We start from the raw sequence: 288,358 nt of genomic DNA, 5'->3' as shown, positions 1-288,358 counted from the left end.
AATGCAGACCGGCCGTTTATTGTGCAGAACCAACCCAGTCTCACGGCATTTCGTGTTATAGTCACAAAATAAATTGAATCTATTGATTCGTGTTCACCAACACGATGTTCCCATTATTTTCATGTCACACAGAATGACGTTAAAAGCAATGTATTTCTATTGGTAGTATGTTTCGTGCCTGCAGCACGTCTTTTTTCCGGTCGGGTCTTGAAAGACCGGAAGCTGTGTGGTTCATACAAATATTTTCTTATTCAATATCAAGCAACGATTATTGTTTTTATTTTAAATTGTATAATGTCAGACTTTTTTTGCCGTCCGTGAGGAAAATAAATGGGGCTCAGCATACTGAAATCTGTATTTTTAAAATCTTTTTTTCCTTCTAATTTGTTATTATTTCGTGCAGGCACGAAACATACTACCAATAGAATAGTGATGTGTCGGTCGCGAACGAGTCAGCTCAAAGAGCCGGCTCTTTTAAGTGAACGACGGGAGCCGGCTCGCGCCCGCGAACGAGCCATTTTTTAATATTGTTTTTTGTTGTTGTTAAGTAATACAAGACATAATGATATGATGATCTCCGCGCTACGGGTGCTCCGTGCATGAATGCAGTGACATGTAATGTAATAGGATTAGAGACTGTTGGATGCAGCATTGCAATATATTTATTTTCCTTATGTTATTTATTTATGATTATTTTTAGGCTCAGCAAAGATTTGTTGTCAATTTGTGGTGTTGCTATCTGCTTTTTTTTTAGCGTGGTTCTACAATCAGAGAGTTACAAGGGTCTGTAAATGCATATAAACCAATTGGCCACAGCAAATCATTTATATTACAAATTTAATTTTGACTTTTGAATACTTCAGTACAAAGGATGTATTGAATAATGTAAGTCTTTCATTTCATTTCAAACCTTAAGTGATATATGTATATGTGTACACATATGAATCATTAGTCAAAACAATAGCCCTCGGTAAAAGTTACTTGCAAGTGCCTCTTGAACCAGCCTGCAAAGAGTATACAGCTTTTCAGATTCCAGGAATGGGTTTGTTTCATCACACTGTACTACCCTTTGGTCTTCATGGAGCGCCTGCAACCTTTCAAAGATGAATGGACATTGTCTTAGTGATTGCACCAGGTTTGCAGCAGCCTACCTAGATGATGTGGTAATCTACAGTGAATCCTGGGAAGAACATCTGCAGCATCTTAAAGCTGTGTTGGGCAAGATACAGAAAGCCGGGCTAACCCTGAATGCCAACAAGTGTTCCTGGGCTCAAGAGGAGGTGAAATACCTTGGATACCTGGCTGGACGTGGGCAAATACGACCACAAGTTGAGAAGATAAAGGCCTTACAGGTAATACCCAGACCCCAGACAAAGAAGCAAGTGAGGTCCTTTTTAGGCCTGGTGGGGTGGTACAGAAGGTTTGTTCCCCACTTTGTTACATTAGCTGCCCCACTTACTGATCTAACAAAAAAAATTCCCACTAAAGTTGTGTGGAATGAATGATGAGTGTGAAAATGCCTTCCTGGCATTAAAGAGGCAGATCTGTCAAGCTCCTGTGTTGCAGAGCCCGGTCTTCACAAAACAATTTCTTGTGCAAGTTGATGCCTCTGGTGTTGGACTAGGAGCAGTGCTAGCCCAAGGAGAGCCTGGCGAAGAGAAGCCTACTGTTCCTGAGTAAGAAACTGTTTGACTGGGAAAAGAGGGACTGGCTATAAAGTGGGCTATAGATTCATTGAAGTATTACCTTCTTGGAAGAGAGTTTGTGTTGCAGACAGACCACAGACCTTTGAAGTGGATGCAATCTAAGCAGCATCAGAATGCAAGGATTCTACATTGGTGCCTAGCCCTCCGGCCATACCAGTTCACCATACAGTATTGTCCCGGTAAGAATAACCTTATAGCTGACTATCTTTCTCGTTTGCCTGACCTGTGCAAGCCAGAGGGGGAGGAGTTGTGAAATGTGAGGAAGCGCACACACTCCCTCACTAACATTTTGGCTTAACTATTTGTTTGTTAAAGGTGGGGTAGGTAATTTTGGAGAAACCAGCTCGAGTGCGCTAGAATTTGAAAATACACAGCCGGAAAAAATCTGCCATTTCCTTACAGAGCCCCTCCTCCTCCAACACACACGAACGCGCACATGACCAATGAGGGCACGAGATAAGTTTGTGCACAGGCTGACAGGCAGGTAGGCCATCCAGTTATTTTAGCCGGGCCGGCTAAAATGATTGGTCGTGCTTTTTACAGTACTACAGCTTCCACCGTTGACGTTTTTTATGGATTTTTTAAGATATTCATTGCTATCGGGATGTTAAGAGCATTCCATGGAATATAACAAAAAGTGTATCTCGAGCCCGTTTCTCAAACTTACCTACCCCACCTTTAAGAAAGGTAGTACATGTTTCTTCAGAGTTGTCTTTATCTCAGTTAAAGTTATAAAAACAGTTTACATAGACAAATTAATAACATGCATCTAAATGAATTTTTCAGTCTTTATAACACACAATCACAAAATAATCACCATTTCCTTTGTTCAGAACTGGAAGCCATCTTGTGCCAGTGCTCAAAGGGGGAGCACGCCTCCAAAGTACTCCTTATATGTGCCGTAGGTGTAGGCGGAGTCTGGGACGTGATTGGTCAGGAAATGTGTGATATGAGTGTCAATTAGGTTAAAAATTATCCGTTTTAAGCAGACTTTGTTGTTTTTGAAGGTACCATATTTATGTTGATGCAATTATGAATTTACTTAAGCCTTTAGGGTTTTATTAAATGTAGACAACAGTGTTTAATTTTGTATTCAACCCTTCACTCCGCTTTCAGAACTGTGACCTGATTGGCCAGCACCAGGCATGAGGTTTTCTGTTCCTGTAAAAGAATATGGAAGGCTAAGAAATAAAACGCCTGTTTCTTTTGGAAAGAAAACCCTCTCTCCACGTAGGCTATTGTTTTTTCACCTGCACCTCACATTGTAACAATTTGATTGAATAATAAAAGGTATATTTCGCAGATACACCTAGTAACCCCGCCCACTTAAAAAAATAAACGTCTCTTTTGAACGGCTCCCGCAAAGTAACGTAGCCATAAGATCCGTCTCCCTTCAAAGAGCCATAAGAGATAGCAAAGAGGTGAGGCCCCACCAGAGTTGGGTGTAACGCGTTACTTTGTAACGCGTTACTGTAATAATATTACTTTGTCGGTAACGGAGTAGTGTAACGCGCTACTTTTATAATCCAGTAATCACACTACAGTTACTAACATTGCCCCGACACGCGTTACTTCGTTACTTTCTAAAATCAGTCATAATCAAACCTCAACAAACACCTGCAAAGAACACATGCTAGGTGAAGCTAACGCACATAGCTGTTGTTTATTTATATCACACACACACACACACACACACACACACACACACACACACACACACACACACACACACACACACACACACACACACACACACACACACACACACACACACACACACACACACACACACACACACACACACACACACACACACACACACACGTAGTTCTTCTTCTCTGTTTTCCGGTTGTTGCTTGTTTTGAATGACGAATACTCACTACCGCTGCCTGCTGGTAAGGAGAGTTATTGCCACTCACGCATGCGCAGTTCGTACGTGCTCGGCTGAAGTCTGGCTCCAGTGCAACACATGGCCAACACGCAGGAGAACACGCTGACGCAACAGCGTGAGCAGAGATAGACTGCGCAAAATATACAGATAGCAGGAGACAGAGGACAGCCACGGTCAGATAGCAGGAGACAGAGGACAGCCACGGTCAGATAGCAGGAGACAGAGGACAGCCACGGTCAGATAGCAGGAGACAGAGGACAGCCATGGTCAGATAGGAAAACATTCAGGAGCTATCTGGATCAGTCTTATGCGACAATGGAAACTGAACTAAAGAGAACATTTGAAACTTTAGCAGTCTGCGTGATCTGCCTGTAGGGAGGGGCGGGCCGGCCCTGCGAGTAAAGTAACGAGTAAAGTAACGAGTAAAGTAACAAATTACTTTATGTAGATAGTAACGAAGTAGTGTAATATATTACTTTTTTTTAAAGTAATATGTAATATGTAATATATTACTTTTTTTTAGTAACGACCCCATCTCTGGGCCCCACGCAGTCTGCATGATCTGCCTGTAGGGAGGGGTGGCCCTGTGTGGAGACATGCGTACGCTAACACAACATTTGTTAGCGGTACCACTATGCTATGCTAGCTAGCTAAGCTTTTTTTTAAAGAGATTAACAGTGTACAAAGACTAACTGCTTTACAGGAACAGTGTTGCTCCTTTATATCATTGTTTTCTTTCTTGTTCACCAGGTGATAGTGGCTCATGTTTTTGCTTCTGACTTTATCTTTGAACTTGTTTTCACTGCCGATTCAGGTTGACATCTTGGGTAAGTCCATCACAGGCATATTGTACACCTTTCTGTTTGTCTCCAAAATGGTTCGTTCAGCTGGTTTGTTTTTTCAAAAATGTGATAATATTTCTTGATGGAGGGCACATTGTCACAGTTTTCTTGTGAGTCCATTTTAGCTCCGACAGCTTTAAAGAGTAGCAGAGGGGGTTTTGAAATGTCCTCCAAAATGGCCATGGGAGCCTGCCTGCAGACCTCCACTCTCAGGACAGTTCCGGTGCAGACCTCCACTCTCAGGACACCTCCACTGTCAGTACAGGAAGTGACGATTCTGACGCGTTTTTTCCCCGCCCACCGAAGGACTCGTTTGATGGAAGTTTTCAAATCACAATGGAGACTCATCACGGAGGTGATGAGTCCGACCACCGTGCACTTTGGGTCGGCCTTGGTCAAGCCCTTTTGACCCCCCCAGCCTGGTTCTCGTAAAAGTTTTTCGCTCAAATGACACCATGGAGGAATGTAACGGGAGTTGACCAAGACGTGACCAAGACGTACCGTTCAGGGGTCCCACGGGTCCCGCAGCGGGGTGGAGGTTCCCAGCTGAAACCTCTCCACCTCCGCCGCGGTGCACCCGGCAAACACGGTTGTTTCTCGAACCTTCCACTGTTGTCTAGCGGGTGTAACTAAAATACAAGATGTCGTATTTATATATATAAATAAATATATATATCTATATAGATATATCTATATAGATAATAAGTGTCAGTGCTATTTTATGTTGTATTAGCATGCATTTCCTGTTTGGAAAGTGGTGCTGTACTGAGAGTAAACAATACAAGGTGTCCCTATTTTTATATATATCGATATATACTTTATGTATAAGTGTCAGTACGATTTTATTTTGTATTTGTATTCGTGCATTTCCTGTTCTGAAAGTGGCGCTGCAGATGTACTGATAGTAACTACAATACAAGGTGTCCGTATATATCTATATATTTATATAGATATATACATATATTAAGTGTCACGATCCGTCACGATCCGATTTTATTTTGTATTTGCGTGCATTTCCTGTTTGGAAAGTGGCACTGTACTGATAGTGGTGATTTTATTTTGGAATTCTTAGCGTGCACTTCCTGTACTGACAGTGGAGGTGTCCTGAGAGTGGAGGTCTGCACCGGAACTGTCCTGAGAGTGGAGGTCTGCAGGCAGACCCCTCTCAAAATGGCAGCCAAAAGCTTTAATGGCTATTTGCAAGTAATGCTTCATGTAAATGAAAACTGACTTAAATCGTGGAAACCAGTCTAACTCTACTGCCATTTGCATTGCAAAACCTTCAGAAAGACAAGGTTCTAACAGTTGTTGTAATAGTAATAATGTTATCTCCACTAGACATAAGAAGTTATGTCTAAAATGTACTTTTGGACTAAGACATTTTGTTCTCCTATTGACCCACAGTAGAAATAGGGTAACTTTAGCAGTTGGCTCATTCTGGGTAAGTAGGTCCAGGATGGGCCTCCAGCGAGGAGGAGGCCCAGCCAAACAATAGGAGCCAAAGGGAGAGAGTGGTGGAGAGGGTCCTCCAACCTCTACAGCCAAAACTAGGTCTTCCTTTCACTGAGCTGTTCCCAGACAGACAATGGGGCTGGATGGGGGTGAGGAAGCGGGTGAGTGAGGACTTATGGGCATGTGGAGATTGCTGGTGCCAGGCAAGCATAATGTGTTAATGTTTAAGGCGCGTGTGCACGTGTGCGCTCTGCTGCTTTGAGAGGGACTGATCTACATAAAGCACAAACACAATCAGACAGTCTCATGCACACAAGCACAGACGAAGAAGCCCCTATAGCAAGCCTTGCACCCCGGTTATAGGTTTGAATATGTCTCCCGACAACATCTGTGCTTTATCAAAGAAAATTGCTCTCCTCTATTTAACTCCCACTCGTGTAGCCCCTGAATGGTGATTTGATGTGTATTGTTCAGCCCTGTGGTCATGAACCCTGCTCTGTGATATTTTACTCCCAGGGAGGTTTAAAAAAAGTGGAATGGGCCTTTAGTGTCCCATTTCCATGGCTGATTACATGTCAGATGTCACTTTTTCCCACTATTTCATCCATTCGGCCTCCCGCAGGAAATTGTTATGGGTTAAGCCGCGGATGTCAACAGGGAAGAGTTTCTTTCTTTTTTTTCTTTTTTAAGTCTTTGCATCACAGTCAATATACAAATCTTAATCCGCTGTAGTTTGAAAACGACTCTGGTTAGATATTATTGCTCCACTGAATAATTCAAACATTATCTTTCAGGGGGGTGTGTGTCCGGTCTTTTTCCCCCAATAAAGTCTGGGCAGAGACAATGAGCTATGTGAGCAATTTCGCAAGTCAATCGGCAACTCCCAGAAAAACACTGCCTCTCATTGTGTGCCAGTGTGACGGGAGAGTCTGGGGAGAAGAAACGTTGATATTTCATACTGGGTGCATGAAAGATGGGGCATAGCTGATCACAGCCAGCTGCAGAGGAAAATGGCTGCCTCAATATGAATAATTTCTTTCTTTTTTCTTAAGATGTAGAGAGATGGGTAGAACTGATAGCGAGACAGGCAGGTGTGGGATCTCTTGCACCTTGTAGAGATGTTTTACCTCTGGCAACTCTTGTGAGCTGTCCTTCTTGAAGTGGTGTATGTGTGTCTGAAGGGGTATATGGAAAATAAATGGGGAAGCTATCCCCCTCCTTAGACAAAAGGCGCAGATGGCTGGCGGCCCTCCTCAGCTTTGGGGTGGGGTTGTGCAAGCAGACGCCCGCAACGGAGTGCCGTGCCCTCCCATGGAGTTCATTTAAGTTCCCCCACTGAAAGAGACGGCAGACAGGGGGGCCCTGCTCATAACAAGAAGGGCTTAGAGACCCTGCATTGCCCCCCCCCCCCATATCAACGTCCCCTCACCACTGGCCCATGACCCCTGCTCCTCACCAGGTCACATGCACAGTTACGAAGGTGGGAGGAATGCCGAAGCAGATGAGAGAGAGGGGGAACGAGACAGACAGAGAGCACACAACCTGGCCATAAAAACAGGAGGGTTTAAATCGTCTAATCTTACACCGGAGCCAGATTGTGCTCAGTCATCTGGTTACGCCTGACATAAGGAGTAAAACTGTGCGTTTCTGTAGACTTCCTGTCTCCAAGAAGTTTCCTGTAAATACTGTACAACTGGTGATTGTGGTTAACATAATAACTAAATCACAACAATAAATGGTGTGTCACATGTTAAATTAATCCCAGCTCCCGTTTCACATTTTGGTGATCGGCTTATTTTATTTTTTTATCAACAGGCCTTCTATTCTCATGTTGTGAATGTAATTGGCCCATTAATCAGACGTTATCATCATTTTCAATACCCCTCTTCAGAAGGGAAGAACTGCATCCAACAGTGGGTCAAAAGGTGAATATCCACGCTTTATGACATGGACAAAGTTTTTATTAGGTTTTGCTTTCAGTTACTTTATGTTTATGGGCCAAAACTATGTAGATGCACAGATAAGATCTTGTCACAGATAAGCACCAATAAAGTCAATTTTATGGACTGTAATAGTTTCGAATGGGGTGTCCATGTTCATACACAAAAGAGCTGAACTCCCAGGTCCAGAAATAATTCCAGAAAAACGTCACAATTTGATACTTCTACATTATGTTGTGGATTACAGGACATTAGAAAGGAGTTCGGCTTTTTGGCATATTTATCAAAATGTTGAATTATGCCAATAAAAGTCAAGAGCAGAAATCTCGGAGTGATAAAATATTCCAAAAACATGGAGACAGTACAGAGAGACAGAGACAAGATAGTGAAAGAGAAAAGATTGTGAAAATTATGGAGGACGAATGACTTATACGCAGAATGATAAACCCTAACATCAATCTAAAATATTTGTTATCGTGGTAGGAGGTCGTTTGTCCATGCTAATGTTCATGTCCTACGCATGCCTCCTTAACTTGACCCTGAGTACTTGGGGGCCTTGTTTTGTTCATTTAACCCAGGTCAGATAGCTTGTTCTTGTTTCAGGAGATCTCCCAGGTCGCCCGGGATAACACGTCGAAGTGTTTCAATGTTGCTGATTAGCAGTGATCCGATCCCGCTCATGTTCAAGCTTCACCAAAACATGTTAACATACATCGTCTACTTTCCCTAAGCGGAGTTTGATTAAGGGCAGCATTCAATGAGGGATAATCTGCAGGTGATTATCTGTGGTAGAGGAGAGGGGAGGCACATTCATAATTCCTAATACACAGCACTTAGTCCCTTTGACCCAATGACCCATATCCTGCCTTGTAGAAGGGGGAGCATATATTGTGATACTGAAAGGCTTACAATGGCTTATCTGGAGGGACCTGAGGCACAGTGAGGCGCTTGTCAGCCCACTCCTGATCCAGGGGGATTTGACCACAATGTGTGCATTATAATGGGCAGTGGGATGCATGTGGGTGCACTGGCAGCTGTCCCACACACTGTACAGAAAGCATAGTGGTTGTGTGTGTGATGATGGAGGAAGAAAGGGAGGGAGGGAAGGCTGTTTGCAAGTCTAAGTGTGTGTGCGTAATAAAGATTGGAAAGGCGGTAGAATATATTGTTTGCAAGTCAAAGGGCGCATGTGCTGTGTTGTTTGGCATGTAGTGTGTAAATGTGTGCCTGTGGGCATCTGCGTAAGTGTGTGTGTTTGTGACATGTTAAGAAAGGAGAGAAAGTCTTAAGTGTGTATGTGTGCATGTTGTCCAGCTGGGAATATTTCTAAAACCTTACGTGTGTGTGTGTGTGTGTGTGTGTGTAAACCAGTTACTGCTGAGGCGAAAAGAGGACATGCACAAAGTGTACATATGAAACATTTATGCATAGTACATCCAGATTGTTTGCAACACGGCTATGTATTATACAGCATTTGTGCATTGGTGTGTGCCTGTGTGCATCCTCATGTGTGCGTATCGTAGACAAAGAGTGGGATAAAGGACGGATTGTTGTCAAGGCTCTGTGCATGAAAACACAGAAGTGCGTAAGAAAAGGTTTTGTGTCGCAGTTGTAGTGTGTGTGTGTGTGTGTGTGTGTGTGTGTGTGTGTGTGTGTGTGTGTGTGTGTGTGTGTGTGTGTGTGTGTGTGTGTGTGTGTGTGTGTGTGAGAAGTCCCAGAGTGTAGCATTACAGTGAGTAGGGTGGGAGCCCTTGTTAGGAGCCGGTGAATGGAGGTCACTGTGACTCCTGAATAGTGGGGAAGAAAAAGGAAAACATGACAGATAGAGGATAATTCAACAGCTTCTGTCTCTTTCTCTCCTTCCCTCCCCTTTCTATTCCTCACCTCCCCTTCCCTAATTTACTCTTTACCCTACCATCTCCTATCAGTATCACAGCCATGTGGCAAAGCAGTGTAGATTAGAACTGCACTTTACCAGCTAAGGAGGACTGTTGGTTAACTGTGTAGTAGATGTTAAAGGTTAATGTGTGTCATATTGTGAATGTAAAACCGTATTCAAACATTTCCCAAATTGGGATCAGTAAAGTACTACAGTATCTTATCTTATTGTACAATGCAGAACATTCATTGTGTTCCAGCTGTTAAGTACTCTAGTCTATTTAAATGTAAGCCACTTCATTTTAACACAATAGACACATAGCCTAACATTTACTGCTTCATTTTATTTGGATTTGTAATTGTTAACTCTTTTCCACTTTTTAAGTATTTGTATTTTAATGTTGACTGTAACCAAATAATTTCCCAATTTGGGATTAATAAAGTATATATTTATCTATCTTCTGTTCTAACTCTAAAATCTAAATTTAAAGACCAGGCACTAGCTATACATCGGACAAAACAAGGTGTAAAACCTATATGTAAATCATTAAATGTTGTAAATTATCTTGAATTACTCCCTTTGGGGAAACAACATAACTTTAACAATGTACAGAAATGTGACATTGAAGATACATTTTGTTTATGGAAATGCAAATGTAGCTACTCAGAGGGTTGCTATTTAATCTGAGCTAAAACAAAGCTTCCTTCAAAAGGATGTTAGAACAATGCTGCAGAATGTTCTGGGCCACCGATTAACCTGGGATTGTTTGACACTGGTGTGAATGGTGCTGCATACCTGTGTGTAACGCGGGTCACAAATGGCTCATCACTTCTGTGAGAGGGTCGAAATGTCAGTTTAAAGCTTGTACCTGATCCCACATCAAAGACAGTGTTATTGTATAAAAGTGGTTTCAGTCTCGACAGCCAATGAAGATGATTTCCCTCGAGGGAAGCATGACATCGAGCACATTCTGCCAGCAAATGTGATTAGAAATTTTAAGAAGATCCATATAAAATCCTGAACAATAATTAATCCTGTAATATACATTTTTACGGCAATGTTTAACATTCTGTCTACGTTCTGTCTTTATGAACTGCAGTAGTGATGTCAGCCTGGAGATCTCTTGCATTAGCTGAACGTCAGAAGTAATATACATGCAAATGTATTTTGGGGAGGTAAATTGACTCTGTTCCATTAATATTCATTTTTGATTGTTTAGCTGACAGTCCAAATATCTACTATTTGAAAAGCGACAGCTGAAAATCTCATTTTGATAAACCACTAAATACTGTCAACTTCTTTTGTATTGAAATTGATATTTTGATTGAATGCATTTAAAAGTGCAGGTTTACAAAAATAATAATAATAAAGTAAACCATTCCTCATGCTGCTGTATTTACTCGTCCCTGACAGCTTCATTTCTAAACAACACTCTATCATGAGTCCTCTCACATTGCAATAAGGAGCTCAAATTCCTCGATAGCATAAGGAAATGACCGAGCAGAAAGTTTTCCTAATGTTCCCCTCCCTCTGGTCTTCTCCACGTCTCTCCTCTGTCTGCTACACCTCTCCTCCCCTCTTCCCTTCATCGCCTACATCCACCTCTTCTCCTCTTTTTCACCTCAGCAGAGAGATGCTCACTGGGGAGTCACATTTCTGTCTCTCCTCCCTTCCCAATCCCCCTCAGTTGTTGTTGCCCTCCAAATCTCAGCTGGCAGACTATTGAGAGAGCAAGGTCAGGGAGAAATAGACTTCTGCTTCCCCCCTAAAACCATCCTCACCCCACCATCCCGCCGCTGTTGTTGTGGTTGTCGCCCCTCTAAATCTCTACTCGCAGCCCATAGAGAGATGGAGGGGGATAGAGAGGGAAGGTAGGAAGTAGAAAGAGGTTTGGGAGTCTTCTCAACAGGGGGATAGTTCTCAGGGCGGCAGGAAATTACCCATGTTGTTTTTTGGTAATCCTTTTTTAATATCAGGTTTTGGGACATGGGTGGGGGGCAAGGGTAAGAAGGCAGGACTTGGGGGGAGGGAGACAAAAGAGGGATCCAGGCCAGACAAAACGATTGGCAGCTCCCAGGGGGACGATATGGTGTCTGTGTGTACATAACACACATCTCAAGTGCTGGAGATGAATAGCATTATGAGACTCACACAGTATGTCTTTGCTGCTCAGTAATACCATTGGTATATATCTACTGAAATTAATATTTTGAATGAGTTTATTTTTGTCTCTTTTGAAGACTTTCTCCCTCCTGTTTTTACAATTACAAAGCTTCTTTCACAAGGCTGGTTACAACATATAAATAGATGCCTGAATGAAATACCACCTGGTTCAAGTCCAAATAATTCTGCATGAAGATCCACTCAATGGGATGGCTTAACATTTTAATATGGTTGGCTTTCCTCATTTGGCAATAACCCTTGAGACATAAGCTCCTGAATTGTTCCTACAATTCAACCAAAGAACAAAAGTTTAAAGTTGCACGAATCAGAATTGTTGATGTCATCCATGGAAATATGCATTATAAATATCCCACTGTGTGCTACCCGCCCAGCATCTAATGCCAGAAAAACAAAGAGCATCTAATGCCAGAAAAACAAAGTTAGCATCACCGCGTAAGGAAGTCAAACACAAACTGGGAATCACCAAGATGTTGGTGAGATTGTGAATATTGGACATAAACTCATCAGGTAATCAGAAACATAACTCAGTGTATGCTAAATGCTTGTCTTTTAAAAGGCAAATGTTTGATAATTGTCATAACAACTTTTTAGCTTAGCTTTATCTTAGTGCTGCATTTGATACTATCGACCATGATATCCTATTGCAAAGACTAGAGCACTTAGTTGGCATACAGGGAACTGCTTTAGGCTGGTTTAGGTCGTATCTATCTGAACGCTCTCAGTTTGTACGTGTTAACGATGAATCTTCCACGCAAACCAAAGTTAGCCATGGAGTGCCACAGGGCTCAGTGCTCGGACCTATTTTGTTCACATTATATATGCTTCCGTTAGGCAATATTATAAGGAATCATTCTGTAAACTTTCATTGTTATGCGGATGATACTCAACTATATTTATCAATCAAGCCTGATGAAATTAATCATCTAAATAAAATTCAAGACTGCCTTAAGGACTTAAAAACGTGGATGACCTTAAACTTTTTGATGTTAAACACGACCAAAACTGAAGTTATTGTACTTGGCCCGAAGAATCTACGAAACAAATTATCTAAAGACATACTAACTATGGATGGCATTAATTTGGCCTCCAGTGAGACTGTAAGGAATCTTGGTGTTATATTTGATCAGGATTTATCCTTTAACGCCCACATAAAATCAATTTCAAGGACCGCCTACTTCCATCTACGTAACATTGCAAAAATCAGGCATATCTTGCCTCAAAACGATGCAGAGAAACTAGTCCATGCATTTGTTACTTCTAGGCTGGATTATTGTAACTCTTTATTATCAGGGAGTACCAAGAAGTCAATCAAGTCGCTTCAGCTGATTCAAAATGCTGCGGCTCGTGTACTAACCAGAGTTAGGAAAAGGGACCACATTACTCCTGTTCTGGCTGCCTTACACTGGCTCCCTATAGAACACAGGATAGAATTTAAAATTCTTCTTCTCGCCTACAAAGCCCTTAATGGGCAGGCGCCATCTTACCTTAAAGAACTCATTATACCCTACTGTCCTACTAGGGCATTGCGTTCCAAGAATGCAGGGTTGTTGGTTGTTCCTAGAATCTTTAAAAGTACAATGGGAGCCAGAGCCTTTTCTTATCAAGCTCCACATTTGTGGAATCAGCTTCCAGTTTGTGTTCGGGCGGCAGACACCCTATCCGTTTTTAAGAGTGAGCTTAAGACCTTCCTTTTTGATAAAGCTTATAGTTAGGGCTGATTAGATTCAGCCCCTAGTTTTGCTGATATAGGCTTAGTTTGTCGGGGGACATCTTACTTCTTCCTTCTCTCTGTCTATACCCGTGTACACTCATGTTCCGATTAACCCAGCTTCCCCAAATGTCTTTCTTTTTGGTGTCTATATACGCTGGGATCCGGAGTCATGGATGATCCTGCGGTCCTGTGTCCTGGATCGCGAGCGCTGGATCTTGAGTCGTGGCTGTGGTCCTGGATCATAGGTCCTGGATGGATATCCTCGTGGATTCATCTTCCTATTATACACACATGCATTTCCAAACATTTGGACTACCTATGTTGCAAATGTATTATCTTTTCAATTTACACACGGCATCTATTGCACGTCTGTCCGTCCTGGGAGAGGGATCCCTCCTCTGTTGCTCTCCCTGAGGTTTCTCCCATTTTTCCCTTTAAACTGGGTTTTCTTTGGAAGTTTTTCCTTGTACGATGTGAGGGTCTAAGGACAGAGGGTGTCGTATTGTCATACTGATATTCTGTACACACTGTGAAGACCACTGAGACAAATGTAACATTTGTGATATTGGGCTATATAAATAAACATTGATTGATTGATTGATTGATTTAGCGTCAGATGTGTCTTTAGCTGATGAATATCTTCTGCTTCTATTGGCGCGTTTCCACTGCAGCCCTCGCTCGGTTTGGTTAGGCCTTATTATGCCCGGCTCACTTTAATGCTGCGTTTCCATTACAGTTTAGGAACTGGGGCAGTAACTATAGTAACACAGTGTAGGCGGAGCCGTGACGTCATCTTCAATGAGCGCCCCAAAAAACAACACAGCCGTTAGCTCTTAGCACTCAGAGCTCACAGCTCTTCATATCTGTTCAGAAACTAGACAAAAGTTAAACAAGTACAAACCACAGACTGCCTGTGTCATGGTGAATACAGTCGCTGCTTTATTTATGTCTGTATAGGCCGTTGCTGTGAGTGTGGACGGTCGGAGCATATACAACGTTAGCTTAGCCAAGCTACATTTAGAAAACACGCATTTTAAAAGGGTTGTTCGCCTGCCGTCTGTCTGCAGACTTGTCAAAGCATTAATTCATGGTTTTTACTAACCGGTATCAGTATGTTGTTACTTCGGCATCATTTTGCAACGTGTATTATAATTAAATCACGGTCAAATATGTTCATCTTGTTGTAGTTGTAGCCCCCTTGCCAGCGATCCTCTCTCTAGTTTAGCATACTCAGCCCGACTCAGCCTGGTTGTTCCTGGCCCTAGAACCACGATTTAGTCGGGCCAGAAAAAAGGTGAAAAAGTAGCCCCGGGCCAAAACTAGGCCAAGTGGAAACGCAACCAAAAACGGGCCCCGCACGGCTCGGCACGCTTAAAGCGAGCTACCCGCTGCAGTGGAAACGCGCCATAAGTCAATTCAGGCAGATTTGAAAAAAACTGCAAACAAAATCTATCGGAATTTTTAATGCTGCACAAATCAATATTTTTCTCATAACAATGCTTTACCTGACAGGAAGCTGTCAGGTAAAGCAGGTATTCCATACCTGCTAAGCACCAAATAAAAGACACATGCAGGACTAGCTAGCGTACACAGTTGAAATTTTAGCAGCTAAATAATTGTTGTAAAGCTAAAAGGAATATTAATATTGGAATAACACTGTGGGGGCCAGTGCAATAACTCCATATGAATCCTTATAGTTTGTATCAGCTGAATAAGAAACAGGCAGCTACTGTATATGCTAACACATTGGCAACCAAAACATGATATTCTGTCAGTCTTGTGTTTATAGCTTGTTGCGCTCTCCAAAAAACATCAACTGGAGCTGCCTAAACTTGTCAAGAAACTTTTTTTCTACACTTGAAAGACTTTTAATTTAACTTTCAATAGCCGTTTACACACCAAGTACTTTGCAGTACTTAGTTCCCAGCACTTAGTTCCCCCATGGAACTAAAGAGAAGATTGCGTTCACACCAGAATAAGTCCCTGAGGGAAGATTACGCAAATTAAGCTGAAATGAAGCCGCTGACGTCACTTCTTCTTCTTCTGACGGAGCCCACGCACAATAAGGGGCACACTCTGGACTATGGATTTTGGATTATCTCAAAGGGTCTGAAGATCTCTAAGGTTGTGGTGACTGATGTTGCACTCTCTGACCATTCCTGTGTTTTCTTTGTTTTCTATTTCTGTTCACAAAAATGTTAAAAAAGAGATGACTACAAAGCGATATTTAACTGAAAATACTAGGGAAATGTTTACTCATAATTTTTCTTCCACACTTTCCCCTGCTAACATCTCAGTAAATGAGCTAGTAGATCATTTTAATTCAAAAATTAAAAAATGTATAAATGCCATTGCTCCAACTAAGGTAAAGGAAGTGTCTGGCAAGAAAATATCTCCGTGGAGAAAGGCCATGACCGTGAAAACAGAAAAAAGAGAATGTCGAAAAGCTGAACGCAGGTGGCGAATAACAAATCTCCAGGTTCACTTTGAAATCTATAAAGAGAGACTTGGCCTTTATAATTTGGAATTTAAAAACGCACGACAATCGTTCTTCTCTGACATCATTACCAAAAACAACGCACGTGCCTTGTTTGCTACCGTCTCAGTCAGTGCCTCTGCATCAGGAACAGCAAATGTGTTGTCTCTGTGTCCACCTAATAACAATTCAAGCACCATGACACAATTCCATCAGATTAATGATAACAACCTAGAGCAGGGTTCATACACTTTTTCACCAATGATTTTCAATGACTTTTCCATGACTTCTCAATGACCTTTACCTCATTTTCCATGACCAAAAAAATATTCCCACTGAAAATGGTTTATTTTAACATGGAACAGGAAAATAAGGTCTGCATATGAAACATGTTGTGCCTATCTAAAACAAATCAAATAGTAGGCTTACTAGCTTCTACACGCTAAAGCAACTGTAGTCAGGGAGGCTGGTATGAAAAAGGTGGCAAGGACCCGACCTCTGACCCCCTGAAAGCAGCAGTGTCAATAATAACAGAAACGCCAAAGAGTCACATCTAATTGAAATATATAAAAGCATTTATTTTAATTGTGTAGCAGTCAGTTTATAATTCTGGCAGCACTGTTGAGCATTTTGAAAATGTATTGTCAAGCCTGTGCAAGGCTTAGTCTTTCTATCTTTATAGCCACTGGTGTAAAGTAACTAAGTTCATAAACTCAACAAGTACTATACGTGGGTACAATTTTGAGATACTTGTACTTTATTTAAGTATTTCAATGTTTTGCTACTTTGTACTTCTACTCCTCTACAGTTCAGAGGTACATTGTGTACTTCTACTCCTCTACAGTTCAGAGGTACATGGTGTACTTCTACTCCACTACAGTTCAGAGGTACATGGTGTACTTCTACTCCTCTACAGTTCAGAGGTACATGGTGTACTTCTACTCCACTACAGTTCAGAGGTACATGGTGTACTTCTACTCCACTACAGTTCAGAGGTACATGGTGTACTTCTACTCCACTACAGTTCAGAGGTACATGGTGTACTTTTCCTCCACTACATGCATTTAATACCTTTAGTTACTCTACAGATGTGGATGAATGATGGTAAATCTAATCAAGTGTTAAATCAGACTTTAGTTCCACCTGGAGTAAATCCACCAGCTACCCTGCATTCAAACTAGCTGCACCTTTACCAGCTTTGATAACACTTTCATGATCAATCATTATAAAACATATCATATATATTATTCTGAAATGGACCAATCTGCACAACGACTACTTTTACTGTCGCTACTTTCACTATATTTTGAGGATAATACTTTTCTACTTTTACTTGAGTAACATTTTGAATGCAGGACTTTTACTGTAACAGAGTATTCCTACACTCTGGTACTTCTACTTTTACTCAAGTACAAGATCTGAGTACTTCTACTTTTACTACAAGATCAGAGTACTTCTACTTTTACTCAAGTACAAGACTTGAGTACTTCTACTTTTACTCAAGTACAATACCTGAGTACTTCTACTTTTACTCAAGTACAACATCTGAGTACTATACTTTTATTAAGTACAAGATCTGAGTACTTCTACTAAAGTACAAGATCTGAGTACTTCTACTCGAGTACAATATCTGAGTACTTCTACTTATCTGAGTACTTCTACTTTAACTCAAGTACAAGACCTGAGTACTTCTACTTTTACTCAAGTAAAAGACCTGAGTACTTCTACTTTTACTCAAGTACAAGATCTGAGTACTTCTACTTTTACTCAAGTAAAAGACCTGAGTACTTCTACTTTTACTCAAGTACAAGATCTGAGTACTTCTACTTTTACTCTAGCACAATATCTATACTTACACCACCTCCGTTTATAGCCTATGAACAAAACTATTACAAAACGAAGGCTAAAGCTAACGTTAGCAGATAGTAACAATCAGTGGTGTAGTGGAGATTTTTTTACTGGGGGGACGCTATTTTAAATTAGGTCATCCCAAACAAGTGCGCACGCGCGCAGTGCACTCACAAAACGGGAAGACAGGTCCACAGAAACTACCGGTATGCTTAGTCCTACTTTACTTACTGTACTGCAAAAAGCAGACGGCGCTGTGCTCAACACACACACACAGACTCAAAACCATGGACACACTGGCACATACGTTACATAAACAATGTATAGGCCTAAATTGCATAAACTACAGTATTGCAACTAAGCAGACAGCGCTGCTTTTCTCTCTCTCTCTCTATCTCCACTTTCAAAATCTATTTAAAACTCATAACAAACAAACAAAATTCCCAAAGTTGTCCTGAAATTAACTTATTAAATAAACAAAACGAAAAATATATATAGCCTACTAATGCAAACATTGAATCTGGACTGGAAATTATTCTGATTAGGCCTAGCCTACAATGCAAATAAGCAGACAGCGCTGCTTTTTTCACACACACACACACACACACACACACACACACACACACACACACACACACACACACCCACACACACACACACACACACACACACACACACACACACACACACACACACACACACACACACACACACACACACACACACACACACACACACACACACACACACACACACACACACACACACACACACACACACACACACACACCTCTGGGAAAGGTGAGCTAGCCAGGGGAACGTTGCTAGCGCAGCTAACGTGCACGTTAGTTAGCATTATCCACGTCTTTAGGCGGCTCTTCTGATGATGTACTGTAGTACTAGTAGCAGCTTCACTTGTAGCTTCGGTGCTGCTAGACTCTTTCTTCTTGTGAATTATATTCTTTTTCGAAAAGAAGTCAAGTAAAAAATGTTTGCCTGCCATTATAGAGCTTTTTCGTTAGCGTTCTTGAGGGAAAGAGCTGCCGCAAAATCGGCGGGCGGTAAACTGGCCGTGGGTGTGTCACTGACACACCCCCAGCTCGCCGCGGGGTCACGAGCCTGATGACTAATCATAATTCTTTAAGGAAATCGTTTTTATTATTTTTTATTAATTACTGTGAAATGTATTATGTTTTTGTCATTATTACAACAAATACACACTTGCAACTGATAAGACTGGCAATGATTTTATATTTATTAGACTATTACAAAAAAGATCATGCTCCAAATAAGTGGGGGTATGGCGTACCCCCGCGTCCAACGCCCACTACACCACTGGTAACAATGTATGCTAGCTAGCCAGCTCAACGATTCCTTAATGATATTGTGACAGAAAAACATTTCAGTTCACATCACACTCTGCCGCTCTGCTCTGAACACCTGAACGGCCCGTTCTAACAGCTGTTCACCAGCGGTGCAGTCCCATAGTGACTCCGCACAGTTAACGAACGCACCGTAGATAATGTAGCTGACCGTCATACCGGAGCAGCAGAGTTCAACCGACAGGCAGGAAGACTCGAGCACACAGCTCGCGCTTCATATATTAAAAAATAACACCATGCGCGTCATGATGGCACATAACAGCTCGCGACCGCAGATTAGTTGAGAGGGGTCTGCCTGCAGACCTCCACTCTCAGGACAGTTCTGGTGCAGACTTCCACTCTCAGGACACCTCCACTGTCAGTACAGGAAGTGCACGCTAAGAATTCCAAAATAAAATCACCACTATCAGTACAGTGCCACTTTCCAAACAGGAAATGCACGCAAATACAAAATAAAATCGGATCGTGACACCTATTATATACATATCTATCTATATATATATATATATATATATATATATATAGATATACGGACACCTTGTATTGTAGTTACTATCAGTACAGCCGCAGCGCCACTTTCCGAACAGGAAATGCACGCTAATACAACATAAAATAGCACTGACACTTATTATCTATATAGATATATATATATCTATATAGATATATATATTTATTTATATATATATATAAATACGACATCTTGTATTTTAGTTACACCCGCTAGCAGGGCCGGACTGGGACAATAAGTCAGGCTGGGAATTATACACCCAGCCAGGCCACTACCGGTTTTTTGTGCCATTTTGCTGGATTTATTTGTCAATATTTACAGCGTTGCTGCCCACAGTGATAGCCCTCTAAATCTACTACCAAAAAATAAACATATGGAGATGGGTTACTATTTAAACAAATGTGCAAATCTATTTAGGAACCTATTCATGTGAACATATTTTTAGTTGGGGTGGACCTCAAATCCTATAGGGGGGTCCGGGGGCATTCTCCCCCGGTAAGATTTTTTTTAAATGTTGGAATTAAATGCATCAATCTGGTTCACTTTGAGGGGGAAATAAAGAGAGAGACTACACCCACATGAAACAGAACTGTATACATTTAAATAATCATACAATCATAATAACATGGCCATAACCAATAACATACCATATCCAATATGAAAAAACATTGAAACTTGTTTATTTATTTGTTTTTGGTTCATTTATAGTTGTGAGTGTGGGCTCCTGAACCAGACTCACCTGTCTCCCCCTTTCTCCTCTTTGTGGCAGAAGCAAAGACTAGTTTTAGCTCTCAACAAGTTTTAAAGTTTATCTTACATTTATTCCCCTAGTTAACGTTTTTTTATTATTATTCATGCATATTTGACTAATCACTCCCCCTTCAAATGGAAATATGTGTTTACATGAATGGTGACCAAACCGTGAGACCCACTGAGAACTAAGTTAACTATCTAAACAATCAGCAGAGTCTTTTACCTCACTTGAGCTGTAGTTATCAGCCTCTCAGTCTGACAGGAGAGGACTCTCCTCCACCTTGTTGTTGAAACAGCTCCTTATATCCGTTAGCACAGCTAGTTAGCACCAGATGCTAACAACAACAATAGCCTACACGTAACCAGTGCGCGCGCTTTCTCTCTCTCGCTCGCGCCACACATACATACACACACACACACACACACACACACACACACACACACACACACACACACACACACACACACACACACACACACACACACACACACACACACACACACACACACACACACACACACACACACACACACACACCCTCCCGAGCTTGAATGACCAATCGAGGGCATTAGTGTATGGTCTGTATGAAAGTGGCCATGTCGGCAGGCCACATCATGTAGTAGACAGCCAGTCACCCTCTGTGAGGCAGAGTCAGACCCACCAGCGTTGCGTTCACAATACATACATAAAACAAATCCTCAGGCCAACAGGCCACTTAACAGGCCAGGCCATCGGGAAACCTCCCGGTGCTCCCGATGGCCAGTCCGGGCCTGCCCGCTAGACAACAGTGGAAGGTTCGAGAAACAACCGTGTTTGCCGTGTGCACCGCGGCGGAGGTGGGGAGGTTCCAGCTGGGAACCTTCACCCCGCTGCGGGACCCGTGGGACCCCTGGACGGTGCGTCTTGGTCACGCTTCATATCGGCCGGCGCGGAGGCCCTCCGAAAGTGGGTCGCGTTTGCCATTCGATCAATGAGAGGAGAGGAGAAAAATGCAACAAAAATTGTCAAAATCCGTTAATATATGGATGAGTGTGGGGGGGGCGGGCTGGACACAGGCCGTGGGGGGACACCCGAGACCGCGCAATGTCCCCGGGTGAAATAGCCAAAAAAATAATAAAACCGGGGAAAAGTGAAAAAAAGTGTCCGAAAATAGGCACTCGTGAGGAGGGCAGAGTCCCCTGTCAACTCCCGTTACATTCCTCCATGGTGTCATTTGAGCGAAAAACTTTTACGAGAACCAGGCTGGGGGGGTCAAAAGGGCTTGACCAAGGCCGACCCAAAGTGCACGGTGGGCGGACTCATCACCTCCGTGATGAGTGTCTATTGTGATTTGAAAACTTCCATCAAACGAGTCCTTCGGTGGGCGGGGAAAAAACGAGTCAGAATCGTCACTTCCTGTACTGACAGTGGAGGTGTCCTGAGAGTGGAGGTCTGCACCGGAACTGTCCTGAGAGTGGAGGTCTGCAGGCAGGCTCCCATGGATTATTTTGGCGATTAGATAACATGTAAATTATATTTGACGCAACTTTAGTTACATTTCCATGACTTTTCCAAAACTTTGGGATAAACATAGTTTTCCATAACTTTTCCAGGGTCTGGAATTTGCATTTTGAATTTCCATGACTTTTCCAGGTTTTCAATGACCGTACGAACCCTGCTAGAGGACATTATATAACTTCTGAAATCCTCACTTTTAAATCCAGGCTGAAGACTTTTCTTTTTATTTAATTGAACTATTCATATCTTAGACTGCACTGTAACTTTTATCCATGTATTTTTTCTTTTAATGTTTTAAATTCAAACGTAATTATTTTCTCCATGACATTTATGAGAGGGACTGCTCAAAAGTAGGATATTTGGGATATCCATCGTAGCCAGGGCAAACTCAGGGGGCCGAGCATGAGGGCGAAGGCAGCGGCAGGAAGAGTCAGGGGGCCGAGCATGAGGGCGAAGACCGTGGCACTCAGGGGGCCGGGCTCGAGGGCGAAGACCACGGCTCTCAGGGGGCCGGGCCCGAGGGCGAAGACCTGGGCTCTCAGGGGGCCGGGCTTGAAGGCGAAGACCGCGGCTCTCGGGGCCGGGCTCGAGGGCGAAGACCAGACAGCTCCGGAGGCCGGGCAGGAAGGCGCTGATGGGACAGCTCCAGAGGCCGGGCAGGACCCGGTGTCGGCCGGACAGGAACCAGAGCCGGTGGGATAGGCTTCGGCAGGATCCCCCACGGAAGAGGACCAGGAGTTGGCAGGACCCCCGGCGAGACAGGTAACTGCGGGACCTCCAACGGAACAAGACATGGGATTGGCAGGACTCTCAGCGGGTCCTCCAACGGAACAGGTCATAGGGTTGGCAGGACCCTCGGCAGAAGAGTCGTCGGCAGGACCCCCAACGGGACAGGACACAGGGTTGGCAGGAGAGTAGTCGGCGGAACCTCCAACGGCACAGGACATAGGGTTGGCAGGACCCCCGGCAGAAGAGTAGTCGGCGGGACCCCCAACGGGACAGGACATAGAGTTGGCAGGACCCCCAGCGGAACCTCCAACGACACAGCACATAGGGTTGGCAGGACCCCCGGCAGAAGAGTAGACGGCAGGGCCTCCAACGGCACAGGACACAGGGTTGGCAGGACCCCCAGCGGAACCTCCAACGGACCAGGACACTGGGTAGGGACTTGAGAGGGAACTCGAGAGGGAACTCGAGAGGAGACTCGAGAGGGGACTCGAGAGGTGCCTTGAGAGGGATCTCGAGAGGGAACTCGAACGGAGACTCGAGAGGAGACTCGAGAGGGGACTCGAGAGGTGACTCGAGAGGTGCCTGGAGAGGAGACTCGATAGGGAACTCGAGAGGAGACTCGATAGGGGACTCGAGAGGGAACTCGAGAGGGGACTCGAGAAGTGTCTTGAAAGTGGACTCGAGAGGGGACTCGTGAGGAGACTCGAGAAGGAACTTGAGAGTTGAATTGTAAGGAGACTTGAGAGGTGACTCGAGAGGTGACTTGAGAGGTGACTCGAGATGTAGCTCGAGAGGAGACTGGAGAGGGAACTGGAGAGGAGACTGGAGAGGGGACTTGAGAAGGGACCCGAGAAGTGTCTTGAAAGTGAACTCGAGAGGGGACTCGTGAGGAGACTTGAGAGATGACCCGAGAAGGAACTTGAGAGTTGAATTGTAAGGAGACTCGAGAGGTGACTCGAGAGATAGCTCGAGAGGAGACTCGAGAGGTAGCTCGAGAGGAGACTTGAGAGGGAACTGGAGAGGGAACTGGAGAGGAGACTTGAGAGGGGTCTTGAGAGGGGTCTTGAGAGGGGACTCGAGAAGAGACTCGAGAGGGGACCTGAGAGGGAACTTGAGAGGGGACTTGTGTCGGTTGGTATGCCGACAGGACACGGGGAGCTGGCGTCGGCTGGAGAGCCAACAGGAGACGAGGAGCTGGAGTCGGCCGGTACGCCGACAGGCCTCGGGGAGCTGGCGTTGGCCGGTACGCCGACAGGACTCGGGGAGCTGGCGTCGGCTGGAGAGCCAACAGGAGACGAGGTGCTGGAGTCGGCCGGTACGCCGACAGGACACGGGGAGCTGGCATCGGCCGGAGAGCCAGTCCTGGAGCCGAAACTGGAGTTGGGACCATGGCTACTGGGGCCGGTACTAAAGCCGGAACCATGGCTGCTGGGGCCGGAGCCATGGCTGCTGGGGCCAGGACTGGGGCTGGGACCATGGCTGTGTGGGCCGGTTCTGTAGCAGGGACCATGGCTACATGGGCCGGTTCTGGAGCCGGAACCATGGCTGTGAGGACCAGTTCTTGAGCCGGAACCATTGCTGCTGGGCCCGGTACTGGGGCCGGAACCATGGTTGCTGGGGTCGGAACCATGGCCGCTGGGGCCAGAACTGGGACCGGAATCATGGCTCTTGGGGCTCGGGCTGCTAGCCTGGACTTGCGACTCCTTCTCTTAGAAGCCGCCTAAAGGCTCCGTGGACCTCCAAAAGCTAGACGAGTTCCAGAAAACGACTCCTGGACAGGAGCAGGAACTGGGGAAGAAGCACTGGTTGACTCCAGACGGAACACACCGAGACGTTTGTAGTCAGCAGGCTGGAAATCACACACCCAGAGGAAGTTCAAAATCCAGCCAGGTAAGAATTTCACCAAGTCTGGTTTCTCCATAGCCAACCGGTGCGCCTCTACCAGAGCGGCCTCCTTCTGCCGAACACTAGACGCTCCCTTCCACCAATCATAGCAGCAAGCCAAATAAAAGGAAAAATGTTGTAGTTCCACCTCAAATGAATCATCTGCTGCGTCCATTTCTGGTTGGTTCGTACTGTCACGGTTGAGTGAAGGAAGCAGGACCCAAATGCAGATCACTCTGATAAACCTTTATTTCAAGGATAATGAAACTAATACAGACAAAACAGAACACTCACCGGTGAACTCAGTCACCAACAAAAGATGAACCAACACTGAACATAGGAAGAGACAAGACCAAATACAGGGAGGGGTAATCACGAGACGAGAAACAGCCGGGCAGGGGAGGAGAAACACAAGGACAACAGGTGAACACAATCAGACAGACCAGACACACCAGGGAAACTAAAGACGGGAGGAAAAACACAGGGAAAAGGACCAGACAATAACCCAGGAGGAAAACATGACAGCAAACACCCAAACATACAAAACTACAAACGTGACATAACATGAGAATCGTGACACACACACTATATAACCCAGTGAATTGTGTCCCGTAAATGTCACCAGTGTAAACATAATTATGTAAATAACCCAATTTGTGTTCTGTGAAATGGAAAAGGATATTACATTGTTTTTGTTACTTTTGTTGCAGTGTCTTAATCTAATTTAGGTTAACTTCCTGTTTTATTTAGAATTATTATTATTACCTCTTGTGTTGGCGTACAGCCAATGCGTGACGTCATTGGTAAGCGTAACGGACCCCAAGCAGATCTGGTAGGCCGAGCACATATGGTACTGACCATAGACATATAAAGAGTAGACGTCGCATTGGCTGCTGGGGCGTAAGAAATACGACCACCATCTTGGACCGGTCATCCTACCCATATTGTACAGACATTCTACCCATAGACAGCAGAGGTTTCAAGATGCCAGAGCACTGTGCGGCGTATTGCTGTGCAAATCGGCGGACGATTGCGAACAGGGGTCGGGGGATTACTTTTCACAAGTAAGATTCAACATTATTATTGGTTGTATTTTGTAAATAGAATATTATTGTACTGTATTGATGTCCGCCAGCGAAATCGTAGCCAGCAAACATGTTTATGGCCAACTGAGACTTTATAAATCTGCTGTAACAAGTGAATTTCCCCGTTGTGGGATGAATAAAGTAAAATCTAATCTAATCTATCTAGGAAGAAGAAGGAAGAAAATAAGCTTGACCATCCATCCATCCATCCATCCATCTTCTCCCGCTTATCCGTGGTCGGGTCGCGGGGGTAGCAGTTCCAGCAGAGAGCCCCAAACTTTCTTTTCCCTGGCGACATCAACCAGCTCTGACTGGGGGATCCCAAGGCGCTCCCAGGCCAGCGAAGAAATATAATCCCTCCACCTGGTCCTAGGTCTACCCCTTGGTCTCTTCCCAGCTGGAGGTGCCTGGAACACCTCCCTAGGGAGGCGCCCAGGTGGCATCCGGCATACTAGGTGCCCGAACCACCTCAACTGGCTCCTTTCGACGCGAAGGATGAGCGGCTCAACTCCGAGTCCCTCCCTGATGACCGAACTTCTCACCTTATCCCTAAGGGAGACACCAGCCACCCTGCGGAGAAAACCCATCTCGGCCGCTTGTATCCGCGATCTCGTTCTTTCGGTCATGACCCATCCTTCATGACCATAGGTGAGTGTAGGAACGAAAATGGCCCGGTAGACAGAGAGCTTTGCCTTCTGGCTCAGCTCCCTTTTCATCACAACGGTGCGGTAAAGCGACTGCAGTAAAGCGACTGCAGTACCGCTCCCGCTGCTCCGATTCTCCGGCCCATCTCACGCTCCATTGTTCCCTCACTCGAGAACAAGACCCCGAGATACTTGAACTCCTTCACTTGGGGTAAGGACTCATTCCCTATTTGGAGTGGACAGTCCATCGGTTTCCTGCTGAGAACCATGGCCTCAGATTTGGAGGTGCTGATCCTCATCCCAGCCGCTTCACACTCGGTTGTGAACCGATCCAGTGAGTGCTGAAGGTCGCAGACCGATGAAGCCATTAGAACCACATCATCTGCAAAAAGCAGTGCAATCCTTAGTCCACCGAACTGCAGACTGCCTCCCCCACGACTACGCCTCGAAATCCGATCCATGTATATTACAAACACGATTGGTGACAAAGCGCAGCCCTGGCGGAGGCCAACCCTCACCGGAAATGGGTCCGATTTACTGCCGAGGACCCGGACACAGCTCTCGCTTTGGGAGTACAGAGATTGGATGGCCCTGAGTAGAGACCCCCTCACCCCATACTCCCGCAGCACCTCCCACAGTAACTCCCTGGGAACTCGGTCATACGCCTTCTCCAAGTCTACAAAATACATGTAGACCGGATAAGCGTACTCCCAGGCCCCCTCCAGGATCCTTGCGAGAGTAAAAAGCTGATCCGTCGTTCCACGACCAGGACGGAATCCGCATTGTTCCTCCTCAATCTGAGGTTCGACAATCGGCCTGACCCTCCTTTCGAGTACCTTAGAGTAAACTTTCCCGGGGAGGCTGAGTAGTGTGATGCCTCTGTAATTGGCACACACCCTCTGATCCCCCTTTTTAAAAAGGGGAACCACCACCCCGGTCTGCCACTCCTTCGGTACTGTTTCCGACTTCCACGCAACTTTGATGAGACGTGTCAACCATGACAGTCCCTCAACACCCAGAGCCTTCAGCATTTCCGGGCGGATCTCATCCACCCCCGGGGCTTTGCCACTGTGGAGTTGTTTGACGACCTCAGTGACCTCCCCCCGGGAGATTGGTGTTGATCCCCCGTCATACTCCAGCTCTGCCTCTAACATAGAGGGCGGAGTTGTCGGGTTCAGGAGTTCCTCAAAGTGTTCCTTCCAACGCCCTAACACTCCCTCAGTTGAGGTCAACAACGTCCCATCCTTACTGTACACAGCTTGGATGGTTCCCTGCTTCCCCCTCCTGAGGTGTCGGACAGTTTTCCAGAACAACTTTGGTGCCGCCCGAAAGTCCTTCTCCATGTCTTCTCTGAACTTCTCCCACACCCGCTGCTTTGCCTCGGCCACGGATGAGGCTGCTGCCCTTCGGGCCTGTCGGTACCTTGCAACTGCCTCGGGAGTCCCCTGGTATAACAAATCCCTGAAGGCCTCCTTCTTCAGTCGGACGGCTTCACTGACCACCGGTGTCCACCAGGAGGTTCGAGGGCTACCGCCCCTTGAGGCACCTAGGACCAGAGTTGGGTGTAACGCGTTACTTTGTAACGCGTTACTGTAATAATATTACTTTGTCGGTAACGGAGTAGTGTAACGCGCTACTTTTATAATCCAGTAATCACACTACAGTTACTAACATTGCCCCGACACGCGTTACTTCGTTACTTTCTAAAATCAGTCATAATCAAACCTCAACAAACACCTGCAAAGAACACATGCTAGGTGAAGCTAACGCACATAGCTGTTGTTTATTTATATCACACACACACACACACACACACACACACACACACACACACACACACACACACACACGTAGTTCTTCTTCTCTGTTTTCCAGTTGTTGCTTGTTTTGAATGACGAATACTCACTACCGCTGCCTGCTGGTAAGGAGAGTTATTGCCACTCACGCATGCGCAGTTCGTACGTGCTCGGCTGAAGTCTGGCTCCAGTGCAACACATGGCCAACACGCAGGAGAACACGCTGACGCAACAGCGTGAGCAGAGATAGACTGCGCAAAATATACAGATAGCAGGAGACAGAGGACAGCCACGGTCAGATAGCAGGAGACAGAGGACAGCCACGGTCAGATAGCAGGAGACAGAGGACAGCCACGGTCAGATAGCAGGAGACAGATCAGTCTTATGCGACAATGGAAACTGAACTAAAGAGAACATTTGAAACTTTAGCAGTCTGCGTGATCTGCCTGTAGGGAGGGGCGGGCCGGCCCTGCGAGTAAAGTAACGAGTAAAGTAACGAGTAAAGTAACGAATTACTTTATGTAGATAGTAACGAAGTAGTGTAATATATTACTTTTTTTAAAGTAATATGTAATATGTAATATATTACTTTTTTTTAGTAACGACCCCATCTCTGCCTAGGACCTTGAGACCACAGCTCCCCGCCGCGGCTTCGGCAATAGAGGCTTTGAACACCGACTCTGGACACTCTGGTTCAATATCCCCAACCTCCACAGGAATGCCCGAAAAGCTCCGCCGGAGGTGTGAGTTGAAGGCCTCCTGAACTTGGGCCTCCTCCAGACGTTCCCAGTTCACCCAAACTACACGTTTGGGCTTACCAGGTCTATCCAGAGGCTTCCCCCGCCACTCGACCCAACTCACCACCAGATGGTGATCAGTTGACAACTCCGCCCCTCTCTTTACCCGAGTGTCCAAAACATACGGCCTTAGGTCCGATGATACGATAACGAAATCGATCATGGACCTTCTGCCTAGGGTGCTCTGGTACCACGTACACGTATGAGCATCCTTATGTTCGAACATGGTGTTCGTTATGGCCAATCCATGACTAGCACAGAAGTCCAGTAACAAACCACCACTCCAGTTCAGATCAGGGGGGCCGTTCCTCTCAATCACGCCCCTCCAAGTGTCTCCATCATTGCCCACATGTGCGTTGAAGTCTCCCAGCAAGATTAAAGAGTCCCCTTCGGGAGCCCCATACAGGACTCTTTCCAGGGTCTCCAAGAAGGCTGTATACTCTGAACTGCTGTTGGGTAGTGTTAATTTCGTCAGCTATTTTTTTATTTAGTTTTTATTTTAGTTTATTTAGTTAGTCCTGTGTTAAATTTCCTTTTTAGTTTTAGTCATATTTAGTCACCTTCATCCTGTTTTTATTTAGTCAAGTTTTAGTCGACTAAAAGTCTGAGCATTTTAGTCTTATTTTAGTCGACTAAAACAGTAAACATTTTAGTCAAGATTTAGTCGACTAAAAGTCTGAGCATTTTAGTCTTATTTTAGTCAAAGAAAACTAATTATTTTAGTCTACTTTTTGTCAATGAAAACTGTTTTTTAGTCATCAGATTATATAGAACATTTCAGTCAAACTAAACTAGTCTAGCCAAAACCAATAATTTGTCATTTTAGTATATAAATAAATAAGATTATCTTGTCCTTATTTGATGAAAAACACAGGTTGAATGATTAAGAAAGCAGCTTTGCAGAGAGTATCTGGTCAGGTTTGTGGTGTTTTTACCAGCTGTTTTGCCACATTGCTTCCCTTCTGATAAAACAATGCATTCGCTTTTTTTCTCCGCCTCATTGTAGCGAAAATGGGCCCAAATATCACATCGTTTCTTTCTCCCAAGCAGTGGTGGCTTTAGACTTTTTCGTTGTCAGTCATTTTGACGGACAGGATTGTAACATTTCCGTCATAATCCATTATTATCCGTCGAGTGCACAGTGTATCACTCACTCGCGCTGACGGGGGGGTATTCGGTTAACGCGACCACTGCTCCTAAGCCCTGTTGTTGCCATTTTATTTTCTGTTAAATAAGGTTAGTTAGACCATGAGTTAGACCCGAGTCTTCCTGACAGTTCATATTGTGCCGCTGCCCGGTGTAATTCAAATGTACCGCCGCGCGCAGCACAGAAACAGCTGCTGCTCTGCCGCAGCACCGGAAATGGAACTGCTGGGAGAAAAACTGACTATCAGAGATTTAACGTTATCTTTGATAATATTTCGTCTCCTCATTTTTCGTCAACGAAAGTAAAGAGAGATTTTGTCTTAGCTATAATCTGGCATATTGCATCTCTTCTCTTTGCTGAGATTAATGTTTTTGTATGCATGGTCCTCCTATAAATAAATAAATGTCATGCAAAGCTGCCTGCCTGCCTTCCTTCGACTCTCCCTGACCTGCCTGATCTTTTAATGTTCAATGTTAACCATTTGAGCAGATAGCATTAAGTAGAAAAGATCGCAGATGCTAATGTGCCGTTAGCCTACCTCCCGCCCCCTTAGCACCTGGTGGAGGGGGCGATAGGCTCCTCTTCAAATGTTTCACAAAATACTTACCATCATGACTACTCTTACTGTTTAAAAACCAAATCAAATCAAATCTTATTAGAGCACATTTAAAAACGATTTTGGTCGAGTTAATTTAAACACATAAAAACTAGGGCTGTCAGTCGATTACAAATATTTAATCGCGATTAATCGCATGATTGTCTATAGTTAATCGCGATTAATCGCAAATTAATCGCACATTTTTGATCTGTTCTAAATGTACCTTAGAGGAATATTTTTCAAGTTTTTAATACTCTTATCAACATATGAGTGGACAAATATGCTTTATGCTAATGTTTATTATCATTTGAACAATGACAAATATTCTCATGAATATTAAACACAACAACCTCTGAACATTACAAATATTCGCCTCAATTCAACCTGGAACCTCTCTCATACAATAATACAATACAAATGGTGTGTGTGTGTGTGTGTGTGTGTGTGTGTGTGTGTGTGTGTGTGTGTGTGTGTGTGTATGTGTGTGTGTGTGTGTGTGTGTGTGTGTGTGTGTGTGTGTGTGTGTGTGTGTGTGTGTGTGTGTGTGTGTGTGTGTGTGTGTGTGTGTGTGTGTGTGTGTGTGTGTGTGTGTGTGTGTGTGTGTGTGTGTGTGTGTGTGTGTGTGTGTGTGTGTGTGTGTGTGAGTGAGATGGATCGTTGGAGCTATGTGCAACTCAAGGCATATGCTCGAACGGGAGCTGCCTGGACGCTGCAATCATGTTGCGCACTATCCGTGCTGAGTGTGCAGACTTTTCGTACAATGTCCCATTGTCTGGCTGCCTGCATAGAGTCAAGTGCTCGGCGCAGTTGTGTGGATAGAGCGCTCCTCTGTTTTCATTTAAACAGCTCCTTATATCCGTTAGCGCAGCTAGCTAGCACCAGATGCTAACAACAACAATGCACGTACTGTAAGGTCTCTCTCTCGCTCGCTCGGGCCACACACACGCACACAAACACACACACACCCTCCCGGTCCTCCCGATGGCCAGTCGGTGCCTACCGGTGAGCGTGGAAGTGTGGTCTGCCACAAGCGGGCGGCAGGAGCGGGGCTGTCAGCATCAGCTTGTAGATGGTATTTAAACTCGATGCGCTCTGAAACTACGGGGCGGCCGAGGAAAAAAAATACACATGCGTTAATCGCGTTAAAATAATTAGTGGCGTTAATTTTTATTAATTGTATTAGCGCGTTAACTTGACAGCCCTAATAAAAACACATGACATCACAATAAATCACAACAGATAAAAACAACACATGGAACAGTCAGGAGTAGTAACCCCACTCTAACTAGAAGGCCAGAGAGAAGTAGTGTGTCTTCAGTGTGGATTTAAAAGCCCCTAGGGTCTGGGCCGACCTCACATGGAGGGGAAGAGTGTTCCAGAGCCTGGGGCCAGCTGCTGCGAAGGCTCGGTGCCCTCGGGTTTTGAGCCTGGTCTTAGGCACTACCAGCAGCAGCTGGTCAACAGATCTTAAAGCTCTGGCTGGGGTGTTGCGCTGGAAGAGTTCAGCTATATAGGCCGGAGCCAAACCATTTAGTGCTTTAAATTCAAATAAAAGGATTTTAAAATCAATTCTGAACCGGACTGGAAGCCAGTGTAGTGAGGCCAGAATTGGGGTGATGTGGTCACGCTTTTTGTGGCCAGTCAGGAGACGTGCAGCTGCGTTTTGGACTAGCTTCAGGCGTTTAATTGATGCCTGGTCCATACCCACATACAGAGCGTTACAATAGTCCAGTCTTGAGGTCAGAAAGGCGTTAATAACCCTTTCGAGGTCTTTAAAAGATAAATACGACTTGGTTTTGGCCAATAGTCTTATTTTAAAAAGCAGGATTTTACTACGGTGCTGACCTGCTTGTCGAATTTAAAAGTGCTATTAAAGGTCACTCCAAGGTTCATGACAGAGGGGAGGATGTTTTTACTTAGGGAGCCCAGAATATCAACCGGAGAGGCTGGAGGTTGGGGTCCAAAAAAGATTACCTCGGTCTTGCTCTCATTGAGGTTGAGGAAGTTTTTGCTCAGCCAGGATTTTAACTCTGTTAAGCAGTCCATCAACTGCTGTAGTGAGTTGACATTTGCTTTGAGAGGCAGATAGATCTGTACATCGTCCGCGTAGCAGTGGAAGGGGATATTGTGAGAATATATTTCGTGAGAATTGAACCAAGGGGCAGTATGTACAGTAAAAAGAGGATGGGGCCCAGAATTGAGCCTTGGGGGACCCCACAGGTAAGAGGGGCTTTGGCAGAGGAGAAGGCACCTAGCTGCACTAAAAAGCTACGGTCTGTCAGGTAAGACCTGAACCATGCAAGGGCAGAGCCTGTGATGCCAGCGGACTGTTCAAGCCGTGACAACAGGATGCTATGGTCCACAGTGTCAAAGGCAGCTGTCAGGTCTAACAGCACCAAGACAGCTGGGCTACCTGAGTCGGCGGCTAGGAGCAGATCATTAAAAACTCTTAAAAGGGCTGTTTCAGTAAAGTGGGTTTAAAGCCAGACTGAAACTTTTCATGGATGCCATGCGCGGTTAAGAAAGACTGCAGCTGGGCGTAGACTACTCGCTCCAGGGCTTTTGATAAAAAAGGTAGCTGGGAAATGGGCCTAAAATTTGCGTGAATGGAGGGGTCAATATTTTTCATTTTAAGTAGTGGCGTGACCACGGCATGTTTGAAGGCAGCTGGAACACATCCTGAGCTAAGAGAGGTGTTTATAAGCAGTGTTGTGCTAGTTACTGAAAACCAGTAACTAGTTACCATTACCAGTTACTTCATTTCAAAAGTAACTCAGTTACTTTACTGATTACTTACACCAAAAAGTAATGCGTTACTGTGAAAAGTAACGTTTTAGTTACTTAAAAAAAGGGCTCCCATTATATTAATGCCCTTATAGCCTTCATTTCAGTACTGTTATTGCATTGGAGAATAATACAATCTGTTGATCAACTTGACATGCATTATATGCAATCTGGATAGCATCGATATTAGCTGGCTTTACATTTTTGTATATTCTTTCTCCAGGTAGTTGGAAAAAGTGTTCCGTTTCATATCAGGGTTGCCAACTCTCACGCATCTGGCGTGTGACACACACTTTCACTGTCAATCTCATGCTCTCACTCTGCCCAAACTATTCTCACGCCAAAAACAAGATGAACCGGCGATCCTTTTTGGTTGGTTATTTACAATGTTGAGTTGACAGCTGCTCAAGCTGTCGATCCGCTCCCTCCCCGCCCCCAGCACTCTTAACAACGTTAACAGACAGCAGAGCGGTGGGAGCTGGTTGGTCAATCCCCGACCAGTATTGCGCATGCGCAGATCCGTCTTAATGCCAGGCTTTTCATCAGTCGACGGCGAACTCCACAGAAGAAAAGGTGGGTTTGCACAGTGCACTTTATCGATATCGTTGAATATGTTTGAAAATATGATTAGAGTAAGATAACCTATTCTATAAAGGCCACATATTTGTTTATAAAGTTTATTAACATTTTAGATTTGTTTGTTTAAACTTTAGAATATATAGCACATTAAAAGATTGTCACTTGACTTTTATGCTAGGTTTGAAGGGCGCTAAAGTTGTAATTCAGTCCCCTAAATAGCGTAAGCTATGTTAACAGCTAGCTTTTAAAGAATAAAAGAAACATATTATAACAATAATAATAATGGTGTTTTATTATGCAAATTATTTGCTAACTACTATGTATGTATGTATGTATTCAAGACAGACTTTGTTAAATAAACTGTAGTATTCCAGATGGAGAGCTTTGTGAAATACTTTAAGAAGACTAAAGAGAGAGAAAGAGATGAGGGACTGGCATTAGCCAACAACAGTTCAGAGGAAAACAGGGGCAGAGGCAGCAGTAGCGGCGTATCCTCAGAGGAGACAGTGAGGGAAGATGAGACACAAGTGCAGGTAACTTGGCTAGTTCACAATATCATACCCCAAAGGTTTCCCAGGTAGCCAAGGCTGCTAGCGAGCTGTTTTTATTTTATTTATTGTAACATTTGCTAGCAAATAACTACACAATTGTAGATTGCTGTTTACACATTTTGATACCATTATGCTTGTCATTTGTTATGATTTGCAACATGTTAAGTCAGTGTCTACACTTATGTTCAATAAGCTAATTCAATATCTAAATCTCTTCCTCATAGACCACAGAGAGAGAGTGTGAGGCGCTGTGTGCATCAAAAAAAAGGAAGAATGCAGGGGCAGCCTCATATGGCTCCAAGTTTAATTCCCAGTGGACCAAGGAATGGCCATGCATCACGCCTGGGACTACACCTTTTCATTTTTGGTGTTCCATATGCAGGTATGAATTAGAATGCCGACCCCAGGGCAGAACTGATGTGATTCGCCATATCAATAGGGAATCACACTTGAAAAAACAAAAGATGGTTGACAGCTCTTCAAAAATGAATATGTTCATACAAGGAACGCAAAGCACTGAGATGGGTCAACTGGAAACACAGGTGATTAGTATACAAGTTGGTTAAGAACAGTGATGTTATGGTTATTTAGTGGGGTTTAAGCCGCAGTGATTGGGGTTACATAAACTTTGCCTAACCTGTAAATCATTAAACTGATATATAAAATGACCTGACAGCAGCATACTCACCTATGTAGATATATGATTGTGTTTACTATGTTATATGTCATTACACAACCACAGACCAGAAGAGCCGAAGTGAAGGTGGCCATGACAATGGTGCAGCACAACATCCCATTGGCTTTTTCGGATCACCTGAGTCCGCTGTTCAAGGAGTGTTTCCCTGATTCCAAGATAGCCCAAAAGTATTCCTCAGCCAGGACAAAAACAACAGCCATCATAAACAAGTGTGTAGCCCCCTATTTTATGGATGAGCTTGTGAAAAATATGTGTGATCATCCCTTCTCTTTGGCCACTGATGAGTCCAATGATACTGGTAAGTGTGTTCATGTTGACCATGGGTCACACAGAATTAAGTAAGTAAGTGTTGAATACATTTGTGTCGTCACAGGCAGAGAGAAGTTGAATCCACTGACTGTCAAAATTTGGAGTTCACAAGGTGTGATTCAACGATTTCTTGACATGGGTCTGACATCAGGAACCAGCTGTGGCACTGCTGAGGCCATATTCAACAAAATGAATGAGGTGCTGGAACGCCACAGTATCCCATGGGCCAACTCTGTGGCCCTTGCAGTTGACAATGCTAGTGTCAATCTGGGAGCCAGGAATTCGATTAAGAGCAGGGTCCTGGACCAAAATCCATCTATCTACGTTCTTGGCTGTCCCTGCCACATTGTGCACACTAATGCACACGCTGGTGGCTTGGTGTACTCCGAGGTAATGACTTGACAGTCACAACTGTATTTTTTTCATTTGTACTGGGATGGCCACTTTGTACATATTGTAAAAGTGTTAACACTAACACATTTATTTTCCTAACCCTCCAGATGTTGGGCTTTGAAGTTGAAGATTTCTGCGTCGATCTTGCCTACTGGTTTAAATCCAGCACCAAGAGAAAGAACATGCTTCATGGCAAGTTATCCTCACATCAGGGCCGGCCCTCGGCATAGGCAGTATAGGCGAATGCTAAGGGCGCATCAACCCATAGGGGGCGCTGAAAATTGAAAAAAAAAAAGAGTTAGACAGTTAGTTTATTTATTTACAACACAATTTCCCGATTTATTATCTTATACTAACAGAACTACGCCTATATTGCGTACAGCACCCATAAACTATGGCACCCCCCCCCCCCAAAATCAAGTTAAACTGCCCCAGTCCCAGTAAAAACCAAAGGTTTATGTGAAATTGTTCTTTTTTTGAAATAATGGTTTTAGTGTGCAATTATAGGTTTTAATTTTGTATTTGTATTCATTTAAAATAAATCAAACTCCCAAAAAACGTACACAGCTTCTGTGTGCTTTTATTAACATTGGAATTTACTGTGTAAGCGGCCGCGAGGGGGAGAGCTTTAGAGAGCTCTCTCCTGAAAGACTGAGAGGCTCTGATAACCTCAGCTCAGTGAGGTAAAGGCACACCTTTATATGATCATTATAGTTATACAAAAATAAGAGAATAGGTGAAAAACAGGTATAAAATACTGACAGTACAAAAAAGTTGTTATTAATAAACAAGAATACAGTTTGAAAGGGGAGTGATTTGTAATAAAGAAAAAGAAAATCTGCTTCCAGTTCTGTTTCATATGGGTGTTGAGAGATGTATCCATAGATCTCCTAATGTTGCTCTCAAAGTGCACCAGATTGATGCTTTTAACTTCAATATAAAAAAAAAAAGTCTTCCTGGGGGTGCATGCCCCCGGACCCCCCTAGAGGAGCCCCCCCCCCCACTTAAATCATGTTCAAATGGATAGGAAACTAAATACAGTTGCACACATCTTGTGTCAATATCTTTGTTTTTGTGGTCATGCCACAACCATGCACGTGCGAATCATAGTGTCTGCATTTTGGGGGGGGCAAATTGGTCAGGGCCGGCCCTGCCTCACATAACACATTTATTCTACTCAAAAGCATTGATTCAGAAATAGTTTGAAGGGCCAATCTAAAATACATATTTTGTTCTATTCAGAATTCTGTGTGTTTTGTGACACCACGTACATGGAGGTACTTCAGCATTTTAGCATTAGGTGGCTCAGTTTGGATCTGGCTGTCAACCGCATACTCCGTGTCTACAAGGCCCTGACAAGCTACTTCAGATACACTGATTCAACCCAGTCTCACGGCATTTCGTGTTCACCAACACGATTTTTAATCTATTGATTCGTGTTCACCAACACGATTTGCCCCTTTTTTTCGTGTTGCACAGCACGATTTTAAAAGCAATGTATTTCTACTGCCTGCACTGCAGCACGTCTTTTTCTCCGGTCGGGTCGTGGGAGACCGGAAGCTGTGTGGTTCATAAAAACATGTTCTTACTCAATATCAAGCCACAATTATTGCTTTTATTTTAAATCGTATAATTTCGGACTTTTGTTGCCGTCTGTGAGGAAAATAAATGGGGCTCAGAGCCTCAGGATACTGAAATCTGTATTTTTAAATATTTTTTCCTTCTAATTTGTTATTCTTTTCAAAATAACACACTGTTATTTACTCACCAATAACACACAATTATCCTTGCTTTTATTTATTGGTTTAATTCCATAATCTCGGGCTTTTTTGGCGTCCGTCAGGAACTGAATTTCAAAATAAAAATAACCGGACAGACTGATTAGTAAAATATGCATGAATAATAAAAAAATAAAAACGTTAACTAGGTGAAAAAAGGCAAGATAAACTATTAAAACTTGTTGAGAGCTAAAACTAGTCTTTGCTGCTGCCTCAAATGCGGCTTTCACACCAGCGCTTTTCAGTTTCTAGCTCCGAGCGGGAGCTTTGCTGATTCAGCTCCGGTTTCCCTTTTCAGCTCCCGCTCTGTACACACCGCCCACTGGCGCCCCAGAGCTGCCCTTGCTGCGTCATGACGTCACCGTTTACATCGCTGATTTGCTCCCCAACAGAAGCTCACAACAACAACAGCGTCGGGTCGATGATCGTGTTGCTTTTAATCACACGAAGCCAGAATAAATTGAATAACGACTTCTCCAACCTTATACTTTGCTCCAGAGTGCCGTGGTTCATTGTTTATTAATGTGTTTCTGCAGCATTTACCGACCGCTGCAGTGCTGGCTGCTCTTCCACGGGACTTTATTCTCCCGTTAGCTCCCGGTTAGCTCACACGGCAGCGGCCGCTCTAAAGTATTCACTGTCCGACTCACACAAGCAGCTGATGCATATCCCCAGTTCCCTTAGCCTAAGTGAATGTGTGTCAGTCTGAATTGACACTGTTTGGTATCACAACGCTGTTATGAAAGTGTCTCTGGTATAAAACGGGTGATGTTAGCATAGCAACCGAAGCTAAACTGACTACTCTAATCCGATAGCTGCAATAATACAAAACAACACGTCTGCCTCTCTCCACAATGATCGATAACAGCGAACGGATGGTCAAAGTAAGGCACAAATAAACAGAATCACACGAAGCCTGGTTAGTGTTGCCTGACTTTATAAAGTGTGTTTATAAGCACTACTGCTTGTAGGCAGGCATAACAGTCGACCCATGGGAGGTGGGTTTAGTTTCCTGCACGCCTCGACGTAAGAGAGACGTAAGCGACGTCACCTCTTAGCTCCAAAGCTCTTGCCTCTGGACCGACAATTTTTTGGAGCTGGAAATGAAGCGGATTCCGGAGCTAAGAGCCGCCGCAGCTCCGGTGTGAACTGGAAAACCCGGCGCTTTTCAGGCTCTAGCTCCGAGCCGGAGCTGAAAAGGCGCTGGTGTGAAAGGGGCATTTAGAGGAGCAGGGGGCAGAGGAGGGAGACAGGTGAGGCTGGTTCAGGAGCACAGACAAACTCACAACTATAAATGAACCAAAAACAAATAAATAAACAAGTTTCAATGTTTTTTCATATTGGATATGGGATGTTATTGGTTATGGCCATGTTATTATGATTTTATGATTATTTAAATGTATACAGTTATGTTTCATATGGGTGTAGTCTCGTTATTTCCCCCTCAAAATGCACCAGATTGATGCATTTAAGTCCAACATTTAAAAAAAAAATCTTACCGGAGGAGCATGCCCCCGGACCCCCCTATAGGATTTGAGGTCCACCCCCACTTAAAATATGTTCACATAGGTTCCTAAATAGATTTGCACATTTGTTTAAATAGTAACCCATGTCCATATGTTTATTTTTGGGTAGTAGATTTAGAGCGCTATCACTACGGGCAGCAACGCTGTAAAAATTGACAAATAAATCCAGCAAAATGGCACAACAAACTGGTAGTGGCCTGGCTGGGTGTATAATTCCCGGCCTGACTAATGGCGCATTTCCACTGCAACGGGGTAGCCCCGTTTAAGCGTCCCTAAGCGTCCTCGCTCAGGCCTCGGGCTGCCTCGCTGGCCGGCCGAGGCCGTGGCGCATTTCCATTACAGTTTAGGACCTGGGGTAGCAACGCAGTGTAGGCGGGGCGATCAGCTTTTTGGTCGGAGCGACGCTGGGTAAAACTGCAGTGGCGTCATCTTCAATGCGACACAACTCACAAAACACACACAACAATGGAGGATATGGAAGAGATCGTTTACTTGTTTCTTGGTATGTGGCTTGTTATCACAGCAAGAAGGAAAGTGATCACAGCAAGCATTGCATTGTATTCATTGTATTGAACATAAATAAATCCTTTTTTTTTTCAATATACATGTGTTTGTCAAATGTTTTAAACAAATATTATCTGAATTGAATATTTGAAATTCAAGCACCAGTATGTACTGCCCCATAATAACATTTGAGGAAATATCAGATCATGAAAAGAAAATCTTTCTAATCAATTAAGCAAATATCAAAGCTAACTATAAACATAAATACTAAAGTGTAAAACACAGCAAAACTATATTCATAAATGCAAGTGTAAAATAGTGTGGACAATTGTAAACATGGATGGAGACTAAAGTATCCACAACATAAAATAATATATTAAATATAACCTCAATCTTTCTTCTAGACATGTTAAAAGCTTGCTTGAATGGGTTATAGGTTTATTTTGTTCTCTCGTCTTTGAAATATATAAGGAATGTGTTGTTTGAGTCTAGTAGAACGAGGGTATTACAATTGAGCAATTTCTACGTGTATTATGTATTTATCATGTATTCTTAATACCATTACAAAATAAACATGTAATAATGTTTTAGAGGAGGACCTCAAGCTAGAAAACTCAATTTCTTGCTTTAAATCTCTTAAAAGTAAGGGGCTTTTTCCTAACTGATGGTGTTTGTTATTGCTTTATAAATTCATGTATGTTTATGATTTTTTTCTGTTGGGTGCCATTCATTATCAACAAGAGATAAGATAAGTCAAAGAAGTACTTTATTGATGGCAGTATAAAAATACAAATGTTGTATCAAAAAGGAATGCCATTAAACAATACAAATAAAAAATGTAAAACTGTATTGCAGCCAGCATAAATATACATGGAATTGTAAATATAAAATGAACATTTTAAAGAAAATAAATAAACAAGGAAGTACAAATGTTGCATTTAAAAATTAACTAGATAGAAAATATATAATATGTACAATAACTATTAAGGTTTTTTGAAGTATCAGGGAGGAGACGGGCCACGTCGGCTGCCCAGTCATGGTGCCGTTCCTGCTGGGCCCGATCCTCTCCTCCTCGTTTCCTCTTGCCTGGGTGACAATAAGATAATAATTAGCAATAAGGAAAACACACAGGACAGGTACAGGTCACACAAGGATATAAGAATAACATGTATAAACAGAACAACAGTAAGGTGAACTAAAGAAAGTTCTGGCCCTAGATGTTTACAATGATTGTGAAAGTGAATTACATTATGTCCAGCCTGTTGATAATGAATATATATATATGTATATGATAGGATGTCACACACAACTGTACTAGCTGCTTACTAGCTAAGACTTTACTTGTAACAGCGCATTTCCACACAGTGGTATAGCTTATTTTAATTACTGACGATGGATGATCCACGGTTTAAAAAAACAAAAACACAATTCCAGTCGTTTTGCCATTTCTATTTCTTACCTAGAACCACACGCTGCGGTGTCGTGATGGCACTCGGTGTTGGTGGTTGAGTCGGTGTCGATTCTTCGGCTGGGGTCCGTTCTGGATTCGATGACGATGTGGACGGAACACTGCCATCAACCGTTGTTCGGGAATGTTCCTCCTCACGAGTCCCAATGTAATCATCTAGAACAGCAAAATGACTTGTTAATTCCACAAACTACTGCAGCACAATACTAAATAGCAACAACAACTATAGAAAAGAAAAACTGAACGTAAACAATGGCACATATGGTGTTAGCAAACAATAGCTCTAGCTAAGGCTATCTGCCTAGGCTATCTGCCTTAGCTAGCTATGTAGCTCTTTGGGGCTCCATAAAAGCACGGGTTGTCGAACATTAATGTAAGGATAAAATAGACTTCTTTGTTAGAAGTGAGCGTACCTTGCAGGGACTCCAGTAAAGCCGTTCCGTTTTCCCTACATCGCAGGAAAGTCCTCGAAAATCCGCGCTCGGACATCTGTGCAGAGACATCCTGGAACACTTTCACATTTCGCGTTGTTCCGTCGAGCTCCCGCTGGATTTTATCATCCCCAATGAGATGTAGGAACGTTGTCACCTCCTCGGTCGACCACGGTGTGCTTTTCTTCGACGTTGCCATTTTTGTAGCTCCTCCGTTTACAAAATGCTGCAAGCTTGCTTCTTGATATATATGATCTCGCGCGCGATCTTGTGACGATTCTCTCTGACCAATCAGCAGTCGAGTGTTGACGTCACAGCCCTGGCCTGGTCTGATAGAACCACGATTTTATGGGGCCGGAAAAAGAGAGAAAAAGTACCCGCTAGCCGGTACTAGGCTATATGGAAATGCCACCAAAAACTGGCCTGGCCGCTTGAGGACGGTCCAGGACGCTTAAACGGGGCTACCCGCTGCAGTGGAAATGCGCCATTATTGTCCCAGTCCGGCCCTGCACACAGCCATAATAACTTTGTATTATTAGTCTGTATGTACAACATCTGAAGATGTATAGTTTTATGCATGCTTTCACATCATTTTACAGCATATTGCTATACTATTTCAGACTCAGTATTTACATTCTTACATTCAAAGAAAATCAGTAGTCTAATATCTTTAAAAACTATAGTCCTTTTCTATCAGCTGTGCACCGTTATGGTGTAAATAATATAACCTATCTATGAATTAGATCAAATGTAAAAGTCAGCCGAATTAGTGTTGATACTGCAAGGAGACGTATTGTGTGAAGAGAAATGGAAGATGTTGTTTAATTGTTGATATATTTATGATCCACGTCACGTATTCAGTTTCGGCAGCATTTCTTCCAGTTTTTCCAAAGGGCTTCTCATCAGGGCTCTCTAAATAAAGAACTCCGGCAGATCTGTAATATGTAATGCAGCCGAACCGTGTATTACAATTCCGTTATGTGATGACTTTCAAAGAGAAAAGCAAGAGCACTCGGAATTAAGTATTCTTTTATTCTTTTAAAATGTTTTCCGGATTTCATATAATATAAACACCAAATCCCAGCATGCATTGCGGCTAACACATCCAATCAGCGAGCTTAAAACCATAGCTGAGGATCTTGGGTAATCGCTCGAAATGCCTACGTCTGTTTCCGGTTATATTTATTTTGAAATTCAGTTCCTGACGGACGCCAAAAAAGCCAGAGATTATGGAATTAAACCAATAAATAAAAGCAAGGATAATTGTGTGTTATTGGTGAGTAAATAACAGTGTGTTATTTTGAAAAGAATAACAAATTAGAAGGAAAAAAAGATTTAAAAAATACAGATTTCAGTATCCTGAGGCTCTGAGCCCCATTTATTTTCCTCACAGACGGAAACAAATGTCCGAAATTATACGATTTAAAATAAAAGCAATAACTGTGGCTTGATATTGAGTAAGAACATGTTTTTATGAACCACACAGCTTCCGGTCTTCCTCGACCCGACCGGAGAAAAAGACGTGCTGCAGCCTGCAGGCACGGAACACATTGCCAGTAGAAATACATTGCTTTTAAAATGCAACATGAAAAAAAGGGGCAAATCGTGTTGGTGAACACGAATCAATAGATTAAAAATCGTGTTGGTGAACACGAAATGCCGTGAGACTGGGTTGACTGGTTTGTAGTCCCATATTCATTATTGATGAAAAATGCAAAACTACAATTTTCTATTTATTATTTTTGAACGTTTTTGTCTTTTAGACGAAAAGCAAGCCAGGTGTCTGCGGCTCCGTGCCTTATTTGAGGATCCATTGACAGAGGTTCATCTCCTCTTCTACCAGGCACTTCTGCCTACATTCTGCGAGTTTAATCTGTTGTTCCAGAGGCATCTATCTTCTCCATGGGCAGGTACATCATTTTACTGTTTAAGTTAGTGTAATGGTAATGTCAAATAGTATAATTTATTCTTATCTTAATGTCCATGGATGGGTGGGTTGTATATTTTCTGTATTTCAGGTGAGGGCATTCATCCGAAAGCTAATGTGTGAGTGTTGATCTTCAGGATCAAGAAAACCAACTGCCAGGTGAATACAATTGACTGTTATAGCCTATATTATTTGACCCTTTTATGACAACTGAAATAATCTACAGGTATATAGTATGGGCAAAATAATACATGGTAGTCTTTTTTTCCTTTCAGACACCCAGCTTGGCATTAGACTGACTACAAAGTCCACACTGATAAGGCTGCATGAAGCTGGTGAGATTCCCTCCCTGTTGACTAAATTCAACAAGGCAGCAAGAGGCTTCCTGCTTCGGTCTACTGAATATGCACTGAAGAAGATACTTCTCAATGACCCCCTGCTCCCACATGCTGAGTTTGTGGAATTCAGGCAGAGACAAAACTCCCATGTGGATGATGTGCTCTACTTTGTCCAAAGGTACAATTACTGAACCCTTATTTTCACTTTACCATTACTGCATTTAAACAACGTGAGAAGTTAATTAAAGATAAATGGTGATTTTGACAGGCTTTACAAGCAGTTGAGATGGGTGAACAAATACAGCTTGCTTAGATATTACATTGGGAGATTCTGTTATTGTAAAGGATTATTTATTTCTATCTGGATAGAGAATTGGTTATTGTTTTATGTATATTTATTTACAGAATTCAATAATCTAATGGCAAAATAAATGTCTGAATATTTTTTTTCTATTATAAATAATGTTGTTGCAATTGTCTTTGCCCAGATAGAAACACCTTCTTCCTTTTGAGGACCCAAGGGAACAGGACAGGATTTCGGACGAGTTCCTGGAGTACCAAATGCTGGAGGAAACAGATATCCCTGACATGGTCTGGAAAGGTGCCCTGGTGAGTGTTGGAGAGGAAGAACAATTCCATCGTATGGACATGGTGTGGGCACACTTGACTACGCAGAAGAGCCGAGTAACTGGTAAAGAACAGTTCCCCAGCTTGTCCTATGCCTATCTCACTCTAATGCGGATGCAGAACGAGTCTTCTCAGTAATTGGACTGAACAAAACAGAGTGTCGAAACAGACTTGCACTTAATGGGACACTGTCATCCATTATGTGCATCAAAGGAAGTCAGATTGAACCATGCTGCTTCAAATACGAACCACCAGTAGAAATGATAAACAAGTCAAAGTCTGCTGCTTATTGTTCTACTAGGCCAAAATAGAGTCACAATAAAACAGTGGAAACAAACATGTGTTTGACTTTCATTAGTGAATGAAACTTTGTGCCCTTTATAGTCTATGTCCAATATTGTGTATTTGTATATATTGTATGGTACGGTCCCGCTACGGACGCGATAGCAGTCATTTAGTGTGCATACGTGTAATTAAACCCATGATATCAAAATATCACTCCAGCCAGGTACCCAAAGTTGGCAACCCTGTGCTATCATGCTAACTAGCTCCCTGAAAGCGGGTGACTCCACTGTAGCAATAGCCTGCATGTGTTGTGTTCTTCAACATACCGTGCAATGGCTTTATGGACTTTTCCCTGGCTAGCAGTCCCTTGGTTAAAATCCAGCCGATGTTGCTTAGGTGGAGGTGGAGTGGCGTCGGCTGAGTCTCTGTGGTCTTAGGTACTACAGTAGCTTCGTCCCAGCATGTTGTTTTTGCAGATGTTTTAAGAGATTTGAATGACTGGTTTGGGCAGTAGATAGGCTCTTTGACCCGCCAGGACACAACTTACATTTAACTAAAACATTCTTTTCTTTGTGCTCGACAAAAGTGAAATAGTGAGAATATCTCCAGGTGGAGAAACAAGACTTGAACTCCGCCGCCGCCATGATAGTCTTGTTAGTAAACAACACAAACACGCCCACAGCCCGTCTCCGCATGTGACACAGGAAGTATTTAAGTACATTTACTCAAGTACTGTACTTAAGTACAGTTCTCATCTCTGTTCACCTGGCTGTTGACTATATAAAAAAACTAACGGAGTAACGCACCATGTAGTAACGGTAACTGAGTTACTGAATTTAAAAAGTAATGCGTTAGAGTACTAGTTACTGCCAAAAATAACGGCGTTACAGTAACGCGTTACTTTGTCGGCCGCAGGTGCATGACTACATCCGAGAGAGAAGAGAGGAGGCTTGTTTGAGACAAGCAAGACCTGCGCAGACCTGCGCAGTTGCGATCAACGTCTTGCTAGTGCGTTGCATGATGGTTAGTCATTTTGTCCGACTTGCTCTGGAGGCTCGCCCACATGAGACTTTGAAATCTCGCGGGACAAAGACGCCCGCAGCCTTGAGAGCGAGGCGAGGCGAGTTGGCGCAGTTGCTCTCCACGAGCTGCGGAAGCGAAATGCTTGATGGGAAACGGCTCGCTGGTATCTCGAGCTGAGCGCTCATTGGTGGTTTTTACCACGTGCTGCTGATGAAACTCTCCAATTGGCTGGCAAAAGTTTGTTGTTGTTTTGTGTCAGTTTTACGTTGCCACATCCAGCGCCATATAGATAGAAGAGTTACGACAACGGAAGTCCAAAAACGGTTATCGTCACGTGGTTCATGTAGACGAGGATCGTTCCCCGGAAGTTCATGGCAGGCAATGTGAATGCATTGATAACAGGATAGAACTACGATTTTTGGTAATTATTAGTGAATAAAGGTTTTGATTTGCAATATTTATACAACAAATCGATATGTGTATGTATTTACATCAATATGTTTTAAAAAATAAAATCGAATTTGCTAATATTAAGTGATAATATTAGGATTAGTGTGAACAACTAGTTTACATGTTACTAACAGTGCCTTGTTAAAGAGCCTGTTGCTGTTTATTTATAGCTTTGAATTCTTTCAAACCAATATTATCTTCTTAAACTTGTATGGTAGTCAGGAGGATCACTTTCTAATGTTTATTGATACATTTAGAGGGATGGGATCTAAAGTAATGCTTTAAAATTCAGATTGGATTCATTTCTACCATTTTCTTAAATTCATGGTAGTTTCAGTAATCCCCTGGTAATTGAGGACACAAGTTATCTAAATGACTAATGTCATCTTTATGGCTTTCAGAAAGGACAGGAGACCGACAGGTGACTATCAAAGGACTAGCAGCAGGACTAGCAGGACTAGCAGCATATGATGATGATGATGATGATGATGATGATGATGATGATGATGATGATGATGATGATGATGATGATGATGATGATGATGATGATGATGATGATGATGATGATGTTAAATGTGTTGTTTTAGGAACATCCATTGCAAATACATGGAATTCAATAAACATTGAATAGCATATCATGCAGTTTGTCGGTGCCTTTTCCTCCGTGTTGTCCTGGTTTGCTGTGCTGCCTCCTAGTCGCCACCATGGTTTGCTGTGCTGCCTGGGGATGCTCAAATCGCTCAGAGAAAGGAGTACGAATGTACGGCTTCCCCACTGACACAGAGCGGAGTAAAAAATGGCTGGCTCAAGTCAGCAGGAGCAATTTCACGACCAACAGCAACACAATATGTGATGTAATTATATACAAACACTGCATTTGCACTTTTTCACAAAACGAAAACCACACCATTGGGAAAGCTTAATGTTTTGTTTAATACAAAAAAACAGGGAAAGGCGTGAAAAACACTGAGAGTTGAGACTCAGGGTGCAGGGTGAGGGTCTCAGTGCAGGTATTCAGGCTCCATTGAATCCCCCTCTGGTTCTTGTGCTGAAAGTGGGAGTAACAGACAGGAGAAAAGGTTATACACACACAGCACACCTATTGGATGTCTGACCTCCTTCAGGAGTACACCCCCTCCCGCACCCTCCGCTCTTCGTCCGTAGGACTTCTCACCGTCCCAAGCTATCGCCTCAAAACCATGGGTGCTCGAGCTTTCAGCTGCTCGGCTCCCAGACTCTGGAACACCCTCCCACTACACATCCGACAGTCTGATTCCATAACAACATTCAAAACCCAACTCAAAACCCACCTGTTCAAACTGGCATTTTCCCTATAATCTGTACCCTGTGTCCTTCTGTGTCCTTTTATAGTCAATTTCCTGTTGTTTGTCTTGTCTTACCCCGGCTGATACTTCACTAAATCGACTGTTTTAATTTGTAAGGTATAATTGTAACTGTAAATTGTAAATCTGTAACCCTGTAAGGTGTCCTTGGGTGTTTTGAAAGGCGCCCCCCAAAATAAATGTATTATTATTATTATTATTATTATTAAATGCCTTGGGGAGATAAGGTGTTTACTTATATAAAACAGTAGTATTAAACTTACCTTGTGTTTTCACTCTCACTTAAGTCCCTCTCCCTTTGCCATCAATCCAAAATCAGCTGAGCTGCAACATTATACAGACAGGTAATAATCCACAGAATCACAAGGACACAATATGGCTCTGCTAAAAACACTCACTCTTACACGCACCAAAGTTATATTTATCTAATATTTAACTCTCTCCACCCCCGCATACAATCCCGTTTAGAAGCCCCTCTTCTCTAATTCAACATGTTGGACGAAATGACATTAAGAGAACGTAATTTACAATTAAAAGGCTGTTCAACGTGTGTTGCTAACTTGCTTCGGTATGCTAGCTTAATCTGTTATCTGTAAACGTTCCCTAAATCTACTAATTTAGGGATAATCCACTGACATCCTTTAATACACATGTTCATTTGAATCAGATGTACTGATAATATCTGCAATATAAATCTTTAAACTTCTTCTTACCTTTAAAAGTCCGTCACGAACGGTGTATTATGCTGCAACTCCACAGCTCTGCCAGCCTTGGCGCTAACTTCCGGGGAACGATTGAGAGGCTCCACGATCCGCCATTGCTGTAAAAAAGTGGTCCATTGGAGTGAACGGAGATGTCGTAACTCTTCTATTAAATGGCTCTGGCCACATCCATTCCCATTTTTCATCATTGTTCCAAAATGTTTATCATCATGAAATTAATATCTATATATTTTATACTATACTGCTTACCGTTTTCATACTTTATATATCTTAGCATATTCATACACACTGTTCATACTGCTCACAGGCTGATATCTAGTGTATTCATACCCCACTGTTTATTCATCATTCAATTCATTCAATATGTTATTCTGTAGATTGTGTACATTACTTTCCACTTCACTGCTTGTTGCACCTGAGAAGCTAAACTGCATTTCGTTCTCTCAGTAGCCTACCTGTAATATGTGCAATAACAATAAAGTTGAATCTAATCTTGAGCAGGAACAAATATATTTACTTAGTACATATCTGACATTAACGATTAAACACATTTGTGCATTCTTTATAAATGCAAACCGAGTCAAGCCGACTCCGGAGGTGGCGGTATGCACCTTAAAGTTGTTTGCAATCCGCCAAAAAACCGAGAGAAGAAGATGAAGAAGCCGTCTCCGAGCTGTCCGACTTCAGGCGAGCTTTTTGAGACCTCCCCCGGCTGCGATCGGCTACTCTCGTCTACTTTCGAGGCGAGCCGCAATGTGTCTCAAACAAGCCTATTGATACAGGCTCAAAGTGGTCGAGGACAGCAGGTCACAGAAAGGGAGCAGAATCTGGGGTAGCACTTGTGTGGGCTAGCCTAAGAGCAGATACTTTTTCAATAAAAAATGTAAGAAACTTATCACAGAGAGTAGTCGATGGCACAATTGGAGAAACATCACAGGGATTAATGATCGAGTTGAGGACATTAAAAAGAACATGAGGTTTATGGCTGTTTTTGGAGATTAACAGAGACATGTGCTATGTTTTGGCTGCTTTGACTGCCGTCTGGTATTCAGCTAGGCAAGCACGAAGGATTTCTAGGGAGACATGGAGTTTGTCCTTTTTCCATTTTCTCTCTGCACGCCTGCAAGCGCGTCTGAGAGCACGAGTACAGTCATTGAGCCACGGCTGTGAGAGAATTTTGGTGTGTCTAAGCGTAAAAGGAGCAACAGAATCGAGTATTTGGGTACATGTCGAGTCAAACATGGAGATAAGCTCATCAGCACTAAAAGCATAGTTCATCTCTAATTTACAGATCAGAGAAGCATTAAAAACATCAGAAAACTGTGAGGCAGTCAAGGGGTTAATCGAACGCAGACGGCGCGCATGGGCACGTGACTCGACTCCTGCGGAGGGGATCGAGGTTGTAAACAGAACCGGTAAATGGTCTGAGATACGCGTTCCTGCACAGATTTCATCCACAGAGACAGACAGTCCAAATGATAATACTAAATCTAAGGTGTGTCCTTTTTCGTGTGTTGGACCAGCCACGGACTGAACGAGACCAAAATAATCAAGGAGATTTAAAAAGTCCCTAACCAGAGGTTTTGACTCGCAACACACATGAACATTGAAGTCTCCGCAGATCAAAATACGATCATATTTCACCATGATCCCGGACAGAAAGTCAGAAAAGTCATTTATGAAATCCTTATTGCATTTTGGCGGACGATACACGACTGCGCAGAGTATAGGTGAGGCCGGGTTCAGTTCAAAAAGCTGCAACTCAAAGCTAGCGTAGCTAGTTACATGGTGAAGCAATCGGCATTGTAGGCTAGCTCTAAACACTGATGCTATGCCCCCACCATGGCCAGTGGTGCGGGGAGAGCTGAAGAATGTACAGTTACGGCCCGTCCACACTACAGCGTCGACAACTCCAATCTGCCCATTCACTTTGAATGGGGTGACGTCACGTTGCCTCGCTTTTTTGCCAAACTGAATTGTGGGTAGCAGAGCGGTCCGTCTCCGCCGTCTCCGGCGTTCTGACGCCGGAAACGGCGAGCTTGGCAATCATAGATGAGCAGAGCAGAGACATTCTGACAAACATAAAACAAAAACAGGATAGCTAACCCTAAGCTCAGGGAGCGGCGAGCCGACACAGGCGCCATCTTTGATTTTATCCCGTGATCAACATCTACTCAGGACGTCTGCTGATGGCTAAGCCATTTTCACTCTCGTCCATCGAAAACATGTTTCGTGCGGCACTGGAGCTAGATTTGGGTTCTGCCCGCTCTGTATTAATGTCATGTTGACAGGTTATCATCATGTAGGCGTTGCTAAAAGCTCATTCTAATGTTGTGTTATGTGTGTATGAAGGTGCGAAATAAAGTTTTGCATTTCCTATCCTGCTATTTCTGTTCTTTTAATCACACAGCGATAAGAAACAATAACAATGTGCCTACATAACTGTCAGTTGCAGCCCTAGCATTAGTATTGTTTATAGTAACAGCTACAACATTAAAATACTTCTAGGCAGATTGAGGAGGATAATGGGAGAATGGACAGAGAAACATCCATCTGAATAATAATAACTTTATTTGTATCGCACCTTTCATACAGGGGATTGCAGTTCAAAGTGCTTTACATCAGTAAGAAATAAGATATAAAATCAGTGTAAAACAAGCAGCAAGAGCAAAGCATAAAGTGGGATCAAATAATGCAGATATATTATATTTATATATATACAGTTGCAAGAAAAAGTATAGTGTTCTGATCTTCATCTAAGGCTGCGGCCCCACGAGGACGAAAACGGCTAAACGCATAGGATTAACGCAAACGCAATCGCAAACGGCTTCCGTCCACATGCAATAATTATCCGGATAGTGTCTGCCCACACGAGACCGCTCCGTTTAGCTCCAACCGCTGGAGAAGCTGCAGTACATATGCAGGAGCCTCTACGTGGCGCTGTAACTTCCTCCACAAAAGCAGCGAAGAAGCATGGTTGTCATGGTTGCCCTTCTGTTTATTCTCCGCGGTGGGGGCCGAGGGAACCGGGCAGAGTTTTTCGCCAGTCAGCGTGTATTAAAGTTGAAATCTTCCGGACAAAATTATAAAAGTGCCGGTCAAAGGTCTTCTTTGTTATTTATTGAGCTTTAAAACAAATGAATAACGACTCTATATAATATAATGATAAAATACACGGAGCCTCTCTTTTTCTTCCCTCTCTTCGGACAGCGTCAGTGTCTGTCTCATGCAGCAGCTCATCCAGTAATCAGTGACCCGGCCGACTGTAAACATAAACATATTTATAACTAGTTTAGGGAGTTTGAGAGGTAATTAAAATAGCTAAGGGTGATGATCTGACTTGAAGTGTGTGTTTTGCTGCAGCGGGAGGAGCTGCGTGTCTCCGTCCTGTCAGATTAGACTTCACTCGCGAGAGAAAGATAAATAATCTGAATTCAGGGTGCAGTTTACTTTGACGTGGGGGTGAGCAGCAGAGGTGGGGAGAGGCGGGGCTATTGCCTCATCATTATTGCTGTAGATGTTGCACAAACAACTGTAGCATGGTCAATACCGTCCGGAGCACGATAGCAACTCTGCGATCCGCCATTGTTGTTGTTGTTGGTGGCGAAACACTTCAGCACTGGCGCGGGGTAAGCGGAGGTGAGCAGAAGAGGTGGAGAGGCGGGGCTATTGCGCAATCACTATCAGTGATCTGAAAATGTCCGTATAGGGCGCACACACGGAGCTGTTTGACCCCCCAGAGAGTGGCGTATGCATTTCTATCCACCTTGGGACCCGTTGTCGTTTCCTCAGTCGTTTAGTGCCATATTCGGTCGTCCTCGTGTGGCCGAACGGTCTATATGACACTAAACAGTAACGCAAACGACCGAATTCGTCCTCGTGGGGCCGCAGCCTAATACCACACAAGCAATTATATGTTTTCCTGTTTTTATTGAACACACCATGTAAACATTCACAGTGCAGGGTTTGAACCCCTAGGCTAAAGACTTCTTCAAGAGCTAATTGGAGTCAGGAGTCAGCCAACCTGGAGTCTAATCAATGAGACGAGATTGGAGGTGTTGGTTAAAGCTGCCCTGGTGGGGCACAACAAACTCAGATGCAGCTTCTGCAGAGAGGTTCATGGCTGGTGAGGCACTGGCACTGACTCTTCAGGTTTACAAATATATTAAATCAAAATACAATATTATTTTCGAAAGCTTTTTTTGTCTGATGCTTCAATTACTTTTAAACAGACAGTTCAACAGAAGAAAACCCAAAAAAATGTAATTTTATCATTTAAATATTGAATTGTTCTCTCTTAGTAAGATCCCATTTTCAATAAAATTGCAGTCTTACCTTGACTTGAAGATTAAGTCCATTTGCCTATCCCTCTGGACAAAAATCTCTATTACTTTTTTGTAAAATTCCTCCTTATCTTCTTGTAATCTTGTAATCTAATCAATAGATTTTTGATTCGAAAATGATAAAAGTAGGGTAGACATGTGGATATTATCCGGCTGAACAAAACGTACATTTATCTAACAGCTACGTTTCCCACAGATCTTATTTTGAGCTATTTTCTAAAATCCTATGGAGAAATCTCGTTGCTTTTTTGTGGAGGGAAGCCATGTGCAGCTTACTTCCTGGTTTTAGGACGCCTCACTGCAGCTCTCTCGTCTCCTCTTCACACACCACACTTTTCGCGGCACACGTACTTACAGCCAATCAGCTCTGAATTATGTGAGATGACGTATGGTGGGGATGGCAGCACTATGCCCCTATGGTCATTATTTTTTGCTACACACATTAAATAGGAAAATACTCTGAGCATGCGCAGTGTAGTTTTTGCAGTCACCGTTCACTTAGACAGTCAGAGGGAGGGGCAGGATCAGGTTTTGTCCCACATGGCTCTAAACAGCTCAATAGGCACACACTGTAGACACTAATTAGAATAACACATACTAAAACAGCAATGTACAGACTAATCGGATGATTAAACATGATCTTAAAATATATTTTATATATTTTTTAATTTATTTTTTGCATTTTGTTGTAATCATTATTTTTAATACTTTCTGCTGACACTAGGTGGGGCTGTGCCCCACCTGCCCCTAATGACCAGTCGCCACTGGCTATTCTTAAGAAGCATTGCCAGATGTGAACCATGCCTCGCACAAAAGAGCTCTCAGAAGACCTACGATTAAGAACTGTTGACTTGCATAAAGCTGGAAAGGGTTACAAAAGTATCTCTAAAAGCCTTGATGTTCATCAGTCCACGGTAAGACACATTGTCTGTAAATGGAGAAAGTTCAGCACTGTTGCTACTCTCCCTAGGAGTGGCCGTCCTGTAAAGATGACTGCAAGAGCACAGCGCAGAATGCTCAATGATGTGAAGAAGAGTCCTAAAGTGTCAGCTAGAGACTTAAAGAAATCTCTGGCACATGCCAACATCTCTGTTGACGAATCTACGATACGTAAAACACTGAACAAGAATGGAGTTCATTGGAGGACACCACGGAGGAAGCCACTGCTGTCCAGAAAAAACCATTGCTGCACGTTTGAAGTTTGCAAAAGAGCACCTGGATGTTCCACAGCACGACTGGCAACATATTCTGTGGACAGATGAAACCAAAGCTGAGTTGTTTGGAAGGAACACACAACGCTATGTGTGGAGAATCCAAAGGGTTCACATACTTTTTCTTGCAACTGTATATATATATTAATCCCAACAGGCCACCTTGTTTATAGTTTGATTCAGTTTTAGTAGAATATAAAATACATGAATGAATGATGAAATGAGCACAAATTGCAGACATACTATAATTATATTGAGGTACTTGAGACTAATCCTGCAACTGTATAGTTCTGCTACACAACAGTTAGAGAATTAAGAAACCATCACGTATGAAAGGCTACATGTGAATAGAGGGGCAGAAAAACGGCTTGCACATTTACATTTCAATCTTGAACAATGAACAGCGGTAGACAGTATCTCATTTAGTATCATCATCCTGCGCTTCGCCGGAGGCCTTCGAGTGCTGAGTGTGCTTGGCCTCTCTCCGAGCGGTGCCGGTGTGGTGCAGATGGTGGATTCTGCCAGGGGAGTGCAGGGCTCAGCATCAAAGTGGAAGGACTCCTCGGTGGTGCTGGTCGAGGTTTCACTGCTGGTGCCACCGGGGATTGATTCTGCAGCCACCGGACGTTCCCTACATTTTTTTAAATAAATTCACAGTTAGTTGGATTTAATACCATGGCTTCTTAAAACTGTTTACTAAGCATTCATAACAAAACAATACCCTGAAATGTGTGTGCCATTAGTTTGGGGTGTGGTCAAGTGTGAGAGGTACATTGTAGACACATTGTGATGCTCTATTCAGATGCTAAAGGCATACTTCTAGAAGATTCAGAACACTACAAAATATAAGACATATTTTATCATGTATTATTATAGGTTAAGATAAAAGCGTTATTGAACCCATGGTGAATTTCATAAGCTACCCAGCAGTATATCATGTAATTTCAATTAGCTCCTCCTTTACCAGCTGCAACATTAAGGTGATGAGCACATCAATAATTATAACAGAATAATATATATATTATTCTGTTATTTTTATATTTAACACTGTAACCACCAAATGAATGAAAATAATGTTTTTGTAAATGAAAGAAGCAAGAAACACTTATTTGTACTCAACAAATAAAATAGTTACCGTGATGGTGAGGTTAGGGTTATATGCAGTGCCAAACTGCACAGCTAGCAACAAGATAACAACAAAACACAAGGTTGAAATAACAAATTACATTTCACGTTAATGTCACTGTACGCTGGCAAACAATAAAAAGCCAACAGTATCTGCTAAAGAGCTCAATTGATGAAAAAGATAATCTTACCCGAGAAACCAAGTTGCGTTTCAATCTCTCGCCAGAGTCCGGTTTTCACTACTCGGTTCGAGTACCTTTTCTCTGTGATGTCGTACAGAGCTGGCCTCTCCTGGATCAAGGTGATGAGCAGGTCTTCGTTTGCGTCATTCCAGATCGCCATGATGAGATGAAAATGAATAGCAGTCTGTGTGTGCCTTCTTAAATCGTGTTTACGTCCCTCACTTCCGTTTCGCTTCTCATGCACTGATTCGCTAGCTGAACAGCCAATCAGAGTGATTATTTGGTCCGACTGCCTGACCCGATGCATGGCAGGCAGTCCAAATAAGGCGTGTCACGGTCGACGGTGCGGGACACACCAAATTAGGCGCATTCACACCGCAGTACTTTTCCCACAAAGGTTCATGAGAACTTAGTTCATGAGAACTCTTTTGTCGCGTTCACACCAAAAAGAGCCGATACTAAAATTAGTTCATGAGAACCTTTTTACCCCCTCGAAAGACCCTGCTAGAGAGCAGGGACTTTCGAGCGGCTCTCTTGTGAGGAAAAGAGCTATATTTCTGATTGGCTGGGCGGATTGCAAACCACGGCCCGTAAAACTCCCAAAAAGTTTTGTGAAGCCGCCATTTTATTATCCTCGCATTAGCATTATTAGCATTAGCCCAGCGCAGAAACGCAGGGAGACTAACTTATGGCAAAACAAAATAAAACATGGGAGCGGTGGAGATGAGCAGGTGTCGGCGTTCTGGCGATTTACTCGGAAGGCTTCAGTAGAAGCTGCTGGGAGTCCCAGCAGCTTCTACTGAAGCCAGTCCCCAACTCCGGGGACTTCTGGCTGGGGACTTTGGGTGGCAGTATACGCCGTGAAGTTATTTGCGGCCTGCCAGTAAACCCAAAGCAGAACTAAAGAGTTCTCATGAACTAAGTTCTCATGCACCTTTGTGGGAAAAGTACTGCGGTGTGAATGCGCCTATTGAGTTTGGGCGCCAGGACACGCTTCGTCTTCTGACTTACGAAAACAGCCGAAATCGGCCTGGTGTGTCAAGGCCTTTACACTCCTCCCCCACCCCGCTTTTTGAATGGGGTGTGGCAGATAGAGGATGAAAGGTAGGAAGGAAGGTAGAAAGGAAGGGAGGGAGGAGAATATAGGAAAAAGAAAACCATACAGTGTCTCTATTAAGGCATTGTCAGCAAATATGTACACCCCCTTTTCAGGATGACTCGTGACCATGGTATTTAGCGCAGGAATGATATACCGCATGCAACACACACACACACACACACACACACACACACACACACACACACACACACACACACACACACACACACACACACACACACACACACACACACACACACACACACACACACACACACACACACACACACACACACACACACACACACTTGCTGCAATTCCTGGGGGTTGGGCTGGAGAGGGTGAAAATGGGTGTTTCAATCAACTCAGTACAGCATAGGTCAAAAGAGGACATAGAAGTGAAATCCTATTCATGGCATTCACCCTGTGGGCTCAACTGGTTTGAAACTCTGCTGCTCAACAACCATGTGGTGCTTTCACTTCTTCCTTAGGCTTAAAATGCCTGGTATTTTTTATATAAATACTCTGGTTGTGTCTGGATCTAGTTTATTTGGCTTAATGATACTGTGGGAAACACCTTTTAACCAAATTTAACTGTAGACTATAAATCTATCCAACTAGACCTCCACAAGTCTTCACAGGCACGACAGGCACATCCTAGGAGTTAAAAATATGTATTCAGAAGTATCCTCACTACTTTCCAAACACAAGCATTTTCATTTGAACCTTTTTCTTTAAAGCATTTTGAACGCTAAGACTGGTGGCGTGTTGTGTAGGTGATTTTTGTTAGTGAGGTTTTAGCAGGTTTTATAGTAGGTATGGAACATGATAAATGAGACTTGGATTATACTGTGTGAGTTGTGGGAGAATTTGCAAACTGAACCCATTTACGTAAAAACTTTTCTTTGTGTTTTGTTCTTCTTTCACAGTGGAGGTATGCAATAATTTAATATAACAAGGGGTGAGTAGTTGCTAATGATCATGTTACCTTGGGGTATAATATATTAAAATACATTATTTATGAATATATTCCCCCCATGTTATATTTATATAGTTCCATTCATTTAAAAATGTTCTCTCCAGTCAGGCCATGTCAAATCCAGTGCAGCTGTTGTCAGTCTACTAGTCCATTCCAGCCCTCTTTAGGTCAATTTCATTGAGTGGAGTCACACCTGGGGGCAACCAAACCATGCACTATTTAGCCTATTGTAACTCCCTCCAGTCCAACCCAGCAGTCTGGCCCAGTTTAGATTATTTTCGCCAGTTCAAGCTGTCATCTTAACCTGCGTGACAACATGGCAACGCCCTCTCAACCGCAGCTTAGATCAGCACACTTCAGGCGCTTCTCTTTCTCTTCCTTCCTAGATCCCTGGTGTCTGGTGATAAAGAGGTTAAAGGGCAGTGTGTGTGGTTGACAAGGCGCTATAGATCACAGTGAGTAGCCATAGCTCTTCCCTTTTCTGCTGACGATGCACAAACATGTCTCTCTATCATCCCCTTTGTGAAACAACATTCCTCCCTAAAACTGTTTATAACAATACTAACAAATGATCAGCTTTGTTAATGTGATACTGTACATATACTTAAACACTTATGTTGTACGAATGCTCTGTTAAACCAAATAAATCTAGCTTTTTAAAATATTGAATAGAAACCCAGCCTATAGTAATGTATTGAACAAGTGAAGAGGAAATAGGATGCTATGGATTTCCAATGGAGGATTAGATTTCCTATAGCAAAAGGATACAGGTCTCAGTCTACAATGGGAGGGGAGTCAATATCTAGGAGAACAAATGATACTGTGGCTCAAGGCAATCCATGCCACTAATTCCTCTCAGTGGTCACTGCATTTGTCACATGGATCTGTTAATTGCGAGACAGTATAAAGCAGTTTTTAATATGTTCCAGAGCTGGAGTCAGTAGGAGCCAACATTTTGATTAAGTGCACTTCACTTCACTAACGATTAACTCCAACATGTAGCAACTGCTCATATTGGCTGGTTTGTAAGGTGAGGTCATTTGTATTGTAAAACAAAAGCATGACCTACTGTATGGGATGTCTATGTCCTGAAGAATGCTTCAAGGCTGACATTTCATTTGAGTAAAAGTGCACATGAAGTCACTATTTCCTGCTTTGTATCCTATGTCCAGTGATCATCGTAACTAACAGAGTTATTGGGATTAAAGGAGTTTGAAACATAAATGTGTTAAATTGAATTATATCAGTTGATCAGAAATCTACTGTTAGAAATTAATAGTTTTTCCACTGTTTTCACCCTTTAACGAGAGTCCCACTCAGACAATCGCATGCTTGTTTCTCTGACCATTGGGCCTTTGTTGAGGACTCCAATGTGTCCCGTGACCTTGAATGTCAATGCTAAAAAATGGCGCTGTGCTGCTAGTTGGGAGAGGAATGATAAAACACCAAAATGCTGCTAAGCAGATCTCCTTGTCTTAGTTTCCCAAACAACATCAGATATATCTATAATGTTAGCCTTCAATACACTAAATATTAGGAGGCCATAAATGAAAACCTGACTTGCTTAGCACAAAGTGAACATATTGCATCTTCAATAATTTGATGGAGCAGTTGGTCAATTACTGTTACTCCATAAGCTAATCAGCTTTTTATTGCTGAAAACTGCTTATATTCACAGTTAGAAACATTACAACAGCTTTACTTTACCACTATAGCAGGTCTTTGCAACTACAGGCATTGAGTAGGGTATACCATGGCTCTAGGCTTTGATTCACATAAAACTGCCCTGCTCAAAAGAGTAATGCATGTTGGATAAAAGTGTCCCCACAACTGTTGCTATGTGAAACCACATGAAACACAAATACGGGTAAAGAATCAAACATTGTTTTTCTGTGTCAAGGACATTTAAATCATGGCAAGTCAGCAAGTCACAATCTATCCTTTTCTTCATGCGTCATGTTCTCTCTCACACAGAAAAATACATATTGGAGGAAGATAATGTACCACCAGCTTGTATGACTGTGTGTGTGTGTGTGTGTGTGTGTGTGTGTGTGTGTGTGTGTGTGTGTGTGTGTGTGTGTGTGTGTGTGTGTGTGTGTGTGTGTGTGTGTGTGTGTGTGTGTGTGTGTGTGTGTGGTCCCATGGGGTGTGTATCTATGCCTAGACCTAACTGACCCCTTATGTTGTTTATCAGTCCCTAATTCATCCCAGTGGCATCTGGGCATCACAGCAGTCTCTGGTGGAAGTGAACCTTGGAAGAGTGGGGTGTCTGGTCGGGTAGGACAGGGTGGGGCAGTGTGTGTGTGAGTGAGTGAGTGAGGGGAGGAGTGTGGGGGTTTCTCTGAGAAGAAAAATATCATGGCTTTCACACTCCGCTAGCAGATCATCCATCTGGACGCAAGTAGGTTCATTGTTTTGACACTCACAGCGTGGTGCTGTCTGGAGAGGAGAAACCTCTCTTCACCTCCTTAATTGTGCTGAACATGATGCAATCGGAGGGTGTGTGTGTTTGTGTGTAATGTAAGTGTGTGTATATATGTTGAAGAGCTTGAGTCTAAAATGGGACATTAGTTTCTGGTGGTGGCCATGTAGTCTTAATGTAGGGCAACTTATGAAAACACAAGCCAATAGACAAAATATGAGAAAGTTAGAAACATATCTTTACAAATTCGACAACACTCTTAACTGTGTGATCAATACCTTTGCTTGACTAAAAACCAATTGACCGTATACTGTACTTTAACATGTTGGAAATAATAAATACACATATTTTGCATTGTTCTTTTCTGCTATACGGGAAGAGGAACACATTTTATTAGATGAAGCTTTATTGAACCATCACAATATCGAAAGGGAACAGTTTTATTTATTATTTGTCTTTCCATACACCAGAGTCAAAGTCTGAACAATAAACAAATTGAATAACCTCTTAGTCATAACCTTACAGTAGTTATAAGAAGCAGTAATTGAATATCCATCACACTACTGATCAAAGTGCCATCAACAGATTTAATCTTTCCACAAACACGAGACACACGAATCACGAGATTGCTCATGCGCTTTTATTGTTCATATCAGGAACGTTGCCAAATAAAGTGCTGTATAATGATATCACATTCACTGACGCCAGGGCAGGATAACAGTGTTGTAAATACTTTATATGGAAGATACACCTAGCAACATGTGAAACAGAAACGTCCAGGACATATTCTCCTTTCCCCAACACACTGATGTGTCTCTTATCGTGCCTTAGTGAATCCAATAATTGTTAACATTTGTGTTAAAGTTTCCTTTCCCTAAAATACATTATATTGCGATAAAATAAACTTCAGGCATTTCTCAGAGTGTACACTTTAATATATCGTGTGTAAGTGTCCTAAAAGGTATGATTTTTGATGATAGTTGTAGACGCTGAGCTGTTTTATTTTCCCTAGGAGAGTACAAGCTAAAATTGGCTAAGGTGAGAAAGCATCGTTACTTACATTTCTAACCCCTTCAAAGAAGAGACATCGTAAGAAGTGATGGACATCTCAAACATCAATAATTGCAGCAACATAGCATCAAAAGGATAAACATTTTGGTGGGAAGATTATTTGAGGACGCTACACGTAAGGGAAGGGACATGTTTGGGGTTAGGAGTAAAAACGATTTCATGGTCAATTAACAGATAAGGAAAGATCAGAGAAAGACATCTCACAGGGACGTTCGCACATAATATCATGAAATTAATTTTGCATATTTAGTTTTGCATCTGAGGATATAAAGGCAGTCAAGGCACATTGGCTGCTAATATACACACACGTCCCAAGTTTCCTGGAATTAGTGGAAAGTACATGCTCGCTGTGCATCACAGATGGGACAGGTTTCTACCAACAGGAGACGGACGTCCCCGTTGTGGCTGGAAAGAGTGCAGTTGGATGTTAAGAGCAGACTCTTTGGCAGTAAAGAGAGCATCTGTGGACACATTAAGGAACGCCAAACAAAAAGTCACACCTAGAAAACAACTAGAACAGCATAGCCATTGTTGAACTTTAAATCTGGGGAACTCCACTGATTTTAAAAATCAACGTCTGTTTAAAGGTCTTTGGAACTGTGGAAAAAGTTGAATAAAGCCTTTGTTGCACTAAAAGGGAGATATGAAAGATCCGATAAATGTTCTCAAGTGATGTTACTTGAGTAGGCATCCAATCCTAAGTCTCGCCCCCCTTAGTTACAGTTGCAATGTAGGACAAGCTTGAAAAAGGAAACACTAAGAAGCAAACGCAAGGTGTGTACAGTATGCATTTGAGGGAAATATTCAGGGTGATAGCCTTCACTAAGGCAACTTTTGTCAGGAGGTTGGACTTTGTGTATATCAAAAATAATTACCACCAAAAAAGTTACTTCTGTGCTGAACGTAGACTTACAGAGATAATATAAACAAAGTAATGTTGGGGTGGCTGTGGCGCAGTGGAATAGTACGCTATTGTTCGGATCAGGGGGGCACAGGTTCAAACCCCACTGCAGTCAGCATGTCGTTGTGTCCCTGGGCAAGACACTTCACCCCAAATTGCTCCTGTGGGGATTGTCCACAGTGTTGAGTATGTAAGTCGCTTTGGATAAAAGCGTCTAATGAGTAACATGTAATGTTAGCCTTGAATTCGTCTGGCTAACGATGATTCACATCATCTTAAAAATATATCAGCAACCGTCATTGGTGATCTGATATTAGGTCCTCTTTATTTAGTGTTGGCTAGCTAGTTAGCTCATGTGTAGCTAACATTAGCTAACTTAATGACGTTAAGTTAACAGCTTGATGTGACAATAAACAATGTAATATGTAGGTCAAGTTTGCGACAACAATGTACTGGAGGTTACATAGTAATCTTAGCTAACATACGTAGCATATCAGTTTAAAAGGAAATGGGAAAGTTGTTTCTGCTGTGACCAAGCTTGCTCTACTGTTATTGGAGCACAGAACGAAAAGGGGTGAAACCTAGAAAGGGCTTACAAGTACACATTTGGAAATAAAGTTAGAAAAAAGTGAGCTTACGACATTAGCGTCTGCTAGCATAACAGGACAACGGACTAAACTCCCTGGGGTAGAGTTGTATTGTGGGTAATAAAGTAGGCACTAGTTAATGTTTGATTTAAATATTTTCTTATATAGGTAAAAACTAACCAGGGATTAGAGAAGTTTAAAAAAAATACAACTAATTTGGAGTAGTGGTAATACGTTTCTTTTTCCTACACCAGTAAACATTGTGGAGGTCCTCCTGCACGGACACCACCACTGCTTAACAAATACTAAAGTATACACCAATTTACAGGGATACAAAATAAAACACAGTATTTCTGTCAATAACAACATATATTTCATATTGATTGGTACCATTCAGGAGTGAATTTATTTGAGAAAATACCTTCTCTTTTACTGCCCTCGTTGTTTTCAAAGCAATGCATATCTAAATGTGTCAAGTGTCATTGTGCTCACTCTGCATCGCTGCTCAAGTGCTTCTGCATTTCCTATGCATATGTTATGATACATTTCTCTTGTATTGCCATACATTTGCCATGACTTACTGATTAAACTATTCACACAAAACATATACTCATTCTCATGAATAGAGGGAAAAAGGCACCAGTTTTCCTGCTCATTTAACCCTCAAGAACAGTATTTCAGGAAAGATCATTCTATTTGAAGCTCCTCTAAAATACTGTAATATATCATGAATAATTCAGCATGCGGCTTTTAAAACTGTTTACACTTTATATACCTGCTCACTTCATTATAATGGCATAAAAGAACATGTGTGTATGGATTATATTGAACTTAAAAAGAACGCTTGAGGCATGAGGCAAATTGTGGTGAACAAACATGAATAATGAGCGTCCGTTTCTTAAAATACAGTTTTATTTGTGAATTTACACTGATTAGCAATACATCTAATAGCAACTCCATTAGATAACCATTTATATAGGATTTTCACAGGTCACAAAATAGCTTGGCTCATTCTGGCATGCCAAAGCAAAGTTTATTTTTTTTTAAACAGAAAAAAGATGGATAGAGAGGCATTAGTAAAGCAAGGTGCAAACAGTCGGAAACAGAGGAGGTGAAAAATAAAGGGATGCAATGCACATTCAGTTCATCTGGGAGAAATGTATGCTCGTAAAATGGTTAATAAAAAAGCCTAGTGCTCTCTGCAAACTAAAAGAAGAAAAAAAGCGCACTGCGATACAAATGGAGGATGAAAACAATAGTTTCCAGAAGGAGAGATGGTTTGAGAAAAGAAGACATTTTGAGTGATAAAAACATGGTGCGTTAGTGTCAGGTTTTTCCTATTTACTACACACACATAAGCACTTCCATTTCCAAACTCACACCTCCTTTCTCTATCTCTCAGTTGTGTGACCTCAGCTCTTTACCCAGAGCCAAAAGCTATCATTTAACACAGCTAAAGATGTGTCCCTAAACCCTGCCCCCAAATCCAATACTTCACATTGCTAGCTGGGATATTGGTACATCTGGTTAAACTGCAGGGGGAGGAGAATATGTGGCAACCCATCACACTTTGGCTTTGCAGAGTTCAACTGTGGGTCAACTGACAGTTACCACACCAACGTGTTTACAAGAGAAATTACATGAGGGGAGGCTTTAGACGCTGGAATGACAAGCGGGCTCGCAGAGCAAGCAATACAAATATAATGTCCACATGACCTCCAAAATGTTCCGGTTGCAGGAGGAAATAAACGGAGAATTAAGAGAGGAAACGTAGCTGCTATAAATGCAGCTACAGAAACAAGTGTTTGGGGAGCCTGAGGGGTGTCGATGCAGTCACTGGGGTGATTTTAGGGAGGTTTTGTTCGGCTCCTTGACGCCCATGCAGGCAGACGAGAAACGCAACCCTTGTCTCATTATTAAAAACAATGGTGGAAAAAATTATTACAATATGGCTTAAAAAAAACACAAACACTAAAAGATGTCACCTCTTCGAACTCCACGACCCCCAATGACTTTCATTTGAGCTGGCTACTGCCGGTCGTTTCCGCACTACACTTCCTGTTTTGTTGAGAAGTAGAGATCATTCCTCACATGTGACACCAATGAAAGATAATTCTTTCTCCATTTGACTCACTTGCTGGGTCCTGACCTCTCTCTGGCACCTCTGGTGCCTCGCTTGCTACTTGCACATCTTTTATCAGAAACTTCACAATTTCCTTCACTGGTGAAACCACCTGCCACTAAATATGTTATATACCACGAGAAAAGTGCAGCACAATAAAATAAAAAATATATCGTTAAAAATCTATAGCCAACATATCCAGTTTTCATATATCTGTGTTATATAGTAAATGTGTGTACTCTGTATTATTAGAATAACATTTGAGCAATCGGGCATTACTACAGGACATAGTCAGCCGTATAAATTCAGTTCTTGCAAAAAAGAGAAAACATGCGTAACATCTGTAATTCTCTCTAAAACTTACAAATGAGTACAAAACAGAGTTGACTAATACCAAATTTGTGTTTGATAAAAAAAGATAACATTTCATGAGATGAAAAACAGTGACGCTTTACTAAAGTTAGATTGTTTTTCTTTTCTTCCATTTAGTTTGGCAACCCCCCTCCCCAAATAAAAAAAACATTGAGATGAAGAGGAGAAGATATGAAAATGCTACATAAATATTCTGAGATTGTGTCAACGTAGTTGTGCTAAACTGCCAGCCTTCGTCCTCACTATCCACTCTTAAACTCGTCTTCTTGTTCGACCACAATCAGCTGAAGAGAAGTTACAGAAGCTCGGAGAGAGCTGTGAGAAAACCTCTCAGTCAATAAATCAACTCAAACCCTGTGGCTGTTTTTTCTGAGACCAGATTTCCAGTGTGACTTCAAATTTCATGCAGCCTCTCAGTTCCCTATTCAGAGTCAGGTGACCAGAAAACAAAACATTAAAAGACCGGAGGAGTCTTAAAAGAAGGTCTAGTTTCAACTTGTGCAGTTTTACAACACAGTTTCAAGTTATATTTTCGGCCTGGGAAACACCACAAGAGGAGCCAGTTATTCAGGATTTAAATCTCCTCAAATGACCCCGAAGGCCTCTGAAGAGGACTGTTAGGGTGCTGCCTAGGTGAAGAGGTTATAGACCCCCAACCTGCTGCAGCTTCAATCTGTGGCACCGCATGCTCGTCACAAACTTTCACAAACATTATTGTCTTTTTTTGCAGAAGGAGATTTTTCTGTTGCAAACCAATTCCTTTTTTATGTAATCCGTTCTACTGCCTTTTGCACATAAAAGCATTTGTTAAAAAATTCAAATAAAATTAAAAACATAAGAGGACATTGAAAACGGAGACAAAGTAAAAACACAGACGTTAACAGAACGGCTGCCGCCCCTCTTTCTTCTTCTTCTTCTTCTTCTTCTTCTTCTTCTTCTTCTTCTTCTTCTTCTTCTTCTTCTTCTTCTTCTTCTTCTTCTTCTTCTTCTTCTTCTTCTTCTTCTTCTTCAGACGGCGCTCTGTCTGCTCTCAGGCCTCCGTCTTCTCTTTCTTTTTGTTCATCTTCAGGAAGGACGGGGTGCGGAACTTCTTCTTCTTCTTGGTGTTGGGCGACTTGGAGGGCGAGCTCTCGGGGGACAGCGCCTCTTTGATCTTCTCGCTCGAGCGCACAGTGATCTCCACGCTCTCCACGCTGGTGGTCAGCTGGCTCACGCGCTTGCACAGATCTGTGTCCACGTCGCCGTGGTCCTCTTTGCCGTTCATAAGGCCGGTGTGGTTGTCTGAGGGGGGAGGGGGGACACAGGTCAGATGAGGACACGGAACAAGAAACAAAGACATGTCAGTTTCACTTGTTTCTGCCAGACACACAACTCATAAATACACGTATGACCGACACTTCATATGACTAATGTGAGTACAAAGTTCTCATGATAGAGTAGACTATGCTAAATCTGATGGTATAAATAAAACATTTCCTATAAAATATATTTGTGGTAAATAATATGTTGAGAAATAACAAAAATAAACTAAAACCAGCACGCACAGGCTAAAATAAGTCATAAAAACCTTTAGGGATATGTTGTTATGCGAAGTATAATTTTTGGCTTTCCAGTTTTTGCAATTTCAAATCCTTATCATTCATTTAATCAATTATATTATCTTTTTACTTTTATGCTAACCGTTTAATTTGATCAGTATTTATCAGTAATGAATCCATCAGACAAGGACTGAGCTTGCCAACGTGAACAGCTGTAACAGTTTTAAGAACAAATGACAGAAACGGCTTGTAAATAATATAATTACAGAATAAAAACAAGCCCAACTTAAAAAAGACAGTCGACCAAATACTCTCCTGCAGTCTCAACTAAAATGCTAAGTCATAGGCTAAGGACAAAAGACTTAAATTAGCATGTTTGCCAACTACTAATGTTTATTACCATGGTCTATCACTATCAAATAAGAATATATTAATACGCTTCTCCAAGTTATAGTATTTGCAGGAGTACTGTGTTGCGTTGTATTTTACAGGTCTTCATGTGGTTGTGTCTAACCTCACAATGCTCATGTGACCGATGTGAGGCTTTGCTGCATTACACCCACCGTTACCATCTGAACTGCGCCATGAACTTTTGCTTCACTCGCAGAGACAGGCTGTCCCAGTACTTTACATATTTAATGACGTGCCTGTGTTAAAATCCAGTGACCTGATACTAGCCAAGAGTCTGTCCTCCTTTGATCCTAAAAACCACTCTCTTAATGAGTGTTACCGTAACAGTCCTGCTAATGTCACATCACTTTCTATATGTGGAGAATGCACCTATTGTATTATAAAGTGTGAAAACAAAAACGACTGTTATTTTCATCGGAGTAAAAATAAAAAAGCAGACACAATTAACAACAACTCACACAACAATTGACCTGGTTTCATCACAGCTACAGGCTGACCTCATAGTTGTGGAGTCAGAGAATATGGGTCCCCTGAGCCAGTGTGAGCCGTTGTGGATTAATTGTTACTCATTGTGTGGTTTTGAGTGTTTGTGCTGGGGGGAAGCTGACAGGAAGTCAATCTCAGTGTCATTATTTACAACCTGTGGAGAGGCCGCTGTGATCTTTGTCTCTCCAAGAGGCAACATACTGGCTTCAAATGTCAGACACAAGAATGTCTGGCTAATAGCTATGGGACTGTAGATCTAAATGGCAGCAAGAGACATTCAATACCCAGAAATCATGTGATGTGACATCATAGCAAGCTCATGTTTCCAAAACGGCAGGTCTGTTTAGACAATTGGAGTTGGCAGTGCGTATAAGGACACTTCAACATTCAAGATGCACAGTTAGCTAGCTAAAGACTTTGTGATCAATATTTTGAAAACAAATGTAAATGTTGTTCATCATTAAATCGGTCACACATATTGTAACTATTGAACTCTGTCAAACACTAAATTTGCTATTGTGTGACACGTATGTTTTTTTAAAAACGATAACATTTGAATTCTCAATTAAAGCCAATGAGGTCATCGAAGACTTATTTGTGCTTAACATCTTAATGCTGCGCATGTCATACCATCGCCTGGCTCTTGCTTTATACTTTATGTAAAGACATGAGTGGTACGGATATTTTTTTCTGAATCTTGGCCAAAGTAAATCAATAAAATCAACATTTTCCCAAATTGTAAAACCATTACTTTACAATCAAATCCAGAGGACAAAGAATAAAGATAACATAGCTATTATGAATTAATGTATGTACATTTGGTATTGAATTAAAAAGGTGTGGGTTTGGCATCCACTTCTGAAATGTGACATGTCCCTGAATGCCCCAACAAGGCAGGCAGTTCAAGTAAGGTTAAGAAAATGGCTGCTGTAATGAATAATAACTAAGTCCTTACAACTTGATTCTGATAGTGTACTGAAACGAATGGAAACGGGTGGATCTGAATCTTTGTGTTCTCAAATGTATAAACATGTGCTTTAAAAACTGTCCTCGGTTATGTTACTCGAGCGAGAAAGTGCTCTAAAGGTTGTTTCATCACTCCTGGTGGGTATGGATGAGTTCTAATGACCAACAGCAGCTATGTATTTAGGAAACATATCTAATGAGGTTTAGAATAGAGTTGATGGGATATTATTGCGGTTTCATTACAGTAGGAGCATTGCATCCTCATAGCACGGATCAGCCATCGCATAGGGAGCTTTTAGTCCATTTCATATTAATTTGCACACACACTTAAACACACATCTGGTGTTAAAGACACACAGCAAGGCACTGAAGATCTTTCTGACACAGTGTCTCTCCCCCTGGGTGAGTTATACCTTCTTTAGCTGGAGTGCTTTGCAGAGACTGGGGGAGAGAGAGAGACTGAGAGAGAGAGGAGCCGTCGTCGGAGGTTAGCTCGTGCTCTCCATCTGCAGGCAGGGGGGAGGGAGGGATGAGGGGATTGCAGGCTGGTGGAGAGGATTGAAGTAGCAGGACGACAGCAGGGGTGAGTGGGATGAGAGGTTGGGGAGGGGGGTGAAGGGAGAAGGAGGTGAGGGAGTTTGAGAGATTAGTGGTAACACACATGTTAGAATCAGGCCATGCACAGCTGCTTTGGCACAACATTTACAAAAGTCCTTGTCTGTTCATCCTCACTCGCTTGTCATGTGATTCTCCTGGTGGCTGTAATATTGTATTGAGCCTTAAGATCCCACTGATATGCACAGGGCTGAAACCTAAGGGCTGAAGGTGTTCCTTCCAGAGCAGCTAGCTCCCTGTGACACATGCTAACACAACACCTGCTAATAAAGTGGGTCATTATTACCGCTTTATTATGAAGCTTTCAAATATGATGCATGATCAGGCACTTTTAAAGAGAAGGAGATGAACTATATCAACAGCTAGGGCTGAGAATTATAGGTGGATGTGATGTTTAGTGTTAACCAAAATAATACTTTTTAACAATCTCTGGTTACAAATTCACAAAAAAGCTATTTAATTAGTATATAGATTTGTGTCACAATATTTGTGTATATACGATTTGACAGACATATGCTTTATGTCACTGATTCTCTCCTTATTATTTAGAAAATCTACTTTTTATAGAATTGCGACATTGATTAACCATATGACCCTGATACCCTCTCGCGGGGTAATACAAACTTTCTATGGGCTTCATTTCCTTACTCTTCGAAGGAAACTGTTGTAAAAGATCCACTCCTGCCTCCTGAAGTAACTAAGCACTTCTGGACTAAGTTTCTGTATCACTCACATGATGAAATCAGCTTTTAAAACAGCTTCTGTACAGAGTAAATGTTAGAGTCTCGCTCAGCTTTAGCAGCTTCATTAGTTTTAAACACGTGTGAATGAATGACATTCCCATATCACTCACCCAACACATGAATTAGCACATTCAGGGTTACACATACAGTTAGCGTCACGGCATATAGAACAGGGTTGCATAACAGCCTGGTGTGTGCATGTTACATCTGTGTCAGATGTAACATAAACAAAGTCACGTTTTGAAGAGTGAACCCAGTTTGAAGTTGTTGCATTTTTTATTAGAGAGTAAGCTGCATGCGTGTCACGTTAAAAAGTACTTAGACCAATAAAAGTGCACCTCAAAGCAATTATGGCTGCAGTATGCTCCTTTATACTTCACCGCATGCGCCTAATTGTATTAGATTTGACAATTATACTTCAAAAATGAAGGGTGGACTTGACACACCTCATCACAGGCAAACCTTTGTGTGTGTGGTTGTATGTGTGTGTGCGTGTGTGTGTTTGTGGCCCAGGCATATATCAGGGCACTACAGACGGTCTCCAGCTTGCACCCAGATTGGCCACCGGGGATTGGTGGGGCTGTGGGGGCAACAGTGTCATAGCAACGGGCTCCGATCATGTGGCGGGTGTGAAGGCCTGCTGTCTGTTCGGTCTGCTATCTTAGTCATACCGGCCACTCTTACAGTGCATGTGTACACACACACACACACACACACACACACACACACACACACACACACACACACACACACACACACACACACACACACACACACACACACACACACACACACACACACACACACACACACACACACACACACACACACACACACACACACACACACACACACACACACACACACACACACACACACACACACACACACACACACACACACACACACACACACACACACACACACACACACACACACACACACACACACACACACACACACACACACACACACACACACACACACACACACACACACACACACACACACACACACACACCGTGTGTTAGAATATGGGAGCGTCCCATGGGGTAGCGCAACAGGCCCTGATATTATAAAACTGCTGAGAGACTCCAGATATAAACTCAAAATGTTCAGACATCAATCTGCAAATCGAAGTTGAAAGAGGACGAGGAGAAGCAGATGTGCCACTTTAAAGAAATCCTGATTTGGTTTCAGGCTCAGTCTGAAATCTGCTCCAGCTGTTTTAGCCGATTATGAGTGCTTGACGTTGTCAGATGGTGCTTGTTAACAACTTTAACAGCTTCAGCAGGACGTGCTCACATCTGGAGGAGAGGGGACGTGCTCACATCTGGAGGAGAGGGTCTCTTCTTTTTCCCAGACAAATGGAAAAGCTCATGGAGCCGACTATAGCGGGAAGAAGCCTGATACTTGTTAGAGAGAGTTATTTGCAACAGTAAACCCGGGGCAGAGCGCTGCTTCTCTCCTCGGTGCCAGCTGGGCCGGGTTAAGTCAACCAAAATAAATCAAAGTTACAGCACACACCAGGAGATTAAGGAAGGCACTTTTTGTATTTATTGAAAGATTACAGGAGAGATCGAGGGGGGCTTGTTTTTAAAAGAACCTGTTAATAAATCAGCGTCTAACCTAGTATCCTGGTGTGCGTGGCACTTTGATATTATTATATTCACTGAACACATTTTTTGAGGCTAGTGAAATATCTTGGAAACATTTAACCCTTCTATTGTGTGTGTTTGTGTGTGACAGGTGTGATTCACATGGGGGGATTGGGCACATAAGGGGGGAACACATTTAGAGTATGTGTGTGCGTGTTTTATCTGATCCGGATGGTTACTAATTCATTTTCTTTATGGCGGTCATTTTTGACCGGGAACACCATGGGTGTTACAAAGTTGACTAAATCATCCAAAATGTAATGAAAGTGGTGATCAGCAATTGTATATGTTCAAATGTCTCCTGTGAAGGATATCATGAAGCCTTAATGCAGTCGAATGTAAAACAAAGAAGTTATGATTGATGAAAGTAGTACATCGGTCAGATTTGACCCGAAGACAACAGGGGGGTTGAATATGATAATTGTACATTTGACAATATTATTTGTTTAAACAAATGCTTTTCGCGTTGAAACCTCAGATGTTGTTTTGAGTTGAATTGCGATAAAGATACTGTGCGGGATTTTTTCATAGTTTTAAAAATAATTTGACTTAGACGACCGTAATAGCAGCATTTTGTGAAATGTAAAGACAAATTATGAATGATGCGTTAAAATCCTACATATAAACACATAAACGCGGCAAATTGAATTTTCTGCCAAAATATAAACCGATATGTTGGTTGATGATATATCAGCAGGGACATCTTTGGGGACAGCAAAGACCGGCTGCTCGCTGAAATCTGGTGACAAATCTCGCTGGCTCCAATCTCTTTCTGCAGCTTTCTAAATTGTGGCTTCACAGATTGATTATTGATTGATTGTTTTAAATCTGCACGATAATCTGTCCTTACAATATCCTTTACATATCGATAGGGTTGTCTGCGGCTCACATTCTTTGGCGTTGAGTAAAAGTCACTCGACTGTGTGTGTGTGTGTGTGTGTGTGTGTGTGTGTGTGTGTGTGTGTGTGTGTGTGTGTGTGTAGTCCATATGTCTCTCAGTGTGACTGGGTTTGGTGTTTTCAAGTTGAGCATGAAATATTTCAGAATAAAATCCACACACCTATGAATATCTGCACTGGTGTGTTTGCGTTTTCATGTATTTCCAAGTGTGTGTTTTGAAGTGTGTGTGTCGTACCACTGGGGCCGAGCTGCCTCCTCTCCACGTTCTTCTCCGACAGCTCACTGAAGGGGTTTGGAGGCAGGGGAACCATCTGCTCCTCCTCTGTGGGCACGTATGGCTGAGGGGGAGACAGGGAGAGGGGTGAGAGGGGCACACACACACACATACACGCACACACGCACGCACTGTGTCTGAGTGGGTAATTACAACCGAACTCAGACGGCTCATATAAAGATAAAAGTGTCGCCCACATCACTCAGAACTCATGTTATCACTATCTCTGCACAGACTCAACTAATTAGTCTGCAGACCAACATCTTTTTAACAGACTGTGGAAACATGAACACTGTTAAAGCACGACACGTGTACTGGTGCATCATACCATCATACTCACAAAACAAGTCGTGCATGCATACCTACAGTACAAAACACATATACCAACATGTCTGCTTAGATTTTTGTGTTAAAATATCTCCTTAAAACATCATGCACAGACATAACAACTCATTTCAAGATCTCACACGCAGGAAAACAACAAGTTCAACTTTGAATAAACAAAAAGGACATTTTGTGAAAATTCTGTGTCAATCATCAAAAATGACACAATGATAAAAACATGTCTTTCTGTTCTGAACGGGGAAAAGGTGTGAACAAAAAAGACACCACTGAAATGGCAAACATTTAAAAACACTTGTGGATATTTACCAGAAGGTTTATCTGCACCAGATCCTTCAAACACAAGACACCAGCCACAGAACCATCAGCATTGAGAACGTCTAAACTTGTGTCTTTCCTATTTATTTATCACTGTTTATTCAATCGTTCCTGTTAATAGCTATGCACAGTAACACTTCCAACCTACTAGATGTTCTCTCTTGCCTCCTCCTGGTGGCTGAGAGGTGTCATTAGACTGTCTCTGCTCCTGATGTAGACGATTAAACACACCAAAGAAACGCCGACACAGGTGTTTCCACTTGTGTCCAATCAGCCAGAACAACTGAGAACACCTTTGAGTTATTGCTCAATAAAAAACTAATTAGGGAAATGTGCAGTGTTGCTTTAGTGCAGCCGGGCGGCGGACACATACTGGTGGAGCTTTTTTTATTTATTTTTTTATTTGCCAGAATCCTTCTACCTACATGTGTAGTGTCAAATATGTCAAAGTCTCTGATTCTGATCAAAATGGAAAGAAACACACTTCACACTGCAGAACATCAGTAACTTATTGCGGCTGTGTGTAACTTGTAAATTCAAATAATTTATTTATTTTAAATTTATTTAAAAAATGCCTTAAAAATCCATGAAGATCTCGTTTTTGCTGCCACAGAACTTGCATTGAACTGATACCCCTTTCAGCAGGAAGCAAAGAAAATCTGTTAGGTTTGTTAAATCAAACAATGCTTATTGTTATTTCTTGTGTTACAGGTCAAGTGTAGACATTCAACAAAACCAGACAAAACCAGACCAAAAGCAGGTTTTAAGGTTAGCAAACAAAGTGTATTTTTGATTCAGGGTTCTTACACCTTTTCCAAAGTCAAATTCAAGCACTTTTCAAGCATTTTCAAGGTGCATTTTCCAGCTTTTCAAGGATCTTACAGCTGTTGTAAATTACATATTTATATACACATACTCAAATGATTATTTCCCTACCTCACATTAAATCAGATGTTCTTTATGCTATAAACAACCACATGTGTGTTTCGTGATAGCCTTCTACACGAGGATGCAAAATTAAAGTAAAGAAAACTAAGTTTAATATTTTAAAATTAGTGATCTGTACGTAGACTGGGCCTCCCATATACCTGGCTGAGCCAATATAAAACAATCAGCCAAATAACTTTTCAATACATTATTGATTAATTGTTGAGGTACTTTTAGGTTGGTAGTGAACGCAAGTCAGAGGTACATGGTGTACTTCTACTTCTCTACAGTTCAGAGGTACATGGTGTACTTCTACTCCTCTACAGTTCAGAGGTACATGGTGTACTTCTACTGCACTACAGTTCAGAGGTACATGGTGTACTTCTACTCCACTACAGTTCAGAGGTACATGGTGTACTTCTACTCCTCTATAGTTCAGAGGTACATGGTGTACTTTTCCTCCACTACATGTATTTAATACCTTTAGTTACTTCACAGATGTGGATGAATGATGGTAAATGTAATCAAGTGTTAAATCAGACTTTAGTTCCACCTGGAGTAAATCCACCAGCTACCCTGCAGTCTACAAAGTACTTCAGACTAGCTGCACCTTCACCAGCTTTGAGAACACTTTGATGATCAATCATTATAAAACATATCATATATATTATTCTGAGATGGACCAATCTGCACAAATACTACTTTTACTGTCTTTCACTATATTTTGATGAGAATACTTTTCTATTTTCACTTGAGGAACATTTTGAATGCAGGACTTTTACTGTAACAGAGTATTCCTACACTCTGAGTACTTCTACTTTTACTCAAGTACAAGATCTGAGTACTTCTACTTTTACTCAAGAACAAGATCTGAGTACTTCTACTTTTACTCAAGTACACGATCTGAGTACTTCTACTTTTGCTCAAGTACAAGACCTGAGTACTTCTACTTTTACTAAGTACAAGATCTGAGTACTTCTACTTTTACTAAGTACAAGATCTGAGTACTTATAATTTCACTACACGATCTGAGTACTTCTACTTTTACTCAAGAACAAGATCTGAGTACTTCTACTTTTACTCAAGTACACGATCTGAGTACTTCTACTTTTACTCAAGAACAAGATCTGAGTACTTCTACTTTTACTCAAGTACACGATCTGAGTACTTCTACTTTTACTAAGTACAAGATCTGAGTACTTATAATTTCACTACACGATCTGAGTACTTCTACTTTTACTCAAGTACACGATCTGAGTACTTCTACTTTTACTCAAGAACAAGATCTGAGTACTTCTACTTTTACTCAAGTACACGATCTGAGTACTTCTACTTTTACTAAGTACAAGATCTGAGTACTTATAATTTCACTACACGATCTGAGTACTTCTACTTTTACTCAAGAACAAGATCTGAGTACTTCTACTTTTACTCAAGTACACGATCTGAGTACTTCTACTTTTACTCAAGAACAAGATCTGAGTACTTCTACTTTTACTCAAGTACACGATCTGAGTACTTCTACTTTTACTAAGTACAAGATCTGAGTACTTATAATTTCACTACACGATCTGAGTACTTCTACTTTTACTCAAGTACAAGATCTGAGTACTTCTACTTTTACTCAAGTACAAGATCTGAGTACTTCTACTTTTACTCAAGAACAAGATCTGAGTACTTCTACTTTTACTAAGTACAAGATCTGAGTACTTATAATTTCACTCAAGTACAATATCTGAGTACTTCTACTTTTACTCAAGTACAATATCTGAGTACTTCTCCACCTCTGGTAGCGTATTAGCCTGAAATGATTGTCCCCTGCAATTATTATTATCCCTCATGGAGTTCGCTATTCAGCTCGCTAACGTTAGCTTAAACAAACGTAACATGCAACGTTAGCCTAATCTAAAATGCTCTACTACGGCGTACCTTTCATGTGGCTCGTCAGCGCAGACTCTCCCATCGTTATGTTTGCAAACTTTGCAGGAGGCTACTCGTGGGCTTGACCCTCGTCTTAGCCATGGCTTGTATTTGTCTTCTGCTAGCCAACGCTCGTTGAAACTGCAACCTCCTGGCACACAGTCATCTATCTCTCTCATCAGAATGCCCAGGTCACACGTAACACACACACTTGCAGGTCGCGCGCATAGCGCGGGAAGGTGCAGCGGAGCTGTTTTATGTAGAAGCGAAGCAATTATTTTCTTTTAATCTAAAAAGCGAACTATTCAGTCAGACAGCAATTTATTGTAAAAGTAAAGCATTTACATTTTCAAGCACTTTATCTCAATTTCAAGCACCATTCCCAAAATTCAAGCACTTTCCCAACCTTGAAAACACCACGTCAAATTTCAAGCATTTTCAAGGATTTCAAGCACCCGTACGAACCCTGTTGATTTGAAGTTATGAAAATGGAAGAAACCCCTACCCGTCGCGGTTCATCAATGGGGATTCCTGCAAGGTGCTGAGAGCGCGGCCCGGACGTCATCATATCAAACCGGTTCTGCTCTCTGATCTGAGATAGGACAAAACACACAATGACGTCATCAGGAAAAGTTACTCGTGACTTTCTTTGATTTAAAACTGAGGCCAAGACCATTCAGACTTCAAATATAAATGACTGAACAACCTGTATGGTCCAGTGCTCACTGAGGGCCCTTTCACACCTACGTTGTTTTGTGTCTTTCAAATGTGAAACCTCGTCTGACCCAGAATGCTGAATCTTGGACCTACATAAAGAAGTGGTGTTGTGCTGAAGATAACTGAACCACTTTGTATTGAATGTTAAACGTTTCTTGTATGGTTCAGACTTCTGGAATAGTTACAGGAAGTTTCGCCACGCTATCAAATGATAGGGGAAGTGGAGCACAGTTTTGAAAAGCTTAGTGAAGCTGTTGGTACAGCGAGAGAGAAAGAGACGGTATATGCCCCGCACACAGAGCAGACTGCATGAGGAGAAATGAACACTGTCTTGTTTCAGTTTGTATTTTGGCAAACACTGCATCTCCTCAAAAAAGTCCTGGTGTCGACATGTCAAATAAGGAGGGGAGAGCCTGTCTACACCGCTCACATAGGTTATATATATTATATATATATATATATATATATAATAATTAATGAATTAATAATAATTCCTTACATTTATTATAGCGCTTTTCCAGATGCTCAAAGCGCTTTACAAATAAATATATATATATTTTTTTTTTACAAGATGTACCAAAAGAAGAATGTTGTTCGGACTTTCAGATGTGAAAACCTGCTGAGAGAAGAGAGGAGTTTGACTCACTTTGTTCCTCTTCTGCTGCACCTCACTGGGATCTGTGTTGAGAGGGACGAACTGATTGGGGTCCTCGATCCGGATCGGGGTTCCTGTCTCTTCAGCCTTCATCCACTGTGAAAACAAGTAAGATAAACACTATCTGTTCAAAACATAAACCAGCCAAAACTGTAAATATACGTATGAACTCTACTGAGACAATTTATATGAGAACCCATTTATATAACACTTTCATTAAGGCACTAAATAGCTAGAAACATGAACCTGGGCAACTGAATCAAAAATAAATGCAGTTCTTTATTCAGCCAGTAGATGGCGACCTGGTATCAAGTTGTAACCACTCAGGATCAACCAGTCAAAACAAAGTACTTTCAAGTACACTAAACTGGATGACAAGTCAGGCTATCATGAATGTAAATAAACATGTTAAACCCTTAGGAAAAAGATCAGTCATCAGTTATCTCCAAACCTTTAGAAATGAAAACAATACCTCATGTCTTTCAAATCATCACACACACACACACACACACACACACACACACACACACACACACACACACACACACACACACACACCACACACACACACACACACACACACACACACACACCACACACACACACACACACACACACACACACACACACACACACACACACACACACACACACACACACACACACACACACACACACACACACCGTGGTGGTCCTGCTGTTGTAGCGCTGCTCCTCCCCCCCCTCCACGTTGACCTTGGTGTAGCTGTTGGGCGAGTTGAGCCAGCGCGTCTTCTCCCTCTGCTGCCGCTGCTGCTGGAACTTGAAGGGCAGCCGCGTGGCACAGTCCCCGTCCTCCTCGAACATGAACGCTGTGACCGTGGCGGGGATCTCCACCTCGCTCTTGTGCCTGGGCTTCTCTCGCATGATGGGGTGTCTGTAGGCGTGGCCCGTCCTGTAGCCCTGACGCAGGAAACAAGATCACAATTAGTCCGTTTCCTTTCGTATGAGTTTAAAGTTTTGCAATGACCAGGGAAAAATAATCCAATGGAGGCTAATTCATGCATTTGTTCTTTTCTGATGTGTTTATGCAGTCCCCATTTGACCTGTGCTCCATCCTGTTTACACCACGAGAATTATAAATGGTGTTAGATCGTAGCTCACTTCATTATACACGCATACTGATGCATTCAGTGTTTCATTTTTGCACCAGAAGGATCAGAAATGAGCATTTGTTCTGTGACTCTTGCTTCCTGTAACGCTTGCTGAGCTGCCCGTGTCGCAGTTAGTGAAATGGAAGAGAAAGAGAGACAGTGGTGTGACCACAGGGTTCTGGCAGCAGAGGACAGAGCGAGAGAGCCATTTCCTGTCTGACCCTCTCTCTCCATCCCCCCTCCACCAGTCATCCCTCTCCTCTTTATTCTCATCTCCCCCTCTCTCTCTCCGTCACTGAACTCTCACTTGGTCCTGCTGTTCGTCAGAACGTTTTTCCACACTCGGCTTGACAGTGAAGTTCCGTTTAGACCTTCTCTATTCATGTCAGCGCCATTGTCACAGTGGACCTTTTAACTTGAATTGACACCCTTCTTTTTATGCAGACAGTCAGCTGAGCTGTTCTTTTCCCCGCAACATCTTGCCGCCCATTTTCTACACGTTTAATCAGCTCGTGTTTTGGATCTGTAAACCTGTTGCTAGTAAGGGATGTGGAGAGGAGTTACTGTCATTTCACCCCTGTTTAGAGTCTCAGAGTGCTGAGAGGCAGTGACTCAAAAGAGGAAAGAGCAGAAAAACAAAGAAATAAGTGAGATGAAGAGTGTCGGATGTGTAAGAAGGTGACAAGCAGTGACGAGACTAAGAAGAGGAGCTCAGACGGAGAGAGAGTGAAGACAGTCCCCAATGACCACATCTCTTTGTGGTGATGCAACATTAGTGTGTATAATTGTGTCCTTTAAATTAAATCTCTCCCTCCTCAAGCGGTTTCTGAATTGTGCTTACTTAATGACATTTGTACCCACACATAGCATTAACCCTAACCATGTCCCCTGTATTTTCTGATAATACACGTTACTTTCTGTAGGGGGCGCCCTTTTCCAACTCTGTATCTACCTAGACCCTCTTTAGTTGATTTCAATAAATACAAGAGTGATTATTAAAACAACCCCAAAGGAGGTAACCTTCAGAGGACATGCACAACATGATGTAATACATTGAAGCAATGCTAATAGGTTGTGTTGCTATTTTCTATTTGTAATGAATGACAAAGCCATTCAGCCAACAGACATTACGTTTAATACAATTGATACAAAATCAGTTTAAAAGGACTTGTTTTGTATTAAAATGTCTCAAAAGGCCACATCATGATGTCAACAAAGGAAAAGAAATCCTCTGAGTATTCTCACTTCATAAAACACACAACATGTGTGAACATGGTTAATCCAATCAAGTTGCTTAATGACCCCGAGTCATTTGATAAGTGTTATTTTCCTATCAGCGTGTTTGTGTTGAATGTGGGATATTCTCAGTTTGATGTCCGTGGACTCACCAGGTTATCCAGCATCCTCATCAGAGACTCAAACTCCAGCTCGCCACACTTCCACTTGTACTGGCCACACATGTTGATATCTGTTGTGGTTATGTCGTGCGTCGATGATTTGTACTTCTGTTGGTCCAGCACTATCAGGTTGTCTACGCTGCCAGCACACGAGATGGCCTTTACCTACAATCACAAAGAGAGGACAATGTCTGTGAGCATCCACTGCGGCTAATAAAATACAAACAAAGACAAAGACACCTTTCATAGCATTACATCTGGTGCATATCATCATCGATTGAAAGGGAGAATATGCAGCATTGCACCAAAATGGGAAACCCCTCAATCTAAAGCTACAGTAGCACCAACGGATATACAGTACATGGCATACAACAAACATGGTGGGGGGATTTATTTATAGAAATTAAGCTGGGCTTGGCGGGATGGATTAATGTTTTCTTTTGCTTGAGCGGGGAGAGTCAATCAGGAGATTTGGTATGCCTGTTACATCTCTAAAATCCTCTACAAGTGAACACAAAGACACGCAAGAGTCCAACAGCAAACACACAAACTGTAACAATACCTTTGATACAAGCGACGATACATGATGACATTCCTCAGAGCATGTGACAACATGTCTGATAGCTAAACATATCCTGATACAAACTGTAGGTATGCGACACATTATGTTCCTTTGAGTAGATTTCAAACGGGATATTATTCAACAATAAATGATATACAAGTGGATATATATACAGTTAAACTGTCTGTGTTTATGTTGGATGGATTAAGTTTGGATTCTTACTGCCATGTTTCAACAATCATGTGTTATTGTAAGCTGACATTTTAACCATGTAACTGTTACCTTAAGCTAGCATTTCAGCTAAACTATCCACACACTATTGACAAAAGTACCCCCTAGAGAGAAATTGAACAGCACTCGATAACATATATCTTATATAATAGTCATTATTTTCTCCTGCCTGGTGCAGACGTCCTGGAATCCTCTGTATTCTTTCCGACTGGCTCAATAAATTAAAGGAAGAACAACATTTTCTACGTGCTGCGCTGGACCGATATCAAAAACAACATTTCAGCTACTTACTCCCTTCATCGCTTTGAGACTGTTTTGACAACATTACCCACGAGGCAAGAGATTATGACCTATGGAGTGCTGTTTTAATAGTAAATAGTGAAAGTGCTGAAATGTTAAAATGGCATTGGGGAGATTATATTTAGCACTAATGCTAGAATGTTCTAGATTCCCAAAACAGCAACAGTTGAATGTGTTTGTCCCTACCTGGATTTCACAGGCATATTGGGTATTGTAGATGTAGTGAAAGGCCTCTTCAACGGTTTCACCAAGAGCAACCACCCCGTGGTTCCTCAGCACCAACACCTGTAACACACACACACACACACACACACACACACACACACACACACACACACACACACACACACACACACACACACACACACACCACACACACACACACACACACACACACACACACACACACACACACACACACACACACACACACACACACACACACACACACACACACACACACACACACACACACACACACACACACACACACACACACACACACACACAGATTAGGGATGCCAGACATGTCCAATAATACTAGTACTAACTAAAGATAATCTGTTTTGAGGGTCGGACCAGATGATGTCAACAGAACTTGGAAATTCCCTATTTCTTTTGCCAAATTAAATTCTGTTGAACTCTGATCATTACAAAGCAAAGCCAATAGCAAGATGCTCTCACAGGGAAGCACATGTAGGGACAGATAGAAGCAGGCACATAAGGTAACTGACATCAGGACTGGTTTGACAGTCCTGCTGCTGTTTCATCCTCCAAATCAACCCCACCCTGATAATCATTCTTAACTGCAATGACAAGAAACAAAAACACTCCTCTCCTAAGCATGTTTTCTTATGTTCATGTCTACATCTGCTGTCTGTGCGAGGATTTTGGATTGGGTGGGAAAGTCAATACCATCCTCTACATGTCTTTGTGCAGTCAATACCAAGCTAGACCAATGTTCTTATCTAACTGCAGGCAAGAAGTGAATGAAGCTATTTTTTACAACAGGCTTTTCCTTTTAGGAAGATGAACCCAGCTGGAAAACCTTCCTCAGTGCTTGGTTTTGTTACCTTCGCTGTTGGCCCCAGGGCCTTCTGCAGCTCTCTGCGCTCCTCCTGTTCGTCCAAGCTGCCCTGGTAGTTATAGTAGGCGATATCACCCAGGAGCAAAGACTCCTGGGAAATCGGCAGGATGCCACACTTCATAGAGGACACCTTAAGCAGGAGGAAAGTGAGAAGAAAGCAGACGCATTGACAGGTGTATCACAGCTGTTTTATTCATCCGAGTCTGTTAGATGTGTCTGTGAGGAATACACTGAACTGATCTGTAATTAGCCCTTTTGTTGCATATCAAAAACACTTCCCATATCAATGTCTGTTTACTAATCATTATGACTTTGCATTCAAGTTTACAATTACACCATTCCAGTTTCTAAACCTCTCTGAGACAACTCAAGATCAAAAAGTGCTTCAGGTGGTCTGCAGGTTAATCAGCTGCGTTGACAGCCATTGTCTAACAGTTTGAACACTTCACAGTGGAACCTGAACTCACAGCAGCCGTGGCAGGAGTGTGCACATGAATGATGCAGCGGATGTCTGGGCGCATGGAGTAGATGGCAGCGTGGGGGCTGAACCCTGAGGGGTCGATCCTCAGGTTGGTGGTGCCTTGTTCGATCACATCCCCGAGGATGTTCACCTTCACCTGGGGAAGGAGGAGAGGAGACAAAGTCAGTGAGGGCCTCATGGTGGAGCTGCTGGATGTAAAGCTGTTTCACTCCAACTGTATTTCAGTTTCTTAAAGGAGACGCATCAGGCTCATTTTCAGGCTCTGTGTTATACAATTTTACATGCTTTAATATTTAAAAAACCCCTTTATTTTTCTAATAATGGCCATCTCAAAATACCTTTATTTTCCCTCAGCCAGAAACCCTGAGTATTAGCGCCTGGCTCTTTAATTGACCCTTTTGAGAAAGCCTAGTCTGCTCTGATTGGTCAGTGTTTCCATGTCTTTGTCATCAATCATCCTGATTCTTGCAGCCAGAGAATGACTAACGACAATGTAGAGTCACTTTCTACCTATTTATGTTTAGACGTGACTTCACAACCGTATGCAAGTCCTGACGTCTGGTTTAAAGGCACACTTTCCGAATATGGTCTGTATGCAATTCTCCATGGATTGAACAATAACCCGCGTTATCACCAAAATACACTTTTTCTTAAATATATGACCATTTACTGATGCAAAGAGACTGAAAGACAAGCTAAACAAACGTATAAAAGCATGACAGCAGCATCATCTAGTCTCTGTTGATGCTGCTGTCAGACTGACGGCTCTCCTGAGATGGAGGAGAGGAAAGATGATAAGCCTGGAGGGAGATGTGCTGTAAAACAAACCATGCCCCAGATCAGTATAATCAAATATGCGGCAGACACTAAAGCATCCTGGCAGATGCCCCCCTTAACACTGAAGCACAGAGCTCATCACTCACATTCATTAACAGAGAAGACATCAACTCAAGTCAAAATCAATGAGCATGAAGAGAGAAATCCCATTAGCAGCTTTCCCTCCTCTCTGTCCGCTCATCTCCAGGAAATGAATTGGAGCGTTACCAGGAAACATAATATAGTCAGGTAGTGGACATGACGTCCTTTACTATGACAACTTCATTACCAGCCAGTTAGCAGCGATTAGATCACAGGGCGGGAGAGAAGAGCGATGGAGGGAAAGATAGAGGGAGAGACCTGAGGGGAAGAGAGTTGGATAACCAGAGGAAATAAAGACGGATAACAGGAGATGGAGGCCGAGGTCCAACACCTGAAGAAATAGCAACTGACAGTCCTCGCTGTAGAATCTAATAACAAACAGAAAACACAGCTTTGCCTGCAGACTCTGTATAAATCAACTTTAGCGCAACCACATGTTGCTCTGTGATACAAATTAGAACCCACAAGCTCACATTTCTCTTTCACATTACGAAGTCCAAGAGTGTGTGATCGCAACAGGAAAGGGCATCCATCATCCAGGCTACTACATACACCTGGTTTAGCTGAATGTGTCCAGAGTTTCACGTTTTACTCATGCGCTGCACTTTGCTCTGTACTTATGAAATAATCCGTTCATGGAGAAACTAATTAAGGAAAGGATGAACCAGTTGCTCAAGTGACATTTAGCCTCATTAGCAAAAACTAAAATAAGAAATGAATTGCATACAAATAATAAAACGGCACAATCAAATCACATTATAAACAGTTTTGACAATAACTGTCCATCAGATTTCTAAGTGGAAGTTTCTGAGTGGAAGCAGTCACCAAAAAAGAAAGTTGTATTTTCCGATATTTTTGATAGTGTATGAATATGATTGTGACTTGAACCAGTTTTAGTACCGAGTTCTTCTAAAAGTATTCAAAAGTACCAAATGCTTACACATTTATTAAAAACATGACTTCCAATTGGTTTTCTTTTGTATCTTTATAGCTATGGCATACACTAACAACACAAACAAATCTATGGGTGGGTTTGGCTCTACATCCAACACGTGATTTGGTATTAGAACAAGAACACAGTGTTAAATTGGCACTGACATAGAATCATATTGATTAATTAAAACAGTTCACAGCTTGTTGGTGGTCTCTGGATCAACTCAAGCTGAAAGTCCTGAGACACCCCGAGTGCTGCTCTGCTTTTTAACAGCCGTTTGAATGGATGACCGTCTATTGATCTTTCCCCCAGCAGAGGAGAAGTGAATGGCAGCAGTGGAGCGTACCTAAGTACAGCCATCTTTGTCAGCGCACACACCCGCAGCTTAGCCAGCTGTCAGACGATCGAACATCGATCGGTTTAAATCACTTGTCCAGAGCGGTATCAGTTCACTCTGCCACGTCCTTCAAAGGGCAGCACCCTCAACCCGTCAGTCAACATCTGCCCTACTGCTGAGAGGCCCTTCTGACAAACATAGCAATTCTAATTATAAAAAGATGCCAAAGGACGTGTTAGAAAGAATCTGAAATGTGACTCTGCTGGATGGAAAGTACATGATAAGGGCCTGAAGAAGAAGTGTGGGCAGCTGAAGCTTGAACACCTTTAAGACTATTCTAACACTGCACTGACAGCAAACTAAACTAATAGACACATGTTATCTAGAATTGTAAAAACACAAAGAAAGACCAATCTCTCTAGAAACTCAAATGACCCCGACTTCACCTCAGCGCTCCAACAGAGAGATTGAGAGGGAGAGGCAGATGGAAACTGACCAAAGCCAACTACTGAACTCCTGCCTCCACTCAGATGACCACAACACGACCTCTCAAACTCCTTTATTCTGGATGACTTCCTCCTAATAAATCTTATTTATATATGCACTTAGAGTGAACCATGTAACTACCGGATCAAACACATGCTGAAAGAGAAAGAGAGAGAAACCCAGGAGCCACAGTCTGGTATTAAAACACAGTCAGGGAAATCTGACCGTGCCAGACAACATAATGATGCTGCGTCTTCCAAAAGGCTGCAATGTTGTGGTCAACTCTACAGACAGACATAGACAAACTGGAGGTGCTCCAGACACTATTGTAAATGATATAGCCTTATGAGTTCATGTCTGAGCATACTACACTAAAGCAGATTTCTTTATCAGGTAAATATAACATGGAACTTAAGCAGAGGACACAATTGATCTTAGTTGAACATTCAGCATTCAGTCTTTGAGAAATGTGTTCAGCGTATTTCTGGCCAGAGATGCACGTCCCTAAATAAGGGTTTGTTTGTTCCAAGGGCAAAACATGCTAAACTCGAACTGAACCTTTACTGCACTTTATCATGGCCATGACAATGTTTTTTATAATTCCTTTTTTAATTTAGTTGTTTTCCGTAAATGTTGTCTTTATGTTGAATGTGTGTTTTTGTCCACTGTTTTTAGACATTACTCAAAGAGGTATTTCTTTTGAGCATAGCTTGGGAATTATTTTGCACTTAAAAGTAAATTTGTAGATTATCTTACTTGTTGTGCTTAATAAAAACTAACTAATCAAGACTGCAAAAATGGTGTAGAAAAAAAAGAATAACTGATGAAACATATCTTTCTCACCAACCTTAAAAATGCGGAACTAAACTTTAACTTCCTGCAGGTCAAACTGTGAAATCTGCCTGTCAGCAGTATGGCTCCTACAATCAGCTGCCACGTTACACAGGTACTTATGTGTGTGTGTTTGAGTGTGTTTGCACAGGTGTTGAAAATAAGGTTTGAGAAAAGTACAACAAGGCAGAGAGGACAGAAAGAGAAAATATAGTAAATATATAATTCAAGGATCAAGTGACTTTTCTGCAAGCTTTGGTAATGCCCCAAAACATAAAGATAGACCCATATGCTTTGTTTCATAAGAAACACAGATATGTTTTCTTCCTGAATACCAAACAAAATCCCCCAGGATACTGAAAAGCATTTCAAGAATGTATTTCTACTGGGCACATTGATATGAATGTCAATTGTCAGTGTCTGTTCATGTTTTATTCTTCATTGTTAAAGGAGTTTACCCAAAAGACAATAATAATACTCTAAAACGATAGTTACGGCTGTAACTACGGTTCTATGAGTCCCGGATGACCGCCAGAGGCGGTGCTTTAGCACTGGATATGTCCATCCAGCCCACGATGTTGAGACGCCTCTTGTAGAGTGGCATCTGGCCCCTGATGGCGGGGGGCGGCCACTGGCCCCATAGGCACATGTGATGGTATCCACCACCCAGTGGGACAGCCGCTGCTTCGAGAGAGCACGACCCTTCCTAGTGCCGCCATGGCAAACGAAGAGCTGCTCTGACTGTCGTATACAGGCCGTAGCATCAATATACGCCCTCAGGGCACGCACAGGGCACAGCAACTCAGGTGTGCCGTTCTCCTGTGGAATGTTAAAGCGTGCCAGCTGGATAGGCCGATTGGAGTGGGCTAGTGGAAGCACCTTGGGCAAGAACGCCACATTCGGCCAGAGGGTGACACCCGAGCCATCGGAGTTCCACCTCAGGCATGTACTGCTTACGGAGAGGGCATGAAGCTCTCCGACTCGCTTCCCTGAGGTTATGGCAAGCAGAAATGCTGCCTTCAGGGACAGCCATTTAAGCCCGACCTGGGCCAAGGGTTCGAAGGGAGGAGATGATAGTGCATCCAACACTAGGGGCAGGTCCCAAGCCGGGGCCCTTGGGGTGCTAGGGGGGCGCTGCCGTAGAGCCCCTCTTAGAAAGAGGGACACCAACCTGTGGCGCCCCACTGTGGCGCCATCGACTCCGACATGTCGGGCAGAGATAGCAGCCATATACACCTTCAAAGTGGAGTGAGAACGTCCACTATCCAGAAGGGACTGCAGAAACTCTAAAATGGTGGCCACGGAGCAATGTCCCGGATTCTCAGCCTTACTCACACACCAGTGGGAGAAGAGCCTCCATTTGCACTCATACTGTGCCCGAGTGGATGGAGCTCTGGCATTCAGGATAGTTTCCCTGACAGATGCCGTGACACCGCTCAACAGTGGGTTGGGCCCTGCAGAGGCCAAACCCAGAGCTGAAGGCGGCGAGGGTCGGGATGCCAGATCTGACCCTTGAGCTGTGACAGGAGGTCCTTCCTGTCGGGGAGACGCCACGGTGGGCTGCCGCAGAGACTGCGTAGCAGTGGGAACCAGACTCTCCCCGGCCAGCGGGGGGCAACTAGAAGGAGCCTGTGCCCCTGGGTAAGGACCCTCTGAAGCGTCTGAAGTATCAGAGGCAACGGCGGGAAGGCATACAGGAGAGTGTCCGGCCAGTCGTGCGCCAGGGCATCCTGACCCAATGGGCTGGTCACCTCCGACCAGGAGAACCAGAGGGGGCAGTGCCTCGACTCTTCCGGGGCAAAGAGGTCCACCTCGGCCCTGCCGAAGAGGCTCCAAATTATCTCCACCACCTCCGGGTGAAGCCTCCACTCCCCCGGTGGAGGCTTGCGCCGTGAGAGGAAATCTGCGACCTGATTCAGGTCCCCTGGCAGAAAAACTGCCCGCAGACTGGTGAGGCGGGGGAGCGCCCAAGGCAAGAGGCTCTGCGAAACGCGGAGCAGCTGTGCGGACCTGGCGCCCCCCTGGTGGTTGATTTGGGCAACTGCGGACATGTTGTCCGAACGAACGAGCACATGCCTGCCCGCCAGTTGGGGTAAAAAGTGCATGAGTGCGAGCAACACCGCTCGAAGCTCCAGCACATTGATATGGCGTGCACCTTCCTGGGCAGACCACTGACCCTGCACAGTCCTGCCCTGCCACACCGCCCCCCACCCCGAGAGACACGCATCCACAGTGACAGTCTCCCGGCGGGATGGGATGGTGCCCATGGGCACACCCCTCAGGAGATAGGCCCTGTCCCTCCAGCGGGACATAGAGTGGAGGCACCGCTGAGACACCCTGACTCTCTTGTGCCTGTGCCGCTTGGCGTCCAAGTGACGGCTGTTCAGCCACATCTGCATGGGGCGCAGTGACAACAGGCCCAAGGGCACAACGGCTGAGGCAGCTGTCAGTCTGCCTAAGAGCCGGAGGAACTGTATGTAAGGCACCCTCTTGCCTAGTCTGAAGATGCGAAGATGGTGGGAAATGTCGTCCACACGACGAGGTGTCAAGTAGGCCCTCATGGTGACCGAATCTAGGACCATCCCCAGATAAGTGACCTGCTGGGAAGGGTCCAGGCAACTCTTCCCGGTGTTCACTGTCAGGCCCAACCGGGCAACGTGGGATGAGAGGCGCGCCGTATCCTGGGCCCCTTGGGCCCGGGACGGCGCGCAAACTAGCCAGTCGTCCAGGTATGGCAGGACCTTCATGCCCTGTGCCTGCAGGGGAGCGAGTGCTGCCGCAACAACCCTGGTGAACACCCTTGGGGAGAGGGAGAGACCAAAGGGAAGCACCCGAAACTGATAATGTCGACCCTGAAAGGCGAACCTCAAGAACCTCCGGTGATGGGATGCAATTGGCACGTGGAAGTAGGCGTCCCTCAAGTCCACGGTTGTGAACCACTCCCCCTGTGTGACAACACGAAGGGTGTCTGCTGTGGTTAGCATATGGAAGGGTAGTACCCTCAGGAATCTGTTGATTCCTCTGAGGTCCAGAACTGGACGGAATCCGCCAACTTTCTTGCTCACAAGAAAGTACGTAGAGTAGAACCCCCCGCTCTGACGCAGGGGGTCCACTGGCTCGATTGCGCCTTTGGCCAAGAGGACGGACAACTCTTGGGCTAGCGCTAAGGCCTTCGCCGGGTCCTTGACAACTGTCATTCTGACCCGGCCGAAGGCTAGGGGCCGGCGTCGGAACTGCAACTCGTAGCCCCGGGTTAGTGTGGAAACCACCCAGGGGTCGGAAATACAGGCAGCCCAGTAGCTGAGCTGCTGCTGGGAAAACCAGCCGACGACCGGCCCCGGGACTTCAGGGCCTAGCCCCCCGGCCCCTGGAGCCCCTCGGGGGGCGCCGGTAAGGCTCTGAAGCGCGAGGCCGCCTGGAAGCCAGGCGACCTGGGGCACGAAGGTCATTGGCCGGTTGAGTGGGCCGCTGGGAACTCTGCCGACCACCCCAGTAAGCCGGTGGCTGAGCGCGGCTGCTAGAGCAGCCCCTGGGCCTGCCGGGAGCGGCCGCGGGACTGCGAAGACCCGAGAGCTGCTGCCTGGTCTGCCTCGCTTGGGCAGCGCGCTCCAGTGTCTCCAGGGCAGCTGACCCAAACAGCTCCCCTGGCTCGACTGGCACGCTACGTAGGACCCTCCTACATGTCTCCGTCAGTGGTGACTGGGCCAGCCAAACCTGGCGACGAGTCTGTACAAGAAAAGACATAACTCGTCCCAATTCCCTAGTCATTAGGGCAAAGGCCTGCAGTGATGCATCGCTGAGGCCCAGCAAAGAAGGCTCGGCCGGAGCCTGCTGCAGCGAGGCGGAGACGGCCAGCATTAGATGGGAGAGGGAGTTCCCGATACGACCCATGCTTGCCGCTGCGTCGTAGGCCCTACAGAGCAGCCCATCCGTGACCCTGCACTGAGGCTGAGGGCACCTGACCTCAGGCCTTAAAGCCTCGTCAGGAGCCAGAATCAGGGAGGCGATGGCAGGCTCAATGGGTGGCATGCCACCCAGCCCCGCCCTCGCCGGGTCCTGCATGGCAGCCAAGGTCCGGGCATCGGAACCAGTGCGGCTAAAGGCCCTGGTGTCCCTCCAGCATGCCTGGAGCTCCCTCAGGTACTCCTCTGAAGGAGGAACGGTGAGGGGGACACGGGCTGGGTTACGCCTGAAGAAGGCACTAGCCGGAGCCAAGTTGGCCTGCGGAACCGGAATCTGCAGGTGCGCCAAGGCTGTACGAATGATGGCCGCCATGGAGCCGTCCTCCCCGTCCTGCAGAGACCCCTGAGCAGAGGAGAGGGAAAACTCCTCGAGCGGGACCTCGTCCTCCGTCTCTTCATTGAAGAGGTTAGCCGAAGCCGCTAGCGACAAGGCATCCTCGTACAGAGGTGCGGCAACCGAAGGAGGGGCGGCAACCGAAGGAGGGGCAGCAACCGAAGGAGGGGCAGGCGGCCCGCTAGCAGCCCCTATACCGGGCCCCGGCTGAAGGGCCACGAGGAGCGACTTCATCGTGTCCATGTCGGTAGCTAGCTGATCCACTCTAGAGGACAGCCTGTTCCTAGTCCTCTTATTGGGGGGTGCACCCATGGCCATCGCTCCCTCAAGTCGCCAGGGACGGTCGAACTGATCTGGGGGAGGATGTGACCAAGAGAGGTGTCCGTTGGCTGCCGCCAGACGTTCCACCTCAGTGATTCTAGCCACTCTGAGTTCCCGGGGCATGCAGCTACAGTTCATGCAGGCCCCTACTGTGAGAGCTTCCCTTAGATGCTCGAGGCCGAGGCAAGAGGGGCAACGGTCGTGGCCGTCCTCGGGCTCGAGAGAAGCCATACAGGCGCTACATGAATGAGCCATTCTGTAGGTAGCCAGATGCAGAGAAGCCGGGAGCGGGTGCGGGAACACAGCCTTCACCAGCTACCTGCCCTTCACTGGCTGAGCCGAGGCGACTGCCAGATGCAGCGTAACCGGGAGCGGGTGCGGGAACGCAGCCTTCACCAGCTACCTGCTTAAACCAAAACACAAGGCAGTTAGCGTCTACCAGGAGCGGGGGTGAGAACACTGCCTTCACTGGTTAATTTACAGACGAATGCCTGATGCAGCGTAACCGGGAGCGGGTGCGGGAACACAGCCTTCACCAGCTACCTGCTAAACAGAAAACACAAGGCAGTTTAGCGTCTACCAGGAGCGGGGGCGAGAACACTGCCTTCACTGGTTAATTTACAGACGAATGCCAGACGCAGCGTAACCGGGAGCGGGTGCGGGAGCACAGCCTTCACCAGCTACCTGCTTAACGCATAAAACCAGGCCGTTTAGCGCCTACCAGGAGCGGGGGCGCAAACACTGCCTTTACTGGTTAAACTGAAGACGAACGCCAGATGCAGCGTAACCGGGAGCGGGTGTGGGAACACAGACTTCACCAGCTACTTGTTTAACAGGATAAACACGGCAACTTTAGCGTTAAATCAAAGGCGAATGCCAGCTGTAGCTAAAGAAAAAAGAACGGCACGGGAAACTCCGGTGCTCAACCCGGCGTCCGCCGAGTGGCTGCAGCCGCTACTGCTAACTAGCCAGTACAGCTCAATGCCAATGAAGTTTAGCTCAATGCTAATGAAGTTTAGCTCAATGCTAATGAAGTTTAGCTCAATGCTAATGAGGTTTAGCTCAATGCTAATGACGTTTGGCTCAGCGCCACGGCCAAAACAGTACAAAAGCACAGCAATACTCCTGGGAGAGGGAGCGAAAACACCTCCGTCACCAAACAGACAGAAATCAGGACAACTAGGCTGGGAGAGGGAGTAGAAACACTGCCGTCGCCAACCAAGCCGACACCAACCTGTCCGAACGAAGTCTCTGCGCAGCCAGCCGCAGCTCCTGGAGGACGGGTAATCCCGCGGCCCCGACTGGATGAGTCGCGAAGCTACACGCAGCCAGCTGTTTGCAGAGAATCCTTAACAAATGTTCCGAACGAACGAACGCTGTAGGCTACAAAAAATGTAGCCAAGGTACTCTCGCGCAGCGAGAAGATGAAAAGGAACAGATCCTCTGTCGACACCGGCTGATGTAGCCGGTGTCACGTGGGTCACAGGTGACTTTGTTGTTATTGGTACTCGAGCTGCGCATGCGCGCGATGGACATATCCAGTGCTAAAGCACCGCCTCTGGCGGTCAGTAGGGACGAAATAGAACACACATTTCTAGTTTGAAAACTGAAACGTTTTACACACCTCATAAGTTGTGTTTTACGATAGCTAAATTACTTTTTAAGTATTACAAATAATCACCCTTTTGCTGGTATTGCCTACTAACCAGTACGTTAGTATTTCATTCAGGCTATATAATAAGTCTGCAAATGAGGGTTTTCTGAGAAATTGGAACGAGCAGAATTAAAATCATTGAAGGAAACCAGAGTGAGAGTAGAGCGAGAGCAGAACAGACGGAAACAGACACTGAATCAGAAGGATGATTGTAAGGCAGGAGGAAACAGGGTAGCAAACTGATTATAACTCATTATTGATAATCTATTGACATAGCATGCGCTGTTGTCATGACAGCGTGTGCACTCTTTGAACCGAAACTTGACAGGCAAAAAACCTGAATGACAATATTTGCTGACTTGTACTGTAACAGGAAAGCAGCTGACAGAGAGAGGGGGCGAACACAAGTCAAAAACACATGTGAGGTGCAGAGAGAGAGGAAGGGAGGGAACAACACACTAAAAAGGCAACATCTACTATGACCTCTTGATACAATTGAAGGAAGTCAATTGATGGAAATAAATGTCTGATTAAGCAAAGTGGAAAAGCATTAGCCCAATCCAGTGGAGGCCAAAACCTTATTATCTAAATAGCAATGCTTTAACACATACACAGAGCAGGACATTGACACCGTTTGTTACATATTCAATTTGTTTTACTGTAACCAAGGGATTGCTTGAGTCAAATTTAAGCTTTGAAATTAATTTCTCAAAAGTATTTTCACTGTTGGCATTTTCCTTCATTGTGTTTCAATTCAATAGCTACTCACTTGAATAAAAAGGGCACACAAATATCATAGTTTCTGCGAGTTAAGGTTCCACGACTTCGGATGTGTCTTACCAGGTTTGATGCAGACGCCTCAGCGAAGGACAGTCCTCTGGGCATGATGACGATGTGATCTTGCTCTTTACTGACTCGCGCCTGAGACAAAGAAAAAGTCAAAACAATGATGAGTATAATTATTTAATTGATTGAAATCTGACTTTTATGACTGTACATTTGAAAAAAATAATTCTATCCAACATTTCAGAGCTCCTGTGTTTTTTAAACTTGTTTAAATGACTTAATATGCACATTCGTTTAAAAAAACCTTTACAACACAAACAAACCTCATAAAAAAAAAACTGTCCAATTCACAAAGAGCAGCACTAAAGGGCGAGTCTTCAGAGAGTTGCTGGTTAAACAAGCGCATTTGTGAGGGGTGTCAAACTCATACTTTTTTTCATGCAGTGACAGGATGTAATTACAATTTCCTCTCTCTTAATAGTTTGTTTGAGGTTTAGATGGAAGTGGCATTCTGGCAACCTTCCTTTCACCCCCTTGACCAACGCATTGCCCTGATGCAAAGTATTATACATCGCTAAATTGGGTAATTGCACTAAGCAGCATTAAGTATCTCCTGTAATATCATTAAAGCAAGATATTCTGTAAATAATATGTAGGGAAGGTAACGGCCCGTCCACACAGCGGCGTGCGTTAAAAGCTTCACCATTCACTTCGAATGGGGTGATGTCACTTTTGAAGCCTCGGCAGAAGCGTCAGACAATCGAATCATATGCCAGTACAAGCTCTAGCCAATCAAACCGCTGCTTGTGTGTCAGGGGCGGGAGATTCATGTGATTGGTTATTGGTCGAGTTTCAGACACGCCCGCCGGCAAGCTTCAACGCACGCCGCTGTGTGGCCGGCCTGTAAATGTCCATTCTCTGTGATTTGACCCCTACGATTTTGAATAGTCGTACTGGTGGTGCAGCTACTCACTGTGAGGTAGGAGTTGGAGAAGTGCGCCCAGCTGAACAGGTCCACCAGTCTGTAGAGGCTGGCCAGCTTGCAGCGCGCCAGCTTCTCGCCTTTCACCATCGTGGTGGATTCAACTCCGTACATGTCGTTGATAGGAATGACCATCCCCAGACCTAAACAAGGTGGATAGGAAAATGTGTTAAAGAAAATGATCTAGGAGTAGTAAAATACATACACTTTTATCATATCATCCTTTACAGCCCTAAAGACATCTGTCTTTTTATGTAATGATGTTTCTGACACACCCGGATCCACATGAAACTGAGGTGACGTATTTAATGCTGCAACATTTATACTTTGTTTACTACACACTCATTATGGGAATATCTTAAAAAAGGGCGGAACTGTATTCCTATATTACATTTAAAATGTAATTCGGCATTCGTTGTGCATTCCAGTGCTGTGATTGAAAGCAGACTTCACATATGGACTCCTAGATCAAAACTCAGAGAAGTATGTGCAGCCTTTCCGGAGTCTGGGGTTGGGTTGTCTTGGTGTATTTATGCCCTAAAGCACGCAAAGCGAATGTTTGAAAATGGATCTCCTCTCTTTGATTCCAATGCTGTGCTTTAAGTGCAAAGTGCTGGCACACTGGGCAACTGTGGCATGGTGAGCTAAATGGTCTACGTGCCACAGCGCTCAGTAAATTAGAACTTACTGAGAGGAGAGGCGTTGAAGCCGGCCACAGAGCTGGCCATGAAGAAGTCAGCGATCTGTCTGAGGGCCAGCAGGCCGGCGGGGTTGTTCCCTTTCCGCTGCTGCTCCTGTATCAGACCCTCCAACTCCTCCTTGAAGGCCTGCGAGACAAGACAAGCGAGAAGGAGTTTAGAAAGGAAATAATGTGACACTGAGACGACACAAACCAAACTCTCTGACCTAAATGCTGGCTTTGTGGATTAATATTCATTTCATAATCTACATGTTAATGGCAACATGCTTACATCTACTCTTTGTATCCTAAATATGAAAATCAAGCCTTTGAGAATTTAGAGTTACAAGATTGGACCCCTCAATCAGGCACTATGTAGCTCAAAAGTTCAATTTCAATAGTTGTTATCATGTTTATTGAACTGTGATGACAACTACTGAAAAAAAGACAGGGAGGGATGATGTTGACACAGAATCGGAGGGAGAAGCGATTAGTAGTGATGGAGGGATGGAAGAGTAAAAAGAAGTGGGAACATTCAGAGGGACAGGAGGAGAAGGAATAAACACACGGACGTGTTAATCACAGATTAGACTTGCTGCTCGATGTCAATTGGAATTTTACTCAAAGCACTTCATGAAGCTCAACAGGATAGGCTGTCTATCCAACAAGCTGAGTCAGGATTGGTTGTCTGGCTAGCTCGGGGTCCGCGTTGTGATTGGCTGCCTGACCGGGACAGAGTGTGTGTTTGTGTGTGTGGTTAATCCGTCCAGACCACAGTCATATGTTGAATCTACAGACACAACAAAGTATATGCTTACACTCTCCTACACTGAACACAAATATAAATGCAACACTTTTGTTTTTGCTCCCATTTTTCATGAGATGAACTCAAAGATCTAAAACATTTTCTATATACACAAAATAACCATTTCTCTCAAATATTGTTCACAAATCTGAAAAGATCTGTGATAGTGAGCACTTCTCCTTTGCCGAGATAATCCATCCCACCTCACAGGTGTGGCATATCAAGATGCTGATTAGACAGCATGATTATTGCACAGGTGTGCCTTAGGCTGGCCACAATAAAAGGCCACTCTAAAATGTTCAGTTTTATCACACAGCACAATGCCACAGATGTCGCAAGTTTTGAGGGAGCGTGCAATTGGCATGCTGACAGCAGGAATGTCCACCAGAGCTGTTGCCCGTGAATTGAATGTTCATTTCTCTACCATAAGCCGTCTCCAAAGGCGTTTCAGAGAATTTGGCAGTACATCCAACCGGCCTCACAACCGCAGACCACGTGTAACCACACCAGCCCAGGACCTCCACATCCAGCATGTTCACCTCCAAGATCGTCTGAGACCAGCCACTCGGACAGCTGCTGCAACAATCGGTTTGCATAACCAAAGAATTTCTGCACAAACTGTCAGAAACCGTCTCAGGGAAGCTCATCTGCATGCTCGTCGTCCTCACCGGGGTCTCGACCTGACTCCGGTTCGTCATCGTAACCGACTTGAGTGGGCAAATGCTCACATTCGATGGCGTCTGGCACGTTGGAGAGGTGTTCTCTTCACGGATGAATCCCGGTTTTCACTGTTCAGGGCAGATGGCAGACAGCGTGTGTGGCGTCGTGTGGGTGAGCGGTTTTCTGATGTCAATGTTGTGAATCGAGTGGCCCATGGTGGTGGTGGGGTTATGGTATGGGCAGGCGTATGTTATGGACGACGAACACAGGTGCATTTTATTGATGGCATTGTGAATGCACAGAGATACCGTGACGAGATCCTGAGGCCCATTGTTGTGCAATTCATCCACGACCATCACCTCATGTTGCAGCATGATAATGCACGGCCCCATGTTGCAAGGATCTGTACACAATTCCTGGAGGCTGAAAACATCCCAGTTCTTGCATGGCCAGCATACTCACCGGACATGTCACCCATTGAGCATGTTTGGGATGCTCTGGATCGGCGTATACGACAGCGTGTTCCAGTTCCTGCCAATATCCAGCAACTTCTCACAGCCATTGAAGAGGAGTGGACCAACATTCCACAGGCCACAATCAACAACCTGATCAACTCTATGCGAAGGAGATGTGTTGCACTGCGTGAGGCAAATGGTGGTCACACCAGATACTGACTGGTTTTCGGACCCCCCCAGACCCCCCCGATAAAGCAAAACTGCACGTTTCAGAGTGGCCTTTTATTGTGGCCAGCCTAAGGCACACCTGTGCAATAATCATGCTGTCTAATCAGCATCTTGATATGCCACACCTGTGAGGTGGCATGGATTATCTCGGCAAAGGAGAAGTGCTCACTATCACAGATTTTTTCAGATTTGTGAACAATATTTGAGAGAAATGGTTATTTTGTGTATATAGAAAATGTTCTAGATCTTTGAGTTCATCTCATGAAAAATGGGAGCAAAAACAAAAGTGTTGCATTTATATTTTTGTTCAGTGTATGTAAGACCAGATACACTCACAGCTGGCTGCGTTATATCAAATCAAAGTGCTGCATCATTTCATGCTTTCATTTCCCATGAAAGAGAATGTTTCTTATCATGAAACAGCTCATGAATAAAACGTTTTAAAGAGAAATCACAAGACTTCTCAGTCTAGACTCTACAGGAAGTGTCAGTTTAAACTACTGTAGATGATGCAAAAGGCTATGCAACTGTGTAACAGCAGACATTATAAAAAGTACTAGCTGTTTAGCGGCTCATAATCTTAATTAGGCTGTTAACCTCTCAGGGGGCGCTCACCTTTCCCCACAGCTCATTTGATTACAGCTGTGTGAGTCCAGAGGCACATGGTTAGGGTTAACCAATTGGGTTTGAAGACATGTTTTAAGTCTGAAAATGGACTAAGAGGTTTCAGACCAATTGTTATTTGCAATTTGGCCGTGATGATGTCAGGCAACCTACCCATTTGATCGGGTCTTAAATGGACTGCACTTCATGAAGTTACCTAAGAATTTCTGATCCACTTTTGACTTGTGATGCGAATTTAGTGGCAGATCATCACTGCCTTCAGAGTGAAAATAGTCCATAACAATATTTCCATGCCTTGACTCCAACTGCAGGGCAACGTCCAATATTCATGCCTTTATTTCACCTCAGTGTTCATGCAACAGTCAACACATTCCCAATAGATCTGTTCAATAAAACATCTCTGCCCCCTCTGCATCCCCTCAAGTCGCCCCATGTCCATTAGTGTTGGAGTGGAGGCCTTTGGTCAGATGCCCGTGTGGGGGTGTTTTGTTCAAAGTGGAGCAACTCCCTGAATCAGGACGAATACAGTCCCAGAGCACCGCTGACTCTGAACCCAGGCCAGACATTCCTTAGTCCCTGGTGGCAAGGTTGCTGTGACAACCGGTCTGTTGCGGATGTCTGACAGTGGTGGGTCATGTTTTTTAGTTTTCAGTTGTTTTTCTGGGCATTTCTGTTTCAAAGACTGTTGTGCTGTGGCATTGACATTGGAGCTGCAGCGCTGAAGACACAGTTTATTGGAACCAGAGCAGAGAAACCTGAGCCTCTGGCAGAAAATGTGTTCCTTATTCGACTAAAAAGATGTTTGTTTTGGGCCTGTGCAGAAAGATTATCACTAGCGTTACACTGTTTGCTATGTGAGAGCTTAGAGTGAACCTAAACAATCCTGGTGGGTCATAAAACAACAAATTAGCAAAAATATGCTAAAAAACATCCTCAGAATCACCATTGTTTTTCACATACGGTACGGATCAACCAAAGTGAAACTTTCAACACAACAAGCCTGCAGTGTTTTTATGAAACATATTAAAAAGCATATGAGCACACACTTTCAGAAACGCACACACACAAGCAGACATCTGCTCTACAAATTGTGTGTTCCCAATAAGATTATGACAGCAGGGATTTGATTCCCATCATCTAAACAGATTAATCCGGGGGCCTAAAGTGGATCGTATCATTATTATTTCGGCAAAACCCCCACATCTGCAGCAACAGAAATAACATCACACGACAAGTGTTTTTTTAGCTGCTATAACGGCTCGACTCTGATGAGAATTTTACTTTAACCCAAAGACAGGACATCAGGTGAACCTTTATAATAATATCATTGCAGTGACAGCACATTTGCCTGATTACATTAACTGACAGGCAACCAAGCTAAGCAAGGCCATGTGATCAAATCAGAGACATTAGGAAACGTTTCTGCAAAACAAAAGCATATATTTCAGTGGTTTTAAATGAAGTTGCAGGTTTGAGTTTGGCCGGTGATCATGGCAAAGCCTGAGATAGAGACACTAGTAAAACGGGGCTAGTTATTCAAAGTAAAACAATATACATTTGGACGTTCCCTGATGTAAAGTTGGGAGTTTATTGGTTCTTGCTGAGAAATATTTCCTTCCACAGGGATGGATGAGCTGACAGGATTCATGCCTAGCTGAAGGACATTACGTCAGGGCAGATGCTTCCTGGAAAGAGTTTACTATGTGCTGGACGTTACAGTAAGTAAGAATACAATTACACATTCTCCAAAGAGAATTTCTTGGAAATTGTACTAGAACTGGACGTTTTTATACTTCCAAGGGCATGTGTCACGTGACCTACAGAGAAGTTTCCTTTTGTCTTGCTCAGTTATTGCTGCAGATACAGGTGACACTTGTACGTCATCCTGTGGGAAAGGAAGACAGAACTTTGAATCTCTTTGTTGAAGCAAGGCTGGTCCTGTATGTGTGGGCGTGTACTGATCAAAGAAGTGATGGTTTCAGCACACACAAATGTATCCTCATGTTAAATTAAACTACTGTGGTTGGATGTGACTCACCACAGCTCAGTTTGAGTCGTTGCACAGCAAACCAACGCTTGAGAACGTGTACAGGAAGCTTTTATTGGACAGTCTCAACTATCGGTCACAACCTGCGTGCTGTGGCTGCGACCATGGACAGCAGAGTTGCTGCCGTAGAACGCCAGTTGGAGCCGAGTCATGGTGGAGGACTGGCTGTACCAAGTGACGCTGAAATTACCTGTGGGAGCGCTCAGGGTGATGGCCAGGATGGTGCGGTGTCGGTGAAGGATGCGAGCCCCCCCGGCTCTTCTACTGATGTACATCCCAACTGTGTTGACCCGCTCGCTGCGTCAGGGACCGTGAGTGCCTGTGTGAGCCCTGGAGGAACTGCGGTAAATTCGCAGGTATGGAGTCAAGTTGTGAAACAGGGCCGAGGTCGGAGGAATAGGGCCGAGGTCCAGTCTGCCTTATCTAAACAGCTTGTTGGGAAACCTGAACGGAGGATGCCTAAGCCTATTGTTGGCACTGCTGCACAAGGGAATATAAAAGTGATCCGTACGAAGTTGGTGAGTGTTTTTGCTACCAAATTCTCGCCAGACCTTGACGCTGAGACACTGTCCGAATATCTAACTGAACAACTCGGCCGTGATGTTAACTGTCACCGTATTGACACTGCGAGCAGCAGATATAGCTCGTTTAAAGTGTGTGCTGAGTGCAATGAAGTTGCGGAGATGTTTAACCCAGAACTCTGGCCTGAAGGCTCAGTTGTGAGGCGATACTATGAACCACGTAAAGCGGAGGTGATAGGGGCTAGCAGAGCTAGACCTTTTGCTGGTGCGAGGGTACTGAATGGGGCTACGGCTGAGCTGCTTAGCTAAACGTTATGCGGGTTGGATCATTTAACTGTCGCGGGCTGCGCCTGGGCAACAGCGCTGCTGATAGGATCCGACGTGTAGTGGTGGACAACTTGCTACAAAAATGTGACATTTTATGCTTGCAAGAAACTTTCTTACCTAAGCAGGACTTGGGAAAGTTGAACTCTCTTAATGACAATTTTCACGGGGCTGGTGAGTCCACTACGGACCTATCTCTGGGAATAGTGAGAGGAAGGATAGCCGGGGGCGTGGCTATCCTGTGGCACAAAAAGCTGGACGCTGTCATTAATGTCATCAGGCTTGAAGTTGACTGGTGTATTGCTGTACAGATCAAAATGTATAACAAGGAGTTTAGCATTCTCAATGTATATACACCATATGAGTCACAGCATAATGAAGATGAATACCTGAACAGACTTGCTTTTATACATTCTTTTATTGTTGATAATCATTCCTCCAGTGTTTATGTAGTGGGTGATATGAATGCTGACATATCAGACAAAAGGTCCTTGTTTGCTAAGCATATGCTACAGTTTTGTGATGATAACAATCTTATATTATCAATCCAAATACTTCTGCCTACAGATAGCTATTCATATATAAGCAAGGCCTGGCATACAACTTCATGGCTTGACCATTGCATAAGCACTGCTAATGCCCATGACATTGTAAGATCAATTGAGATTGTGTATGAGGCATCAATGTCAGATCACATTCCTTTTATAATGTCACTAGATTGTGATAGTCTCCCTGAGATGTCTCAGGAGGCTAAACATGCCTGTACCACTAAAGTGGACTGGTCCAAGCTCACAAATGAGGATAGGCTATTGTACTATGGGAGAACTGATGTCCTATTAAGTGATGTATATCTACCCAAAGTGGCAACTCTGTGTGTTGATGTGGGTTGTAATGAAAGCTCTCACCGTGAAGACCTCTGTAACATGTATGATTGTATTGTGGGAGCTGTGTGGGAGGCCAGTATACCGTGCTGTACCTACTCTAGGAAGAGACACAACGTCAAGCCAGGGTGGAATAAACATGTGGCTGATCAATACGCTGAAGCCAAGAATGCTTTTGGGGCCTGGGTCCAGGCAGGAAGGCCCAGAGAGGGGCCTGTCCTGGATCTCAAAAAGCGTACACATGCTAGATATAAATATGCTGTTCGTTATGTCAACAAACACACAGAAACATTGAGAGCGGACTCGATGGCTGAAAAGCTCCTTCATAATGATGTGACTGGCTTCTGGAAGGAGGTGAGAGCTCTGAACAGGGCCAGTACGTCATTACCGTGTACCATAGAGGGAGTATCTGGAGCCGATAACATAGCCTAGTTGTGGAGGCAACATTACTCTACTATACTTAATTGTGTTAAAAGTGACCCCTACAAAGTTGGTAGTGTTGTGAAAAGTGACACAGTGGGAATCACAGCTGGAGAGGTTTATCGAGCAATTGAGCAGCTAGCTGATAACAAAGCATGCGGCTCTGACCGAATCACTGCAGAGCACCTTAAACTGGCAAGCCCGAAGGTTGCAGTTCTTCTTGCCATTTGTTTTACCGGCCTCATGACTCATGGTATGTTGCCAGACTCCATGTTGACGGTTACCTTGGTCCCTGTCATTAAGGACAAAGCAGGCAAGGTAGGGAGCTTGGATAACTATAGACCAATTGCTCTGGCCAGTGTGTTATCCAAAGTCCTGGAAAGAATTTTGTTGGATAGACTATGTTCTTATTTATGTACCTCAGATAACCAGTTTGGCTTCAAGGCTAAGCATGGTACTGAGCTATGCATCTATGCTTTGAAGGAAATGGTAGAAACATATAGAAGACAGAATTCCACTGTTCTGATTGGTTTCATTGATGCCTCTAAGGCTTTTGACCGAGTTAACCATCATAAACTGTTTTTAAAATTGAGACAAAGAGGTGTGCCCAACAGTATAATTAGGATCCTGGCTTATTGGTATGCCAACCAGAGCATGCGGATCAAATGGGGGAATGCAGTCTCGGCGCCATTTGGTGTTGGTAATGGAGTCCGCCAGGGGGGGCTCCTCTCACCATGCCTTTTTAATATCTATATGAATGATCTATCAGATGATTTAAGTGTCTGTAAAACAGGGTGTGTGATTGGTAATGTGATTGTAAACCATCTTATGTATGCCGATGATCTGGCAATTGTTTCTCCTAGCAGTGCTGGTTTTCAACAGTTGCTAAATGTTTGTTCTGATTACGGAGTCAAATTTGACGTTAAATATAATGCTAAGAAGAGCGCTGTAATGATCTGTAGAGCAAAAGGGGATAAGAACCTTTGTTTTCCAACATTCTATCTGTCAGGACAGATGCTGTCTGTTTGCTGTAACACGAAGTATCTGGGACACATCATCACAGATGAAATGGCTGATGATGATGATGACATGTATAGACAGCGGCGTGTCTTATATATACAAGCCAACATGTCGGCTAGAAAATTGTCTTGGTGTTCAGATAAGGTTAAGGTGAACCTCTTTAGAGCTTATTGCACTCCTCTCTATACTGCCCCCTTGTGGGTCAAGTATAAGAAGGCGAGCCTCCGGAAGCTCCAGGTTGCATATAATGACTGTTTGCGTATACTGCTTAGAAAACCAAGGTGGTGCAGTGCAAGTGAAATGTTCTGTAATGCACGAGTCAACACGTTCCATGCTCTTTTGAGAGGTCTGATGTACAAATTCATCTGTCGATTGAATGTTTCTCATAACTCTGTCATTATGCTGCTTTCAAATCCGTGTCTCAGTGCTGTACGATACCAGTCACCTCTGTGGAAACATTGGTATGGCTGCCTTTTTTTAGTTTGTATTTGAGTGTTGTATGTTTTGTAATAATGGACCAAGAGTCTCTTTAAATAAAGATGATGATGATGATGATATCAGTTACTGTTTTGGGTCATTTACGGTAGCAGCTTAGTAATACTTTTCACTCCTACAAAATGCATCATAGTTCACCTGAAAGATCATAGTGACCTGCATATTTTCAGGTCTCAAATTGCATTATTGTCAACTGGCAGAATAAACTAAATGTAAGGAGTAACCTCAGAGTCTAATAAACATATTGTATCTGCCATGAAATACATGCAAAGATAGATATAAGGCACACTAACATTGTCTTCAAAGCTTTTAGACACACACACAAGGTGAAGCCTGTCATTTCAGACATAACCTCCCCAGTTATGTCAGCACAAAGGAGTTATGTGAAGCCGCCAACGTGACAGGGTTACAAAGTAAGAGAGTGCCTGCCTGTATGCTTGCCAATGCTATTGATTTCCCCCCACCTAACCTTAGAGTGTGCGTCAGTGAAATGGGTCCCCCTCTCCAGCTGCATCGGCTCCCTACTGTATAAAATCAAAGCTCTTTTTCCTGAGGGATGAACTTGTTCACCCCGGCAGAAATTGCGGCAACATTTAAGTAGAGGGGATAATTAACACAAATCACATTTGTGAAATTGGCGATACAATGTACCGATATATAAAAGATGACACTGTTTTTATGTGTGGATTCATCTAAAGTCAATTCATGACATTAGAGATGCACCAATCCAACTGTTTTTCTCCCAGGTACATCAACTTGGTATAATGGCTGATACCATGCACCATTTGAATAGGACTGCTCTTTTTTACTTCACTGAACTTAATTGTATGGTTTTTTTATGGCAAGCAGGGGATTGCTGTTGCACTAAAAACAAGATCAATGGCTGGTCGTGACTCAACAAGTGTGACTGACAGCAGAAACAAGGAAGTTGTATTTAATGGGGATTTGTTACGTCACGGGCGATACAGGCGAGTGTTATCACTGATACCAATCTGGCATTTGGATCAACACATTTGAAAATAGTTTCATTAAGCAAAAACTACATTTGTTATACCTAATAATATAATATATAAAACATCTATATCAGATTTTGAATTAAAAAAAACGTGATTCCGGTTGCCAGATGAGGAAACTCATAGAAAGCTTACCACGAAGCTCCAGAGGGATGTTTGACCTTCCCTTTTGAGGTTGCACATGAGCTAAAGTGGACTTAGAAACATTTCAATATGTTACCCTCTAATCCTGAGAGCATTGCCCAACTGCTGGAGGTGTTGCTAAGTTCAGCACCCAAGTCATGTCGTGAAATGCCAAAACTGAAACACAGCCGTCGAGACATGGAGAGGAGAGGTGAGGCGGTGGTTTTAAAAAGAGTCTCTGGAGTCAGTTCAACCACTAATGTTCTATCAAGTGAGACTTTGAGGACTTGAAAAGGAAAGGGGAAACGTAATGGAGCGCAACCGTGACATTTACCTCACATGAGGGGGTTCTCGGCGGGACCCGCCAGAGCACCATCAATACCCACTTGTTTTCTGGAAAGTGAGGGGGAAGAGTAGGAAATGTTGCACTTCCTCCGAAAACCACCAGACTGGTGCAAATGAGGCTGCGTAAATGTACCACTTGGCCTCAGTAAGTGATTTCTGTGGCTGATGTACAAACTGTGCCACAAGAAGTGCAGAAGAGAGGAACAACCAACAGCAAGGGACAAAGCAAGATGAGCAGAGATGCAGAAAATAGACGCAGCATAACTCAAATTCAATTTCATCTGATCTAATTTCAAGCCTCTGAGGGCTTTTGACCTTTTGTGTCACAGCAACCTAGTTCCCAGCACAAAGAGAAGCTTAACGGCAGAATTTTAAACAAAAAAGTCAATATGATGATTTGCCATCATGAGACTTGGATTTGCAGCTGCAATCTTTGTCCAATCTACTTCTGGACATGCTGTGTGCCTCACGAACAACCTCCAGGCAAATATCAACCCTTGATACAAAACAACCATTATGTTAACCGCCATTACCACCAAAACACATCTGAATAATCCTTCTCTTCTCTTTTCCTTCCCCATAGCAACCAATGAAGTCAAGTACACTTAAGCAGATTCAACCATGAATTGACCCAAAGTTCAGTAAGGGGGAAATAATGGTCGACTGTTTGTTTAAAGGAATTATCAATTCACTTCCTTTTTTTTTTTTAAACATCCAAAACCTTTCAGTATTTCTTTCAGTGTCCACACTATCTGCTGTGACACTAAGGGACGTAGAAGGGTTCAAGATCCAGCTGTAGCCTTTGACTTCTAAAAGGTAAACAATGCTTTCGAAAGAGGCTGGTGGCTGCAGTCAGCTGAGTCGATTCATTCCAGCTTGGTCTATATTGGTCTGTCTTAAAATACAACCAGCCATCTGAGCGCTAGTAACATGTAATCTGGAGCCACCACTAGTCCCATAACACTGCATTCAAAACAAACAGAGAAAGAGAGAGAGGAGAGGAGAGGGAGACTATGAGAGAGGCGCCATGTGTTGACACACAGCTGTTGACATTGTTGTTGTAGCTGAATTTGGGACTGAGGGAGATGAAGAGTGAAATGAAGATGATGGGAGAAAGAGAGAGAGAGGCAACACGTGTGCACCTCCAGCTGTTCACACACTTGTTATTGTTATTGTTGTTGAATAAGAGTAAACCAGCGCTGTGAGGCCAACTGTCCTGATGTCCGGGCTGGAAACCCCTCTGAGACCAACAGGGAGCCACCTGTTACTGCTGCCTGAGAGCTGGTTGGCTCACACATTCAAAATCACAGCAAGCGCTAATAATGTACATAACATTGCATGACCGCAAGTGTAACACACACAGTGTGATGTAGCGGTATATCATGGGCCTGGGTATCTTATGAAGTCTATAGGGACAGCAACAGTTATCACTGGTGATCGACAAACAGGAAAAGAACAGTGTACATTTAATGCAGAAACCTTTATTTGATTGGCTACTTAAGGGCACAAGTCTTATTTCTGGGCAGCTGATTCATGTAAGTCCAATTTTCAAGTTTTTTTGTTCCGGTCTCCATAAATCCTGATTTTTTTATATAAAATAAAAATATTAATACATTTGACAGAGGCGTGATATACACAGATATGCTTGCAATACAAATGAATGACATCTTTGATAGATCACTGTGGCCATTGCTATGGTGTTGTCAGGTGCTGGTCAGAAAGCTCTCTCACTGACCGCCTTTACCAACTCAACATGAGGAATTGAACCATAAGGACGGACTAGAGTCAGCTGTGCCAGACAGACATGGTGACAAATAAACAGTGATGGTTTGCTACTCAAAAGTGTGGTGCAACCCACTGTCTGCCTGGCCCTCGTAATGTACTTTCTAATGTAATCACGCTTAACTGCACTTGTGGACCACGATCACATACATAGACATTTTGACAGAATATCAAGTGGTAACTTGCATCAGCAGCACCATCCCAGACATCTGCCAAAAGATGCTGCGTGCCAAGAAAACAACACTGGGCACGTGCAGAATGAGGATCACATTTAAAGCTTAAAAAGAAATGGGCCAAACCAAGGCAGCCATCACACACACTTCAAGGCTTACTTTACTCTACTTGTGAGGGATATTCATTCATGACATTAATTGCCAATGCAATGTCTTGCTTTGTTCGTTACCTAACTTCAACCTCACCATAAATCTGCTGTGTCCCTGCTGAATCTAAAACCTTCAAAGTGCATTAGTCCCTTTAAAGTGTTTCAAAGTACACATGCATACAGACACATACACACAGATGCCTCTGTTAACAGTGAGGAGCACTTCAGTCAGCGACTAGCCTTGAGTAAATAGTGCAGAGTAAATATTCCTAATACTGCGTACGCTGAACTGAATGCCGGGGGAGTTGTTGTGAAATCTTAACACATGGTGATGCAACTGTTCAAAGGACACAATCCAAACCGCAAGATAGGACAATAGCTATTACTGAGCTTGACTTTGTGTATGGGTAAATGATCAGAGTGTGTTTAAACTATTACTAACAGAGTTGCATTCATGACAAAGATGTAAAAGAATTTGAGGTTAAAAAAAACTGATCTGAAACGCATTAAATAATGCAAAACAACGATGACATTAATGTGTCTATCTGTGAAGTCTGGCTACAGTATGTCATTTATGGTTTTGTGTTGCTGTAGCGTGTGCTCTCTGTACTGCTCCCTGTTTTTAATCCCGTTCTGATCTCAGCAGAGGTTGTAGCCAACTTCAAAACTACTACAACCACAATATCCGATAACTCCACAATGCCGTGAGTGCCTAAGCATCTATGTGTGGTCCCAAATGGGTTCAATCCTCTAACTGTACCTCCTACAGCATCTTATGTAGTAGAGCAAGAGTCCAGACCTCCAGGTAAAGAACATTAAACCACAACATGATGCTTGTTGGCTGAAATATGCCCTGGGCTCACAGGATTGTTTACCTCAGCAAAACCTGACCGAACATCAGAGCGGCTGGAATGGAGGGCCTTTGGAAAGCTGCAGCAGTACGGCTGAACAGCGGTGTGGTAGCTGCTAGATATATTACTGTGATACTGTGATTCTGTGGCTAGAGTCACAACATCAACGCAAGCACAGGTTATGTAAATTACTGTAACTCTTTAGAAATCAATGTATTGGGGAATAATAACTGACAAAAAGAAAAAACGGGAAGTTGTAGTTTCGTCTCCTTTTGGTTATATTTCTTGATTAAATTGTTTTGTGGTGGGGTCGAGCCTATTGCAGCATACATTGAGACACAGGTGGGTTACACCTTCGATGGGTCCGCCGTCTGACTTCCTTTTAAAATTGTACAAAGTCCAATTGACCCAAGATCTTACAAGCATGATAAGGGTTCGGGCCTGACGACTTTACACGCCAATATTGATTCAGTCACAGAAAAACCTACTGGCAACAGGAAGTCCGCCTTAATTGTCGATAGCCGATAGCTGAACGGTTTGAGGATTGCCTTGAGGCCAATGTCAGGCCAAATCAGTCTACAAATGCAAACCAAAACGCTACAGATGAAGGCCACACATTTAGAGTAAACTGTTTACCAAAGAAATCTGGATCCATCGACCTTTCAGGACTCTATGCTCTTTGCAATGTAAAGAACAAGTGAAAAAGCACCTTTCGTTGCTTTGGCTGATAGCATTATACTGTCTTCTACACCAATCATTTGAGAAAGTTGAAGTCTGTCAATTGTTGTTTTCCTCTGGACAATTTCCCCTCCAGTAAGCACCGCATGCATAACTCCCATTTTAAAACTTAGTCAACACTTACGGGGCTCTGTAAGATCTGTGTGACACGTTTCTTTTGCTCCAGAACATTGAAGTCCTGCCGCAGGTCAGGTGACATGTTCTTGGCCCTGATGTACTCCGGATCGTTGACGTCGACCCGGTCAAAGTAGCGCTCCTTAGTCCCTCCATTGGGCGGGGGTGGGGTGGTCACCACCCCCTGATGGTTTTCCACACTCATGCCTGCGTCACCTTACTCTCTCTCTCTGTGCCCGCCGCTCTGACGCTCACCTGAGAAGAGAGAGGTGCAAAAGTCAGACCACAAAACATGTCATTTGAAAAGACAAGTGGAAGTTTATATTAACCATAACAAAAACATTGTTTCAGTTTTTCATAGCACATAAAGAGGTTGAGGGAACAGAACAGGATGTACCGGCATTCAAACTTAAGCCTTATGACAATGTGGTATGAAACGTTATTAATGTCATGGATATTGTCAATAAAAGTTCATAATGTGTATTTTTACAATTAAAATCATATGCTGCCTTTTTTTCTCAAATATAAAACTAACGCACTAACAAAGCCTTCATTAATGGATAGCGAAAAGGCAATATATTACTTTTAAACTGAATAGAAAACCTCTAGCTCATGCAAATTAAAGTTACTGAAAAACAACATATCACAAGCAGATGACAGGGGGGGCTGCTCCTTAAAGCCAATAACGTCCTGACAGAAGAGTTTTGTTCCATACACATGCCGTGTTCAAACTGCACATTGTCATAAGTGAGGTCACTCTGACACACCGCCCAACAAAGTGCATGAGGAGGACAGGAGCAGATTTGTTTGAACATGTGGGTCCTAACTGGTGAGGTGGTTTACTCCCAACGTTCAATCACAGGCCAGCTGGCAGGAAAACAAGCATTTTGCAGGATACAGGAAGTAAAGCATCAAGAGTGACTCGTGTGCTTTGTTGTAATGCCAAGGGAAATTGCCAATAAAGGTGAAAGGAAATACATGTTTGTTACGTATTTTAAATATTTTACTTTGTGAACCAAATACATATTGCAGAGGAAATCCTAAAAAAAACAAAGATTGAATTGATTATTGTACAGTTGTTTTTGACCAAACCCCCATCTGTTCTACACACATGCCTTTAGAACTTGACCAAAGAACAACTGGACTAAAAAGGGTTCATTTGTTGGTTCAACAGTGTCCTGGTTTTCTTTACCATTTTCACAAGCACTTTCTCAAATGCATTACCTCCTGGGTTACATACAGAGAGAGAGGGATAAAGGCCATATCGAACTGCATTTTCCAGACTCTCTCGCAACACGGCAAAGATAAGCTGGTGGTGTATTAAGGAGAGGCAGGGCTTAGGGGAGCTCTAACAGATGGTGTCTTGGCTTGAAGAGCAGAGGAATGAGAGAGAGAGAGCAAGAAAGGGTTTAAGAAAGGAATCCCAATGCTTTTTGCTTTCAAAAGCCAAGTGGTCAACAGCAGGGGATCAACACGTGGGGGTTACTCTGCCAGTAGTGACTCCTTTTCCCCTTTATAGCCTTTTTTCTTTGCTCCATGTGATGGGGAAACAGGGGGAGGGAGGGAGAGGTGATTTGGTTAGCGTGCCGCTAAGCTACTCACTCAGGTCAAATGCCACTTATAAAGATGGCTGAGATTAGTGTAGTGACACACAGCTCAGGGCATACAAGAGTCATACTCTTAGAAAATGTTTTTAGATTTTTTTTCCTCTTATGATCACACGTTTTCACTTTCCGTAATGGGTGAAAAACACTTTTGTACTCATTTGAATATGCAAGAAAGCTAGCAACAACAATCACAACTTCCTTTCCGTAGATTATGAGTATACATTCATCAATGCTGCTTCCTGTGTTACTGGATTCTGAGATGTCAAGAGTCCAATGCCTTGCTCAAGGGCAATTCAGAAGTAGCTCACTGTGGTTGCCAATTGCTTTTCCCAACATTATGCTCCATTCGTCATTTAAACTGGTATTGTTCTCAAAACCGGTCTATGGAGATAGTCTTGGTTTTCCCCCAAAGACAGGACAGTAGATGTGACAAATCACAGACACAACATTTGAGGAAAATGTGACTTTTAGTGCACAGGAAGCCTCTCGCTCAGTACCTGATCCCACTACCAAAGCTGTGATTTATATGGAAGCAAATAAAAGCCGCCCAAAAATCCTCTTTAATAAAAGGCAGCTGGGGAGTGAAGAGTTATGTAACCTGTTATTGAATTCATCCTCCGGTGCACGGAACAGGCTAGGACAAAACCGCAACATGATGTGTTGGAGATGGGAATAGTCACAATGGATCATTATTTTCAGTTGTGCAATGTGTGCAACATCGTCAATTTGCCATCAGGGCTGCAGCTAAAGATTATTTTCCTTATTGATTCATGTGGCAATTTTTTGATGTACAAAATAGTGAAAAATGTCCATCCAGTTTCTCAAAGTCAAAGGTTGGTGTCTTGTTTTGTCAGTACAAGATCCCAATATATTTAGAAAACCTAAAACATATAAAAACAGAACAGGATGAACTATTAATATTTGAGAGGCTAAACACAGCCTTTTCGCCATTTTGCATGAAAAGTAAATGAACTTTGAAAATAGTTTTACAATTTCCGAAGTAATCAATTAGTCGACACAATCGTTATACCTCCGCTCGTCACTCAGCACTTTTTTTTCTACTCACTGCTTCAGCTCTGATTCCTTTACTTGTAGTGCTTTTTTTCTTGTACAGTACGTCTTCAAAGATGCTCCAGTGCCCCAAAGTAGGGGCAATACAACCAGCTACACCTTGTGATTGACAGTAGAAGCTCATGTCTGAAATTTGCTGAATGATTGGATTTCTGTCCGGCTGAACAGCTGTCGCCTCACTAAAATAAAGTTACACCCCCCAAAAAAGTTCTGTAAGAAGAAGAAGAAGATTCAACTTATTGTCATTACGTGGTACAGGTACTATGTAACGAAACGGTTTCTCTGCATTTGACCCATCCTAGTGTTAGTGTTATGTACGGCGCCCCGGGAGCAGTGTGGGGAACGGTGCCTTGCTCAGGGACACCTCAGTAGCACTTGGTCTTTCCGGGACTTGAACTGGTGACCTTCCAGTTGCCAAGCCAAGTCCCTATGGACTTCGCCACCACCGCCCGTAAACAGTGCCTTTCCCCTCCCTTTAGTCACACACATGCACCAGTACACTATCCCTGCTCGGTCACAAGACACACAACTCCAGCAGTCCCCAGCAGGAGCGTCCAGCCTCCCCCCCCCCCCCCCCCTCCATCGCTCTGGATCAATAGATCACTGTCCCCGTCCTGAAACCTCTCTGTCTGGTCACGTCCAGAGAGATCAACGGTCTGGAGGGTGAGGGGGGAGTGGCGTTGTTGGTTTTGGGCACAATTAATCTGAGTAAGGATAACATCTAAGCCTCGCTTTATTGCACCAATTATTTCATTCAAATGTCATGCTCCACCACAGATGCTCTGTGGTGTTTCTATCAAACACTTCTTGAGCGAGACACAGTGAAGCTTCCCGAACAATTGCAGTAGTTTAGATTGAGTTCAGTGACCGACTGGAAACTGGAGACAATTGCCCTTTAGAGATATGGCATTTGATGACATCGCTGTATTGTAATTGATTAAGGCTACATTAATCTGTGGCAGATAGACGAGGCAGGCTGTGTTTACTAAAGGGCGCTAGACTGCGACTGCTGCCCACAGGCAAGGTGAATGTGACCTCTGACCCCTGACCTCCACTGACCCTCCCCTTCCTCTCACAGCTCTGAAGACCAAACCTGTCTTCATCAGTGGGCTAGTTGTCCATGAAAATGTCTCCTGTATAAACAATAACTTTAAGAGTGCTATAAAACTAAGTATTGCTTTTAAAATCACCATGATACAAATGCTTTTGGTTACCAAAAGTCACACAATGAATGGTGTAGAAACATTTACTTCATTTAATAACAGCTTACTTGATGAAAGACAGGGAGATTTATCAAACACTCACACATGTTGTTCTTTTAAATAAACTGAAAAGTAGCTTAATAAATCAATTGTAAGACGTGTATATGTAACTATATTCTAATAGGGCTGCAAGTTATCCACCATTCTACTTATTCTTTTTACAAATAAGTTCATATTTTGGTTTAAAAACTGCCAGAAAATAACAAAAAGCTGTTGAAGTTACTTAAACCTGAGCTAATGTATTAAGATTCTTTGCTTTGTGTCCAAAACATATTCAAATAAATGTCACATAAGACGAAGAAAAAAAGGAAAAAAAATCCTCTCATTTAAGAAGCTAAAGAAATCAAGTTGTTGCATAAAAACTTAAAAATAATAAAAAATATATATATATGATAAAACATCTGAAAAGTCACCCACTTGCTGCAGCTCATGCATTAACATTTGAGTGACTTAAAAAGGAATATGTAAAACCTCAGTCATGTGATCTAAAAAGAAGAAAGATGCATTGATATAAACATGTCCTTCCTTCATCTTTACCATTAGAGCTGTGAGTGTGCTCACCCATAATGCCTTGTGGTTCCCTGACATTTAGAGCTGGAGCAGTGCCAGCACCTCAGTCAACACACAACTCTCCGTCCTTATCTGATAACAGCCAGCTTATCTGTAAGCCTTCGTCCAAACCATGGATCTGCTGCTCCACCTCTCCGTCTCTATAGTGTGTTATATCTCTGTCCATTACTATTGACCTTTTATTTTCTTCCCTTAAAAACAGGACCAAATTAATAGCAATAAACTTACTACACAAATAAGTCACAATAATGCCGATTAATATAACAAGCAGTCAGCACATACACACTGGATAAGTTGTCCACCAGCCACATCACACACTAATCCACACACACCTCATATCTTTATCTGGCCTGGGAGAAGCTTCAAAGCGTGGCTGCTTGAGTCTCAATGAGCGGCCTCCACTACAAATAGACAAACAGCCTTTTGGGCTATGTTACCAGCCCAAAGGCAACAATACCAGGAAGGAATCTGTTCGTTGGCTAAATATATCCACACACACACGCTTCAAATGGCACAGTGAGTACATGCAATACACACACACACACACACACACACACACACACACACACACACACACACACACACACACACACACACACACACACACACACACACACACACACACACACACACACACACACACACACACACACACACACACACACACACACACACACACACACACACACACACACACACACACACACACACACACACACACACACACACACACACACACACACACACACACACACACACACACACACACACACACACACACACACACACACGAGGAGGTGTGTCTAAACATGCCTTCCTAACTCGCCAGCAGTCTAAGTGTTTGTCAGTAAATGCAATGCATGGAGCCGCTGGTTGCAGTTTGGCGTGAGAAAGCAACACGCCAACATTAGTGACCATATTACAACAGACAAACAACCACACTGAGTCTTTGTTTGGGCATGCCCTCTGAATGATCAACATTATCAAGAGAACTATGTAGAAGGCTGATACTTACTACTGCCGTGACTCTAGAATAGAAGAGTGCCTTTCTTCACACACCACCTCTCCTATTCGGCACTTTAGAGATAAAAGCCACAGCTAATCTTCTCTGGTGCTCACACTAAAGGCACTGTGGCTGCCAACATGTTCATAGTGCAGGTGTGTGTGTGTGTGTGTGTGTGTGTGTGTGTGTGTGTGTGTGTGTGTGTGTGTGTGTGTGTGTGTGTGTGTGTGTGTGTGTGTGTGTGTGTGTGTGCGTGTGTGCGTGCGTGCGTGTGCCCAAGCAGCCTTACTAACAAGGAATTCCGCTAAAACTACAAATCAGTTGTAGGGGTTGGAGAGGGAGTCATGCTTTGGCAGCTTGTGGGAAAAGAAGAATACCTGTATTCCTTACTCTGGAGGTGTGTGATAAAGTCTTCAAAATACTCTAGTAAAAATAAGAACATATTGTAGCTATTCCAAAAGATACACATGTCTTACAAGGTGTAATGACACAATACACCAGCCCATAAACAAATAAGCCAAGCCCAACCAACCTTGTATTTCCTGCTTTGTCAGTGAATAGGGGAGAACGGGCAGTAGTAGGAGGCGGCTGGGGCAAAACACATGTCTCTGTTTGTCTCTGCTGCTCGCTGTCTGCGCTTAAATTCCAACACTGTGTCCCAGAAAAGCCAGGGAGAGACGAGAGGGATAAAGAGCGGGATGTGAACGCCAGAAAGTAAAAGCCAGACACCGATTAGAAAATCATTCAGTCCTCCTCTCAGATTGTCCACATAGATGATGTTTGCCAGCAGACAGCAGGTTCCCCCAAATTCCTGCGGGCTCTGCTCCTCGGCACTCAGCAGAGAGAGAAGTATCAACAGCTGTGAGTGAGACTGTGAGAGGTATGTGTATCGGTGTGCCCTCTGCAAATGAGGGTGTGTGTTTGTGTGGAAAAGAAGCTGAAGAGACCACGTGACGCGGGCTTAATCCCCCGCCCACTGGCTAGAAGCACACACACACATTGAGGCAAACACACACACATACAGGCTGCTAGACCAATCAGAGCTCAGACTCACACACACACTAATCACACCTCCTCCTCCTCCCTCGCTCTCTCTCTCTCTATGAGTCTAGTCATCTTTTTTTCTTGCCTCTTTCTTTTTCTCTTTGATCCATTCACTTTCTGCTCTCTCTCCCACATTCCACAATCTTCTCCCTCCGACTCTTTCCCTCCCTTTCTGTCCCCCATTCACACCCCCTGCTTACCCCCACCCCTCAGGCGACTGTACTAAAGGTCAGTGTTTATGGGTCCGGCTGGCAGGAGGATAACTACAGCCACCCAACCTGCCACAGCCAACACTGCATGGCCTTTCCAGCCCCTTCAGAATGAATGTTATCTGTGCACTGAAACACACACACATAAAGCCAGAGGGTTTATTTTGTCAAAATTAAAATGTCACAGTTTAACAATGCAAGGTCAGAGGTCAGTGTAAATCACATCACAGCTGTTAGTGATTCAGTGTCTTGCTTAAAGACAAACTCTGTTATAAGCCTGGCATCCATGTTTCTGTTGATGTGTTACATTTGATTGCATTTCACCAAAGCTGGAACTAATAACCAACTTCAATCTGGCTTTTTTTACAGTGCATTCCGAAATGGCGCCTTACAAAAAATAAGTCAGACCACTGAAAACATATTTTGTTCATTGTTCTTGCTGTGTTGTTATTGAGACATGGTACACAAATGAGAATGTTATGATCAAATATCAGCTACAGTTTTCTAATATCTTGTCTGTTGCTCAATCACTTCTCTTTACTCTTTGCTGGTCTGCTGTGTCTGTGTGGTTCCTGTTTACATGCTCCACATCCTATAAGGTCCTATTTCCCGACTAAGTAAGATTTATTCTGACCTGATGTGTTCATGAGCTTTAAAATATTATGAGGAAACAACAAGGACGCTACAGTGAAGATGAGTTTTCTTTGCTCAGAAGAACAAAAATAACTTTGAAATCTTTTTTTCGAGTTGTTTTTCAAATTTGATGGGGCTTTCACACACATTTGACCAGTCAGGAACTCATTTTTCTGTGATACCAACTCCACATGAACGCAGCCCAAATGCCTCAGGTTGCCCCAAAATGTAATTGTTCTTCGTTGGACCCTGCCGTAATCCTGCTGACTGACAGACAACAGAGCCAGAAATCTGAGCGGAGTGAATTCATTACTAGTGACATTCAAAAGAGAGGTTGCACACACACAGGTGAGATGCATAGAACTACTTTCATTTAAATAATATAATAATATCAAAATGTGTTTCGACAAACTGTTGGTTCAACTGAGATTATTCTTTAACTTTTTGTATTGTGTCATTATCTCACTTGGCATGAACGCCTGTCATAAAATCTGAACTTCCCATTAATGCGAGAATACAGTAGTTGATGCCAAAGGTTTTCAGTCGGGAGAGGGGTAATAAAGCAGACTACGTTTATTGCCATCACATGGTAGCTTAGAAGATAAGACGTTTTTGTTAAGCCTCTTTGATAACTGTAACAACACTTTGGAAACAAACGCCAAGCAAAGCGTCAACTGTACAGAAAATCTGAATCTCTAATTGCTTCTGATACCTGTTCAAACGAGCAGTGGAAAAGGAGGTTTTCTATGATGTACTACAAAGTGGGGAGAGTGTTGGGCGGGGGCTTCTCGAGGCAGACCAGCGTGTAAATCAGCATTCAGGGTAAAACAAATGGAACAATCCTGAGGATACAGTACTGGATAATGTTGGTGAAATATTGAGTTCATCTAAATAATCCATTTGTAGGATGACTGTGCATAATATTAAATAATATATTTTGTACGTTTTGATTTATTGTATTGCAATGATTGTTTACGGTTTCAACGTTTTTTGTAAATAGCCTTGTTGGGTAAAATGTAAAATATAAATATTTGAATTCATTATAATGTATAGTAAATGGGTTTCTTAAATGGATTATATTTGTTATTTCAAGTTTGGATGTTTTATACTGTGAAACAAGTCAATTACCTTTACCCTGTCTGTCTGTGCCATCAATGGCATTTGCCAGGAACATAAGACACAACAACACACAATGTTTTGAGCTTATCTTATTTACAGCAGAAGACGGAGATTGTACCTACTGATAATACTGAGTTACAGTAGGAAAGAACACACACACACACACACACACACACACACACACACACACACACACACACACACACACACACACACACACACACACACACACACACACACACACACACACACACACACACACACACACACACACACACACACACACACACACACACACACACACACACACACACACACACACACACACACACACACACACACACACACACACACACACACACACACACACACACACACACACACACACACACATTCCACAGACAGAGGCTAGGTGCTGTCGCCACTGTTAAACAGGCCGATTCTTCATAATTGCATCACGTGTGTGTGCTTACGTAGAGTGTTGGCTCGGGGGGCTGAAGCTGGTTTGGACCAACAAACAAGAGTGATCATCCTGCAGCCGCCACATGACTGACTGTAAATGTGTTTTCCCACATACTGCGTCCTCTATACAAACAACAACAATGTGCTAATGGTAATGACTTGCATACATGGGCTGCTATGGGCTGCTATGGTATGAAATGTCATCATGAGCGATCGTTATGGAAAACAGCCCTATTCGTGTTAAGTAGCTTTGGGGGACTGTTTCTTTCAGCACTTTCTTAAATAAGTGCAATTAGTGCATTAACTTAGTTTAATACATCTGTAATGGCGAGGGCATACTTTCAGTCCAAAAACGTGCTGACAAAGCAGATTTCACTGAGTGCTGGATCAATTTAAGTGAAGGTGGGCTGAGCAGTCCAATATGCTGCATTACTGATTGATTGGAACCAACATCTGCATACTGACTATATTCTTGTTTTAGTACAATATCAGTGACAAGTAGCACACTATTCCATTTCATAGTTGCTTATTTCATGATCGCATTGAGTTAAGCACGACTAAAACGAACATCCGAATGAATAATGCCAATGAATAGTAGATTCCAAATATATTTCTTGTGTGTCTTTTCAATACTTTTTTTTCCATAGAAGGACCATTAATTTCCCTACATTTGTGATTTTGCATTGATGCTGACATTTTTGCATTGGTATATTATGTTCTTCTATATTTGCAAAAACACATTTTAAAGCCTGCCCTGTGTCTGCACACTATCTCAACCGCAGTGCTGTGAGTATGCCAAGTACAAACTGGCAGAGAAAGAAGACTCCTCCTGGATGCTGGTGCTGATTCTGAAATACAAAACCACAAATGTGAAATGACCAAACCTATAAAGGATACAAAGATAGGAATACACACCACTGTCAGAGACGAAACCTGTTTTACAATCTTAACTTTGATTTGCCAATACCATGAGTGCAAAGAGGGCAGAAGCAAAAGGAACACATCAAACTGGCACATTAACAAGACGGTGTCTAAGAAGCTCTGTCCAACCGGTTGATAACAGCAGGCTTGTGTCATAATGACAGCTAATCATGACCTTGTGGAAACCCAAATCACTGTTATTGCTTTAGGTTGAGTCATGTGACACATTATAGACAAGGTCAGACTAAACCCCGCGCTCATAAAGCACTTGATTCTCTGCCGTCTCCTCAAAACTGTTATCAAGTCTTGTGATTCCCGGGTCTGTTGCACACCATCGTTAAGTAATCCCATATTTCTGTTGAAGTCATCCCCACCTTGACCTCTGTGATAAGCATAAAGCAAACACACAAGGGAGGAAGACCTGAGGGACTGCATGCTGGTATCCATTTACTGCCAAAGCCCTGCTATCAGCGTCTGTCAGCTTTTCCCACCAAATGCCAAGTGGTAACAGGAGAGGAGTGATAGGGCACGTTCACTGACGCTAACTGTTCAGGAATGTACAAACACTTTAGCTAATGTTTGGGACCTCTTAGCTTTTTCCAAAGAACCAGAAAAATGGTGGCAAGACCCCATAGTGGGAAATTGACAGATGTGGTAATGCTTGAGAAAATAAGTTAATGGGTGTAAGGAAAGGTGTAAGGACATTTTTTCACAGAGCTTGTTTTGACTACTTTTACTTCAAACATCATTTGCCCACATGACAGAGGTCAAGTTGATTCCCAGAGGACGTTTTAAAGCCGCACAACGGCCAACGTAACCCAAGTAAAAGCTTGTCAGTTCATATGTACGATAATGTTTGTATCAGGAGTCAAACTGCAGGAAAGATTCAGGACTTGAAAGCCTACAGAGCCGGTCGGGATGTTTTCACCCAAGGTCCCAGACATTCAAAATAAAAACAAGCTTTTGTTTGGACGTGTTGCTACGGGTTCTGGTTATGCAATAAAAAAAGATTCAGGAAGTAGTTGAAGCAATATTGTAAATATACCAGTACAACTGATCGGTTTTACATGATTTAAGTGCGTGGCATCTTTTTCTAACCTGGACCACCAGAAGGTTTTTTCACATTTAAAACTGCTGAAAAGGATGGATGACCTTGGTATTCCTCAACCAATCAGGTCAATGGCGGTAGCTTTAGTGCTGTTCTCTCCACCTTAACTACTGTGTCTGTGAGTAGCTTCTCACAGGAAGCTGATTGGTCCAAGCTACTGCAGTTTGATCTGAAAAGCATAACTTGAAGATGAACAAGATGGATTTTCGTGTTATCCCGTTATATTCACAACTATCAAAACAAATAAAATAATAATAATTCAATATTAAGGAGAATCGTGTGGTGCCTCGTAACACCTGAAGTCTTACATGAGTTGGCAGCAGCATACAGCAAACTCCTTTAATAGCAGTCATACTCAAGTGCAACAAGGTCAAGAAAACAACATGTTAAGAGCCTCTTTGTGTTCTTGTCAGCGCACTTTATGATCGTCAGAGGAATCCGTTCTTCAGTAAAATGGCCTTTAGCCTTTCCTGATCATTTTGTACACCTGCAGGGCAGAAGAAAAGGCCAGTATTGCATCACCTGCTGTACACACATCCACACACAGAGTAAAGCTGTCACTTCTCTGTTGATCCGGCTCTTAACAGCCTGTCTAGTTTTACACTTGTATGGTAGTGACCCTAAGTAGCCTCTAATCCATGTTTCAGGGGTAAAGAGGCATTTAGAGAGCGGCTAATGTTTAACGCACTGAGACGCGTTCAGATTCACTTCCTGGTGCGCTCACTGGGAACAATGCTGTCCCTGTCTGAGCAACTGTGTGACTTAGGCCCCGGCCACACGAGGACGGAAACGGTAGTTTGAGTTACTGTTTAGTGTCATATAGACCGTTCGGCCACACGAGGTCGACCGAATACGGCACTAAACGACTGCGGAAACGATAACGGGTCCCAAGGTGGATAGAACGGCATACGCAATGCTCTGGGGGGTCCAACGGCTCCGTGTGTACGCCCTATACGATCATTTTCTGATAATGATGAGGCAATAGCCCCGCCTCTCCCCACCTCTGCTGCTCACCCCCGCGTCAAAGTAAACTGCACACTGAATTCAGATTATTTATCTTTCTCTCGATATGGACCTAAACGCGAGTGAAGTCTAATCTGACAGGACGGAGACACCTCTCAAACTCCCTAAACTAGTTATAAATATGTTTATTTTTACTGTCGGCCGGGTCACTCATTACTGGATCAGCTGCTGCATGAAACAGACACTGACGCTGTCCGAAGAGAGGGAGGAAAAAGAGAGGCTCCATGTATTTTATCATTATATTATATAGAGTCGTTATTCATTTGTTTTAAAGCTCAATAAATAACAAAGAAGACCTTTGACCGGCACTTTTATAATTGTGTCCGGAAGATTTAAACTTTAATACACGTTGACTGGCGAAAAACTCTGCCCGGTTCCCTCTGCCCCCACCGCGAGAATAAACAGAAGGGCAACCATGACAACCATGCTTCTTTGCTGCTTTTGTGGAGGAAGTTACAGCGCCACGTAGAGGCTCCTGCATATGTACTGCAGCTTCTCCAGCGGTTGGAGCTAAACGGAGCGGTCTCGTGTGGACAGACACTATCCGGATAACTATTGCGTGTGGACGGAAGCTTGTTTGCGATTGCGTTTGCGTTAATCCTATGCGTTTAGCCGTTTTCGTCCTCGTGTGGCCGGGGCCACAGGAGAAAGAGCGCACACACACACACACACACACACACACACACACACACACACACACACACACACACACACACACACACACACACACACACACACACACACACACACACACACACACACACACACACACACACACACACACACACACACACACACACACACACACACACACACACACACACACACACACACACACACACACACACACACACACACACCATTACAGGGATGTACTGGAGTGTAACGGGGGAAGTCTTCCTCTGCCTCAAGGTTCAGGTAGAAAGGTAAGAGTCGAGACAGAGAGCGAGCAAGGAAGCAGAGTGTGTTTTATGTGTTGTTACTACTTCATTTCCTCTGCTGATGGAGAGTCAACGAGGCCTGGAAGTGACAATGGGAAGTCACCGCCCAGTCGTCACCTCGGTCAAATGTGCCATTCCAGGTCAAGTTCAACGAAAAGCACTTTAAGGAAAGATCGCCTAGGGAATACAATGTTTGACCGTATGTCAGTATGCTCATTTAGGATCCCAACATGTTTCGCCGCATGGGAATAATAGTAATCACTTTTAACTGGGACTGATTCCATTTTCATTTGTCACATGGTCAGATTGTATTATGAGGCCTGACAATGATATCTTCTCCATCTTTCTTTTCTTTCTGTGTGAAACAGCATTTCACTAAATGGCTTAAGACTAGCTCCCCTTTAACTTCTCATGAAAGCCTCATCAAGTTTTTATTTCCTGCTTAATATGTACAGTGGGTTCGTAAATTATTTACCAAAAAGTTATGCTGGATTGCAATGAAACTAAAACATTAAATGTCTCTTGCAATATGTTAGGAGTTTAAAGTAAGAGTAAAGGGGTTAGGTCTGTTGATCATTCAGGTGCACTGCAACGTCTTTCTCTCTGCTTCATGTCACTTGACCCATTTTAAAACGAGGCCTCAATACTTGTGGACTGCAGTAACTCCCATAGCAATTACAACATATTAGATCACACACGCATGTGATCGCATTGAGTTAAGAAAGACTAAAACGAACATCCGAATGAATAATGCCAATGAATAGTAGATTCCAAGATTCCAAATATATTTCTTGTGTGTCTTTTCAATACTTTTTTTTCCATAGAAGGACCATTCATTTCCCTACATTTGTGATTTTGCATTGATGCTGACATTTTTGCATTGGTATATTATGTTCTTCTATATTTGCAAAAACACATTTTAAAGCTGCCTTTCACTAGGATACTTTACAGTTACACTTGATTCAGGGTTCGCCCTGTCTGCACACTATCTCAACTGCAGTGCTGTGAGTATGCCAAGTGTACACACACACACACACACACACACACACACACACACACACACACACACACACACACACACACACACACACACACACACACACACACACACACACACACACACACACACACACACACACACACACACACACACACACACACACACACACACACACACACACACACACACACACACACACACACACACACACACACACACACACACACACACACACACACACACACACACACACACACACACACACACACACACACACACACACACACACAGTTGGCTAGAGAATGCCTTGCACACCTTGAGTCAACAGAAACAGAGGACAACAGTTTATGACTTCCTCTAGTTGTTATTTTTCATATTTTCAGAAGGTTTTCCTCTGTCTTCTTGATCCATTTACATGTTTATCGAACTAAATGAAGGCAAAAAAGGAAGACATAAAATATGTCTGTAGTCCTGGTTGACCTGCAGTTGTGACCATTTCAAAGAAGCCAAAGGGTCCAAATTGAACACGACAAAATAAAATAGATGTCCTTTTAAGTTTTAGTCGAAATGGTCATACTCACCTTGAACTACAACTGTACATGAGAGTGGGATGGCAAAAACAAGTTCAAAGCAGCCTTTCTGTTTTTGAAGCTAACGGGAACTAAAGTCCAAACTTGGCAGTCAGTTCCTTTTTCCCTCTGTGAAACTGCGACATGAAAGTCAAACACTGCGACTCACGCACACTTTCAGGAGACAAGAAGGTGCTTTGTAGATTCACATCCCACAGGCCAATTCCTCTGAATCAAAGCTGTGAACGCTTTGCCAACAATGACAATTAGGGATGCTCCGATCGCCAATTTTGGGGCCGATCGCCGGAATCAGTATCGGCCGATACCGATCGCCGATCCGATCGAGTGGGCGGGGCCTATGGGGATCTTCCATTTAAAGTGATGTTTAAAACTCAGTTAATGGGGCTCATTCACTGGCGCTTCCACAAACAACAACCAACATAATTATTACATTCAAATGAAGTACATTATTCAAGTTTACATTCACTTTGGATAATAACACGGGAGAAATGAGCGGAAGCGCTCTCTTTTCCTCTCTCCCCCTCTCTCTACTGACAGCCGGTCCCTATCCGTCTCATGCAGCTCACTGATCCAGTAATGAGTAGGGTTGGGTATCGTTTGAATTTCCACGATTCCGATTCCGATTCTACTTTTCGATTCCGGTTCTTAACGGTTCTCGATTCCGATTCTTTGAGGGGCAGGGTAAAAAAATGATACATGCTTCTTCCACCAAAAAAATTACATTTATTCGAGAAACTTGTACACAGGTTAGTTTAAAGTAATATTCACATGAATCAGTCTGTTTATATTCACTGCTATGTAACTTTAACCTGAGAACCACTGAAGCTACAACAGTGCAACAGTCCAACTTTTAAAAACAGTTCTTGTTGAGAAAAACAAGCATATCTGCCTTCTCAGGCATACCGGGAAGAAAGGTTTGAACATTTTGAAGTAAAATGCTTCAATCTGGTGCACACGCAGAATTACTAGAGACTAGATCTAGGGGGTACAACTCTAAACACCCATATGAAGAAGATCGGTTTACATTTTAATAATTAAATAACAAATAGCCTACATGTAACGCATTTTATTTTTGTTGTTCATTCATATCTTATTTTACTATTTTATTTATGCATATGTTTTTATCTCTCCAGTTTAAAACGATGTGTCTGGTTTACTGTCCTATAGTATACATTGGAATGATTTCAAACCTGTTTTATCCCAATAATTATAAAAGAGTGACTTGGAAATATGTGTTTACATAAATTGTGATCAAAACGTTTGAGACCCACTGAGATAACTTAGACTAAAGTGAACTATCTAAACACTCAGAGTCCTTTACCTCACTGAGCTGTAGTTATCAGCCTCTCAGTATGACTGGAGAGGACTCTCCCTCCACATCATTGTAGAAACATCTTCTTCTTATATCCGTCAGAGCAGCTAGCACCAGATGCTAATAACAACAGCGCCCTCCCTTTCTCCCTAGCTCACTCGCACTCTGGCTGTGAGCTGCGGTTGCCAGATAAGCCAACATCCCCCATTTTCATCACTTGCAGCGCCCATCGTACAGGGCAAATGAAACGTGTAGCCGGGGTGAAAAGGGTGTTACATTTACTTAATTATGAATGTTGTTACATCAAGGCCGAAAATTAGGATGAGCACCAACGGTCAAAACATTTTTTTTTTCTCCTAGAGCTGGCAGCGCAGCGCCTCCACAGATCTGGCGCCCTAGACGAACATCTATAACGCCAGTGCGACGGGCCGGCCCTGGTCTCAGGTTACACTGTAGGAAATGTCCCGCCCCGCTGCAGTCATGCAGTGGGCTACGGAGAGCGGCGAGAAACATTTCCTCAGGAATCGAAAAGCGGAACCGAAATTCACATTTCTAAATGATGCCGTTGGAATCGAAATGTTGGAACCGGTTCCGAACCGGAACCGGTTCTCGGTACCCAACCCTAGTAATGAGTGACCCGACAGTGAAGAATAAATATATTTATAACTAGTTTAGCTTGTTCCAGAGGTCGGTAAAATAGCTAAGTGTGTTACCGCTCACCGGTCCGTCACAGCGGGTGGAGCTGCAGGATTTCTGCTTCACACACGTTGCATACCGCTATTTTATTGTCATTTTCGGACACCTTAAAATACTGCCAGACTGGTGAAGCCATTTTGGCTAGCTTGTTTTGCCGCGCACAGAGAAAAGTGTCATGTATTTTACGTCATGCGATCGGCTCTCGCGATTGGCATTTTTAGAGAGCACCGATCGATCGGCAGAGAATGAGTATCGGCCGATATCGATCGGCGGCCGATCGATCGGAGCATTCCTAATGACAACACCCTAATTAGCATCCCGATAGCAATGAATAAATTAAATGCTTTCACAATAAATAAATACAAACATTTCATCTGTGGAAGCCGTGGCGCTGTCAAAAGCACGACCAATCATTTTAGCCGGCCCGGCTAAAATAACTGGATGGCCTACCTGCCTGTCAGCCTTCCATCTGTGCACAAACTTATCTCATGCCTCATACCTCATTGGTCATGTGCGCGCTCGTGTGTGTTGGAGGAGGGGCTCTGTAAGGAAGTCTGAAGGAAGGGGCAGATTTTTTTTCGGTTGTGTACTTTCAAATTCTAGCGCACTCGAGCTGGTTTCTCCATTCTTACCTACCCTACCTTTAACATTGGTCTGTACTGTTTAGTGGGGAGTAATGTAAGAGTTATACAACTTTGTAAACCGTTAAAATGCCCTGTTCATTACCTAGGATGTTTTCAACGGTTTGTAAAGTTTTATGAAGCATTGAGTTCTTGTAAAAAAAGTCTTTAATTTGTAGTTACTCCAAACGTAAGATTAGAGGTAATAATGAGTGAGAATTTAGTTTGTACAGCATACTGCAATACACAGGTCATTCATTACAGTTCAATTTAGGTTAAAAGGGCTGGCTCAGTAAAGTGATTGTTAAGAGTAATTTAGGCCAATTTAAAAAAGGGTTACATAAACAAACTCAACTGAAATGTTAGCTGGCTGCTAATCACTGTCATTATAGCTGGTAATGACAGAGCCATAGACACAGTTCAACAGGACCATGTTGCCTTAACCACAAAAACAATCCATCACCGGGTGTCGCAGATGCTAACTGCTACCGTATGTCCTCACCGTCAGACACTGGCTTTATAGTCAGGCAGAGGCGTCCATACTGCTCCATGGCTAAACATCACAATATACAGGAGGGCTGTGTGCTAAATTAGCTGCAGTGTGAATTACTTTACATATTCTCAAAGCTCTGACAGACATCAATGCCTTACAAAGACTGACCGAAAAACCAGGTGGATTTAAAACAAATTGACTAAAGTTCATTTTAAAAATTGCAACCTGATGGTTTTTTTTATATAACAAAACAAAACTCTTTAAAAAGGTTTTTGTGGTTCCCACTTGGCTGAGCTAGAGATATACTCGAAATAACTTTTGGTGGTCACAGTCAGTAAAAATAATTTAACCAAACACCAATTTGAGACCATATTCAAGATCGCTTAAGAAAAATGTTCTGCCTCTATGGCAACTTTAGTAATTAAGATAAGTATAAATGTATTTGTTGCGGACATCAGAGATACGATGTACAGGTGATTCCGTATACGACTTCAACTGCTGTTTCACTTCGGCTGTACGCACAAAATTTGAGTGCAGAGGAACCTTTAAAAAAACAGTTTTATATTTAGAAAATCCCCTGGACAGGTCCTGTGCTATGCGGCAGTAGCATATACAGCTTTCCTGCAGTAAAGGTCAAGAATATACTTAAGTCCTGCATTTCCAACAATAATGCAGTTATTTATGGCAGTCTCTTGGGCGAAAGCTGCAGAGGGAAGCACTAAGATGGACTGCGTGTCACTATTCATATTAGATAGTAAATGTGTGATTCTGTATCTTAGGCAACAAATTCAAATGCAGGACACACTAATACTAAAAGGTAAGTGGTCTTCGATGCCCAGGAACAGACAGCTGAATACAAACCACTGCAGCATCAATAAGCAAAGTTGTGGCGCCGTAAAGCTTAGAGGATAATTTCCAAAGCAAATAGTACCTGTGCCAATGCCTCCACACCAATCAGGTGAGCACACATTTGCTTAAACTACCATGTGGAATCAGATAGGCAAATTGCATGAAGAAGCTTTAGGGGATTTCTGCACTATGTTGTAGAGTTGATAAATGTTTGTTGTCTGACTTGTTTGAATTACAATCCGTTATTTAGTTCTTCATTCCAATTTGACATGTCGCGCTGCTTTTGAAATACGACCTGTAAAGTTTTGTATGATAGGATCAGTAGTCATGCGTATCCAAATGCAACCAATTTATTTCCCCCAGCATTATTTAGCACAGTTGTGCAAAAGTGGTTTAAGAGTTGATAACATTCAAGGAGCCAAATGCTGCAGCAATGATACATCAACTGAAGCATGCATTGTATTTCTGAATGGACCTTTTCACTGAAAATATGACCTTTTTGTGGAAGACCACAGTCACATGGTGGATCAATAACTAGGCCTTTTAATAACTGAGTTTATGCGTCTACGGTTTGGGGGGAAATATATTTTCCAGAAATCTTTGTGAAATGAAGCAGAACTTTTCCCCTCAGAGAAAGCTGCATTCTGTTCCACACGGAAAAGGTTTCCTACCACTGACTTGACTCTCTGCTTTAATAAATACACATCAACAGCTGGGCTGCGTTCCACATTCTCACACTATCAGAGATTAACAGCTGAGGAACGTCAAGTGATTTACCCCAGGTGATAAGGTGGGAGTAGGACTGGTTTTGTAACAATTTGAAGTGCTGAAATACAGCACACTACTTGATGAAGAGAATTCAAGTCGAGGGTTCATTGTCAGTTCATGAACTTGCTTTCCCCTTTTTCTAAACATCTGACTAAAACCTTTGTTGCTGAATCTAATTCCATGCTTACACACGATATGAATTCAAATGTTGAAGAAAACATGAATAGTATTAGTCAAAAGGAGTTGGACTATTGTTGCTAATGACTCATCTGTGGTCAAGCAACGAGGCACAACACTGAGGGGGCGTCGGCCAGATAGCTGTGTGTGTATTACGCAACGTGAGGAAGCAGACGGATTCGATATGTGGGGGGCTGTGTCTGGATGAGGTCATTATGCATGAAGCAGAACTGCAGCCCCAACACACACATTTCCATAGCAACTCCAAACAAAACAGTCCGTGGTTGGGTGACCCCACCCCGGCAAAAAAGGGGGAGAAACCAAGAAAGCAAGAAATAAACAGACATAAAAGTAAGCCGAGTAAGATCGGAGATGAGGGGACATCACATGGGCTTTCTACAACTCCATATGCTTCAGTTTATGCTTCCTCTATGTCTTATTCATAGCAGTGACATTTAAAAAATATCACAGGAGTAACTCAGAAACTCATCAAATATGCAAGCTTTTACTACTGCCCATAAAGCTCCTAAACTGTGCCGAGACTTTAGCCTAAACTTGCAGTTGTATTCCTAACACCATCTTTAATTTAGGTAACTTCACTTCTAAAAAACCTTCTTGTTGATCACTTACTTCATTTCACAAGAAGACAGATTGTGAAATAACATCATCCCATGGGCATCTAGCCCCCCCTACAAAAGGCCTTTTCATTCACCTTAGAGATCCAGAGACAGTGAGGGGGACAAACAACAATAGCCATGCAGCTCAGATTCAAAGTGAAGGCCGGTTATTGAGGCTTAGTAGCTTCCAAGGTCAATCGAGGCTGAAAAACGCCCACATCCGCTACATTTAAAGGACACTGGCATTGAACTGTTATGTTGGTTGAAAAGACCTTTGACCATCTGGACTTTTGGCATTTTCCTCTTTGTTTCGCACACCAAAGATAAAAGCCATAGCTCTGCTGTAAGGTTATGGGTTAGATTCCACTAGTGCAGTAGGTTACTAATGGCGCATTTCCACTACAGCGCGGTTTAAGCGTGCCATGCCCGGCCCGTTTTTGGTTGCGTTTCCACTAGGCGTAGTTCCGGCTAGCGGGTACTTTTTCACAGTTTTCTGGCTCTCCAAAATCGAGGTTCTTTCTGGGCCAACAACCGGGCTGAGTATGCTAAACTAGTGAGAGAATCGCTGGCAACTACAACAAAATGAACACATTTTACCGTGATTTAATTGTTTCAAAAATGATGCCGAAGTAACAACATACTGATACCGGTTAGTAAAAACCATGAATTAATGCTTTGACAAGTCTGCAGACAGACGGCAGGCAAAAAAGCTTTTAAAATGTGTGTTTTCTGAATGGATATCGGCTAAGCTAACGTTGTATATGCTCCGACCGTCCACACTCTCAACAACGGCCTATACAGACATACATAAACCAGCGACTGTATTCGCCATGACACAGGCAGTCTGTGGTTTGTACTTGTTTAACTTTTGTCTAGTTTCTGAACAGATATGAGGAGCTGTGAGCTCTGAGGGCTAACAGCTAACTGATGTTGGTTTTGTGTTTCACATTGAATATGACGTCACGGCTCCGCCTACACTACGTTACTATAGTTACTAACCCAGTTCCTAAACTGTAATGGAAACGCAGCATAAAGTGAGCCTGGCCTACCAAGGCCTAACTATACCGTACTAAGCCGTGCGAGGCCCTGCAGTGTGGAAAATGACAGTACTGCTACTATGGGTATTTTACCACATGACCGTTTATGAATAAAGCAGAAATTAGTTGGACACTGGAAATCCAATGAAATCACTTTGCATTTCAGTAGTGTCCAACTGCCAATATTTTACTTTAAATAAACGTCTAGTTTCTGTCCTACAAATGTGAACAGTTTAATGTAGGAGTGTAAAATGCAGCCAAAAAAAACATTCTCTATTAAAAACATAATTAAGTAATAAAGTTATTTGTCGAACACGATAAAAATAAAACTGACATTTCGCTGATTTATCGATACATTTGGGGCGGTGTATCCATCGAGAGGCACATAGGATGAAAGTTACAGTAAGGAAAAACATTTACATATTTTTAAAAGCACTGACAGTAGCTTTTAAGTCCCAAAAGCTGCTCTCTGGGCAACACTTTCTGCACCTTTCTGGACTAATGGGTGGTCTCCGCAGACTGGAATTCAGCCAGGCGGCTTTGATGAGTTCTTGTTTGGTTTTAAACTAAATCTCAGCATGCCTCTACCACAACAGGAAGGGAAACAAGAAGAGTTCTCCTCTGTGAGTCATTGTCCCTGTGCCGTGCTGTGACCCCTTCTATCGCATCTGACCGCTCAATGGCACTCTGTCAGAACGAGGGAAAAAGAGCCTCCAATGTGCGTCTGTGTGTGAGCAAGCCCCTCCGTGTTTCCGGGACTGTCAGGCTGGAGCCCAGGGGGTTGCGACACAAATCCATACAGAGCATCCATCATTGGGAGGGAAGTGGCAGCGACTGATGCTGATGACATTCAGGGGGTCAGGCATCTTGTATAGGCCCTCGGGGTCCTTCCTGGTATCGTCAACAATTCACAGGCACGGCAAGTCCAGCAAATATAGCCTAAGGTGAAAGGAATTTGGCTCAGAGAAGTCTGTTTAGCTGGTACTAGTAGTAACTGTCTGATGTACAAGCGAGTGTCTACACAGGTTTTCGGCATCACTGCAGCAGTTTCTTCAGTAGAGTTTGAAGTCATGACGCATGAGTTTTTGTAACTTTATTATCCAAAAATGACGCCGGAAACAATAAAACTAGATAGATTTGTTTTTATGAGACGATATTGAACCAGATTTCATTTCCCATCCCTGGTAGTGTTTCAAGGAGTGTTTTGTAGATTAGATCGGCTTCTAGTTTTGCTGCTTCCCACACTAATGTAGGAAAGCATAGCATCCTAGTGCTGGTTAAAGCCATGGGATAACAAAAGTTATTATAGCAGAGATGCTTTTGGGATGCCCGGTACTTAACATGGGGTCAGTGCTCTCTATTAAGAGGTCCTTGAGTAATTTAGGCCCCATTTCCCTCCATTTGTGGTCTGTGTAGCTAATTCTATTCATCCCTGTCTCCCTATCGGTTAGTTTGTGGTTGTCCAAATGTGTATCCTGAAGTCATTCAGTGCCTCTCTCTCCTTCTGTGCCAGTCAACCATGCAATTGTGGTGTGTGTGTGTGTGTGTGTGTGTGTGTGTGTGTGTGTGTGTGTGTGTGTGTGTGTGTGTGTGTGTGTGTGTGTGTGTGTGTGTGTGTGTGTGTGTGTGTGTGTGTGTGTGTGTGTGTGTGTGTGTGTGTGTGTGTGTGTGTGTGTGTGTGTGTGTGTGTGTGTGTGTGTGTGTGTGTGTGTGTGTGTGTGTGTGTGTGTGTGTGTGTGTGTGTGTGTGTGTGTGTGTGTGTGTGTGTGTGTGTGTGTGTGTGTAGGAAGGAGAAGCTTCCTGTCAGGATGTGAGGTCCAGCAAGGGGACAGCAGCCCTTATCCAGAAGTCACAACTTTCTGAAAAGTTGAAATCAAGTGTGAGTGTGTGTGTGTGTGTGTGTGTGTGTGTGTGTGTGTGTGTGTGTGTGTGTGTGTGTGTGTGTGTGTGTGTGTGTGTGTGTGTGTGTGTGTGTGTGTGTGTGTGTGTGTGTGTGTGTGTGTGTGTGTGTGTGTGTGTGTGTGTTCATGTGAAATTGGCCTCAACCTGATTGCTCTGACTGCTGAGCGAGTACACTTCCACCTTTCATCATAGTGTGTCTTTCTACTACAGATAATGTATAGAAATCATTTGCATCTGCACAAGGGCAGTAGAAGGAAAAAATAACAATTTACAACCAGACAGAGACTCTAATGTTGTTCAATAAATACCATGAAATTACAGTTTACAAACAAACGGGGTCATAGGTCATATGTCTGTCAGTTGAATTGGAAAATCACATGATCGGGCAATTCGTTTTTTAGCTGTTCTTTATAGCAACACATAGGAAGTGGCAGAAAGACAAATGGCCACAGTCAACAAGTCAGATTTTTCAACTCCGAGCATGTTAGAGGAATCAGATGCAGGAATCGAATAGGGGTTTTCCCCCCTTCAGTTTTGAGTAAACCATGCTTTAACATATATAGTATAGTCTAATGTCAAGGCTCCAAACACATGTCCACACAAAAGCAGAAATAACCTCACCTTCACAACTGTACGAGTGTTTCTTTGTATGTTTGTACAAGTGGGTCCAGCTGTTTCCTCACCCACCCTTCACATTCCCACTTACACACCAGTGTACACACAAGCTACCATGCTTCCCAGTCAGGAAGAGCTTAAAGGATATCCAAAGAGAAGCAGCGGATCGTTGGGGTAACTTATTGTTCCTGACGACCTGTGTGCTTTATGACACACAGTCGCTGTCATGGAGACTGGGAGCTTGTGATGCAATCAGGAAGGAAAAGCATATAGGAAGTGACCACAGCCGAGTGATACAATTAATTTTGACTAAGAGGTGCAAGATGTCGTGGTATTCAATAAAAATAAATGCTATGAAAAGGTTAAAGATTGGTTTGTTTTGGGGGATTTTTTGCTTGATTTGAAGAAATATCAGTTTATTTAACTGAATTGAACTGAACCCCCTTTAAAAAGGCAGAACAAAAGCAAAGAAAAGATTACACAACTGCAGTGGGATCATAAAGCATCAGGGATTATCTTTTCAACTTTTAAATTCAATTATCTGATTATTTTCCCGTTGGGATAAAGATCACTCAGAAGTTAAATCAAGAAAAAAAAACTCCTGAAGGCTAATGGTTACTAGGAACTACAGCACGTCACTGTGCATCAGCGTCAACTCAAATTGGCTTGGTCAACTCGTCTGAGAATTTTACATTTTCAAACGCTTTTAGGTTAATCAGGAGTAATAATGTTTGACAAAATAAGACGTTTAATTGAGCCGAACTACAACTCAAAGAGCTGCAAAGGCATTCGTGTTGTTGAAGTCTGTTCAACACAAAAGGTGAGTTGTGTTAGTCGTAGCAGTAGGTCTAAAGTCAGCTTTCCAGATATTTGGATTAAAATGGGCATGATTGGTTAATTAACTGTTTCAGACAATTCCATCATTGGACAAGTTGTTTACACTGTTAAAACATCCGACAATTGACACATGGTATTGCCTTCAGGATTCAAACTTCTTCTTAAACTTTCAACTGATGTCCTGCCTTCAGGCATGCCACGTAATGGTTTAAGTTGGCATCACAGACTCGTGATCCCACAGTTGGATCCATGTCAAAGGACGCTGCCTTCTGGGAGGAAATATTCGGGCTGCAGGGAGACGCAGGTTCTAAGGTTACGTCTCAATTAGCCAACGATTTGTCAGCAAGGCAGGTAAATGCTAGGATCACCCCAGGACCCACATTGCAGTGTCGGTTTCAATTAGCATGATCAAACATGGGGAAATGGAGAGAGATGAGGAAAGGAAAAGAGAAAAAAGAGGGATGACATGCAGAGTTACCTCGCAAAGTAACTGTTGCTGATTTATTTTGTCTACTGCTCCATGGTTTGGGAATATCAGCCCCAAGAAATATTGCTTTTGTCATTTCTTATAGATTTATCTGGCTCTCTCCCTCCTTTTGCTCCTGGGCTGACAGCACAATCTTCATCCCTCATTCCCTCCCCCTGCTATCTCCTCATGCACTATCATTGGTTATAGATAAAGAAGGCGATGAGATGAATGGATGAACACAGCAGTTGGCTTCACTGTTTATTTTTCATAGCATCAGGCTACAGTCAGATGAAATCGTACAGAGGTTTACAGAGTATCACCGGTGGCCATGAAAAAGGAGAGTAGTGTTTTAAAGTTTAGATGGAAAGGGCCGACTGGTCATTTCTGCTTTTGTCTCCAACACACACTCCCACATGCACAGTGGTATATTACTGAATCATTTCCCTAGGGCCTAGGGTAACACTCCAGTAGCACCAATATCCCTTTCAAGTCCTTCCCTCTGTTTAACCAATCAGAAAAAACGCCCACAGCAGGCCTTTCTTGGTGTTTAAAGACAAGCATGAAGGGATCTTTCCACATTTAAAATGAAGGCAAGAAAGATTTATGGCTAGTTGGTGGGCGAGGTAAACCATGACCATGAATTGCATATGGAAGAACTGAGAAAATCACAGAAAATGATATGCCATCAGAGTTCTCTTATTAACAGCCGACAATGCTGGATGGCTTTAACAGAGGATAGTGTGCATGGGGAAATGATATGATGGTCCGATCACATATATGGGTGTCAGTTACAAAGCCCCAGAAAACTTGAGTTCTGATAATAATTTGTTCAACAAGGTGCTTCATAAGGTTGGGCAATTGGACAAATATATTGCAGCAACATAAATATATCTTCACACAATTAAAAGTTGGACAAAATGTTGCTTTTACATCTTGGTCCTTCCCTCCCTTCACTCTTTTCTCGTGCTTCCAGCTGGTGTCCATCCATCTGTCTCTAATATTCTTCCTATGCGGCTCACTTAACTTCAACATTTATTAGTCCGACTCTTTGAGCATCCAGTAGACGCTGTTTTCCTCTGTCTTCATCCTCCATTTTCCACTTTCAACTACTTCCACTTTTCCCCCGTCTGTCCTCTGCTTCCCTCATTCCTCCTCTCATCTGTCTTTCATCGTATTTGTCCTCCATCAGGTCCTTCTCTCTCACACTCTGTCCACTTTCCTTATGCAGAGAGAAGGACAGTGCGGCGTCCTGGCAGCAATCCACCCTCCCCGCCTGGGCGGAAAAATAAACAAGCGTCCACATGTTCCCAAGGAATTTTAATGACTTCCATAATTCCGACTTCTTTACCTGCCAAACTCCAGGCAGCATGGGAGAAACAGTGGACTGTGGACGCGCCAGTGTTGGCGGCACTGATGACAACCTTTGTGAGCCTATGCAAAGTAATATCCTTTGAAGAGCTCAGCAGTGTTAAAGGGAAGCCATATTGACACATTTCTAAGCTAAAAATTGAAACTGATAAACATGCATCTTAGTTTCTCTACTCTAGCGCTATGCCTAATCAACTGTTACGTGCAGATGGCACACACATACTAACACATGTGCATCAATAACGACCAGGGGAAGATTGGGACCTAAAATGCCCCATCGTGCTTGCTCGATATAGCATTAAAAGAGCAGTGGCTTGTTGAGCAGTGATCAGTACAGCCTCCCAGCAAAGAACAACTGCACTGACCCATGATACCGAGGTCCTACTTTGAATCAGTCTCTGTCCTCAGCTGAGCTGTGATATTACACTAAAAGGGATTGGATCTACATTTGAGGAGAAACAAGAAACTACAGAGGAAGTCGCATTTATTTAAATCTCCCTATGGCTAACTTTTGGGACATTTGTAAGTCCTGTAAATGGTTAATGGCTTATATTTAGATAGTGCTTTTCTAGTTTTAGCGAGCAGTTAAAGCGCTTAACAACCCAAGTAAGCATTCCTCCATTGAAAGACATTCAAGCACCGGTTGCAGAGGTTACCATAAAAGGGGGCCAACATCAGGGGCAACACAAATTCCCAATTGGGGGTTTAGTATCTTGTCCAGGGATACTTCAACAAGTTTACAGACGCTTCCATCAGAGAAGTAAATGTCTAGGGAGGCCGCTATGTAAACTAAACATTGTGTGCATCTGTTGCAGAAGTTTTTATTGTAAAGCAACAGTAGCTCTGACCCCAGTTGAGTATGACATCCCAACCTTACTTCTCTTCCCCAGTGCTGAATAGTCTCTCTGGTGTTTTGTTCATAAGCGTATGCAGGGGCGGCGGGTACTGTAGGTTAGGGAAGGCTAAGCCTTCCCAAATATTTGTGTCACTGCATCCTGGTAAAATAAAAATATAATGTATAATGTTTGTGTCTTTGACATTAGCGCTGCTATGCAGCCACCAGTAAACTGTACTATGAAGCCAGTTCCACAGACCCTGGATATGTTTGAGTTATCTTAACTAACCCTAACAAACGAGCGGTCCTACGACGCTGGTTATCAACTCGGTAAATCAAGCCAGGGATTCTCTCTCCAGCTGAGAGCTTGTTCACGTGAAAGGGGCGGGGTTAGCAACATTTGACCAATCACAAACAGGGACAAGTGTAGCCTACTGACAGCGCAGCGTCATACTTCATTAATGAAAAGTAAACTAATATTTGACAAATATGAACTTTAAACATCCATGACTTAAACATATAATCCAGGATACAAGCCACATAGTTGCACCTGCAAGGTGAATACAGAACAACTGGTTAAAAAATAAATAAACCAAAGCATACAACAGTTTTATGATATCACTGCCCCATAGACACGAGTGGATCTGACTTTAATTACATTTGTCTCGATTGTTTCGTCAACCTAATGTGTTGCTTAAAATAATACTTCTGCATACAGTCTGTGACACTGTGAGTGTTGCACGGCCAGATGAGGCTGGAGAAGCTGACTCAGATAAGGAAATATATGATATATTATGATATTATATGATCGATGATCTGATTGATGATGTAATATGAATGATAAGTGCGACACGTCGGCGTCTTCTCTGCATACGGCAGTTTAAACTGTATTTCCTTTATCCTGTAATATGACTTGAGAGATTTAAACTCCGCACACTGAGTTGATCTCTTTTCTATAGACGCCGGAGGCGGGCAGCGTCAGGTAACAAAAGTTATTTAGCCTTCCCAAACCTGAGCCTCACGCGCCGCCTATGAGCGTATGTTTGTAGCTGTGGTGACTGAGGTCCATAAGAGTCTCACTGTCAGGTCAGAAACCCCTCATTAGGAGTGTGTTTTACAGGGGCTGTGACCGACAGACTGTCAGGTCAAACTACAGTGACCTGACATGAGAATAGACCAGGGGTTAATGGTTGATCTATATTGAGGGCCAAGGCATGGCAATACATCTGTGGCCTAACTCCTGTCACACTAAATATTGAGCCCTATTTGAGAAACAAAAGAAGAACCAGTTTGTGCATGAAATAGTTCAGAAGTTAAGTCTGTTTCTTATACATTTGTATCAGAATGTTTAACTTGTTGAATCCTGTCTTCATGTACACTGATTTATTAAACATGGGGGCTGCATTACATCTGTTAATGTTTCTCTTCACCTTCATTAGCAGCATATTAGGACATTTGACCATGTGTTTTATTACAGATGTGTCAGCCGTGGGGAACACCCAGACCACCGGCAGGACCACTGTTTATATTTCAGATCTACTCAGTTGTGTTTTTCTTTCCCTCTCAACCCCGGGGCCAGCTGCAGAGTATATGACAATACGAAGGGAAAACAAAAAGAGATTAATATCATCTCCTCCTATTTACTCACGCTCCCAACTCGTATCCAAAACTGGTCTCTTTCTGTAAATGTGCCTCCCCCGCCCCACTTTTCAATCCCCACTTCTGCTCATTTCATCTGCGCGGTTATGACCCTTGACCCAGGAAATTGATATGTCACTCTGTCTTGCACAAACTCAGAAGTCTCACACACTAGCAGATTTAGTTTCTCCCCCTTCTTTTCCCTTGTTGGACCCCATCTTCTCTCATGCGCAAAGAATCTGGGCAGTGTTCTCCAACTTTAGGCTCGCAATGATTAGCAGGCTTTGAAGTTTAGACCCAAAAAACTCCCCTACAAATTGTTGATGTTAGAGCTTTTGGGCTTTACACTTCCAAGAGATAGATCTGGTCTTCTTTGTTTTGTAATCTACAGTATATGATTATAAATGGTTGAACATATTCACACTTTCGTAATCCCCCTTTTCCCGTTTGAGTTATACAGGTACATGCTGACCTTTAAAACTCTCCCTCACGAAGCACAAAAGGAACAGACAACCAGACAGAGCATAGATGTAGATTTCCAGTAAACCTGATTAGGCGGATCAGGATCAGAAACTACAATGAAAGTTAAAGTCCTAGCTCTAATCCAGTTTATGTGGTAAGAAACAAAAGTAGCGGAAGCACAAGATTAAGGAATTCACTGAGTCAAAGAGAGCATAAAGGTTTGGGATGAAACGAGGATGTTCTTTGAAGAAATCTCTTTGAAAACATTTTAAATCCTGGATGGTTTGGATTTGATTTCCTGAAATGTGACTCAACAAAACATCCCTTTATGCTCAACCAAGACTAGAAATGGGGGCTGTCCATTCCTCTTCTTCTAACCGACGCTGAACAACTAGAGCTTCTCCTCCTAAATTCACTTGACTTGCTTTTCTTAAACTGGTAATGCATAACAATACAGGTTGGTGAGGTTAAAGGATAGTGGTGAACCATGCAATTGTATTCTGCTAACAGTATCTTGTGCAATGTCTCTAGACCAAACTACAGTCACATTTTCCAGCACTTGTTACCATTTTGGAGGATTAAATAGTTACAAAAAGATTAGGATTGTAGCAAACACAATGTCTGCTTTATAGGGGTGTAACGGTACACGTACCCGTACCGAAATTATTCGGTACGGGCCCTTCGGTTCGGTACACGTGTGTACCGAAGTGTACCGAACGAATATAACGTTAAACGTAAAAAATTGAGAATGTGAACAGCTTCTTGGAAGTAATCTCAGGTGCTGCGTCGCAGCATTCAGAGTAATTTGCTCCCATTGTGTTCAACGCGTCAGAGCGAGCAAGTCATTTCATTGGACGAGCTGGTCAGAGGGATGCGTTCAAATGCAGTCAGTAATTTGAGGAACTGTCGAAATGGCGAACGCAGATAAAGTTGAGCTGGAAAATCCTCCAGCATCATTGAAGTCTCCGGTTGGGGAACATTTTGGTTTCGCAGTTACGTACAAGGATGACGGACAAAGACAGGTGGACCGAACCAAAGCTGTTTGTCGGCATTGTTCAACTAACATTGGTTACGCGGCTGGCAATACATCAAACTTGCACACTCATTTGAAAAGGCATCACCCGAACGTGAATATCACCGGTACCAAAAGACTGAAGTGCAAACCCAACTCCCGCTAGCATTTAAGCCTCCACCACTCGCAGAGAGTTCAGACCGAGCCAAAGCTATTACAAACGGCAAATATCCTTATGTTGCCATGTTAGCAAAGCGCTACCTGGCTGTATCTGCTACCTCTGTCCCTAGCGAGAGGGTGTTCTCCACAGCAGGAGACATTGCTAGTGCCAGCAGATCTGCCCTTTCGGCAGCCATGTGGACAAGTTCATCTTTCTTTAAAAAAACATGAGAATACAATGACAAGCAAGTCATAATGTCAAACTGGCTGCTTAGGTACTAGTAGAGTAAAGTTCAAATACAGATTATTTCAGTTCATCGAAATGCTGCACCTTAATGTTCATTTTATTATATTTTGCATTTATTTGAGTGAATATTCATAGTTTAATAATAATTAAAAACCCAAAACTAATAGTTTATGTTTTGTGAGTACTAGAACAGTACAGTTCAAATACAGATTATTTCAGTTCATCGAAATGCTGCACCTTAATGTTTATTTTATTATATTTTGTATTGATTTGAGTGAATACATTATTCACAGTTTAATAAGAATTAAAAAAAAATATGTTATGTTTTGTGATAATTTTTTCTGCTGTACCGAAAACGTACCGAACCGAACCGTGAGCTAAAAACCGAGGTACGTACCGAACCGAAATGTTTGTGAACCGTTACACCCCTACTGCTTTAGTACAGTTGGTTATAAATAGGGTTGGGTACCGAGAACCGGTTCCGGTTCGGAACCGGTTCCAACATTTAGATTCCAACGGCATCATTTAGAAATGTGAATTTCGGTTCCGCTTTTCGATGCCTGAGGAAATGTTTCTCTCCGCTCTCCGTAGCCTACTGCATGACTGCGGCGGGTCGGGAAATGTAGCGTTGTACCTACACTTCCTACAGCGTAACCATGTTCGCCTAGGGCGCCAGATCTGTGGAGGCGCTGCGCTGACAGCTCTGGGAGAAAAAAAAATGTTTTGACCGTTGGTGCTAATCCTAATTTTCGGCCTTGATGTAACAACATTCATAATTAAGTAAATGTAACACCCTTTTCATCCTGGTTACAATTTTCATTTGCCCTGTACGATGGGCGCTGCAAGTGATGAAAATGGGGGATGTTGGCTTATCTGGCGCCCGCAGCTCACAGCCAAAGTGCGCGTGAGCGAGGGAGCGAGCGAGGGAGAAAGGGAGGGTGCACCGGTATGCGCTGTTGTTATTAGCATCTGGAGCTAGCTGCTCTAACGGAAGAAGAAGATGTTTCTACAATGATGTGGAGGGAGAGTCCTCTCCAGTCAGACTGAGGTTGATAACTACAGCTCAGTGAGGTAAAGGACTCTCAGTGTTTAGATAGTTCACTTTAGTCTAAGTTATCTCAGTGGGTCTCAAACGTTTTGATCACAATTTATGTAAACACATATTTCCAAGGCACTCCTTTATAATTATTGGGATAAACAGGTTTGAAATCATTCCAATGTATACTATAGGACAGTAAACCAGACATATCGTTTTAAACTGGAGAGATACAAAAATATGCATAAATGAAATAGTAAAATAAGATATGAATGAACAACAAAAATAAAATACGTTACATGTATTTGTTATTGGCTATGGTAGGTTACTGGTTATGCTCACATACTTATTTAATTATTCAAAAGTAAACCGATCTTTTTCATATGGGTGTTTATGTACCCCCTAGATCTAGTCTCTAGTCATTCTGCTTAAAGTGCACCAGATTGAAGCATTTTACTTTAAAATGTTCAAACCTTTCTTCCCGGTATGCCTGAGAGGCAGATATGCTTGTTTTTCTCAACAAGAACTGTTTTTAAATGGGGGGGGGGTTCCTTTAAAAGTTGGATTGTTGCACTGTTGTAGCTTCAGTGGTTCTCAGGTTACAGTTACATAGCAGTGAATATAAACGGACTGATTAATGTGAATATATTATATTACTGTAAACTAACCTGTGTGAAAGTTTCTCGAATAAATGTAATTTTTTTGGTGGAAGAAGCATGTATCATTTTTTTACCCTGCCCTTCAAAGAATCGGAATTGAGAACCGTTAAGAACCGGAATCGAAAAGTAGAATCAGAATCAGAATCGTGGAAATTCAAACGCTACCCAACCCTAGTTATAAAACCAAACCACAGCTGGTTCCAGCACTGAGAGCTTCACTGATGCAATTCCCTTGATGGGAGGTGTGGGACGTCCAACTGGAGACCCTCCCCGCTCTACTCACACATCCACTTCTGGACGGGAGAAACCCCATCCTGTCTTTTGAAATGACTTGCAGGTTTTTGTTAAGAAGGAGGGATACAAAGGAGGAAATGATAGAAAGAAAAAAACAAAGGAAGAGAAGGAGATTTGAGGGGAAATTGAAAGGTTGTGTGCTCAGCCCCCTCACCACCACCAGAGTCAATATTTGCCAGGACGGAAAAGCTTCCAGCTGAATGATGAAGTCATTGTTTTTAGGACATTTAAAAGCAAAGGATCGGTATTGATATTCAGTGTATCACAGGGATGCAGTGGATGATGCGTTTGTGTTGGTTTGTTAGTTTTATTCAAGTGTGAAGACATTACACTCTCTGCAAAGACCTGCAGCACATCACACTTTGCAAAGCTGCAAATCCTTCTAGACAAATATCACATCTGGTAAAAATAAGTAGTTTTTTTTCTCACCTCCTTCTACGAGCTAAAAGTACAGGTGTTCCCTCTTTTTTACCTTAAAAGCAGAATTTGTCAGAAGCAGAGGTCTTCTACCCTGGGAATTAGCATATATTATTTAGCTTTGTATCGTTAGCAACCATACTAAACATGAATGAGTTATTAAACATAAAATAAAACACCTTTCAACTGTTTATTTAAAGGTCACCTATCATGCTATTTGTAGGCAATAGCATAGGTCTCAGATATATAAAAAACATGTCTATGAAGTGTTTTGGTCAACAACAACAAAACAGATCACCCATTCTAGCCATGCCTCATACCCCTCTATTTCACTTCCTGTTACAAAAGTGCTGATTCTGGGTATAAAGCTTCTTCTTTTTTTATACTGAAAAAATAATAATAAGAGGGGGCGGAGCTTATGCCGGCTCATGAGGAACCTGGCAGATACTGGTGTCGAGGAAGGCTCCTCCAGAGCCACTATTTCAAGGATGCTATGTCATTGAGTCCCGCCGAAGGACTGTTCCAATGTCCAGGATCCTTGGAATTCTACCGAGGCCGGCGTCCTTCGCTGCGGGAAATTTCGAGGCTGCACATGTGTATCCTCCGCCGTCTTAAAATCCCCATAATGCTTTGCGCACGGACCAATTTCCAAAATCTTTGGCGGAAAATGTAAGGTGGGGCCTATCATATGATGCACACCTGCACACCTGTTAGCCTGTTCCGACCATTCTTCGTTTTCCGAGGCTAGGAAGGATTCTTGCCTGGCTTCTGAAGGACCTTACTCGGAAGAAATGTCCTACCAAGGAAGCGTCCTTGACATTGAGAAACACCCACTGTCTAAAATGCTGCGGTGATGAAACGCAAGGATTATTAGATCAAGGATTATTTCTGAAACAGTATGGAGCTCAAAGGCTTTCTCTCTTGCGGTTATACTACAAGGTGAGTTCCTTTTTATATCCTGCTTCTTACACATGCTCTCTCCAGTACAGCTTAGCTCTGAGTGTTAGCGATGCTTGCTAAAGTAAACAAAGACTATTACGTCCAAAACACGTCGGGAATTGTTTCTGATACAGCGACATTTCTGATAGTGCCGTGGGTCCACCATCCGATAGGACGTAATTTACGTCATATCGGATGGCAAATCAGGATCAGCTCCGTTGTACCCCCGTTTTTAGAGATTTGCGCACGGAGGAAAAGAGAGAGGGTTTTATTTTCTGACACTTTGTGAGTTCCCTGACACACCAGGGACACATATTTATGTATAAAAGATATCAAAAAGTGCATTTTACATGATAGGTCCCCTTTAAAATATACCACAGGATGCCCAGTGATATCTTAGCTTGCATCAGCAATACTAACTAATGCTAAACAGGCTGATGCCAGTTGTATGCACACAAAAGAGCCTGAAATTCCTTCCTAGGAACAGCTGATCTGGTAGAAGACACATGATCGTCCCTGTGACTTAGCACTTGTCTGCTGTTATCATTGCCAAGACAGGGAAGGGATCTGTTCTTGACAAAAGGGAGATTGAGTAGAATCTTTACTTATCAGATGCAGACAACATGCAAGCTCTGCGGATACAAATGATCATCAGACATCTCAGGTCAAAGTTGAAATACAACAGTGAGTGAGTGCACGCAGTACTGGAGAAACATTTGCAGATCGAGATAACTGAATGGCATGAGCGCAAAATGAAATGAAGTATGATGGAAAGTAAAGGTTGATCATAGCTGCGGGGGAGTAATGTCCGGCTGCATCACGTCCCGAGGCCTGAATCATCTGGTGGTTTTGGTGAACATTGCATAATATTTCATCTGGTGGAAACTTTTACTCATGTTGCATCATTTAGAAACTGAACTAATGTTGAGCATGCCTTTTAGTGATATGTATTGGGTTGGAATCTACTAATTATTAAGTCTGTAAGTCTAACAGGTGCGTAAAGATTGTTCTTCGACAAATAACTGTGAGATACAAGTTAAGTTACAGGTCATGAGAGAAACATCTCTGCAAGTCCTGCTGCTTGTTAAAAGACATGTTGAGCAAAGCTTTCCCATGAACCCTGACCTGGCCAGAGCTGCCTAAAAAAAGTGTTGGGAGAAGTTCAAAGTGTTATTGGTTTCACCCTACAAGCATCAACTCACTGCGGTCAAGGCCGACCATTAGCCCGGTCAGAAGGGTCAACCACTGCTAGGCAATAAGAGTGCCAAACATTTCTTTTGACCTTTATCCATTTAACTAATATTATCATCCAGAGGAACATACAATGAATAACGTGAGTTTCACTCTCATTGCCCTCTCAGACATCCTTAATAAATGATACTACATTTACGAGAATTTGATTAAGTATGATGGTTTAAGCGTCTATAGGAGAGGACAACAGTGAGTCAATCAGCCTATGTCAACAAGACACGAGATATTCATTTAAGCTTGAAGGAAATTGAAGATCAGTTTTCCATGGGAATCTCAAGTGTATCAGACCCCAGTTGCTTATGAAGATGACCCTGACTGTAAGAAATAAAATAATAATTTCAGCATTACTGGTCCATGCTTAACTTTCTGCAAAGAGACGGGGTCCCAGTGAGTTTGGGCCCCCTGCGTTTGCACCTGCATAAAAGCTGAAGTGTGTGCAGTCCTTTGTCAAAGCTCAAATCCAAGCCCCTCAGTGGGACCCAGCCCAAATACATTTGGTTTAACTTAGAGACTTCAGTGTTTAATCAGACCCAAATCACAATCATCAAACAAATGCAGGGCTTTCATCAGCCAGCAAGGATTCTTTCATGCAGCAAGCCAACAGGTGACGCTCCAAAGAGTTTGTTGAGCGGACACTGTCATACATACAATTAAGTACGGATTTTTTTTAAAAAGGAGAACATTTATGAAGTGTACACACCCACAAATTGCAGTTTTTGAAAGCAAAATGAAATGCAGCTGACTCGGACAGCTGGAACCCATGCCGTATGACATAATCACTAGCAAGCGAGCCAAGCTATTTAACACACACACACACACACACACACACACACACACACACACACACACACACACACACACACACACACACACACACACACACACACACACACACACACACACACACACACACACACACACACACACACACACACACACACACACACACACACACACACACACACACACACACACACACACGATTTACAACACAAGTTAAAAAGAAGAGTAACACCCACTTTTTGAACCGTGAGAAACCCCTTTTCCTGTCTCTTTGTAAGAAAAAACACTCCTTCACTGACACACACACAAAACACACACACACACCAGGTCTATCATCCCTCAGTAAGTGGAAACATAAGGAGAGGAACTGGAGCTCTGCTTGGGTCACGAGGTTGATTGAGACACCGGGACAATACTTCACCTCCTCTGCCTCAGCATGGGGGAAATGCTAGATCTTTTGGCTGCTTTAAAAATGTTAACAAACTACATGTCCAAGGTTGAATAAACAATAACTCACATGTAACACAGAGAAATCCGTCTCAATTTAACATAAAGATATATCTTTAAAACCATGAACTGAGGGCAGCCATGTGGTGTTCAGAATTCAGATGAATGCAAGAGGAAATCAAGGCAAGCAGGACTGCAGATAATTCGGCCTGAGGCAGCAATATTTTTGATCAAGGACCCTGGCACACAAAGTCATTCCTGAAACGATATGTGAACCTCAGAGAACGGCCGAAAGATGAAGACCAAACAAAGCCTGCTCCAAAGGTCCTCTTTTATTACTTCTATGGTAAAGAGCTCTGGACAAATATTTGATTGGTCGATTCAGGATTCGTCAGAGGGCCGAGGCCATCGTCATGGCAGCGAATGCTATGGAAGCAGGATGTGTACGCAGAGTAGACGCCTCCTCTAAAGACGGACTTGAATCTCAAAGCAGAACAAATAGTCGGAGTAAAACACTGAAAAGCAAACCCAAAAAGATATTTGGGGCATTTCTAGCATTATTAAACATTTTACTGATCTTATTTTCAGCAAGAACAACATCCAACATAGTACCTTTAAACAAACTAAAGCAAATACAAATAAAAAAGTAATGTTTCATACACAATGTTCCACATTCTTTTAACATTATACTACCCTGTTATGAGGGTTTAAAAGTATTGTGTCCCTTGGTGAAGATAACAGGTGTGTGTGTGTTTGTGTACGAGTGTGTTTGTGTACGTGTGTGTGTGTGTGTGTGTGTGTGTGTGTGTGTGTGTGTGTGTGTGTGTGTGTGTGTGTGTGTGTGTGTGTGTGTGTGTGTGTGTGTGTGTGTGTGTGTGTGTGTGTGTGTGTGTGTGTGTGTGTGTGTGTGTGTGTGTGTGTGTGTGTGTGTGTGTTAGGGGGTTGCTGCTCTCAAAAGGCTGCATCATGACGCAAGTGTCTGTGTCACTGATGTGAATCCTTCAGGCTTCATCACTTCAGCACTGAGACTCGACAGCATGTCAGAATTGATAGGCCAGCAGCTGGGAAATGACTTCTGCTGGGCTTGTCAGGAGGAACGGTGAGATGACGGGCAGGAAGACGTGCGCAAATATACACACTTGTGAGTGGTAGATCTACATGGACAGTGACATGTTGAAGCTTTGTTAGATGCTTACCATAAGTGAACTAGACTTTCGTATAGCAAAACATTTAATGTAGGTTAAGATTTTACCTTACTTTAAAAACAATAGCAGCACAAACATGATTCCATTTGGCTTCTAAAAGTCCTACTTCGCTTTAATATGTAACACTGTAGACAGACAGATAAAACACGCATGATTATGGCAAAACTGAATGTTAAACTCAGAGATGATTGAGCTGCAGTGGTGCAAAGTAGTTATGCAACTTCTTCTGTAGAGGTTTAAGAAACAAAAGAAAGAAATGACGTTGATTTGGGGAATGCAAATCTTTGATCATGCCAAACACCTCAGGTGATGTAAAAACCAAACAATGCCAAGCGACTGTAAGCAAGAGATTCAGGGCCGACAAACAGATCGCAGAGAGCAACGCAACGGCAGATTTGACCATCACTCAGTCCGTTATTGAACCATGAAAGAGGGCCTTTCATAGGAACATCCAGACAAACTAGAGACAGAAATAGAAACGAGCAGCTCCTTATCAATGGTAAACAGACACCTCTGAAAAGAACGACTAAAGCACTTGACTGTATTACTCCTCCTCTCCCTCAGGGGGAGCAGGAGAGGAGCCACGGGAAACATGAGAAATAATAAACTTTTATAAGCTAGAAGGACTAAGTACAGGCAATCTCTTATGGCCAAAATGCATAAAACCCAGCCCCCTCTATAAACTACTAGCACATGAACCTCCCCCCCGCCATCAACCCACTAAGCATGCTGACACTTGAGAGGGCGGCACCTCTCTTCTGCACACAGAAAGCCATCCCGGGCCCATTCACAGCTCCCGGCTCTATTCTTCTCTAGAGTAAAAGCAATCTGAAAGGAGGGAAGAGGCCCTTCTGCTATTCCATTTAGCATGAAGCAACCAAAGCAGAATGTTCACGTCCCGGCTTAGAAGTTTTACCATGTGGACTGAAATGAGACACCAAGAAAACTAAGATTAATGTATGAGTTCATCTCAGATTTGTGCTGTTTTAGCCGACTGGACTGTGGAGAACACAGCATCCATTATATCAGTCACTGAACACACACACAGAGGCACACAACCACCCAACGATCAGATAACATAGTAAAGAAGAAAAGACTGCACTACGAACCTGCTGGACAGCCAATTGGAATCAAACAGCCGCCTCCAAAGCTTCCTCTGTAGTTCAGATCCACCTGCACTGCAGCGAGTCCTCTGCTAGTACTGCTCTCTCTCCCTCACTAACACGCCTCTCCCATTGTAGCTGAATGCAGTGTAAAACTGTTGCGCCCGCTGCCCTCTTCCCTTCACGCTCCTCCTACAGTTTCTCTCTCGTTTCTCCCCCCCAGTGCTCTTCCTTTCCCGCTCTGCTTTATCTGGTTGTGTGCAGAGCTACACTGATAGAAACACAACTTATCTGCTGCACAGGCTGCGGAGGACTAGTAGCCCGGGACGCAGAGAGAGGCTGTGGGTGATGATGATGGTGGGGGTTAGAAGAGGGGAGAAGAAGGGGGAGGGTCAAAGCTGCTTTAAATTCACTCACACAGGAGTGAGATGACGGGGTCTTTTCCCCACAGGAGGCTTCACTGATTTTTTGTTGAGAAGATCTTCAAAGATGTTCAGAATTAAAGCACTTGTTGGATTTATTGACTCAGTCTCTATTATTTAATATCGTCTACTCAACTCTTTTATCTAAATCCCACATTTTCTCTGAAATCAAACTTTGATATCTAATTCTTCTTTGCGAAACAAAATGAAAAATGCCACAGCTTCTTTCAGCAAAGTTTGACAAGAGACCCTACTTTCCCTCCACTTAAAGGGTCCCTCCCTACCCATTATTCCTCCAAAAAGACATCAAGCTCTCCCCCTGATAGCAGCTCAACAACCGCCTCATGTGAAGAATTGCACCTCCTCACAAAAGAGTTGGGAGACGAATTTGACCTAAACAAAGAAAGGTACTTGCTTGCATTTATAAATTGGGGAATATGTGTAAAAAAACATCAAGCCGCTGAATATTGTGCGTACTTCAATTGTAATAGTTTGACCTTTTGGTACATATGCGTATTCCCTATCTTGTGGAGGGTAAAGCTAAAATGTTTACACAACTTTCATGTTCTTTTTCCGAAGGGGCCTGCAGGTTGTTATCTTAGCTTAGCATAAAGAGGGAAAGGCTCAAAAAGGTCAGGCACTAAAGGCCTAGCTGTTTCCAATCTTTATGCTAAGCTAAGGGGCCACTGTCTCCAGCTTCACTCTACAAGCTAACTACTTCTTAGTGGACGTTGTGGGGACTATATTCCCTTCAGAGGACAGGTAATTGATATGTTTTAGTGTTGTCACAGTGTTTTGGTTAGGACAATTTGTTAACGGGTGATATAAAAAGAGGCCAGGGGAATGACATGTGAAAGGCTCTCGCTCTGACTTCACACTGACCAACTGAGAACTAAGTTCAACTGAGAAGGCAACCTCACATTTCTAACTCTTCTGGATTAAGCAGAAACAAACAAAGCCAATTCTGTAAACAGGCGTTAATGAATATAATTTCATGAGTGACATTATGATGAGATTAAAATTGAGGACAATTATTTTTCAGGACGTCTTAGATTTCACAGAACTCTGTTTAGAAGAATTTAAATAGGCAAGGGACATCTCATGTAAATAAATGGCTGCTGCTGTGTGTCATTTATGGTCAGCCAGAGAAACAAACAAATCTCAAATGAATTTTTAATTGCTGCTTCCTCGAAAACCCTTCCATTCAGCGGGTAAAGCTCTGCTTTACTGCTGACTATCACAGAAACTAGGCAAACAATAATTATAGGAAGCAAAAATACAGAGGGCACAAGAAGCAAGTGAGCCAGATGAAACTAAATCAAATCAGAATCAATTATTTAAGCGGAGAGAGGGGGATTATGGGGAAACACACTCTAGACAGGCTACTGTATACCTAGCTGTCAGTCTCTTAGTGGCAGGGATTCCCTGTGCGGTATGTGAGGTTTTATCAATCTTTCACCACAGCTGAAAGCAGTGAAACTCCCTCACTGGAAAATATTTTGTCGTGGTGTGTTGAAGCTGCACTGGAATACACAGCATCCTCAGTGTAGTCCTGAATGATTAGCTGACAGCTCAAATCTCATGTTGGCAGAAAAAACGTAAACGTGCATCGGCACAAATGTCATACAACCACATAAATGTTCTTCTTATTTTCCAAGGAGGTTATGCTTACAGATTGGTTTGTTTGTTTATTGTCCGTTGTCTGACTGTCAGCAGGATTACAGAAAAAGCTACAGGCCCAGTTTTATAAAACATATTTAAAGTGTGTAGCATCAGCCAAGGAAGAAACCATTAAAATGTTGAGGCAATGTATGAATCAGGGAGCAGATCACAAATTAAGTTTCAGTTTGTGCCGCATTCATGTGGCGTTGTAATTATAGAAAAAAAAAATCCAGACCCCCTTGGCTCATCAAATCATTTTAAACTGTTGATGTTATATAACTGTAGCACCCATGCCGTTTCCAAAGAAACAACTTAAAGATCATGAATACACCCAAGTCTGAATAACGAATATCAACATGTGATCATCTCAGGCGCATGTGAAAGCACCATAGGTCTTAGTGTGCCACTGTAGTAAATGCTGCACATAAGAACATAAGGACCAGCACGACATCCACCCTCACAATGTCCCTTCAGCTCTCAGACAGTGCATACCTGTCCCAGAATAAACCTCACCCTCTGGCCTCCTGCTGGGTGCTTGGTCTAACTTTAGCACATATTTGAGTGAAATGCGTGGGGGCCCGGCAGTCACCATTGGTTAAAAAGGGAAGAACATCCAGATTATTTATGTGCTAGTTGTAACTTTCAGGACGAAGATGGAGTGGAGCATTGCACTTTGCAAAAGCACACTGTACGTTAATAGGCACTTCTAGGTAGGAGATTATACAGCTCAGGCACAGCAGGATGAGCTCTAACGCCAGGATGAAGCTGTAAATCTATTCTGTTGGTGATGTTATGTGTGCATATATGATCTGTGCATACTAGGGCTGCACGATATTGAAAAAAACTGCCATTGCGTTTTTTTGTTCCCCTGCGATATTGCGGGTTTTTTTAACCTGTTAAGCCCCAAGGTCCCGGCGGGTACTTTTTTGTTTCACAACACTGTGTCTCAGGGGATCTTAATATTTAAGAACCTATTAATGTGTTATACCAGATTAACGGAAATAATCTCAGCTAACTGACGATACAAACAATTTTTACAAAACAAAACACAAGTCTCATAAGAAGCATCTAAATGACCCCTGAGCGAAAAATGCTAACGGGCTTTGGCACAGAACTCAAGATAAAAGTACCCTTATTACTTATTGTAGCTGCACATACAAGATATCCGATTAAAGCTGAGGTTCCACAAATTATTTAGGTATATAGTATCATCACGGAGTCATCCGAACTCGCGACAGGGGAAGCAAACACAGACATCACAACACGTACCTTTACGGAGCTTCTAGTGGAGATCGTCTCACCGTAGCTGTCAATCTGATCAAAAGACGTGTTCAATGGCATTAAAACGAGAAAAAACGCGGCTGAATCGGTTAATCTATAGGTTTTTAACGTCTCTGTATAAAAAAATTATTTCATTTATAATCCATAATTCCATTTTTATGTAAAAATCGCAGAGCAAAAGTTAGCTGCTAATGGTAGCCACCAGAGTGGCTGCTGCTTCCGGTCTTGGCTATGCGGCAGTCTAACACACACACACATTACCAAATAAGGAGTGAGAGTGACTTGTAGCTAAAACCGGAAGCTGCATCCACCAGAGTGGTGGCTACCATTAGCAGCTAACTGTTGTGCTCCGATTTTTACATAAAAATGGAATTATGGATTATAAACAATTGCTTCAAAGCCACAGATACATTATCAACCTATGGATCAACCGATTCAGCCGCGTGTTTTCTCGTTTTAATGCCATTGAACACGTCTTTTGATCAGATTGACAGCTACGGTGAGACGATCTCCCGTAAACGCTCCGTAAAGGTACTTGTTGTGATGTCTGTGTTTGCTTCCCCTGTCGCGAGATCGGATCACTTAGATACTATACTTAAATAATCTGTGGAGTCTCAGCTTTAATCGGATATATTGTATGTGCAGTTTCGATAAGTAATAAGGGTATCTTTATTTTGAATTCTGTGCTAAAGTGCGTTAGCATTTAAAAAAAATATGAATAAAACCGCACGTCCCTGCGGTGTGAATATCGTGCATGCGCATATCGCGGTTATCGCCATGACACGGTATATCGTTCAGCCCTAGTGCATACCATTAGACCGTTACATTATAAATCATCAAATAACTAAATAAGTACATAGCCAGCAGTGGCAGGGAAAACAATATCCACAGAATTGCAGCATCAACTAGAATACAACAATAAGAAGTATTTTTTCTACTTGTCAGAATGTTTTCTTCAGAAAAGGGAACAAAATGTGCTTAAAATAAAGTCATAGTTTTACTGCCAATAATCCAACTCTGTGCACGCACTGAGAACAAGCCCTTTTTATACTGCCTGCAAACACACAAGGAGAGTGAAGCAACAGAACTGCTGACGCATGCGGAAATCCCCTGAAAACCCAGAGGAGGTGCTGGGATTCACCTGCAGCGGCCTATTGGCCTGCCTCCAGCATTGGATACGTATGTAAGGTAGAGAAAAGTTGATGCTAGATGGCTCATATTAAAGTTACCTTTTGGTTTAGAAACATGAGCCATATGTTTTCAAACTGTCCAGATAATACAGTTAAATTGTGGCAGCTGAAGAGTATTGTGTGTCCAACTTAATAATAACAGTAAGTCTTTATCAACCAACCTGGGCAAGTTTAGGAAGTGTACATTTTGTTTATTGAACTCCTTGAGGAGCCTATCATGTTTCCTATATCCTAGCTCTATGCATGTTGACACGATATGAAATTGAATGCATAATTCATGAGAATATGCCATACTTTATCATAACTAAATGTGACAAAAAATGGCCCCCCCAAGTTATTATTCCTTGTTAGTTCACAGAACTCGGTCAACCTGAGTCCTGAGGCGACCTCCGCTCATAGCGAGGGGTGTGGACACTCTTGGCCTATGGGGGTTCTCTTTAATTCCCCATGTTGACTGTAACACCATGTGACAAAGGTAAACATGGCGTTTCAACTAATGAGTCCATGTCTGACACAAGGTCAGGAGGTGCTCATTATGGTAAAAATACACAGAGCAACGGGGACTTAAACTTCACCTTGTGATCAGAACATGCTCGCAACTTGTCTCCAATTTAAAAGGTAATAATCCAATTCTTAAATAGCGATGGAAGCATGTTGTCTAAAATTGACTTTACATCATTTGAACAACTAGCCCATGTACTCATTTGCAAGGAAATAATTTGGTGCAATAATGATGTCAGGTTGAGCAAAAAGATGAAAGTCAGGCTGTAAAAATGTGAAAATTCAAACGTATCTCCCAGCGTGGTCCAGCGGGAGCAGTTAAGACATACAATCTCACACAGAACTAAAAAGGGGGAGGGGTTTGGGCTGTGAGAGCCCCTTGTCGAGGCTGTAAGTCTGCCTGACTCCAGTGGAGACAGCTAGGGAAAGATCCAGACAAACACAGCTCTCTGCCAAGCATCGTTACTTCCAACACCCACTCCACTCCACAGCACATTTCCACTCCCAGCTGCCAGATCCAGTGATGATATCAGATACAAAAAAATACCTTCTTTGTAAAATTAAATAAAAACCTCTCCTGCAGAGCAAATTAAATTCATTCAGGATGAGCTATTGGAAAGAAAAAGGTTTTGGACAGGGCTTTTATCCATTATGCAGAATGACGGAGGAGAGTAAATCTGTTTATGAATAATGATGCGTAATGTTGGCTTTACATTTATATGGTTTTTGAATGTGCAGCTTATAAAATAAAGCAGAATTCTATTTTAATGGTGCCCTTTTATGTCAGTGGTATTGATCCTAGCAATTACATTCTTTATAACATACCCAAGAGCTGGACCAAAATTAAGATGGGGTTGTGTGAAGTTTTCTATTTACTACTACTTGGGCCAATAAAGAACTTGATGAGTTATCCCTCCAATTGTCTTTGACCATAAATAAATTGCATGTCGAACGCTTAAGGGAATACTAACCCTAACCCCCAAAATGATTATTTGTATAAAAACGCACCGCATGTTACCTCAAATTTGTGAAGGAAATTTGCAAGCCACGACGGTTAACTAAAATGATAAATGTCTTAACACATGGAGTGCAGAGGTACAAAAAAGAACTGGAGTAAATGCTGCACTAGCATGATCTTAAACAAGACATTGTTAGACAGTGTTTTCGCCATTACAAAGTGAAGTGCAACCCAAAATATAGTAAGGTCAAGGAAAGAAGCAACGCACTGTACGCACAATACCAATGTATTTATATAATTCACCCTGATAACACCAGTACTTCTGTCTACAAAGACCTTGACAGAGACTCCTCAAACATGAGAGAAAGAAAACCAGGGAATGAAGGCTGAACAACACGGAGGTATTTTAGGGTGGATTTTCCCTTTAAGGCTGACCTGAACACTGTCAGGGCATGTCAGACTCCAGCCGCAGAGATCTGAGCTGCAACACTCTGTCTCCCCGTCCTCCCTTTACCACAAGTCCATTTTCTCCCTTAGTGTCATGAGGAGGCTCTAATGAATCAGCCTATTGAGCTGAGCAGAACTGTGCACAGGCTCTAACACTGCCAAAGTCTCTCTGTGTGTGTGTGTGTGTGTGCGTGCGTGCGTGCGTGCGTGCGTGCGTGCGTGTGTGTGTGTGTTGCGGTCCAACTTTCCCAGCCTCCCAGAACACAAAGCTGTCGTTTGTGGCCCCTCCGCACTACAAAGGCCCCACAGGCCACCAGAGCTGAAAGCGAATGTGTGAGTAAGTGTGTCTTCAACTGTGATGTTCCTATATGTATGTATGTGTGTTCCATGTGGGATTAATTCAATGAGTTTTTACAATTTGACATTTGCATACATGTTTTTGTATTGTGGTCAATACGTCACATACACCAGTGTGCGAAAAAGTACACGTCCCACCGTCCGGGACGTGTTATTTACAATATCGGACAAGTAGATCTTTCAATTGACTTGTCCGGCGGACAAGTGACGTTTTTCGCTTCGATTTATTGACACATTATTGATACATTGAGTTTACAAAAGGCAGAACTCATTCGCAAATTGTCCGTGTCCGCCATTGTTCGTTTAGAAATGTTAGTTTCGGTTCTGCTTGTCGATTCCTAAGGAAATGCATCTCGCCGCTTTCTGTACAGTTAGACGGGAGCGGGGCGGGAAGTGTAGCACAGTGGCCGGGTTGGGAAGCAAAACTCGGTTCAGAGTAAGAACGAATAACAATTGTCCGGTCCTGGGATTAATAAGAGTTGTGAGGACAGGAGGCGAGGCCGAGCCCCGCGGACTGCAGCTCTCTCTATGCTCCGTATCAGCTGATCGCTGCACGGTGCAGCTCAACAGTGTAAAACAAGCAGCAAGAGCAAAGCATAAAGTGGGAATCAAATAATTAAAAATAAAAACATGGGGAATAAAACATAGAGAAATAGTGCAATGTCAATCACAGAGAATAGTGCAGTATAATAGTGTAAAATCAGTCAAATACTTTGCTAAAGAGATAGGTTTTAAGCTGCCTTTTAAAAATGCCTAATGTATTGGCTTCCGTAATATTGTTGGGTAACGTGTTCCACAGTTTTGGGGCGTAGTTTACAAAGGCTGCATCACCGATCTTCTTAGGACTCTTTCTGGTGACCTCTAATAGACCTGCATCTGATGATCGCAGTGTTCTGGCAGGTGTGTAGTTCATTAGAGAGTCAGCCATGTAGCTGGGTCCTTGTCCATTCAGAGCTTTGTATATGAGGAGAAGCACCTTAAAATCAATTCTAAAAGTTACAGGAAGTTAGTGTAGAGTAGCTAAGACAGGACTAACGTGTTCCCTCCTTTTGGTATTAGTCAGTAGTCTAGCTGCAGAGTTTTGAGTCTTTGTACATTCTCAAACTGCACCACTTAGAACTAACTAAACAATGCAGAGATTATTTTTATATAATTGTTTTCAATAACCGTAAGAAATGCAACAGTATGAAGTGATTTGTAAATAGGAATACAGATTTGACTTAATGTTTTCATAAATATATTTTTCTCCCAGTTTGTCATGGGACTTATTTTTACCCTCTCAAAGAACCGGAATCGAAAAGCAGAACCGGAATCGTTAAAATCCAAACGATACCCAACCCTATGTGTGATGCAGTAAAATCTCACCGCTCACTTACGTTAGCGGTGTTGTAAAAACCGTGGGAAAGTGTAAAATACGATGACGAAGAAGAAGATTCCAGTGGCCCCAATTTTTGTCCATTCTGGACAAGTGAAAAATGGATTCGGACAAGTACATTGCCAAACTCAATTGTCCATGGACAAGTACTCTCTAAAAACTTTTTCTCACACTGATACACACCAACTGCATTTCACTGGGAATCATCTAATAATTACAAGACGACACATCATGTGGCCTAGAACCAGAAAAAACAAACTCCACCACTAAACTGTGGCACACAGATGGCCATGAAACGAAAGATACACAGCCTTCGACAAGACCAGAGCTCTTTCTCAGATCGTGACAAACTACAGACAGAGGCCAACAAATCATATCCAATGTGGCTGTAAAACACAAACCAAATGCATTACATACATAAACACAAACCACACTCCTCCTCTGGATGCTGTCTGCAGTGATGAGTCGCAGAAATGCCAGCTTTTATTTATCAGGGAAACACCCACTTCGATAATAACTCAGCGGGGGTAATTTCTCAGCAATATTAGTGTGTGTGTGTGTGTGTGTGTGTGTGTGTGTGTGTGTGTGTGTGTGTGTGTGTGTGTGTGTGTGTGTGTGTGTGTGTGTGTGTGTGTGTGTGTGTGTGTGTGTGTGTGTGTGTGTGTGTGTGTGTGTGTGTGTGTGTGTGTGTGTGTGTGTGTGTGTGTGTGTAAACAGAGAATGAGGAGTCAGTAAAGGTTTGGTTTTTGACTTTTTCTTTATCAATGTGTATCTCAACAAAAACAGAAGTGTCAAAGGGTTGCATAATTCATTACAATTATATAAATGGACACAATGGCCAATATATTAGACAGATCAACTGATAAAGTAATAAACTAAATTGGAGTTATGCTGGAGGGCTGGGTTGAACATCGTTCCACCATTATCCATGTCAGATGTCCTTTTATGATTTACACCAAAAACTGAAAGTCCAAGAATTGCACGCCTTTTATTATTTCCACTCTCTATCAAACCCTCGCTTTGGCTGGATTCCTGAAGTCTTGTATCTTTCTGCATTACCGCCTGTACCCACCAACGGCTGCTCATCCCTGTAGTCATAAAAAGCATGTAAATCAAGTAAATTGCCGATTCCTCGATTATTTATCCAGATATCTGTGTTTTTTGTTCTCAATTCTTTACATACCAAACTGTCAAGAGGTTATCTGAAAAAAACATCACCTGTTTTGCAATGGTAGTAACATCTTTGACATTTTTTCGAAACACCACAAACCATATTGGTGCATCACTGAAAGGAGTTTCCATCAACATGACTCCTTGATGAATTTAACAAACTCTGCTGTGTACAGTACGTATGTTTTCACAGAGACGCTAAGTGGGCGTGCAGTGGTGTGTTTGGAGCAGCTGGGAGATAAGAGCTGCTGTGATGCCATGGACTGCAGAGGACATCAGAGCCAAGTCTAACCAGCGCCTCAGGTCCGGAGCGGGTTAACTTCACCAAGTATTCAACGTCGAAATGTTATTTATGGCGATGAAAGCCTGGTGATTTGCAAATGGGCTCCCATCGTTTTCAGCCTGCTATCATTGCTTCTAATCTGCCACTGCCAATACCAAAGGGCTATTTGCTATCATGAAAAACTTTTATTAAAAAATATTAGAGTCGCAATATGGAGTCCTTCACTTTTAAAATCGCATGATGCAATATTTGTTAGGTGAAATGTGCGTCAAAATACTATTTATACAAAAAGTTTTGATAAGACAGAAAGTTTGGTATCGATTTTATGATAATAATTCAGTAACAAGTATCATCCCTCAAACAAATCTTTTTTTTTCTCACATTGTTCAGCCTTATTTACTTTAAGAGCAAGGCGACCCAAAGAAGCCACTGAACTCATATTTCTTAGTAATGACTCACTATAAATGGCATTCAACCAGGGGCATGACATCACCATCGTGAGGCAGCCAGGAGCAAGCTGCACGTGCACGCTGAGGCCTTTAACAGAGTCAGAAGACGAGGAGACTTTAAGAGAGGGCGAAGGGAGACGCTGACGTCTCTTTACTGCCCTGATGAGTAGAGGACAGCCTGTCTGACTGAAGGAATGAGACAGAGAAGAGGAGCATAGTGAAAGTAGAAGGGTGGAAACACATTAGACGAGACAGAGTAAAGGAGAAAGAAAATGACCAGTGGAAAGTTTTGACCTTGGCATCCTCACTATGATAGACAGTTTAACAGTCATGTGGTTTTAAATCCCTGTTCTCTTACTTTGACTTTTTTTTTTGCTCGGCCCTTAGCTGTCCTTTTCAGCCTTCTGTGTAATACAGACACCTTCCAAACCTTCAATGACGCTTAGTCCTTTCTTTGTTTCTTACTTGGGCCTTTGTAACCTGGTTACTTGGTCACCTTGACTACCTTGATGCGATTCAGTGTTTTGCTCTTTCATGGGCATTAGTCACATATGACTGGCTAACAGGAATGGCTGACTAGAGAGAAAGACAATTAACTTATGATGTTTCTTGAGACATCATATTTCTGTTAACAGTGGATTATATGACTATGGTTGTTCGACTATGCGAGTATGTTGTCCATCCCACAGATCATAAGCAGGTTCCCTTTGGTACGTGGAGCATTACACCTTCCTTCAGCAAGATTTTATGGTTTAATGGCAAACAACTTTGCTTTTTCACTACTCTCTTTGGAGTCATTCAATAAACAATCCCTCTGAAAAACCAATTGTGGTCAAAATTAGCGTCTAGTTGGTATTTATAGTGGAGCATTTAGCAGCTAATGAGCCAGATGTGTGTGTCGGGACTTGGTAGATCCGACACATATAGTCGGGCACAACAGGCCAACATGCTTAACTCAATGTAATTGTGAGCATTACCTCTGAACTCTGCTATCAGTGCAGGATAAACCAAATCATATAAATCACTAGGAAATGTATTAAGGGATTACATCAACAGCTGTTAATCCACTTTCTATTGCGGTGCAATTTATAAATGGAGCATTAGGAGCTGGGCCAGATGGCATAGCTGTCGTTTGTGCTTCAAATGGCAAACATTCTGAATGACAAAGCTGTCAGCTCCAGCGGGGCTCATGTGGCAGACTCAGACATTTGACTCAGTTATAACATCTGAACAAATGCCTCAAGTCAATTTAAGACATGTTATTAAAGGCACAATGAGTAAGATTTGTCAGTTGCAGTTTGTAAAAACAACAATGAAAGCTGTCCCTCCTTCCTGCTCCAATAGGGCTATTGTGCTTGCCAGTAAAGGAAACGCTGATTCACTTGATTTTGAACATGTTTGCTGTATGTATTCCTCTTGTATTCACGCTTACAATCTGGCACCTGCTTGCAATGCCCAGAAACACTTCACACACAGGCAGGTTCTCTGCAGATACAGACGCCACCACACACAATAAGTGATGGAATATGTTTGTCTATTTATTGTTTATTTCCCCAGAAAATCCTATCCGTTGTGCCTTTGATGGAACCAATGAAAACATTGGAAATCAATTATAAAAAAACCTTGTGATTAAATCAGAGAACATTGATGTCAGCGAGAAACAGGCAGCTTATAATGTGACCGTTTCACCTATAATTAAGCATGAACTTTATTGTTAGTGCAAACATGGACTTGTTTCCAAAGGACATGCAAAGTCAATTCCCAATGACGGAGTGCACTATACCATTCAACATGCCATTCTAAATATAAATCACACATTATCAGCTAGACCGAGCAGCCACAGCAGTTATCAGAGTCTCACTAATAAAGTCTTAGAAGCAACTAAAGCTTTAAGAAGCAAAAACTGGTGAGGGTTTAAATGATCCCTTAGAGGAATTATGTATCCAGATAAAGACTCCAAGTTAAGTCTGCAATGGCACTCTGAGAGGACACATCGTGAGACACGTCAGCAAGAACTGCTGCCCAGTTTCTTTCCGCCCCTGACCTTGCAAGCCCTGAACCTGACAGATCGGACAAACTGGGACGGAGAGGACGAGACACACGCTCTAACAGTATCTGACGGAGGAAGAGAGAGAGTGGGAGGGTTAGATAGGACTGAGACAGCGAGACAAGACAGGTAAACAGACAGAAAAAGGACAGACAAGGAGAGACAAACCTTTTTCACTTACTGTCACTAGCAACTCATGGTTTGACATTTGAAAGTGAACATTCTGACACGGCAGAGATAAACCGAGAGAATACATGAGAAACAGGGGAGACTGGACACAGAAAGGCATTATGGAGGGAATAAGTGAGGATTAGAACAACATGACTTAAAAATACAAAACAGATTGAAGCAAGCAGGTACTGCTGGAACAGATGTGATTTAAACCATCAAAATATTCAAATAAGCAGATGTTCTCCTACTAGGAAGGTGGTATAGTTGACTAATAGCAAGGTTAAATAGGTTAACCGAGGCGCCATCGAGAGCATCCTCAGCAGTTGCATCACCTTGTGGTTCGGAAGCTGCACAGCATCCAACTGCAAGACACTGCAGCACATCGTAAACACTGCTGAGAGGATCATTGGTGCCTCACTCCCATCACTCCTGGACATTTATAACACCCACCTCACCCGCAAAGCACTCAGCATTGTGGGTGACCCCACCCATCCCGCCAACTGCCTCTTCACCCTCCTGCCTGAGGAGGTTCCGCAGTCTGAGGTCGAGCACAACCAGATTGAAAAACAGTTTTGTCCACCAGGCTGTCAGGAGGCTGAACTCTCTCCCCCCCCTCCCACCTCTCTCTACACCCTGCCCCCACTGGACCGGGACTTTAACACCCCCCCCACACACAACAAATCCAGCACCAGTCACTTTTACGCTGCTATGGACATTTTTGTACTCACATTTGCACTATGTACATCATCTTTTTGTATATATATCCTGCCTACTTGAAGTAAACGGTTATTTTGTGTTTTTTTGTAATTGTTCAGTGTTCTTGCATTTTAAATGTGTGTTTTTTTTTACCTCGGGACTGTGGGAAACAGTATTTCGATCTTTCTGTGTGTACAAACATATTTTGAGATTGACAATAAAGTTGACTTTGACTTTTGACTTGTTAGTTTGGAAGATGTTGGATTGAAAGACAGAAAATAGTGTTAGTCGGAAGAAATGTGAGGGGGAAATAAGAAGCTACTAGCAGTAATAGTAGAGTTTACTTAAACTGTCAATACTAAAGTATAAGTTCCCCCAATGTAATCTAAACAAGTTCACATTCATACTGCCTGGTAAGATATAGTGGTTCTCAATCTTAATGCGCTCTTTCCATGAGCTACTGAAAAAACAAATGAGCTAAATTATTTTGACAACCTCAGAAAAATACAAATACCGTAACCAAACTCTTTGACAAAGCCAAGATATGAAAGAGATAAAATGATTGTTAGAGTCGTCATAAAACAAACAAGGCTTTCCTGGGCAAAAGAGAGAGGGAGAAATACAAAAACAGTATATATAGAAAGAGAAAGACCGGTCACTATTTCCTCTTCAGGCTGACTTCCAACACAGTTAAATGTCTGTCTGGAAGCCGTCTGTAAGCTTACCACGGACCAAAGACGTGTCATTTATCCAAGGCGCTCCAAAAAGAGCTCACTATAATAGAGTATTTACCTTCTGTGTCCTTCAGGAAAACCAAAGAAGAGGGTGGAGGCGTTGGGACATCAGAACCAAAACTTCAGTCAACACATTTTATTTCCCATAAACTGCGATTCTTATTGCGTAAAAATAACAACGTTGTGCCTTTAATGCAGTCAACAGGTGTTTAAAAACCTTAAGCAGGAGTTGAAATTGTGCATGTTATGAAGAAGTTCTTACCTCTCAGGGGTATGTTCAAGTTAACGTCTCGCCAACTAGGACCAAAACAGACACAAACACATAATTACTTTCTGCATCTGAGAGCTGTTACAGTTATATACTAAAACTGAGCCATAATGTATTCATTTTCTTTAAACATTATTTACTCAGTGTGTTTTTTTCAAGCCTGTAATGATACAAAGAAACAAATTATCCAGGAATGAGTGAAATACAACTCTGAAATGAAAAGGAAAACAGCTCCAACAATAAAGCCTAAAGCCTTTTAATTAACTCTGTATGCTCTGTATTTCAGCATATTTGAAAAACTCACAAAAATGTCAATCAAAAAGCAGATATGCCATGTTAGAAAACACCTCTAATCGTTATATTTAATCAGAAATGGAAGACATGGATTTATGTTTCTTATACATCCTCTGTCTTAGATACATATTATGCACTAGCTTGTCTACTTAAATCAGCTGGCCCTGTAGGGTTAGGGTTCTCACAAAATAAATGTTAAATGCATTGTTGTTTCTTTCTATCTATCTAGAGGAATAAATGAACATGTGGTTGTGGCCCAATCCTATATTTATTTTTGTTATGCTTTTTCTACACCCTGCACCCTGCAGGAAGCTCCACCATCGCTGGATGTGGCTCAATTACTGCCTATGAACGGCACTGTAAATTCTAGCATGTGTGTAGGGCCCTCGATATGTGAGTTCTCCGCACAGCGGTCAGCAGTTTCCACTACGGAGAGTGGTACTGTTCTGGTGGATGCACTGAGCGGCAGGCGGTCTCAGGGACTGGGTCCGTGCCCTTGATAGTTATCTATGTCATCTGCAAAAACACCAACTGTGTCAACACCAGGGAGCAAGGCTCGCCATAGGAGAACACAAGAGCTATTGATAGCATATGAGATGTGTTATTGCTAAGGGTGCTGCGCCTGCATTCCATTATAATGATAATGGCCTACTGGGAATTTTGGGATTGGTCCAAAATAACAAAACAAATATTTCAAATGCATATACAGTGGGGCAAAAAAGCGTTTAGTCAGCCACCAATTGTGTAAGTTCTTCCACTTAAAAAGATGAGGCCTGTAATTTTCATCCTATGTATACCTCAACTATGAGAGACAGAATGAGAAAGAAAAAAAAAAAATCCAGAAAATCACATTGTCTGATTTTTAAAGAATTTATTTGCAAATTATGGTGGAAAATAAGTATTTGGTCAATAACAAAAGTTCATCTCAATACTTTGTTATATACCCTTTGTTGGCAATGACAGAGATCAAACGTTTTCTGTAAGTCTTCACAAGGTTTTCACACACTGTTGCTGGTATTTTGGCCCATTCCTCCATGCAGATCTCCTCTAGAGCAGTGATGTTTTGGGGCTGTCGCTGGGCAACACAGACTTTCAACTACCTCCAAGACTGGCTAGGCCACTCCAGGACCTTGAAATGCTTCTTACGAAGCCACTCCTTCGTTGCCCGGGCGGTATGTTTGGGATCATTGTCATGCTGAAAGACCCAGCCACGTTTCATCTTCAATGCCCTTGCTGATGGAAGGAGGTTGTTGTGGTGTTAGCTGTTATGCTTTTATTGTGATAGAGCTAACAGGATGATGAGACCGGATGTGGACACGATTGGTGATGCTACGAGGAAATGACATGGAGAGTACAAGCCGGAATATTTTCGGAAACCACGTGATGGCCTGCTGATGACGACATTTCCGCATGATTTCAAAGTAAGAGCATGATGGTTTGTTTAATGCTCTGTTTTTTTATTATAATGAACAGCGGAACGTTAGATGCATTCTTTATCACCATCATCATGTTATAGTGATAGTTAGTTTGTGTTAGTTTATTGGTTCAATATAGCATATATTGAGCACATGCATCGCATCCGGTTCTTTGAGAGGGTACAAATAAGTCAAAAATATATTTATGAAAACATTAAGTCAAATCTGTATTCCTATTTACAAATCACTTCATACTGTTTAATTTCTTACAGTTATTGAATACAATTATATAAAAATAATCTATGCATTGTTTAGTTAGTTCTAAGTGGTGCAGTTTGAGAATGTACAATTGGCCCAGTCTCCTCTGATGTTACACTGCAACCTGCCTGTGAGACACAGTCCAACCACACATGTCCAACACATAGGGCATAACCTAATAATAATAATGACACATTAGATGTATAGCCTATAGGCCTAGCGCTTTTCTACAACTCAAAGACGCTTGCACGCTTACACATGTCCTGCAATACCCATGCTGCAGCTGCCCAGCTGCTCACTGTTTGTAAAGTATATAAATAGTATTTTCATTTCAATAATGTAGCTACTTTCTATACCCTGCTTCATAAACAATACTGACATCCCTGTGCTCCTCCGAGTCTGGGGGTCCGGGGATGTGAGGACAGCGCGAGGACACAGACAGGGAGGCTGCTTTACTTCATAAAGGAAATGGTGGTCAATATTAACAACACAGGAGCTAAAACGCTTAATAACCTTCATTACGTGTTCGAGAAAGAACATAAGAAAGTTTGACAAAGATGAGGCTGTTAAACGGGCAGCGGATCTGCTGTGTGTAGAAAGAGAGAGAGAGAGAGACGCTGAGCTGCACCGTGCAGCGATCAGCTGATACGGAGCATAGAGAGAGCCGCGGTCCGCTGGGCTCGGCCTCGCCTCCTGTCCTCACAACTCTTATTAATCCCGGTACCGGGCAATTGTTATTTGTTCCTACTCGGAACCGAGTTTTGCTTCTCAACCCTGCCACTGTGCTACACTTCCCGCCCCGCCCCCGTCTAACTGTACAGAAAGCGGCGAGATGCATTTCCTTAGGAATCGACAAGCAGAACCGAAACTAACATTTCTAAACAAACAATGGCGGACACGTACAATTTGTGAATGAGTTCTGCCTTTTGTCAACTGAATTTATCAATAATTTGTCAATAAACGTCACTTGTCCGCTGGACAAGTCATTTGACAGATCTACTTGTCCGATATTGTAAATAACACGTCCCGGACGGTGGGACGTGTACTTTTTCGCACACTGCCGCCGTACACACACACGGCCCGACGATATGAAAAGGGAAAATGTTGAATACTTTTGTGTATTGATGTTTAGATCACTTATGCTCACAAAGATATTGCCTGACTCAGTGGTTGTTTTTGTTATTTTTCATGAGAAGCCTTAAGAGTGCAATGTTCTATTTTTGAGTAAATAGCTGTGTGATTGTGCAGAAAGAAGTGTGGTGACATGTTCTGAGGTTCTTGCATAGTTTTCAGTTTATCACCTGATTTTGCATTTTCTGAGTCACAGACAGTATATAAATGTGACAGTCTGTTCTGTTTTCTTAAGAAAGGGAGATGTGGTGTTAGCTGTTATGCTTTTATTGTGATAGAGCTAACGGGATGATGAGACCGGATCTGGACACGACTGGTGATGCTACGAGGAAATGACATGGAGAGTACAAACCTGAATAAAGTAACCACCATGCTCTAAACCGTCTGTATTACTTTACGCTTACCACGACAGTTGTCACTCAAAATCTCACGATACATGGCCCCATTCATTCTTTCCTTTACACGGATCAGTCGTCCTGGTCCCTTTGCAGAAAAACTGCCCCAAAGCATGATGTTTCCACCCCCATGTTTCACAGTAGGTATGGTGTTCTTTGGATGCAACTCAGCATTCTTTCTCCTCCAAACACGTCTAGTTGAGTTTTTACCCAAAAGTTCTATTTTGGTTTCATCTGACCATATGACATTCTCCCAATCCTCTTCTGGATCGTCTAAATGCTCTCTAGCAAACTTCAGACGGGCCTGGACATCTACTGGCTTAAGCAGGGGGACACGTCTGGCACTGCAGGATTTGAGTCCCTGGCGGCGTAGTGTGTTACTGATGGTAGCCTTTGTTACTTTGGTCCCAGCTCTCTGCAGGTCATTGACTAAGTCCCCCCGTGTGGTTCTGGGATTTTTGCTCTCCGTTCTTGTGATCATTTTGACCCCACGGGGTGAGATCTTGCGTGGAGCCCCAGATCAAGGGAGATTATCAGTGGTCTTGTTTGTCTTCCATTTTCGAATAATTGCTCCCACGGTTGATTTCTTCACACCAAGCTGCTTACCTATTGCAGATTCAGTCTTCCCAGCCTGGTGCAGGTCTACAATTTTGTTTCTGGTGTCCTTTGACAGCTCTTTGGTCTTGGCCATAGTGGAGTTTGGAGTGTGACTGTTTGAGGTTGTGGACAGGTGTCTTTTATACTGATAACGAGTTCAAACAGGTGCCATTTATACAGTTAACGAGTGGAGGACAGAGGAGGCTCTTAAAGAAGAAGTTACAGGTCTGTGAGAGCCAGAAATGTTGTTTGTTTGTAGGTGACCAAATACTTATTTTACCGAGGAATTTACCAATTAATTAAGAATCCTACAATATGATTTCCTGGATTCTTTCCCCCCATTCTGTCTCTCATAGTTGAAGTGTACCTAGGATGAAAATTACAGGCCTCTCATCTTTTTAAGTGGGAGAACTTGCACAATTGGTGGCTGACTAAATACTTTTTTGCCCCACTGTACATATATAAAAGTATCATGGAACAAGTGGCTAAACGCAGGATGCAATATAAGAACAAAGTTCTAGTTATTTTCAATTGTATCTTCAATTTGTTCTCATTTTCATAGCAGCCAGTTGTCACACTGGAGCCGTTTGCTGGCGGGAGGAAAGCCTCACGAATCTTTTTTTGTTTTTACTTTGTAACGTGGAGAGTGAACCAGTGTCCGCGACCTGTTAGCACGTTAGCAGAACAGCTGTAGAAACAATCGTTATGTGCATGCGTTTCTTGTACGACAGTGTTTACAAGCACAAGACTTCTGCATGTCATCGCCCCAACATGAAGGCCAACCCTAAGGACATTGGATTGGTTCAGCTATACAGGTTTATTTTTAAAAGAAACTCTATAATTGTTTCCACCAAGGTTTAGCGAGAAAAAGGGAGATTGCCTTTACACCTCTTCAAGAGGTAAGTGTTATGAGACTGATTTGTAAGTCTACACTTGGGTAAGGATTGGATAGTTAAGAAGGCTTGGTCATCCTGGAGTTGACCTCTCTAATTTTCAGTAGGAATTCACTGCATTTTATTTTATTTAACAGGGACAGTGCACATTAATGAACATTTCTGTAAATGTCCCAGAGTTAGCCAAGAGGCTATTTTTCCTCTGTAGTCCCTGCATGAGGACCAATGTGTTGAGAGAATCTGTGCAACCATAAATTATGAATGGATTGTTTCCACAGAACTCTACGTTTGTAGCAGAACACCTAAATGCTGACTCTTGCATGAGTTTGTGCAGTAAACGTTATGTAACTGCAGGCACAATGACTGGAAGTGTTGGCGTTGGGAGCTGTGTGAGAGGTTGCAGAGCACCTGAAATGTGAAGCCACAGATGGTCCAGCAGTTGTGGAAACACACTTTCAGTCCAAGCTGGCTGAATTAACAGGAATTGAAACCACCTGCTGAATCCACTGGCGATTGTTAGTGGAGGTGGGAAATAAATGTTCTTTCAGATGTAGAATGACAATGAGAAGTGTGTGAATGTTTTTTTTCTTGTAATGTTTAATTGAACTATTCATATTTTAGACTGCACTGTAACTTTTATCCATGTATTTTCCTTAATGTTTATTTTATTAGCTTTTCTTTTTTAATGCTTAATGTCTTTCATTTCTTTTTTGTAAAGCACTTTGAATTACCCTGCGTCGAAAAGTGCTATATAAATAAACTTGCCTTGCCTTGCCTTGCCTTGTGAAGCATGAATCCGGCTGACAGCAAGCCTGCATTCTTTCATCGCTCGGATAAAAGAGCATTAAGGAGCCAGCACTAGGGCAGCTCGAATATGGCAAAAATCATAATCTCGATTATTTGGGTCAATAATTGATATCACGATTATCCATTTACTTTGAAAACATCCATTTATTGAAAAGAAAAAATGTGAACAGTATGTTTTTAACAGTTGATTACCCTGAACGTTAAGTATAATTCAACTGAAAAACCAATACATAATACTTTTTTTCTTCTTCGTTTTTTTAATTAAAAAAATAAATAAAATCGTTTTATTTCGATTATGTTGTTTTCATAATTGTTGCAAGCCAAAATCGTAATTGCGATTAAAATACGATTAACTGAGCAGCCCTAGCCAGCACATCACTACGTTTAATGGCAAATGCCTGACAGACAAAGCCTAGGGAGAATTTTAGTGTCAACACAAAGTTGGCCTACAGATTCTACCCAGATCTCAGCGTGGGTATCTATGCAGACACAGCCTATTTAGACCTACTTTCTCGTAACCAGATACAGTATATCAAGCCTCTGGCTAGTGGACTTTAGTTTCCAACTGACATCAGCATCAGAGTCTCAATTTCAGATGTGTATCGATTGACAACTTGGGGGTCGGTTGTAGCTTAGGAGGTACAGTAGTGTTGTCTAACAATTGAAGGGTTGGCAGTTTAATTCATAAACACTTGTCCATCCATTTGAATGCACACTATTTCTAAATAATGACAGGAAGTTTTCAGTGTAAATGGGATTCTTAAATAGGATGAGTAAGTGATCTCCTTATGGTACAGGCTGGTAAAAGTGAAGGGACTTGTTAGCATTGTAAGCTCCTGTTAGCCTTATAGCTAGCAGCTTAAAGTGTTCTGACTTTTAAGATGGTAAAGCAATTATTATGTGACAAGCTGCATCTTTGATTTTTGCAGTATATATATCTGTTAAAAACTTGGTAACAAAATGGTACTCTGCTGTACTTGCATTTGTATGTGCAAGAAAAGCATGCGTTTCTATTTGGAATTGAAAAAAGCCCAACCATCCATACATCCTGAGGTCAACCACCACTTAAACACTCCTTCAAAATCTTTCTTTTAAACTGGACTGTCAAAAACACACAAAATGTAGTTCTGACATTAGCCTCACTTTAAGCAGCATTAATAATAAGCTGTACTACAGCAATTGAGACTACCAGGATGAATCAAATAGGCCGGCCACTGCACTTGACATACTAATTAGTTTTCCTTTTTGGTGATATGCAAACAGACAAGGAAAACCAGCACAGTTACATAACAACCTTTTCTGCTGACCGCTGTGGTGGCAACAGTGAGTTGGTGGATGTGACTGTCCAGCCACACAGCATGGCCTCATTATATAAAATCCTGACCAATTTAAAGTGTTATTTTAAGACTAAATATACTTTAGCCATATTAGAGGGGGGCAAGAACACTTTTAATAGAGGGAAAGCACCTACAGGCTTTTAAGTGACCCAAGCTCTAAAAGACACCAATTTATTATAAGAAAAACACACAGGGATGAGATGAGAGTTGACTTCACTTTCTGTCTTGTTAGCTTGGACACAGTTACACAACAATCCCAAGATCTCATTAATGTGATTTGGTCAGACGGGGCTACAGAGAGGAGCCCTGTTCAGCCCCGTCACTCTCTGATAAAGAGGTGGTTGGAGACACATTTAATTCAGAGATTTGAGGGGAAGGAAAGGTGAGCCTTTCAGTGCTATGGAGTTGATTTGTGTCAATGACCTGAAATTGAATTAAGGATAAGTGACGGAGATGAGTGCACACACTGATAGAGAGGCTGGAGTAAAAAGGTCAGATTCCCAACCGAGTGGCAAAACTATTAAATTGAGCCCAAAGCAAAAGCCGGCATGTAGACATGCGTTAGAAATAGTTTATCCCCATAAGCGTCAGAACAGATGGAGTTTAATAAAGTCTGACTGTTCAGAGTGTGTCTATTCACAGGGAACATCAGCAGATGATATTTTGTGAAATGTTGTTCAGGTGTGAAAATTAAAATGAACCGATTTATCAGATGGTGGTATGAAGACAGCATCCTGACACGATGGCTTGATCAGGCAAAGACATCGCACGCCTGCATTTGCAATTTTCCCAAATACCTCTAGCTTTCGTTTAGTAAACATTTGAACTGTCAATAAGCTAACATTTCCGAACATACCACATGTATGCTATTATATCATATATGTATCATGCTTTCACAGCATTCACACTTAAAATGAACTTATCCAACGTTCCCTTTTTTGCAAATGTTCAGATGGTGTGATTCGGTCTGTGCTGATGTCCACTGAAAAAGACCCCTAATCTGTCTACTGTTGACTCTGCTTTATAGGTGTGTGTGTGTGTATATATGTGTATGTGTGTGTGTGTGTGTGTGTGTGTGTGTGTGTGTGTGTGTGTGTGTGTGTGTGTGTGTGTGTGTGTGTGTGTGTGTGTGTGTGTGTGTGTGTGTGTGTGTGTGTGTGTGTGTGTGTGTGTGTGCGCGCGTCTCTACCTTTATGCTACTTCTGTTCATACATTTCTACCACACTAAATAGTCACTTTTTACACTTCTAACACATGAGAAATAGTACATTAAAAGCTAAATGCTTCATATAAACATTAAATACAAATAAATAAATAATGTAGTATGCTTCTCTAGAAGGGTAGTGAACAGCCTACAGTAATCGATCACCTGCCTGTGGATAAAAAATATGCAAATAGACTTAAAGCTGAGTTAAGATGTGAATGAACCAATTAAAATATAACAACCCAAACATATGGCTGGAGTTGCTTTTAAAGTAAAGTATTCTCCTGCAGAAACTGGGTTATTGTGTGTCTGCCAAATGGACTGCAGAGCTGTAGAAGCCCCAGGTGTTAGGTGAATAAGTGGGATCTTATCTTGCAGTAATTTCACTGGAGAGAAGAGCAGGATGAAAACAGGCAGGTCACTAGTACTAAAGTAGGTAAACACAGCTGCTCAGGGCTGAAACACAGAAGTATGAGCACAGTATGCGTGTGCAAACATGCAGGTGCCTTAACAGTGCACCTGCCAAGTAATTATCAAATTTGAGTCCTGGCCTAAGCACAATTGAATCCTGTTCAACTGCTCTGCAATAACAGAACAGTATCTTTGTGAGTCAGCTCTTTAGTAATTTGTGTCGTGTCATTAACATGTCCGCTTCATCTCTCTTGCATAACTCAAGAAATTAACAGCAGTGTTTCCCCTAGGTTTACTGCTTTGGGGGGGTGCTGCCTGAGCGGGGGGGGTGGCATTGGGATATTTTTTTTTTAAATCCTCTGGAGCAGAGAGAGGAGCTGTGGATTATTGTTATTGATTAATGTATCATTGTTTCTTAGGGTCAAAAACACTAAACTCACAACTGAAAATGGAAGCGTTTAGTTTATTTAATAAAAGAGCACATGTTCAATGTGAAAAGTGACAGTAGATATAGATTAGTTGCAATTTGGTGCTATATATATATATATATATATATATAAAAAAAAAACTGCCTATGGATATATATATTTTTTAAAACACCTTGAATTTGAATCCGCCAACGGAGCCCCTCCAAGACAATGGTAGGAGAAACAGTGTTCTCTTTATACAACTCATTTCAAAAGGGGAAAGCCCACCCCTTAACACAAAGCCATTAAAAGCACTGCAGCCACTTTCCAGATATATTTCCACTGTATAACAGTAAGGGATTAAACATGGCCTTGTAAAATGTGTTGATGGAAACTGACGTAAAAACATACCTTAAGAAAAGGTGAAAGGTCAAGTGTAAATATTGCAAATGAAAAGTTTAAAGAGCTCATTCATTAAGAACCAAAATTAAACAAGACTGTCCATTATTTGAGTCGTAGCTATAACTTACTGGTAAGGATTGAACACATGCTTTGATGCACATTTAGAAACACAGACCGTGGCCCAGCAGGGGTCTCTTCATCCCACACCTACTACATGGTAATCCAATATGGATAATTACACACCACACAGGATGCAACAGAAACGCTAGGGTTTTGTGCATCTGTTGGTAGAAAAACAATACTTTAATCAGTGTCAAGTAAAACCCCAGCTACAACTAAGTCATGTTGGACTAAACCTTCTGGGTCGGACATCAACGCCCATGTGTACACTCATAACAAAATATGTCCTTTTAGCATTTTTTTGGATGATGATAATTGTTTTCCATTGTTCTGTTGAGATGACACAATCACATGCCCTCCCCCTCAGGTGGATCCATATTCAGTGATCTCTACAAAGCCTTTTTTTAACTGATTACTCAGACAGCTGTATTAACAGGAAGAGAGCCTGGCTCAAAGATGAGTTCAGGCAGAGTACATGACATGACTATCCTGCCAACACTCCATTAAACACTTTCTTTTGTTTTCATTTGTCTTATTAATAATAACAACTAAATATATGACACACTATTAATTCACACAGGAAGACACTCCTCCTCCGGCCGGGGGTCATGTTCTGCTGTACAGCTCAGGAGCTGATACTGACTCAGAGATTTGCTCAAAAGGCACTTCAGCTGGTTCAATGCTTGATCATTTCACACAGGCTTTGTAGTTGAGCCTGCAACAGCCCACAATGCTGCCATACAATGATGGAGAGAACTATTCTGTAAGTTTACTACTCAGATTAAAGTTTATGTTCCCTAGCTGCTGTGCTGTGTCGTCTTTTAGCTGTAGTGGTTATTAACCCGTGTTGTTGTGAGTGTTGTTGCCTTTGTTTCTTCAAGTTAAAGTATGGGAACATTTCCCAATCCAGATTTGGATTCTGAACTTTTTATATAAGAAGTAGTGATGGGAATTACGGCTCTTCGAAGGGAGCCGGATCTTATGGCTCCGTTCCTTCCCGAGAGCCGTTCAAAAGAGCCGGTTTGTTTTAAGGGGGCGGGGTTAATAGGTTTATCTGCGAAATAATCACCAGGATAATGATTGACTGTATTGCCAGAAATCTACTTTTACTCATAGAAAAATGTATAACTTGCTACATACGTCAGCCAGCCAAACTACTACTCAAGCAGCATGCGTTATGCCATCATCTATGGAAAATGTGCATTCAGGAAAGCAAGTTCCCGTGAAGGCGAGTGGATTTATGGCAGGCAGTGAACCAACGATAAAAAGAACGGCTCTCACCAAGTACGACTCCTTCTCTTCGTTCGTACCAAAGAGCCGTTCAAAAGAATCGGATCGTTCGTGAACGTAACACACACCCACGTTCCAATAGTTTTTGACTTGAAAATGTAACACCCCTAAAAACACACAGCCATTTGTCATAATTTCCCCTTACCGTCATGTGCCAGAGGCCATGAAACACATTTTTCCGGAACACATGCCGAATCACTCCTAAACTGATGACTTCATGTTTGGGACGCAGCACCACAGTCCCTTTGACCACAAGATCGATGACATCAGCTCTCCAAGATATAAACAACAACTTCTGTGGGCCCATACAGAGCACAGAAAAACGGTATTTGGGGATATCACATGGCATTGTGCTACATGTTGTGTTTGTCCAACTTCCCACCCGAAGCGTATCAGTGATCGTCCTGGAGGACAGAACAAAAGATGGGTCCTAAACAGTGATTTCCTCTGCTGAAGTAAAGGAAATACAGCCTTCCCATACTTCCCATCCTGCGACAAGAGTCCGAGACATGTGACACGACACCATCTGACAGGGTATCTCTCCCAGACTCCAACCAGATACATCCTCAGTGGAAAGTTTGTGTGGGCAGCGATTTGTCAGGAGGGGAGCTGATAAGGCAGAAAGTGTAACCATCATGAGAATATATGAACATAAGGAAAAACAGATCTGAAAATACAGTGCAAGAAATATCGAAGCAGCAGCTGGCAAGTGTTTACTATAAGGGCTTTCTTTCAAAATAAAAGTCTTCAAAACAAAAAGATTACAACTATTTCTGTCCTTTACAGTATTTATTAACAAGAAATAGGAATTATTTTTCAAATGTAATCCTGTTTTTTAATTTACAGTTGATAGTGGGATAGTTAATGGTTTTTCATGCATTCATTTGTGTCTGTCAAATTAACCTGCTATGAAACATTATGGTGTTTTGATCATTGTGCTTAAAATGGTTGTTACGGCTGTATGGCTGTATGTATTCCCTGTTTCTTTTTCACTTTGGTTTCTCTACCCAGGTGTGCTGCATTGCCGTAACGAGGTTCAGACGAGGTGCACCTGGAGAAGGAAGTGCTTAAAAGCTCCAGTGCAGCAGCAGAAGAGGGAGGCCTCTGGTGTGGGGACTGCTGTGTTTCTGCCTCTCATCCTAGGATGGATAATTAAACCTTTGATGTGTTGTTATAATAAATCCTATGGATTTGATGATTTTTTAAAGGTGTCTTTCGTGTTCTATTTGGGTCAGTAGTGGAATTTTGTTAGTCCCATAGGGCCATTTTAAAGGTGGGGCGTAACAATTGTACTATCAATTTCTTATTTTTACTCTTCTATCTGACAGTTGAACTTTGGCTTCCAGTCTATTTTAAAAGTCTGGCAATATTGTTTTGTTTCACAGGAATTAATTATAGGGTAGATCCTTCCTTTAAAGGAAGGGTTTGGTTCAATGCACAGGATGTAGTGAAACATCACTCCTTGAGTAACTAAGTCTTGTAACAGACAGAGGACACTGGGTGTGACAGCGCTCAATCTGCTATCAGAATAATGGCCTGCTTATTTCTCCTCAGCCACAGCTGAGAAAATAAGTAAGACTGAGCAGCAGAAGATGAGTGACAGCCGGTGGGAGCAGAGAGGTGCTGTATCTGTGCTGCAACACGCAGATACATTATTAAATATGCCTTATTTTATAACAGATTCTGATGGAATGCTGGCTGATTTAAAAAAATGTTATATTAGGGTGCTGTTACTATGTAAACAAACAAAAAGACCATCCGTAAGTAGAGAAACATTTATAGTGCACACAAAAATGGGCTGTGAATTCAAAGAAATCCAATGGTCGCACTAAATATTTGAACTCCAAACACATAGAACGTTTCAGTTTGTGTACCACACACACAAACAAACACTCCCTGAAGGCACACACAGACTCACAGACTGCTTGTGATGCCCAAGGGGTTTACTGAGCAGAATGCAAAATGCGTCACTAATGACATGCATCGGCCCTGCAGCAGAGAAGCTCACCAACATCAACAACAGAAGTGTGGCGACAAATTGGTTTGTCTGCCAGAAACATTGACCTTAATACAAGACTAAGGTGAGGAGGACGCAGGCGGAGGTACAGTCGGCATGGCTTTAAACCCTTAGAGCCATTTACTGTGTCCACTGTCCACTGAGTTCACAGAGTTGTTACCTCATCACAAAAAGGATCCGATTAATTACAAAATACAGGGGATCATTCTGATGAGAGCTGTGTGAAGGGTGATAAAGCTTCAGGGCAGGCCGGGTGTGGAAGGATTCCCTTGTCGGATAATAAAGCGCCTTGATGGTCTTTCATTGTATTCATGGTTTTAATAGTATCTTCAGGTGCCTTAGCCTCAAAGTCTTCCAAGAGACCTGCAGTCAGGGTCCAAGTTGATGTCCTGTATACACAGTTACAATGGAATACATCCACAATGGACAAACGAGGCAAATTTGTAAGAATAACTTCACATTGGGCTTAAAATCACAGTTTCACTCTGTCTTAGTGACAGTTTCACGTGTTGCACCACACAAATTGTGAAGGAAAAAACATGAAGAGCAATGCTACAGCAATGCTTGGGGCAAGGCAGTATTTAAACTGAATAATATGGCAAAAAAAGCACAATAGTGCTGCAACCTAATGTAGTAACTGATTTCAAAATCAATATAGGGAACTCATATGCGTCATGTCCAGAGTTATATTTTTGTTCATGTAAGCAAGAGGTTAAATGAGCAAATGTAACTCCATAAACGCAACATGACTATTTATGACCCAGCAATATAGAAGAAATCAACAAACCAGAGATTAGCACCATAGTGGTCCTGAGGATCTAGTGTCCCCACACACATAGCTCACACTCCACCACCACTCAACTACACTGAACAAAAATATAAATGCAACACTTTTGTTTTTGCTCCCATTTTTCATGAGATGAACTCAAAGATCTAAAACATTTTCTATATACACAAAATAACCATTTCTCTCAAATATTGTTCACAAATCTGAAAAAATCTGTGATAGTGAGCACTTCTCCTTTGCCGAGATAATCCATCCCACCTCACAGGTGTGGCATATCAAGATGCTGATTAGACAGCATGATTATTGCACAGGTGTGCCTTAGGCTGGCCACAATAAAAGGCCACTCTAAAATGTTCAGTTTTATCACACAGCACAATGCCACAGATGTCGCAAGTTTTGAGGGAGCGTGCAATTGGCATGCTGACAGCAGGAATGTCCACCAGAGCTGTTGCACGTGAATTGAATGTTCATTTCTCTACCATAAACCAAAGGCGTTTCAGAGAATTTGGCAGTACATCCAACCGGCCTCACAACCGCAGACCACGTGTAACCACACCAGCCCAGGACCTCCACATCCAGCATGTTCACCTCCAAGATCGTCTGAGACCAGCCACTCTGACAGCTGCTGCAACAATCGGTTTGCATAACCAAAAGAATTTCTGCACAAACTGTCAGAAACCGTCTCAGGGAAGCTCATCTGCATGCTCGTCGTCTTCATCGGGGTCTCGACTTGACATCGGTTCGTCGTCGTAACCGACTTGAGTGGGCAAATGCACATTCGATGGCGTCTGGCACGTTGGAGAGGTGTTCTCTTCACAGATGAATCCCGGTTTTCACTGTTCAGGGCAGATGGCAGACAGCGTGTGTGGCGTCGTGTGGGCGAGCGGTTTTCTGATGTCAATGTTGTGAATCGAGTGGCCCATGGTGGTGGTGGGGTTATGGTATGGGCAGGTGTATGTTATGGACGACGAACACAGGTGCATTTTATTGATGGCATTGTGAATGCACAGAGATACCGTGACGAGATCCTGAGGCCCATTGTTGTGCCATTCATCCACGACCATCACCTCATGTTGCAGAATTATAATGCACGGCCCCATGTTGCAAGGATCTGTACACAATTCCTGGAGGCTGAAAACATCCCAGTTCTTGCATGGCCAGCATACTCACCGGACATGTCACCCATTGAGCATGTTTGGGATGCTCTGGATCGGCGTATACGACAGCGTGTTCCAGTTCCTGCCAATATCCAGCAACTTCTCACAGCCATTGAAGAGGAGTGGACCAACATTCCACAGGCCACAATCAACAACCTGATCAACTCTATGCGAAGGAGATGTGTTGCACTGCGTGAGGCAAATGGTGATCACACCAGATACTGACTGGTTTTCGGACCCCCTCAATAAAGCAAAACGTTGGATACGTATTATAACCCTTGTATGTAAGCACAGGCGGAGCCCTCTACTGGACTCTATGGGTACTACCCTCTATGCAAGCATTCTCCCACTGAGACTTCTATAGATGTAGCCGGCCTTAGGCGGGCCTACCTGAATGCGCGCGCATCACACTGTATAAAAGGAGGCCTCGCCTCCTGACTATCATCCTACACCTGACCGGCTTTTATGGTCAGAAGCTGCTGCCCCACATTCTCCTTTAATCCGGTTATAACCGAGGAGAAATCTGGGCTGTGGCTGACAGAGCACACCCTGCTGCGCTTACCTCACAGAAAGTGTGCTAAAGAAAACAGTGCCGGGGGACCCCCCCCGCCCATAGACGGATGGGGAGAGCCCCCTCGGCCCGAATGGGCTTACTACACGCCTGCTTCCCTGAATCCCTAAGGATAACAGGGAGAGCGCCAGAGCCCATGCCCCACACTCAAACACTGACCCCGTGCAGAGTGTGTGGACTAAAGTGTGGAGGGCTCCAGGAGGAGAGCAGCCCTCCAGCCCTGTAAGGGCCCAGCGCTCCCCTCGCCCATTCCGGGACCCTCAGAGGGCCCGAGAACAGCGAAGGCGCATTACGTCCGGGGAGGGGGTCAGATGCCAACTGACCCACAACCCCCCCCCCCCCTACCAGTCCTGTGTTGCCCCCGCAAGCACAGACGAGGAGAAAGAGCCCGATATGTCCAAGAGATAAAACCTTATGAAGGGGCCTGGCGTCGACCAAGACGCCGCTGTGCATATATCCTCCACACTCACACCGTTGAATAAGGCTGTCGACGCAGCCACAGCCCGTGTGGAGTGCGCACGAACCCCCGTAGGGCAGGCTCTCCCTGCCTGTCCGTAGGCATGTGGAATGCACTCGCAGAGCCAGCCTGCCAGGCGTTTCTTGGACAGAGCTTTCCCGATCACACCACCCCCCACACACACACGAACAGCTGTTCGGTGCGTCTAAGGGCAGCCGTGCGCTCCACATAACATGCTAGCGCACGCACCGGGCAGAGGAGCTGCAGTTTAGCTTCCCTGGCCCCACATGGGGGGGAAGCCTAAAACCCCATAACTGAATAGCCCTCGACCTGAACGCACTCCTTAGCTTTTGGGCACAAAGGAGGGGTTCGGTCTGAGTGTCGCGCCGCTCCGGTCACCCCGAATCAGTAAACAGCTCGGGTGCACCGACAGAGCAGTTAACTCGGACACCCTTTTGGCTGACATTAAGGCAAGAAGCAAAGCTGTTTTCCACGACAATGCTTTCAGAGAGGAGAGCTCCAGAGGCTCAAACGGCCCCGAGGCCAGAGCCTCGAGCACTAGGGGCAGGTCCCACTGTGGGGTGGAGGCGTGCACTACTGGGCGCAGCCTCCTGACCCCCTGTAAAAACCGCGACATCAGTGGTTGACTAAAGGCTGACCTGCCGCCAAATCCCTCATGGCATGTAATGGCAGGACGAGATGGCTGCTGCATACACTGTTATAGTAGAATGAGCTAGTCCTCTGTCCATCAATAACTGTAAGAAGGAAAAAATAGAGCCTAACTCACAAGATAGGGGCTCTATTCTCCGCTCCTCACACCATCGCTGGAATCCTAGCCACCTTGGCCTGGAACAGGCTGTGGTGGGTCCAGCTCTAGCTGCCTGGATAGACTGAATAACACTGTCAGACAATCCACCCTGTCTCAGCCTGTCCCTCTCAGAAGCCAAGCCTGGAGAGGACGGCCCAGAGTCGGTAACGCCCCGATTGCACCTGCCTCTTGAGACCTCGCCCCCCAGAACTGGGGAACCGCCCAGGGCTGGCCCACCTTCATCTGTGTCATCTCTGAGTACCACGACGCCCCGACGCGGTCCGGAGCCACTAGGATGACTGACAGACGTTCTCGCCTCACTCTCCCCAGGAGAGGGAGAATGAGAAGCAGCGGTGGAAAGGCGTATAGCAGCTTCCTTGGCCATGGCTCGTGTGCAAACGCGTCCACCCCCAAGGGTGGGTCGTCGCCCAGGGCCATGGAGAACCACAGGGCACAGTGGTTGTTGCGCCGGCTGGCGAACAGATCCACTTCCGCTCTCCCGAACTGGGCCCAGATCTGCTTCACCACCTCCGGGTGAAGCGTCCATTCGCCTGGCAGGGGGCCGCCCCTCGACATGAGGTCGGCCCCCCTGTTCTCCAGTCCCGGGATATGGAGGGCTCTCAGGGCTAACACCACCTCTGAAGCCCATAACCACAGCCTCTCCGCTGTGGTCAACAAGGCGGCGGAGCGGACTCCGCCCTGCCTGTTGATATAAGCCACTGTGGTGCTCCCGACCATTACATGTCTCCCTTGAATTAGGGGCATGAAATGCTGGAGGACTAACACTACCGCCCGTAGGTCTAGGAGGTTGCTGTGTCGAAACTCTGTTAGAGCCCAGCGCCCACCTTTAGCCGTCTTCAGGCAGGTCCCTCCCCATCCTGTTCTGGATCCGTCCGTGAACACTGTGATGTAGGAGGTCACCCGTCCCAGTGGAGACCCCCTCCGGAGGTGATCAGGGGACCCCCAAAACAGGAGGTTGCCCTCCACTGAGGGGGGGGATGGTCATCAGCCGTTGTTTGTGCCTCTTGGGATCCAAACGCAGGCTGGAGAACCACCTCTGCAGGCGGCGCATATGCAGTAACCCCAGCGGGACCACAATGTGAGCAGCCGCCGTGAGACTCAAAGTCTGCATGACAGTAAAAGCTGTCACTGTCACCTGCCCCCTGTCGCAGCCTGTGCACCGCCCGGAGAAAGGACGCACTTCTGCTCCCTGACAGGGTGGCGCGTAGCCCGCCTGCATCGAACACTACTCCCAACCACAACGCCTGTTGGTGAGGTATGGGGGTGCTCTCTTTTCAATTGATCGCAAAGCCTAATTTGGTTAGGTGTGTGATCAATTGTGCTGTGCAAAACATGAGCATGCCGGTTCCACGGGCTGGGCCGAAGAGGTGGAGGGCGCCGCGGGCACGGGATCTCCGTGCTGGCACCTCTCCCTTCGTCTCACCTCTCTACTGAGGTCTTTGAACGCACCGTGGCCCGCCCTCGGGGGGCCGCGCGCGCCGTCACAATGCCGTCTCTTTGAAACGGACATTATGGGGAAAAGTGGAATTGTGGAGAGAAATGACTCTTACTCTGGGATAAATGCAATAGTCTTTACTGAATGCATTTTTCCCACACACACACCTCACTCCAGAACTAGAGTTTACAAGCGTAAACCACCGTTCTCCTGCGGGGGTCCCTGAACGCACCGCGGCCACTCTCACGAGGGCCGCGCGCCTACGTATTAACGCTGTATTTCCCATTGCAACGGTGAAATGCATTAATCGGAGCCATTATACTAGGCAAGGTGTGTTTTCTGCAGCACGCCGGCAATAGCGTCTCTTGAACCCGCACAGTGCTTTGACAGCACTCGGTTTATTCCACTCAAGTGCACACGCCCACCTGCTGGCTCCCTATACTGGGGTTTACAGCAGGGGCGGGGAGTGTAGGACAGTGTTTCTTCCTCTGGGGATGGGCAAGAAGCAGCTACGCTGCGACTAATCCTCATCCTGTGAGCAAGTAGATCGATCCAAAGAGCCCTTCCGTAAACACGGGGGCTCCCAGGAGATCAACACGATCCTCTTTGGAAAGTGCCACGCGGCGTGATATCCTAGGGACATCACACGGCGGAAAGCGGTGGCGGCCTGTGATGAAGTAGGGTCGACCCTATATCACGTGAAGCCACCGAGCACCGGTCCCTGGGGGAACCGGGCCTGGGGCAAGGCCCGTGGACCAAGCTACTTATTCGGCCTTGCGGCCCAATAATCGCTCTGACCTGGTGAGGCGGGGGCATCTCTAGCAATAAGTGAGTAGCCCACACACCCGCCGCCACGATCATCATACAGGGAGAGTACAGCCCTGGGCGGTGGACTTCCATGGACGCCAGACCCGGAAGGAATGGCGAACGTGAATGGCACCGCCTCGGCCATATCCTGGTCCCCCAAACACTCGAAGCAAGGTGGTGGGGATCGGTGCCCGCTATTTCAGCCAGGGCACGAAGGACAGGCCCGGGTCTCTAGCAGTAGCGACTCCCTGGAGGTATTTCTTCTTCTTCTTCTTCTTCTTCTTCTTCTTCTTCTTCTTCTTCTTCTTCTTCTTCTTCTTCTTCTTCTTCTTCTTCTTCTTCTTCTTCTTCTTCTTCTTCTTCTTCTTCTTCTTCTTCTTCTTCTTCTTCTTCTTCTTCTTCTTCTTCTTCTTCTTCTTCTTCTTCTTCTTCTGTGGTGGAGGTGTGTTTTTGAAGAGGGAAGAGGGATTTTCACTTTTAGTTCGTTTGTTTCTGTTTCAATCGTTTTCTTTCACTGTATGATCTTACGTGGGGATATTTGTACTCTTTCCAAGTACGGTTAATTTGTTTTTCCGTGCCTCGTGGCTGGGATGGCGTCCTTCGGGGCGCCGCCGGTGTCTCTGAGACACGGAGTGCGTTTGGTGGCTCAGGCCGCAAGCATAGTGGAGCAGGTGCTGCTGGCTGTGGGGGAGCAGGTAGGCCATGTAAACATCTCCTATGCTTCCCGCATGAACAAAGCGGTCGTGGTCTTTTTGAAAGACCAGAAATATGTAACCGAACTTATTGAGAGCGGATTAATGGTAAACGAGGAATATATCCAAGTTTCGCCGTTGGCGACACCGTCCACGCGGATCACTGTGTCTGGCGTTCCTCCATTCATCCCGAATGAGGCGCTGGAACGGGAGCTGAAGCGGTTCGGTAAGTTTGCCAGTAATCTCCGCACTGTTGCTCTGGGGTGTAAAGATGAAAAGTTAAAACATGTCCAATCTCTACGGAGACAGGTGTTCATGTTTCTGACTTGTCCCACTCAGACACTGGATGTGTCTTTCCGGGTGAGGCATGAAGAGGGGTTTTATATGGTTTATGCGAGCTCAGGGAACGTAAAGTGTTTTGAGTGCGGGGAGTCGGGTCACAAACGTGTTGCATGTCCACAGAGACGGCACGCCGCTCCGCCGGGTGCGGCCGAGCCCGGGGCCGCCGAGCCCGAGGCCGCCGAGCCCGTGGCGGCGGAGCCCGTGGCCGCCGAGCCCGTGGCCGCCGAGCCCGTGGCCGCCGAGCCCGTGGCGGCGGAGCCCGTGGCCGCCGAGCCCGTGGCCGCCGAGCCCGTGGCCGCCGAGCCCGGGGCCACAGAGCCAGTCGCTGGGGTGGCCGGGGCCGCTGGGTCGGCGGCCGCGGAGCCCGGTGTCGCGGGGGCTGCTGTTGCACCCGCCGGGGCCCCAGGGGCTGCGGATGAAGTAGAGATGAATATCGGGAGAGATGAAACGGGGATTGTAGAGAATGTGGTGAGTGTGAGAGGAGAACATGTGGAAACAGGTAAACGGGTGGGAGATGATGTAGCGGGACAGGTGAGGACCGGGGCTGTGGGACAGGTGGAGGCTGTTGGCACACAGCAGGAGCTGCCGTCTGGTTCTGGGAGGCAAACAGAGCTTCAACAGGCTGCAGACATTAATGAGGTGACAGAGATGGACACAGACGGTGAGGGGGATTCTGACTGTGTTTCAGTTGCAGATAGTCTCTCTCATAACGCAGAGATATATTCTTTGGAAGAAATTAATTTCTTTTTAGATGAGTCCTTTGGCAAGGCAGTGGAAGTGAGAGAGTTTTTCCCTGACACTAACAAGTTTCTTCACACAGTGAGCACTCTTCAGAAAGTTGTAGGGTTAGACCTGCTGGATGAAAAGAAACGCTATCGTCTCAGGAAGCATGTCACTAATATGAGAAAAGTTCCGAAAGGAAGCAAAAAAGGGGGGAAACTGAAAAGGTCTAAATAATGTCAACATGATCATGCAACACTGGGTGTCTCCTCTCTGCTGTGTGTACCTGTCTGTTATTTTTCTCTATCTCCTTCCTCTAATGCAGGCTTTAAGGGTTGCTTCTTTAAACATTAACGGGGGTAGAAGTGCACAGAAAAGAGCTTTAGTGCTGGAGGTCTTTAATCAGAAAAAATTAGATGTGATATTTCTGCAGGAAACGCACAGTGATAGCCTGAATGAGACGGACTGGGGGATGTGGTGGGGGGGTCAGTATGTACTCAGTCATGGCTCAAACCTCAGTGCTGGAGTAGCTGTTTTTTTCTCCCCCTCTCCAAATGTTAAGATCGTATCCAGCACAGAGATAGTGGCAGGTAGAGCCTTGATGGTGAAAGTGGAACTGTTAGAGTTCTTTTTCACTTTTATTAATGTTTATGCACCCAATCAGGGCCCTGCACGTGTATCTGTGTTTCAGTTATTAAAAGATGAGTTGGACACTAGTGTACAGGGGGAGTGTGTGATACTGGGGGGGGACTGGAACGCTTGCACTAATGTCACTTTAGACAGAATAGGACGGGAGCCGCATCCTCAGTCGTCCCTTTTACTGTCACAGGTGATGAGAGAGGCTGACTTAGTGGATGTGTGGAGGATGAAACACCCCTCTGTTAAACAATACACCTGGATGAGAATGCTAGATGGGGGCGTCAGTGCAGCCAGGCTAGACAGATTTTACATGTCTGCTTCTTCTATTACTCGTGCAGTGAACTGTCACATCCAACCGGTTGGTTTCACAGACCATCAGCTAGTTTCTTTAGATCTGGTTGTATCCAACACAGAGAAGCCGAGATCGTTCTGGCAGTTTAATGTTAAAATGTTACAAGATTTGACTTTTTGTGAGAATTTTAAATTCTTTTGGATCAACTGGAAATCAAAGAAAGAGTCTTTTCCCTCCCTGAGTCAGTGGTGGGAGGTAGGAAAGGCTCAGATTAGAGTGTTCTGCCAACAGTATACAGCCTACTCCACTGCAAACATTAGGAGAGCTATAGAGCAGTTAGAGAGGGAGATCAGGGAGTTAGAGAGTGTGTCTGCTCGAAATATAGAACAGTCCCTCCTAAAACAACAACAGCTTAACTGTTTTCTTCAGGAGAAGGCCAAGGGAGCCCTGATCAGAGCCCGTTTCATTTCCATGAGAGACATTGATGCACCAACCACCTTCTTTTTCAACCTGGAGAGGTCTGTGGGCCAAAGGAAGCAGATGGTATGTCTGCGTCTTCCTGATGGACAGGTCACCTCTGAGCCTGCTGAGATGAGGAGGCATGCAGTGTCCTTCTACACAGACCTGTTCAAAGCTGAAGGTTGTGACGTGGAAGCTGCTGATGAACTTCTTCAGGGTCTTCCACAGCTGAGTCCAGCCGAAAGTGACACCCTGGGCTCTGACATTACGCTGGAGGAACTGACCTCTGCGGTGACACAGATGGCCTCCGGCAAGGCTCCCGGCATAGACGGTTTACCTGCAGACTTTTTTAAACATTTCTGGAGTATTCTGGGACATGACTTGCTAGAAGTGTTGATGGAGTCCTTTGGGAAAGGGACTCTTCCAGCTTCCTGTAGGCGTGCAGTGATTTCACTGTTGCCTAAGAAAGGAGATCTAACCCTGCTGAAGAACTGGAGACCTGTGGCTCTCCTATGTACGGACTATAAGATACTGTCAAAGGTCTTAGCTAACAGACTGAAGGTTTTTATCGAACTTCTTATCGGTCCTGATCAGACATATTGCATCCCTGGCAGATCAATTGTGGACAATTTGTTTTTGATGAGAGACACTTTTGATGTTTGTAAACTGTATAATATAAATGTTGGTATTATTTCTATTGACCAGGAGAAGGCGTTTGATCGTGTGGATCACACGTTTCTGGCTGCCACATTGCAGGCTTTTGGTGTTGGGGAGCATTTTTTGTCCTGGGTGAAGTGTTTGTACAGTGATGCATGTTGTGTTGTGAAGGTGGGGGGAGGGCTGAGCAGACCTGTACCAGTTAAAAGGGGGATCAGGCAGGGCTGCCCTATCTCAGGCCTATTGTATAGTATTGCCATCGAGCCGCTTTTGTGCAGACTTAGAAACCGGCTGAGGGGCCTGTGTCTGCCGGAGTCAGCTCAGGCCCCCCCGGTGGTTGTATCAGCTTATGCTGATGATGTCAGTGTTTTTGTCCAGGGTCAGCGAGATATCCAGGAGCTACAGGACAGTCTAGCTTTGTACAGGAAGGCTGCTTCAGCCAAAGTTAATTGGGAGAAGAGTGAGGCAGTTTTGGTAGGTCAGTGGAGTTTTGAAAATAGGCCCAGTCTTCCTGGTAACCTTAGCTGGGGAAACAAGGGTTTAAAAGTCCTGGGAGTTTGGTTGGGGTCCGAGGACATGGTGGCACAGAACTGGGAGGGATTGCTGGAAAAGGTGCAAGCAAAATTAGCCAAATGGAAATGGCTGCTCCCCCAGTTGTCCTACAGGGGAAGAGTTCTTGTCGCCAACAATCTGGTTGCCTCGTCTCTGTGGCACAGACTGCAGGTGTTAACCCCACCGCCGGGCCTCATGAAACAACTGCAGCGGCTCCTCGTGGATTTCTTCTGGTCGGGTCATCACTGGGTGCCAGCATCGGTCCTGTACCTGCCTGTGGTGGAGGGGGGGCAGGGCCTCGTGGACATTACTGCAAGGACTGCTGCTTTTAGACTGCAGGCGGCTCAGCGGCTGCTGTATGGTGCCTCTCCCTGCTGGCTGGCTATGGCCCGGCTGTTGCTCTGGAGGGCGGGGGGCTTTGGTTTTGATAAACACCTGTTTCTGCTGAAGGCCCCTGCGTACAAGATCACTGGACTTACACCTTTTTACTGCTCAGTCATCAATGCCTGGAAGATTCTGAGTTTTACCAGACCACCCGACCCCCGCCCTGGGATGTGGCTGTTTGAGGAGCCACTGTTTGACACTGGTTTTCTTTCTGGAACCCTTTTCTCTTCAGCCACCCTAAAGAACGCGTTCATTGAAGCGGGAGTGGTAAAACTTGGCCATTTGACGGGGGTCTCCATGGAAAAACTGGCTGAGGTGACGGGCATTCGATCAACCCGAGTTCTAGAGAACCTGGTAGATGAGGCGTGGCAGTCGCTGTCGCCATCCCACCTGACTTTTGCTCTGGATGCAGATCTGGCTGACCAGTGGAGAAAGGGACATGATTATGTTTTTCCTTCCTTGAGTGTGGGTCCTGCGGTGGGGGAATGGAGAGAGGAGGATGGTCTCCTGCTATCACTGGGGACTCTAACACCTGCAAAGTTCAGCGCCTGCAATGGGAAGAAGCTATACCTTAGCTGCGTAAAGGTGTTAAACCTCGGCTCGCTTGCAGGCATCAGAGAGTCGAGGTGGACGGATGTGTTTGGCTTGGGCTCTTCCCCTCAGGGCAGCTGGCGGATCCTGTATAAAGCTCCGGTTGAAAAACGGATGGCTGACATCCAATGGAGAATTATACACGGTGCAATAGCCACTAACAAATACAGAGCTCATTTTGACCCAGGCACAAGGGGAGGCTGTCCGTTCTGTTTTATGGCAGAAACATTGGAGCATTTAGTCGTGTCCTGTCCCAGATTGGCTGGTCTTAAAAAAATGTTACAGGGGTGGGTGGAAGGGTTCGGGGAGGTTTTCTCCATACCACTTTTTGTCCATGGCCCCAAATACATCCTGAAAAAGAAGGAAACCCTACTGTTGATGAATTTCTTGTTTGCTAATGCAAAATTAGCAATCTGGAAAAGTAGGAAGAACCAACTTGCTGGAGTGGGATGGACGGATGCAGTGCTCTGTTTGAGGGGGCTGGTGGCAGCGCGTCTGCGGGTGGAGCATGCGTACTACACGCTGATCAATCACCTGCAGGGGTTTCTGGATGTGTGGGCTGTGGGGCGGGTTCTGTGCTTGCTGGGGGAGAATGACTCTCTCATATTGAAGTTTTAAAGGATAGGTGTAGTTTTTGTTTTTAAAGTGTGTAAAAGAGGATGTTTTTAAATGGGTAAAACGCTTTTCAAATGATATTTATTTGGTAGTCATGAAAATCTGTTTATTTATTTGATTGTGTAATGTTTTAGTTTTGTTCCGACTCTTTTGCAGGGTGGGTGTATGTTTAAAACAAATGCAAATAAAATTTGTTTTAAAAATCAAAAAAAATCTTCTTCTTCTTCTTTCAAACGTCTCAGTCTCTCGTGGAATCACTTCCGCTGCTGAAGAGAAAAGGATGATAGTCAGGAGGCGAGGCCTCCTTTTATACGGTGTGATGCGCGCCCATTCAGGTAGGCCCGCCCAAGGTCGGCTACTTCTATAGATGTCTCAGTGGGAGAATGCTTGCATAGAGGGTAGTACCCATAGAGTCCAGTAGAGGGCGGAGCCTGTGAGAGATATAACTGCACGTTTCAGAGCGGCCTTTTATTGTGGCCAGCCTAAGGCACACCTGTGCAATAATCATGCTGTCTAATCAGCATCTTGATATGCCACACCTGTGAGGTGGGATGGATTATCTCGTCAAAGGAGAAGTGCTCATTATCACAGATTTTTTCAGATTTGTGAACAATATTTGAGAGAAATGATTATTTTGTGTACCGTACTTTTCGGACTATAAGCCGCGACTTTTTTCCCCATTTTTTTGTACAGCTAACGGCCACTAGGGAACCTCCTAAATCTATGGATTTTACAGGTAAAATTAACCACCTTTAACACTATGGGCTCTATGACCGGTCCACGCCCGCCACCTTTAAGCGGCGGGCTCCAGCAGGAAAAGCTGGAGGCCGGAAAAGAGTGAGACAGGTAGCGCGCCAAAGTAAAAGTGGAACCGAGAGACAGAACGAGAGCAAGACGGACGGACAATTTAGCTGCTGCGGCTTATATGCAGGTGCGCTTTATAGTCCGAAAAGTACGGTATATAGAAAATGTTTTAGATTTTGAGTTCATCTCATGAAAAAAGGGAGCAAAAACAAAAGTGTTGCATTTATATTTTTGTTCAGTGTAGTAATGTACTCAAACATAAAACAAGTTTATGGTGCACGGTACCTACAAATACAACATATCACTATGGCCAGCAAGATCAATGTGCTACAACACACACGTTGCAAACACCAACAGTGACTTCCAAACATCCAAATGAAGCACACTAAATCAATTAAAACCATGACTAACAACAACAAAAAACATCAGAAACACAAAATGAAGACCAAACTGGGCAGTGCTGACACAGCGTTCAGTGGCAGTAAGGATGAGAATCATCGTTTAGTACACAAGCTGACCCAGATAGAGGCAAACAACAGAGGACAGCACAGTACTCAGGTCAACACCCGGATTCCGCCACCAACCTCAGTGCTGCCAACAGTGATTTGACACGGTCTGTGCGATGTGACAATACCATGGTGTGTGTGGGTGTGTGTGTGTGTCCACAAACAGGAACAAGGTTTGGGCGTGCCTGATAAAATAGTGGCAGATGATGTTGTAAATGCAGATGTTTGGTCAGAGAGGCAATAAAGCATGTTTCCTGTACACATCGGGCCAACAGGAGTTCATATTTGCACACACACAAGCACAGAGCGTATTTGTATTTAATGGAATCAATTGTAATATTCAATGGATCACTGTAATTGAATATGAACAGGCTTACATGAATGTAGACGTACAATAATTACTAATAAGTACTTTAAAGATTAAAATGACCAAGATTTGATTGTTTCAGGCTTTTAAATGTAAGAATGTGATGCTTTTTTTGGTATCACTTGATGAATAATTATGGGTATATATTTACACCTTGTGCTTTAGTGTATTGTGTTGGTCATTTTCCACTGTTTACCAATGTCATAGACTAAATGGCTGATCCAGGAAAAAGCCTCAGAGACATTTAATATTGAAAATAATCACTTGTTGCCACCCTTCTTTCCAGTTAATCCACAAACTCTGTCAAAAAAGTGGGAAATGATCAGTAAAATCATGAATGTTTTTACCAAACTAAATGTACTATTAAAGGTGGGGTAGGTCATTTTGGAGAAACCAGCTCGAGTGCGCTAGAATTTGAAAAAATCTGCCTCTTCCTTACAGAGCCCCTCCTCCAACACACACGAACAAGCACATGACCAATGAGGGCACGAGATAAGTTTGTGCACAGATGGAAGGCTGACAGGCAGGTAGGCCATCCAGCTCAGACGATTGGTCGTGCTTTTTATAGTATTACGGCTTCCACAGATGACATTTTTTATGGATTTTTTGTCAAAGCACTTCAGATATTCATTGCTATCGGGATGTTAAGAGCATTCCATGGAATATAACAAAAAGTGTATCTCGAGCCGGTTTCTCAAACTTACCTACCCCACCTTTAATGCTGCAATTTATAGCAGTTTATAGCAGATGCCTATTAATAGTAGCTACAACAACCATTGACATTTATCAATATGTTCAACATTACCTTAACTGGTTATGTCCAAATGAGCCAACATTAGAAAGAAAATATATAATTAATACTGATGCATAAAACAATAATTATAGTTACATTTACTGTCTTGAGGTTTAACCCTATGGGTTTAACCTGATATAGCATCTGGGTAACACATCAATCAGCCCCTTATCTGCCACACATCACACAAGCATCCACATTCAATAAACCGGTTAAAAAGGTGACATAAAGCGCTATCGTATTCAGAAGTTTCAACATCAGCTCATCCAACCAACAAAGTGCACCCAGTACTACCGCATTTTATTTATCACCCAGAATGCTTTTCACCAGCACAGTACTGACATCAACATTCTGTGCCCATGCTAAGAATTCAAAAGACAGTTATCACAGATGCCACACCAGTGTGATTTATTACACAAATGCCAGTTACTGTGTTATATATATATCTTTCTACACAATGATTACAACATGCTCAGTGAAAGTCACTCAGAATGAACAAAACACACCGTCACTGAATTTCACTGCAGGATTCAGGGCTGAAACGGAGCGAGGTTTTATGTGAGTGTACGTATGAAAGAGTTATGTTGCTCAGTGGGACTTTTATAGCAGGGTAATAAAAACAGCAGAGAAACATGTCTCAATGGAGAGAGAAGAAAAGACCAGGTAGCCCCATGGATTTAGATATTTTACACATGCAATATGAGCTTTCATGAAACTCAGAAAGCGCATTTTCCTGATCCCCACACAGTGAGGGGAGCAGCACTTATAATGAAGGCATCCACAAAGGTTTTCCTGTGGCCGGCCACACACACACACACACACACACACACACACACACACACACACACACACACACACACACACACACACACACACACACACACACACACACACACACACACACACACACACACACACACACACACACACACACACACACACACACACACACACACACACACCACACACACACACACACACACACACACACACACACACACACACACACACACACACACACACACACACACACACACACACACACACACACACACACACACACACACACACACACACACACACACACACACACACACACACACACACACACACACACACACACACACACACACACACACACACACACACACACACACACACACACACACACACACACACACACACACACCCCTCTGCCAGTAAATATGCAAAATGTCAGTCAGTTAATTGAGTAGATTAAGTGACCTGGAAGAATTCTAATCTAATCTCCATATTAATTCATGCCCTCAGGCAACAGGGGATGCGCCCCCTGCCACCTCCCTTCCTCTCTCTCTTCTCTCTCCTTTCTCCCAAAGCACTGGCTGCATACTCTGGCTAGCAGCCTGGGAAAAACAGCATACCAAGCTAGTGCCATTCACTGATCACAATGGCAGCATTTCATTAGTCATCAACAGTACATTTGCCAATTAAGACTGATGATTGAATGAGAAATACTTTATGTATCTAACAATACACGGGTAGAATAATTACATTGTTGTAGTCTGTTGTTAAAAAGAACAGATCGTTGATATTTAGACATTTTCAGCTCATAAACTTAAAGACTGGATAATGACATCAAATACAAATATATAGGTATCATTGTTCATGAACTCTCCATAATGTGGTGAAGTTGAAGCACCACTGTCAGCTTTATATTTTCTTGATCTCAAAGGTTTGAACCACAGAGAGAAACTTTAATAGGGTGACGACCGCGGGGATCAAAAGAGCTGCTGTCTTTTTAAAAAGCTCATTTGGCCAAAAACTTGGCACCTCTCCCTCTGCCCTGGTCAAAGGCTGACCCCGTCACCATGGTTACTCCACTCTTAATATCTATGCAAACGGCTTCTCGCTGAGATGGGAAGACCCACTGCTGACCGGGTCTGACACTCCGCCAGGGACTGCCCCCTCACACACACAAAAACACACACACAGACAGAAAGGCCTTTGTAAACACAAATATTATCAACCGATGACATATGGATGCGCATGTGGACGTCGTCCACACTTTCTCAAGCCGGACAAAAGTCAGCTGTGCTTCACGTCAGGCCGGATGCTTTCAGTAATTCAACAACCCACAAGAGTATAATAAAGTTATTCTAACCCCACCCCGCTGGGACGTCTGGCTCTAGCAACCAAACAACTGCGGAATCTAAACAGTCAGCCCACACATGCATCACATCAAACAGCACCCTGACTGTGGACGCACAACAGTACGAAACAAGAGACTCTTCATATTCGCCTGACTTCTTCAGAGCGATTAAAAAAACAAAACATTAAAGATGCATATCAGCAGTGCAGCTTGTTGCAACTTTATCAAGATCGCCCATATCATGAAAGCATCAGTACCCCAACCACAACTCATATATAGTTCCAACTTAAAAAACAAGCATCCAACAGGTAAACAGCAACCATATGTGTCTACATAAAGCAACACAAATTAATCTTAGTTTGGTGTTTTTTCATAATAGTTCATAAATATGTCATAATATATTATTATATACCTTTTAAAATTATCTTGGAATTGCTCATGGGTGGGGAAGTGAGTCTGAACTTCATTCAAATGTTCTTAAACTGTGACTTGCAAAGTTCTGCCTTTGACCTTGCTATTTTAGTGTTTAGATAGTGTTGACCTTTAATGGACAGTCAGAGAGTCAAAATTAAGGAAGCTTTCCTAGCTCATTAGCTTCGTTAGCTGTCTAGCTTGTTAGCTACGACCTTTAACTTGATCTGTCCAAAGGTAACACCATTTAAAAAGGTGGATATTTACTGTACAGGGATGACATTGTGATCAATTACATTTGTTTAGATGTAACTGTTGGTAGAAAAAGCAAATAAACAAATACACATTAATGTTAAATTCTACCTTTGAAGGACTGTAAAGTATGGCTGTGTAATTATATTGTCAATCAAATGATATCCTCATTATGTTTTTCATCTGGTTTCATTGGGCGTAACAGACACGTACATACAGGCTGAAATGCTCAGGCAGGGCTTATAATTCCGTCCAATTTAGCGGGCCTCGGTCCCTCTGACCCAACCCAGAACTGCATGCTCGAGCAAGCCAAATGAAGGACAGATGAAGTCAAAGCCCAGAGAGAGACAAGCTAATCCAAGATAATAAAATGAAACCTGCTTGTGCGCAAACACACAGGTCCTCTCTAACAAAAGGAAAAACATTGGCGTCCAAGACCCAATCAATGTGCAGTGCAGAGGGAGAGTGGAGCCACATGTTTTTGATAAGTCCTCTAGCAGAGCAGGGTGAGGTAATGATGAAGTCATTTCTGTCCTCTGGACAGGTTCAAATTTACCAGGCAGTGTGCGTTTTAAATGGCTTCAGGCACAGCAACACGCACATTCTTTCTGGCTTTTTCTTTGGGGTGCTACGCAGTTAAGAAAACGACTACCAATTGAAGTAGCAGTCCGTCCAAAGACCAAATAACAGCAGAAGAATGGGCAATATATGCATCTTATATTTTTCAACATAACTGCTGTCCCTCAAGGAACCCCAAAAAAAACGACATTCACCAAATATTTGCTCCCTCCTCAATCTGCAGTTTGTTTTCTGAAGAAAAATAAAACATTCCCAAGCAATCAAGCCTTGCTATGAAGCCTCATTAGTCCCTGCAGACTGCACCCACTCACTGCCACCCCGTTAATAATCTATAAGACTGTCTGTCCTTTCCCCCAGCACAATGGACACTGTACTTCCTGTGTCTCGGCATGGATCTTAAGATTAGCTGAGCTGCCTCGAGTTATTATAAAACCATTCATTAGAGCAGAGAAAATAAACAAAAGAAAGCAGCTCAGGCTGCTGCAGATGTGTTGAAACAACACTTTTACCTCCGCTCGGTCTTGTGTAAATGTTATTCTGCAAGCACGGTAAAGATCAACAACACAGGCCTGTTAAAAGAATATTATGGATGTGGACAATACTAAATTGTTGCTGGCTGGTGCATTATTTGGAGACAGCTTCATGGATGTTGTCTGAGTGTTAGCGATGCTTGCTAATGTAAACAAAGACTACATTACATCCAAAACATGTTGCGCATGTTCTATTTGATGTCATATCGGAAGCAAATCTGGATCAGCTCCGTTGAACCCCTGCTTTTAGAGATATGGGTACGGAGGAAAAGAGAGGGTTTTATTTTCTGACACTTATGTATAAAAGACATCAAAAAGTGCATTTTGCATGATAGGAGACCTTTAAAAGAAGCCAAGAAATCTAGAGGATGGTGCTTTGCTTATATACATTTCTACAAAATAGTGCGACTAATCTGCACAAAGCTGTGCAGTTTGAAGCTATTATCAATCAATTAAAAAAAGGCAGGGATCGATATACAGACTGGTATATTTACTATTTATATGGATTTCAAGCTTCAGAAGGAGGTTATTCGCCTCTTCTTTACTAAACTAAGACTGTCCTCCTGGTCTCAGCTCCCTAGAGTCTTAGGCAACTGTATAATTCATGAGGACCTTTTAAAACAGACAGGAAAATAGAGTTCACATCAAAGAGGATGTGCGTAGGTGGAGGGAAAACTAAATATGGAGAATGTTTGCATTTTCTATCTATTCTGCCATTTGCTCAGGGTTAAATATCTGACTTAAGCCCCACGGCCCCGCGGGCGGGGACAAAGCACAACATCTAGCAAAAAACAGCGTCTGAGGACTTCTTAACATTTAATAAACTATGAATGTGCCATACTCACTTAACGGGAAGAAACTCAGGTTTCAGGTTTTTTTTTCTAAATCTCACTAAAAAGGTCAAATCTCACTTGTTTTGCATCAATCTTGATACAGGGTATTTATTATATGTTGTAGTTTGGATTCCTAAAGCTTTTAGTCTACCATCCCATCATTCAAGGGTGGTTTTCACTATAAGTAATGTTTTTTTTTTTTTGGACGGACACTATCATTTAAAAATCTTTACTATGTTCAATATGAATTTGCTTTAAAATAAAAAAGTTCTATATTGATTCTGAATTTTCTACATCCCACTCACAGGTGTATCATTGCTTTGAGAAAAAAGATTATTAATTTACCCCTTTTAGAAGTGAAGATATATTCAATTGTTCTGGGAATGTCATTTTCGAGCCTGAGGCCTGGAAAACAGGCTCAGGGCTCAACTGGATAGGGGGGGCCCCTCTATCCGAGTAAATCAGAGAATACCATTTGCGATTTCATGTCCATATGGTGAACATTCGCAGCTTTTCAGAGGAACTCAATTACAGGAGAGAAAAAAAGGAAACAAAAATGAAGAATGTAGTTTGTAGTTTGTGTGTTTGAGTGCAGCCTTTTGGAGACAATAATCATATTTGTCTGGGACCTTTTCATGTTCAGATGGGCAGGCTTTGGTATGGATATCCTCAGAGAGTCATTACAGGCTGAGAAATATCTAGGAGGCTGAGGTGCTGAGGAGGTGCTCGGGATTACGTGTGAACTTAAGAGGGAGAGAGGGTACACTGTGGGGGGCTGATTTTTGATCTGCAGAACCTTGGGGGCATGGCAAGGGTGTTATGAAAGAAGATGGAACAAATGGTGAAAAGGCGGGAAAGTGCTAGGAAGTGAGAAGATAGAAGGAGCTGCACACACAGAGTAATCCAACTGGAGGCCCTTTAACAAGGATGTTTTCTGACGGCCCGTCCACACAGCAGCGTTAAAAAAATCTTCCAACGCTTCTGCCCATTGACTTTGAATGGGGTGACGTCACTTTGCCTCGCTTTTCGCCGAACTGCATTGTGGGGAAGCAAAGCGAAGATTTACAGGATTTTCAGGATTCAAAAGTTGAGCAATGTTCAACTTTTGAAGCTGAGGTGGAAGCGTCAGCCAATCAAATCCCGTTTATGCAAATCTGACAGTGCAAGCGCTAGCCAATCAAACGGCGTGCAAGCTGGGAGAGTCAGACCGCAGTTCATTTTCTATATTCCTGAAAATGGAGGAGAAATGAGATATTGCGCAAGCAAATCACCCGGTTCATTATGACCAGTTGCTAATAACTTACCGGGATACAAACCAGAGGAACCAGGCATGGAGGGAGGTGGCAGAGACAGTGGGTGAAACTGGTAGGTTTTCGCCTGTTTGGGATTTTATATCCTGTTTACTTCGTTTTAACATTGCTTTTGCTTTGTATGTCGGGGGCGGGAGATTCATGTGATAGGTTGTTGGTCGCGTTGCTCGCAAAATATCCCCAAGCTTTCAGACACGCCCACCTCCAAGATTTTCAAGATTTTTTTAACGCTGCTGTGTGGACGGGGCGGAAAGCAAGCTATCTAACTTAGCAAAAGCTTAGATGCAGAAGGAAGATATTTTAATTCAAGTAAAATTATCCCTTTCGTACTGTTTTTGTTAACACCATGTGCAACCGGGCTCAGATAGACCAATTACATAAACTACATGTAAACGGTGCTGTGTGAATGCCAACATTTGTACCTGCCTGGGCCTAATAATTGATGTATGAACAACCTATGGATAGTTTTTCCCATTAAAATATAACTACAACCTGATCTGTAACTGTGTGAATTAAACTGAAGATACAGTCATTTAACCAATGTTTAAACTGACACCTCACGATGATTACAGTACAGTTTTCCTTTGAGTCGAACTGATCTCAATGTGATGCTTGAAGATGTTTCACTTTGGCGTCTTGTAGTGGTAGTAGCAAAGTATATTGCCTACAGACAGAAATCTGCCAGAAAAATAGAAATGGAAGATCAGCGGGATAATAGCAACAACAAAAAAGACTCTTATTTTATCACTATAAATCTCATTGAAATATAAGAAACATAATCAGTATTGGTAGATTTTTCCAAGTGTATAATATGAACTAGGAAAGAGACATTCAAATGGGAAAAGTGTAAACAAAAAGAGAAGTATTCTAAAAAAAAACTACAATAGAATTAATTATTTAAAGAAGTGCATTACTTGTTGAAGAAGTTTCACACTTTGAGTGTATCCTTATCAGCTGCAGGAGGTTCTGCACTGTAACTGAACCTGACCTCCTGTCAGAAAGAGAGCACCACCTGAGAATATTTGAAAGAGATTTGTTTCTCTCCAAATCATACATGCACCTTCTAAAATGTAAAGTAGCTGCATTAAAGACATCTACAGAACTAATGAAGCTTTACAGTAAGTCCTGCTAGAATATCACAAACAGTAGGTTATCTTATGGATGACTTGGAGCTCAAAGTAAACAATAATGCAGCTGTTTGGATATCCAAGTGTTGAAGTGTTGGGCATGTCGAGCAGGTATCATATGCCCAACAACCACAATAACGCATGCCGTGCAATTCAAACGTTATGAAAATGCCTAAATATAAACAAATACTGCACATACCTTCTGTGACGGTCTCCAGGTACCGGGTTAGCAGCTGACAGTGGATCTGCAGAAAGTGTCGGACCGCATCTGGCTGGCTCGGTCTGTTTCACCGTTTTGAATTCAATGGTTCCGTTCAAGCACGTCGTGTCGAGCACTTTCACTGACGCACAGCAACGTGATGGAGTAAACCTGATCCCTGCAGCCCTGCCGGCAGCAACACATGCCGTGTAGATCTAATGCAGGCAAAACCGGAAACGCTAGCTCACTATATGGCAGGAAGCGTGAACCTGATTTACCGTAACGGGAGAGGCACTTTTTCGCGAATCCCTTGCTTGAAACGCAGCACATGTGATTCAGGCGGGCTGTGTTTGAAGTGTATTATTTATGTTTGTCCCAATGTATGGTCCCAATTCAAGCCAGAAGAGTTGAGCAGACCTAGCAGGGGAAACGTTTCCCAGCACAGGCTTTAAGCAAATGTATTGTAAGTGTGTTCTCCACTTGGATGTATATTATTCACAAAAGCGAAATGTAATTAAATCACTGAATCTCTGTCATTCGTGCAATATCATGGTTAAAGCTTACTGTGAAGTGTGTGTCCTTATCTGCTTTTTAGGTCTATACAAGTGTGGTTGTCTTTTGGGTAGGCCTATGTATTTTTATGTAAAGGATATTATGCAACAAATGAATAATTTTAGGTTCAGACAAGAGCGTCCAAGTAAATATAAACTATAACTCGTACAAAATATGATTCTCTACTTCCATCTAGTGGCCCGAAGGCTGCTGGTGTACAGCCTGTAGATGAGCCATGAGCAACCCTAACTTTAAACAAGTAGGCTCGATACAAAACATTCTCTGTGCCATCTTTTTGCATGTGTTCAATGGTTTTCATCATGGTAATATTGTGGTTCTTGTGTGTAATGTGAGTCTTAGTTTGAAATAGTAGCCAGTGTCCCTTTAAAAAAACGGCTCTAAGAGAAGAAAACAATACTGTAATTACTATTTTTTTTATTGTACAGTAGTATTTTCTCTTATAGCTAAATTAATAATATATCGTGATCAAGCACATATGGATCTTGTAGACAACCGTACACACAATTTGAGTTTTTGTGTTTGACACTGGGAAAGAAGGTGAAACTATTACAGTTAAAGTATTAGTCTGACAAATAAAACATGTTTCTATGTCCTTAGTGTATCAAAGGGACACCAGCATCACATCGATTGATATATTTCTTGACAGTAACATACAGTATACTAAGTGCATCATTGTATTTTAGGAGCAAATGTGATATAGGCTTTTTGGCAATATTTAAATTAAACTTTCACATCAAATGGTTATGGAATAAACAGGATTGAAGCATATTTCATTTGTGGCTGAAACTGCTGTAAACAACCATAAATACACAGATTACCTAACATATTAAATATACAAAAAATGTTCTCCGAATCTATTAATTGTTTCACACGAATGTGCCTTTGCAAGTTGCAAGGACAATCCAAATAAATACTATAAATATTCCATCATATTCAAATGTCACATCTGTTGGAAATCTTTTGGGAAATCATATCTGAATTTAATTCATTTCTTAAAAATGTTTTTAAAAAAGCGACATTAATAGCAGATTTTTTTTTTAAATATTTATTTCCATTTAAGCTTTATGTAAATCCATTATTGCAAACAAAAGGTATGTTACTTTTAGAAAGATATTCAGGCCAGCCTTTCTTTTAAACCGGAAATGCAGTAAGATAAGAATCAGAAAACATTGGTGAATCTGAGGATTATATCTCTTGTCATCTGTCACATTCTGGCGAAATGTGAACTTTAAAACAAAATGTCCTTGATAGCATCATGGGTGTAACTTAACTATTAACTAACCTCAATTAAGGTCAACAAGGCCACGTGTTTGGAGAGTTTTGCTGCTCTTCTTCCTCGTGACTCTGAACAAAGGGCACATTTGTCCTGTGTGTGCAGGACATATGGAAACTAAACTACTTCATTTTGGAAGGAAATATTTAACTTTTTACTAAAACTAAATTACAGCTGAAGGTACTGGGTAGATTCAACTTTAAACTGTATTGCTCTGTTTCTATTTGCCACAGTCATATGAGAACTCTGCCTGTTTGTGTGCAAATAGTAAGCCTGTGTGTACATGATCACAATTCCATCTCCTGCTGCAATCAGTGACCCAAGAAAAGGCCAAATGAAGGACCTGACCCACTTCACAGGTCCTCCAATGTGTGTAAATAGCTGTGTGGCCATCCCCAAATAGCCCACAATGATGGGGGGCTATTCTTAGAACAAGTTACTATTTTCTCTGCTCTTTTTCTTCCCCTCAACCCTGTCACAAGGACAGCTGAAGCACATTCGGGCAGAAGAAAGAGGAACCAAGGTGGTACAAAGGGAAAGGAAAGAGTGGATCAACCTGATGGAAAAAACACAAAACTATGAGAATATAAACTTGACCTTTTTCCCCCCCACAAAGAGCAGCGATATATACATATACACTGTGGCGACTGGTCATTAGGTCATGGGTCATAAGTCATTAGTGTCAGCAGAAAGTATTACAAATAATGATTACATAAAAATGCAAAAAATAAATTAAAACATATATAAAATATATTTTAAGATCATGTGTAATCCTCTGATTCGTCTGTACATTGATGTGTTAGTCTGTGCTCTTCTAATTAGTGTCTACAGTGTGCCTATTGAGCTGTTTAGAGCCATGTGGGACTCAATGGTGACTGTAAAAACTACACTGCGCATGCTCAGAGTATTGTCCTATTTAATGTGTGTGGCAAAAAAATAGGACCATGCTGCCACCCCCACCAAACGTCATCTCACATAATTCAGAGCTGATTGGCTGTAAGTATGTGTGCCGCGAAAAGTGTGGTGTGTGAAGAGGAGACGAGAGAGCTGCAGTGACGCGTCCTAAAACCCGGAAGTAAACTGCGCATGGCTTCCCTCGACCTAAAAGCAATGAGATTTCTCCATAGGATTTTAGAAAATTGCTCAAAATAAGATCTGTGGGAAACAAACCTGTTAGAGATAAATTCACGTTTTGTTCAGCCGGATAATATCCACATGTCTACCCTACTTTTATAATTTTCGAATCATAAATCTATTGATTAGATTAGATTTATGATAGACTTTTGAAACTACAAGAAGATAAGGAGGACTTTTACAAAAAAGTAATAGCGATTTTTGTCCAGAAGGATAGGCAAATGGACTTAATCTTCATGTCAAGGTAAGACTGCAATTTTATTGAAAATGGGATCTTACTAAGAGAGAGCAATTCAATATTTAAATGATAAAATTACATTTTTTGGGTATCCAAATATAATATTTGTAAACCTGAAGAGTCAGTGCCAGTGCCTCACCAGCCATGAACCTCACTGCAGAAGCTTATATATAGACATCTACGTTTGTTGTGCCTCACCACTTTTGTACATATAGAAACGCCACTGCATATACAAACTATTCACTTTATTTTGCTTAAATAGCTCAAGTATTTAGAAAAGGCTAAATACATGTTGAACACCTGCAATTACATTAATTTGACTCTATAATTTGAATTTGTATTCAAACGCTACTGTTCTATTTTGTAAGCCAGTATATTTATTTTAGTACTTTTTATTTGTATTTATTCATTTGTATTACATATTTTTGATATATTGGTTGTATTCCTTGGACTAGATTGGTGCTGTTCATTGTCATCAGTGTGTTTCTGTTTTTAGAAACAAATGTCTGCAATCTTATTCTACAAAGAATAAAGCCTTCGACCAATCATAGAGGATTGGATCACTTTTGCGGGCTACTTCGCCCATCCAGGTTGCCAAATAGTCTTCCTCCCTCCCCTACCTCTGTTGACCAATCACAGGCTGACACAGACAGACTGCTGGTGAAAAGCAGCACTACGGAGGCTGCACACTTTGAAAAAGCCAGTCACACATGACACGTTCTTGGAGAGCGCACTTGGACACACACACACACACTCCATCACGCAGCTGTCATGGAACTTCTTTAGTTGTAGCTGAGCTGTTTTTTTCTTCTTGTTAACACCTGTAAGGCAGATTTGCATGACTATACGGGAAGTTTTGTTAAAAATCAAATCTTTAATCCGAAATAGCTTTTTTTTGCTGTGTTTTCATCACCTCTGCCAACATGTGCCTAATGACAGCTGCCCTGCTGCTTGCTTTACTTGGTGAGTATAGTTTTTCCAAACTTTGACATTTGCAATTGCCTCACAGACCTCATGAATGATTTATGTTTCCAACAGTTGTATGTTTATTACAGGGGGTTTATAACTAGTGGCAAGGGAAAGAGTGTGCAGGTTTTCTGCCAACAGATTCACTGCTATGTGTTTTTGCTCTGGTAGATGTTGTTTGTGGATGCTGTTCCACATGAGAAAACTTTGAGAATCTCAGTTACCCGCTGACCCAAGATTAAACTTAATGCTTAACCTGTTGTTGATGTAGAGTATATGGGTAACATATCAGTGAAAGGCCAATACCTCCTATCAGATAGGAGTCAAATGGTTTGATTTGCACTCCACTGAATACCTACAATATATTGTCATTTTAACTTATTGTAGTGTCATTCAAAGGGTAATCCAAATAGGGATAATGACAATAATTGTAGACCTAGACTGTACAGTCAAATTGTGAAAGTAGCATTTCCGCTATTAAGCCTAATTTCAAAGGGCATACAGGCAGAAGAAATAAAGAAATGAAAGTGGCTGCTATATATAACAATGAACTGAGAATGGAAACTAACATTTGCATGCTACCTGACAATATTTCCAACATGATTTAAGTAATTTTATGATTTTACAGGATCATGTTTCAAACAGTAAACTAATACTGTAGTATCTTTCTGTTACGGTTTGTGTTGGAAGTAGGACCCAAATGCAGATATAACTGAAAACTCCTTTATTTCAAGGCTATGATACCTATATTGACAAAGACAAACAGAACACTCACGGACGAACTTAGTTATCACATAAGACAAGAACTTAAATACACCCTGGACTAATCACATAAACACGAGACAGGTGAGGAGCGAGGAGAAAACACATAGGTACCAGGTGAACACAATTGGGTAATCAGAGAGGCAAACAGGCAGGAAACGGGGGTGAACACTTTACAAAATAAAATGGGAAACCCAAAGATAGAAAAGGACAAGAAAAATACCAACACAGACAAATCCTAACACTTTCCTGATAACATAATTGTTCAATTTTAGCCAATCATGCAAAGTTTGCATGCTCAGTAGACCTGTATCATATCCCATTTAATAAATAAAAGGGGAAGATTTTTTAGGAATAATAAATTATGTAATTCTAATTGTCCCTGCCGCCGTGTAAAACAATGACATCGAAGAAAATAGACCTCAATGCTTAAATACAAGTAAACAGGTTATAATATTGCCTTGATTCAGGAATACATGCATTCATACCTTTTCACAATGTGGGTCCATTGCTGACATTCTCTGATGTCGTATATTTATTTCAGGGTTCAAAGGTAATTACTTATTTTCTCATTTAGGTATGAGGATATGTGTCTTGAAACACGTCTGAAGGGATTTTTTGGAAATGTTAAGTCTTCATCGATGATGATAATCATTCCCAGGCTTTAACTAAACCATTTTAGAAGTCTAATGTACTACATGCACTATAGGACCAATATGTAAACATTGATAACAAAATTCCAAAACGTAGATTTAGGGTTTTGCAGGATTGTTCATTGATGGGAGTTGTGCATTAACAAGTGTAGGAACCCAAAATACTATCATCTCCCCCAATTGTTCATCCATTCATTTTAACTTTCAGTATTTTTAATTCAAGGCTGATGACTTTTTGCTGCTCTTTTCAATTAAATAAAAATAACTATCTTAAACTGTACTGTAACTTGTATTCTTGTATTTTCTACCAGACTTTATTAAATTTTAGCTTGTTTTATTTGAATTATCTTGGCTTTTTAATTACTTTTTTTAAATGTCATTTAATAATCTTTTTTTAAAGTACTTCGAATTGCCTTGTGTTGAAATGTGCTCTATCAATAAACTTGCCTTGCCTTTTCAGATTCCTTTTCCTGTGATCACTTTCTGGCGCCTGTGAACATGGGAGGAGTCACAGGGCAGGTGCACTTTGACTCCACCTCCCAGATGGCCACTGTCAACGTGTCTGGCACTGGATCCTGTGGTTCACTTAACTTTTCCCTCAGCCAGTTCCCCGTCATGTATGGCCATTATGCTCAGCCCTGTTCTGAAGCAAATATCGGCTCTAGCGTTTTCACCTTCACAACAGATCCTTCCTCAGACCCCACAATCAACGTGTCTCTCCTCTTCGGACAAATGTCAAACCTGGATGACTTCTCGCTGACTTTTCAGACATGCAACGGCACTAAAGTGTGTACTGTTTTAAGTCAAAGTCAAACAGACGCGACTTATCAGGCCAGGTTCACAGGAACAATCGCTGGTAATGTTTACATGCGCGTTAACAAAGGACTGGCCAACCCCAGGGTGCTTGCAGACCTAGTTACCACCGGTCAAGTCAATGCCAATCAAACCTACGTAACTCTCTATGGATCAACCAGCACTGCCACAAGCTGTAAAGCTCTTCTTGGAAGCTTAGATCCCTCAGCTTTGATCATGATGGGTGTCGTTAAAGTCGGAACCCCTTTTACACCTGAGAAATCCCGTCTGGACGTGACCAGCTTCAACATCAACAATCGCTTTCTTCTCATCCGCATGGGGTCAACTTACATGTGTGCTCAGATTTATATTGTGCCGGAGAAACAAGTGAGCGCTGTAATGAACATGAGAGGCATCAAGGGATATTTTATGTTCCGTCAGGCTTCCCCTTTTGATGTGACAGAGTTGAGGGTGAACCTGACCAACTTGCAGAACAGAGTCGGCCCTTTCCACGTCCATAATTTTCCTCTTCCGCCAGTCAGGACGCCTTCATCAAGCCGGTGTTCAAATGCTGCTGTGAGTGGCCACTGGAATCCATTCGGTGTCAACACAAAAGACCCAACATACCCCAACGGGCCAGGTTCAACTCACGACATGTATGAAATTGGTGATCTCAGCGCCAAGCATTTGTCCCTTGAAGGTAGAAACGAGGTGGACATGATGTTCACAGACTTCAGCCTCCCTCTGTTTGGAGATAACAGCATTATAGGTCGCTCGGTTGTGATTCACCAACTAGATGGTGCCAGGTATGTTTGTGCCAGCATCGGCTACCCCGGTGAAGTTATCGTAGCCAGAGCCATATTTCAGAGCCCTGTGGTTGGTGAGATCTGGTTCGCCCAGCTGGCAAACAACCCTCTGTCTGACGTTTCCATCTTCATAGATCTGTCATATGGAAATCCCTCAACAACACCAACCAAAAACCACAACTGGCATGTTCACATGTACCCCATCAGCTCAGAGAGAGATGACGATAGTAGACGCTGCAGCACAACAGGAGGACACTGGAACCCCTTCAACTCTAATGTAGGAGAGAGCAGCTATGGCCTCCACTGTGGCCCTTCCAGCCCCCTGTCCTGCGAGGTGGGAGACCTCTCCAGCAAATACAGCACCCTCAACCTCGGTGCGAAAGTGGGCGTAGTGGAAGCAAAACACTTTTTCACTGATGTCACTTCCTGGTTGTCCGAGACAGGCATTATTGGTCGCTCTGTGGTCATCCATCAAGAAGAAAAAGGTGGCCCAAGGATTGCCTGTGCCAATGTCACAAAGGTGCGAGTCCCCAAAGCTAGTTTAGGAAGTTGGTTTGGCTCCCAGATCCCCGGCGGACAGGTCCGATTCTCCCAGGCTGTCCCACAAGGCCCAACGACTGTAAATGTCACCCTGATTAACCTGAAGTCTGTGGCTGGGGGCTACCATGTTCACATACTGCCCGTCAAACCTGGCAGTGCCTCACCCTGCTCCGAAGCAAACATCCTGGGTCACTACAACCCGTTAGCCTGGAACATATCAAACAGCCCCCCACCTGGAACTGGCACAGTGGACCAATATGAGCTTGGGGACTTTCGCGGGAAGTTTGGGACTCTACATGGCCTCAACGAGGTTCAGGCTGTGTACAATGACCCTGACCTGCCATTAACTGGTCCCTACAGCATAGACGGAAGATCACTCTTGATTCACTACTCGAACGGATCAAGGTAAGAACCTGTATGCATTTCATGTGCTTGTGCTTTTTAGAGAGAAATAAATCAACAGAAGATTAAGATGTAAGAGAAAAGCAAATGCGAAAATAATTCCCATAGGAGGATTAGAGCAGGTTCCTGTATCTGAAGAAGAGGCCACTGTAACTACTGTAGCCACTGACTCATTTCCTTCCATGTGTATTTATATACAGATACAGCAAACAGAAAACAGGAACAATTCTAGCGGCTGCAAAATTGCAGTAGTCATCTGTGGTTTTGCGGCTCTACCACCCTGAGTGGCCCTCTGGCACAGTGTCAGACTTGGACAGTCTATTGAGGCCAATTATAGGTGTAATATGTCATAGACATTGAGTCATATCCTCCTCATGTTTTGTATTATAAAACATAATCCCCCTTATTCATTGAGATTGACTCAACAAAACATTGCTTAGCAGAACATTCTCAAAGTACACAGCAAGATTTGGATGTGGTTTGGTGTCTCATATTGTGTTATACTTTGCATGTGTTTGTTTTCTGGACAGAATGCGGTGTGCTGACATCTCAGCTGACAGAGATACAGATGGACAATGGATCATTGCTAAGGCTGTTTTCAGTGGTTCAGTGGATGGGACAGTCAAACTCGTAAGAACCAACAACATCCTTTTGCAAGACAAATTATTTGTTACTAAATGCCAAATACTGTCATATGAAGTTTAATTTACAAAAAGTAATCAGCCTATCCATCTTTTCTTTGTCAAATACACACTAAGTATAAATACATGTCCTATACTGTAAATACTAAGTACACTTTACTTTATCTCCCAGTTATACAAACATCACATTTTGAAATGTCGTTTCTTTTAATGAACACATTCTTCTTTCTTATCAAAGGCTATCTCTTACATTACCCACAATGCAACATGACTGACAGTTTGGCTTTGAGTGGCAAGTTTAGGTAGACATTAGGGGAGATAACAAAGCCTGACCAAACTGACAGCTTTATACAACTTTATCACATTTGTAATTGTACTCACCATGGCCCCAAAACCAACTTTGAGGTAGAGTTCCCGTTTATGAAAGACAGCCTTTCTTATTTCCCATATGTCTTTTCAGAGATTGCATTTATGTGTGGGTTGCTCCAACCACAGTTATTTAAGTAATCTTTACAATAGTTGCCTGATTATTTGTTGCCCAAGTTCAGGTTGCTAAACTTAGCCAAAGTGCAAAATGTCAAAACATATTTGATACATGTGGGGAAAAACAAGGTTGTTGTTTTAAAAATAAATGAGAGAAAGAATAAAATACATCACCTTGCATAATTAGGATAAGAAACACTGTATTTATTTGTAACGGTACATTTTGAAGATTCAAAGGTTTTAATGTCATATGCACATAAGCTAGTGTATAAATGGCAATGCAAATCTTATGACCCGAGCTCCTCCACTGATGCAACATAGTTAAATAATCAAATGTAAAAATACAAATAAAACATAGTGCAAGAAGTCTATATACATGTGAATATAATATTATATATACAAGAACATAATCTAAAATTAAATATTGTTCAGTAAGATTAATTTAATTATTGTTTATTGCAGTGATAACTATTTAGATAAATAAGTGTATTGCAAGATGACAAACAGATTAAATGTACATTGTGATAAGGATGGTGAAAGTCTTTCCTCAATTAATAAAGTTAATATTCTTAACAAAAAAACTGTGTAATGAGTTCCAGTAATAATCAACCAGCCATAAAATAAGTTGTGATTTGTCTAAATGCACATTCTAAGATTCAGAATCCATTGTTATTCCTCTGATAGCCACAGAGCACATGCAAGGCTTTTCTCTCGAACTCATTAAGAGCCAAGCTGCCACAAAAACATGACAGAGTATGTTCTGCTTCCCTGGACAGACCGTGAATTCATTATGCACGTGGTTGCAACAAGGGGACATGGGAAGAAGAGACGAGATTATTAGCTTAGCATAGAACTACAGAGAGAAATGCAATGGGTTGTGAAACATACAGACGCCCTGAACAAGGAAGCTCCCCAAGAAAACAGCTGTCTCTGTCAGCGGCCCTCCAGAGGCCCCATGCTGAGTGCTGCACTATGTCTAAGAGCTTTTGTCTCCAAAATGCTTTATTATAAGGGATACTCTGGGGAATAAACATTGTCATCTGCAAGATTTACTCAGGCAGATAACAGAGTCTCAATAATGAATTCACACTTGTGTCTGCCCTTATATTTCAGTAAAACAAGCACCCAGTTCTGGTTGAACTATTTGCTATGATAGTATGACCGTGCACAATTCAGTCTCTCCAAGTGTCTGTTAATATTGGACATGTCGATGTTCCCGTCTCTCAGCGCCAGCAGGTGTTTCCTGATGGGAGTAGCAGTGATATAAAGCTGGAGGTGAACCTTCAGTCATCGGAAATACAAAATGTGAGTACAGAGGCATGAATCTTCACTTGGACATTAAGGGGGCACACTGTAAATCTAAAAGGCCTGTGCATTAGTGACAATGAGGTTTGATACATTTTGAAATGCAGAAATTAAAGGTATTCATTATTTTCCAGTAAGTACATTTCCTTGTATTGAAAGCACCAGGATTAGAAAGATATAATAAATATATGTCTCTGAACCATGTGACAATTGCTGTTATTGTATGTTTTTTACTGTATTTATGGGCTATATCGACAGTATCGTAAAAAAACAATAGGAACTCACACTCACTTGTTGTATTTGACCCCCCTTCCTTGCAGAGGAATGTGGTCGACCTGTTCATCTCAAGCAACCGAGCCGGCAACACCAGGCAGTGTCAAAGTACGGGAGACTCGTTCAATCCATTCAACATGATATCCAAGGTGAGGTCAGCCCCTTTCATTTTCAAACTTTATGAAGTGATTGATTGCAGAGCTGATATGTTGGTATTTCAAGTATTTAATCTGCAGATTTTGCTCCGATTATCTTGAACAAAGCTTTGTCCTCAATTGACTCTAGAAACTCCTCCTTATCACCTCTTCAAAGATACACAAAAATGTGGATAACATTACTGACTTAAAGAAGACACCATTCATCAAATTCCATCATTTGTTATTGAATGATCATGTGGTAGTCTATTACAGCACGCAAAACAAGGAGTCAAACTTAGTGTCTGGTAATGGCATGGAAGAATATTTCTACAGTAGATATAACTTCTTGAGCAGGCCTTTTTGAATTGGATATTTTTTTCCGAAGAGCCATAGGGATATATGAGATTTGAACATTTCCACTGCAAATGTGTCTTTTTAGAAGTTAAAGCATGAAGAAGTTACAAAAGCATTTGTATTTGCTTTAATTGAGCATTAGTTGTAAGTCCTTAACTATGAACAATGAGACAAAGATGTCCACCAGTGCAGAGAAGAAGGTTGTTTCTTGTGGGTTTCTTTCTCTAACAATACAACATGAACATTGTGCTCTTGTGGTTAACATGTAATTTACTTCCCATTTTCTATTCCCCCTTCAGAGCTCCAGCTGTTCCCTTTTGAACCCTCTGAGCTGTGTGGTGGGAGAGGTGTCGGCGAGACAAGGCCAGGTCAGCCTACGTGAGGGACAGCTGTTCACTGACAGCATCATCCAGCTCTCTGGAGACGACACAGGTGCCAAAGTGACGCAGTTTTACCACCAACAGTGTATTTAGCAGGAGCTAGAATTGAAGATTTCCAAAAAACGTTGTTAAAGTTCATGTTTAACTGTGTTTGCAGTGGTCTACAGATCTGTAGTGCTGAAGGACGGAAACAGTATCATGGCATGTGCAGACATCCTCCCAGAATCCCCTTCAGCAGAGCAGATCTTTCCCACAGTGACTCAATTCAGCAGGTGAGTGAAATAAAAACCGCACTGATGGTTATCAACCTTTCTCGTGAATTGTATCTTTAATCTCTTGGCAAGCGTGCCGGAGAGAACAAACAGGGTTGGGTGATCAGGGAACAAATTTTACACAAGTGTTGTAAATACCTGATGAGCAATTTAAACAAGAGCAATTCGCACAGTACATGGAGTAAAATAATTTTCATTTCTTCTCATTTACATCTTATTTGATTCACTTTTGCAGTGTATACCTTTTTTAGGTGAAGAACAATATTATTAGGTACAGAACAAGTACCATTTTCTTGCCTACTTTGGACGATAACTGTTCTATGCATACAGAATAAAATGGTCTTCAGTGCACCATATATCCGTAATTGGTGAATTTCTAATAGGCTTATGACAGAACATAAAACATCATTAATTGGGAGTTCAAATATACAGCACACACATGAATAGTGAAACAGAAAAAGATAGAAAGATCGTTTTTTTTGAGCGTTTTGAGTCTCAGTTTTGTTAATCTATTTAGTACGGTGGCCCTGAAGTGCAAAACACCACAGCATTTCACAAAACGCCGCAGCATTTCACAAAACACCACAGCATTTCACAAAACTCCGCAGCATTCCACATAGTCGCATTTTTTTAAAAGCGAGGCTGATCAAATATGATATAAGGACATTATGCATCTGAAATAAACAACATTTATAAAATGCACTGGAAATTGTTTATTAGCTAGTATCTATTGTTTATTATCCGATTTATTTTTTACTACAAACTCAATATCTAATTCATTTTTGCCTAGATATGACTTCCGTAGAAGGGTGGCAGCTGTCCTGCAGTTGGAGACAGCGAGAGTCACCATCCTGCCCAATTCTTCAGCTTCTTCTAACCCATCTTCAGCTGAGGGAAAGTGCATCCAAGTCAACTACATGGTGTCCGGTAAGGCAGAAACCCTTCCACTTTATACACAACAGTATGTCTCATTTTACAAGATAAGAGAATTATTAGCTTTCACAAAAAACAGAAACATGAGTAAAGATGATTTGAGGAAGCGAGTCAAGGAATATTTGATACTCTTCCTCGTTTTTACACGGAAAATCAATACTCTATTATTTAGCCATTGACCATTCAAATACTTAACAGACACCACTAGCTTTACAGTTTCTCGATTGCTAACACCCTTTTTTTTTTTTAAATTGCTCTGTTTCCCAGAACACTAAACACTAAACACTAAACACAATTTACAAAACCACACACCCAAAGTACAAAACACCTAATTTCTCCTGCTAAATGAAGAACTGCATTCAAAACTACATAAACACTTACCAAATGCAAACTTTTGCACCGAATATAACACACTCCAGTCATAATACTAGATTGTTTGACCACCCAACTACGCACTGCTGAGCATAATCTAAAGCACGTTAATCTTTTATGGGCTATGCTCTGTATGTAGAGGTTTCTGCAGAGAAAGATTGCTTCAGTTTACATAAATACAGTAAAGGAAGAAATACAAATGAGTTGTTGAAAGAAATCACATTTGATTCAAAAATAACATTGTGCAACATGCATCTCAGCACATACACTGTAAAATGTTTGGCTGTAAAATTACAGTAAATTACTGGCTACTCGTTGCATGGATTTCACAGTAATTGACTGTAAATATTTCACAGTAATTTACTGTATATATTTTACAGTTAATTCGGATAAAAGTACAACTAAATACTGTGACTTTACAGTTGCCATGTCCATGGAATTACTGTTATATAGCAGTACAGAGCTGTGGTATTATGGTACCTTGCTGTACATAAATTACAGTAATTACCTGTATGTTCACACTATTACTGTAGAAGTAATGCAACACAGTAGCCAGTAATTTACTGTAAATATACAAATCTAAATAATACGATAATATATTGTAAATTTGACTGGGATTGTACCATAACTACACAATTCAATCAGCTCAATCAACAAAGAAAATGCCCATTTTAACTTTGTATTACTCCATTGAAGTGCAAAGTACATTTTACAGTGTCTTGGAAATGTTGTTACGGCCCCAACCTCTACTCCGCGGTAGTGGCTCGTGCTGAGACCCGCAACATGAAAGAATACACGAAAAGAACCGGTACTTGGTAACGAGCATTTATTGATAATCAGCCGTTTGCTCACACAAGCGAAACGGGAAACAAAAAGAGGTCTGGAGGACTGGCCAAAAGGAACAAACAGAAGGAGGGAACCCGAGCCAGCCACACCACGGGCCGTAGGACCCAGAACTCCCCCGCCTAACCAGAAATCAAATATAAACCCTATGGGAAACAAAATAAAGCCGCAAAAACTGGACTACCAGGTCCTCCAGGCTAAACATAAACACATCTGCAAAAATATGGCCTACAGCTCAAAATGGCAAAGAGGTATTCTAAGGACAGTGTCTCCGGCGTTAGGATAGGCGAGACATCCTTCTCCTCCAGCTTCTCTTTATATATATATATATATATATATACACGGCTGAGTGGAATTTGGAACACCTGGGCAGAGGCGGAGCCAGGGGCAGACCAGGTGCAACTGGGCAGAGGCGGAGCCAGGGGCAGACCAGGTGCACCTGGGCAGAGGCGGAGCCAGGGGCAGACCAGGTGCACCTGGGCAGAGGCGGAGCCAGGGGCAGACCAGGTGCACCTGGGCAGAGGCGGAGCCAGGGGCAGACCAGGTGCACCTGGGCAGAGGCGGAGCCAGGGGCAGACAGAAAACAAGGAGGGGAGCACTTAACACATGTCTACACAGACATCCACTCAAAGTCAACAATTTTTCTGAAGAATGTGCTGACATGGGGGTTTAAATTGCCATGCCTCTTTTTGGCTTTCCAGCCCGTCTCAGGATTAATGCCCAGGATGCACCTGAAAACAATAAGCCAAGACAACAATTTCAATTTTACATAGATGTATATGTTGCCTCATTTATTTTAAGGCACATACAGCGGTGCCCCTTTCAATTTAAGTAAAACCTGCACCAAAGAAAGAAATTAGTATTTAAAGCCAAGCAAGAGCGATAAAAGCAAGAAAATCACTTAATGTGTTGTTATCACAGAGGATGGTCTGAATACAATATTTTACTATGAAATAATACAGTAACATGTTGTGAAATCTTGGTAATCATTGATCCTGTACATTCACAGTAATTAACTGTGCCTGCATTGATTTCACTGTGAAATTCTAAATTACAGTATTATATTGTGAACATTACAGGTATAGACTGTAAAGTGGTAATACAGTAATTTATTGTAAAATATTACAGCTAAATATTGTGAAATCATGGTAATATTTTACAGTGTAGTTACTATGCTTCGGATCTCTAAGTGTGATGGCATTGTTTGCCAAAACCCAGTTTGTAACTGCTGCTTCCTGTGCCTCATTGAAAATCCTTGGCCTTCCACCTGCACCTGCTTGTTTCTCAGTCCTTCAGATAAACAACAAAGACATAGTGGTTGGCAGTGTTGTAGTCAAGTCACCAATTCACGAGTCCAAGTCACCCTCGAGTCACCACTCTTCGAGTCCGAGTCCAAGTCCGAGTCACCAAGGGAGAGTCGTAGTCGAGTCAGAGTCCAAGTCCGAGTCACCCAAGGAGTGTCCAAGTCGAGTCCGAGTCATCATTACCTGTGTTCGAGTCCGAGTCCAATTCCGAGTCACTTAAGAAGAGGTCAAGTCCGAGTCACAAGTCTTCATGTATTAATCTTCGTGGATATATGTTTTGAAATGTAGCTGCTCCTCTACATTGCTGTTATCCTGTCTATTGAACTGCTGTGAAGCGAGTTTGGCTATAATTCTTGTAATAGGTGCTATACAAATATAAAGCTTATTTCTAATATTAATATTATTATTATATATAAATAAACTATATTTAAAATGAGTTACCTTTTAGAGAAGTGATTATATTTGTATGCCAATATTTTCCTATGGTAAAGTTTTCGTTTTGCACTTTTATTTTGATAGTAATAAGATCGGGACTCTTATTTTGAAGGAACTTTTACGGGTTAAATCAGTTTACCGATAAAGATTTATCCCCAGAAAGCACATGGCTACTTAGCATGCAAAATGACGTCATTCTGCATGTTAAGTATGTGCTTTCGTTATCGGCTGAATCTTTATTTATTGATTAGATCACGTTACTCTGATGATAGTGTTCAAGACAGCCTATATGTCTGAACTCGATCCTAGAGTAATGTGTTACGGAGCCTTCTCTTCAATATTGTTTCCACATAACGAGCATTTTGCGCTGCTCTTTTCCAATGTGGAAGCAGAATGTGTGAAAGCATACAGCACGCTGCGGGGTGTGTCTGTAGACATCTCTAGACTGGAATAGCGGGGCCCAGTACGTGAACTCGCCATACAGGATAGAGGACATCAGACTCCAGAGAAAATGTGCTCGAGTCCGAGTCCAAGTCGGAGCGTCAATGTACGAGTCGAGTCCGAGTCATCGTGGGGGGGGGGGAATTCACGAGTCCGAGTCCGAGTCCAAGTCATCCTGTGCGAGAATTCACGAGTCCAAGTCCGAGTCGCGTCAATCAGTGCGCGAGTCCGAGTCGAGTCACGAGTCCCGAAAATCGGCACTCAAGTCCGACTCGAGTCCGAGTCCAGGACTCGAGTACTCCATCTCTGGTGGTTGGTCAGTGTCTGTGTTGCATAAAAGTAAGTTTACCACAGTACATTGTGCAGGGTTTTTGTACAGTTATAGTCTGCAACATGCCAACAATTCAATTATAGTAATGAAGTAAATACGTTTCACACAACAGATCTAAGCACTGATATATCATGAGTTTTGCAGAGCTACAAACTGGTAACTAATCTGTGTTCAAGTCTAAGTGTCCGGATTACAGAGGCGACAGTAAATCGGCTTAGATTAGGCTGAACCCTCTGTCCAGCCTCTCACATCGTCAAACCATGGTTGATAACATTTCATTTCATTAGAGAGTACTCTTCCTCATCCTCTCCTCTTCCTCTTGCTTCCATGTTGGCTTCCATTGTTGCTGTAAGAAAGTACTCACCTGTGATCTTTTTATGGTGCTAACATCCTGATTGATGAGCCAACAATGATGCTACCAGGTGTTTGGTCAGGTGGAACGTGGTTCTTGATCATTGGTCCATGTGTGAGGCATTTTGAATATCAGTGTTTTAAACCTGCTAACACGTGACTTTATGTCAGATTCCTGTGTTTTACGTGGAGAAACGCGTGCAGTGGTTTGTAAAAAGTGCCATGTTGATTTGCAAACTGTGTGAAAAGCTGAAAACGTGTTTAGAGTTTTGGAGATTTGAGCCGATGTTTTGCTCTTTGAGTGTCAGTTAAAATAATTGTGCTTTATGTAGCATTTTAGTGTGTTAGCAATCGAGAAACTGTAATAAGTTAGTTTGGTGGACTCTAATATGATCCAATACACTTCTGCAACAATAATATTTAAGTAGTAGGTTACAAAACTTGGTGAAGTGATGACTATTGCCTCATCTCACCTCTCCAAGAAATGTCCTGTGATGGGGTTAGGACATTTTAATGTGCAGGGTTATTGATGCTGACTGTTGTTGTCCAAATAAACCATGCAGGAGACATTAATGCTAAAAAGAAATTCATTTTTCTAAGTAACACGTTTTGTCACATGACATTAGGTCCTTAATCTTTTAACCCACACCCTGATCTTATTGTTTTCATGACATTATATAAGACGCAGTGAAAAATAAAGTGGCAAGTGGCCAAGCAGCTACATGTGTCGAGTAGGTCAGCTCGCTTCCAAAGACATAACATGAGATCAAAAAGATCGTTTCTCTAGAAGACGATGATGAAATAAAATATTACTCATTTCCGTGAAACTTGGCACCTCGTTCTTTTTTGTTGTCAAAATGCCATTATAATTATTGCATCAATAAACAAAACTCAAAAGAGGACTTGGGAAAATGACAAACAAAATAGCATAGGAGCTGATTTAGCAAAGAAGGTTTGGCACCTTTGAGCCAGGACTGCATTCACAAACACACAAAGCTCCTTGTGTGTCTCAATCTGTCAGACTGTGTGCAGCATGTAAGCCTGTAAACACTGCTTCAGACTTGTAGGACCAATGTGGGGCAAGCTGTGTGCCCAGGCTGTGGTCATCAGGTCAATGAACAATTACGGGCATTGAAAAATCTTCGGAAAACCTGAAAGATTGCTCAGTAACCTGACGCTGGAGTTGAGTGTCTGTGTGTCTCATTTTTGTCCCTTCCTCTGTCTCAGGGGGGAACAGAGAAGAGTCTGTACGGGGGTTTCACACAGTATAGCACAGGACATGCATTTATGCCCTCACAAGTCTCCCACCAGGTGAAGAGTTTACTATTGTGGAGTTCAAAACAGCAGAGAGATGCACAACGGAACGTTTTCAGACAGCATGCAGATGAGAATGTGTGAAAAATATCATGTTTTTTTGCTTGGTAGGATAACAAATAAATAAAATTAACAGCACTTTATCCCTGTCTGAAGCAAAAAAGTATGTGCAAAATGATCAAACCTTCTTACAAACTTGCTATGTAATTTGTTATTTCTGAAACATTCGAAATGCACTGCAGCATTTTAGATGTATTATTATCTTACTTAGTGAAGGAAAAGCAAGTCCATAACTGCCTCACACTAACGTAATTATAATGTCTGTGTGTAATTAAGCATTGCCATGTTGTCTCTAATTTAAGGAGATGTCAGCGCAGAACTTCTGAAATCTGTCAAAACCAGCGAGAAGATGGGCATGTTCAAAGAGTCTGACTCATGCACAAGTAAGTAAGCTCCATACTGTAATTATAGCTATAAATAGACTATAGGCACACAATGAACTCAGTGTGAATTCGTTTTTTATTTAAGGGAGACCTACATTTAGAAGTCCTGTGTTGAATTGTACACCATGAAACTTGCCCTAGTTTTAAGAAATGTTATGTTTAAATATTTGCACATTTGCAATCCTTTCTGGAAAAATGAACATTTGTATAAATCAGGTTCAAGATGCTTCCTTTATTTTGTTGACATATTACATATAATTATTACATTTTATATTGGGAATTTCAGATATTCCTGAACCACAAAGGAATATCGAATGGTATCTTTAAAACTATGCAAATCAGGCACTACCTAATGTTAGCTTTTGGTTTATTTAGGAAAGATCTACAAAAGCAAATAGACAAAGCTAGTAGCATAAACACCTATGTAAATCAATATCACCTCAAACAAATATTGATTTAATTATTTGTTACGTAGATTAGGCTCGGAGTAATCTGCTCCTTCCACTGAGTTCCACTCCTTTGATGATTATAATAACCACAACGATTAATGAATACATATGAACTTGTTCGCACCTCTGATTTGATGCCCTCAGGGAGTGCAGGTCCGCTGTCGATGCCAGGAAGTTTTCTCCTGGGCTTGATGTTGGCTGCCACCTTCCTGATGTCCTCTACAGTCTATTAAAAGCTCAGAGAAATGGCCACAACATGCATCATCAGCACGGCCACATGGATCCACATATTGTAAAACTGTGAATATGTTTATGAAATGTAGCCCACCAAATGGTACTATGGGCATCTGCTTTATTAACAAGCAAATAATACCTACTTCTTACTTTTTCTAGCAATCATTTAAGGCAACTTCCCCAACTGTTCAGTGTAGCCCTGAAACATAATTGTGTACACAACAAATAGCTCTCATTCTTTATCGGGGGAGGTAATGCGGTACATTTTCAGATATCCAGACTTTTTTCTTCTTCAATTATGCATTATCCATATATTCATGTCAAAAATATTGTGTATATATTTGGAAAATTGTAAATAAAATGCAATAATGTTTCTATGAGTTGTTTTTCTTTGTTTAGACCCATCAACCTAGGACATGAATAAATGTGTGAGCACACTAAGCATAAGCAGGGAATGCAAATCTATCTATTGAAAACTTATTATTTCTTAACATTTGCAACTGAGGGGAATGTGGGGTACTTAAAACCTCAAATGAATTTTTTTTTTTAATACAAAAAGACATAACCGAGATCTTTAAACTTACCAAAGAGTAGCCTATGAGCCTTAAACCAACATCGACAACACTGAAATGGTCATTAGATGAGTCAATTCAATAACAAAACTGTTCAGAATCACCTTTATCGGCCAAATACACAACATCTACACTGTACATTATGTATGATTTGAATTGACAAATTGAGTTACCATGATAAGAGACATGAAGCTCTGGTAGGCAATATCGTTGTATTTAGCTTGGGTATAATAGACACAATAATTATATATGCTACAAGTAGGCTACCAAGAGACAACAAGGATAGAAACAAGTAAGTAAAAAAGCAAAAAAACTCATATGTAATGGTGTTATTTGATGTAATACAATGTATCTTACTCCTTTTGTTCGTTTTGCGGATCTTCCAGTAGTGTTTCTATACTCAAGTGCAGTGGTTAAGTTTAACACTCCCTGCAAAGTGGCAGTAGCTATATGAATAATAATTGTATTAATAATCATAGATTATGGGTTATTTTATTGTTCAGTGTATGTTTTTTTCTCTAAGGGAGTCGAGTCTGGATCCCGCTGCCTCTACTGGAAGGAGCTGCAGTCACGTGACCACAAACGTCAACAAAGAAATGGCAGCCTCCTGTTTTGTATATTAACACAAGGTTCAGGCTGGTACAGAAGCGCTTCGTTTGTTAGCCCATTAATCACATTTCTAGGAGGAAACCACCGGGTGTGTATTCAGCATTTCACTGGCCGCATGAGGGGGGACGTAAACGTTAGCTAGCGGTGGTTAGGGGGAGAAAACGTGGCCCACGGGATGTTGACTGTGGTTCACCACGCCTGTGTCTGTAACGTCCATTATCAAAGTGGGGGTAAAAGCCTTCACTCAGAGCTGTCAAACTGTGATATTATGTGAAATATATCTGAAATCAGCAACAACTTTACAGATAGACTATTGTCTTGTTTCCACTACTAAAGCACACAGCTACTCGCTAAATGAACGAGTTATTGTGTGTTTTGGATGGCCTGTTGATAACAGTGATGTGTGGATACAAAATATCGTCATAGCTTGCCGTTTATTATCAGAATATAACGAGATGTTACACTGTATTCAAGCTAGTTAGCTAGCGTATTAGTTAAGATAAATGGTACATCTTCTTATGCCTACTTGTAAACAACAATCGCATGCGGTGTTAAGCCAATAGGAGAGCTCTTCGATGAATAATACTGCAACGTGATTGGTCGGCACGCGGAAGTTCTTTCAAAACAATTATGTCAGTTATTGTGAATGCTGATAAATTCGACACTGCACAATATCTTCCGGACTTTGCCACATTTGAAATAGTTAATACACCTACCGTCACCACCCAATGGGTCTATTCTTTTAATATTTAACTAATGTGACAGTTGCTGAATCATCATGTTACAGCAGGATAACGGACTTTGAGCTCCACGTTAATAGTCAGGTAGACACTGTCCTGCTCCAGGCACATAACATCAACATGACTTCCCAAAAGTCAGGTAATCTATGGGTAATTGGGGTGGGTTTTTATAACAATAGATCAAGGCACATATCTCTGTTCTTTTTTTATAAAGGTAGTTGTGGGAAATGTTTCAAGTTTCAAGTTTGTATTCACATCATAACTGCATAGGTGTTTTTTTCTGCACTAAATCCCAGCAGCTTTAATGTTAAGCTAGGACATTTACCTTAGTGTAAGGGCGTTTTGTTACATGGTTTTATGTCTTAAATAAGTGTGTCATTTTCTTTCTTCGTTTAGACTCAGCCATGTCTCCAAAGATCACAGGAGAGCTGCTCAGGCAACTTCGGCAGGCGATGAAAAATTCTAAATACTTCTCTGAGCCCATACAGGCCTACATCGTCCCTTCTGGAGATGCACACCAGGTAAGTGAGATCACACCATTTTTTTAAATTATAATTCATCTTAATTTAATCATGCGGTTTTATTGAGGTGGATTAAAAAAACACATCACATGAACACATCAGCAAAGAAGACACATCTTCAACCACAAGAATCATGAAACAGATCGTAAACTTGTTTGAACGCAGTTTGTAGTTCTGCCACCATTAGGTTAATAGTTCCTGGAGTGTGTACTGTAGTAACATTACATTGGAGAAGGGATGTAAGTTAGTTTAGAAGCTTCAACAGTAGAGCTTTAGGATAAATAATATGCGATGGCTATTTCTTCTTCACTGACACATCAACATACACTGACTGCTTTAAAACACCAATAAAGTCACCCCCAAAGATAAACTCAGACACACATGCACCAGCTCAAAGCCGAGCTGCTGCAGCTCCTGTCTCATTGTGTGTGTGTCGTGATTCCCTTTTAATCGTCTTTTCTAACCTTGACAATTAATTGTAGCCCTTTACCCACTGCTCCTCCCTTTTGCCCTCTCCATGCACACGACACGATGTGAGAAGAGCAGCCAAGGTGCCATTTAAAATGTCTGACATGCTCCTTCACACTGATTGTAAATGAAGCTGATCTCTCTCTGTCTCCTTCTCTCTCTTTGCCCCCATGTCTTTCAGAGTGAATACATTGCACCAAGTGACTGCAGACGTGAATTTATCTGTGGATTTAATGGCTCTGCAGGTATGGTTTGCTTCATCCAGTTCAAATCCTTGCTAATTTCTTGTTTTAGGATAGGATAAATAAACTTGCATCCAACCGTCCAGGTCCCAGTGCATCGTCTCATGTTCAATATAGTTAGTACAGTAGATTATCTTTCAGTTTGTTATGATATAAGGTGTACTTTTAGGGATGTGACCTACTTTGGAATACATCTCTCTGGGTAAACAGCACAGTTTGTAAAGAAAGAAGGAGTGTTCACTCGCTCTTTGTTCGCTGCTGTTTGTTCTGCTTTTAAAAACTGACCGAAACCAGACAAGAAACAGAGTACTAGACTGGTCATGTGTCTCTATAATAGTTTTAACTGTAGGCAACCAAATAAAAGTGTTGCCTTAATTCAAATTACAGATTTGTTTAGATTTACATTTTTTGTAAACATTTGGATAAAGTAAACCACTTATAACACGGTCAGGGGCCTCATTTATAAAGGGATATACGCTCCAAAAATGGCGTACGTCAATTTCAACGCAATGTTTGCGATTTATAAAATACTAACTTGACGGGAAAACGTGCGGTCCTCCATGCAAACTCTAACCCATGCGTACGCACTAAGCACAAAAACGGGAGAGACGAGAAACTGCGACCCCGCGTTGGCAGAAGGAAGAATGGAGAGAAATATGTGGAAATAATACCATAAACAAAATGTTACCTCTCATTTATCATATATTCCCCGATCACTTCTTACAGTCTCTCATCAAGGGGGGGTCTCCTGTCCCCGGTACAAACACACTGCCTGAGGAAGGCTATGTGTATTTTTTTTGTCATGAACCTTTTTCGGGCCATTTATTGTGACGATCCGACCTCCATGCTGCTACTCTGGTTCAAACGGCATCCACCAAACAATATGATTTATCTCGACCTCCCCAAAATAACCAAAATCTGACACTTTGTGAGATGTCTTTTTTAGCTGTTCTGTCGTCATTTCCTGCGATCTTCTTCATGCAGTCAGTCAGAATGAATGAATGGGCGTTTCTTTGACTATTTATAGGCAAATATGGGCGTTACGTGAAGCCCGCAAAAGCTGCACCGCATTTCGAGTCGATTGTGATTTATAAAAGGGAAACTAGCGTAGGAAATGCTGTCCGCACTTTCCTCGCCGGTACGCAATGTTTGGTGAATCGGAAAATGTCGGAACATTTCTGTACCTATGTTTTGGATTTCTACTACGTAAGCAACCTTCCCACGTGAATCCTACGCACGGCATTATAAATGAGGCCCCTGGTCTTTCTAAGACATTTTAATGGGGAGATACTGCATATTTAACCTTTTCGTATTCATCTATTGTACACACCATACAAAAGCCTCTGTGATTGGTAAGATGAATTGTGCGTTGCCTGTTGTGTCGTGTAGGTACAGCCATCGTCACAGAGCAACACGCTGCAATGTGGACTGATGGGAGATATTTCCTCCAGGCCAGTCAGCAGATGGACAACAACTGGAGCCTCATGAAGATGGGTAAGAATACAAAAAAACCAGGATCATCCTAACTGCAAAGGCTTTTTTTAAACATACATGTATCTTAATAGCGACTGTAAACACTGGAATGAATCTAGCACATTTTATGTCGCTGTCTTGTGATCATGTTGTTTAAAAACAATCATATCTAGGGCTGAAGGAGACACCCTCTCAGGAGGACTGGCTGATCAGCATCCTGCCAGAGAACTCCAAAGTGGGAGTAGATCCATGGATCATCGCTGCTGGTACGTCTCATGTTCCTCTCAGTGCACTGGATCAACTTAAGGCATTGTGTGTGTGTGTGTGTGTGTGTGTGTGTGTGTGTGTGTGTGTGTGTGTGTGTGTGTGTGTGTGTGTGTGTGTGTGTGTGTGTGTGTGTGTGTGTGTGTGTGTGTGTGTGTGTGTGTGTGTGTGTGTGTGTGTGTGTGTGTGTGTGTGTGTGTGTGTGTGTGTGTGTGTGTGTGTGTGTGTGTGTGTGTGTGTGTGTGTGTGTGTGTGTGTGTGTGTGTGTGTGTGTGTGTGTGTGTGTGTGTGTGTGTGTGTGTGTGTGTGTGTGTGTGTGTGTGTGTGTCCGCTGTTTGCACCATGTAATCATATGTATCGTTGGAAAGCTCCGTCTCTCCTGCACAATCTCATTGGATCCAAATATGGTCATTTCCTTTGTATCGGCAACCAATCGTGAAAGTGCAAAGGGGTCTTAAACCAAAAAATGAAATCTCATTGGCTGGTGTCAATTTCTGACAACGTGATTCGTTCAGATGCGTCACGTGGTGTGCTAAAACACTTCCTGGTTTAGCTTTCCACTGGAAATTTAAATCTCAAAATGGCAAAAGAACAGCGAAAAAAAACATTCACAGAGAAGACAACAACAATTGTCACTTTCACGAAGCAAGGTTAGACAAAAAACAAATGACCCTGATTTAGGGCTGTGCGAAATGATACTTTTATATTTAAAATTGAATAAATAATATCAAAATAATAAATACTAATAAACAAGATCAACAAATATTTTGGAGCGCACTTCCACAAGCTACTAAACATATAAATATGATAAATAAAAATAAATTAGATAAAATATGTTGCAGTGCACTGTCACAACCTAGCAAAGCAAAATAATCGTTTTTTTCGATGTTACGCCCAGACCTAGGGGAACTCTCTAAAATGCACTCTCCCCACTTTTCCCACTCCCAAGAACACGGACGCCAAAACGTTTGGTAAATGTATTTATATTACCCAAAATTATTACACACCGGAGTAGCAAAACCACAAAAAAACAAAGAAAGCTTTTAACACAAAATCTTACCTATCAAATGAGAAAAATAAACATACAAAAATCTTACCTACTCTAATGCAAAAAACAGGAGAAAACGAATTATCCAGAAGGAAAAAAAAGAAAGGGTTTTGCACTCCTAAGCAAAATAAAGACAGTTTTAGTAGCTTTTCTACACAGTCTCACAACATGAGAGAAAGGACCGGCATACAGTATAAATAAGCAATCATGATAACAGGACAGACATCGCAGCGCAGATGTGTGTTGGGAGTAGGAGAAGTCTAGTCGGAGAGAGACCGAGGAACTGCAGTTAAATATCCTCTCTTCTTCAGGTGGACCAATCAGCAGGTTGAAGGTAGCTAATCAGCTTAACGGGCACCACCTGTTGCTCACACACACACACACACACACACACACACACACACACACACACACACACACACACACACACACACACACACACACACACAAGGGAAAACATTTCCACACACATGACCTAACGACCCAGGGTCGTAAAACCCCCCCAACTAAAAATCAAACATTTCCTCCAACGAAATGTTAGATTCACAGGGACCTGGACAGAGCATCAGCCATAACATTATCAACCCCCTTCTTGAAGCAAATTTGGACGTTAAAATCCTGTGGGAAAAGGGACCAACGCATAAGGCGGTAGTTGCTGTTCTGCATCCGAGATAGAAACACGAGAGGATTGTGATCAGAGAAAATCACAGTTAGCACAGAATTCGACCCGATATACACCTCGAAGTGCTGTAACGGCAAAAGTAAAGCCAGTGCCTCTTTTTCGATGGTGCTGTAATGAAGATGGTGTTTCTTGAACTTCTTCGAGAAGTAACAGACCGGATGATCAATGTCCCGCTCATCCTCCTGCAGAAGTACTGCATTCGCACTTAAAAGGGCGGGTGAAGTTTGGAGCAGCAAGTACCGGGGCACTGCAGAGGACCGCCTTTACGGCCTCGAAAGCCAACTGACATAACGATGACCACCGGAAAAGGACTTTAGGACTTGCTAAACCCATCAAGGGAGCCACAATATCAGAGAAATTTCTGCAAAAAGCACGATAATAGCCAGCCATCCCCAAAAAACGTCGGAGCTCACGGTGCGTCTGGGGGGGTGGGACATCTATAACGGCCTGTCCACACAGCGGCGTGCGTTGACGCTTGCCGGCAGGCGTGTCTGAAACTCGACCAACAACCAATCACATGAATCTCCCGCCCCTGACACACAAGCAGCGGTTTGATTGGCTAGAGCTTGTACTGGCATATGATTCGATTGGCTGAGGCTTCTGCCGAGGCGTCAAAAGTTGAACATTGCTCAACTTTTGCAGCGAGCCACGCCAGCGACGCTCCGCGTCGCTTCCCACGATGCAGTTCGGCTAAAAGTGACGTCACCCCATTCAAAGTGAATGGGCAGAAGCGTTGGAAGCTTCAACGCACGCCGCTGTGTGGACGGGCCGTAATAGCCTGTACTTTAACAGCCACAGGGCAGACCTGACCTTGTCCCACTTGCTTACCTAAATACGTCACTATAGCCTTCCCAAACTCACATTTAGCCAAATTGAGTGTGAGGGAAGCCGAACGCAAACGATCAAATATTTCACTCACAGTCTTCAGATGCTCAAGCCAGGTAGATGAATAGGCCACAATATCATCCAGATAAACTTCGCAGTTCCCAACCCCACATAAAACCCTTTTCATCAGCCACTGGAAAGTGGCAGGTGCATTTCTCAACCCAAACGGCATAACCGTGTACTCCAAAAAACAGTCTGGTGTGACAAATGCACTGATTTCAGCAGCACGCGTAGTGAGGGGAACCTGCCAATATCCCTTAAGGAGGTCCAACTTTGTGACATATTTAGCAGAACCCACACGGTCCACACAGTCATCCATCCGTGGAAGCGGGAAGGAATCTGGTTTAGTGACGGCATTTAATTTACGGTAATCGTTACAAAAACGCGGCGTCTTATCCGGCTTAGGGACCAAGAGCGATGGTGAACTCCACGGGCTATTGCTTGGAACGGCGAGACCGTGTTCAACGAGATACTTCACTTCCCGACGCATCAATTCTCGCTTAGACACGATAGGCATGCTGCTTAATAGGCTTGTGTTCGCCTACATGTTCATTAAGATCGGACAATATGGCTGAATTACCGAGGCGCGCACAGGACACAGAAGCGCGCCTGTCACTCAGCCCGTCATCACTGGGGCTGTAAGGTGGTTGAGTAACAGACACAGAGGCGATAGGCGCTACCATCAGAGATTGAGCAGCGCCACTTTCACGATCAACGTACATTTTAAGCATGTTTATATGACACACCCAAGTTTTCTTTCTACGATCTGGAGTACGGATCATATAATCCGTTCCACTGAGCTTACGGCCCACCTCATACGGGCTGGAAAATTTAGCTTGAAGGGCCGAACCAACAACGGGTAGCAGAATTATACCTGGTCACCGATTTGAAACTCCCGCGCAACTGTCTTTTTGTCATACCGGGATTTCATCTTAGACTGGGAGGTCCGGAGTGACTCACGGGCCAAATCACAGGCATGATGCAGCCTTTCTTTAAATGAACTGACAAAGTCCAAAATGTTGTCTTCTTTCTTTAACTTATCGGAGAGTCAGTTCTCCCTCAACAGACGCAGCGGGCCACGCACAGTGTGGCCAAAAACCAAATCGGCCGGACTGAATCCTAAATACTCCTGTACTGTCTCTCTTATAGCGAACAATAACAACGGTAAACCCTCATCCCACTCACGATTATTTTCGGTGCAAAATTTGCGAAGCATGCTTTTTAGCGTCTGATGGAACCTTTCTAACGCGCCTTGACTCTCTGGATGGTACGCACTTGACGTGCGGTGTCCGATATCTAGCTCTGACATGACCTGCGCTAATACTTTGGATATACAATTTGATCCCTGGTCACTTTGGATGTTTTTTGGGAGGCCAAACGTGGAGAAAAGCTTTACCAACGCTTTCACAATAGAGCGAACCTTTAACGAACGCAGCGGTACCGTCTCCGGGTAACGAGTAGCAGCGCACATCACCGTAAGAATGTATTGATTACCGGATTTTGTTTTAGGTAAAGGCCCGACACAGTCAATAATAACATGCTCAAAAGGCTCTCCCATGACGGGGATCGGTCTAAGAGGGGCTTTTGGAATCACCTGGTTTGGCTTACCAGACATCTGACAGGTATGGCAAGAACGACAGAATTTAGCAACGTCTGATTTAAGTCCAGGCCAGCAAAACGTCTTCTCAATAGGAGATCTTTGATAATGTCTTCTGGCCAATCAGAATCAAGATAACGGCGTGGTGTTGTTGCAGGAAGTCCCCACGGAGAATACTTTTGCTGTAGTACATCTCTATACGTCGATACAACATTACGTGTTGATAGAAATCAACACGTAATGAAATAAGACCCCACGGTTTGATGATTGATAGGTGTGTGGGCTGTCTTTCATTTTGACACACAGAACAAAGGGGGCTATCCACAATGTAAAGTAACTCACAGCCTCTTCCCTCTTCTCGGAGGAGCAGCAGGTTCAGCTTTCAGAACAAAGTAACACAAAACTAAAATGGCATTCATTTTTTTAAATATGTCGTGTAGTAATAGATGTATTTATTTTTCTTCTCAAGAGAGTACCAGAATGTGTATTTTATGTTAGTATTTCAAAAAATCACGTGGGGGAGAATCCCCCCAGACCCCCCTGCAGGGGTTGGGTTTTCAGCATGTCAACTCTTTCACCTGTGGGGAAATTGCAGGATTGGCTCCAGTCCAGGTCGCCCTTTTTATTTACTACAAGACAAATGTGCCTTTTTATTTCATACAGTTCCATTTGGATTGAGACAGGGGAATAATCTAAACCTCACAGGTGGCGTTTCACTGTCAAGGGTTAGCCCTACCATAGATTACCCCAACAAAAATACTCTCTCGCCACTGCCGACCGGTATTGCGCAAGCGCAGATCTAAGATCCAGTAGAAATGATAAAAAAGTAAAAGTCTGCTGCTTATTGTTCTACTAGGCCAAAATAGAGTGTGTTAATTAATATATTTGGCAGTTTGGAGTAAGTCTGTAAATGTGTTTGTGTGTGTGTGTTTCATGTATTGGCCTCTCACGATAATTAATTTTGTTGGATAAATTTTCCCGGAAATTATTGCGATAAACGATAATATTGTCGGCACCGTTGTATGACCATTTTAGACCCGTGACATAATGATAATATATAATAATAATTCAAGTACATCATTTCAAACTGCTAGTCACATCCTCATGTAAATGTAAATGTATCGAGTACATTTTTATTTATATAAGTCAATTAATTGCTTATCAGGCACACAATAAAATAGTGGAAACAAACATGTGTTTGACTTTCATTAGTGAATGAAACTTTGTGCCCTTTATAGTCTGTGTCCAATATTGTGTATTTGTATATATTGTATATATCCATATGCTAAGGTCCCGCTGCTGACACGATAGCAGTCATTTTGTGCGCATATGTGTAATTAAACCCATGATATCAAAATCTCACTCCAGCCAGGTACCCAAAGTTGGCATCCCTGTGCTAGGACTAATTTAGGTATGAAAGCTTTTATGTGCGCAGCTCCTCTAGCTTGGAACACTCCACAAAAATAACTGAAACTGAGCACTTTCGTTCCCCTGCATCATTTTAAAGCACGGCTAGATGCAATGTAGTATAATAATCTTGGTACCTGTCAATGTCGATAGGTTTGTAAATTGTACCCCTGTAATTATGTTGTATGATGTCCTTTTTGTTTTCTGTTGTTTTTCTGTTTTCATGTGTAACCAACTTTGCAGGTCTCCCTTGAAAAAACAGAGTGAGAATGAAAAACAAGACAATACAGTTACAAATAAAATCCAAAATAGGTCGTTTGTGTGATTCATGTAGATCTGCAATAAAAATATGTTTGGGGTATGGGGGGGGTCTGGGACCCGGTGTAATCTGCGGCCGCGAGCTGTTATGTGCCATCATGACACGCATGGTGTTCTTTTTTTATGTATGATAATGAAGCGCGAGCTGTGTGCTCGAGTCTTCCTGCCTGTCGGCTCTGCTCATGGATGTATAATAAGGCTCTGCTGCTCCGCGATGAGGGTCTAGCTTCAAACTACATTACCTACGGGTGCGTTCGTTAATATTAACTGTGCGGTCCGGAGTCACTGTGGCACAGACTGGACCGAGGCGCTTTGTGCTGTGCCGAGGAGGTCTGAACATGCTCCTCATCTTCACTAGCTCTGCATGGAGTGGGTGGGAGGGGTTCTCCAGGATACAGTCCAGCTTCCTCATCATCCTCCCCTCTGCCACCTCCTCCAGATTGTCCAGTTGTACTCCAACTACAGAGCTAGCATCACAAGCTTGTTCAGCCTGTCAGTGTCGCTTTTGTTGGTGTTTCCATCCCAGCACACTGGCCACCACAGACTGGTAGAACATCTGCAGCAGCCTCGTCATGCACACGTAGAATGACCTGAGCCTCCTCAGGAAGAACAACTTGCTCTGTCCCTTCCTGAAGAGAGCATCATTACTTGTACATCTTGACCCTTGATGTTCTGTTTCAGATCAATGGAAGAACATGTCCCGGGCGCTGACCAGTGCAGGCCACTCTCTGGTGGCGGTGCAGGACAACCTGATCGATGCGGTGTGGACGGACCGCCCAGAAAGACCCAGCACACAGCTCCGCTACTTGGGCTTAAACTACACCGGTTAGTGCTAAACACAATATACATTACAAACAGGGTTATTGTCTGATAATAATATGGTTTACAGTTAATGGTGTATGTTGCAAACTTCCTTCTATTATTTTCAAACCAGGACAAATAAAAGTGACAGCTGATATACGAGGAAATACATGTTGTTCCATGTCATGGTAATGAAAACATCTCTGCTTCTCAAAAGGTATGTCCTGGCAAGAAAAGATCTCAGCGCTGCGTGCCAAGATGACAAAGGGGAAGGTCACCTGGTTTGTTGCCACAGCGCTGGATGAGATCGCATGTACGGATACTTTTTTATTCAGTAATACATTGTATAATTAACTCTGCTTAAACTTAGACTTCAAAGTCTCCAATTATCATATATTGAGATATTTCAGTGTTTCCCACAGATCTGTAATATACTTGTGGTGGTAGCCGGGCACGTGGGGGGCTGTGTGATGTGCAACATCATGTGAACAAAACACACTGTTCTGATGCACACACATTGCTCTGAAAAAAATCTATGTTTTCGTCGTCTTCTCTGTTTCTCGTAAGGTCTCCCTTTCTGTTGGTCGCTTGTTAGTGTAGCAGTGGCCGCAGAATAAATATATTAATTTAACAGTTTGGTTTAAACCGCTAAGTCCGACAACGCCACCCTGGGAATTTCACCCAGGGAAATGTGACAAGTTTTAAGTCACTAGGACGGACACACAGGTTCGGTTACTCATAGAACAAGAGACGTGGTTCAATTATCAAAAATAGAACAGTTTATTTATACAATAGTAAAAATACAATTTATAAAAAACCGTCACACAGGGCGATATCCAAAAGGGAGAGAACGAACAAGGGGGGCTGAGGCTTACCGGTGGGGGAGAGGGTCAATGAATGAGTAGAGGGATCCCACAAAAAACAAACTTAAGTCACCCCGGTCACACGTGTTCCACACTCACACAATCACACGGAGAAAAGATCCAAAAACTCGGGGGAAGCACAGCACACGGAAAGGGGGAAGCCACCACCTCGGACACCAATACCACCACCTTCAGCTCTCAGTAACTAAAACAGGAGAACAAGGGAAAACACAGTGGGGGACAAAAACACAGAATGACTCAAAATGAAATGAACCAAAATTAGCCGCAGCCATACGGGCAATCATGCGGCATAAACAAAACTATGCAAAAAAGCAAAGAAAGAAAACCTAAACCAAAATCATATAAACAAACAATGAATTGAGCAAAGATATATCGGCACTAATTAAGTATAAAATAAACCAAAAGAAAACAAAGAAAAATATGAATAAACAAAAATAAACTATTAATGAAAAGGAACAAAAGTAAACAAAATAGTTTGAATTGGTGAAGGAAAGAATAACTAAACAGAAGGAGTTAGCCCAGCAGTCCAGTCACTAAAATCCCACTAAGGGGAGCGGACCTATAGTGCAGAGTAGGCCACGCTAAACCGGCCCAAACACAGTAGCCAAAAGCGAACAATCTAAGTAGTGTCCAGTAGCACAGGATCAGTAGGGCAGGTGATGATACTGCCGTAGGCAATGCCAAACCGGACCAGACACGATAGCCAGACGCAGACAATCTACTAGCACTTAGCAGCACACAGGATCAGCAGTACAGGTGATGACCCTGCGTCAGAAACCCATCTTGGTCCTAGATTAACAATAAACACACAAGTATAATATTAATGTTCAGGAAAGGTGTGGTGAATGGACTGAACAAATCGCCGTACATACCGATCAGGCAGAGAGGAGAGAGTTTCATGCTCTCTATGTTACAGCTACTTGACGGGCATCGCCAGGAAGACCCTCCGCTATACAAAACAAAACGTGACTACACGTAAGTATGATAGAGAATTGTGAAACTTTACGTGAAGCCAGCTATTCCCCTACAACATACCTACGCCGGTGGCGGAAGCAAAACACGGCAAAAACGGAAGTGGGTAGGTCTGGGCACCAGCAAACAAGAGGCCGCCAGCTAGAAGCCTCTGCCCCTTTATAGGGTGGCCCCTGGCAGTAAAAAGAATATGCCTTACAACACTATTTACTGCTCATCCTGCTACAATCTACCCCCCCATTTTCATCGTCGCCCCCCCGACGATGTACAAATCAAGCCCAGGTTAGCTAACCTAGGCCCAAGGTCTAAAGATGACAGACACAGAGTTAGACACCAGACTAGGAGAGTTTTCAGCCACAGGCGCCAATTCTCCCAACGCTCTAGGGAGATGATGGACATTAGGATGCTGCCCAGCGGTTAACCGTGGTGTCCGTCGCAAGGTCACTGCGCTAGAATCAGGACAAGTGGATGGAGGGATAGCCAAGCGAGGGGAAGGCAATTCTGGCATGGCAGCGAGAGCTACCGAAGGACCGGCCTCAATGGAGGCTTCGTCCGATGGTGGAGGCAGCCACCAAGGGGTTTCTTGGGTCACGACAGCTGATCTGGTAAAAGGACGATTCGGAGCTTCATTTTTTGAAACCCACAGGTCACCATCAAAGGAAAGCTCATCATCTGACTGTGGTGAGTCAGGAGGAATTGAGAGAGGGACAGGGACATCATCTGGAGAGTGTGTGCCAATTACAGCTTTCAACAAAGTGCGGTGGACCCGTTTGATTTTGGTCAGGTCGTTTGCAGGTGCAATAGTGTACACCGAACCGCCGTTTGGTGCTTTCACCACTATATACCTGACAGAACTCCAAATATCCCTGATTTTATGGCACCCTCTTGCACCACAATCTCGCAACCAAACTAACTGGCCTTCGTTCAATGGGACATCTTTGACATACTGGTCATGGCACCTTTTTCTGCGCTCTGCTGCAGTTTTTAACCTGTCTAGAGCTCCTTCAAAGGCAATTTGCAATTTTACCTGATGCTCCTGAATCCACTCATGGACAGGACCACCGACTGGATCAGGGACTCTACCCAACAGAAAATCAACTGGGAGCCTGGGCTCTTGTCCAAACATCAACAAGAATGGAGATTCACCAGTTGACTGATGGGGAGTAGTGTTGTACGAATACAGTAGTTGTGGCAAGCAGGAGTTCCAATCCCGTTTCCGAGACACAGGCAGAGTACGCAGCAAGTTGTGAAGGGTTCGGTTGAACCGTTCACATTGACCATTGCCTGCCGGATGGTAGGGAGTAGTGCGCGATTTTTCAATGTTATAGAGGCTGCAAAGTTGTTGAATAAGAATGCTCTCAAAGTTCCGGCCTTGGTCTGAATGTATACGGGCTGGGACACCAAACTTTGAAAACCATTCTGTGACCAGAACTTGAGCCACAGTGGCGGCTCGTTGGTCACGGGTGGCAAAAGCCAAAGTGTACTTGCTAAAAATGTCTGTAATTACAAGGACATTTTCCAACCTACTATAGGTGGGCTCCAAGACAGTGAAGTTAATGGCTAGAATTTCATTGGGTCTAGAAGCCAGCAAGTGTCCCATGGGAGCACGAGCCGCTGGTCGAGTGTCCTTGGCAATTTGACACCTTTCACAACTGCTGCACTAATGTACCACCTCAGAGGACATACCTGGCCAGTAACACCGCTGCCTAAGTAGCTCCAAGGTTCTTTCAATACCTTGGTGGCCATGCCTCTGGTGGACTTCGGTGAGCACCTGCTCTCTCAAAACAGCTGGCAAAAGCAGCTGCAGAACTGCTTCAGCCCCATCAGAACGAAAGATCTGACGATAGAGGACCCCACTCCTCTCAACTAACCGGTCCCATTGACGGAGCAGTGCCAATGCTTGCCGGGACAACTGCTTCCTCTCATCATTGCTGGGACGCTGCCTCCTTCTCCAGAACACCAAGAGTTCCTGAAGGACGGGGTCGGCTTGTATCATATCAGACTGTGTATGATGAGGCAAGGCTATGACAGCTGCTTGGGTTGCCTGTGCCACTGGCAAGGCTTGCCGTAAAGGCAAGGGGAGCAAGGTGCTAGGGAGCATAGCTTCAAGATCTTGCACCCCTGGTGGGTGCTGACGGGACAGGGCATCAGCATTTCCATTACTTCTACCCGAGCGGTACTTAATCTCAAAATCGAAAGACGCAAGTTGGGCTGCCCAACGTTGTTCAGTGGCTCCAAGCTTTGCCGTGGACAGGTGGCTAAGGGGATTGTTGTCAGTGAAGACAACACATGTATGACCAAGCAGATATTCCCTACATTTCTCAGTCATGGCCCACTTGAGCCCCAAGAACTCCAGCCTCATAGAGCTGTAGTTGGCAGAATTTGCATTCAGTGGGCCTCAGACCTCTGCTGGCATAAGCTATGGGCCTGAACTTACCACCTTGCTCCTGTGATAGCACAGCTCCGAGGCCACCAAAGCTTGCGTCGACCTCCAGAATGAATGGGAGGGAGAAGTCGGCATAGGCAAGCACAGGTGCCGTGGTGAGCTTTGTCTTGAGAGCCTCAAAGCTCCTATGACACTCCTCAGTCCAGTTCCCAGCGATTTCCCAACTCAGCCACCAACGTATGTAGAGGGGCCGCCAAATTGGCAAAGCCCTCCACAAACCTACGGTAGTAACTGGCAAAACCAAGGAACGACCGCAGTCCAGAGATGGTAGTGGGGGGCTGCCAACAGGCTACCACCTCCTGTTTGCTGGGATCAGTAGAGACACCCTGGTCAGAAATCACATGGCCCAGGTAACGCACCTCTCGCTGGAAGAAAGCACACTTTGATAGCTTAGCCTTTAAGCCCTCATGCTGTAGCCAGCACGACCTCCAACCTCTCAAGATGTTGATCCACGGTGGAAGAGAATACCACAATGTCATCAAGGTATAAAAGCAAAGATTGGCATTGTTGGTCCCCAAAGATCCGCTGCATCAATCTTTGGAAGGTGCCAGGAGCATTGCAGAGTCCAAAGGGCATCCGATTCCACTCAAAGAGGCCAAACGGGGTGCAAAACACAGTTTTTGACCGGTCTGCTTCTGCAACTGGTACCTGGTTATACCCACTGGCTAAATCCATAGTGGAAAACCAGCGGGCACCGGTCAGCGCATCAAGGGACTCTTCGATTCGAGTGAGAGGAAAAGCATCTTTCCTGGTTTTGCTGTTCAGCTGCCTGTAGTCTACGCACATGCGCAGGCTGCCATCTTTCTTCTTCACTAGCACGATGGGGGATGCGTAGGGGCTGCAACTCTCTCTTATGATCTGTGACTCAAGAAGTTGGTTGATGTGCTCCTTCACTACCTCGTACTCAGACGGGGGAATGCGCCTATAGCGTTGCTTCACGGGGACGTCATCAAGAAGAGGGATGTCATGAGAGATCAAGATGGTGCAACCCAAGTCCCCTTCGTGAGCAGAAAAGACAGATGTGTGCTTTGTCAAAAGAGACCGTACCTTAACCTGTTCTTCAGCAGGCAAGGAAGACAGGTCCAGAGCATCCAGCTGGTCAGGCACAGAGGGAAAGGCAGCCTGGGATGTCACTCTGGCCACACTAGATGGTATTTCGGTGACACCAACAGGCAAGTTAACCAGCCTAACTTCATCGAGTGTGCATACCAGTGTGCGGGGATAGAGCAACACGTCTACGGAGCCTACGTTCACAATGGGAATATAGGCGGTGCCCCTTTCCACCCGAACCAGAGCTGGAGAGGCAAGCAATCCAGCCGGACGACCCAAATCCAAGGGCTCAAATAACACAGTGCCACTTGAGTACTGCTCCGAGCATGTGGCTGCAACAATCTTCATCATGCCACCAGGGATACGACAAGCCTTCCTTCCACGCACTTTTACCCCTCCTGAGGCGCCAGGGGGGGGCTGCACACTGGACTGATGGCATTTTTGCAAAGCCTCAAGGAATGACTGGGGGGCCTCAGATACAGGAGGTAAGGAAAACAAGGCCAACCCATGCTGTCCAAAGAGCTCTTGATAATATCTGCGAATTATGTTCATCCCCAAGATACCAGGGACTGCAGAAGAGACACCACCGGGGGGGTCCTTGACCTTTCCACATAGCTCAACGTCCAGCTCCAAGTAGCCGATGTAAGGGATGGCTAACCCATTGGCTGCCCTGAGCTGCAGCCAGTGACAAGATTGAAGCTTCTCTTGGCCCCAGGGCTCAAAGTGCTGAAGGAAAAAGCTCTCTGTGACGGTGGACACCATGGACCCAGTATCCACCAAGCAAGGAACCATAACTCCCCCCATGCTGACATCTAAATGTGGACAAGACGACATGAGCTTAAAAGCCTCTCCTGAGCCTGTGACTCCACCCCCCGAACTGTGGCTCTGTAATTCGGCGGGCACTCGTTTTCCGATGGCTGAGTGAAACGGCGCTGCCCGCTAGACTGTTGAGCAGGTGAGGACGGTCGAGCACGAGGAGCAGTACGTACCCCATCGCACTCTCTGGCTAAATGACCGGGTAGCTGGCAACGTCTGCAAATGATGGGGCCCCTATAGGGAGGGCGACTGCGCAGCTGAGAGTCCTGGAAACGAGAAATGTTTTGAGTAAGTGTGTTAAGCTGCTCTTGCTGGAGTTTTAGCATCTCTCTCATCTCACTCAGTTCAGACACCTGGGAGCCAGTCACCACCTGAGGACCACCCTGAACTCCATACATAAGTATACGGAGCCCCTAAAGGGACATGAAAAAAAAAAAAAAAAACCAGGGAGAGAAAAAAAAAAGTCAGGATAACTAAGGAGATACTAACTCGTGCGCACTTTTTTTTGTTGAGAAAGTTACTGGTGCGCCAAGGAGGAAGTGAAGCGCACAGGAGACAACTATTTCATTGCAGACTGTTATGTTTACGTGGGGAAATGACAGTGCATACATTATTTGAGATATATATCGTACTTAGACGGCTAGTGACGGGCGGCCCAATGGAAAAGCAGACTGCTTTACAGACTCTCCAGTTGTTTGTCAATCCGGTGCTTAAACCAATAGCTCTACACCCCTAGCCGAAATGTCCATAAAATTAAGTCTGACTTCAAAATATATCTCAAATAATGTATGCACTATCATTTCATCTGTAACTTTCTCAAAAAAAAATAAAGTCAGGAAACAAAGAGAAACAAATCCGTATTCCTGTCTTTATTTTTTCTCTCTCTCTTTTTTTTTTTTCCATGTCCCTTTATGGGCTCCGTATAAGTATGATAGAGAATTGTGAAACTTTACCTGAAGCCTGCTATTCCCCTGCCTACAACATACCTACGCCGGTGGCGGAAGCAAAACACGGCAAAAACGGAAGTGGGTAGGTCTGGGCACCAGCAAACAAGAGGCCGCCAGCTAGAAGCCTCTGCCCCTTTATAGGGTGCCCCCTGGCGGTGATAGGCTAAAAAGAATATGCCTTACAACACTATTTACTGCTCATCCTGCTACATTAGCAAACCCTTCACGCGATAGCAGAGTGAACAGGTACAGGAGGCGTAGAGCGAGGGATCATTGTCCACTAGTTAATCGATCGCAGATGGCATCGTGCTCGCCGATGGATTAAAAATACAAACCTATATAAAATATACTTTGGCGGCCGTTAATATACCTGGGCAGGCAAGGCAAGGCAAGTTTATTTATATAGCACTTTTCAACACAAGGCAATTCAAAGTGCTTTACAAAAAATTAAAGACATTAAGAAAATGGCATTTAAAATCAGTCATTAAAAAGAAAAGCTAATAAAATAAACATTAAAAGAAAAAATACATGGATAAAAAATACATGGATACAAGTTACAGTGCAGTCTAAGATATGCCTACCCAAGTAAGGTCCATGTCTGGGAAACCCTGTATTTAAGTCCATTTTTCAGAATGTAAGAATTGTACAGAACAGCTGTTAAAAATATTTAGAAATATTTACAGCAACTTCTAAAGTCCATCAACTAGACAGCTGTCAGATCTTTTACCCTATCTGTACAATACATCTTAACCCTGTGATTGATTCCTAATCTTAAAAATTCCTCTGTCAATGTTGCGGGGAAAGAAAATGTGTTTTTTTCATGTGAGTTGCATCCACTCCAGTTTCCTTTTGAGTGCCCTCACATGCCCGCTTGGTTGGAGAGGCTACCAACGTCATTTTCTGCTCAATGAGCCATGACTTAAATAAAAAAAATAAACATTGACTTAGCTATATCATGCCAGTAGATTTCCTGTAATAATGCTGGCACTCAGTCAAACCAAGAGCCGTAAAGCGCTTTTGTTCTTAGTATGAAACATGTCAACCCAGAGCTATAGTTAAAAATATGCCTGGGTAAAAAAAAATAAAAGTATGAAATGCTAATGTAAAGCAGTCCATTTCTATATCACGATCCAAGGACCTAGGGATGCACGCCACGGGTGTCCCTCTAGATGCCTGTGTGAGCACCTTGTTCACCACGCTAACGAGGTCTTGCTTCTGATTGTTTAGTCTGAGGGTTTTTGTTAATTTGAATAAGGCTGATTTCTATTGCCATCAGGTAGCATTCAGACAAGAGGGTCTCAATGGATGTTAAATTGAAGGGATAGGATAAGTGACAATCCCATAATAACATTGACATTGAACACTCAGCAAATTAGAGGAAGACATTGAAGCTGGATGGATTTATCTACGCTGTTTTCTGACACTGTCTCCTGCTAAATGAGATGGAGCAATTTGTATCTTAAATTATGTTGTGAAAATGTGATGCTTTCTTTTTTCAGGGCTTTTCAACCTCCGTGGTGCAGACATCGAGTACAACCCAGTTTTCTTTGCATATGCCATTGTGGGGATGAACACAATAAGGTAATGAATTATAGCAAGGCAACTTTCAACACGCTACGGCTGAGCTGGCAGCTAGCAGCTACCAATGGTAACATCCCAAACAGTGCTGACAGAGTTTACAGTGTTAACCTGAGGCTATGTTTGCATGAAAACGCAGATGGTCGAATAGCGAGGCCCTCACATGCATGCTCGGCCGACCAGCTTACTAAAACAAAGGCCAGGGAAGTAATGGAGCGTGACTTCATTCTCTGCTCAAGTAGACATTTCAAACCGGAGAGACGTGATGTAAGGAATACATATTTATTGTTTACACGTCATATGAATGAAATGATTGCCCTGATAATACAACAGGGGAATGTAATGGTGTTTGGCGATTAGGCCCCGGTTTGCAGGATAATCATTCAGGAGGGAAAGAACCGCTCCGATAAAATCCCCGGGGTCCAGACACTGCTATTGGCTGCTGAAGGGTGACGCCCTCGTATTTAATGAGGGGGGAAGGGAGCAATAGAGTGACGTGTAAGTGACTCGTGTTAGGTCTTCCTTAGTGAACTTGCGCTAAAGCTTTCATAACTCAACTGTTGCTCTATGATTCAAAAAGTGTTGTGCTTCTATGGTAATGCTCTGAATCCATTATATAGAACTGATGAGAAGGACTACTTGAATAATTGGTGATAAACTATGGGTCAGCATTATTTCAACTTTGTATTTGTAGAAATCATCACACACTATTATGCAAAATCCACTTTGTCATGTCTTTAATACATCAACATGTGTCCCCTCTTTGTAAAGAGATTCTGAAAGTTTTAGGAACAAATATTCACTTTTTGTCCTGCTCCATTTCTATAAAAACCTGTCTGAAAATTAGCTGATCAGGTTTTGGCCACTTTATGATGTCATAACGATTTGTTTGGCTTGAGTGATCATTAGCCAATCACCTGAATCTCCTCGTAGAGCACCATTGTGTTATTTTTAACCAAATCTCTCTCAGAGGGGCGTGGGGAGGGGCTCCTTATTTTAATATAACAGACAGAGAATCATCACTTTTGAAACAGGGCTGAAACAGAGGGGATTATGGGATGCTACAATTATCTGTTTGGTGTTTGGAGCCAAACACTTCAGAGACATGTTTGTATATATCTGAGACCTATAATATATTGATGAAAGCAGTATAATAGGGGACCTTTAAGACTCCCCAAACTCTCACCTGAGTTCCCTTTATCCACACTCCTTCCCTTCTGCAGGCTTTTTGTGGACCTTAAGCGTCTTTCTGTTCCCGCTTTGAGAGACCACCTGCAGCTGGACTCCCCCTGCAAGCCCGAGATGAGCGTCCACACGTACCCGTACGAGTCGGTGTACTCTGAGCTGCAGGCCATCTGCGCGGCACACAGCCCCAAGGACAAAGTGTGGATCAGCGATAAGGCCAGCTGTGCTCTCACACAGGTCATCCCCAAGGTGAGAGAGCAACCAGGAACATAACTAAGCGGTGTTTACTCATTCATAGATGCCTAAAGCAACACCTGTCTCGTCATTCTAATTAAATTCCACATTCAGTTTCCTGTACGGGCTCAAATGTTTTCTCTTTTGCAGCTATGGTTTCAATTTTACTTGTTGACAGAACACATACACTACCTGATATATCAGGTTATGATTGAGCACAATGTTTTAATAATAGGAATCCCTTTGTTTAAAATAAAACCTCTCCTACAGTAGTGTAAAGAAAGGCAAGGCAAGTTTAGTTATGTAGCACTTTTCAACACAAGGCAGTTCAAAGTGCATTTATGAGCAGTCAAAAAAATGCAAAGATAATAAAAGAAACATTCAAATAATCCGGACCTGCAGGTTTCTGGTAGTCTGTTCCAATTCTTTGAAACAAGGAAGCCAATATAGAGACTTCAGAACTGGAGTGATGTGATTCACTTTCTTAGTGTTAGTGAAGAATGATGAAAGGTGACCAAATACGCTGCTTAAATACAAATTTGAGGTACTTCTACTTTAATTTAGTATTCAATTGTATGATTCTTTACACTTTACTACATTTTGGAGGCAAATATTCTATTTTTTACTTCATTAAAATCAAATCAAGTTTTATTTATATAGCACATTTATAAACGATTTTTGGTCGAGCCAAAGTGCTCGTTTAAGTATAATTAAAAGGATTCAATCACTTGTAAACCATTTTTAAATCACTAAATGTTTTCAAATGGGCCATTCTGCATTATAAGAACTTAACATGTTGGTACTTTGATGCTAATATTTTCACACTTTAACTTGAGAATGATGATACATTTAGCACTTTTATTTGTTGATGTGGAGGTACTTCTTTTATTTCTGTAAAATGTCTGAACACTTCTTCCACCCCTGGACTTTAACCATATTCTATTGTGTGTTATCGTTCAGTTAGATCGAGACTCATCCTTGCATGAAAATGATCGACAAAGTAAATTCAGTTTGATGTCAGACGGGCATTTTGGTTCTCTTGGCTCTGACAGCACACAACTTTGCTTTAAATACTTTAATATACACATTTGAATTCATTTGAATTGTCTTTGTTGCTGCTTGATGTGTTTCAGATCCACAGGACTCCGATTCCCTACACTCCCCTCTGCCTCGCCAAGGCTGTGAAGAACGCCACTGAGATTCAAGGCATGAAAATGGCCCATGTAAGAACTGTATGAGCGCCTTACAATCTGTTGTGTGCATTTACTAATTAATAGTTTATGATTGATGCAACTGATCTCACCTCTCAGATAATGTATTTCGTCTTCTGCACTTTTCCCCAACAGATCAAGGATGCAGCTGCCTTATGTGAACTCTTTGCTTGGTTGGAAAAGGAGGTATTATGTTTCTGAGGCTATATATTTTGAGTTCCAAAGAAGAGAGAAGACATTATAGGCTGTAACAGTTAGGTTATTGTACCTAATGAGTGAACTCGCTAATGTGGGAGAAAACCTTTTGGATATTTGTAATATTGTGAACTTTTTCTCACATAATAATATTTAATTGATCGTGACTTCATAAATGGTTTCTGGAAAGTTACTGATGTATGCCAACTCTTTCCGCATTACCGTTTTTTACTCAGTCCGGGCATAAAAGGTGTGTCCTCGCGAGGTAGCGACAAACTCCCTTCTTTCTATACTACCTCCATTCATCAGTTTTACACCATTTTAACTTTACCCTGTTAGTTTATCCCTTTAGACTTTAAACACAGACCTTAATGAACACACCTCTGAAACCTTGGGATTCAATACCCGTAAAGCACTGCTGCCGTATTTAAGATCAATCGATCATGACGACCTCCAATATGACAACGAATTCAGCAACAGAGTTACGTGGTTTGTCACATCGGGTGCGTGCAAGCTGGTGCGTGCAAGCTGGTGCGTTAGAGGTGTCCTTCCTCGTTGCTGTGGTTAAATGTTTACTTCCTGCAAAGAAATACATAACAGATGTTTCCTCGAAAGGAGTAGTGCATAGAAAGTGTCTCCTCGAAAGGGGAATTGCGTACTGTGCAACTCAGGTCTTTACAAATACCCATGTTAAGGATTTCTGTTATACATGCTTATATTGCTAAAGCATTAAACTATACGATACATGACTATGGCATACAGAGTTTTAACACCGTTTTTAAAATATTCAAGCTTTATATAATAAAATACATTGTTCCATTTTCTTCCTGGTTCTTAAGATTCCAAAAGCCACGGTGACGGAGATCTCTGCTGCCGACAAGGCTGAAGAATTACGCAGGTATGTTAAGTATTATTTGTGGTGGATGTTTTTTTCCAGTAAGCACTCGGTAACTTCCAGTTAAACTTCTGTTGTCTTTGAATTGCTTCATGGAGAGATGCCAATTTAAACTGTGCTGCGATAGTGGCTGGAGTTATATCCCCCTATACTGGACAGAAGGCAAATGTTTACTGAAAGCTTTGAAATGAATATGATTTGTTAATTTTGTATTTGTTTTAGTGTGCCAGTGTGATCCTACAACATTTGAACATTACATCTCCTGTCATCAATGCATTTTTGTGTAGAAATATCCTTTTGTTAAGTATACTTTTGTCTTTTTCAGTCAACAGAAAGATTTTGTTGGCCTCAGTTTCCCAACAATTTCCAGCGTCGGTCCCAACGGAGCCATCATACATTACAGGTCAGCTGGCCAGTATTTTTAATGAAAACATTTTTGTCGTTCTGTTATAATAGTTCACTAAGTTTCTCTCTCCTTTAGACCCCTGCCTGAAACCAACAGAACTCTCTCCTTGAATGAAGTTTACCTCATCGACTCTGGAGCTCAATATGTGTAAACAAGATCATTATTACATAAATCAGCTGCAATTGCCCTGCCTAGTATTTGTATGACCTTTACGTCTTGATTCAGACACTAATCACCTCTAATGCCAAGAAAACATAGGAGCAGTGATGTGTTTCTTACTAACACACATCTGTATTCAATGTCTGTCTGTGGCAGCGATGGGACCACTGACGTCACACGCACCGTGCACTTTGGGACACCATCGGCTTACGAGAAGGTACATTTGGATTTTCATGGTTTTCACTTTCAAAATAATTTCAATCTCAGGTTAGGGTTGATTGACTAAAGCTGATTTAATTATTCAAATTTGATTTAATATGTTTGTGTTATATATTCTCCCCTTTTCCTCAAGGAATGCTTTACCTATGTACTGAAGGGACACATAGCTGTCAGTGCTGCAGTTTTCCCCAACGGAACAAAAGGTGCTCTCCTCTTCTCTGACACTATTCCACGATTAAGCTTTCCACTTTACACAGCATTGAAAAATTGTAAGGATAAAATGATTTATACAGATGGTAGTTCTTATATATTCCTTTAGTTTGTTGTTGAATATACTGTAGATCTTTTATTCTTAGTCTCTGAAAAACAAAAATGACTTTCCTATCAGAGCAATCCGTTTTAGAACCTGGAAACACAGGTGTCACAAAGTTTCAATAAAAATGGAGAAATGCTTTTTGATGGAGCGAAATCAAAACCTTACCCTACTCGAGTGCGATCCCTAACTATAATCCTGCGTCCCCGCCCCCCCCCCCACACCCAGGCCACCTGTTGGACTCGTTCGCCCGCGCAGCCCTGTGGGAGTCGGGGCTGGACTACCTTCACGGGACGGGCCACGGCGTCGGCTGCTTCCTGAACGTCCACGAGGGGCCGTGCGGCATCAGCTACAAGACCTTCGCCGATGAGCCGCTGGAGGCCGGCATGATCGTCAGTGATGGTAAGGCAGGGGGAGGGAGGGGAGGGGTTTTGGTTGAGCCAGTGATTCCGTCTCTGTCATGTGATTTTTACGTCCTCAAAAACTCATTATTTTGCCTTTTCTGTGTTTGATTATGTTATAAATTCTCTTTTTTTCTAGAACCTGGGTACTATGAAGATGGAGCTTTTGGCATTCGTATTGAAAATGTCGTCCTTGTTGTACCAGCTAAGCCCAAAGTAGGTCCTTTAACTGAGAACATGTTCAAGTACTCATGGAAATAATAGAGTTGCATGCGTGGAACAATATGTTAAACCATTCACTGGTGGAAGCCATTTTTTCTCATTCAGGTCTTCTTCACTGAGTTTGATCGTAGCAGTTTTAATTATGAAGAAAATCAGGATGTGAATATTCTCTTGTCTGTGTGTTCAGTACAACTACAGAAACAGGGGCAGCCTGACATTTGAGCCCCTCACTCTGGTTCCCATCCAAGTCAAGATGATGAACACTGAGCTGCTCACTCAGAAGGAGGTAAGGGATATCCAGTGTGATTGTGTTTAAGCATTCAAATCATCAGGAATATTAAATTGATCCCAAGCAGGGATTCGGTTGCTTTACAATTGCTTCAAATCTAGATTAGAAATATATTCATACTCGTAGAGAAATGTAAAAAAAAGTTACATTTATTTATGGAAAAATATGTGCATTATAATATGCAGTTAATCTACAATATATATGGGAAAATAGAAATAACAAATATGTTAGATTTTGTAAATAGTATTCTATTTACACAATGTAACTGCTCTATCGCTGGAAAATGGGATCTATGATGAAGTGTATTTAAATGCAAGAATATTATATACAAATAGTACTTGATATGTATAGTATACAAAATAAATTCAGCCATTGAAAATGTGTTTTTATTGGTAAGATGATGAACACTTAAAATACAACAAATAATTGCCTTTAACCGAGTTAACACTTTGTAAGAAAATCATACAACGTTTTTAAATGTTCCATTATATCAGCTATTCCTTTCATAACATGCACTACTTTAGTCTGTTCATGGTGTGACGGGCTCTCTTCTGTTCACAGCGGGACTGGGTGAACGAGTACCACAGAATCTGCCGGGAGGTGATCGGAGCGGAGCTGGAGAGGCAGGGCAGGAAGGGGGGGCTGGAGTGGCTGACCAGAGAGACCCAGCCCATCGCCTGAGTACGACTCTTCTGCAGTACCATCCTTTTTGCCATGGAGCAAGGATGATTAATTGCTCTGCAGTGATAAACGTTTGTATTTTCTCATCTTTCTCTGTGTCTCACACTTGGCTTCTTTTGTAAAGCAGTGTTATTAAAGATCATTACGAAATCAAGAAATGCTTTCGTACATCTATGGCAGTGTCGTGTTCAGCTTGTGAGTGAAACAATTGGTGACTCAATAACACTATCCTTATATGGTTTTACAAAAGATATTTACAATGACAACTGTAGAAATATACACGAGTATTAGTGGCAGCATTGTCCTGTACCTACATTTAGCATATATTTAAATCCTTTAAAAGTACTCTGTTGAGTGTTCTGTGTACAGACGGTGTTGCTTACTAAGACGCATGTATCATTGATGCCTTACAAACACGATAAATGAATGTTTTGTTTTTATAAAACATTTGCTGTGCCATTCTAAGAAGATTTATATTTACAATTTAGATCTCAGTTTCTTTGTCTTTGGCGGCACCTATGGTGATAAGCAATAATGCAGGTGTGTTTTTGGATCCCTCTTTGCAGAGAACCAAACAGTGAACTTGCAATTCCCGTACATGTTTCCGCAGACACCCTGTTTTGTTCTGCAAATTCAATGGGTTTAAATCCGTTGTGTTACGTCATGATAGATTTTATTTAAATGGAAATATTCAAGATTATTACTTTAAGTTCCTGCATTGTTAACATCCCTGTTTGCTAGCTTGCAGTCTTCTCCTCCTGGTTTCGCTGGCACTTAATGTGTTTGTGACCCAATTGTCAATCGGTCTGTTCTAGCCAGTGATGTCAAGATGGGTATTTTCTTCAAGTAAAATCAAAAGCAGTTGCCCAGTTTAATATCAGATATATTTAGGCAAGTTTATTTATATAGCACTTTTCAACACAAGGCAATTCAAAGTGCTTTACAGATATTTGCTCCTAAATCCACATTTTTTTGCATTCAAAACAGTGAAATACACAAACAGTCAACAGAGATTTGTTGACTTTGTTTCTCTTTACACATAGGTTCAGTATTGTACTTTCATGGGACTAACAACACAGATTAAAACTAAGAATGGTCTAAATTGAAGCAGCAGTGGATGGAATATTCTGAACCTAAGTCCCAGTATGAGTACAATATAAACCATAATATCCTACATTTCTCATGGTGTAACTTAAGAGCAACCCTGCTAAAAGTGTATACTGTACCCCGGTCTATGACGCAGGTTCTCTGTTATAGATTCCCAGGCTATGTCTTTTCCTAAAATAGATGGGAGTGCCCGCTTTACTGTACATGGTGACATCACTTTAGTCAGTCTTGGGTGCAGGGGTCAAAATCAGACCACTCAGATTCCAGTGTCTCTCTCGTGACTTTCAGATCATTTCTCGTCACAGTCCCACTCTCACAGCACAACACTTTTAACACCTTCTAAAGCTGCATGTAAAAAATGGGAGGGTCCAGGGTGATGCCACTGCAGGGGTCCTTCGCGTACTCTTGAAAAGACAGCGGCAGCATCAGTGCAGTCTGCTCCTCCGCTCCCTGTGAGGCTTTAGTCCGGCACTCCTCCTCTCCCTCCTTCAGGCCCACAGGCAGAGGGTTACTGTAGATGTAGTAGATCCTGGAGTTGTCCTTTGCTGCCTCTTGTTTCCTGAAGAAGGCGAGAGGGTTGATGAAGCTGGTGGACCTTGTTACTGCTCTGACCGCGACGGGGTCCGCCGGCTCGCCTCGGGTCACTGCGCTCTCATACACGTGGGCTCTCTTTGACTGCCTGGTGGAGCAGATGGGACTAATTGCACTAATGACTTTAAAGGAGACATATTGAGCTCATTTTCAAGTTCATCTTTGGCTGTCTATTAGAATACGTTTAGATGCTTAAATGATCAAAAAAATACTTAATTGTTCTCATACTGTCTGTATAACTATAACTGTATTCACATTCGGCTCCCCAAAACACAGTCTGCCCTGATTGGTTAGTTTGCTGATCTTACGCATCTGTGCTCTTATACTTGCTTTTCTGAGTGCATAAGTGGGTTCACACTCAGAAGTCAAATGCATTGCTCTGAGTACCCAGATGGTCCAAAACTGTGGAACCGTGGTTACTTCTCACACTCGGCTATCGTCTTGGCTACTTAACGGAATTATCAGCTGTGTGTGCTCTTGCTCCTGTGAACACAACCCTACACAAATATAAGCTGTGAATGTTTTTTTGATTGGGTCAAAAGAGCAGTCTGTATTGCAGAGGTGGGCCAAATACTCAAATCTTGTACTTTAGTAAAAGTAGAAGTACCAGAGTGTAGAAATACTCTGTTAAAAGTAAAATGCCTGCAATCAAATGGTTACTTAACTAAAAGTACAAAAGTATAAGCATCAGAATATACTGAAAGTACTTATTATGCAGATTGGTCCATTTCAGAAAAATAAATATTATATGTTTTGATTATAGTTATTGATGCATTAATGAGTTTATCAAAGCTGGTTTTAATGACTTTGTTTACTGTAAGGTAGCATGTGCATTTTTCTCCAGGTGTAACTAAAGTCTCTTGTTGATTCGTCAAATCATTCGTCCAAATCTGTAAAGCAACTAAAGGTACAACATAAATATAGTGGAGTAAAAGTACATGATCAACCTTTGAATTGTAGTGAAGTAGAAGTATATAGCAACAACATTTAAATACTAGTAAGTATAGTTCAAGTATCTAAACATTGTACTTAAGTACAGTGCTTGAGTAAATGTACTTGGTTACTTCCCACCTCTGCTGTAATGGTACCTTGATACCCGGAAAGTAAAGCTGCTAGCTGGCTAACAGCAGAATTCGTCTTTTCAACAGAGTGCACAGCAGCTGTTAGCAACTTGAGACAACTCTACCCAGACACACTATCCAAGTCAGTAAAGGACATACGGTCTCAGTGTATGACCTGAGACAGCATAACTAAAACCATCATGATTTAAATGTCTGATTTCCTCCCAACACTTCCGGTTCCAAATAAAGGTGACATGTTAAAGTATCAAGACTCATCTGATATCTGATCCTCACCTGGTGCGGTTGTAGCAGACGGTGATGCAGTACAGGCCGGTGAGAGTGAGGATACACAAGGCCAGGGCGATGATGACAATGTTAAACACTTTGAACTCTGGGTAGAAGGAAGGAAACACACACGTTACTTAGAAGAAGCACTTTACCACCTCAGAAAGTCCATTGTGACTACAGAATAAAACTGAACTGATATAAAGAGAACAACACACCAGACAGAGCTGAGTCCATCTCCTGGTCATGCAGTCCCAGAGCTGCCGTGGTGTTCACATGGAGGCTGTCTGCCATCATTTCTCCGTCCTGGTGGGCTCCACTCATGTTGCTGCCTTTGGCATCCAAAACATGGACTAAAGGCTGAGCTTCAAGCCTCTTCCCACTGGTTTCAATAGAAACCTGGGCCATGTGACTCCAACAGCTCCTCTCAGTCTCTGTGGAGACTCCCCCTCTTTTGTCACCCCATCAGTTCAACTTGGACACCCCATCTTCTCCCTCCCCTCAGCTCCCCTTGTTTACTGCTCATTATTCTGCTCAGCATTTTGGGGGGACACTGAGGGGAGAGGGACGTTGGGCCTTTTATACTGTTTGTAATAAACTTTGAGTGGTGACCTCAAAACTAGAGAAACCACCACTGAAAATGTGAAAGAAAAAAACAAATAGGAACTGAATTACAGTTTTCTCTGAAAATGGTGCTCTTTTGAGTTTTCAGCTTGTTTTACCCCCTGAATCATCAGATAAATTAAACAACAGAGAACATCTGTACTCATGTCAAACATTGGTGTGAATTATGCCGTCTTACTTATACTTAAATAACGTCTGCATTGCATTATATTTATTGTATTATTAGCATTATTAAACATTATATATTGTATCTATCTGACAGAGACATAATGTCAGAAAATGTCTGACATTATGTCAATCAATATTTGACAACCAAGTTCCAAAAGTTCAATTTTAGATTTAGAAATTGTTTCTTTAGTGTGATCTGCAGATTTCAAAAAGTGTCATTTTACACTGACAGAAAAGTGTTTGAGTAGCTGGAGATGACATTTGCAATTCATGAATTGCACATTTTCTCTCGACTATCACCTTCAGCTTAATATAAAACCCCAAAAGAACCCAATACATCATTGAAAAGCTTACTGCAAATCCTTTTCCTGCAGTATAACAACTTGACACTAGTTTTCAACGAGACATTTAACTGAATCTCCACGGATCAGACACAGAATGCTTGTGTACCATACCTCGTCACCTGCCTATCTGTGCGTCGCTGCTTGTTTGGTGTTTTGGGGTGAGCAGTACGGGAGATCAGGCTGTCCATGGGCTGATGCGAGAGCCAAAGCCAGCAAAAAGGCAACAAAGCCAGCATTCTTCTCCTTCCTTATGCCTCACTTCACCCTGCAGCACCATGGGAGAAATTATGCAATTAGTTGACAATCTAATTAAAGCAGCGTTTTGTTTTCCCTCTTTGACAAGACAGGCTGCTCTTTAGAGTGAACTTGGAGAGAACTTTTCCTCTGTGCGAGTGACCCTTTTGTCAACCTGCTTGGTTGAGTTGCTACATAGGGTGAAACATGTTAAAAGCTAAAGATAGGAGAACGTTTTTGTTGTAGCTGAATTTGGTTTGGTATGAAACATGCTGATGTTGATCAGCTCTCATTCATGCAGGTAAGCTATGATGCCCATTATTGGAACAACTAGATAGCATCACTCTCCACTTTTCAGATGGTATTAGTATCAGAATACCATATCTACAGTATGTAGAGGCCTTTGTTTGTTTTTTTAACGACAAAATGCAGCTGCAAATCAGATAACTTTTCTTATTTGTGTCTCTTTCCTGTTTACCAACCGTCCACTAGGTGTCACACCTTGCCTGCATGTTCAGTCTGGACTCAACATACCTCAGTAAAGGACAGCTCTGTGGTATTCATCAGCCCAGAAGCTTTATTTTTAGTGACAGGAGTAGTCTCTTTATTCCAAGAAAAGAAAAGAAAAACAAAGACAGGGAGAGATTGACTGATTGGGAAATAAGCTGTGACACAAAGGCTGAAATCTATGTTTATTAGCCTCCCAAAAGTCTTTAATTCCTGTTTAATGTTGACATTCATCCTGGCTGTTTTGATTTACAGGGCATGTGGGTGGCATTCAGTTGGTATGGTTTATTTGAGCAGACTAGTAAGCATAAACCAACTCTGTCTGTGGCAGCTGTCATGGGAATAAGGTCGGGAGAAATCCAACTCACCGTTTCTCGGTTTCACTCAAAAACTCAAATATTAACACTAAGGAGGAAATTGCTAAATGTATCATGATGGATAATCAGTTGTTGGAGCAATAACATTTACTCCTTTTGTAGTTTTTTATTTTATTTTGAATGTGTTTACTTTCCAAGAGTTATTTCAATCGTTACTGTATATCATAGGGTAAATGACATTTAGTTACTAATTATAACAAAGAAATCCATTTAAATGTATGTGTTTTGACATTTTTTATCTCAAAGTTGAGAGAAAATAAGGTATTATTCGTCTCATAAATCACTATAATCCTGAGATCAAACTGCTGGTGCGTGGTTCATCTGTCCAAAGTTGAAGTTCCCTTATTTTCCAAAACATGTTCTATTCTTGCATATTGCATGAGAACGATTTAACCTACAACTTTGAGCTCATGAAACAATAAAAAAAAAAACCGTATTAAAAAGAGTCTGGAGAAAAAGGGATCCTAAAAATAAGATAATTTAAAATGTCAGCAATACAAATACAATAAGAGGAATTAAAGATAAAGAAATAGATAGAGAAACAATCTGACAAGTAATCATACAAAATGGGCTCTTGAACCCTAAAACAGAATTATTACGAGGTTGAATATTCCAATCAAATAAACAGTTCAGAAACGCTGGCAGCTAACTCAACTTACCTTCTGTGAGAATAGTTTCAAAACCGTTTAGGAAATACATTCCTGAAGATTCATTTCATTTAAGTAGGACATGGCATATTATGTTAGTATGCAACTGGCACAGGGTGCCTTCATCAATTGAGTAGTGAGGAAGGAGGTGCTGTTTATTTAACATAAGCCTTCTTGATGTGCTGCCCGAAGTGTATCTGTAAAGATGGCAGCTTCAGGAAATATTGAATAAAACATTTAATGTCAGTGTTAATGCATGCTCTTACTTTCACAGCTTATTCACAACCAGCACCTCACTCATCAGCAGCAGACTGTTAATAATACCTCGTAGCATTTATTAAGCCTCTCCCTTATCAGGCAACATTTAGCTTTTAGGTATTTTGTATCCACTGCATCTTACAGTGACTATGCAGGTGAGATTTCATGTGTTGCTCAATGACGCCTGGTTATCAGACACTCTGGCGTTGACCCAGCAACCTCAATATAATTCATTATTTCTTTCACTTATTTCATTGTGCATGTACCTTCTTTCTCATGCTTTTGTTATCTTCTGTTTGCTTAAACATTTTAGTTATTTTGAAAAAAAGGCATCAGATGCTCTTACAAAAATGAATTGAATTACCCCAAATCAAATCAAATGTAATGGTAACATACAGTAAGCCTTTTGTTGAACATATAACTGCATTTACAGAGTGGATCCACTCAGGGGCTTACAAATAAAATCCCTGATAACTTTTTTTTGGTCATAAATGCGGTCAACTCATCAATCATCTCTCCTATAATCTCCCCCAAACCTTCCCAACTCTCTCTGACTGGCCAGTGAATTCCTGACTATCCCTCATCGCCCTGCCTCCCCCCTCCTCACCCTCTGCACCTCTGCCTCCCCCATCTCTGTGTTTATACAGAGGCTGGTGGGGAATTAGCCTTCTGGCGGGATCCATTTGTTCTGACGTGGTTCAGCGGGAAGGTCCCGCCTTGATTTATTACACTTGTCAGTAAAACTTCTGGAGGTACGTTTTAATACACAAAGGCTGTGCACCGTATGCTGTCTGAGTGTGTGCCTCTCGGTTTGATTCGGATCATACCGCAGATTCTGAGAGACTTCTGTTCATGGTGAAAGACGGAAAATGAGTCTGCAATTATTATTCTAATAATCACTTCATTAATAACTTGAGGTATTTTTCTGGCAAAAAGATGCCAAACCTTTATTAGTTTCAGCGTCTCAGCTGTAAGGGTTTTATGCTTTTGTATTTTTAAGAAATCGTCTCTATTTCAGAAATGTTTTAAAGACAAATCGATTCATCTATTTCATGAAAAAAGACCTTTGAAAGATGGATGTCAACAATAATGAAAATAATTGTATGGTGCAACCTTCAAAAAAGGAGAAATACAATGCCTGACTACAATCATTCACTGCACACATGACTTTTCATTTGATCTCACATGTGACCTTTTTTAAACAGATGATTTAATATAAGATATATGCTGTGAATAATTCAATTTACAATATCTCACCAGGCTAATCCAGTGACCATGAGTACTGTTTTGAAAACATAATTTAACCTATTATTACATTTTGTTGCTCAAGTTTACTAGTGTCTAGTTCTATGAAAAGAGGCTGAATCTCAGACAAAAGACAAATGTTGGAAAGATCTGTTCTCTTGGCATAAAATTAAATACTATTTAGGAAGTGGGGAGAGTAGGGACTGTGCTCTGTTGGATATAGCGTGGCAGAGACAGGAGGTGCAGAGGAGCGTTGAAAAGTCATTCTATATATGTGATTTTATGATTCCTGCTGTCATCGCTGTTCAGTCAAATAGCAGTTGAACACAGGATGTCATGGCCCTCAGCCGGCTGTGAAACTTTACAGAGTTGTATCACATAGAGGCTCGTACATGGTGCATGACACATTAAAACCTGCTAATGCGTTGCTTCCTTGACCCCGTCTGACCCCGGCCCCCATACTGTACCACACAGGAAATGAGCTCTGAGCTGAATATGATTCTGTTTATTTACTAACTGTGTCAAACAAACACAATAATGGACAGGGAGACATGGAAAACTGAGGCGTATCCAGATGAATAGAAGAAACACATAACTGTGTGTGTGTGTGTGTGTGTGTGTGTGTGTGTGTGTGTGTGTGTGTGTGTGTGTGTGTGTGTGTGTGTGCGTGCGTGCGTGCGTGCGTGCGTGCGTGCGTGCGTGCGTGCGTGCGTGCGTGCGTGCGTGCGTGCGTGCGTGCGTGCGTGCGTGCGTGCGTGCGTGTGTGTGTGTGTGTGTGTGTGTGTGTGTGTGTGTGTGTGTGTGTGTGTGTGTGTGTGTGTGTGTGTGTGTGTGTACTGTAACAAATAACATTAATATAGTCTGTGTAAGCTTTACATTCTCCCTGAAGATTCACTGCAGAGATATTAGTTCTCCAGTATTTACTTTCAATTTTATAAAAACAAGCTTTTATAATAAACAGTATAGCTCATATCTAATCTCCTAATGTCTAACAATATCGTTTAATGGGCTATAAAAAAATCTCCATTTGGATCCAGGGACTCACTGCTCCTGCGCCTGTTTGGCTAAACTGCACACCCCCAGGCTGGGCTTGTGCCAGTGTTATAGGGAAATGAACAAAGACCTATTCCAGATGTAATAGTATTTTTCTATCCTTTATTCTTTTGTCCAGCAGGTTCCATCTGTCTTTCAATGGCCTTTGAATTGCATTAATGAGTATTTATTCTATAGAAGCACACACACAAATGTTTTCTATTATTTTGGATAATTATATCTCTGCTTCAAGTTGCGTTAGGCTCCACACTCAATGCAAGGATAAGGGTAACTCTACATCCTAAAATAATAAAGTGACTTCTATTTATTCCACTCTCTCTCACCCACATATCTAACAAGCTTTGATAAACAAACTGTAGGCTAACACACATCAGTAGAAGATAGCAACTAGCTGGAGGAGAAAGTAAACATCATGATCTAAGCTAGCTTTTAAATGAACTCCTAAGACAAAATAACATATTTTTGCTGTCCGTTTCAAAGAAGATCCAACATACATTTCAAGTTCAGTGCAAGGATAGGACTGGGTTGTGTTAGCGGCTAAAGACAAGTAGTAGAGGAGAGGTAGCTTACTACTGTGTAGGACTAGGACGTAGCCTTTAGCTAAACCCAGCCTTTGATTTAAGCTAGGCTACATGTACTGGATATGCATGAAATGTATCTTCTCATTCGAAAAACCTGCATGCATATTTCCGTTTAGTTTCTGGATTTCTTGCCAGGAGCCATTTAAAAAAAAAAAGATATATAATCCCATGGGAATCTTATTAAACTACTATTCTTCACTTCACAACTCAAATCTTGAATGATCACCCAAACAAACTGTTATAACTCAACTTTACTGAGCAGGATGGTTCACCCCCCACTAGTGCTTAGTTTCAGCCCTTCTCCGTGCTCTGTTGGCTGCCAAGAGCCTGCAGTATGAAGTTATCCAGGCCTAATGTACACTTTATGTCTATGTCTTTATTAGGATCCCCATTAGCACTAGCATGAGCATTGGCTATTCTTCCTGGGGTCCTCACACACTCAAAACATACATAAACATACAACAAAATTAAAACAAAACAAAACAGCTCATAATTTCATGCTATTTACAGTGAAATGAAGTGAAACTAAAATGGTCATCCAATTATCGCCATCCTAAGGCCAAACAAAAGTAAATACAAATAAGTGTACATAATAATATATGCATACATAGCCACAGGCACAGTTCAAATTTACTTTGTAATACTTAAATAATTTTTTAGCAACCATTTGAAATGTACTTGAGAATTTTCCTGAATGATGTGAACCGGTAAAGAGTTCCAGCTGATCATGGCATGCTGGACCAAAAGCAAGCACTTACTATGAGTTTCCAACATCTCCGGACAGATTCTGTGTCTGGCGTATAGTGCCTGGATGGTCGTCCTCAGGAGACTGTTGGAAGGGACTGGATGTTCACACAAAGGAAATACAGAATCTAAACCTGACAAGAGATTTGTCTAAACTAGCTTTTTTGTGTGAATGCATTTCTGCATGTGTCACTTAGGGGAAGGAAAGGTCAGCTAATGTTTGGCAAGGAGGAATACTGTGGAAATCTGTGGAAAGAGTCCAATGTTTCTCCTACTTGAAATGTGTTGCTCTGCTGTAGCGCGTGTGTACGTGTTGGCTACCATAGAAACACTATATTTTCCTTTTTAGATCTTAGAGAAAATATTTTGGGCAGAGAACTCTAAAACAGTAGCAAAACATTTTGTGAAAAATCTGTTCTCAAAAAGTTCAAAGGGGTGCATCCCCTACAAAATATATGAAACATATGGTTAACACTCTGAAGAATACAGCCTTCTTAATTCATGATAGGCTTACTATTGTTAAAATGCAAAAAAACAGGAGTGAAAGTTCTGAAAGAGTCAGAGGGACGCTAAATTACAATGTGTTCATACAATGTCTTACAAGAAGGTCAGAGTTGTTTGTATGTGAATTTATTCAAATATTATTGTGTCCCTCATCACATCATGCCACTGACTTCACTTTGGCCACATTAAACAAAACAGAACAAGTTCCCATGAACACAGCTAGACCACCTACTGTCTCTCTGCTACCACACAGTGGAAAAAGAATGATTGCAAACAGCGCTTCACTCCTCAAAAAACAACATTACAATATAAATATCCCGTCAGTTTACCAGACTGAGGTTGGAGGTGATAAGGTGACTGATGAACACAATTGTTGGGTGGTTTTGGTCAGTTGCTCAATGTATGTATGTAACTGGGTCTTTGATGCAAGTGGAAAGATTGCATACAAAACGAATTAGTCAAAAATTGAAAGCCAAAGAAAGCTTTATTTAATTTGAGGAAGTTTTGAGAACAATTTAGTTTGTTCTTCTCAAGGGACAACGTCGCACACTTTTCAAGAATCAACATAATGGAACATGGCGATATTCTTGCATATTTTCTTTTGCATTTGTTTCCTAAATTTGTCATTTTTTTCTTGCGTGTTTGACACTGTAATCACGGAGAATATCGATGTTTTTACTCCTATATTTCAACTTTGATTTCGGAATTGAATATTCTTTATTATTCAAGTTGTTTTTAAATGCACACACACGGTGGAATAATTATTCAGATGCTTTACTTGAGTAAAAGTACCAATACATTTTTGTCAAAATACTTCATTACAAGTAAAGGTCCTGCATTCAAAATCTTACTTAAGTAAAAGTACAAAAGTATTATGAGCAAAATGTACTTATTGTATAAAGAGCACAAGTAATCATTGTGCAGAAAAATTGCCTCTGTGTGTGTGTGTGTGTGTGTGTGTGTGTGCGTGCGTGCGTGCGTGCGTGCGTGCGTGTGTGTGTGCGTGCGTGCGTGCATGCGTGTGTGTGTGTGTGTGTGTGCGTGCGTGCGTGTGTGCGTGCGTGCGTGTGTGTGTGTGTGTGTGTGTGTGTGTGTGTGTGTGTGTGTGTGTGTGATTATATTTATATATGTGACATTTCTTGATAAAACTGTTGCATCAAGTAGCATTTTCGTTGTAGACAAACACAGTTCTGGTGACTTTTTGTAAAATATCAAAATAATTCTACTCTTTTGTGACTTAAAGAGTCCACTAGTTTAAAGTAGCTAAAGCTGTTCAATAAATGTAGTGGAGTACAATTACATTATTTCCCATCCAAATGTAGTGGGGTAGAAGTATAAAGTCAAGTAAAGGGCAAGTACCTACACATTTTACTCAAGTTAAGTTTACTTAGTTACTTCCCACACACACGCAGGCGCACGCACGCGCGCGCACACACACACACACACACACACACACACACACACACTCTAACATGGTGTGTCTCAGAGACCTTAATGACTTTGTCAAGGTGAGCTATTTAGATAGAGCTTGTGGCCACCTGCACCATGCATGTGTGCATGTTGGCAATTCCTCTTTAGACCGATTACACAAACATGAAGATCCCCTCTCAATTTCATTGTTTCCTCTCATGTCCTCTCATGCCCCTTTCACACCAGCGCCTTTTCAGCTCCGGCTCGGAGCTAGAGCCTGAAAAGCGCCGGGTTTTCCAGTTCACACCGGAGCTGCGCCGGCTCTTAGCTCCGGAATCCGCTTCATTTCCAGCTCCAAAAAATTGTCGGTCCAGAGGCAAGAGCTTTGGAGCTAAGAGGTGACGTCGCTTACGTCTCTCTTACGTCGAGGCGTGCAGGAAACTAAACCCACCTCCCATGGGTCGACTGTTATGCCTGCCTACAAGCAGTAGTGCCTATAAACACACTTTATAAAGTCAGGCAACACTAACCAGGCTTCGTGTGATTCTGTTTATTTGTGCCTTACTTTGACCATCCGTTCACTGTTATCGATCATTGTGGAGAGAGGCAGACGTGTTGTTTTGTATTATTGCAGCTATCGGATGCAAGTAGTCAGTTTAGCTTCGGTTGCTATGCTAACATCACCCGTTTTATACCAGAGAAACTTTCATAACAGCGTTGTGATACCAAACAGTGTCAATTCAGACTGACACACATTCACTTAGGCTAAGGGGAACTGGGGATATGCATCAGCTGCTTGTGTGAGTCGGACAGTGAATACTTTAGAGCGGCCGCTGCAGTGTGAGCTAACCGGGAGCTAACGGGAGAATAAACTCCGTGGAAGAGCAGCACTGCAGCGGTCGGTAAATGCTGCAGAAACACATTAATAAACAATGAACCACGGCACTCTGGAGAAAAGTATAAGGTTGGAGAAGTCGTTATTCAATTTATTCTGGCTTCGTGTGATTAAAAGCAACACGATCATCGACCCGACGCAGTTGTTGTTGTTGTTGTGAGCTGCCGTTGGGGGGCAAATCAGCGATGTAAACGGTGACGTCATGACGCAGCAAGGGCAGCTCTGGGGCGCCAGTGGGCGGTGTGCACAGAGCGGGAGCTGAAAAGGGAAACCGGAGCTGAACCAGAAAAGCTCCCGCTCGGAGCTAGAAACTGAAAAGCGCTGGTGTGAAAGCCGCAAAATTAGATCTCCCTATCTCTCTCCTCCCACCCTCCCACTTGCTGAGTTTAAAAGGTTCTCCAAAGGTCACATGCAGTGTGTCTGCATAAAGATGTTCTAATGTTTTAAAGTAACATCAGGATGTTTATGTTTCAGAAGTTTAAAGATGAGCTCTGTGTGCACCTTCTGCTGACATCCTATAGGGCCTTTATTAGAGGCACTTAATAAGGCTATGTGTGGCAGATAAATGGACGCCAGTTTATTTTGGAGGCTACTTTGGGTACATTAATGTGTGCAGTGGCAGAATTTTACCGGTGACTTTTTTGCCGTTTTCAACCTTACAGGATCGCTGAGATAAGTGTAGATGATGACTAGGCAAATATTTGGTTTATGCTGCCTGTCATGGTTGTTCTGTCTTAAAAACCTGCCATCCTGCATACATACTCCCAACCTTAAAAGTCTGCTTCCTGTATTTATTATGCTACGTGTAAACAATCCAGTAGTGACAGTTAGAAATATATCAAGTATACATGAATTTTAATAAATGTTCAATGACAAGAAAAGAGTGTTATAACACTGCTTATTTTTCATTTTTTCTAAGGTGACATGAGTGAAAGAAGAAGTGATATTTGAAGGAAGAACCAGGCAAAGCAATTTACATTTTCACCCGACAGGTGTTTGAGATTGGTAATTGTCAACTGAAAACACTTATTTAATTTTGGATTTAGCTGGTTTCCCTTTAGTTTACTGACACATATTTCTTAGACTGTCACGTTTCTGGAAGCACTTTCCCTGTTTGTCTTTGCAGGACCAAACAGAGTCGGAGCAGGAGGAGGATTTGTCAGAGATAATGCCCTTCTCACATCAGACATGGCGTCTTTTTTGATGGCCTTTCTTTCTCTTTCCATGTTCTCTTTCTCCAATAGCAACTCTTGATCTTTGGATGCCTGTCTTTTCACGAATGTAGGCCTTCCTCATCATGGCCATCTCTGCCTTATCAATCTTGAAGGACTTCCTGTCATCAGACATAGCACTGTTTTCGGCTTGAAAGGCCATAAGTTGCTCCCTGAGTTCTTTGTTGAAGCGTTCTCTTTCCTTCTCCATGTGCTCCTTCTCCAACTGAAAGGCATTTCTTTCCTCAGCACACTCTCTCTGAAAGGTCTCTCTCTCGCTGGTCAGGCTTTGCCTTTCCATCTCCAGAGCCTCCTTCATGATGATGAAATGTGTCTCTTCCCATAATGGTTGGAGTGCCTCTGCCTCTGTCTTCTATAAGGAAAATAAATAAATGTACTTTACATTTGAACACATTTCATCTTGGTTTGTGTGACAAAGCAGACAGGGGAGACCAATTTAAACAGTTTCTTTAAAAAAAAAACTCTTCTGCCAAAGCTGCTGTTGGCCAGAAGAAGTCTGACCTGTCAACCCTGTCTCCTAAAAATTACGTTCCCACAGAACTAAACTGCATTCTCAATTACGTTTAGCTAGAAACGTATTTACTCCCACGTTACGTTTGTTATGAACGTATCTCAAATACGTTTATTTTCTACATATCTTCTAGAAACATGTTTTCTCCCAGGTTACGTTCCTTATGAACGTATCTGAAATACGTTTATTTTCTACATATCTTTGCCATTTATTGTCTTGCTTATAATAATGATAATAGTCATTTATAAATATCATTTTAGAGCACACCTTTGAAATCGACAATCGGGCTCGATATATGGTTAAATTAAAATCAGTAGGCGAGGCTGTAATTTCGCCAGCTGTTACTCTCATGTGCGAGGCAGAACATAATAGTTTTAACATGCCAAAAAGCTGCTGTGTCGTTCATTGCACCTCAAACATTAAAACAAATCCAGAGTTACGTGTTTCTGTACTTCCTCTAAGAAGAAAGGACAGTAACAGAAGATCTCTGTGGCTTCAGGCTTGATCGCCGTTCAAATGACAGCGTTGGTTTCCCCAAAAGTGGGCGGGGCTGTAAAGTGAAGTAGATTTTACTGTCATCTATTATTCAAAACCATTCTATTTATTCTAACGTATTACATGCCAGTGTTTTATCTTTTTATTTATTTGTTTTTATTTTAAATCGTATAATGTCGGACTTTTTTTGTCGTCTTTGAGGAAAAGAAATGGGGTTTAGAGATTCAAAATACTGAAATCTGTATTTTTTTAAATCTCTTCCTTCTAATTTGTTATTCTTTTCTAAATAACACACTGTTATTTACTCAACAATAGCACACAATTATCCTTGTTTTTATTTATTCGTTTAATTCTATAATCTTGGGCATTTTAGCATGCTTTTTAGCCGTAAATAAAGTCACCAGAAACAGACGGGACATTTCGAGATTTAGGATGGCCCAAGACACTACACTACCCATAATCCCCAGCTATCGTTTGGGACTACAGTCCCGTTGACAAACCCCGTGATGTTGCGCCAAGGTTACGCCGAGCGTCAAGCTTTTGAAATGGAACGAAACCACGGCAGACTATTCAAAACTGGACTCGAACGCCCCCCCCAGAACTACACATGCTGGCTATTGTGTTTCGCAACATGTTCTCTATGGCACGTCTCTACTGGGAATTGTAGTTTTAAAAGACGTTTTTTCCCAAATGTAGAAGTTGACAGTATTAAACTGTGTACAGCCCTGGAGGTTTAGGCGATAGGAAACACATTGGTGTGTACACATTTAAAACATGTAATTACTAAATGGGTGAAAATCGCTTGTATCCATAATGGGCAGCATTAATATATACCCACACGACAGCTCATTGTTACTTTGTTATTCTACTCCACTACAATTCAGAGGTTAACCTGGTATTTTTACTCCACTACATTTAGTTTAGTTACTTTGCAGATTCTGATTAATGATGTGGAATATAAACAACCCTTAAAGCAGACTTTAGTTACACCTGAATACAATTCAGGGGAGGTGATTGTCAAGTGCCAACAATCAGGAGAGATATTTGATAGTTGGTGCTTGAGAAGACTAAACATTTATCTGCAGATCTTTATAAAGTATATTCATTACTCGTTATTCTCTACTAATAGTTAATTAAAAACTGTATAATGGCTATTTTGCATATCCCTTTCAAGATTTCAAGGTTTTCCAAGTGTATTGATCTTATACACAACTTGGGTCGCAGGTTCCTCAACAGACATCTATCAATATGTGTGTACTGTATACCTCCACCATTAAACTGTCATATTCTGCACATTTCTTATTCTATCTACATACATAAGAGTATAATTAATGTGTATAATATCATTTAAAATAAGTGTTTCAACATAGTTAACATTGCAGGAAAGCAATATTTTAGACGTTAAGTACTTTGTCAGGCTTAATATTCATCTGTAGATAGATACCCCCAGAGCTTTTTTCTTGTTTAAAAGAAGAACTTAACCTAAAGTATTTTTTAATGTGTTAATAAAGGTTAATTCGTTTTTCTGTTTTGCACATCCTCCTATTAATATCTTTGAACATCCAGCACTAAACTGTTTTATTGTAGAGATCACTTAGTATCTTCTTGACTTTTTATATTCTATATTTCTATCATTGACCTTCTACTTTCCCCCTATGAAAGTATGTACTCTTAATATTGTTTTGATCAAATAAGATTATTCAACAAAAATAATTCAATAACATGCTTTAACCACTAGACGGTGCACACAAGGTACACACAGCATACTAATAATAACTTTGTATTATTAGTGTAGACACTTATGTATAACATCTGAAGATGTGTAATTTTATTCATGTTTTTACATAATTTTACAGGATATTGCTATACTATTTCTCTTGTTTTACTTCTTCACATTAATATCTGATTTGTAAAACATCACAGACAGAAAGGCATAGGCTATCCTTCATTTAATAGTAAGCTATTGAAATTGTGATTCCATAGGTGTGTCTCCCATCACCCAAATCCCCTGACTATTCTCTCAACTCAGTATTTAGATTCTTATATTCAAAGAAAATCAGTAATATCTTTAAAAACTACAAGTCCTTTTTTATCAGCTGTGCACCGTTATGGTGTAAATGTAACCTATATACCAATTGGATCAAATATAAAAGTCAGTCGAATTACTATTGATACTGCAAGGAGGCGTATTTTGTGAAAAGAAATTGAAGATGTTGTTTAATTGTTGATATATTTATGATCCACGTCAAGTATTCAGTTTTGGCAGCAGTTCTCCTGTTTGTCTCTCTCTATAAATAAAGAATTACGGCAGATGTGTAATATTTAATGCAGCCGAACCGTGTATTACAATGCCGTTATGTGATGACTTCCAAAGAGAAAAGCAAGCACACTCTGAATTAGGTATTATTTTATTTTTCGTTGTCGGATATCATATCTCCATATAATATCAACACCATATCCCAGCGTGCATTGCGGCTAAAACATCCAATCAACAAGCTTCAAGCTGAGGATCTTGGGTAATCAGTTTAGTGGGTTTGTGGTGTGTATCGCTCAAAATGTCCCGTCTGTTTCCGGTGACTTTATTTACGGCTAAAAAGCCCAAGATTATAGAATTAAATGAATAAATAAAAACAAGGATAATTGTGTGTTATTGTTGAGTAAATAACAGTGTGTTATTTAGAAAAGAATAATAAATTAGAAGGAAAAGATTTTAAAAAATACAGATTTCAGTATTTTGAGGCTCTGAGCCCCATTTCTTTTCCTCACAGACGGAAAAAAAGTCAGACATTATACGATTTAAAATAAAAACAAATAAATAAAAGATAAAACACTGGCATGTAATTTACGTTAGAATAAATAGAATGGTTTTGAATAATAGATGAGAGTAAATCTACTTCACTTTACAGCCCCGCCCACTTTTGGGGAAACCAGCGCTGTCATTTGAACGGCGATCAAGCCTGAAGTCACAGAGCTCTTCTGTTCTGATACTGTCCTTTCTTCTTAGAGGAAGTACAGAAACACGTAACTCTGGATTTGTTTTAATGTTTGAGGTGCAATAAACGACACAGCAGCTTTTTGGCATGTTAAAACTAGTATGTTCTGCCTCGCTCATGAGAGTAACAGCTGACGAAATTACAGCCTCGCCTACTGATTTTAATTTAACTATATATATCGAGCCCGATTGTCGATTTCAAAGGTGTGCTCTAAAATGATATTTATAAATAACGAATTATCATTATTATAAGCAAGACAATAAATGGCAAAGATATGTAGAAAATAAACGTATTTAAGTTACATTCATAACTAACGTAACGTGGAAGAAAATATGCTTCTAGAAGATATGTAGAAAATAAACGTATTTGAGATACGTTCATAACAAACGTAACGTGGGAGAAAATACGTTTCTAGAAGATATGTAGAAAATAAACGTATTTGAGATACGTTCATAACTAACGTAACGTGGGAGAAAATACGTTTCAAGCTAAACGTAATTGAGAATGCAGTTTAGTTCTGTGGGAACGTAATTTTTAGGAGACAGGGTTGGACCTGTAGTGACTGAGAAGAACTGAGGTCAAAGAGACGAAGAGGAAAAACGTAACATTTGGAAAATATTAAACTACTTCAAGTTTTCTCATGTTCGTAGAAGTTTTTTAAATCTTTATCCATTGCCAATGTAGAATAGGAGATGTATGTGACAAAGGACAGGTGATCTCTTCTATCTAAATGTTTCTCAATTCATCCTCTCCTCTTCTCTCCTCTCCTCTCTTATCTCCTCTCCTCTCTTATCTCCTCTCCTCTCCTCTCTTATCTCCTCTCCTCTCTTCTCTTTTCTCCACTCCTCTTGTCTATAGGACACATTTATTGCATTTGACCTCAGCAGACTATTCAAGCCTGCCTGGGCAGCAGCAGACTTGATCATCCAACATTTTGTTATTGTTGCAAACTAGGTTATCTGTTGCGAATGCTTCCAGACGAGATAAGGAACTTTTTAAAAGCAGCACTGGAAAATGTACAGTGATGGTCTCACTAAATGGAGCAACGATCTAAATAACGTCTGTGTAGATTGTATTTAGATTAACGAGCCATTTATCATTAATCTGAAGAAAGATAAATGGGTGGTGCACTTTGTGAGGTAATGTGTCGTTAGCTACATTTCACTGCTGACCTTTCAGCAGCCTGTTTTATGTCAGAGGAGGAAAAAGTAGCTTCATGGAGTCAAATAAAATGTGTCCTCATAGATTAAGACAAATGAGGAAATATTTTCAGACTCCAGAGAAACGTTACTGGATGTACATGAGAGTCAAAATAATACATAATGACATTGTTTCACAATATCACGTTTTTTTCAATTGTGCCTGCAGTTAAAATAACTGAATTTAAATGTATCTTGAATAGGAATTCATTTGACTTCTTAAGCACCTTCGTGCACACAAAATGTTGTGCACCGACAGAAATGTTAAGTCTAGTCATGTTTCATGTTTTGTTTAACCATTTTCTGTCTTGTCTCCCACTTCCTATCCTGGTGTGTTTCTCCTGCCCTCATCAGCGTCAGCCCCGCCCCTGATTGTCCCCACCTGTGTCTTGTTATCCTGTGTTTAAATTCCCCTGTCTCCCTGGCCCTTTCTCATTTCTCTAACTCCCCTCCTCGACTCCCCTCCTCGACTCCTATCCTCGATACTTAGTCCCGCCCACAGGAGATGCGAGCGGAGGAGCCGAGGAGGGGAACCGAGGAGAGAGGAGGGGAAGCAGCAGGCTGTTAGAGAAATGAGAACTCCTCTCCTCTGAGCGGTCATTTTAAAGAGACGTCCATTAATGATGACAGGAGGCACAGCAGCCCTCTGTCTGATGGACAGATGTGTTCATGATGACTTATATATTTACTTTGATTCATTCACAGTGCGGTATAATGAGACAATAATGGCTACAGATGCGGACACGCACACACACATATATATGTATATATTTATATAAATATATACAATTTCAGAATCAAACAGAGCACTCTCATAATAACGTAACACTATCAGAGACTGGATATATCCCCCCCCCCCCTCTGGTCGCTACAATGAGGGAAATAAATTACGGGCCAAATGTTTTATTTACAAGTATTTAAAGTAAGCAGAGGACACCAAACCAACTGACAGCTGTCTGTCCACCACACACACACATATACAGCTCCTAAAACAGGCTACAGCCGTGGTGTATTTTATTGTGAAGCACTAAATGGTTTTAGAAAAATATCGACTCTTTGTTTGTAGATATCTACTAAACTAAAGCAAAAATAGTAGGCCTGTTCTACTGAGTGATATATATTATACACACTGCTCTGCTTTCTGCACGGACCTCACAGCTGTTCTCACTGTAAACATCGCGTCGCGATGAAAGCAGTTAATAAAATAATATCCAGGGGATGCATGCAGAGCTGTCATTGGCTGAGATAAGTCCGGCCGTGTGTCACGATTCTTTGAAACATCTCTGTTGCCGGAAATGCATCCACGAAGCAGCCGTGGAGAACCGTGGAGGACCCATCAGTGTATCCTCGGTTATAGCTCCTCCAGAGAGCCTCCTCGACGCTCGATCCTCGGTCCTCGAAGTGCATTTAGAGAAATGAGATGTCCTTCAACATGGCGCGCTGAAATTCATTTCCGGGTCACTACCGGAGGACCGAGGAGTCGAGGAGTCGAGGAGGGGGATTTGATGAAATGAGAAAGGGCCCCTGTCTCCCAGTGTTCAGTGTCAGTTCGTCTTGTCTCTTGCCATGGTCAGGTCTATGCTCTCGTTGTGCTCTTGTAAAGTTTTGTTCCTCACTACGTGAGCGCTTTCATTTTGTTCTCAATTTTTGTCATCTCAACTTGAGATTCGATAGTGACCTTGAACAATTACATTCAATGATTCTCTCTTCTAAACCATCAACGTGCATGTTAGACCCAATTCCAACTAAGCTGTTGAAGGAAGTTTTTCCATTAATTAGCACTTCTTTATTAAATATTATGAATATGTCTTTATTATCAGGCTATGTTCCACAATCATTCAAAGTAGCAGTGATAAAACCGCTTCTTAAAAAGCACAACCTCGATCCAGAGGTTTTAGCCAACTATAGACCTATTTCTAATCTTCCGTTCCTCTCAAAAATTCTTGAGAAAGCGGTCGCAAAACAGTTGTGTGATTACTTAAAAAACAATGATTTATTTGAAGATTTTCAGTCTGGCTTTAGAACACATCATAGCACAGAGACAGCTCTGGTTAAAGTCACAAATGATATTCTAATAGCCTCAGACAAGGGACTTGTCTCTATTCTTGTTTTGCTCGATCTCAGTGCTGCATTTGATACTATCGACCATGATATCCTATTGCAAAGACTAGAGCACTTAGTTGGCATACAGGGAACTGCTTTAGGCTGGTTTAGGTCCTATCTATCTGAACGCTCTCAGTTTGTACGTGTTAACGATGAATCTTCCACGCAAACCAAAGTTTACAAAATCAGGCATATCTTGCCTCAAAACGATGCAGAGAAACTAGTCCATGCATTTGTTACTTCTAGGCTGGATTATTGTAACTCCTTATTATCAGGGTGTACCAAGAAGTCAATCAAGTCGCTTCAGCTGATTCAAAATGCTGCGGCTCGTGTACTAACCAGAGTTAGGAAAAGGGACCACATTACTCCTGTTCTGGCTGCCTTACACTGGCTCCCTATAGAACACAGGATAGAATTTAAAATTCTTCTTCTCGCCTACAAAGCCCTTAATGGGCAGGCGCCATCTTACCTTAAAGAACTCATTATACCCTACTGTCCTACTAGGGCATTGCGTTCCAAGAATGCAGGGTTGTTGGTTGTTCCTAGAATCTCTAAAAGTACAATGGGAGCCAGAGCCTTTTCTTATCAAGCTCCACATTTGTGGAATCAGCTTCCAGTTTGTGTTCAGGCGGCAGACACCCTATCCGTTTTTAAGAGTGCGCTTAAGACCTTCCTTTTTGATAAAGCTTATAGTTAGGGCTGATTAGATTCAGCCCCTAGTTTTGCTGATATAGGCTTAGTTTGTCGGGGGACATCTTACTTCTTCCTTCTCTCTGTCTATACCCGTGTACACTCATGTTCCGATTAACCCAGCTTCCCCAAATGTCTTTCTTTTTGGTGTCTATATACGCTGGGATCCGGAGTCATGGATGATCCTGCGGTCCTGTGTCCTGGATCGCGAGCGCTGGATCTTGAGTCGTGGCTGTGGTCCTGGATCATAGGTCCTGGATGGATATCCTCGTGGATTCATCTTCCTATTATACACACATGCATTTCCAAACATTTGGACTACCTATGTTGCAAATGTATTAACTTTTCAATTTACACACGGCATCTATTGCACGTCTGTCCGTCCTGGGAGAGGGATCCCTCCTCTGTTGCTCTCCCTGAGGTTTCTCCCATTTTTCCCTTTAAACTGGGTTTTCTTTGGAAGTTTTTCCTTGTACGATGTGAGGTTCTAAGGACAGAGGGTGTCGTATTGTCATACTGATATTCTGTACACACTGTGAAGACCACTGAGACAAATGTAACATTTGTGATATTGGGCTATATAAATAAACATTGATTGATTGATTGATTGATTGACCATTTTTTGTTCATCTTGCTGTTTTTTGGAAAAATAAAGTATCTTACTAATACTTTACCTCTGTCTCCCGGGACGTGCAATTGGGTCCTACATCCTGCGTCTGAGTTCCTAACACAAAATGCATATGTTAAATGATAACAGTTATCACTTTTTTATCCTTTTAAATGGTATGTAACTTTGTTCTGGCCGATAATCAGTATAATGCATAACGTTTGATATGTCAGGTTGCACCATGTTCAGGCTTATACATTAGCGGTGCCTAACAGGATCACTTATCCTCTTCCTCTCACCTCACTGTGATGGTTCAGCTGTGTTTCATGACATCGTAGCAGCACTGTTTTTCAGACCACCTGACATTAAAGGGAAATTCCCCAACGTACTTTTAAGATATCTTTAGTCTGTAATTTTGAATATATACACGTATGTATTAAGCAGTGATTCAGTAGTCGGGCACCACCTGTCTCCGTCTTCTTTCATTAGTTGATTTCACACATCTTCTAGAATGTGTTCTAGGATCAAATAAAAAGTACATGCACGCACATGTTAATGTGCTTGGTGTGCTTATATTGCACCATATACTGTATGTGTTTTCTCTGACACCATACTCTCAAAATGCAACAAATGCCATTCACAATGGCTTAATGTGGAATCCTCTTCCAGAATGAGATCCTAATGGCTGCCAAATGGTGTCTCGGAAACAAACTAACTATAGTTCAATCAGGAGAGACGTGATGTATGGAATACATGTTTATTATCGGTCACATTATATAAATGAAACATAATGATGACAGTTTATAACAAGTGAATGAAATGGTGTTTTGGCGATTAGGCCCAGGTTTTGTAGGACATCATTCGGGAAGGGAAAGAACCGTTTCCGATGAACCCCCCCGGGTCTAGACACTGGTGGTGGTGATAAGTGGTTAGGTCCGGTTGGAAGGGAGGAGGTTACGCTTGGACCTGAGTTGGATGCAGGAGGCGAAGGGGTGGAGGAGGGTTGCACGTTGACACCTGGAAGACAGCTGATAGAAAAGGGGAGAGCATATATAGAGGGATTAACAGGTGCAATAATTAGGCTTGTGAATGGAGGGAAGTGATAGGTTGGCTAAGGAGTGGCGCTCCCTGTCATCTAGTGAAGGGAGCGAGTATTGCCATGACGTGCAATACGGACTGATAGGTCTTCCTGCCTGAACTTGCGCTAAGCTTCATTTTAAAGAAAGTAGAAAAGAACCAACTTCTCTGTGGAAATACAATCTAGATCAGAGTCAATACACTGTGTTTAAGTAGAAGGACATGTCTGTCAAGTTTCAACTCTCAGCAGAGGTCAATGCCACTTGACCCACCTCAGCTCCATTCAGGCTCCAGCCTGTTGACCAATGTGGGCTTTGTGGCTCCGGTAACTTACAAAGGGAATACACAAACAAAATAAGTTGAAGCTTTGCTTGAATTGCAATGAAATGCCAGATTGTCTATCTCTGGTAACTAAAGTACATAGATTCTGACACTTACATGAAAAGCATACGTTTTGTGTCACTTTATTCTGCCTGCGAGTGGCAATTTGAGGTTTTCTGCAGAGTGAAAGACAGCAGCAGGACGAATCAACAACATTCCTCATTTCTATCATGGCATTGCAGACATCAAGCCAGACGTGCGGGGTTGAGTTTATTGTCTGCTAGCAAAGGCTGTAGTGATTAGGGGAAGGAAACCATTAAAAAAGCCAGTATTAAACTAAAATGGGAACATTCAATCAAATTGTTTCCATGTTGCCTTATCCAAGTGTTTCTATCTCGAAGAAGACCTCAAGCTACTTCAGGCGGAAAATGTTCAAAAGAAGCTATAAGAATCAGATTTAACAGCACAGAAGAATTAAAAGCTCTGTGGACGTCAAAGAGGAATGTGCTGTTTCGCACACAAAGGATGAACTATTGCTTACACACATTCATTCCCTTTGTCTCAAAACTGTTTCTTTTTAGATAACAAGCATGCAAATGGTTTTTTCATTTCAAATACGCATGCAAATGATCAACTTGTTACAGTAAATAGTCAGTGATTGATTGTTTTTTGGATCAAAAAGTGATTTTCTTCCCCTGGCTGTTGCCCTCTTGTTGATAAATGACTGGGCGTGAATAATAAGCAGGCAAGCTGAAATCATATTTTACTCAGATGTGTTCCATACAATGCCGTCATTATTCTTGCCTGAACAATATCTAACTCACATTAATGCTATTTCAATGTGCCCCATCAATCATCACTGCAGATGGAGACCTGTCACTGAACGATGACACCAGCAGGTTGACTTTGAAGGCTGGTTCGGAAACTCAATAAATAAACACAAAACACCTCTTTAAATGGAGGTAGGTCTATATTGTCATTTTAACAAACCAATCGGAGTGATTCCTTTTAGTTTATAGATGTATTGTGTTGGTCTTTGGCCCTTTAAACAATTAAATCAATGGGAAGAAGTTCAATACAACATCTTAAACATTTCCTCTGAAGGCGATCGATTTCTGGACTTTTGTGTGACTTGCCAAATTTGAGTCAGTTCTAATGTTTGTTTCCTGTAAAGGATCTCCTCACTAGAACTTGGCACAGGTTCAATTGATAAAAGACTTAATTCAATATGTAAGAGTTTTAATACAGCTAGGAAAAGAAAGGCTCAGAGATATATATATATATGGTCAGTCTGTATGGTCGGTCTGTATGGTCAGTCTGTATGGTCGGTCTGTATGGTCTGTATGGTCGTTCTGTATGGTCGGTCTGTATGGTCGGTCTGTATGGTCGGTCTGTATGGTCTGTATGGTCGGTCTGTATGGTCGGTCTGTATGGTCTGTATGGTCTGTATGGTCGGTCTGTATGGTCGGTCTGTATGGTCGGTCTGTATGGTCTGTATGGTCTGTATGGTCGGTCTGTATGGTCGGTCTGTATGGTCAGTCTGTATGGTCGGTCTGTATGGTCTGTATGGTCGGTCTGTATGGTCGGTCTGTATGGTCTGTATGGTCTGTATGGTCGGTCTGTATGGTCGGTCTGTATGGTCGGTCTGTATGGTCTGTATGGTCTGTATGGTCGGTCTGTATGGTCGGTCTGTATGGTCAGTCTGTATGGTCGGTCTGTATGGTCTGTATGGTCGGTCTGTATGGTTGGTCTGTATGGTCTGTATGGTCGGTCTGTATGGTCTGTATGGTCGGTCTGTATGGTCAGTCTGTATGGTCTGTATGGTCGGTCTGTATGGTCTGTATGGTCGGTCTGTATGGTCTGTATGGTCTGTATGGTCTGTATGGTCTGTATGGTCTGTATGGTCGGTCTGTATGGTCTGTATGGTCTGTATGGTCTGTATGGTCTGTATGGTCTGTATGGTCGGTCTGTATGGTCGGTCTGTATGGTCAGTCTGTATGGTCAGTCTGTATGGTCAGTCTGTATGGTCGGTCTCTATTGTCAATTTCATGTTGGTCAGTCACTTGTTCAATGGTTTTATATCTTTACATCTGTGAAAGAGGAATTCATGTCTATGGTTAAGTGCTCAACAAATGATGTCCTCTGTTATCAAGCCAAGAAAACAGATTTTGGCAGCAGTACCTACAATGATGAACGCATGATCCATCACGAAACAAGTCAGATGGCTTTTCTCAAAACTTCAGGGAGCTTCACATATCTTGTATATTCAGCTTAATGTAAGCACTGCTTGTTTTATCAGTTGGTATATCTGTAAAAGCATGCAACGGTACTAAAACAATATGTCAGATGATCCCTCAATCTCTCAAGGAGTAAGAGAATCTTCAGCTCTTAAGCTGTCATTTGGCACAGTGCTTTTGAGATGAATGCTATCTTAATCCGTCTAACTTTCTAATAGGGACAATGCAAAGGCAGAAGTTAAGCACGTAGAATATTTACCATCACCAACTGAGTTTAGCGTGTTTCACATTTTCTAATTAGCACTCTGTTGAGGCTGATTTGAATATCATTTATTGAAAACATGTTATTTTCGTTCAAAGAATTCATCTCGAAGGACACATGAATGTTTGCACAATATTTCGTTGTCATCTATCCAACAATCTTTGATCTATTTCAATGTGTACCCAAATGAACGCTCAATGAACCATACAACTGATATTGTTATCGAGAGCGCTAGTTTGGCTCAAAATACACACTTTACACACATTTTAAAGTGAATGGTTCTTTCTTTTGGTGAATGCTTTTAGTCTTACAAAATAAATATTCCATTTACTTTTGTCCTCATTGAGTCAGCAGAAGATCTTGATATCAATCCGTTTCCAGTAACATCATGACAACATGAAATTATGAAATGTTTGCGAGGCGAGAATAAATTGGTTACATTGAGATTCGTCTGCTCTGCCTGAAGACTTGGTGTGTACTGCCTTTTTACTTTTGTATTTAAATCTAGGACTTTTTATGAACAAAATGGTTGTTTGATTACATTTTCCTTTATTAAAAAAGAAATCCAAAAACATGTGTATCTTTTTTCAAACCCTGCATAAATTGTGCACATCAATGAAAGGTGTTACAGCATATAACATGGAGCTACTGCATCTGACACACGCTGATAGATTGTGTGTGTTTGGAGAACAACAGAAAAAGATGTTAGAAAAGATCCAGATCGTGTTGCACTCTTGGAGACCCCCCACCACCGTCCTCTATGCATGCACAGTGACCAAGCATCTGATATCAAATCAAAAATGATTCAATATGACATTCTTTTTTTGGAACTACTGTGGAAAAATAAGGCAAGAATGTATGCTATCTTTCCACAGTTAAAGCCCTGATTCCCATTACCTCAAGTAAGCAAAACAGCAAATCTTGATTGAGCTTTATAACAGTCTCAATATGCCATTCATTTGTAATCCATGAGTAAGGAAACTCACAAATTCTTGATGTTTGATGTTGAATCCCATAGATTTATGTTGGCATTGGGAACCCTTACTACATGTATGCCTCTGTTGGTTTTCTCACCATGTTGCCCAAAATCTTGTCTCTGGGAACCTCATACTTGAACTGGGAGAGCACGTATGACAAATAAAGATGACCAAGGACGCATGTATACATAGCTCTCTGGGAAAAATATATCACCAGACGCTCAGGGGGAATCATGCATGTGTGGGACGCAGGAGCTGAGCCCAAACATAGATCCAGACTTCTTGTATTGAGATAGTTCAGCTCCAAACCGCCTTAGTTTGTTTTCACAGGATGGACACGGGAAAGAGGCTGCTGCAGAACATTCAACCTCATCATTTATAGTAAGGGACTTTTCTTATGGCCTTTTCCCTGGAGAGAAGATTTAAGCTACGAGAAATCATTTGGCAAAACAGTGTTTCCCAAAATGCATGAATCTATCAACTAAAATATGTATTATAAAATGGGCTTTATGCTGAAATGTTGAATTCAATCTCAAAATGAAGAGAAGAATGTGCAGCTGCATGTTTTTTTTTCCAATCAAAAATAGGCATTACACTCATTTTACGTGATCTCATCCATACACGCATTGATGGAAACGATTGCTTTATTATCACTTTGTAATGCATTGTCATCATTTGAAAGAGAACATTCAGATGCTGGCTGTTTATTGAATTAGAAAGGTGGTGTTTGACAGGTGACGGTTAAAAAAGAAAGAAAAAGGGAGTCAGTGCATTCATCACAAACTGACAATTCATAATTGTGTGTAAAAATATAGACGGACAAACGGGCAATAGATTTTACATCTTAATCTTAAAAAAAAGTAACTTTTAAACTTTGATGTGTGAAACTGATTAGCTGCCTTACGACTCATGCACTCGTTTGAGAAATGGACAGTAGTTTACAAAATGTGTAGTAAATTAGCTTGAACAAACACTGACCACCAGTGTGTTGCTTTAAGAGTTTGGCCTAAACAGACTCATAAACAATGACTGTGGTAAACCATTCATTTACAGATATGACCTCAATGCATTCAGCGAATTCAGCTGTGAACATCAAACACATGACGCAGCACTACTGAAAGGCCTCCACACAGAGGTGATTGTCAGGAATTATGCTTCCATTGTACCCATATAAACAATGCAGAGCTCCTTTAACCTAAACAGGGGATTTTTGAAATACTTCCTCTGTCATGTCTGTCTTTTCCCCTCACAGTCCGGCAGGCTGCTCTTAAAGGCGCGGACTGTTTCGGTCTGGGCTGCCAACCCAAACAGTGTAATCACATACTCCGCTGCTCATGGTACAGGGAGCACACTCGTCCAAGCATGGAGAGAGGGGGGGAGCGGGGGGGGTATTAGGTTCTCCTCCCCAGAGATCAGACACACCGGAGGCGCTCCACCAGCTGTACCGGCTGCTCTGATGGAGCTCCTTCACTACTGATGACAACTGAACAAATGAGGGGGGGCTTCCTAAAATCAGTCAACACTCAGAGGGTTGGCTGTGTTTGTTAAAAATGTAATTAGTCTAACTCTGAAATTAAATACTGTAAACACCACATCCACATTTTGAACATCATGTAACTAAGGCTTACTATGTATTTGTAATATGTGCAGTGACTGAACAAAAAATGTAATGTAAATAATCGTATATATTTATAGATAATGTATGTGAATTCTCAGCCTTATACCACAGTCGTGTCCGTTAGGTGCTAGGGGCCATAGTTCAAGTCCACTAATACAGTATCCGACATGGGAACACCCGCGTTTAACTTGATGGTTGATTTGTTGCAGTGCAGACTTATATTGTATTTGGCCGATGATGAAGAATTACACTGTCAACTGGTGTAAGTGAAGATGTCATGTCATCGCCTATTGATTTATGGGTACATTTCTTAGTGGAAAACATAAATTACTTAAAGGTCAATTTTTACAATCTACTGTACACAAACATCCACTCATTTTGTATTGATAATTTTCATAAATTCTATCCTAAAGGGCCTTTAAAGAAGTGCCTCATGCTTTAGTGGTGACAGTTTGATCAGGAAAACACATGTTTCACTGCACTGAGTGTTCCTAATCATCACAGAGCTTTTACAAGGCACTTATGATAAGCCCTTTAAATCCTCACTTCCACATTGTTATCACACTGCTTTCCAAGTGCTTGATCTAATCGCAATCAGTGATGATGAATCACAGTGGCCTGAGAACATATTTGCCTTCATGGAGAATGTAGTAACATGAATATTCACTGTGGTTATTGTTGCTGAAATATGTTTGCTGGTAATATAATGCTTCTATACTGTCTTCTAAAAAAATATGATTTCTGTGACCACATCTTTTTGAGTACTTCAATTTTTTGTAGACAGATTCATTGCTTTACATCGTGAATGTAGAAGTACTCAAATCCCTTATTTAAGCATCATAACATAAAAGTTAGGATTAAATAAAGTAAACAAACACTGACTGTACAGTAATCATCAATTGTTTAACTATCTCCGTGAATATTTAGTGTTGTTGTAAAAATAAAACATTGAAATTTAGTGATGTAGTTGAATCACATGTAACCATAATACTTATGCATCTGACAATTGGATTTAAGGACCGCACTTCAGCAAATGTACTTAGCCACTTTCCACATCTTGCATTCAAGTGTATAAGTTCCTACTGTAAACGTGTGAAGTGCTGCCATCTGGCCTACAGCCATAATAAGAGTCTCCATATAATTGTAAATTGTAAACAGCATATGACAGTTTATGCCAACACAGGCTAAAGCCAGTTCACATTGCCAAGATGTTAAACAACAAGCTTAGTGTGGCTACATAAATGCTTTATGACTGTAATTGTTTAAGTAGGAGAGATACTCAGCATACAGTAAGTAAGAACATTTGGCTTGGGTTATTACTGAATGGGCACATTAAACTAATTTATCTGTGGTCGATGTAATCATACATTTTCAGCCTCAGTTGAGATGGTTTGGTTGGGCCATCTTGTTTCACACTTCACTGAAACAACAAGTGTAGAGTTGCTGCAGACCCCAATGATGACTAACTTCACTTGGAGGATTTGTTTTAAAAAGCGAAGGTCAGACATGGGGTTGTAAAAGCAAAATTCCACCACGAGTTCATAGCTGGACCGGCCAAACGTCATATTGGGAAATAAAGATCAGGCAATAATCCTTGTCCCTGTATACATTGTGAAAGGAAAAGAGGAGAGCATCTATAAAATGTGTCTTAGCCATATACAAATGGCTCGAGATAGAGGGAAGGAATGGCGAAACATGATTCATTCTGGAAAAGTGAGCAATCACATGGATCTTCACCTCTCCTGGATACAATGAGGCCTACACAAGCAGGTTTGGGGAAACATAAAACAGAAGTGACCCTCTGCCTTTGAGGGGCTCACTCCCACAACATCTTTCAGACAAAGTGCACTCACACTGGGAAAACATAGTACGCTCTCTCAGAGCCCGGTCAGGGTACACCTCAGAAGTGCAAAGCGCTACCCCCAAACATTTTCTTAGCGTCCTGCTGAAAGCCGTGATCAGCTTTTTAACTTAAAGACCCGGAGTTGGGTTAGCTTTAACATATCTCCCCCTCGGCCAGAGTAGTGAACCTGGGGAGAGTTTATTTTTTCTGCTCAATTAGAGCTCAATCTGATACTCCAAGCTGTTTTTTTTAGCTCCACACCTACAAATGAACATGGATTCAATCCAAGCAACGAGGTGGGTCGCTGCAAAAACATGTTGTCTCCATAGAAACCATCACATCAAAAATAATCTCTAGTGTTGTCGAAGTGGAACATCTTGAAGTCCTCCAGAAGTGCAAAGTCCCAGTTCCCATAAGGCTCAATGGAGGAAAGAAACACGACCATTAACTATCACAGTTTATGGTCATAAGGTATCGATTTCGCCGTGTTATGCAGTCTTTTGTATTCAAACACAAAACCATAATGACAGTACAATGGAAACCAGCTGAGATTCCAGTGCACAGTTGGCACTTAAAAGCGTGTATAAACCTTTTGGTGCTGCTAATAAATTGAGCTTCAGTGATTATTGGGGAGAGGTGTAATTGTGACTTGTAAGTCCTCAGAGAAAACAATTACTGAAGCCGAAGCCTTGATAAAAGCTGGAAATAAATAAGCAATTACACCGATGAAACCACAAGGAATTTTTCAGCCTCTGAGTACTTGGGCAAATTAAAATGCAACTGATCTTGACTGGTGATGCTTAATGAGCTGTCAGAGACGCTTAAACAAGCAGCTGGTTGATGCCAGTCCCAACCTTGGATAAAGTTACCTCTAGTGACTTGAAATTACCTTTTATCAAATCAAATCAAATCAAGTTTTATTTATATAGCACATTTATAAACTATTTTTGGTCGAGCCAAAGTGCTGTACATACACTGAACAAAAATATAAACGCAACACTTTTGTTTTTGCTCCCATTTTTCATGAAATGAACTCAAAGATCTAAAACATTTTCTATACACAAAATAACCATTTCTCTCAAATATTGTTCACAAATCTGAAAAAAATCTGTGATAGTGAGCACTTCTCCTTTGCCGAGATAATCCATCCCACCTCACAGGTGTGGCATATCAAGATGCTGATTAGACAGCATGATTATTGCACAGGTGTGCCTTAGGCTGGCCACTCTGAAACGTGCAGTTTTGCTTTATTGGGGGGGTCTGGGGGGGTCCGAAAACCAGTCAGTATCTGGTGTGAGGGGTAGGATTAGGGTTAGGGGTAGGATTAGGGTTAGGGTTAGGGGTAGGGTTAGGGTTAGGGTAATGTTGTGAATCGAGTGGCCCATGGTGGTGGTGGGGTTATGGTATGGGCAGGCTTATGTTATGGACGACGAACACAGGCCACTCGATTCACAACATTACCCTAACCCTAACCCAAACCCTACCCCTAACCCTAATCCTACCCCTCACACCAGATACTGACTGGTTTTCGGACCCCCCCAGACCCCCCCCCAATAAAGCAAAACTGCACGTTTCAGAGTGGCCTTTTATTGTGGCCAGCCTAAGGCACACCTGTGCAATAATCATGCTGTCTAATCAGCATCTTGATATGCCACACCTGTGAGGTGGGATGGATTATCTCGGCAAAGGAGAAGTGCTCACTATCACAGATTTTTTCAGATTTGTGAACAATATTTGAGAGAAATGGTTATTTTGTGTATATAGAAAATGTTTTAGATCTTTGAGTTCATCTCATGAAAAATGGGAGCAAAAACAAAAGTGTTGCGTTTATATTTTTGTTCAGTGTGTAATAAAAATAGCCTACAGTAGAGACACTTTACAGCAAATACAACAGCACAGATTGTTCAGAATATCAGTATGAGAAAAACGACACCCTCTATCCTTAGACCCTCACATCGTACAAGGAAAAACTTCCAGAGAAAAACCCGCAGTTTAAGGGGAACATGGGAGAAACCTCAAGGAGAGCAACAGAGGAGGGATCCCTCTCCCAGGACGGACAGACGTGCAATAGATGCCGTGTGTAAATCGAAGAGATAATACATTTTACAGCATATAGACCGAATGTTAGGAAATGCATGTGTCTGTAATAAGATGATGAATCCACGAGGATGTCAGCTCCAATCCTGGAAGCCATCAGGGAAGCAGCATGGCGAGACCCAAGGCAGGACCGCAGAGACAGGTTCAGCCACGTCCCGAAGTCCACGACTTAATCCAGAACTCAGGATAGAGGATCCAAGACACAGGACTACAGCAAGAGGATCAGCCTCGACTCCGGTTCCCGGCGTAGATATAGATACAAAACAAGAAAAAAGATTTGGCTGGGTTAATCGGAACAAGAGAATACACAGACACAGACAGAGAGGGAAAAGGTCATTGGATAAAAGTTATTCTTGATAACCCTCTAGAAAGATCTCATGAACTTCCCCACTCAATCTATCAAGACCCGAGCAGTTCTATTAGAAGTCCAAGGTAAAGGCACAGGCAGGCGCATACCGCTCATGGAATCCCATATGAACTCTGACCCCTCAAGTGTACAAGTGAAGAGACACCATGTGTCAGCTCCTTTTTAGAATAGTATTTCTTCTCTTCTCTGAGAAACAAGGGTATGAAAAGAACAGCCAGAAACAGAGGAAGAGAGGCACAACGTGACTACATAAATGCACTCTCCTAAATATTAAACGAGTAAGAGGTGAAGAAACACAAAGCCAGAAACTGAAATGAAAAGGCACCATCATGCTTCCCCTTAGAATAGGGTGGAAATTATGAAAAGGGGACAGGGGATACTAGTGAAGAGGGACAACAATGATGAATTTTATAAGGCGGTAGTTAATGTTCACATGCTTCAACAATGGTCTTTATAATTTCCTAAACATAAGTAGTTGTGTTGCCTAAACGTTATCCAGTAATTATTTAAACGGGGCTTTCAATTACAAACAAAATGCTTAAAATGTGTAGACATGACATGTTCTTAAAAATGCCATTTATACGCCTTCCCATGAGATCATGTTTGACTAACAGTTATTAAATCAAGTGGCAAACAAGTGAAAACTATATAAAAAAGCAAAGTGAGACAGAAAATTACCTTTGAGAATGGTCGAAACAACAGAGTTAGATAAAAGCCAGGAATAATATGATGTAGAGGTGATTTGCCAATTGCATCGTTGTGGATCCACGTAAGCGTCAGGATCAGAACACACACACTCTTACACACAAACGAATAAAGATCGAGACAAACCAGGGTCATGCAACGCAGGGAACGTTTACATTTGTGCTCCTACCCCTGCAATGGTAGAAGATAGACATTTAGCATAGCTACCCGTAACTCTTAGCTAAATATCTATATGTTTTTATTACTTATAGCTTACTATTTAAACAGTTGTATTACTTTTAGCTAACTATTTAAAAAGTTTGATTACCTTTAGCTAACCATTTCCACTGTTGTATTGCTAGCTAATTATTTCACAACTTGTATATTTGAACAACTGAAATGCTTTAAGCTAGCTATTTCATCAGCTATATTACTTTTAGCTAACTATTAACCTGTTAAATTACTTTTTGCAGTTACTTCTTAAACTCTTTAACAATGACTTTTTTCTAACTCCTTCAAGCTCTCTGCTAGCTTGCTAACTAGCTTTCGTGTAGACTCTGTAGAGACGTGCACTCACAGCACTGCAATCCAGATTGGTTGCACATGGAGCCTGCGGGACAGGAATATGAGGGTGTGAGGGTAGATTAGTTTCCATTTACCTAATGTTAGCATGTACATCATTAGCGTGGAAAAACATTCATACTTACACAGACAGACAATGAATGCTTTGATAGAAGGAGGACACGAGAGAATAGTGTGTGGACTCTGAGGATGCCTTTGAGGGGGTCAGGGTGAAGACATCCTCTTGCTCTCCTCTCTCTCTCTCTTTAACTTTTTTTCTTAAAAATGATATGCTTTTTGACTTTTTAATTTGTGTCACAGGATTACACATTACTGAAATAATTGTTGAGGCTCAAAGTGAGAAATTGGTTCAGACACTGAAATAGGCCACTGGGCTTCTCTTATTGCCATGCTTGAGTTTCCTGCAGTGTTAACTATACTACATAAACTTGACCCATTGTTTGTCCTGCCTACCTCATTCTTCTGAAAACAGACCACACACATGGGACCATACCCAAAACTATATCCACACATACAGACTCACACAGAAATCTTGCTAACACGCTAACACTTATAGGGTCACTTACTTCTGCATATGTCCCAACTGAAACCTTACCATTATAAATACAAACACACCCAGAAGAGCCTTCGTGACTGCAGTGATTAAATAAAACATTCCGTGAATAACAGTGGTCCAGAAGTATTAATTTGATTGAGTCGATAAACATTGTTACACTCCTAATGAGGACCCTGTGGACCCAGTTTAGGAGGAAGGTTACTCTTGGGGGCCAGTTGGTTTCCATCTCGTTCTTTTTCCATGTTTCCATGTACACTTTGCACACTTTACTCCAACTCCTCGTAAATTGAGTTTTAATTTTGAGGTTGCTTGGTTTTCTTTTGTTGCTCCTTTCAAATACCACTCTTTTAAGTGTAACATTACCCAGAGACCTCCTCTTCAACTTCGGGATAAAGTGTTGTGATGTTTCTACTCTTGATAAATAACTGTCTGGAGCAGGTTCCCTTTCTGCAGTCTGTCCTCTTGATTACCGCCCAAATGCTCAGCAGCTGGCTATTAACAACTCTGGTTTATAGAAGTCCCTTGTGTATCTTTAATTTGTGTTAAATGTTTCAAAAGTCACACCACATTAGCATATTTTCAATCTCAACATGGCTCTCCATCTACTCTCCTTAAGAGACATTTGTTACAATTATTTGTGCACATTCAACTTTGAGTCATCTGTTACTCCTCTAAACAAATTCTGTTCATTTGTGTTTGTCCTGAATCTAGAAATGTTTTAAGTTTTCTTTAAAAAATAAATCAAAATAACCAAATAAGATAGTTTGAAAGCAAACAGAGTTGACACTGTTCACAGACAATTATGTTAGCTGTTACAGAATATTTGCTTTCTCATGAAGTTGCAGTATCCCTTTTATGACACTGAATGTTGTTATGTGAATAAGACTATTATTCCTACAATAAACCACAAGCCTGATTTGCCTTATTTTTAGATAGGGTTTGGCAAGACGCCATTACATCCAGCATCACAGTGTTGGTTAACATTTAACATTGGAACACTCTGCACCTGCTTTACAGCATACAAAAACATCCAGACCATAACAAACCGGACAGAATCAAATCTGCAGTTGAGTAAGAGCGAGGCGAGTGCCAAAACCCATAAACACTGGACCACAAGCATCACAGAGGGGAGCAGCCTTCACCACAACACAGCACTTTGTGGCAGACAAGATCCGATCTAAATCAGACAGACGACAACCAGCCGAGGTGGAGCTCTCCATCTACCCAGAGTAAATACACAAATCTGAATTTAAGAGTGAGTGTTAATGCTCTGAATCATTTAGTTTACAGTCACTGCTCCGACTAATGTTAAACTCATAGATTATAATCTTTTGTTGGTTCATGGTTAATGTGGATCTACCCCACAGATCATCTGTATCAAAGAGCAGAGACTGTTTTAAGAGCGCTACACTTCAGGAAGAGCAGTTTTGTGGAAGTGATGATGGCTCTATGTTATGGTTAATATTGCCTGAGGAAATAAATATAAAACACTTCCTCGAGTGAGCAAAATGTGACTTGGGTTTATTTGTGTTCAGTTTTTGTAATTTGGTGGAACATTTGGATTCAAAAGTGTGATACATGGGCTTAAAGTGCTCAAACGGGGAACTGTTTGTACTCTACAGTAACTCAGACCTTCATGAACATATAATAGCTCCTGATGAGGATCCTTCACAGGTGTGCTCCAAGCAGGAGGCCCCTGACGACAGTGCATGCAGGTGAGCTAGTTCTCCCTGTAGAGCAGCCAACTCGATACAGAGAAGCAAAACACACATGGCACACTCTCTAGCTCTAGGACACATGGAGGCTAATAATAGACACAAGCCACTGAATACTTAATAGGAAATATAAACATCACTCATTTCAAAAACTGTTTTACTTGAAAAAAATGTATTTGAAATGTAGTATTCAAATTCAGATCGAAAAAAACTAAAGTTTGAAAAGTGTCAAAAATATTTTTAACAGTTTTAACTTATATTTTTTAATCTGCATGTATTTTGCAATAACCATTTAAATTCAAGCAACGACTATCTATATTTACCTTTTTTTCTAAAAGTATAGTTTTTGGATCTGAATTTGTGTACATCAAAATAAAAATTCAGCTTTAAAAATTGCAAAATCAAGTAATGTCTTAATTTAATCAAAGAGATAACAGAACAAATTAATTTAGATATCTGGTTTTAAAGGTTGAAATGTTTTAATGGTTTGTATTTAGTGGTGTTAAATTTCAATATGAAGTATTCAGTGGCTTTAAACATTAAAATACGTATGTCTCCGATGTCCTCCTTATGTTGCGTGGTGCGGTGAAGGTCAAGATTTGTTATGTAAATGAGTTTCAGGATGTTTCCGTAATCTAGGGGATAATCAGAGCTCTGAACAATTTAATGGCAGCATTATGCCTAAACCGCCATTCCTAAAAACGTTACTAGACATCTCTGTACATTTGTTTTTCGTCCAGGACAAAAGAAAAGGCGCAAAAACATATCTGACAACGATCAGAGGCTATAAATCATTGTAAATGGAATGGTTGCCTTGTAAAGAGAAACAGGTTCTTGTGTCCAATGGCTTCCATATGGGATAATGTATATAATTCTCACAAAGACACACACACGAATAGCAGACACGTATACGAACCACACACATGGCAGGCGATGATGTTGGGTGGCGTGCACTCAGACCTGGCTGCTGTTCAGATAGAAGTCAGAGGCATTTTATTATGACAGGTGATAAATTGGTCATCAGTGGATAGACGTGCTTCATTCATTATCCATCACCAGGTCACAGAGCGGTCGAACAGGAACATCTGTCCATGTTCTGATCTATCTCGGTCACATCTCTCATTGTGTGAGTACATGTATTAAACGATAGAGATGTTTTGGATACAGCTACTTCCTAATTCAATGTTTTCTAAGCTTTGTAAATAGTTGTGTTTGGCACGTTTGTTTAAATTATGTTCAGCTTTAACTTAAATTACATTTGGTAGCTTTAGGGGGGAGATTGGCCCTGAATTTAATTTAATCATGTTCTGTTTCATTTAATCATGTTCTGGCAGGTTTCTTTATCAACAATGAATCAACAAGAATGATCATTTTAAAGTCAGTTGATAGATTTGTTGTATTAGGAAAAGCAAATACAGACATCCACATGTGGAAGTGTGTCAGGTATTTGGCTGATACTTGTTTTTACCTATATTGAAACGTAATCCTGTGCTTAAGGCTGGCGCTGAATGCATGTTGACTAATCTTTTTTTAGCACGACCACCCTCTGAGTTTCCACAAAGACTTAATATTGCTGCATTAAGATGTTTATTGTTCTTTATATAAGAAGCTTTAGAGCAGGGAACACAGGGACAAACTGAACCTGCAGCGCTATAGTGCAATATATCGTAACACATGGGATAAAAACACAATAAATACAGGCAGGTTTATTTAGCAGCTTTGTATGAGCTAACAGACCAAATATGAACCTTAAAGTGCTCTGTGAATTCATTAGAAAAAAACTCTCCAGTACATCTTACACATTCCCTTGAGCAACTTCTCGCTTCATAGCAATAGTAAGGTTATTACATTATCATCATCCATTCGCTGCATTTTCTTCTCCCAAACGCACTTTAAGTTGAAATTAATAGAGTTTCAGAGGGGACGGGGGGACGGGGACAGGACATCGTGATTGGCTCAGAGGTGTGTAGTCGTGATCGGCAGGGCGCAGGAGTTTTCCATTAAGGAGGCTAAACTTGACCTCCGACCTCATAGGAACTGCACATTTCCCTGTTGGCCCCAGAGTGTCCGTGGGGCTAAAAGCTGCGTTAGTTAAAAGAAGTGATGACCACACGGTGGGGGTCAGAGGTCAGAGGTAAGAGGAAATGAGGAATTGACCGAGACTTACAGGACCTACATGGTGCCTCCTCTGTATGTTTAGTAACTGACCTATCTCGTGGCTCTATGGATTTTAAATTCTTCTGTCGCTATCAGTGTCTTCTTCGGTACTAACATAAACATCATTATCAGAGGAGGTCATAGTAATGGTGTTACAAATGAAATAAAAAGTAGTTAATAGGGACCTCAGTGTCAGAGAGTGTAGTGATGGCAGATGTTTGGAAACACGAACAGTGCATTTTGCTCTCTTGTCTTTTTATTCTCAATAGAGAAATGTCGATAGCCCCTGGAGCTGTAATATCTTTAAAGAGCAAGAAAACTACAGGAAGAACACAACAGTACAGCCCATAATGTTTGATAACACAACAATGACAAACAACATATAACCGACTAAATATCTCAAAAGGAAAGATTTAAATATGTACAAAAACGTGTAGGGAAATATGTTGCCGGCTATTCTTATTTTATTTTAAAGGGTGAGTTTCACACATAAAAAGGATATTATTGAGTGCTCAAATAGGTTTCGTTGGCAAAACGTTTCAAAAACGATTTGATGTAATTAGAGAAAATAAACTAGCAGCAATAAAGTTAGTTTGACTTACTTTTGGCATTGATACATATCAAAGACTCAGAAAAGAAGATTATTTGTAAAGTTTTTTAAGAAGTACCTGTGTATATGCTTTGAACATTGTGTGTTCACATTTTAATAGTAAGGATAATCTCACAATATTAATGTATTTTTCACTGAAACATGATTCAAAATATTCACCGTTTTTTTTCCAGAAATCACTTACCATTCTTGCTATTTACAGTTACTCTCTACAGATTTGAGTAGCCTAGTAGCCAGTCTTTGTTATCAGAAAACTGTTATCCCATTATCTGTTACTCCCTAAAGTTCAACATATGGCTGCGTGCTCAAACACACATGTGCACACACCCTCATTTGCTGACACACACGTCACTGCGCCTGGTCAACCTCCATCACTCATCACCTCATAGGACCAACTTGAGCGTGACTTTCAGAACATAAAGAAGGTTGTGAAGCACGCAACCTTTCTCTCTGGTGTTGTCTTTTTCCAGTTCCGGGCTGGTTTTTAATAATGTCTTCATTTAGCCGGTCTTAAAGCTGCTAAACCCTGAAGGGTAAACTTATTTTAAGCTTCAATAAAGATGGATGTGGAAAATATCCCCAAAAATCCTCCTCTCTTTTTTCTTTCATTTGTCCTCTCATGACCTTGGCTGGGCTGGAGAGTGGCTTCTGACTCCCATCGATGGAACAGGAATGGAATGGCTGTAAGTGCTCTTTCTAAACAACAGCGGACATGGGCAAACATGCTCATTTCATTCCGTGTATCAAGTTTCCTCATTTAAAAGAGAAAGAATGTCATCTTGCAGTGTAGTGAATGTCAGTAGCAGAGTTTTAGCACAGGGAAAAGACCAAACTGTTTTTCTGTGTGTTTCCGCATTATCCTGAGTGAGAGATTGATAAATGAGCGCTGTGTGGATTAGCCCGCTAAATGCCTCTTGAGTTGAACGTTTGAAAAACATTCGTAATGGCCAGTTGCCTACACACAGTATCACACACGGATCATCTAGATAACAGATCCATTTAGACCACTTTGATACAACATTATTTCCTCCTCTCATTTGTGGTGAAGAGTAGAGGTAAAAGTGCAACAGAAAAAACCCATCTGGATGCTGAGTGGTGACAGGGGTGAATGTAAACACACTTGGGGGGAAAATAGCTTATTTTCTCATGAGATGTTCAAATATTCTGAATTAAAGCCAATAAAATAATAACGGAGCAAAACTGGATTTATGTTTTTGCACTGCTTACATTCACTTGTGATTTACAAAAACATTTGTGTCGTATTACAAGTCATGTAAATCTCTCAAGCCCCAAATAAACAACGCGCTATGGGAACGCTGGGCCGTGTCTAATTGGCAGGCAGGAGGTCTTGACCGCTCTCGGCTAACTGACAATCTGACAATGTGGTGCATTGATGTGTGGAGGTAAACACACAGAACCCCTTCCCCTCTGTCTCCCTGACTCCATCCTGACACCCCCATCTCACCTCCTCCTCTCCAGATCATTGCGTCGACACCAGAGAAGCGTTGATCCCACTTGTTCTGGTTCACCAAGGCCTGGAATTCCCTGTTCGGATCAACAGGAAAAAATATCCTTTCTGCCCTGCGAGACAGCTAAAAGCCTGTCAGTTTTAAAGAGGGGCGGGGGTCTCCTAACCTGGCGGTGTCTTTTTACCTATCTTCAGTCTCGACTCTAAGCATTCCCGAACACTCTTAAATTGGGGTTTATGGGTAACCTGTCAGACCCGGGATCATCAGAGGTTTACGGCTGACCAATAAAAACTCTGCTGTGGTTCGGAAGCTCCCTAACTCATCTCCCCTCTTCAAACCCAACCCCCAGTGCACTCTTCCTGTCTCCTAGATTAGAGACCCCAATAAACTCACCACCTTTCCCCCACTACTCCTCCATTTGCCTCCCACATTCATCTCCCGTGTTATCTAAGGACAGGGTATTTTTATTTACAGTTTGACGACATCAGCTCTTGAGTTCTGCTTGTTGTCATGCAAAGCTGTCTAAAACAAAACGTCCTTGTTTTATTCAGGCGAGTTTTTTTATAGGAATGAGAGTTTGAAGATTTTGAATAGTTTTCTTAGTAATAGTAAATGTGTGTGACTTTAATCTTACAGAATTTCTTTTGAAGAATATTTGTTATAATCTTAAAGTATTTTGTCTTGTAAATGTATTACTTTTATGACTATTTTATTTATTTTTACAGAATATTTCTTCCATGGATTCCCTGATTTGTTCAGCCTCATCTGCATTGCATATTTAAAGCTTAATGACATTTGAAAGACTAAAGTCGAAAACCCAAATTAACCAGGTTAAATACAAAACAATAAAAAAACGTTTGAGGTGTTACAACTGTTTAACAAGGGCAGCTCAGCAAGAAAGAAAGTGCTCAGGCAACTTTACCTCTGCCTTGTGCTCCCCCCTGCAAAAAAGCCTGTTTCCTAAAACAACGAAAATTCCTCTGTTGCTCTACAAACCGAATGTATTTCTCTTTGTGTATTTTACTCTCAGAGTTCTAACGATGTTGGACAAATATAATACACACATGAAAAATAAAGAGAAAGAGAAAACATTTCCCAGAGCTGTACAGTTGAAGGTTTGTTTTATCAGAGGTTGACTTGGCGATGAGAGAGATTCAGAAGCTCCAAACATTTGGAGCGAGAACGTCACATGGCATCCTAACAATGTCTAGTCTGTAGTTCTACTAGAAACAGATGGGAACATTTTCTGCTGTGTTTTTCATTAATGACTCAATGTCAAGTGAACATCCATTACAAAGAGTAAAGATGTTGTAAAGACAAATTAAAGTTGTTCGGCTTGTTAAAAGACATTCGACATTTAATTAAATTGTTCTATTGGGTATGGCAATCTGTCTTTCCTTTTGTCGCCTGACTTTTCTTGACACACAAACATTCACTAACATAATTTTTCCCACATGACGACATGGTATTTTATCCATTTATACTCCATCCATTATCATAGTATTTCGGTGGTCAAACTTCACTGACCCCTTCTTGCTCATAATGTCCATCAAAACAAACACGCTGCTCTGTTTTCTTACTTGTGGTCAGGGCCATCTATAAAAGCAGCGGCTGGGGTCAGTGCCATAGGTTTACATGATGTTCCCTGGTTATGACACATGGTGGATTTAAGGCTAAAGCAACATGCACCCCACATACATGTACATCAGGGCAGGGAGGAGCATTCGTCTCATACATTCCTTTCTGAGTGTTGATATCTGTGTTAAAGACGAGTATTTAGAGATGTTCCCTGTCTGTTTTTGTGTATTTGCGTATTTATATTTGCAGCTATAAGATTCACAGGGGAATGACACGCTTTGTGCCATCAGCTCTAACCGCTGATACAGCTATCATATCCTTTTCATCTGAAGTTTCAGTTATTTTATTTTTGAAATAACCTCATCTAAGTAGGTTACGATGGTGTTTTGGTTTGTACACCTTTATGCGGACGACTCCCAATTATATCTACCCCTAAGAAAAAACACTAGCTCTCTGATGCCCCTGGTTGACTGTCTTAATGACATAAAGGCCTGGATGGCGCTAAACTTTTTAAATATAAATGAGAGCAAAACGGAGGTAATTGTGTTTGGACCAAATGGTGATGTCCCTTCCATTGACCTGGGTTCCCTGCAACAGTATGCAAAACCCATGGTCACAAATCTGGGTGTCAAAATCGACAGTGCTTTTAAATTAGATAAACAGATAAACTCTGTGGTTAAATCCAGTTTTTATCACTTGAGGCTCCTGTCCAAAATCAAACCAGTTTTATCCTTTTTAAACTTTGAGCGTGTAATTCATGCCTTTGTTTCAACTCGTTTAGATTATTGTAATGCACTTTATGCCGGCCTAAATAAGACTTCGCTAGCCCGCCTGCAGCTGGTACAAAACGCTGCGGCGCGGCTGCTCACAGGAACCCGCAAGTTTGACCACATCACACCAGTTCTGGCTTCGCTCCACTGGCTTCCTGTCCATTTTAGAGTCCATTTTAAGATTTTATTGTTTGTTTTTAAATCTCTTAATGGGCTGGCCCCAGAGTACATCTCCGACCTCTTACAGGTGTACACCCCCTCAAGGGCTTTGAGGTCGGCTGATCAGCTGCTGCTTGTAGTCCCAAAAACAAAGAAAAAGACCAGGGGAGACCGAGCGTTCTCATCGGTAGCCCCCAGGCTCTGGAACGACCTGCCCCCTCATGTTAAATTGTCGCCCACTCTTGAAGCTTTTAAGTCCCGCCTAAAAACCCACCTATTTTCCCTCGCTTACCAGTCAGTCTGAGCTGAGCTATGTCATACCTATTTGTATGCTTTCACTGTCTGTCCATGGCCTTTATGTGCCTTGTTTTTATTCTTATGTGTGCTTTTTTTATCTATTCGTGTAATATTATATTTTATTATAATGTTATGTTCATTGTGAAGCACTTTGGCAAACCCTCTGTTTTTAAACTGTGCTATACAAATAAAGTGGATTGGATTGGATTGGTCTGTTTCTCAGAAGGATTACTGAACAAATACTGGCACAATATTCATGAAACTTGGTCGATGGCTGTGGGATGGGCCAAGAAACACCCTATTTTATTTTGGAGCTGATCCGTATCACATGGCACATACACACATTATTTTTCACATATGGAACGACCTTGAGTTCCTTTTCAGTTTAATCTAGTTTCACATTCACTGACAGTGAAAAACCAAATCTGCCAGATGTAAACATGCCAGATATTCAGATAACGCCAGATAAAGAATTGTGTTCATTATATTGACAGCTATGACCTTTTCCTGCATTCTTTCACAAAAGAAATGTGGATTTACTTACAGTATTAACAGTATTAGATGATACGTCCAACAGCATTAGCTTGAAGTAAGTTCATTATTATTTAACTTTTTATAGCCTCAAAATCTTTGTTGTGTTGTTGTCAAGATCAAATGTATCTATTAAGCTAAATATTAAATGTATATGGTGTACGGAAAAGATGTTGAGTACATTTTGGTGTAGAACTTTGCCCCTGAAGCACCTAACTCACTTAATAACAGCCGCTGCGATGTCAGCCAGCAACTTGTTTTAAACGGTTAACAAGGTGTGGCTAAACTTTGGTATGTTGAGTTACAATTTATCTTTTAACATTTTGCTTAATTGTATGCTCCATTGACACCTTTTACGTTAATGAACTGTGTTAAAGCAGGGGACTGAAGCATCACATTTTACATTTTAAAAATGTTCTCTTAAGCCTGAACAAACACAAGTGCAACTGGTGGTTATACATTTTCTTTGAAATGTGCTCACTACATAAAATTAAACGAAGTTCAAATTTAAAATCAACTTCTTTTCAGACCAGAAGTCATAGATGTAAATAATATTTTAGAGCCTGGATGAGGATTAAAATATGTAACATATTATTTTGATAATAAACATGATCACAGCTAAGAAAGTACGACAGATTACACGCTCTCAGCTGGAGCTCATATACGAAGTCCTTTCTTCTGTTTCTCTTTGTAAACAATTTAATTTAATTTGAATATCAGAAGACCTTGTTCTAGACGTTCAGCAGAGCAGTGATTTAACGTGGAAGTTGTTTTATTCTTGCATGTTCCCTTATTCTCTCTACAGCTGTACAAATATGCACAGGCCTCAACTGAGGGACTATTTCTTGCAAATTAAATTCAATCTCCACAAGAACAGAGGTGTGATTAGTCCATATTCAACAGTGTGTGTTAACAGTCATGCATGCAATTATGCAAAAATATCCGGTCTCTTTTTTATGTGACTGTATTGATATACACAAGAAGAGCATATTGTTTATGTGACATATTATAAATAGACCTGCTCTGTGAAGCAGCATGCCTCCAGATGCTGTCTGGAGGTCTCTACCTCATGTCTGTGCAATACAACGCAGGAGAAACACTAACGAAAAATGTGATGCACTTACTGTGCAATTATACGTTTTACATTACGTTACATTTTACATTCAAAATAATGGAGAAAAGACTTTAAATGTACATGGCCCAGGTTTAACTAAGTTAGAGCACAATCACAATTCAACCCAAATCTTAATAACCCTTTTTTAATGATTACTCATTCTGAATAAACACTTGTTTAGAGACAGATGTGACTGGGTAAAGGTTATAGTAAACATGCATGTGCTTAAATGCAACCTGGAACATTTATCTTGAGCCATTAGAAAAGGTAAAGTGTAATCCTTATTTAAATCTATGTTGTATTAGAATTGCTGAAAAAACTGAAACCAATGATTGAAATACACATTTTAAAGATATATCCAATTGCAATTGACTTAAGCTTGTAAAATAACTGACTTGAAAAGAATGTATATCTCATAATGGGAGAATTGAAAAAAAAAAACATGCCTGCGTTGACAACAGCGTCTCAGTTTTGAGAGCTTCATATTTCAAAAATACATTTATATTTAAAAACGATGTGTCGCTGTCAACAC

The 288,358-nt window shown here is 42.3% G+C and overlaps 4 protein-coding genes and 1 long non-coding RNA gene across 13 annotated transcripts; 2 read left to right on the top strand and 3 right to left on the bottom strand.

Annotated features, from left to right (window-relative positions):
- Positions 1–40,865: 40,865 nt before the first annotated feature.
- Positions 40,866–41,955, bottom strand: LOC139434501 (uncharacterized). The gene is made up of 3 exons (XR_011643862.1): positions 41,753–41,955; positions 41,331–41,495; positions 40,866–40,957 (listed from the first exon to the last, which is right to left on the bottom strand). It is a non-coding gene; the product is annotated as an uncharacterized lncRNA (long non-coding RNA).
- A 21,344-nt stretch (positions 41,956–63,299) lies between these two features.
- On the bottom strand, positions 63,300–196,345 carry add3a (adducin 3 (gamma) a). 6 transcript variants are annotated; one of them, XM_034110759.2, is made up of 17 exons: positions 196,177–196,345; positions 195,765–195,862; positions 161,368–161,402; positions 108,563–108,807; positions 94,794–94,932; positions 94,097–94,248; positions 93,178–93,258; positions 82,547–82,696; positions 82,066–82,209; positions 81,179–81,277; positions 79,891–80,064; positions 78,054–78,311; positions 77,361–77,465; positions 76,503–76,589; positions 72,452–72,554; positions 68,714–68,845; positions 63,300–66,180 (listed from the first exon to the last, which is right to left on the bottom strand). In XM_034110759.2, exons 4-17 carry the CDS (start codon positions 108,755–108,757, stop codon positions 65,930–65,932), a joined length of 2,070 nt encoding a protein of 689 aa, XP_033966650.1. In that variant the 5' UTR covers positions 108,758–108,807; positions 161,368–161,402; positions 195,765–195,862; positions 196,177–196,345; the 3' UTR covers positions 63,300–65,929. The 6 variants fall into 6 exon arrangements, with proteins under 6 accessions (XP_033966650.1, XP_033966581.1, XP_033966435.1 ...); XM_034110690.2 differs by lacking the exon at positions 195,765–195,862 and having other exon boundaries at positions 196,177–196,344; XM_034110544.1 differs by lacking the exons at positions 161,368–161,402; positions 195,765–195,862; positions 196,177–196,345 and adding an exon at positions 147,369–147,686.
- Positions 196,346–200,085: 3,740 nt separating this feature from the next.
- On the top strand, positions 200,086–215,985 carry cusr (Copper-only SOD repeat protein). Its single transcript, XM_034110425.2, has 10 exons — positions 200,086–200,357; positions 202,236–204,318; positions 204,846–204,945; positions 206,667–206,744; positions 207,065–207,166; positions 207,808–207,940; positions 208,046–208,160; positions 208,951–209,087; positions 214,847–214,927; positions 215,521–215,985. Exons 1-10 carry the CDS (start codon positions 200,318–200,320, stop codon positions 215,607–215,609), a joined length of 2,958 nt encoding a protein of 985 aa, XP_033966316.1. The 5' UTR covers positions 200,086–200,317; the 3' UTR covers positions 215,610–215,985.
- Positions 215,986–216,746: 761 nt separating this feature from the next.
- xpnpep1 (X-prolyl aminopeptidase (aminopeptidase P) 1, soluble) lies at positions 216,747–242,514 on the top strand. 2 transcript variants are annotated; one of them, XM_034110316.2, is made up of 20 exons: positions 216,747–216,879; positions 217,928–218,052; positions 218,702–218,765; positions 220,152–220,256; positions 220,409–220,501; positions 227,118–227,261; positions 227,455–227,550; positions 235,852–235,933; positions 237,154–237,364; positions 238,483–238,572; positions 238,696–238,746; positions 239,595–239,653; positions 239,976–240,053; positions 240,132–240,203; positions 240,372–240,432; positions 240,568–240,637; positions 240,976–241,149; positions 241,288–241,364; positions 241,558–241,656; positions 242,221–242,514. In XM_034110316.2, exons 2-20 carry the CDS (start codon positions 217,936–217,938, stop codon positions 242,338–242,340), a joined length of 1,863 nt encoding a protein of 620 aa, XP_033966207.1. In that variant the 5' UTR covers positions 216,747–216,879; positions 217,928–217,935; the 3' UTR covers positions 242,341–242,514. The 2 variants fall into 2 exon arrangements, with proteins under 2 accessions (XP_033966207.1, XP_033966131.1); XM_034110240.2 differs by lacking the exon at positions 216,747–216,879 and adding an exon at positions 217,204–217,670.
- A 94-nt stretch (positions 242,515–242,608) lies between these two features.
- LOC117452419 (uncharacterized) lies at positions 242,609–245,758 on the bottom strand. 3 transcript variants are annotated; one of them, XM_071201957.1, is made up of 3 exons: positions 245,603–245,758; positions 245,394–245,490; positions 242,609–244,144 (listed from the first exon to the last, which is right to left on the bottom strand). In XM_071201957.1, exons 1-3 carry the CDS (start codon positions 245,706–245,708, stop codon positions 243,787–243,789), a joined length of 561 nt encoding a protein of 186 aa, XP_071058058.1. In that variant the 5' UTR covers positions 245,709–245,758; the 3' UTR covers positions 242,609–243,786. The 3 variants fall into 3 exon arrangements, with proteins under 3 accessions (XP_071058058.1, XP_033946933.2, XP_071058071.1); XM_034091042.2 differs by having other exon boundaries at positions 242,609–244,126; XM_071201970.1 differs by having other exon boundaries at positions 242,609–244,006.
- Positions 245,759–288,358: the final 42,600 nt, after the last annotated feature.

This window comes from Pseudochaenichthys georgianus, chromosome 1 (genome assembly GCF_902827115.2).
Source record: "Pseudochaenichthys georgianus chromosome 1, fPseGeo1.2, whole genome shotgun sequence".
Lineage (NCBI taxonomy): Eukaryota > Metazoa > Chordata > Actinopteri > Perciformes > Channichthyidae > Pseudochaenichthys > Pseudochaenichthys georgianus.
This window is presented reverse-complemented; position numbering and strand designations above follow the sequence as displayed.

Bases quoted from the DNA above. Each gene is read 5' to 3' on its own strand.
- add3a (XM_034110759.2), bottom strand. From the start codon at position 108,757: ATGAGTGTGGAAAACCATCAGGGGGTGGTGACCACCCCACCCCCGCCC. The intron at 82,210-82,546 runs GTGAGTTCAGGT...CTCCTGCTTAAG, and splicing joins ACACTCCTGCCACGGCTGCT to GTGTCCTCTATGAAGTGTGG. The intron at 80,065-81,178 runs GTAGGGACAAAC...TTGTGATTGTAG, and splicing joins AATATGCCTGTGAAATCCAG to GTAAAGGCCATCTCGTGTGC.
- cusr (XM_034110425.2), top strand. From the start codon at position 200,318: ATGTGCCTAATGACAGCTGCCCTGCTGCTTGCTTTACTTG. The intron at 207,167-207,807 runs GTGAGGTCAGCC...TTCCCCCTTCAG, and splicing joins CATTCAACATGATATCCAAG to AGCTCCAGCTGTTCCCTTTT. The intron at 208,161-208,950 runs GTGAGTGAAATA...ATTTTTGCCTAG, and splicing joins ACAGTGACTCAATTCAGCAG to ATATGACTTCCGTAGAAGGG.
- xpnpep1 (XM_034110240.2), top strand. The intron at 238,573-238,695 runs GTAAGAACTGTA...TTTCCCCAACAG, and splicing joins AAGGCATGAAAATGGCCCAT to ATCAAGGATGCAGCTGCCTT. The intron at 241,150-241,287 runs GTAAGGCAGGGG...CTTTTTTTCTAG, and splicing joins CGGCATGATCGTCAGTGATG to AACCTGGGTACTATGAAGAT.
- LOC117452419 (XM_071201957.1), bottom strand. From the start codon at position 245,708: ATGAGTGGAGCCCACCAGGACGGAGAAATGATGGCAGACAGCCTCCAT. The intron at 245,491-245,602 runs GTGTGTTGTTCT...CCTTCTACCCAG, and splicing joins GATGGACTCAGCTCTGTCTG to AGTTCAAAGTGTTTAACATT. The intron at 244,145-245,393 runs GTGAGGATCAGA...TAGTGCAATTAG, and splicing joins GTCTGCTACAACCGCACCAG to TCCCATCTGCTCCACCAGGC.